Source organism: Epargyreus clarus, unplaced genomic scaffold (genome assembly GCF_041222505.1).
Source record: "Epargyreus clarus isolate Ecla_fem2 unplaced genomic scaffold, WU_Ecla_fem_2.2 ptg000024l, whole genome shotgun sequence".
NCBI classification, from domain to species: Eukaryota; Metazoa; Arthropoda; class Insecta; order Lepidoptera; family Hesperiidae; genus Epargyreus; species Epargyreus clarus.
Genome location: NW_027332231.1, coordinates 3,454,644 through 3,698,436, shown reverse-complemented (window position 1 = coordinate 3,698,436; position 243,793 = coordinate 3,454,644). Strand labels below are relative to the sequence as shown.

At 34.8% G+C, this 243,793-nt stretch overlaps 6 protein-coding genes across 10 annotated transcripts; 3 read left to right on the top strand and 3 right to left on the bottom strand.

Moving 5' to 3' along the window:
* Positions 1 to 331: 331 nt before the first annotated feature.
* Positions 332 to 32,146, top strand: LOC140752210 (uncharacterized). The gene is made up of 38 exons (XM_073086427.1): positions 332 to 528; positions 791 to 1,178; positions 1,431 to 1,622; positions 2,482 to 2,696; positions 2,966 to 3,194; positions 3,522 to 3,619; positions 3,700 to 3,867; positions 4,482 to 4,661; positions 4,746 to 4,925; positions 5,001 to 5,180; positions 5,262 to 5,441; positions 5,530 to 5,709; positions 6,288 to 6,467; positions 6,562 to 6,741; positions 6,820 to 6,999; positions 7,376 to 7,555; positions 8,992 to 9,171; positions 9,563 to 9,742; positions 10,081 to 10,260; positions 10,495 to 10,674; positions 10,976 to 11,155; positions 12,134 to 12,313; positions 15,845 to 16,024; positions 16,387 to 16,566; positions 16,994 to 17,173; positions 17,602 to 17,781; positions 21,483 to 21,662; positions 21,992 to 22,171; positions 22,903 to 23,082; positions 23,389 to 24,012; positions 25,132 to 25,387; positions 25,622 to 26,796; positions 27,180 to 27,434; positions 27,801 to 27,897; positions 28,465 to 28,667; positions 30,825 to 30,941; positions 31,428 to 31,544; positions 31,979 to 32,146. The coding sequence occupies exons 1-38, from the start codon at positions 493 to 495 to the stop codon at positions 32,024 to 32,026; spliced, it is 8,178 nt and encodes a 2,725-aa protein (XP_072942528.1). The 5' UTR covers positions 332 to 492; the 3' UTR covers positions 32,027 to 32,146.
* A 4,144-nt stretch (positions 32,147 to 36,290) lies between these two features.
* Positions 36,291 to 214,737, bottom strand: FDL (fused lobes). Of its 5 annotated transcripts, XM_073086355.1 has the most exons (6): positions 214,237 to 214,737; positions 143,512 to 143,558; positions 120,408 to 120,465; positions 90,208 to 90,248; positions 39,380 to 39,572; positions 36,291 to 38,527 (listed from the first exon to the last, which is right to left on the bottom strand). In XM_073086355.1, exons 5-6 carry the CDS (start codon positions 39,553 to 39,555, stop codon positions 36,799 to 36,801), a joined length of 1,905 nt encoding a protein of 634 aa, XP_072942456.1. In that variant the 5' UTR covers positions 39,556 to 39,572; positions 90,208 to 90,248; positions 120,408 to 120,465; positions 143,512 to 143,558; positions 214,237 to 214,737; the 3' UTR covers positions 36,291 to 36,798. The 5 variants fall into 5 exon arrangements, with proteins under 5 accessions (XP_072942456.1, XP_072942455.1, XP_072942459.1 ...); XM_073086354.1 differs by lacking the exon at positions 90,208 to 90,248; XM_073086358.1 differs by lacking the exon at positions 90,208 to 90,248 and having other exon boundaries at positions 39,386 to 39,572.
* Positions 74,510 to 125,393, top strand: LOC140752167 (uncharacterized). Its single transcript, XM_073086359.1, has 5 exons — positions 74,510 to 74,698; positions 76,833 to 77,230; positions 88,764 to 88,893; positions 124,647 to 124,739; positions 125,213 to 125,393. Exons 2-5 carry the CDS (start codon positions 77,103 to 77,105, stop codon positions 125,315 to 125,317), a joined length of 456 nt encoding a protein of 151 aa, XP_072942460.1. The 5' UTR covers positions 74,510 to 74,698; positions 76,833 to 77,102; the 3' UTR covers positions 125,318 to 125,393.
* On the bottom strand, positions 169,581 to 173,561 carry LOC140752534 (uncharacterized). The gene has a single exon (XM_073086872.1). The coding sequence runs from the start codon at positions 173,559 to 173,561 to the stop codon at positions 169,581 to 169,583; it is 3,981 nt and encodes a 1,326-aa protein (XP_072942973.1).
* A 1,400-nt stretch (positions 214,738 to 216,137) lies between the features above and the next one.
* On the bottom strand, positions 216,138 to 226,936 carry LOC140752245 (uncharacterized oxidoreductase YjmC). The gene is made up of 9 exons (XM_073086466.1): positions 226,839 to 226,936; positions 223,068 to 223,224; positions 222,235 to 222,423; positions 221,145 to 221,260; positions 220,542 to 220,640; positions 219,467 to 219,553; positions 218,919 to 219,027; positions 218,339 to 218,499; positions 216,138 to 217,836 (listed from the first exon to the last, which is right to left on the bottom strand). The coding sequence occupies exons 2-9, from the start codon at positions 223,216 to 223,218 to the stop codon at positions 217,672 to 217,674; spliced, it is 1,077 nt and encodes a 358-aa protein (XP_072942567.1). The 5' UTR covers positions 223,219 to 223,224; positions 226,839 to 226,936; the 3' UTR covers positions 216,138 to 217,671.
* Positions 226,937 to 228,749: 1,813 nt separating this feature from the next.
* On the top strand, positions 228,750 to 240,961 carry LOC140752533 (uncharacterized). The gene is made up of 16 exons (XM_073086871.1): positions 228,750 to 229,176; positions 229,507 to 229,695; positions 230,226 to 230,341; positions 231,596 to 231,694; positions 231,972 to 232,058; positions 232,325 to 232,433; positions 232,871 to 233,028; positions 233,429 to 233,578; positions 236,669 to 236,846; positions 237,280 to 237,468; positions 238,101 to 238,216; positions 238,466 to 238,564; positions 238,982 to 239,068; positions 239,679 to 239,787; positions 240,070 to 240,227; positions 240,803 to 240,961. The coding sequence occupies exons 1-16, from the start codon at positions 229,026 to 229,028 to the stop codon at positions 240,959 to 240,961; spliced, it is 2,154 nt and encodes a 717-aa protein (XP_072942972.1). The 5' UTR covers positions 228,750 to 229,025.
* Positions 240,962 to 243,793: the final 2,832 nt, after the last annotated feature.

The window sequence follows — 243,793 nt, the reverse complement described above, 5'->3', positions numbered from 1 at the left end:
TCCGTCCTCGTATGCGTCGTTTACATGGAACAGAAAAAAACAAGTCGTTTACATACTCGTACTTGTAATTTTTCGTCAATTACTCCGCCCATTGCTCCCAAGGGATTTATTTTTTACTTAGATTATTACGATAAATTTCTATTTTAAAGACCTTTATTTTATTTATATGGCTTACATTACCCCCTTATTCTATTTCATATTTTTATACATAATATCAATAAATTCTTATATCGAGATAAAAGAAATATATCGGAATATCGAATCAATTTATATTCTGTGCATGAGTATAAACTAAAAAGTACTCTATAGATAGAACCGTTTTAAAGTGTCAGTTGTAACGTAAAAAATATTTCAAATTGCAACGGCGATATAATAACAAAAAATCAACGGGTTTCATAAATAGTTAGTTTTATATTTTATTGTTTTGTTTATTTAGAAAGTTTTATCACACTGCATGAAATTATTGGTGCTAATACAAAAGATAATATCAAAATGTTACAGAAATGGAAGTTGATTCTTACGAATTGGGTAAGTGGAGTGTTTATTCATTGTTACACAAATACACATTAAATTTGTAAATATCAACTCAAACAATTAAGTCTTTTTTAGGCTTAAATAATATGTAACAAATAAATTGTTAATATTAATATTATAAAGTATGTAAGACAATATCAAGATAATCATCACCTTTGTTTTGAAGCAACATCTGTCTATACGAAATGTCCGTTTACTTTGTTTTATCATCTTAAAGCTTATATAAAATGTACTTTTACTACTACAATTGTTGCAGATTAATTGTTACTTTACCGAAACTAATAAAAAGAGTCTACCCGTGAACTCCGAATCTCTTCTTGCGATTATATCGCATTTGCGAGAAAATTTAAATTTGAACGAATCTTCTATACTTGATGCCCAAACCGTCCAAGAGTTTATAGCGGAGAAGTATCCTGATTTCAAATTTGAAAATGGAAGTGTGGAACCTGATAGTGATGAGGATGTTTACTTGGCTGCATCGCTGCTTCTCTTCTTTGTCTGTGTAATCTCTAAGGAGGTTGATATAAAGAGCGCCATGTGTAGCAAACTGAGTCCCGGTGACCAGGAGACTATACTGAAGTTCAGTAAACACCTAATGGAATGTCCTAGAATAAGTAACACAGATGTACAGGCAGCTATTGTTGGTAAGTTGTAAAATGAATATAATAAACTGAACTATACTTAATTGATGGATAAAATTAGTTTAACCAACAAGAATTAATTAAACAGGAATTAATTAATTGAACAATTTTGTAATTTTATTATAAACATGTCAATATGAAATCATTATCCTGTAAATTTTACACTTAGTATCATGGATCATCATGGATTCATGGATCATTGAAAGAATATTATGTATTTATTGATTGATGAAAATATGTTTTTAATATTTGTAGAGGCGTGTGGACAAGGTACACCAGTAGCAGAGCCAGTGAGTATGAGAGTGATGGTGGCAGAGACTCCACCGGCTCTGCGCTCTTACCACAGTGAGGTCCGTCGCTTGCAAGCTGCACTGGATGCGGAGAGATTTGACCGGACCTACCTACAGGAAGAGCTGATGAGGACAAACTTGAAAGTTGAAAAACTATGTATGTATGAAATTAAATAAAGCATTCTATTTTAGTCAAGGGTAGCAATGTATTTTTATGGCTATTTTGAGGTAGGACTCCAGTTCTATCCGGGTTTGATTACACATGACATGAGTGTTGCAAGAGGGGGCCAAAGTGAAAAGTTTACGGCTCCATATGTCAAAGAATTCTCGTCATTGGCTGGTGATGCTTTGGACACATTCACCCCCGACAGAGCCTAGAAACATCAATGAGAATGGTCATTTGTTAGTTTTGTATTGAAAAATATACAATATACTTGAGTGAATAGAAAGTCTTATCAGATTTTTATCATATGCCACAGTGCATACGGCATAATGTGTCAAAGTACAATTGTGTACTGATGATAAAAGGATGTGTAAGGGACATACAATGTGATAAGGGTTGATGGTAAACAAATGAATTTGATAATTTACAGGATGAATGCTGATCTAAAGAAAAAAAAAAATTCCATTGTACCATGAAAAAAAAAACCAAAAAAATTCATCTTCCCAGGAAAAAGTCAGATTAGTGCAAAAAAGCATTTTTATAGATAAAATTTCAGCAATCGCCAAATTCCTCAAAATAATCTAGATTCTAGGCTTTTTATTTTATTTTTTTATTATTTAATGTAATTCTATGTCGTATTAGCTTCAAACACTAAAAAAAACATGCCTCTATTTCAATATGTGCACATTATGGAGATTCACCCTGTATTAGTAGTAACAAAAAATTATGGAAAACCATATAGCACTCCACCATAAAATTTTGCTCTTTAGCTACTAAAATATTAGTCTCCAACAAAGTATTTTAAATGTTAGCAGTTGGGATATTTGAAGTCAAGAATTTTATTTTTTTTTAGTAAAAGACAAGGAGCAGTACAAGTTGGAGATAGTGGAGCTCAAATCACAAATATCCCAATATGGTGGGCAGGATAGGGAGTCTCATGGGGATGTCAGGGGGGCTACCGACACCAATAAGCTGGTGAAGGAGTTGGAGCAGATGGAGCAGCGGCTTGTGAGCACACAGGAGCAGCTTGAGGATGTTCAATATGAGAGGGAAACTTATAAATCTAAGGTGAGGAATGGGTTTTTGGTAATTTTTCAAGAAATGATTGACACTTGCGAATGATGAAACATTCAGAAACTTTAAAACAATCCTCTGAATATCCTACATGGCATTACATTAGTACCACAAAGGTATTTATTTACATGCATTCAGAATAATTAATGGAACTCTAGTATATCCTCTCTTTAGTTCCAACTTATGAAAAATATTGAAATAAAATAGAAGACAGTTTTCTTGTATTCTTGATTGTATAGCTGCATATAATTGTCCGCTTACAGCTCAACCAACTGAAATCAGAGCATGACAAATTATTGGCAATCAGTCAACAAGAGTCAGTTAAATCCGGTCGACTAGCCGAGGAGTTGGAGGTCGAGCGCCGGCAGACCCAGTCGCTGCGGGAGCTGGTCGCCGAGCTGCGACAACACAACCACCTCAACGGGATTGATTCCAGCATGCTGGAGTGTGATGATCCGGATACCAGTATTCATTCCTTGCAACACAACTCTTGTAAGTAGATTTGGTATCATTTCATTGATTAAAATACGATAAATGGGTAAGTTTAAAATTTTTTGAATGGGCAGGCTTAGTCCTATCTGTCAGGGACAAATTCCACATTAATGCATGTAAATATAAAATATATTATTATAATGATTGTATGGTATGCTTATCTTCATGCTCACATCCATGTGAACTATAGTGTAAAGGTTTGATCTTTAAAAATTTTTACGTGTTCACGTGAATTATTACAAAAATACTTTGTAATAAAATAGTGGTGGGGATATTGTTATATGTGGTTTTATTGAAAATCTGTCACTCACCTAATTTTTTTTGCAGCAACTTGCACTGAGGTATGTGCCAATGTCATAGAAGTCCAATTGGGGGAAGAAAGAGCAAAGATTGTGGAACTTCAACAACAATTGCAATTATTGCAGGTAATAAATTAGTAGGTTCAATAAATATGGCGTTTATTTAAACAAACAAACGTAATTTTTCTTCTGTGTTTATATTTTAGGAATTAGTGGAGAAAGTCGAAGATGAAAACCAGACATTGACAAAAATTATTTCAGATAATGAAAATACAATCGTGAATTTGAAACATTCTGTGAATGTAGAAATAGAAGAAAAGAAAGCAGATAGAGCAAAGATTGTGGAACTTGAACAACAAATGCGACTGTTGCAGGTAATGTATAAAAAATATGTATGGTACATTTAAATCTACAGGCATAGAGAGTGTCAGACACGTGCTGGGGCAGACAGAAAAGCATTATTATATATAATGTGTGTTGACATAATTACATCTACCATTTAGAAGGTGGTAGTACCCTCAGAGGTTCGACTCCGACAGCACCACCGCCACACCTATTTCTACCTTATAACAGCAGTGTTAAACGTGCTGTGTTCTGGTTTGAAGGGTGTGGTAAGGGAGACGTATTTTTCCGAGGTGTTCCAGCTTAGTCCTCAGGGCTAGTGTCGCATCTGTGGCCGACCTCAGGTTGTTATATCTAATCCTATCTGGGGTTGATTACAGATGTCCATGGGCGGCAGTAGCCACTTACGATCAGGTGAACTGCATGCTTGTCTGCTACTCCTATATTATATAAAAAAAATCTACCGTAAAACAGCCTCGCAGACACGGGCCGTGTCTGCCGCATAATCGATAATATTGTACAGGAAAATATGAATTTGACTGCTACGTTCCGCGTCTGACGCGTTCAATGTCTGTAGATCTAAATGGAGCTATATCTTTAAAACAGAAATGTAATATCTAATTTTGTTTTCGTATTTGTATATCAGGATCAACTAAGTGAATTAACGAGAAAATCTGAAGAGGAAAAACAGGCATTGACGAAAATTATTTCGGATAATGAAATTAATATCGCAAACTTGAAACATTCCTTGAATGTAGAAACGGAAGAAAAGAAAGATAAAATAACAAAGATTAAAGAACTTGAACAACAAATGCAGTTGTTACAGGTATTTGATGAGAGATTTATCCTTTAAACAAATTTTGTATTTTACGTTATTTTATTTTATGTCATGTTGGGATTTATGTTTCAGGATCAACTCAGTGATTTAACTACAAATGCTGAAATGGAGAAACAAAAGTTAACAACTATTATTTCAGATAACGAAAGCACTATAACGAACTTGAAACATAGTGTTAATGTAGAAATAGAAGAAAAGAAAGCACAGCAAACAAAGATTTTGGAACTTGAACAACAAATGCAATTATTACAGGTAATGTACAAAAAATATTCTTCTAGCAAAGTGATATTTTTTTCTCAGTTACATCATTTGTGAATTTCATTTCAGGATCAACTCGGTGATCTAACACGGGAAACTGATGAGGAAATACAAGCTTTGACAAGAATTATTTCAGATAACGAAACTACTATTACAAATTTGAAACACTCATTGAATGTAGAGACAGAAGAAAAGAAAGATAAAATAGCAAAGATAATGGAACTTGAACAACAGTTGCAAATGTTACAAGTAAAAAACGATGATTTATTTTTCAAGCTAATGTTATCTTATCTTATTTTATTTTGTATTATATCTTTTGGTATTTTTCAGGATCAATTAAGAGACTTAACAATAAAAACTGACCAGGAGAAACAGGCATTGACAAAAGAGATTTCAGATAACGAAAATGCTATCACAAATCTGAAAGTCTCCTTGAATGTAGAAATAGAAGAGAAAAAAGATAAAATAACAAAGATTATGGAACTTGAAAAACAGTTGCAATTGTTACAAGTAATAAAAAATATGATATTTATCTTTTAAGTGAAGCAAATTATCTTGTTTTATTTTTTATTATATCATTTTGTTCCTTGTATTTCAGGATCAATTTAGTGACTTAACACGAAAAACTGATGAGGAAAAAGAAGCATTGACAACAATTATTTCGGATAACGAAAGTACTATTACGAATTTGAAACACTCATTGAATGTAGAAACAGAAGATAAGAAAGATAAAATAGCAAAGATTGTGGAACTTGAACAACAATTGCAATTATTGCAGGTGATAAAATAATAGATTTATCTTTCAAACAAATGTCACCTTATACTAGCGGTGCACCGCGGTTTCAGTCGCGTTAAAAAGAAATCTAACAATATCATAAACAAAATAAAATTGTCAAGACTAAATGGTCTTTGAAATTTGCCTCCCAGGGCCTAATTTACTTTCAATGTTTTCCTTTAGGATATACACGTAAAATATAACAAAAACGCTATTTTTGCCCCTTAAATGTTCTGTTATACCATATCAGATGCGTTTTTGTTATACCACGTTTTATAATGATTTCACGGACACGAGGTCGAATGGGATAAAAAGTCCTATCCTATGTCCGTCTCCTGATTCTAAGCTAGCTCTCCACCAATTTTCAGCCAAATCGGTTCAGCTGTTCTGGAGTTATAAAATTACTTCACGGCGACGCCGTCGAACGGGATAAAAAGTATCCTATGTCCGTTTCCTGGTTCTAAGCTAGCTCTCCACCAATTTTTAGCCAAATCGGCTCCGCCGTTCTTGAGTTATAAATAGTGTAAACTAACACGACTTTTATATATATAGATTATATAATTCTGTTACTTGTATTTCAGGATCGGCTCAGTGATTTAACAAAAGAAAATGAGGATGAAAAACAAAGATTGACAAACATTATTTCGGATAACGAAAATACTATCACGAATTTGAGAAACTCATTAAATCTAGAAACAATAGAGAAGAAAGATAAAATAGCAAAGATTAGGGAACTTAAACAAATAATGCACTTGTTAGAGGTGATGATTAAAAATTATATATTGTTGAAGCAAATTGTTTATTGTTATATTTTATTTAATTTTCATTCATATCATTTTATAATATGTATTACAGGTTCAACTCCATGATAAAACAAGTAAAGCTGAAGAAGAAATAAAGTCATTGAAAGATACTATTTCAAATCATGAAAATACTATCAAAAACTTAAAACATTGTGTGACTGTAGAAACAGAAGAAAAGAAAGATAAAATATCAAAGATTATTGAACTTGAACAAAAGTTGCAATTCTTACAGGTAATAAAGAAAACATATTTATCTTTTAAGCAAATTTTGTATCTATTTTTATTTTGTCATTTTGTGTTTTTATTTCAGAATCAATTCAGTAAATCAACAAGCAAAGCTGAAGAGGAAACAAAAGCTTTGAAAGAAATTATTTCGAATAATGAAAGTACTATCACAAACTTAAAACATTGCGTGGATGTTGAAGCAGAAGAAAAGGCAATTGAACAAGCGAATATTGTTGAACTTAAACAACAAATGCAGTTGTTACAGGTACATAATTATAACGAAATATTTTTCTTAGTTGGTAGTACAATCCTTCGTGGTTCACTCAATAACAATAGTGTTAAGCGTTACTGGGTTCTTATTTAGACGGTGTGGTAAGGGAGACATATTTTTTTGAGACAATTTAATCCTCAAGGGTAACACGTTGCTACCCTTGAGGACTAAAGGTTGGTCGATCTCAAGTAGAAATTTTATGTTTTCTGGGGTTGATTACAGATGCCAGCGGGTGGAAGTATACTTTTTAAAAAATGAAATATGTGTCAGAGTTCAACAATTCCCGGTTTTAAATTTCAAATTACATATCATTATAATATTGTACCCTTATCTTAATATATCTTTTATAATTTTGGACCGTCTATTTCAGGATCAACATAATGATTTAATAAAACAAACTGAAGAGGAAAAACTAGCTTTAACAAAACTGATTTCGGACAATGAAAGCACTATCGCGAGTTTAAAACATTCTGTGAATGTAGAAATGGAAGAGAAAGAAGCCGAAAAAGCAAATATTGTTGAACTTAAACAAAATATGCAATTGTTGCAGGTAAGAAGAGTCCATAAGTAGTGCAATATATTATTTCGGTCTATTTTACTTGGAGGTATATTCGTCGTCAACACATTCCTGTCTCACTACCGGGCACGGTCTCCTTAGGATGAGAAGGATTAGGCAACAGTCTGCCGCGTTGCCAAAGTGCGGATTTTGTAGACTTCACACTTTCAGCTTTGAGATTTTTTTTAGATCTCTGAAGAATGCAAATTTCCTCACGATCTTTTCATTCGCCGTTAAAGCAAGTGATAATTAATTTTTAATACCCACATAACTTTGGAGAATACGTTACTCTGACGATATTAACACGTTCACTGCGGTTCACCCACAATCGGCCCGACGCGGTGCCAAACCAATATGCGCACAGGAAAAATAGGTCTTTCTCGCTAGTGCGAAACCTGTTTCTTGGGTATTTTTACGGCAGGCCTTTTTCGACCTCCGCCGCATAGAACGTAAAAAAAGTTATCTCAGTGCGGGGGCAGGCCTGTTTTGGTGGATGACCGCTCGCGACCTGTTGCCGCACTGTGCAGATGCGTACGCGTTGACCCGCTAGTAGTGTTGTGCTAGCTTCGAGAGGAGGACGCGCTCGCGCTACTCGGTTTCCTGCAAGCTTCGTTACAATGGCGCATTGTAAAAACAAAATAGTACTAGAAAATGATAGTGATAACGAAGAAGAATACGGTGGTTCATATTTCGAAATCCCTAAGAAAAATCTTTGTAATTATATAAAATTTTGGTCTACCTTTATAATTACTATTTTTGACTTATGTGTAACACATTAAAAAGGCTCGGCTTGTGTTTATTAAAATTTAATAAAATTAATGACTCGATATTTTCTTTTCTTTTACTATCCCATCACTACAGAAATTACACTCTAGTGCGGTATCGGGCCTTATCGACCAGACATTTTTGATTGCTAATTTCTAATTTTCTATTTGGAGGAGCCAGGGGCGGGACTAATGTATAGACAAGTGATTCATGAGGATTTTAAAAGTATAAAAATTTATAATGTAAAATGCGCCTTGACTAAGATAATAGGGCTTCAATACCACCCAGAGGTGTCGGGTCGAAAAGGCCTGCCACGCACAATAAGAAAGTCAAGTGGATGCATTTTTGGACTGCCGTCGCACTAGCTGAAAGTTACTGTTTTTTTTTACGCAGCGAACGTGTTAAAAAGATTGCAGGTCCACTGTGGTTCAGAACTACTCAGGCGAGAGCAGACTGGAAACAGCTAGAGGAGGCCTTTGTGTTCAAAGACATGCCGACACAACTAACATATATTTTAATAAATTATTACAAATTAATTTGGCAATAAAGGCTTAAAAATAATAATAACTTTGGAAAATCAGTGATGTTTAAGCCTGGGATTAGAACCCTCGATCGAGAGGCCGAATTTTAACCACTCAACTGAAGATATTTATTTCTTATTTCAGGCTCAACTTAGTGATTTAACAAGAAAAACTGAAGAGGAAAAACAAGCTGTAACAAAAATTATTTCAGACAATGAAAGTAGTATTGTGAACATGAAACATTGCATTCATGTACTAACACAAGAGAAAAATAAAAAGATAACAAATATTACAGAACTCGAACAACAATTGCATTTGTTGAAGGTATGTTTTTTTCTATAATATGGGTGCTACTCCCATACTGCACGCAGTCTACCTGATGGTAAGTGGCTACTGCCGCCCATGGACATCTGTAATCAACCCCAGATAGGATTAGATATTCCTACCTGAGGTCGGCCACAGATGCGCCGCTACCCCTGAGGACTAAGCTGGAACGCCTCGGAAAAGTATATCTCTCTTACCACACCCTTCAAACCAGAAGCGCTTAACATTGCTGTTATGAGGCAGAAATAGGTGTGGCGGTGGTGCCGCCGGAGTCGAACCATAAAGCGTTCTACCATCTTCAATAACCAAATTCAATTATAAATAATACCCATAGCTTAATAAAGTATTTCATAATTTTCTTTTGAAATATATAATTTGGAACATATTTTAGGAACAACTCTCTGAAATAACAAAAAAATCTGAAGAGGAAAAACAAACGCTGACAAAAGTTATTTCAGATAACGAAAGTACTATTACGAATTTGAAACATTGTGTTAATGTAGAAACAGGAGAAAAAAAAGAAAAGATCGAAAATATTGCGGAGCTTGAACAACGATTACAATGTTTACAGGTAAATAATGTAAAAAATTGTAAATAGAATGTACGTTATACTATTTTACGTAAGAGCCGCTAAAACTGACGCGGGTGCACGCTCACGTGTTTGTATTGGAAAATAGAATGCGCAATGTCATGGTTGTACGTAAGTTCAATGGGTTTTTAGTTCTTATATACACGGCGAACACTTCCATTATTACCTTTTTTGATGAAAAAGTCTTCATAAATATAAAGTGTAAATATAAAGTAAAATAAACTTTTACGTTAGACAACATTTCACAAAAACCCAAGGATTGCCCTCCAAACATTACGCTTTATTGGTATTAGGAATATTAAAGGGATTTCTTATTTCAGGGTCAGCTCTGTGATGTTATAAGTAAAGCTGAAGAAGAAAAACAAACGCTTACAGAAATGATTTCAAATAACGAAAACACTATCACGAACTTGAGACGTCGCGTGAATGAAGAATTACAAGAAAAGAATGCAGCAAAAGCTAAAATTGTGGAACTTATGGAACAAACCCGAAGCTTACAGGTACTCTTAGATATATATTTTGAGTAAGTGTTATATTTTGGGAACGAGAGATCTTCCGCCGGCTAGGTGATCATGCTAGGAGCGGCCGAACAGTCTCAGTTCGGAGCTTATATATATGGGAGATGTTTAGAAAACTTCGATAGCGTGATTCAGGATAATCGTGGGGCCATCTCTTGACAAAATATCTTGTTATTATTTAAAAGTATATTATTATAATATCCGATTTAATTTCAGGATAAATATCACGAAGCCGTAATAAATTCTGATGAAGAAAAGCAAATATTTGCAAAATATGTTTCGGATAAAGAATATAGTATCGCGGTCTTAGAACGTCGTGTGCATGAAGAAATAGAACACAATAAATTAGAAAAAGCACGGGTTGTGGAACTTGAACAAAAAAATCAATCTTTACAGGTAAAAATGTGAACATTAGCATTGGCTGGAGTTCTAAGTATTAGATAATGATTCATAAGTAACAAGAGTTAAAATAAGAGTTGATGATAAAGTGTTGCCAATGTAAAACATAGCAGTGAACCTAGTGGTTAAGAAACTCGGCCGATCGAGGGTTCCGAGGTTCAAATTCCAGGCATGCACTTCTGATTTTTCAAACTTATGTGTGTATTAGAAATTAATCATCACTTGCTTAAATTGTAAATAAAACAAATTTATTTCTTAATTAAAATATTCTTTAAGATTTAGATCTTTTATATTTTAGCGTCAACTCAGTGTCTTAACGAGTAAGAGTGAAAAGGGTAAAGAAACATGGACAAAAATGGTTGCACGTTATGAAAGTGATATCGCGAAATTAACGCATTGCGTGAATGTTAAAACGGATAACATTAACAAAAAGATAGCAAAAATCACGGAACTAGAAGAAAGGACGCAAGCATTACAGGTAAAGAAAGAATACCTAAGTAATATAATAATGTATTTACCACACTTTTACAAAAGTTGGTTAATAGATAAATAAGATATTTCATAGGTAGTAGTAATAGTATTTTTCGACTAGGGAGGTACCTCCGCCACACCTATTTCTACCGAAAAGTAGTAGTAATACATATGAGTGTGCCTAAGAAGTGGCAAAACATCTCAGGTAGAACCAGTTCTGTCCCTGTAGTTCCGGGACTACAATAGGGCTACAGTATCCCCTGCCTGTCGTAAGAGGCGACCAAAAGGGGGCTTTCGGGGATTGCGGGCGGTAAGAGTGGGAGCTGGAACCGTCCGGAGAGTAACCCCGGGAAGGACGGCGACATGTGTGGTCGCATGCCAAAGCGTAGCGTAAAGTGCTCCCCCCAGGGCAGGGCTCGACCGGAGCATTCCGCTCGGAGAACTCCGGTTGTGTACCATCGGAGATCCCGGAGTTCTCTAACAAGCGCTGAGGACGGCCACCGGGGGGGTTTTAGTGTGGTAAAAATCCCACAACCCGGCGTCGCTCCCACGTCGTCGGGTACCTTTCGAAGGTTTCCCCCTCGAAAACAAAAAAAAAGGTAGAACCAGTTCTATTGGTTACAGTTGTCTATGGGCACCCATCTCTGCCTTATAACAGCAGTGTTGAGCACTGCTACGTTCTGGTTTGAAAGGTGTGGTAACGGAGATATACTTTTCCGAGGCTTAGTCCTCAGGGGTAGCGGCGCGCTTGTGGCCGACTTCAGGTAGGAATATCTAATCCTATCTGGGATTGATTAGAAATGTCCACGGCAGTAGCCACTTACATACAGTACGTTCATATGGACTGTATACTCGTCTACTACTCCTATATTATAAAAAAAAAACTTACTTTCAAGTGGACTACATGCTCTTTTACCACTTCAATCTTACAAACAAGATGTACGGTAGTATAAGTAAGTATATTATTTCGTCACTTGTATTCAAGGAACAACTCTGTGATGCAATAAAGAAGGCTGAAGAAGATAAACATACCTCCACAAAAATGATTGCAGACAAAGAAAGCGCTATCGTAAATTTGACACATCGTGTTGAAGTAGAGACAGAAGAGATGAATACAAAAATAGCAAAGATTGAGGAACTTGAACATCAATTGCAACTGTTACAGGTAAAAAATAGGAAATCAATTTATTTTTTTTGTTAGTTTAATCCGCGCCAAACTTCTAGACCGGTCTGAAGTTGTTGCGCGCAGGTGTCAGCGAGCCAATGCGGTCGAACATAACTACAGCACATACGCTGTAGCAATTGCAAGGATACACGCAGCTATTTATCTAGAATTTACTTCAGCGATTCTATATTCAGAGCGGACTAGAAGTTTGGCGCGGAGTCTACAAATGTAAGGCTCTTAACAGTATTTAGTCTTTTGTCCAACTTGTTTGGATTGTTTAGATGAGTTTAATACATTATACTTAGTGATGAGGGTCAGATGATGGAGTATGAATCATATCATGATATTATAAATCTCTCAGGGAGAAAGATGTGTGTTCTGAAGGTTATACTCCTTTAACAGAAGAGAATATTATATGAGAAACTTTTATGAAAAATATCACAGACCCATAAAAATATATATTATGTGTCGCAATGGTAGGTTTTTGACGTTCAAAAAGAGTACTGTAAAATGTGTGTAGAAATCTACTTGAAATAAAATATTTTATAGCACTCTGTGACCTAAACCCGCATTTTAGCCACGCATTTCTGTGTCCAAAGTAGCCGATTTTTACACCGTACGAATATTAATACACTACCCTCACAGTTGAAAAAATAGTACATTACGATACGCGTGGCCAAAGTAGCCTATTTTTGCACGGCGTGAAGTTAGCGCCCGAGCGCAGCGAGGGTGCTAAACGCCGTGCAGATAATAGGCTACTTTTGTCACAAGTATCGTATACTATTTTATAGCTCGTGTGACATAAAACCACATAAATGAACGTTTCATTCTTTTAAATGCCATTTAAAAATTTAAAGTGAGTAATTAGTATTTTGTTTAAAGCTATAATTATTTTAATATTTTATTTTGGACGTATTTATAAATGTTTTTGCCATTGTGTACATACTAAGCAATAGCATCACTATAAGACTAACTATTGGGCTTTATCGAATTTTATTGTTTGTTTTGACTGTGTTTGTTTTACTTTCGCTACACACCATAGTAGGAGATATTTAAATTAGGAATCGTTATCAAAATTAGCCATAATACTACTCCAGTAGAATCTCGACTAAGCGACCTATTTGTTGTCGTATTTGTGGCATTCGGATTATCGAAAATTTGGATAATTGAGTTTATGAAGAATAGTACATTACGATACGCGTGGCCAAAGTAGCCTATTTTTGCACGGCGTGAAGTTAGCGCCCGAGCGCAGCGAGGGTGCTAAAAGCCGTGCAGATAATAGGCTACTTTTGTCACAAGTATCGTATACTATTTTATAGCTCGTGTGACATAAACCCGCTTATACTTGTGAAGAAATATGAAAAAATATGATAATTATTTTGAAAGTTATAAATGATTGAAACTAAAAATTATGAACTAAAAAAGCAATAAAAATGTGACACAACCAAAACCATTGAAATTTAGAAAATTTAGTAATTATTCTGCACTTGTGATAAAGACAAATCTAACACCACACATACGTCGAAATCTATCAAGCCATTTAGGCTACATACAGGCGTATTAAAGAAACATGATAAGCAATCACATAATGTACTAATACATAACTAATACTAGTGATACAGTAGAAAATTGATTATCCGGACCTTAGTTATAAATATTCGCGATTGTTCGGATTGTGAAACGTGAACAAGTAACTTTGTAATAACCCTTACAGATCAGCCACATTTTGTGTGACTTGTGCATTTAAATTCCGGAAAGTCGCCAAATCGCAACAAAATAGTTACTATAAAAAACAAAAACCCGATTGCTAAAAATATAACCTATGTTATCGACACAATTTAGACGAATTCAGCGACACATCATATATCAAAATTAATGAAGTCGTTTGAGTTTGCCAAAGAATGAAAAATACATACGTAACAAACATATAGTCGAAAAACATCACCTTCCTAAATCGGTTTAAATAGCTTTTCTTCATAAACTCAATTATCCAAATTTTCGATAATCCGAATGCCACAAATACGACAACAAATAGGTCGCTTAGTCGAGATTCTACTGGAGTAGTATTATGGCTAATTTTGATAACGATTCCTAATTTAAATATCTCCTACTATGGTGTGTAGCGAAAGTAAAACAAACACAGTCAAAACAAACAATAAAATTCGATAAAGCCCAATAGTTAGTCTTATAGTGATGCTATTGCTTAGTATGTACACAACGGCAAAAACATTTATAAATACGTCCAAAATAAAATATTAAAATAATTATAGCTTTAAACAAAATACTCATTACTCACTTTTAATTTTTAAATGGCATTTAAAAGTATGAAACGTTCATAGCTATGTTTATTTTTTTCAACTGTGAGGGTAGTGTATTAATATTCGTACGGTGTAAAAATTGGCTACTTTGGACACAGAAATGCGTGGCTAAAATGCGGGTTTAGGTCACAGAGTACTATAATAGTACATTACGATACGAGGACGAAAAATTTTTTTCTGACAAGTGTGAGTTTGCAGGCCGAGCCGCAGGCGAGGACTGCAATCACACGAGTCAGAAAAACATTTTTCGTCCGCGTGTTGTATAAAATTTTATATTACGGGGTCGGAAATGGGGGTTTTGCGCACGCGAAGCGTGCGTAAAACGTCCATTTACGCACGCCGTGATATAAAAGCTATTTAAACCGATTTAGGAAGGTGATGTTTTTCGACTATATGTTTGTTACGTATGTATTTTTCATTCTTTGGCAAACTCAAACGACTTCATTAATTTTGATACATGATGTGTCGCTGAATTCGTCTAAATTGTGGCGATAACATAGGTTATATTTTTAGCAATCGGGTTTTTGTTTTTTATAGTAACTATTTTGTTGCGATTTGGCGACTTTCCGGAATTTAAATGCACAAGTCATACAAAATGTGGCTGATCTGTAAGGGTTATTACAAAGTTACTTGTTCACGTTTCACAATACGAACATCGCGAATATTTGTAACTAAGGTCCGGATAATCGATTTTCTACTGTATCACTAGTATTAGTTATGTATTAGTACATTATGTGATTGCTTATCATATGTTTCTTTAATACGCCTGTATGTAGCCTAAATGGCTTGATAGATTTCGACGTATGTGTGGTGTTAGATTTGTCTTTATCACAAGTGCAGAATAATTACTAAATTTTCTTAATTTCAATGGTTTTGGTTGTGTCACATTTTTATTGCTTTTTTAGTTCATAACTTTTAGTTTCAATAATTTATAAGTTTCAAAATAATTATCATATTTTTTCATATTTCTTCACAAGTATAAGCGGGTTTATGTCACACGAGCTATAAAATAGTATACGATACTTGTGACAAAAGTAGCCTATTATCTGCACGGCGTTTAGCACCCTCGCTGCGCTCGGGCGCTAACTTCACGCCGTGCAAAAATAGGCTACTTTGGCCACGCGTATCGTAATGTACTATTGGTTTTGGAAACTGAAACTCTATAATGTATTTTAGTTTTCAGCCTTAATTTAGATTTGCTATTTTATTTCAGAATCAAATCAGTGATTTAACAAGGAAAACTGAAGAGGACAATCAAGAATTTAGAAAGATTATTTCAGAAAATGAAATTACCATAAAGAACTTGGAATGTTGTATTAATGTGGAAGCAAAAGAAAAGAATGAAAAAATAACAAAGATTTTGGAACTTGAACAACAGTTGCAATTGTTACAGGTAATAAATATTAAATAGTTCGAAGGAAGAAGCCCTTTGTGGTTCGATCCCGGAGAAAGCACCACACCTTTTTCTAGCCTTAATGGTAGTGCTAAGCAATGTGTGCCGTTTTCAAGGGAGAAATACTTAACCGAAGCATTCCGAATGAGACCTCACGGGCAGCAAGGCACCTGCGGCTAATCTCAAATAGGAATCTTGTATTATCTTGGGTTGATTACACATGTCCATGGGCGGCAGAACACACTTACCATCTTAGTGGTGAATGCTCGCTTGCTCTTCCAGTATAGTAAAGAAAAAATGCTGAAAATGTGTATCCTCTATTACTGACAAGTATATAATTTCCCTTTATTATTATCCTTTAGGAACAACTTGATGACGTTACAAGGAAAGCTGAAGAGGACAAGCAAGCGTCGGCAAAAGTTATTTTAGATAAAGAAAGTACTATTACGGAATTGAAACATCAAGTGAATCAGGAAATACAAGAAAAGAAAGGAGAAATAGGCAATGTAATGGTTCTTAAACAAGAAACACAATTGTTACAGGTGAGTAATAAAAAAATGTGAAAGGAATAAGGTACTATGGTCCTTTATGAAGGGCATAAAATGATTCTTAATGTGATCATAAACTACTAGAGATTTTATTTCAATTTTATAAAACTGTAAATTGCTATAAAACTCAGTTCTAATTGATCACTTAGTATTTTTGCGTGGAAATGTTGCATGAAATTTCCGTTGACATTATACTATTTTAGTTATAAATAACTATTTTAGTTATATACTAAAATAGTTAATTTTTAAATTTAATTATAATAAAATGTATATAAAGATGTAACTAACATAAATGGTTATTGCTCATTAGCTTTTTAAAAAATATATTAAAATACCGTACTTTTACATTTTCTTACCACGGTGCATGATATATACGTGTATGCAATGCGATTATTTCATGCAATTTTCATTACGATTACAGGATCAACTCAGTGCCGTAACGAAAATAGCTGAAGACGAAAAACAAGCATTGACTAAAATTATTTCGGAAAACGAAAACAACATAATCAACTTGAAACATTCCGTTAATGTAGAAACAGAGAAAAAGAAGGAAGAAAGAGTGAAAATCGCGGAACTTAAAGAACAAATGCAACTGTTACAAGTAATAATTATTTATTTATTAGTATTTTATTAAAAGATATAATTTGGAACCTCAATTTTTGGGAATAACTATTATATTTCTGTTGCACTTTGTCACCCGCCTTGGAGGTTAATCTTTTTTGAGCGTATGTATGTTTGTTCGTGTGTGCGTATGTATATGTGCGTATGTATATATGTGTGTATTTATGTATGTCTCGTTCTTGGCGCGCCCAAAGCCTCGACGGGATTTAACATATGAGGATGTCCTTGTAGTAGTCTTAATTGTGGGAGTGACATGCGAAGTAAAATAGTTTCAGCACTTTCATATTCTACTCATACTACTGAACCCGGGAGCTTCTACCCGTCAGACCGGTGTGGAGACCGCTTCGATAGCGGGTAGTCGGTTATTTTGTTTTTGTAATTATTATATTTATTAAAAAAATATTTCAGGACCAACTCAGTGACGTAACAAAGAAAGCTGAAGAAGAAAAACAGACATTGACAGAAATGGTCGCAGATAAAGAAAATACTATCGCGAACTTGAAACGTCGTGTTAATGAAGAGTCGGAAGACAAAAAGGAGGATAGAGTAAAGATTATGGAATTGAAACAAAAGACGCAAATGTTGCAGGTATTTTATAAAAAAAATTGGCCAAGTACGAGTCGAACTAGCACATTGAGGGTTCCGTATTATCAAATTTTCGCTTTTTTTATTTTTAGTGTTTGTTTACCATAAAGCAGCCATAGAAGTAAACGCATTGTGAAAATATGAACTGCCTATCTATTACGGTTCAATAGATAAATGGGAAAATGCTGAAAAATGCCGGTGTTTTGTATGGCAACCCCCATTTATTTTCAAGTTTTTTTTATTTTTAATATTCGCTGGTATAGCGACCATCGTTATACATAGATTGTAAAAAAATCCAGTCTATTTATTACGGTCCAAGAGACATAGAGCCCTGTGACAGACAGACGGATAGATAGCGGAGGCAGTTATAGGCTTCTGTTTTTATCCTTTGGGAACTTCGATCACTAATAAGAACTAGATACACAATCCCATACAAAAATGAACTTAAAAAGTGGCGTCAAATTGACGCTAAAAACAAAGAAAAAAAAAATTGACGACCGTGGTTTGTCACTTGGACAAGGAATTAGTGGAGACGAACTGTCATTACTTTTAATATTTTTATTAGGTCGAAGTAATTAATTTTAATGAACATAATAATAATTTATCAATGAAAGTAAGTAATATGCAGTCACAATTTATTATAATAAAAATATAATAAGTTTAAAATTAAAATATAACCAAATACAAGTAATTTAATTAAAAAATCAACAAGCTGTTTACGCCGAAATATATTGCCCACGACTAAATAAATATGTAGTAAACCAACATTTATTTCAATTATTTTTACCTGACTGCCAAGGAAGGGTTATGTTTTTCGCGCGTATCTTGTATGTTTGTCTTTATGTATTTGATCGGATCTAACAAACGGCTGGATGAATGTCGACAAGTAAGGTGTCATTATATTCGTCTCAATGACCCGAGTGTCCTTAGATAGGTGTTAGAAAAAAAAATCAAGATGGCGGATTTTTGGCGCGAAATAGTAATATTTCAAAAAAAGTTAATCGAACCTATCGAGTATGATATCAAATGAAAGGAAATTAAACGGAGATTATAAAAACATATAATTTGTATATATATAAAATAGCAAGGTGACTGACTGATTGACTGACTAAATGATTTTTTCATTTTTCCGAAATCAACGTACAGCCAAAACCGCTTAATTTAGAGTTCTGAAATTTTGCACATGGGTTCGCTATATAGCGTAAATAAGTACTAAGAAAGGCCTTTTGGAAATTCTACCCCTAAGAGGGTAAAACAGGGGATGACAGTTTTTTTCAAATCCTTTAATTTTGAAGCAACTACTGTAAAATTTAGTATTTGGCTTTCTGGATAGGAATAAAGACACCTATTTATCCCTTTCCGAAAAATCAACCCCATAGAGGGCAAAATAAGGGTTAAAAGTTAATTTAAACAACCGTCAATTTTGACGCAAACACTATGAAATTTTGTATCTGGCTTGTTGGATAAAAATAATGAAATTCTACCCCTAACGATATAAAATAATTACTAGAACTTTGAATTACTGAAGTTATATATTCTATAAATCGTAAATGGTGGATGTTTTTCCGAAATAGTAACACGTTTTAAAAAAAGTTAACCAAAACTATGGAGTGGGGTATCAAAATAAAGGAAATTAAAAGGTGATTACACACATATTATATGATATATACATGTGTATAACACATCGAGGTGACTGTCTGACTAAATGCGTAAGTTGCTGCGCCAGACACCAACGTAAAGGGAAACCGCGGATCTTTAGCGTGCTGGAATTTTACACATAGGTTCTTTATATAGCGTAAATGAGCCCTACGAAGATAAAATAGGATAATATTGTTTGAACATCTTTTGTTTTTGAAGCAGATACCTATTATAAAACTTTTTTTTGGCTTTCTTGCTAAAAAATGAAACGCCTATTCACTGTTTTTGAAAATTCTACTTCAGCCTTTATAGTGCAGTCGTTTTTGATTATTTTAATTAAATTACTTGCTTACTTTGTAGTGACAGAAATCCGTTGTATATTTCTTCTTAAATTTAGAGTCTTTTCCAACACCTATCTAAGGACATTTGGATATTTGAGACGAATATAATGACACCTTAACTGTCGAAATTCACCCAGCCGTATGTTAGATCCGAGGGAATAAAATGCAGTGCAGCTAAAGTCCGCTTATAAAGAAACATACAAGATACGTGCAAAAAACGTAACCCTTCCTTGGCAGTCGAGTAAAAATAAAAATATGGAATCAACAGGATGCCATTAATTCCCTTGAATAAAGTGAGTTTACTGGAAAACAGTCTTTTCGATGGATTTTTATTTTTTTTCCGTATCTTTTTTGGCTATCTTAAGCAATCTTATTTTAGTGTATCTTTCGACAATAGACTTTATTATAATAATTCTATGACTATTGTCGCGGCAGTTGGATGAAAAGACATCATAAAATATATTAAATAATAATTTACTTAATAATTTAATTTCACTCATTTACTATTTACTCATTGCCTATGTTTAATTATTATACAAAACAAATATTTTTATATAACAAAAAAAAAGAAAAAAAAAATTAAATTAAAGAAAAAAATATAAAACAATAGCGTCTCCATTCAAGTTAGAACAGAGTCACCATGTAACCCGAACAAATCAAGTGGGCTTGCAATAGTAAGAATTGTACGTTTAGTAACAGACTTTACAATTTAAATGGTTTATACATTCTGTTGATTTTTGTTGATAATTTTTAAAACTTAAAAATAAATTATTTACGAACGAAATAGCAGTATTTATAATTGAGTGATAGCAATTACCTACTTATAATAATAATACTTACCGAAAATACGATATTCCATCATTTGTTAGCGTACTAGACGTGTAATTTTTGCAGTTTTGAACGAGCACTGAGGCATGTTTATTCTCCGAACCTTCAAACACTACTAACCTAAAAGCGCACCCAAATGTCTATTTGGGTGCTCTTTTCGTCGCGCCATTTTTTTGTCGCTGATTGTGTATCTAGTTCTTATTAGTGATCGAAGTTTGGGAACCTTAAAAAAGCGTGTGTACTTATGTACGCATGTAAGAAGTTATACTTCTTTGTTGTATTTAATACGAAAAGAAAATATAGTGTCATGTTATCTCGTATTCTTAATCATTTGGATCGGAACGGTATCATCCGTCCGTATGTACAAATCAATAATAATTAAACATTTTTATCGTATCGTAAAGTAACGCTCCAGCGTAACGTTTCCGTTACAAAAACCGTTTCACCAATACTTTTCCGTCTCATGACACGCCCAAAGAAGGACAAGGAAGGAAGGACTTGGTGTGGTAAGGGAGACATACTTTAGCAAGGTGTTCCAGCGTAGTCCTCAGGGGTAGCGGCGCATGTGTGGCCTACCTCAGGTAGGAATATATAATCCTATCTGGGGTTGATTACAGATGTCCATGGGCGGCAGTAGCCACTTACCGTCAGGTGGACTGCATGCTTGTCTGCTACTCCTATGTTATAAAAAAGGACGTCTGTCTAACTGTCGAATATGAACTCAACTGAACTGTCTGATGGTATGGAACCCGCAATTCACTGCGGGTAGATCAGTATGGCGACCGCCCACGTGGGTCGTCCATGTATTCCATGGGGGTTCCGTGGGTATTCCATGTACTCCAAATAAGGTTAAAGTTGTATTCATATGAATGGTGCAATCAACGGACTTGTTTTCAGGATCAACTCAGTGACGTCACTCGGAAAGCTGAAGAAGAGAAGCGCATATTGACTGAAACTATTTTAGACAAGGATAGCACTATCGCGAATTTACGACGTCGGGCGGATGAAGAAATTGAGGAAAAAAAAGAAGAACGAGCCAGGATTACGGATCTTAAACATCAAATGCAATTCTTACAGGTAATAAATATTGATTAGTTATTCTTATAATATAGAGGTAGCAAGCGGGCATGTAGTCCACCTTATAGTAGTGGCTACAGCCGCCCATGGACATCTGACTTAAATCCCAGATAAGTTTAAGAGTACCTAAGATCGGCCACAGATGCGTTAGTACTCTGAGGACTAAGTTGGAGTGCCTTGGATAACCATGTTTCCCTTACTAAACTCTTCAAATCAGAATACAGCATCACTTAACACTGTTGTTATTAGGCAGAAAAAGGGTTCTCCCACCTCAAAATTCTAATTTTTTCTCATTTTACTTATAATTATAATTGTTTTTTATTTGTTAGGATCAATGCTGTGATATAACAAGAAAAGCGGAGGAGGGAAAACAAACGTTGGTAGAAATAATATCTGATAACGAAAGTACTATTGCGCACTTGAAACGACGCGTGACTGAAGAAATGGAAGAAAAGAAAGAGGAGAGAGTAAAGATTGCGGAACTTAAACAACAAATGCAACTGTTACAGGTAAGAGAAGAAATATCTTATATATAAAATTCTCTTGTCACAATGTTAGTTAATGTACTCCTCCTCCTCTGAAACGGCTTTACCGATTTTCACCAAATTTTATATGCTTATTCAGTTGGTCTGAGAATCGGCTACTATCTATTTTTCATACCTCTAAGTGATAAGGGTTGTTCACCCTGAACATTTTTTAAAATTTTTGAAAAAAAAATAGATTTTATTTTTCTATAATGTGGCATTAAAAATATAGACAACACTATTTTTTTCCCCTTTTATCACCAACCCCTATTTTTTAATAGCCATTTCAGTAATTTCATCATTTTTCATACCTCTCGGTGTTAGATTTTTAATTTTTTTTATATGGCAACACAACGTTTGCCGGATCAGCTAATAATATATAAAAGCGTCTATGTACTCATGTAAGTGTAATGTGAGAATGTAAGAATTTACTTTTTTACGTATTTACTTTATAGAAAACGGCATGTATCAATATGTATAGGAGCAAACAATATTACATAATGATAATATATGACATGATACGACACGAAGCGTAACGTAACTTATCGATTATATTGTATCATTTTCCTAAAAAAAAAAATTCTGAAAATCTTAAAATATTTACTAGTTTATTAACTACTTGTTTCGAAATTTTATCTGTCGGTTTTGTAAAAATCACTTTTTTCCAAACGATCCAAAGACAACTAACTTCAGAATATTTGATACTCATATTTCAGGAGCATCTTAGAGAAATAACAAGAAAAGCTGAAGAAGAAAGTCAAAAATCGACGGAAACTATTGCAGATAAGGAAAGTGTTATTGGGAATTTGAAACGACGCGTGAATGAAGAAATTGAAGAAAAAAAAGAAGACAGAGCGAAGATTGCAGAAATTAAACATCAAATGCAAATGTTGCAGGTAATTACAAAATAGCAATGGATTATGTAAGAAAACGTAGTAACCAGTGTAGAAACTAATGTAGGAAAGATGTGATTTGACCAGGGAGGTTCTACCATCACAATATTTGGTGATGGTAGAACCTCGTGAAATGGTCTTTACATTTCGGAAGGGTGTGGATGCTAGCCGACTGGTGGTTACTTCCTTAGTTTTCAGGGGTGGCAATGCATATTTATTGTTTTTTTGTAGACCTTTTGTATGGAGTTAGATAAAGCATGACTGCGTGCTTTAATATTTAGTAATATTTCATTGGTATTTGTATTTCAGGATCAGCTTTGTGATCTAACCAGAAAGTCTGAAGAAGAAAAACAATCACTAACACAAATAATTTCCGAAAAAGAGAGTACTATCATGAACTTGAAACATCGCGTGAACGAAGAAATAGAGGAAAAAAATATTTTAAAATCAACACACGACGATGACATCGCGAAACTCAATAACGAACTTAACGAATTAGATCAGAGGTTGAAAGGCAGTCAGGAGAACTCTCGGAATATTATCGAGAAAAAGATGCAGGAAATCCAAAATTTGAAGGACGAAAAACTATCATTGTTACAAAGTCTGTCGGATGAAACAACCAAACTAGAGAACATCATCAAAGATCTACAGTACGAAGTTGACGCTGAAAAGAGCTCTAAAATTAAACTCAGAGACGATTATGACATTCATATAATGAAGCTAAATGAGAAAGTACTAAACAGAAACAATGAGTTGGTTGAACTACAAAACAAAATCGTCGAAAAGGGCGAACAAATTGAACATTTACAACTAGAGTTACGCAGAGAAAAGGAGTTAAGGGAGGAGCTAACGAACAAGCATAATAACGACATTATACAATTGAATTCTATTAGGGAAAGTATTGAACAAGAACTACAACACAAAACTGAGGAGGTAAGACATTCACATAATTATGTAAAACAATATGTTTCTATGGTTGAACAAACAAATAAACATAATGAGCGCTTGAAAGCGACTGCTATTAATTTAAAAGGAGATTTAGAACGTTTAAAATTTGCAAACGAAAGGCTGTTAATTGAAATCAAAAATCGCGATGTCAAGGTTGAACGATTTTGTAATGAAACTGAAAATCTCAAATATCTTAAATATTTATGATAAAAATTAAGTATAATAGCTGCCTTTGTGAGGTAACTTCTTGTCTACTGATGGTCATGTGGAGAATGGTAGTCTCTGGCCACAATTGGCCCAAGGTTGGAGCATACTCCAATATGCTGCTCCAATGCAGCTTGGTATGGAAATACTTCGTCTCGGGTATTTTTCAGACAGCCAATGACTGCCTCAAGACTCCAAGGGTTTGCCTGTCACCCCTTTTTTGTCCCACTGTTAAGTATAGGTCCCTTCAACTGGCGTATCACCACGCTGTTACAAAGCGTATTGGTGGGAGAGTTAGTAGTCAACTTATATCGAATGTTTTAAAAACGTCCTTAAGGCTCTCAACGTGATTTGACGACTTTTGTCCTATGACAACTAGAACCGACCTATAGAAATTTCCATCGTGCCAACCATAGCTTAAGTTTATAGATCGGTTTAGGTCCACAAAAGCTGCGGGGCCATCCCTGCTTCTAGAAGAAAAAGTAGTTTTACTGGTGCTTTAAATATAAATATGTTTTTTAAATAGATAATTGTAACATATTGTTATACATATTTTTTTCTCTTTATTCTTTTCATTGTTTTTTATCCTTACTATTTCCAACTTAACTTATTTTCTTGTTTTCTACTTCATTCTCCATATCTTTTATAACATTACTAAGATTGTCATCTCTACATCTCTACATTTTCACTTCCTCGTTTTTTCATTTCATTCATTTCTTCAGCTTTATTTAAGTTTTCATCTTATCATAAAGAAATCTGTTTATTCCGCTGAATTTCAGTCTTAAGTTTTAGCACTAACAAAATTCTTGAGATTTCCAGTTTCACTATTCATTTGTTCCGCTATGATATCCCGATTTTGTGCTTCACTTAAAAAACATTTTTTACAACTTTTCCGAAAAGTACGAGAAGAGCTTGAGAGACAGAGACGAACTGATGGCCCAGTTGCGACAAGAAAAGGATGTACTGATAAGCAAACTCACTAAGGAGTTGATCGAAGAAAGGGAGAAATGCTTGAAGGAGGCAGAATCGAAAGCATCTGCCGTGTACGAACTGAGACAGAAGTTGGAAGATGTTACGAGAAGTGAGACCGATACTGTAAAACTGTTGAGGAAAGAAAATGAAGTGTTGAAGAAAACTCTCGCTATGAAAGAATCATGTAAGTAATTTGCATCCAAAATTGCTATGTTAAAAATATTTCAAATATATATATATATTTTTTGTGTATTTACCTCTTAGAAATAGTGTGTTAAATGTTTTTTAGTTGTAGACTTTAATGTTTGTAATGATGCGGCGAAATTAATAATACTGTATTTAAAAAGTGACTTACTTCAGTAAATAGTGACCATGCAGCCTTCTATCTGTATTTAGTTTTGTTTGTAATACTTTCCAGTTGCCATTGCAAGCCAAGAAAAAACAAGCTTCAAAAGTGCTTCTCAAGGTATCGACGCTCGTGACTCACACCATACGTTGGATAATTCTGCCAAAGATTACACAAATTCTTCTTTGGAAAGCTATAAGACAATATCAGACCTTGAGAAAATTCTACAGGACAGAAATAGGGCCATCACATCGTTGCAATGTGACGTCACGCACTTGAAGTCCTTGATAGCCGAATCCGAGAATAAATTGCTCGATGTGTCGAAGGACCTCGAAGTTAGCAAAGAGAACTGCCATCAACTGTCCAGCCAGCTAAAGAAAATTGTACACCAGAAGAACGAGGAAATAGCAGAGCTTAAGAAGCAAGTGACAAAAATGAGCATGACCGAAAATCGCGCGAGCCAAATAATTAAAGTGTCCGCGAAGTACCAGGCGATAATATTGAAGAGAATTGCTGAAATTAAATCCAATACTGTACTGAAAGAATTGACCAACTTCGGCAATTCGACGAACAGCGACAACGAGTTGAGACGTAGCCTGAACGCGGGGACAGTGACTATGGAGGACCTCGAGAACTTCCTCGACACCACCGATAGACACCTACGACGGTGCTCGGAGAAGCAGCTCGCCCTCCAAAAGGAAAGGGACAGGTTGACAGACGTGAACAGAATAAACGAATCGGAGATCATAAACATGAGGAAATTCTTGACCGAGCTGTCCGTCAGCATAAAGACTTTTAATTCCGTAAAGGAGTTATACACGCAAAAGATGATCCGAGTGGTTTCTCTGCAGAGGACCGTGAGGCGAGAGATACTGAGTTTAGACGGGAAAGTAACGGATGCGGCTATGTGTAAACTTGAAAGGGGCTACGCGGCTGTTATGCAGGACTTATCGGAGTGCGCGATGAACTTAGAGCGATGGGTGGAGCGTTGTATCGGCCGCGCCATATCTGTCGAGAAAATAAAGCAGGCTTCCTCGAGCGAGGAGCGCTCGTCTCTCGCTTCTACGACCTTCCAGAACGCGAGCCTAGAAGTCCAATTGGAGGAGCTGGAGAATTCCTTCTGCAAGTTGCTAGAGGAGGTGGTACGAGCGCAAAAGGGCGAAGGCGCGAAGGACCAACAAGCCGTCACCGTGATGGAGGTCCGCGCGGAATACGAGGACAAACTCAACAGGATGAAAGCGAAAATGGTCAGTACCCTCCCCATACTGTTGTTGGTATTAGTCTATCAGGTTGTGTGGTGGTTTTACCTGCAAATGGACCATTGAGTGGCGTTGCTTATTAATTGTTATCGTAGGACGACTGTTGACTATTTATTACTTGAATAAATTATGTTTTAATGACTACTTTTGTTTTATTTTTGTTGCGATAGGTCATTAAAACATATCAGAGTTAGATAGTACTTGCATTGCATTGATAGTTTGCTTACGGAGGATCAAAATTGTGAAAAGGTAATATGTTTTTGGATATTTCTGCATGAATGCATGATGCAACTGTTTCTAGCATGTTTGATATTTGTCACCGCATGGTTTAACTATTATATATTAATTACTAATTGATGATTGGTTTACAGAAAGAACTATACCAAGAGCAGATTGGTATATTCAAAGAGAAGCAGCGCGAGGAGATAGTGTCTCTCGAGCGCGAGTTGCAGAGGGCTCGTGAAAAGCTCGAGGAGTCTAGCCGAGCGTACGAGGAGCACATACGAGCGCTCACCACGGAGTTATGGAACGTTGGTGAGAAGTTCCTCATGAAGAAAGACGAGGCGGAGTGGCTGAGGAGGAAGCAGCACTCCGGTTCACTCATGTCGTTGCAACATGTACATTCGGTAGGTTATTAATTTCTTACACGCGTACGATAAAATTGCGTTTCTGTTAGGCTTAGAACTCACGGAGCGTTTTACTTACGTTTCCAGACATAAACGAGGAATAAGTGTTCTTGTTTTAATAAATGCACTGGAAAATGTAGGTAAAAGATAGTTGTTATTTTTAAAATATAACGAAATTAAAAGATACAAGCTCCGCGAAATCTCAATCATATAAATAACTATTAAATTATTATTACTCTGGCAAGAAAATGTTACTAATATATTTTTAATTTAAAAAATCCAAATAACGCTGATCTATCTATAAACATATCAAATTAGACAGTTCTCATAACTGATATTCAATATTTTTTTATTTGTTATGTGCAGTCTGGTTTGGTGCCACCGCAAGAGGAACCCTCGCGACCGTCCGATGCACACTCGCTGCGCTCTCTGCCAGTCTCTACCAACACTCATAATAAAAAAGGTAAGTGTATTATTTCATATTTATTACATTTACTAAATGGAACCCTTTAGTTAATTTATATTCTTCAATAGTGAACATCGCGAGGAATCTTACTTATGAGGCAGAATACTACTGAAGCTCTGTAAAAAAGTGTATTATAAGTTCTATTAGAATTCTATTGGGTTAAAATATATTATTCATTAAGTTATTTGCTTTAATAGTAAAATTAACATCGCGAGAAATCCTATGTACGTGCCTGAAAGATCGGTCAAAAGTAAGTTTTAAATAAAGTCTTCATTAGTGCAGTGCACTAATCAACACATTACGAGTGAAATTACTGTGGCTATAAACATAATTGACGACCTGCCTGGCGGAGCGTTCACCTTACCGGGCTGATGCGCAGAGGGTCCCGGGTTCAATTCCCGCCCAGACAGAAATCTAAATGATGAACTTAGGTTTCTGTTTCTGGGTCTCGGTCATTGTGTATTTGTCTCTTTGTGTCAGTAGCACCCACGATACGGGGAAATAAGCGATACATATACAGAAAGCGTATTTTTTTTTATCTAAAAAGCATTTTTTTTTATCCAGAAGGCCGGACGCTGCAAATGTCTGACGAGGAGGGCGAAGTCTTCGACAACCGGTGTCTCCGCGAGCTGGCCAGCACCCCGCGAGCCCCCACACAGCGGCTATCAGAGTTACGGTGGCGCAACTCGTTATGCCCTCCGCACCTCAAGAGTTCCTACCCAGCCGAAACGCAGTTCGCGCCCGCGTTACACGAAGAGGATATCAAGGTGAGAAGTGACGTCATACTTCAGTAAAGAAAGTGTTGTTGTGTGATTTATGTTCGCTCGTAAGGAGTTATACTTCTTTGACATTTTTAATAAAAAAATACGTATTGAAACTATTTTTTACTGATAAACGACTAATGGACGTAAGTTCTACAAATAAATTAAGTTACTTACTCTTAGTTTTACTTACTCTTCCATCTATTTTCCATAATGCACTAAAAGAAGTTTTAACATCAGAAACGTTCAAAAAGAAGCATTGGGCCAATGCATAACATTTTTTTTTGCTTTTTTAATATGTTTTGTTAGTCTACGTTTTTTTTAATTAATTTAATTTAAATTAGATATTATTAACGTTTAAATTTGATCTAATATTCAGGCAAAGATTATTAGTTTTATACTTGAAATTTGTTATTAAAAATTAAAAGATATATTTTGTACTTCATGCATATCGAAGCCGTTCATATATCAAAACTGTAAGCGCTATAATCACTAACATGTGCAGAGTCTTATGTTGGTCGATAGCGTTTATATTCTTAAATATTCATACGGTAAATGCACATCAAAGAGAAACACGAAAGGGTAATTTAATTTTAATATAAGACACGAGTAAGTTCTGTTCAATGTTTTTGTTTGTGGTTGTCATGGTTATAGGGTTTAGCCATGTGTCTTATGAGTCATATCTGATATCCGATATTATCGCTATGACTGTACCTAACCCGAAAGTTTTCAGTCACTTTGATACTTCTGCAAAGAAAGGTTACTAGATTTCTTTTGATTCACATTAGGTATGAAATGAATAAGTTTTGTTTTTGCGGTTTTCTATGATTTTATGCAAAATATTTCTTTTGTTTGTTTCTTTTAATGTGAAAAAGTAAAGAAAATAATTATTTTGATAATAAAGGACAATGCCCACGAAAGTATGGACCGCCGTCCAGAGTTGCATCAAATTGAAACTTGTTGTGGACGATGCATAATTAACCAAATACTACCACCAATAATATTTTTTTAGATCAGCACCAGGGTTCTGAAGTTATTTACCGAAATGTTACATAACCTCAAAATCGAAAATATCCGACGATAGATTGATGGTCGGTTTTAACTGATAGTAGGTATCTATCATTATAGTTCGACTAACATATTCCATTTACTTTTAAAGGTAGTAAGTAAAAAAACCTAAAATAATCCTAAAAACCTAAAATAATGAATTCCGAGTATAAAATACCGCCATTTTAATTTTTAAGAACAACAATCAACATTTCGTTTTATTTTATCTTAAATGGAACCCCCTTGTTCAAAGAAACTATTCTGATCGACAAACTATGTAAAAAATCAAAAAATAATTTTAATATTACTTTCATTTTGATGCATGAGAAAAGTCATTAATCAAAACTCTAATAGACCTTATTGAATTCCGAGTATAAAATTCCGCCATTTTAATTTTTAAGAACAACAATCAACATTTCGTTTCATTTTATCTTAAATGGAAACCCCTGTTCAAAGAAACTATTCTGATCGACATGTTATGTAAAAAAATCAAAAAAGAATTTTAATATTACTTTCATTTTGACGCATGAGAAAAATCAGTACCAAGAATGGGCATTCTCCTTTGTGATTCAAATTTCTTTGATGTTGTATAATAATTGTGGTTGGATAGGTGTCCTTGAAGTCAGTCGGTAGCTTTGTTACCTAAAACATTCAAGTTTGAACGCTTTACGTATGTGCTAATCGCATTTTAAACTGGACTTAGGTATAAATGAATAATATAACTCGTTCGTTTATCGTAATATAAATAATAATAATCGCTGTATACTTTGTTATTAATGATTACCTAACAAAAAAGATTCTTCCGCGAGAATTTTGGATGTTTTATATATTTCTTATTTTTGTTTCAATTTTAAGAAGTGTAAGGGTATATTTTCATTATAATATTATTTTAAATTATTTTATGTGAATGAGAAGAGTCTTTTTCAATTGCTGGAGAGTTGTAGTCTAGCAGGATACTATATTTTATATAAAAAAGGATATTATATTGTTGAGAGAATAAGGTGTCATAGAATGGGTTGTTAGAAAAAATGGATTTGTTATTGAATCTTTTATTATATAAAATAGTCTTTCAGGAATAATGAGCATATAGAAGTTGTAATTGTTTTGTGTGTGCAGTGTGCGAGCGGCAGCATGTCGCTGGGCGGGCGCGCGCGCAAGGAGGTGGGCATCACGGCGTACAAGAAGCCCGGCCCGCCCACGCCCAGCAAGCAGGCCGGACGACTCTCCGCCACGGTAAACTAATATTATAAATCCGAAAGTAACTCTGTCTGTCTGTCTGTCTGTCTGGTTGTCTTTTCTTCACGCCTAAACCACTGAACCGATTTTAATGAAATTTTGTACAAAGATTGTCTGAGACCCGAGAAAGGACAGTTTTTATCTCGGAAATCCCACGGGGTAGGGATGGCGATCTAAGATCGATTAATCGGAGAATCGATCTTTTGTACCAAAAAATCGATTATTTTAATCGATATTAGTGAGGATTGAATCGTAAACTTTGCATTTGATCAAGTGATGATCTTTAGCAAAGTTGTTGTCCATGAGCCCACGAGGGTTTGGGAGTTGGTAAGACCAATTTTCGACAGATGGCACCACTGTCATTCCAATGCAGGTACAAATTTTCCGTTTTATGTATGTCATATTATTTCTTTCAAATGCGGGTGAAGCCGCGGGCACCACTAGTTTCTTATAAGATTATAACATAAATGCAATCGTTTTCAGGACTCAGAATTACGTGAATCGCTTCGAGTGGAGACGGAGCCCAATGCTTCGCGCAAGACTAGCACGCCGTCGCGGATCCGCGCGCTTTTCCGCTCCGCTAAGGGCGACACCGTCGAGGTGAGAATTTTATTTGTTCGTTATTTTAATTACCCGACTGCCAAGGAAGGGTTATTACCTATATTTTTTTACACATTCAAGTATGCTTTATGTGTGAACTTTATTTGCCCCATATGTTGAAATCTAGCGACTGTACAAATAGATGTCCAAAAAAAAACATGGAGTTGGTGTATTACGCTACAGGCTACGCCAGTTGTGGGGAGCGACCTATGCCCAGCTGTGGGACAAAGAGTTGTAGGCTTTAAAAAGTTGATGCATATTAATAATTTTGAAACATGGTTATATTAAGGATATTTAAATTTGACATACATTATCTCGAAAATTTATCAGAAAATATGATTACAATTTACAAGTTTTAATACATTATTAAATATATAAGTTGACTAATTTGTTTTATTTTTTAAATTGTCAATATTACCTATTTTTGTTCGCAGGGCACACCACGCAGTCGACGGCTGAGCAATATATTCAGAAAGAAATAAACGCACTTGCCACATAACCCACCGACATTATAATGGGATTCTCACAATTTATTACATTTTATTTAATTTATTTCACTTTACTGCTTCGTACTATTTATTAAATAAAGAAATAAAAAACCATTCTCGTCAGCATTATTTTTTATTTCATAGAAGTACACCACGAAAACCACTTTAGCACCAAACATTACTTAGAAAATGTACAAAATTGTGCCTTTACTGTTCACACCCACTAGTTTAACATTAGATATATTATAAACTGGGGTAAGCCCATTCCGTAGAAGGGCGTGGTCGCACTAGGCAAATGGCGACTTAAATTGCTAGCAATTCAAAGTAATGACACCGATCAATAGTAGGGAAATAGCAACAAGCTATAGTAAAATATTTAAGAGAATATAAAACTCTCTTAGTTGAAATCGTTAGTAAAGTTAGTAAATAATTATCGTGTCTCGATTCTGATTCGATTGGAAGCGCGTGATTTCGTTGCAAAACATGCGAATGAGACATTTTTTCTTAAAAAAATTGTATGAGTTCACAAGGATACTATATTTTTTGGGAATATTACGTAGGGGGTGTAAAAGCGTCAATGTTCAGTAATTTCAGCATAAAAAGTCTACTATTTGCCTGGCGCGACCATAATGTGATAGTGAACGATTCCATCTCTCATTAGTTCATTACATTTACCATCTCAACGAAAGTTGCTAGTTATTATTTTGCAAATAAATAATCTCAATATACAAAACTAATAACTATATTTACAAAAATATAAGCAAATAAAAATAAATCAATTATACGAAGAACGTAATTGTCAAAACATTGGCTATGTTTAAATATATTGTGATAACAACAACCAAGTTAATTCTAACAAATTGAAGAATATATAGCAGGATAATTGTACATTTATAGATGGGCTTACTAAATGTTTATCATACATGCTAATTGCACACACATCAACCCGATTATAAATAAAAATAACATTTAAAATCTAATCGAAAACTAAAGTGCTATTGCACATTTAAAACTAACAATTAGTTTAAAATCAATATATATTACATATTTAAATTAATTATTTTATTCTACGAGCGACATACCCAGTGAGCCTGCAGAGTTTATCAAAGATGGTAATTGCAACAAAACATTTGTAACAAATAAAAAAAGTCATAAAGCCTACTTTAAGTCATATCCTGTAGGACTAAACTCTTATAAAAGGTTTATGTGCCATAGCGGTAGCACGAAAATAAAATAAGCTTTTTTAATTCGCCATTTCTTTGTTAAAGTACCAGGGCATTATAACATTGAAGGAGGCCATTCTTCCAAAGAGATTCATATTAGGCATATCTTTCGCTCTAAGGGTGTGCAACAAAATGTGCGAGCAAATACAGTTGATTGTATTCATATTTTCTATCTCACATTTACGTTAGCGAGCGAGTAGTACACAGAATATTACTTGAATATGAAATGAATTATACACTGCCATCTATTGAAGAACTTAAGTACTTTTAAAATTCATCAGTAATCGTATTGTTTTAATTATAGGGTAATAGAAAGACGTCGTTGTTGGCATATAACTTTTACATATAAAGTAAAACAGGCATTTTGTTACATTATTAAGTTTGCAAATAAGTTTTTAGAGCTGAGGTCAACTGTCGATATGTGTTTATTATTTTTATTTGATTTATGATTACTTAAGTGCGTTCATATGTACGTACTTCTGTACGCACACATCTTTTATAAAATTAAATGTAGTTTGTTACCATTTTGTAATTATTTAAACATGTTTAAAATCATAAAGTAAGGCCATCATATTTTAAGAAATATAAATTTGATATTTATTTAAAGCAAATGAACATTAATATCTATTACAGCGCATTAAACAAATAATTCATTATCATGTACAAATTTCTCTAACATTATTATCTTAGTACATACATGAATCACTTATATGTAATATTAAATGTACTGTAACATTACTATCGCAAACCTTTGTTTTAAATAATTTTAATATAGTTAGATTGTGATGTATTTAGAAAAATAAATGGTAAATAAAAAAATATATCATTAAAAATTAAAAAAAATATTCTATTCGACTCAATTCATTTTCATCTTCAAGATTTTTACTTCAAGCTTTAGCTCAAACTTTAGTATATGATCTAAAGGAGCTAGTTTGCCTTTATCGTGAAAAACAGTTGCTTATATACCATTCTTCCGTTAGTAGGGGAAGTCGTCACGTTTTCCACCTTTTCCAGAAATACGAAGATACCAAATCAATACAAATACAACAGCTGTTTGAAAAAGTTATTTTTGTACACTCAAAAACCTAGAAAACATAATGAAGGCAATAAATATTTCTCAAGATTCTCTTTCTATGAATTTCATAAACAGTGATCAAGTTTAGTGATGTTTATAGTGTAAAAATACATGATTTATTTCAGAGATTACATAATGCAGCGAACTGTAAAATACCATTAGAATTGTAGGAAAACATCTATGCCCTGCTTTCAAGTTTAACTACTGATATATAATAATTCACAATTGCACGCAATATAGTATAGTTCCTTAGAAGTACATTATGTTACAGATATCAACTTTCTTATGCATAAGAATTATTATTTAGAATGTTAGTAATGTGCATATCAACTATGTGTAAATATAACATGGAAAAAACTATTTAATATATTATTATAATTCATAGGGTTGCCAGGTTTTTGTGGTAAAACCTCTCATTTTTACAACGAATGGATACGAAAATAGGCGCCGAAAATCGATTTTACAACACCCGTTTATAATGTGATAATTGTTTAGATATAACAAGTGAATAATATAACACTACATTTGTGCATTTAAATTAAAAACACGATGTCACTTATGTCTATACAATAATGAATAATATTAAAGCTATATATTTAGTTATCTATATATGTACACATTTAGCAGATACGACTAACATGTTAGGTACTTACAAATGTATTTACTAAAACTTATACTAATATTAAGAAAATCGCGACTTGGCAGTACAATTGTTTCGAGAATCTCTATCTAAGTATTTCGTATAACAGGTTTGTCTATAATAAGTTTTATACTTCAATGAGACAGTAATATTACTATATTACACAAAATTAGATACAATTCAAACTCGTTTGAAAGATAAACATTAATTAAATATTCTATCATTAATTTCCTGTCTAGGTTTTTAATTGATTGTTGCGAAGTAGTTTTAATCTTAACTTAATAGCATGGATTTCCGCAAAGTAACGCCTGATACAATTAACTAACTATTAACAATATTATAGTTACTTACCTATTATAATCAACAAAATTATATTTTATACGCAATAATGTATGTATACAGGCATTCAATAATTAATTGTTATGTGAATTGATATTTATTATTGGAAGCATCGATTACATGGGTTATTGATCGCAGTTTCGTTTACAATTATTAATCGAAGAAAAATATTTTGTGTAGTAGTGAATCATTTAATTTTACAAAAACTATGTTATTTTCGCAACGAGTTCGGCTACATACAGAAAAATCCAAATGCAAGTGGCTATGAGTATTATACGTTGCACTCCATTAAATTGTCTTGTGACCAATATTTAAAAGAAACTGTAACATGTATATAGTCAAAATAATTAAACTTGTGATATTTTTATCAAAACTCACGTTTTAATAAATAACTAACAAATTAAGTGTCCAATAATCTATTTGGGCTACTCTACTTATAACAAGTGATGATGTAATAAAATTATCTACATTTAATACATAAAGTACAAAAATGTAACGAGTGAGATTCAGTAACTAAACCGACACGATAAATAAGTAGTCTTTATGTCTAATTAAGAGTAGTTTAGGTCACATATGCAGAGCCGGATTAACCTTAAGGCAGAGTAGGCAATTGCCTAGGGGCCCAGGATCGACACGGGCCCACTGCAGTCCGCAAAAAAAGTTTTATGGATCGAAAATGATAATCAACAATACTATTCTTCTTTTTTTCAACGCATGTAACACTTTATACATACAGAACCATCTAGTCTTCTAGTATCTAATATTATAACACGCAGCCAACCCGTGAGCGCGTTGAGCACGCATATGTCCGAACCCGCCCTTAGGACGTCATCCGTGCCTATATCGGATTTGTATTCAGGAATGTAAGTAGAAGGCAAAACAATACATCACATGATTTAGTCAGTCCGAGTAGGTAAAGAAAAGGGGCCCGAAAATTGTATTGCCTATAGGCCCATACAGGGTTAATCCGGTTCTGCACATATGTACCGAAGAATGTGATCATGTGAGTTATCTACGCGCGGCAAGACGCTTCTTCACCAGAAATATTTGCTTGTATTTTAGGATGATTGCCCATCGATGATACAGTTTGTGACATTATAATAATGAATGAGAGCTTCCGTGAAATCGGCTATTTTTTTTCTAAAATGTTGCAACATTGATAACTTACAGGCTAGTTAGTCAATGTGGCAGTTTTGGAATGTAATGACTCGTTAGATTATCGAGATTATCCCGCCGAATAGCTTTCCGAGCAATGTTGATTATACCCGAATTGCAATGTATAATTTATAATCTTTTAAGCCATGTTAAGAACCGATGAGTATTTGAGGGGTGTACCGAGTACGTCCGACTAACATTTTTACAAACTCGCACTGCCTATTCATCATACTCGACGAGTTGCATAATGTTCTAAATAGAATTTCGGACTGATAAATAACAGGCGAATGTTCTGGGGAAGGAAGCGTCTTAACTAGCGGGGCGGTACTGTCGCTTAGAGGCAGGCGTGGGGGTTGTGCGAGCACCAGCGCGGCCACAGCGGCGCGGGCCGCACGCCGCGCGCCAGCAGCCGCGCGCGCTGCGTGTCCAGCCGCAGGTACACGTCGGCCGCCGCGCCCTCCGCGCGGTCCGCCCACAGCCGCTCCGCCAGCGCGGCGGCGCGCGGCCACACGCGCGCGTCCAGCCCGCCCGCCGCCAGCTGCTCCGTCCACTGGCACGCCGCGCCGCCCTCCACGCGCCACGGCTCCGCGCCCGTCGCCGCCGCCGGCGCCTCCTCCGTCCACGGCCGGTGCTCGTAGATCTGCTGCCACGAGCGGTACGGCCCGCAGTGCCCGTCCGAGCTGTCCCGCCACGACCCGAACCCGCAGTCGAGGTACCACGCGTCCACGTGCGATATTATCGAGCGGAAGCCCGCGTCGAGCACCGCGCGCGACTCCGGCCACCGGGACGCGCCCCACACCTGGATGCCTATGTGTTTTCGGTCCAACCTCTCGAGGTACGGCGACCGTGTCAGTCGCGACGACCACAGGAGTGTCAGTTCGGGCAGTTTGCCGCCGTTGGCCCGGTTGAGTGCTAGCATCGCCCGGTTTGTGAAATCGAGCCAGAGATCCATTGGATCCGTGTCATTAAAATGTTGAGTCCAGCATCGCTCGGACACTTCGTCGCCTCCTATATGGAATATATCGTCGACACCAGTGAGCTGAATTATTTCAGTGTACACTCGCTCTAATAGGTCATATACGTGTGGGTTACGAGGATTAAGCTGCCCACAAGGTGGCTCCCCACAAAAAGCACTCCAAGGTTCGACTTCAATGCAATGTGCGAGATGACCGAGCCCCGCCGCAGGGCCCCACGCCCACGCCCGTCCGACGTGAGCTGGTGCGTCTATTTCTATAAGCACACGAATGCCACGTAATCTCGCACGTCGTACTATTGCACGAATATCATCAGGCGTGTAGATGGCCCCCGGTCCGTATGCGCCGTGTTGAGCCAGTTGCGGGGCGCTATTCAATCTTAACGGGAATGACTGTGAATCACTGGCGTGCCAATGAAACGTATTCAACTTGCAAGCGCCCATCGCATCTATTGTACGTAAGAGTTCAGGCACAGGAAAGTAATTTCGAGCCGTATCGAGCAGTAGGCCGCGGTAGTGGAATCGTGGGGCGTCTTCTACACTCGCCGCTTCCAGGGCTAAGAGAGAGCTGGCGTAAGGATCGAGCCAGATTAATTGCGAGAGAGTTTCGAATCCGTGACGCGCGCCACAGAACGAGTGAGCGGTTATATCCGCGACTAGAGTGTAGCCATTCGGCCTGATTGAAAGTTTGTAACTTTCGTCTGTGTCGAGGCGAAGTCGGACGTCAGCGCTGCCGTTGACAGCGACACGGACAAGGATATCGCGAGGTGATCCGATGTCACTCCGTCTTTTGCCGTCTGCTGTTTTTTCGAGCGATTTTATGTCATCGCGCATTAACGCAAAGGCGTCGTTGAGGTGTTCGGTGACTTCCCGAGATGGTGAAGCCGTGACTTTTAAGGAGATGCCATCTGCTCTGACTGGTACCGCGGCGGTGGCTAAGCTGACGGGACCGGTCGGCTGCGGCCACAATTGTGTGGAGGCGCACAGCATGTTGCAAGTGGGCAGAGACTGCAGTATTGTTGACTCCGAGGCAGGCAGCCTCTCGCAGCGTTCGTTTCGACAGATCCAAGTCCATTGTGGTTCGATGCCCCTGGAACATACATTTTAATGATATTTATTTGATGTAATCAGATTAATCAGTATGGTTAAAATAATTGATTGTGTGTTTAGTTTCAACACTCTAATGAAACTACAATTCCTCATTTAATTTTCAAAATCTGTTTGCAATTTTACTGATGTAGTTGATACAAAGAAATTAAAGATGGTTGAGTTCTTTGTGGGACACACAAGCGCCGTTGTTTATGACTTTCAAATATGGCTTATAGCGATATCGTTCCGGAAATTATATATATAATTTTATTATAATTTCATAGATTCTGTTGTGAGTCAGAGGAATTAGTCGGGACGCTAATAAGAATGTCCTCACTGACATTACTTGCTCACACGACCTTCGATTATTTTGGTGGAGAGAAGTATCATAAGTAGACAGTAATGTATCATAAGTTCAAAAGAAGGCGATAGCAATTGAACTGTTTAAAGGCTGTTTAAGACTTACGCAGCAGCACGCGCCGCAGCCAGCCCACGTTTGAAGATAACGGCAGGTCAACACTTACGCGTTCGTCCCTGTAGTTCCGGGAGTAGAATAGGACTATAGTATCTCCTGCCTGTCGTAAAAGGCGACTAAAAGGGGGCTGCTGGGGTTGCGGGCGGCAAGAGTGTGAGCTCGGACCGCCCGGCCAGCGACCCCGGGAAGGACGGCTGTATGTGTGGTTGCATACCGTTGTACCCACCAGACGATGTGGCGAGCGTGCTCACACTGCTCACCTGACAGGGCAACGCGGTAAGAGGATTGTACTTAGATTGTGTTCCTTTGGAGATCCCGGAGTCCTCTACGCAGCGCTGAGAACGGCTACTGGGGGGGTTTTAGTGCGGCAAGACTTACGCGTACAGGTTGTGGAGCGGGCGGTGCGCGCGGTCGTCGAGCTGCTGCCGCCAGTAGAGCAGCGCGGCGGCGGTGCACGCGGCGGCGGCCAGCAGCAGCAGCGCGCGCCGCAGCCAGCCCACGCGCGAGAAGTGGGCGGACGCGCCCCGGCCCAACGACTCGCCCCACGACTTCATCTCACCAGCGCATCGGTCTGAAACAACGGTTCATCATCATTATCATTAACAATTGAAGGTAGAACCCTTTGTGGTTCGATTCCGGCGGCACCACCGCCACAAATCTGCCTAATAACAGCATTGTTGAGAGATGCTGTGTTCTGGTTTGAAGGGTGTGTAAGGGAGAGATACTTTTCCTTTTTTACTTTTTTTTTGTGGACGCCCTCAGGTACGAATATCTAATCCTATGTGGGGTTGATCACAAATGTCTATGGGCGGCAGTAGCCCCTTACCACCTTATCAGGTGGACTGCATACTCGTCTGCTACTCCTACATTATAAAAAAAAAACCCATTACTGTCCCACTGATGGGCACGAGTCTCCGAATGGAGGAAGGAGGACTAAAAGGAATGAATGGAAGAACAGTTATATCTTTTAAATTCCATTTACTTTTACGACAAAGTTCACTTCTTAAAGGGACTTGGTGTTAGTCTCTATAACAAAAAGGTTGCTTCTGTAAGGGACTTAAGAAAGAGAGATTGGGGTTAATTGTTTTTTTTTTAAGTACGACGTAAGCCTCTTCTAACTAAGGGGGTAGGTGGGATTAAGGTTAAAAAAGTTTCTAACAAGAAAAATACATTTTTAAAAGTGGAGGGGACTGGTGTTTTACCAGAGCATCGTTCTAGAAAAATGAGAATATCACTCTTATTCACTCCACTCCACTTCGATAACTTCTGCTAAAAGCGAGAAGTCATGTGAGACGTCGGTAAACAACTTATTTAGAATTATTCGGTTTTTAATACGTTTCAGAACATTAAATACATAGTCGTAGTTTCAAGTTTCACTTATATTTACTATTTGAAGTGGTTCTTTCATATTTAAAATACGAAATAAACAAAAAATAAAAGAAAGAATTCAATATAAACTTACTGAAAACATGGGTTATCATTTCAGTTATTTTATACACCGTGAGCGACTGCTTGCAAACCAGCAACACAGTTGTTTGGCAAGTTCCAAAACATTTAATTCGTTATCATTTATTTCTTTCAGAACATGTTTTTAATTAACGTACGTGAGAATATGTTAAGTATAAGACATATCGCATGTGGACAAGTTTTTTAGGGAAATAAAAGATATATTTCACTTGATATTCAGTGTAAATATTCTGTAGATAAGCGTTCGGGAACCCGCGGCCCGCGGACCGCATGTGGCCCGCGGACCTCTCTTGAACCTATAGTCTGATTCATAATTAGGTGTCCAAAATGTAAACAAAGAAATGTCATTGTCAAAATACGATTACAGGTATTGCAAACCTTAACAAATTAACAAGAAGCGACAACTTTCACAAATTCAACAAAAAACAAAAACTTAATAACTTTAAAAGCACACAATTTAAAAGAACGCGCTATAAAAATTAGAAAACATCCGACTTCGACCACGATCACGAAAATAAATAATATAAACTACGAAACTTAAAAATGGCGGCACAAAAAATGTTTTGGATCCCGATTGTGTTACCATTATCACAATTTAATTTTCTACCATACATCTTGTTTTTTATTATTATTACTGTATGAAATTAAATTAGGTAAATATAAATATTGGAAAATGTGAATTGATTTTAATTTATTTAGATAATTATTTTTTTATCCTTGTATTAATTTAATATTGTCAAAAATAAGAAACTATCATTTGATACATATGTTCTTGATAGGTCAACACCTTTGTTTACATTTTGGACACCTAATAATGAATCGGACTATAATTTCTTGTTCGCGTTACTTCAAATTATAGATACATGTCCTTATTTCGCTATAGAATTTCAGAGATTTATGATTGTACTTGACTAGTTTTTCTATTATTTTTGGTAACATGGTGGCCTTATTACCAGAATCCTTGCCTACCTTTGCTGTAGATAGATCCTTCCTCTTTCTACATAGATGAGTTTTCACTATGCCTAAACACTAAAACTAAAAAAACTGAAGTAAACGCAACGATCTGTAAAAATAATTTCCTTTAATGAATAGATGCATAAAATTCAGCGTCATTTGAAATTGAATCTATTCAGTTTATCTAGGGGACGTGAAAGGCTAAGCGTCATCTATTGAAATTCGTAGTTTTACGAGATGGCGCGGTGTCTATTTCTGAAGTGAGACAAGTTAAAAGGCTCCAGACGATCGCCGCTTCTAGGTCACTTCTAGGGTTGCTGTTTAAAAGGTTTGTCATGTTATACCTAAAGTCACTTTTATCTTCTCCATTTCCTTTGTATTCCTTTGACGTGAACTCTTTATCAATTGGTTGCTCGCATTTGGACAAGAGTCGTGTGTATTGACTTCACACACCTTTGAGATTTTTTTAAGAAATTTCATAGGGTCAGTTCAGGGGTTTTCTCGCGGTGTTTACCTCCCCCGTTTAAAAGAGTGATAATTAATTTCTATTCGTATCTCGGATCCTCCGATTAAATGACCGAGTTTCCTGACCTATCATTACTTTTTTTTGTTTCGTATATGTTTGATGTTGAGTACCTACTGAGCAGGGCTACGTGCTCTGAGGAAAGCCTAATGGTATCAAGTGAGGAGAGCACCGGTGCGTTCGTTTCAAGATTATGGGGCTTTCTTATATGCGTCGTAAGGCCATGCAAGTACCTTAAAATTTCCCCCTGATACCATACAAAATAATAGGACACTATTTGTAAACTAAAATGTTGTTTTTGGCAGCCCTACCCTCCAGTCTCAAATTACCTGCTATGTCTATAAACGGAAAATTATCCATCAGCTCACCCTATATAATCAAATTATTGGCTCCAACTTCGGAGTAATGAACCGCGGACTATTTATAGCATTTACATAACTTTGGCTTAACTAATGGTGAAGTTGTTCTAAGGGTTCGGCGCTTAACGTCAAAACTATTTCTTAACTGTGAAGGGTTAGGTAAGATGGACAATATTTTTTTGGAAAAAATATAGTCTATAATTCTATACGTTTTGTTTATTTATGTACCTTATAGATTATACAAGTATGAAACAAATATATGTAAATATTCTTGATGATAAGTGGCAACTACCGCCCATATTTATAATCAACCCTGGATAAGATTAGGTAGAGTCCTACTTGAGATCGGCCTCAGATAAATTGCTACATCTGAGGGCTAAGATAGAACGTTTCAGATAAATATGCCATCCTATCCACACTACTTTGGACTACAATTGGAAATTTTAAGCTAGCTTAAAAAGTTTCAAGTTAATAGGGGGTCGAGGGTAGCTCCAAATAATTAGTATACCACTAGGTGCTGTGTCGCCAGTTCCTTTTTTGAAAACTTGAATGTTACACTACCTCGTGTCTAGAAGCTAATACGCCACCGCAGATCTAGATATCTTAAGCTAACTTACATACTGAAACTGAGTTTAAACTATTGGCCTAAGGAAAGCTATGTGGGTGGGACACGAGCTGATAAAAATAAATGGGTAGTGGGTAGTGGGTAGTATGTAGCTTCCTGTTGTGCAGTTGTTAAAGTTCTCTTTATTGACAGGTACTTCCCACGTTCAAATATAAATAATGGCTTACATGCGCCGCTGCAAGTACAAAGACAACTTTTATATCTTTCAACAGTAACCTTTAAAGGAAATAGAAGGGCTATTAAGATAGACCTTTATTTCTTCAAAACATCATTTGTAAGAAATATTTAAAATACAAAATCTGTGTTCGCACATAGAATCGATCCTTACTTGAGGTAGGTCACAGATGCTTTTCTGCCCCTGAGGATTAAAACGCCTCACATATTTATGTAATATGCCTGTTGTCATACCTTTTAAACCAGAACACAGCAGCGCTTTACAGTGCTATTGTTAGGCAGAAATAGGTATGGAGGTAGGCCTCCGGAATCGGCTTGCGAAGGGTTCTTACTAATCTTGCTCATACATGAATAACAATGAGTGAACTGTGAAAGATTTAAAGATTTAAGCTGAAACGATGTGCAGTTTTTGTGAAAAGAAATATTAATAAGTTTCAGTTCCGTTCAGGGCCACGGCATAAACTAGCGTCACTTCCCAGTCATACACGCCTGTTTTGTCAAAGTTTTGACGGAAGAGCTCCAATTATATATAATAATATACCAGAGTCTATACGATGTTGCAAGAATATTAATATATTTAAAAGTAATTTAAAAACATATTTATTAAACAAAGGTTATTACAGTTTAAATACGTTCTTAAGTGACAATAGCCGTTCCGATTTGTAACGAAGTGCATGGTTTTACTTTTAATCATTATTTAATTTACCTTGACGATATTCCCATTGACATGTATTACATGACATATTTTAATTGTTTGGAATTTATTATAATGAAAATACGAATTTTGAATTTTAAATTAGATTGTTCAACCTACATATATATATTTGTAAGCCACTCAGTGGTAGAATAAGCGATCGTCCAAAATTGTTTTGACACCCAACAGCCATTATATTATGTTTACCTTATTCACAAATAAACTGATTTGAATTTGAACGAATTATCGGTTTACATACTCGTAAATGCATTTTATTAAAGTTAATATTTAAAGTAAAATATTTCATTTCTGTGATAGTAGTTGAAAAATAATATTAAAAGTAAATAAAGAAAAGTAATTTGGAGCCAGTTTCGATCAACAATTGGAATTACGTCAGGCCGAATGTTTGGTTTGTGAAAGTAATGACTTTTTGGGTTGTTACCTTAACTTCATTTATACTTGACGGCTTAATTTATTGTTTTTTTTTTTTTTTTTTTTTTTTTTTATAATATAGGAGTAGCAGACGAGCATGCAGTCCACCTAATGGTAAATGGCTACTGCCGCCCATAGACATAGTAGTCAGCCTCAATAGGATTAGATATTCCTACCTGAGGTCGGCTACAGATGCGCCACTACCTGAGGACTAAGTTGGAACGCCTCGGAAAAGTATTACTTATATTACCAAACCTTACAACACATTTCAAATTAGAATACAGCAGCGCTTAACTGCTGTTGTAAGGCAGAAATAGGTGTGGCGGTGGTGCCGCTGAAGTAGAACTACAAAAGTTTCTACTTCAGTGTTCTGATTATATTAAGGCCGGCCATACACGAGCTTGGAGCTTGGAGCAGCCAGTATCGTATGCTTCAAGCTGCGACTGCATAGTGAACTTCAGACTTATAAGTACGTACATACACGAACCGGGTGTACGTACATACATAACGGGGTAACTGCTCGGGCAGTCTATGCATGGCCAGCCTTAGTCTCTTGTTTTGTGGGTCGTTGTCAGTACTTATCGATCGATAGGACAGTTCACGGTTGATAAACCTTTTAATCTAAAAGATGGATACCCCATCTAAAGTCCATTATGAATTTGGACGTGCGGTTATATCTTTGCAAATCTTTACAAATTGAATTCTAAGCATAGCTTGGCGAGGAAATAACTTACGTATACTTTACTCATACTGGCATTTAATTCAAAGGTAATATAACTTTTTATGGCTCGCTAGCACCACCACTGTTATATTTTATTTTGTCCTATAATATAATCAACTGCACCATAGCAGCAAGTTAAGCGTTGAGTTTTTGAAGGGTGTAGTAGTTAGTAGAGAAGAAGACACACTTGCGCGAGGCGTTTCAACTTATTCTTCATCATCTTCATGGGTAGCAACAAGCCTGTGGACTTTCTCAAAAATACACCAATACTATATAGGGATAGTTACAGAAGTCCAAGGACGGCAAGGCCCACACACCATCAGGTATGCATGCTACATAAATTTCAAAAATAAATGTTATAATTGTATTGACGAAGTAATAAGAATTGGTAAAAAGTAGGAATAGTTTTATGACGAAAGACTAACACATTTACCAATATACACTACTTTTACTTTACAACATAAAGCCGACACACTCGTAAGAAGGCATGTTCAAGACTCGAAGCGACCTATATCTATTTACGAGACTCCAAATAAAACTAACGGGAGAGCTTTTATAAATAGTGACAACCGTATCTCAAGTATAAAATAGAAATAATAGAAATGTAACATCGTATTCAATAAAGTATATGAGGGAAGAAATGTGTTTGTTTCTTAAGTACCTATAAAGGTAAACATATTTTTGTATAAGTACTTATCTACATAATAATAGGTTCGTAAAGTAGCTGTGGTTTCAATTGATAAAATTTATATTTAAAATAAGACCACAGGAATCAAATATTTGTCAATATAATAAATGAGCATATTTTTAAAATTATTGAACTTAGGCCATACTTCCATAAGCTGGCTAAATGTGGGTTGTTATTAGTAAATTTCGCAATTCTGCACACCTTTCTACACTCACAGTCCCGCACTAGGATTCCCTGTATCGTGGGTACCATGGACACTCATATAGACAAATACACAAACACCCAGACCCAGAAACAGAAATCTAAATTCATCATTCAGATTTCTGTCTGGCCGGGGATCGTACCCGGGACCCTCTGCGCGTCAGACCGGCATGGTGACCGCTCCACCACGCGGGTCGTCAAGCACACCTGAAAATATTATTCTCAAATTGATCAGTCGTGGTCGTAGTCAACCTAAACCTAAGAGGAGACCGTGTCCATTAGAGACAACTAAAGAATTATTATTAAAAGAAAAAACTGATTAGTTAAAAATATAGCCAGTGTCATTATTAATTTAATTTTGACGAACCTAACGACCTCAAATGGTAAGGTACGTGAAGCTGTTTAGGCTGTAAGATGTGTTAAAGCATGAGACATACATACACTCGAAAAACATTACCCTCTGCAATCAGGTAAAAATAATGCTTACGAATTTAAAACGGTGACGAAATTCTAGTTTCATAACAGACGCAGACGAGCTATTAGCACCATATTATAAAGTTCTCAAAACATTTTGACAAAAACACTTTTACCTAAAGTAGGTAACGACAGTGCTCGGCAAGGCTGAATGTTTTATGACGACAGTCTTGCAAGAGGCGCATACTTAATGCGCTCACTCGATATGAGAGCTCGCCGAAATGGATTCATTCGCAATTCAACCGCTCATCGTCGTGGATACCAGAAAATTAGTATACTTCGCGCCAAACTGCTAGTCCGCTCTGAAGTTGTTGCAAGCAGGTGTAGTCAATCAATTTTCTATGGTGACACGATTCATTTCTATATTCAGAGCGGACTAGCAGTTTTACGCTGACTGTACCTGCTTGGTTTTTATCTTTATGTATTAAACAAAACTGTATATTATTTAATTTTATTTAAATATTCAACGGGTACACACGATACACGTTTTTTATTTCTATTTTACCGATATTTCCCGTTACATATTAAAATGTATATAAGTCCGCGATAATATTAGTCTAAAATCCACAGCTGTACAAACGAGCTATTAGCACCATATTATAAAGTTCTCAAAACATTTTGACAAAAACACTTTTACCTAAAGTAGGTAACAACAGTGCTCGGCAAGGCTGAATGTTTTATGACGACAGTCTTGCAAGAGGCGCATACTTAATGCGCTCACTCGATCTGAGAGCTCGCCGAAATGGATTCATTCGCAATTCAACCGCCCATCATTGTGGATACCAGAAAATTAGTACCTGGTTAGCTTTTACCTTAACTTATTAAATTTATTTATTTATTCATTCATAACTTACATATAACATAACAGGCAAAATCTAATGCGTTAGTGTAGCTTAAAAAGCAAAATTCAATTAAAGTTCAAATCACTTAAAACTGTGTATTATTTAATTTTATTTTAATATCTAACGGGTACTCACGATACGCGGTTTTTATTTCTTTTTTGCTGATATTTCCCGTAACATATTAAAATCTCTATAAGTCCGCGATAATATTAGTCTAAAATCCACAGCTGTACAGACGAGCTATAAACAGCATATTATAAAGTTCTCAAAACATTTTGACAAAAACACTTTTTACCTAAAGTAGGTAACAACAGTGCTCGGCAAGGCTGAATGTTTTATGACGACAGTCTTGCAAGAGGCGCATACTTAATGCGCTCACTCGATATGAGAGCTCGCCGAAATGGATTCATTCGCAATTCAACCGCCCATCATTGTGGGTACCAGAAAATTAGTACCTGGTTGCCTTTTACCTTTATTTATTAGATAAATAAAACTTTTTTTTTAATATCTAACGGGTACTCATGATATGCGGTTTTAAATTTGTTGCCGATATTTCCCGTTACGTAATAAAATGTCTAAAATTCCGAGATAATATTAGTCTTAAATCTAGAATCATACAGAACTATCAGAATAACATCTAGAAATATACGTAAATTAGTTCTTAAGGCAGTCTTTACGAGTCAAATTTAACACGATTAAAAAATACGAAGACGTTTGAAAAATACAATTTACTTATTTATCCGTAACGTGGTTGGACAAAAGTATTAATAATAATTGGTTGATTATTTTTATCAATAAAAAAAATCCTTTAGAAGTTACGCATTGTAAAAATTTCTATTCCTAGATTTTCTTTTATAAACTGGACTGGTTTATATAAGAAAGCTCATTTCAATGGCTTAGTAGCAATTAATCCTAAATAAATGCCTTTTACATTTAAATTTCAAATTAAATTGAAATTTAAATGTAAAAGGCATTTATTTAAACTCTTTTTAAACGATTATTAGATGTCATTACATTGACAGAAGTTTATGAGGAAGGTTTCTTCAAGAAGCGGCACAAGTAACTCCATAGGTGTGCAAGAAAGCAAACTTAAAATGAAAATATGATTCCATTACAAAACTTATCATTCGCGTAGTAGTAATTTTCCTTATATAAAAATATTTAATCTTACGAGTGATGGAAATTCGACAAAAATCTCTATTTTTTAAAAGAAAACAATAAGCTCGTCCACAGTTACCAAACAAAAAAGTTTAAAAACGAAAGAGAAAACGGTATTAACTGCCTCGTCTTTGCCAATTTATTTTTATATACATGTAGATTATATAAATAAATAATGTTGAGCCTTATCTAGAAAAAGGTAATGTTGAGCATAACTAGTAAGATGAGTTCCATTTGCGTCTACAACAATAAAACAAAACGAATAGTTGTCACGAAAATTCCGCGCATTTACGTCGTACGTCGACTTTTTCTTCTTTCCCGTGGTAGGTAAGCTGAATATTTTATAACGATAGTCTTGCAAGTCGGGGCATTCATAATGCGGCACTCGATAAGAACCACCGAGGTGGATTTCATTTCGAATTCGCCAACTTTGTCTTTCCAGACCAGGTATTCAACGACGTAACATGCTAGAATATTTTTGGATGTTATGCATATTTCTTGCTATGTTTGCATAGTGTGTATCTTTGAATAAGATATATCTTAGTATGGGTATACGTAAAGTTCATTTATTGACTTAAATTTAAAGATCATTTATTCTTTAACTCAAAACGGGACTTCGATTTATTCATGTCAATTACTATATAAACAGACTTCATTGAAAAACGTTTTAAAATTTAGTTTTATTTAAATTACAAAAAAAGTCCAATACAGCGGTCACTCAAAGATGGCGAACCAAATGTATTTTATGCATCCCCATAATATAAGTATCAAATGAAAGAATTAAGAAGAACAAAATACTTGAATACAATCCCAATCTCAACCTAGGCAAAGTTGAGATTGGGATTGTACGTAAGTCTTCTTTCGTTACACTCATTTGTGAACTAAACTCCAAGCATAAACCCCAGTAGTGGCGAATTGTGCTAAATTATTGTGTCACAAGATTTGTTAACCCAAACAGTTATTGATTTTAGCATAATACTAGCCATTTTCGATTGGTGTTAGTGGTTGAGTTGCATGTTTAATAGATGCGCTATTTCCGTCTGTAGCGGGAACGTTCTCTATATTTCGTAATTCCTTTAATAAATCTTGTACTAGCTCCCAATATTATTAGTTTAGATCCATAGTTTGGATTTGCCTCAAAAGGCATTAAGAGGATTTGGGAACATTTAGCAGAATTCTCCGTAAGGTTTGGACTACGTTTGGGATATTGTCAAATATCTTAGGATTGAGGCATTGAGGTTCATGTACGACATACAATGTTTTTTTTTTTCGATAATATTGAAAACTTGTGCTGCCGTAAAATACCGTACTAGAAATAAGATAAAACTAACTAGGCAAGTGACAACGGAAAAGTGATGTATCTCGAAGAATACCCTATTGATGGAGAACAAAGGTCGAATAATAATCGGTTAACAAAGTACATACTACGTCGTTCAAGCGATTTTATTTACTTCAGCATCATTACAAACCCAAGACCATTGAAATAGAAGTGATTTAAATATTCTAGGGAATGAACACACGATTCCAAATCATTTAGCAATGACGAAGGATTTTTTAAAATTACTAATCTAAGCTTAAAACAAGAAAAAGTATCATGTAAATTTGGACATCGAACATAAAATATCTAATTCTGGCTCTTTCGCAGCTGAACTAGAACAAAAGATTACTGAAGGGAACCTAGTATGAATATTCATTACTAATACGTTTCAAGTTTAAAAGGAGAATGGCTCTCGTTTTTGAAACCAGAGCATTAAGTATGTAGAAGGCGAAGTTTAGCCCTCTACGAGTATTATACGGTGGTGGATGTAATATCGATTATTAACGCATATGGGCTAATGAAAAATCAAAACTTTAATAATCCTGTGCCTTATTCTTTAACCTGAATTGCTGGTTTGATTAATTTGATGTTCGAAAATTGAATATCGAATAAAGTCAAGTTATTTGAACACAAAAAGAAACTAAATTAAAAGTTATGAAATAGCAGATGGGAATGCTTTGTTTTCCAAAGAACTCTAGAATGTTTGTTCTGCTTTTTAGTATCGTCATATGCTTTTCTCATCCGAACCAAACTTTTGTACTAAGTTACAGATTTTGGTTTTGAGGAAACAAGTCAAAGTTTGCAAAATTTGATATCTTCTTGATTTCAAATCTTGTAAAAGAGCATTTATCGTTTTTTTTTTTTTAATCAGGCAGCGACCAAATACCTTAGTAACTGTAGGTAATACAATTTATATACCGATATCGCTAACGTGGTACGAGGTGGCCGGCTTTTGCATAGCGTGACAAGGAATCCGATATGCGTTATGTATTAGCAACCGGCGCTTCTCTGGGGAACTAACACCTGCCACAGTTACAGGTCAATTCTGATGTCAGCTATAAATTTATAACACTTTAAATAACGCTGTTGATATCCGTAGCGTACCGATGTAGTGTATATATATATTTTTCATATATTTAATCGATGAAACGATAATATTGTATTACTATTATTAACATTGTCTTCTATTATTAAGGCATTAATATTTTATTGCTAATACATAACTACCTTACAGATAAGTAGTTTGAAGAATGTGCTGAAATAAGAACATTTGTAACTATTACATAAAATGTTATATATAAGTCTTTTGTATTATTACTTATGTGTGCATAATTCAATAAATAACAATATCGAATTGTTGAACTGTGTATTCAACAATTAATAAATATGTAATAATTATTAGGAACAAACAATGTTGATTAAAAATGGTATAATTCCATTAAAATCTACTAAATGATTTGTTTCTTGTTATATGTACGACTATCGCAATATTTTTCTATCCATAAAGTTCCTTTGAAAACTATTGGCTTTTACGACGATCACGAAAATATACCGTACTATAGAGAATACTCGAGACATTTTGAGATTCCATGAAGAAGGACATGTCTGGACAAATTGTAATCTTATATAAAAAAAATTCGTGTCACAATGTTAATTACCGTACTCCTTCGAAACGGCTTTACCGATTTTCACCAAATTTTAAATGCATATTCAGTAGGTCTGACAATCGGCTACTATCTATTTTTCATACCCCTAAGTGATAAGGGTTGTTCACCCTTTACATTTATTTATTTATATGGCAACACAACGTTTGCCGGGTCAGCTAGTACTTTTATAAGAAGGTATATGAAGGATTATTAATTTAATCGTAGTACTTATACTTGTTATGTAGAACACCATGTCCAAGTCATTTTCCCTTAATTTTTAATCAAGATTTGCTCCTTAAATTCAAATTATCAATTCTTAGTTCTTACTTTTCGCAAATTGTTTCTTGTGTTTACCACACGTGGAGGAGAAGAAAAGGGATTGATAGGAGTTTTATATAAGATGCATTGGATACATTTATGATATTCCTATCCTAAGAACTGCTCTTCAACTTGCCTCATCGTCAGCCCTTTACTGTCCCACTACTGGACTGATCTTCTTTAACTGAGGGGTTTAGGCTACGGTATCTTGCCAGAATTGCCTACGAAAAAAATGCTACAAATTCGTAGACCTTACACACCTTGGAGCACTTATTTTTAAATAACTCTCCGATAGGTTTCCTCACAAAGTTTTCTTCAGTGGAAACTTATGTGTGCCAACCTGGAACGCTTTTGTAACTGTCTACATGCAGAACCCTTGTTTTATATGGAGTTGGAAGAAATGTGGATAGGCGGCAGTGACAACTTAATATCAGGTGAACTGTTGGCTCAATAGCTTTTATAATACAAGAATTAATCCGCTTACACCGCGGTCCCAAGGCCACCGTGGCTCACACGTCACGCCACGTGGCCCAATCGGTCGTGACGGTATCTCTTTTATTATTCACGTGACAATCGATCACACGCATCTTCGTGGTATTATCAGAATTGTGTGTTTAATCGTGCTTTTGTATTCGAAGACAGTTCATTTTTTATGATATTGGACTATTTTATTCTTTACATTTATTATATTGTCTCATCTAGTGGTTTCTTTGGAAATTAGAATTAAAAAATATTTAAATAGGAGCACTGTAGGCATAATTTTATTTATTTTAGTTTATAGTATTTAAAAGGGACTAAAGTTATAACAACTACAATAGTTGAACACAAAATGTTCAACTCATTATTGTCTCACTGTGGGTATCAGTCTCTATAACTTAAGATTTTAGTCCCATACGATAGCGAAGAACGCCATGGGCACTGTGTTCCACACTTTTGAGAAGATTATGTAAAAACTCAAAAAAATCGCCGAACAAACATAAATATATATACGGTCGAATTGAGTAACCTCCTCCTTTTTTGAAGTCGGTTAAAAAATGGATGTGTTTTGAATTGCGTTAGTATATGTTTAAACCCACAATTCCAGTTTGCTAAGCTAAATACAAAGTACTCGGCTATTTTAAAGTAAATCATATGTCAGCATAGTTAAATCAGTACTAAATATACTAATTACAATCATTTAACGCTTCAAACAATGACATAACACATCAAAATTATGCAAAATGAAGTTAATCAAAATTTCCCGTATCAATTACTAAACGATAATGATTTCGATACCTTAATTAGTAATTATTCTATTAAAGTAATTAACACGATATGGCACGTGTTAACGAGTTTCATTATAGCATTCGACATAATTATAGGTGTTTGATTTACACCTTGGACTTGTTCAACAATTAATTTGTGCCAGCAATTAATAGTTTAAATTAAATACACTGTATTCTAGTCCGCTACCTCTATATAACTACAAGTATTCTGTGAATATTATAAAGAAGTCACAGGCCATACAGTTAAAGTTTGCTGACGTGTTTCCTTCCTAGCAAAGATTAGGTAGTAGGTACCAATTTTGTAATATAATTGAAAAGTAGAAGAATATATCAGAGCAATGGTATTAATGGGTTTTATAATGAACTGAAAAGTGAGAGGTCAAATAGGCTCAAATTCCATGTCTCCAAACTGAATCGCCGAAATCTGCACAAATATCTACTCGCAAATTGCATTGAAGTATATGGCACGAACTAATATATTATTCTCTTCTATTGGCAACGGGGACATAATCAAGCCAACCCACAATACCTATACTCTGCCGGCAAATGCACAAGATGAATGGTCCACACAATACTTTCATATGCATGCACGTACTCGTAGATTGAAATTCCTGCATCGGGTAACACTGAAATATCACAAAGATATTCTGAAATATATCTTATCTCGTATCAATCACGGATATAGATTTATTTTGCATATTTTATAATATTGCAGCCACATTCACCTTTTTTTAGAAAATTAAAATGATTAACTTGGTGTTTCAAATTAATTCCCATTTGCCAATTGGGCACTGTTAAATTCTGATAGATAATAGGAGAATCGCAAAAAGGAGAATTATAGTGTGGCGGTGATGATTTACAAATCATAATTATATTTAGGGTAAATAAGGTTGTACTTTTGACTTGAATAATGACATTGATCTCTGATATTTGCATAACATGTAAGAATAATGACCAGATAGCACTGAAGACCAAAGCAGCAGAAGATGTCATGAAGATGCATATGTCGTTATTATTTTATTCTATTGTATTAACTACAAATTCAACGGAAGTATGCTTTGTGTCTGATAAAAACGGATATTTCCTACGCTTCTTTACGTTGACGCATTTCTCTTTGTCCTCGGATCTATTTACGGCACTCTGTAATGTATATCATTTTTCATATCATAGACGTTTTTATATGTATTTGTTGAGAAGTTTCATCACGTAGATAGAATTGAGCAATATGAGCGCATGGCTTTAAATGTGTAATGTACATCGTACAATTTAAAACAATTTACTTTAATTTTTTATTTGGTTACAGAAACCTTGAATTAAAGTAGACAGTAGATGTAATTATAAGACTTTTGTCATAGCGCTTTTATATTTTACAAGCTTCAAAACAGACATAGATCCGTAGTAAAATAATTCGCCGTAAATCAATCCTTTTTGTCTGTCTTATAACTATACTTTATGTAAATCTTTTCGTGTATTATTTTAATCTATTTAATTGTGACGTAGATAATAAAAACAAGGATTAAACTAGCGTTAGGGCATCGGGAAATAGACAGTTAAGTGGGCAGTTAGAATTAGTCATTTGCCGACGTCCCCATGTGGTTAATGTCCGTTAACTTCGAGCAATTGAATTGAGCAAGGATTGCAAACAACTATGTTTATTTCGTTTGAAGGGTTGGTTTGAGGTTCACTGGTTTATTTCTATTTTTGGGAACAAAGAAAATGGTTAGACCTCGGTGGCACCACCGCTGCACCTATTTCTACCTAATAACAGCAGTGTTAAGCGCTGCAGTATTCTTGTTTGAAAGGTTTGGAAAGGAATACGATTACTTGGGGTTTCATGTGCAAAACATTAGAAAATTACAAAAAAACTTTATTAAGTTGTTAATCTATATATATATATATATATATATATATATATATAAAATTAATCAAAAATCAAATTGACTGCTAATAATAAGTTTAAGTATATACTACTAAATATAAGTAAGTAAGATAAGGTAAAGGATAAGTAGTCACTACTAAATTCACAAAAACGCAAAGCGCTTCCTTAACTGAAGCGGCGCATCATCAAAGCGCACATAAATAACTTCTTGTATCGTGATACTAGGATAAAAGGGAGCAAAATGGTAGGGAACTTGACAATTTATTAAATGGCTGATAGTCCACATCGCATCAAGGGAAGGGACTGAAAAAATATGAAGAGCTCCTAAGATGTCGGGCTCGAAAGGGCAGCTGTAACTTACCTAACACGGAAAAAGGGCCTATGAAAGTAATTTAAAAATAGCTGGAAAGGAAGACTTATATTATTATTATTAATAATAATACAATAACTTTTTTTCTAGGTTATTTTAATTTTAGTATTCTTTTAAGAAATCCTTTCACACCATGATCTGGTGCAAAAAGTAAAAATATTGTTCGCCATTGGTTGGCTTGGTTTTTAGGAATTATGAAAGTATTTTTTTATGAATGATGTCTTTAATTGGGAAAGAATAAGAAGTCACGAATAAAATGGTAATAAATGTAGAGATCTAAAAAAAGCCTTTAGGTAACATAGTATTCGACCAGTAAACAAATTCATTAAATCAAAATAGAAAGAAAATGAGAAGGCTTTAATCGTATAAATCTTATATATAAAATTCTCGTGTCACAATGTTAGTTACCGTACTCCTCCGATACGGCTTTACCGATTGTCACCAATTTGTATTTGCATATTCAGTAGGTCTGAGAATCGGCTACTATCTATTTTATCATACCCCTAAGTGATAAGGGTTGTTCACCCTTAATATTTTTTTTATTTATATGGCAACACAACGTTTGCCGGGTCAGCTAGTGAGTATATAAGGTTCGAAAATTTCTTAGTGCACAGATAATAGAATTTTATTCACACATATAACTTCTTCATAGATAAAATATCATTTCATACTGGTTATAGATACAATAAACCAAACCAAAACACATTTAAAATATCATATTTCATATTTTACGGGTCTTTAAATCTTCTTTATTGTAGTAACAGGAGAAGGCTCTTTACGTTCATAAAGTTTAGTAATTATTTTTTATAACGACTAGTGTTTACCGAAGTATTACGGATATACTTATCTACCGAAATAAACGTCCATTATTATTATATTCAGCAAGGAAACGCCGCCAGCGTTTTGCAATTTTAGATGGCTTATTTTATTTATAATATTTTTATAATTTTTGTAACTAATTTATTTTTGTTTTTTTATTGTATAGTTTAATTTCTTACTTTTCTTACTTTAAATAGCATGTATCTAATAATTGTAATTGTAAATAAACACGTATTAGGAGGACTAATGTAGTGAATAAACTTTAAAATCATCTATTATTATTTGTTCATGGACGCAGCGGTGTAGCTATAGCTATCGATTTGACATGTAAATCTAGGTTTCGGGATCGATTCCGGCTAGGCCACTCTTTTTACCTCACAGTAAGATATCAAATCAAATCAAATCAAATCATTTATTTTGCTTAATATAGGTATACAGTTGTTATATCATAAAATTGTCCTCTATATTACACCTCTTAGAGGTATGCAAAATTTTAGTTAATACATAATTGTCTTCTTAATCTAATATTTTAATATTACAATCCAATTTCATTATAATTAAATACAATTAATTCAACAAAGATTTAACATTACATTATATATTATTACTATATTAAACGTTAACTAATTTATATTAAATGTCATAAATTCACGAATGTCATAAAAGTTATGTTCTAATAAGAATTTTTTAAGTTTTAACTTAAACAATTTTTCCGGTACATTTTTAAAAGTATCAGGCAGTCTATTATACATTTTTATACACATGCTGTATGCATTATTTAGGAGCAGGGATGTACGTGGTGGGTCAGGAAAAACCAGTCTGTCAGGATTTCTTGTATTTTTAAGATAAATTTCCCTGACTGTTCTAAAAATATTTTTATGCCTTTTTACAAAACTACATGTTTCCAGGATGTATATATCTGTTAAAGTTAGTATATTTAATTTTTTAAATAGCGGTCTACATGAATCACTTGGGGAAGCGCCACATATTGCTCTGACGCATTTTTTCTGTATTATAAAAGCTCTTTTTACCGAAGAGGAGTTGCCCCATAATAGGATGCCATATCTAAGGTTTGAGGCTACATAACCATGATATGCTGCTAAAGCCGTATCTAATGTGGCAGTTTGTCTAAGCCTTCTCAGTACGAATACGAATCTATTTATTTTGTCACATATTGTTTCTATATGAGGAGCCCAATTTAAATAAGAATCTAATGTTATTCCCAGAAATTTTGTGTTTTCGACTTTTTGTATATTATGTCCATTGTAACTTACATTAATTTTATTAATAATTTTATTTTTTGTTTTAAATTGTATATAGTTTGTCTTTGATAAATTGATTGTCAAATTATTATTAGTCAAATATGTAATAATAGATTGAATTGTATTATTTATATTACATTCAAATTCATTAATGTCATTGTATTTTTCACCAGTTACAATTACAGAGATATCATCAGCAAATAGTACACTTTGATATTTTGTTACCTCAGGAAGATCATTGATGTACATTAGAAATAATAAGGGACCTAGGACACTTCCCTGTGGAACACCATTTTTATTACGTTTGTATTCAGACGAGTACTGTAACATAATATTACTTTTGCTAATTTTGTTTATTTCTACTCTTTGCATTCTGTTTTCCAAATATGATTCTAACCATTGCAATCCTAGTCCTCTTATACCGTATGATTCCATTTTTTCTAAAAGTTTCTTATGCCAGACAAAATCAAAAGCCTTTGTCATATCGAAAAATAAGACTGCAACATTATTTTTTTTTATCTAGATTATTGATAATACTATTTGTTAAGTGAAATCCAGCAAGAACAGTTGATTTTCCTTTTTGAAATCCATGTTGTTCACCTTTTATTATATTTAATTTATTCCAGTACTTTAGAAGTCTATTCGCCATTGCTTTTTCAAAAATCTTGGCGATGACTGGAATAAGTGTTATTGGACGATAATTTTGCACGTTTTTCTTATCTCCTTTTTTATGAATAGGTTTTATTACCGATTTCTTGAGATTTTCTGGAAAAATTCCATTCTCAAATGATAAATTTACCAAGTAGGTTAATATCGGCGTGAATTGATCAGTACATTTTTTAATTATTTTTGTAGGTATTTCATCATATCCAACCGCATTTGAATTATTTAGGAACTGAATAATATTTCTAATTTCAGTCTCTGTGCAGGGATAAAGATACATACAGCTGCTAATTTTATTTGTCTTTTATAAGATTGATTTGATTTATTTGAAGGATTATTAGTTGTAATGTCAATGAAATAATTATTTAGTGTCATAGATATTAATTTAGGGTCAGTGATGTTCTGATTATTGTAAAATAATTCATCAATTTGTTTAGATTTCTGGGTCACAGCAATCTCATCTTTAATGATTTTCCATGAAGCTTGACATTTGTTTTTACTATTTATCACAAACGTTTTATTAATATTTCTTTTTGCTTTGTTAATACATTGCTTTAATAGCTTTGAGTATATTAAGTATTGTTTTTTATTTTCATTACATTTACGTTTATAGTACTTTAACCTTAAATTTCTTTTAGTATTACAACTTAACCTAATGCCCTTTGTTACCCATTTTGGTTTTTTATATACATTACTGACTTTAATTTTAATTATTGGAAAACATAGTTTGAACAATAAACAAGTTAGGTCATGGAAATTTTTGAATGCTACATTTAAATCCTTCTCATTGTAAACTTCGAAAAATGACAGGCTACTAATATGTTTTTGGAAGATATTTAGATTTTCGTTACTTAAATCTCTTTTGAAAATATAAAAGTGTTTAAAAAGTTGCAATTTTTTTTTGTGTGAAAAGTATAACATTTGTGCACTCTGTGTCACACTGTGTCTGTGATACTCTGTGTCAATATTACACGCAAAAATGTTATAAACATTCAGACCTATAAAGAACTAAAATGTAATTCATCTTTTATTGCTTGACCGGGTATTGAATCCTGAACCTGTCTCCAGAAGGACCACGACGCGAATGCGGGTCATCAAAAATTGATACAACATGTTTTATATTTAATGTATAATATGTTTAACGTTAAATCCTTATTTAACTTTGTACCCTCTGCGCGGTAGACAAAAATGACGTTTTATGACGATTGTATTGACGACACGACATAACAAACACTTAATACCCTCGTACCATAGGTACTATACGCACACGTATGTTATTGTGTTCGCACGATGGCACCGGAAATAATCAGTGGTCAGCATTATCTTAATTGAAACGTGGAACTCACACTCATCAGACGGAAAATGACCCGACGCTCGCCTTACGGACTGCTTGCTCACCGCAACAGACACATACTAGATATAGGTTTAATAACAATAATTCGTGATAACGGTGATAGAGGAGTGGAATGTGCTGTGGGTTAAAATACATTTTTTTATAATACTGAAGTAGCAAAGTAGCATTTAGTTCACCTCATCGTATGTGGTCAAGCCCATGGAGACGTGTAACCAAATATACATATAACAAGGCATCTACCTGAATCCAATTGTTGCCACTTCTGGACACTAAGGTCGCCTTATAAGAATGTCAGGTGACATCCACATCACATATTATTATTATGCAGCAGACAAATATGAAGCGAACACAGCCGCTCATGGAAATCTTAAAAAAACCACGATTGCAATCCTACATGAGAACTAAAAAACCTTCTCTACATGTTTTTACACTCTAACGAGTACACTTATAACTACTTATAACTGTATTTTTCATTATTTTATAATATTACTAGCTGACCTGGCAAGCGTTGTGTTGCCATATAAATAAAAAAATGTTAAAGGTGAACAACCTTATCATTTGGGGGTATGGAAAATAAATAGTAGCCGATTGTCAGTCCTACTGAATATGCATATAAAATTTGGTGAAAATCGGTATAGCCGTTTCGGAGGAGTACGGTAACTAACATTGTGCCACGAGATTTTTTTATATAAGAAAAAGATTTCGAAACAAAAACATTGATTAATTTTAAAGTGGAATTTCTGGAAAATGACCTTTTTTGAGTTATGCGGTTATTCATGCAAAGCAGCGATCTACGTATAGGACTTATATATTTAACATATTATAGTCGAATGCGCGCTGCAGCTAAAAACAAATTATAAAAAATGTACTTCCATATTATATCGCTAATAAAATTGTCGTACCCGAGTGATACGCCAATTAAAACTGAACGCTAAGTTGATTTCGTAGTCTAATTCATAAGGAATTCTTTCAGAGTAACAATACTCTATTGTTATACATTTGTTCAGAAAGTTTCAAAGTTTCTTTAAGAATAAGGGACGAGCTTTTGAGTTTTACTGTTGTACGACTAAAAATAAGTGGGGTAGTTATATATAAGTAGCTATTTATATGTATAAAGAATGTTACTTATTTTTGGAATACGTACTCTTAAAAATACCAGATAGGTACATTTATAAATTTCTAATGTGACTAAGAATTTTTCTACACTACACTACACTTTCTACACTCACAGTCCCACACTAGGATTCCCTGTATCGTGGGTGCCATGGACACACATATAGACAAATACACAAACATCCAGACCCAGAATCAGAAATCTAAATTCATCACTTAGAAATCTAACTGGCCGGGGATCGAAACCGGGACCCTCTGCGCGTCAGACGGGCATGATGACCGCTCCGCCACGCGGGTCGTCATTAAAACATAGGTGTCCCTACAAAGTTAATCAACAGTAGTATTTATAACAAACCTGCTTTTATACCGACTACAACCACGTGAGAGCCTATATGTGTGGCGCAAACCCATTATTTTTTTCTAAAATTTAAATAGCAAACGAGCATGCAGCCCATCTGGTGGTAAGTGGCCACTGCTGTCCATTACATCATCATCATGGTTTAGATAGAGATCAAATAAAAATATACAACTGTGATTCATTAAAAATAAGTTGTGTGTGTGCGCAGGCGTATGTGTGTACAATGTACATCTCATATCAAATTCCATTGACATTGAGTCCTTAAAACACACACACTTTTAAGAAGCTTATGAAGATGTCCTTCTCCGTTATAGTGACATACTCGTGGCATTTATAACAATAAACGCAATTAGTGCATGGTTGCCACGTGTAAGGAAAGAGAAAAGGGAGCGGTGACTGAGTGTTGCCCGTACACAATGCCCGTGCAGTACGGATCCGCTTTATATCTTACGATTTATGTGCGGTGAATTTTAGAATTTCTTTCCGTCTCTTTAGATATATTTTGTCTGTTATTTATCAATAGGAGAAAATAATTGATATTTATATAATAATTATTTCAATATATAAATATAATTATTTCATAATAATTTAAATTACCACAACCCTTTGTGGTTTACTCCGGTGCCACCACAACCACATCTATTTCAGCCTAATAACAGCATTTGAGCGCTGCTGTGTTCTGGTTTGAAGGCTGCGGTATGGGTGAAATATTATTTAATTACAATTTTATTGCGTCTTATATATACAACAGTTTATTTAAGCTAATTTAAGAGCCCATTATAGACCTAAAAACTGAACTATTATTCATTGAAATCAGACCCATAAAAACAGTTATCACATTTTACAGTTTTGATAATAAATACAACATTAAAATGTTTTAAGCGCATCCTATATTTCAGATACTATAAGATATAAAACTTCAGGTACTTCTTATAATTTTTTAAACAACGTCATTAAAAAGATATCGTGTGACCTACGATATTTTTTGTCGTGTCGAAGTCGTTAAATTGAAAGGCTTCTTTTAAAAGATTGTTATAGAAGTATTTATGCAATGCCCGGGTGAGCTTACACGTGGATTCGTGCTGTACTTTGACTGTATCTAAACATAGTATTGAATAAGACTAAAATAGAATTCCCTCACCTAAGACAGAATCTAATAGATTATTTAGTTGGAAATACTAAAATAGAACTTATAAATGGACCAGGCAAAACGTTTCAGAACCTTTATCTCTTTTGCTTTTCAATCGATGTCTTTTTTACGGGCTTTAGAATGCCAATCTAACAAAGATGTGCGAGGTAGGGATGTATGAAGGAAGGTATGACGGTATGCGACCACACATACCGCCGCCCTTCCTGGAGTCGCTTACCGGGCGGTTCGAGCTCGCACTCTTGCCGCCCGCAACCCCGGAAGCCACCTTTTAGTCGCCTCTTACGACAGGCAGGGGATACCGTAGCCCTATTCTGGTCCCGAAACTACAGGGACAGTGTATTTAAAACCTACTTCTCATTATTAATTGCTTAACTCAAGAGTAATTACAGTTACCTAGGAGTTATGTTCATAATAAAACATAAGTTACGATTTTTATATTACTTCTTTCCGTTACGTCGTGGCTAAGTTTAGATTTTATTTATTAGAGAAGTAAATAAAAAATCCATTCCGTGAGGAAACTAGGAATGCAATGTATTTACGGATAAATAAGTATAAGAAAGTATAACATAGAAATGTAATGTTGTGCTAAATTTTCAATTCAATTCATTGACTTTTAGTTTGGCGGGCACAAACATAGGAGAAACTGGTTTTATCCTATTGAGATTAAAATAAAGTCTAATACATATAATATTACTTTACATAATATTTGTCACTATCGCGACAGTAGGTACTTGATAATTTTGGTACTACATGGTAATTTTGATAACTAGCGTTTTACAAATATTTAATTTTACAAAAAAAGGTTACGTAAAGAACAAATAAGCGAACATTGCGAATTTGAGTTGCAAAAATTCGATAGCCGAACTTTTTTATTACGATGGAAGGAGGTCAAGACTGGTTCCAGTTACGGGTACAATTTTAAGGGTTAAAAGCCGAAAGTTAATCATGCTAGTAGTGTTACTAGTAAAAGTATTATTATTGTGGACATGTGCCTATGTAATGAAATGAAAATATATATTTTTTTGTATAGGCCTACGGTGGCACTTACAAATTGTCAGTTACAATATTTTCTTAAACTACTACCGTATCGGAACGCGACCTCTACTAAGAAGATCCGGTAAGAAACTCTGTGGGTTTGTCTTTTTTCTAAATGACTATAACTCTTTTTTCATTTTTTTTATGCCATCATTTTTACATATATGTCAAATATTCATATTATGCGGTATGTAGTCCTGAGGATTGGCAACGCAGTTGTGGTCAGCTTCAGCTAGAACCTCTCGGGCTTTGGATTGGGTTGCAGATATTAACGGGCGACAGTGACCACTAAACACGAGGTCGAATGCATGCTCGTTTGCTACTTCAACAACACTCTTACTCTATTAACTTAAAAAAAGTCCGAACTGCCTGGTGCAATGGTCTTCTTTCATTGGCCTGAGAAGTAGTTAACAGAGTTCGAACCTCAGTTATTAATAAATTAAAGTAAAAAACATCAATTTTATTAAACGAATAAAATCTCATGAACTCTACCTACTTGCATCTTTCCGTAACATTTACTGACAGACATCAATAATCCCTTTTTCATTCGATCTGATAAACTTTGAGAACATTTCGCTTTAACTCGATCGTTTGCTGCTGCATTAAGTTGGTTGTTAGTTCAAAAAGCTTGCTCTATTTTAAGACACTTAATATTGGGTGGCGCTAACCTCGCTAAGTAGGCCTTGATAGTGATATTTCCGTTAACCTCAACACGCGAAACCTTAGCTGAAACTCGCGTGTCTCTCGTCGTTAAGTATGTGAAGGACAGCGGCGTAAACTCGATTGTCCATCGTCATTTAACGTTATTGTCAATTTTCTTATAAGAAACCGCGGTTATTGTAATAGAAAGGGTAGTTATTTGTCATGGGTTAGCATCTATTGTAATGTTTAGATGGGCTTTGTTCTGTGATATCGGTCTAATGGCAACCTTTCTTCCGTGGATGTCATAAGAAGTTGTAAAACAAAAGGGCAACACCTTGTTCATTTAAATTGATCACAAGCTTTGTTATAAATTCACATTTTGTTTGATACGTATGTATGGGGGTCAGTTAACCACGACCGATGAGTTGAAGTTCTGCGTAACATACGTTGGGTTTGGATGACAATACACGATTAGTGTAGTGACGTCATTCTAAATCCAATATGGTGGACGCCCCGTGGTGGTGCACCAATATTTTTATACACCCCCATGAGAAGGGTATCAAATGAAAAGGTTTTCAATGAAGACGATGAAAGAAATGACGTTGCCAAATAACTTTTTAAAATGAAATTTATTTTCGTCCTATGGTCAGTAATACATATAGCCACAGCATTTCTACGGCTATATCGACTTTTACTGTAGAAGGCTTGTCTAATGGACTATTAATTAGAGCTAATGGATGGATGGAACGTTCGGTAAAATGACAGGAAAACAAAGTTACAACTAGTTGGTGTAACTTTTATAGGAAAAGTAAGCAAATGTCATCCTTTTAAACCGATTATCGTACGTAAACTAAAATATGATTCAATTTAAATTTAATTTTGATCATTGATCGTTATGTTTTTAAAAACCAGTTTCTATATATAGTTGTTTTTACCCAAGTAGTTTTCCTTTATCATAATAGCATGATAATTAATTTGTAATACGCAAATAATTTAAAAAAAAACCGAGGAGCTGCCTGGGATTGCCTGGGTTTTCTACCTCGGACTCCGATTCAGAGACCACTAGGCTCGGATTACAAATTTAATAATACACGGTCAATACATACATATATTATACTGGGAATGAACGTGAAATTGAATGTTCTGACTAACAATTTCCACCGAAATACCGACAACTTTGTAATAAACTTTCGGTAACCTTTACATTGTCGTACATCTGTAGTTATACCATATAAGCTTTCATAAACTGAAAGCTTAAATGTCATAAGCACAAGGGTTTATTATATGGGGAAGTTTCGCACTCCAAGTTTTAAATTGAAGGATTAAAGCATACTAGCTTACAATACTGACACAAACTTACAAAATATATCTAAATTTAGTATCATTTTTTACCTGCTATATTCATAGACCCAATAACATGGGTGCCACGGACATACACAGATACGTAAATACCTAGACGGAAAGCACAAATCTTTATTCATAATTAAAAAATTTTACCCGAGCGGGATTCGAACCCGGGACCTTTAGCGTAGCAAAGCGGTATGGTGTCTACAACGCCACGTGGAGCGTTACACGAAAGTAAAAAATACTGTATAATAAAAATATGATAATAACAAAGAGTTACGCGGAATATGGAACACGTGATTGTAATGTTACAAGTGATGTTAATTGCTGTAACGAAACTGTAACATTACAAGCACGCGCTGTAACGCAAAACTTTACGTTACAAACGACCGCATGTTTAATACAAATCCATTTTAACGCTACTAAACTAAACGCAAACTAATCTAACAAAAGGCAACACAGACTACAGTATGAATCGAGCTTAAAGCATGCGAGTTCTAAATGTTCTAAACGTAACGTACCTTACGACGGGCGGCTACGGAGGGAGTGACAACAACGTGGGGCTTGCCGAACACGCCAACCCTCTGGCCAATGTTGGCGCCAATGTTAGACAACTGCGCGTCGATAAATAATTACCTAGCGCAGGGAAGCTACTTGTTCAACGTCCTGTTCACTTCCTTACACAATCCACAATGCACCTTCGATAAGATTCTAGATATTACACCTACTGATTGTAGTAATGACGTCTCATTTCCATTCAATTAATTTAGTTGTAGGTGTCTGTAGGAAATCGCAAATTCTGTGTTTTGTGTCGAATGTCTGACTTTATAATGACATACCTTCTTTTTTACCAAATAATCAATGGAGAAATATGCAAAAACAAAGGATGTTTTTCTACCACAAACTAGACGACGTAACAATATTTTCCACCGATATATTTTTTAAATTTTGCATAGTTCACCGAACTTTTATTAAAAAAAAGTTGCATGGGATTTGCATTGTATTAGTAGCGCATGTTTATAAATCACGGAACGTTAGAGGGAACATGAAAAAGCAATTTTACAATTTAAATTTAAAAAAATATTTGTATATATTGTAAAATATTTTTTATTTTGATCAAGATTTTTTGTATTTTTATTTCATAATAAACTAATTTATATGTTGCTAAATAATTGTTCCGCCTTAAGGATTTATGGACTGAAAGGTAGGTATTACGAAAGGTAGGTATATAGGTACCATATTGATACGATACCGTAAGACGCATTGTTACGACTTAAAACGAATCCTTCCCTATTTCTCTTTCACATGTTAGACACGGCATTTAAAGAAAGTAGTTGACTATGATTCGCTACGCTGGCTAAGTCAATATGTGACTTCACTCACGTTTAACAAAATTCTTGCAATATCTTAGTGTTTCATTATAATTTTTCCATTATCGATAAAGCAAGTATATACTAATCTATGTGAAGTTGTTCATAGGTATATGTTTAATGCTGGCGGTGGTCACTTACCATCAGATGGACTACTCGTTTGCTACTTCTGTTGTCACTTCCATACATAGATTAGTAAGGATACTTCGCCGCCTTGAAATTGAATTGAAGCCACAAATGGGTTATTAGTAACTTCCTTTTTTGAATTCTTGACAAATAAAAACATTTTTAGAGAAAATTTACGAATAAATAACTAATACTGCGTAGTTTACATAATAAATAAATAATTATTTCAAATATTTTAGGGTCATTTTAGCACGGAGACGTGGCAAAACTTTTTTACGCCACTATTACCATTCTTAAAACTGGGTACATTTTCTTGTTAGGAGTGAGTAATCTTTACTAATTTATGCTTCCATATTACTTTTATTACTTTCGTTTGCTATAAACATTTAGGTCAGTATAAAATCCATTATTTATACAAAGGCGTGAAAGGCAACATCGTATATGCAGATTGCAGGTATTCTATTTTAGAAGCTTGTAGTCTTCATTTCCTAGAAACTTGGGTCACATAGATGCAAAATAATATGGTTCCCGAGGAAACGCTGCGCTAAGATACCGTCGGGTCTGCAATTTATTACAGCGACAATTTAAGGACCCTGAAAGATAATATATTTCAATACAATCTATTTTAAATATATTGTTATTCGGCGAAGTTGAGTTTTCAGGAATGTATTTAGGGCAAAAAGCAAAGTTTGAGTTTTAAACAGGTTACATACCTGTTTAGAGCAAAAAGCAGTGATAGCTTAGCGGTTAAGGAACTCAGTTTCGAGTTCCGAAGTTCCAATCCTATGCACATTAGAACTTTCAGTTATGTGCGTAGAAATCTTAAAAAAAAGTTTTCAAAAGTATGTGTAGTCTATCAATTCGCACTTGGCCAGCGCGCTGTTCCATGACCTAATCCGTTTTCATTCTGAGAAGAGACCTGCATCCAGCAGGCAGTAATGGGTGATGATTATAAAATAATAATAATAATAATCATTTATTTCAGACAATATAAACAAAGATACAAAAGTATAATTGAATTATAAATTATAATAATTATAATTATAAATTGTGTCGTCCACATCGGCAGTGCAATACTGACCACATCGCAACCAAAACGCAACTGCAAGCGGTACCTTGCCTGAAAGGTCAGTTACTATATCGCAAAGGAGTCGTTTAGTAGCATAGTTGTAATAACCACATAGGAGCGACAAGTTGCAGCGATATATGCTCGACAAAACATTATATACAAAAATATGATTTTGTTTACTACGATCCGTGCCTGACACGTTCAATGTCTGTAGATATAAATAGAGTTTAATACAAAAACTTACCTACATACCGTTTGTAGTATGTCAGTTCCTTACAGTGATGAATTATTTTCATTCGAGTCACGTTACATTAAAGAAGTCATGACCGCGTTGTAAAGATTACAACAACAGTCAGAGCTATTATATTACGGAATTAGGGACTACGTAGCATAATACCTGTCACGCACGACAATAAATCTATATTTACACTTAAGATTTTTCGTATCTTACTGGATGAAATTATTCAAAGTTCCTAGACAGATTATTACAGTTAAAAAGGGTATTGCCTGTTGAATATAGCTACATCAATACATAGAACTATTAAAAGTAACGTAAGTAACGTGGAAAGTAATTAACATACTAGCGTGCAAAGGGAAGAATCAAATATAATCATGTTTCTACAATTGGGTTTAAAATGATATCTTCAAACTATTTGTGATGGACATGGACAGTTGTGATAAAGTTATAAATTATCTATATATATATAAAAGCGAAAAGATACTCACGTTCAAAACGTATTAATCAAGGTTTTGACTAAACTACTCAAGCTAGAAACATGAAATTTGAAATATAGCTTAATTTTATAATGTAGATGCGCACTAAGAACGGCTTTTTGGATATTGCACCGTTAAGGGGGTTAAATGGGGGTTGAAAGTTAGTATGAAAGTCCGTCAGTTTAAAAGCAAACTGAATGAAAATTGGTATTTAGCTTTCGGATTTAAAGTAATAAAAATCTAATCTAAGGGTTTTTCCAAAATCAACCCTAAAGGTGGTTAAATAGGGGTTGACAGCTTTTTTTAAATTTTGCCATATTGGAAGCCAGCACTATGAAAGTAAGCCATTGCTTTACTGGTTAGATATAATAGAACTTTAGTTCTACCATTTTTGGAAAATCAACCCCTATGCGGGTTAAATAAGGGTTGTAAGTTTGTATAAAAGTCCCCCACTTTTGATGTAAACTATATAAAAATCCGTATTTGGGTTTTCGATAGATCATTTTTGGAAAATCAACCCTTAAGTTGGTAAAGTAAGGGTTGACAGCTTATTTTAAATTTTGCCAATTTGGAAGCCAGCACTACGAAAGTTAGTCATTGCCTTACTGATTAGATATAGTCGAACTTTAATTCTACCGTTTTTGGAAAATCAACCCTTATGTGGGTTAAATAAGGGTTGTAAGTTTGTATGAAAGTCCCCCAGTTTTGATGTAAACTGTATTAAAATCGGTGTTGGGGTTTTCGATAGAAAATAATTAAACACCTATTTCATCATTTTTGGAAAATCAACCCTTAAGTTGGTAAAATAAGGGTTGACAGCTTATTTTAAATTTTGCCAATTTGGAAGCCAGCACTACGAAAGTTAGTCATTGCCTTACTGATTAGATATAGTCGAACTTTAATTCTACCGTTTTTGGAAAATCAACCCTATGTGGGTTAAATAAGGGTTGTAAGTTTGTATGAAAGTCCCCCAGTTTTGATGTAAACTGTATGAAAATCGGTATTGGGGTTTTCGATAGAAAATAATTAAACACCTATTTAATAATTTTTGGAAAATCAACCCTTAAGTTGGTAAAATAAGGGTTGACAGCTTATTTTAAAATTTGCCAATTTGGAAGCCAGCACTACGAAAGTTAGTCATTGCCTTACTAGATAGATATAGTGGAACTTAAATTCTACCGTTTTTTGAAAATCAACCCTTATGTGGGTAAAATAAGGGTTGTAAGTTTGTATGAAAGTCCTCCAGTTTTGTTGTAAACTGTATGAGAATCGGTATTTGGGTTTTCGATAGAAAATAATTAAACACCTATTTCACCATTTTTTGGAAAATCAACCCTTAAGTTGGTAAAATAGGGGTTGACAGCTTATTTTAAAATTTGCCAATTTGAAAGCCAGCACTATGAAAGTTAGCCATTGCTTTACTGGTTAGATATAGTGGAACTTTAATTCTACTGGTTTTGGAAAAAGCAACCCTTATGTGGGTTAAATAAGGGTTGTACGTTTGTATGAACGTCCCCCAGTTTTAATGTAAACTGTACGAAAATCGTTATTTGGATTTTCGATAGAAAATAATTAAACACCTATTTAATTGTTTTTGGAAAGTTATCCCTTAAGGTCGTTAAATGGGGGTTGAAATTTTATTTCAAACTCCGTTAATTCGAAGGCTAGGACTATAAAAACTTGCATTTGGCTTTCCTGTTGGAAATAATAGAACTTTAACACCACTTATGGAAAATCTACCCTTAACAGAGTAAAATAGGGGTTGAAAGTTTGTTGGGAAAACCGCCGATTTTGAAACAAAGTCTATGAAAATTAATATTCAGCTTTCTGATTGAAAATAATAGAACACCTATTTTACCGTTTTTGGAAAATCAACCCTTAAGTTCGATTAATAGGGGATAGAACTTTATATTTAAATCCATTCATTTGGAAGCAAGGATAGTAAAAATAGCATTTAGCTTTCTGGTTCGAAATAGTAGAGCTTCTTTGACACCGTTTATGAAAAATTACCCTTAAGAAGGTAAAATAGGGGATGGAACTTTATTTTAAAAACGATTTGTCGAGTAGCGGGAGGTCGCCACACCGTTAATTTGGAAGCAAGGACTTAAAAATTGTCAATTGGCTTTCTGGTTGGGAATGATAGAACTTTTTTAACACCATTTATGGAAAATCTACCCCTAAGTGGGTAAAATAGGGGATGAAAGTGTGTTTTGAAGTAAGCCGGTTATGAAGCAAAGTCTGAAAGTTGGTGTTTTGCTTTCTGGTTGTAAATAATATATCACTTATTTTTCCTTTTCTTGAAAATCTACCCTTAAGGTCGTTAAATAGGTGTTGGAACTTACTTTACTTTATAATCCGTTAATTTGGAAGCAACCACTATGAAAACTTATCATTAGACTCAATAAAGCATCTGAGTCACTGTTTTTTTAGATATACCTTTAAGACGGCTATAAAAGAGTGTATGCATCATATCTTTCTGTTTACACATCTGTTTCAGCAATTTTAGCAACTCAACAATCAACCCCATTAGGGTACTATAAGTAAAGGAAGTTTCTTTAAAAACCGTTATTGCACTTACTTCCTTTGGCGTGTCTGGAAAAAGAACAAAGTGCAGAGGTTTAGTGTAGGGCGAAATTCCACGGGCCGTCGTAACATATATTTTTAACATGGGAATGTATTGCACGTGCTGAAGTGCAGAACAGCGGTTTTTTAGGGTTACGGAACCCTAAGGATAAAAACGGAACCCTATTACTAAGACTTCGCTGTCTGTCCGTCTGTCCGTGTGTCACAGGGCTCTATCTCTGGAACCGTAATAGATAGACATTTGAAATTCTTACAGAGGATGCATAACGGTGGCCGCTATAACATAAAATACTAAAAATAAAAAAAGTTGACAACAAAAAGTTGTCCCCATACAACAAACTGCTATTCGATATTTTTCCAACTAACTTTTGAACCGTTAGAAGTAGAGTGTTCAAATTTTCACAATGTGTGTACTTTAATGGTTGCTGCAGTATTAAATACTAAATAGAAATTTAAAAAAAATGAAAATTTTGGTTGTACGGAACCCTCCAGGTGCGGGTTTGACTTGCACTTAGCCAATTATTAGTAACGCGCAGACCCGCGGGCCACAAGGGAAAGTCGCGGGCCACACACCACCCGTGGGTGTCGGGTTGCCGACCGCTGGTGTTGAATATTAGCTTTCAGAAATTTGCTGATAAAGTATTTATTGACGCATATGTACATAGGAATGTTTTTGAAATTGTACTATGGAGGTAAAAGAAGTGTTATATGTACGTATACGGAAATCTTTTAGGTTCGAAAGTTCAGATAACGTCTATTCAGACAAATACATGACAAAGTGGACGGGTGCAAATTTCATATATGATAATGCGTAATTTTATTCAAATTGGCCTACATTTTGGTCTACTGATTAGGTAGGTACATTGCAACTACTTTGGACACACTGCGTGCCAACATTTTGTCCTGCCGTGGAGTATGGTTGTGGTTATGTGTGGATTAGTGATGGTGATGTGGTAGACACATAGACCTTGGATTAAAATTTTGGGCTAGAACAGGGCTACAGTATCCCCTGCCTGTCGTACGAGATTAAAGGGGGACTTCTGGAGTTGCGGGCGGCAAGAATGGGAGCTCTAACCGCCCAGCCAGCGACCCTGGAAAGAACCACTGTATGTAAGGCCGCATATAACATGGACGGTTCCTATGTAATAGTGTAAATAATAATTATTATATCCTACATGAAACTTATATTTTAAAGAAAGTTTCATTACAGTCCGCTAATTAGAGTTTTAGTGTATGTTTCTTAAGAAAGCTTAACCAATTTAGGTACACAGTGACGAAAAAAAAGCTTTTATTAATTAAATATTAATGGTACTTACGATTACAGTTATTTGTATGTCATATCATATTTTTTTACGCGGGCGAAGCCGCGGGTTCTGCTAGTACATTATAAATGATGATATCATTATACGTCATTATAATTATAAGTATAATGAGGTAGGTGACACACATACTCGTTTTCTACATCAATTCCATAAAAAGTTTCTCAAAAGACATGCACCTAACATACGTTAAACTCAGCATGCAAATTTGCAAAACAATGCTATTGCATTGCATTACTTTTCGCGTCTAAAACAATGCTAGAGTTATTGAAAAACAAATTCAAGAGCCCACTTATCTCCAGAGAAAAGAATCAGCAAACAGAAGGCTTTGTTGCTCCAATGTTGTGTTCGCATGTTAAGTACATACTATATGTAGTTATGCTAAGGCATAGACAAAGACGGCATAATTAATTATATTAATATATCGCTGCAAACTATAAATCTCTCAGTAGTAGATATACTTTCCGCGAAAAAAATATATTATATTGCAAAATAATCTTAGATCATTTATTAATTTGAATAATAAATTGAAGGATTATTTTAATAGATCATGAGATGTTTCTCAAACGATAGCTAGAAAAAATATGTACTAAAAACTTAGGTATGTACTGTGACAAAAATGTTACGTAGGAATTTGTAAAATTTCCATAAAGATATGAGATATTTTGTGAAACTCGTTTAATTATTTCTGGAGTATTTTAAACATTTATTTCATTTGTGGCAAAGAAAATGCTATCAATTGAATGTAAGTTGATCATCGCTTTTGCATATATATGCTATTAACTGAAAATGGATTAGGACTCCTATCTAAAGCCCATACTAAGAGCTTCTATCCCTGAGGAATAAAATGCAGCGCCTCATGTATTATGAACGAAATTTTAATTAAAAACGCATTAGGCAAACGAATAGTTGAAAAGGACACGTTTTTTTGTTATTCGAAACATAAAAAGATATTTCCTATTTTAATTTCTAAATGGAGACATGTGCACAGCAAACATGCCATGCTGTATTTAAATTTGAAAGATCTAACAGGCATAGCTTCAACTCACTACGGAGAACCAGACTTGTTTTAAATTTTGGAATCATTACTTATTGCTGTGTACAGTTGGTAATATTGAGGAGACCTTTTAGTACAGAAAAGAGAATGGCTATATATGAGGCGACCGAATTAGTCCTCATAAGAAGAAAGCGATCGTATCTGTGATCGGTTTTATGTAGAATCCCTATTTCGTATATAATTACATAATTGGTTACACATATACATACATGTTTGGTAATATGTGTATACATAATTGCTTACAGATATCCATGCACGGCAGTAATGACTTGCGATGAAGCAGACTGCATGCTCGTTGGTTACTTTATTCTTATAAGCTGCTAAATTGTACTAGCTTCCTAAGAATACCCTTATTAAGACAACTGGGACAGGACTGAAGCGGCTCAAACAGCGTTGATGCTCCAGACATCTAATTAACCAAATAGATATACAATCCGAGGCATTCCTCAAGTCACTATATCTGCCTAATCACACCTTTATAATCAGCATATAGGAGCTCTACAAACCATATAGGTAATACGAAGTAGGTGTATATTGTTAGGTAGAACTCTAACTGTCCCTGTAGTTCCGGGACTAGAATAGGGCTACGGTATCCCCTGCCTGTCGTAAGAGGCGACTAAAAGGGGGCTTCCGGGGTTGCCGGCGGCAAGAGTGGGAGCTCGAACCGACCGGAGAGCAACCCCGGGAAGAACGGCGGCATGTGTGGTCGCATGCCGTCGTAAACACCAGGTGTGCAGGAGGAGCGTAGTGCTCCCCCCAGGGCAGAGCCCGACCGGGGCATCGCGCTCGGAGGACTCCGGTTGTGTTCCATCGGAGATCCCGGAGTTCTCCATCTAGCGCTGAGGATGGCCACCGGAGGGGTTTTAGTGCGGTAAAAATCCCACATAACCCGGCGTCGCTCCCACGTCGGGTACCTCTTGAAGGTTTCCCCCTCGAAAACAAAAAAAAAAAAGGTAGAACTCTAACACTTTTCGCTATGATAATAAAGACAGCACATAAATAGTTATTGTCTTTCAGTCCTTACTTTATCTAAGTTGTTGTTATCGATCTGAGATAAGAATTATATTCTATCGGTCACTCACCTATATGTATTGAATTTTACTTATCAATTTTATACTTAGATACCGATACTCATCTCTAAACATCAAATGGACCTGCAATTCTGATTAGTTCTGATTAGACCGATTATTTACTTCTAAACAAAACAAAAAACACAACTTGGATCTTTGTTACGTTGCATTCTAAGCAAAGAAACTATAAAATAATTTAATTAAACCAGCTTACATGCACGCGATACATACGTCTATTCGTCCAATATTGGGGCCAACTCACAAACATTTGCCCGTTGGAGTTGGTTATTGGAATAGTTGGGAATATCGGAGCGTTGGTTTGGGGCAGGGCTCGCCACTCCGCGGTCGCGTCTCGGGGGTGCAAGTCGTGTCGCGCGACCCCTCGGTTTGAACTTTACGCGGGTGAACTCGTGTTTCGTAAATGTCAATTTCGTTCCATTTAGTCCATGTTGATGTCACATACAGTTTTTAGCCTGATGTGTGTTATAGAAAGTATATGCACTAGTTTTTGTTTCACGGGGCCCGTGTAACGTTAATTCGTGTAAGTAATTAAGCTTCGAAGTAAATGTTTGTGTGTTTTAGAGTTATTATTATTTTGATTACATTTATAATAAAAGCTTATAAGTAGTTTGTAGTAAATGGACTCTAACAATAGCGTCTGATTAATTATTATTTTCAATTTAGTTACAATTAAGTAATTACATCCCGGGATTACTGAGAAAGCAAAGAAAATAAGTAGGTTAAGTAAGAATAATCTTGTGCAAATAGTTATTGTAATATTAATTATTTCCATTTCTATTACAAGAATTGTGGTAAGCATTGCTGTATTCTGATTTGAAAGGAGTAGTAGTTCAGGAACTCCCAGTGTTCAAAGTTATTCCTCAAGGATAGCGATGCAATTGGAACTCAGGTCAAATTCCTTTACCATTTAGGGTCGGTTAAAATGTCGATGACATATACAAAACAATTAACATATGGATATTAACGTGTTACTAACCAAGACTTACCATAACAAGTATTAGTTTAGTACTTAGTAAGTACGGTAAGTTTAGAACTTATTAATGCTTAGCTTATTTATTATAGCTTAGCTTTTATGCTTGTAGAATTTCCGAAACTTACCGGTATGGTAAGTTTAGTACTTATTAATATTAATACTACTAGCTAGTAGTAGCTAGAAATTCTACATGCATAAAAGCTTAGAATATATGTATAACTGTAGAGAATTCCCCTTGCACGAAATGTGTCGTAACATTGCGAATATAGTTTTAGCGTCCTTTTCTATTTTGGAATTGAGAAGTTTTCACTATTCTGATAGTATATTCTTAACTATGCATTTCACAATATAATTTTATAAGAAATTTGGTGTCTCCTAATACAGTTAAAATGCATGCAATGCAATGCAACGGAATCTAAGGCATGTAATTAATGAAAAACCAAAGTATAGTTTAATGGATGACTTTATAATATTGGGGTTCCTAAGTTTTCTACTTGACGTTACAACTTTACAATATTGCAACATATCTATCGCGCTTTATAGATAACATTATTTATCATTACCTTTACCGACTATGACGTACATTGTTTACAAGTTGTAGATTCATTTTGAGTTACCTCTGTCTTTCATCTTTTTTTTATTATCTGGTGTAAGTCGTCCAAAACTTTGTCGACATATAGCATTCTAAATATAAACATTTTATAAAAAATGTAGATTATAGTTTTTATTCACAAACAAAAAACATTATTTAAAACACGCATAATTTCATTGTATGGTCCCTTTCCCGCCAATTTTTTTTTTGACAGTCTGTAGTATTTATTAAGCATGTTTTCCGAAGAACAGACAAAGATTAAAGATCAAACAGCCTTTATGTTCGAATTATATTTGCGTTATTCGAAAAAGTGGCAAGTTTTTCGAACACGTCTATCGTAATGGACTATGTTTAGACATTTTTTCCAATGTTCTCTTATTTTTCTCTTGATTGAAATTGATGTGGGTGTGCAGATAACTACAGGTTGTAGCAAAGTAAAGTGCTTGGAAAATTTGTATTGTAATGGAATATTTCGGGCTGAAATATAAAGTTATGTTAAGTATATTAACTTCTTAAAACGTTTTTGTAATACGTGCAATTTGTCTATCATACTATTTTGGACATAATGTTAGGTTTTATAATTGCCAATCTTATACATAGTTTATGTAATAATTGTACATTTTCATTAGACACTTTAAATAAATAGTATCTCGAAAATAACTAGATAATGTACGGTATTAGTGAATCTACTTGTTTTAAAAATCTTTTTTTTTTAATTCTAGAAAGCTTACTAGATGTCAAATTACGACTAAAACTTAATAAACGTGTATTTACTCTAAGTTTTGCGTTTAACCATTTATCCACGACTCTAATATCCATTTGCAACTTGAAACCGACTAATTTGTAAACGTCAGTTAATTACACTTATTGTTGTTCTTTTAAAAGGCGACCTTTTTGAAACCATTTCTTAGTTGGATCACGCACATTTCAGCATAAAAATACTTTCGGTTCGTTCGTTCATTTAGGAAACAAAACGCCTTCAGAATCTAATTATGTAACTTAACTTTCTTAATTGAAGTTATGTTTATGAATAAATTTGAAATGAAAATAGGTTGGAGTGTTTGAGTGACTCGAGCTGTATTGTTTCAGATGTGCCTCGCTCGTTACGTGCAGCTAAAACAGCCGGAGTGATAATACGTTCGTGAACTTAATGAGGACTGGCTGGATAGGATATGTTGAATGGCCTGTGAAGTCATTTGTGAATAAAAAAGTTGGGAATTTGAAAGAGGAACGCGGGAATTAGTGGCGGCAGTCGCCGAGGCGGCGCCGCGCGGTGCGGTTGTGGCTCGCTGGCGTCGCTGGTGGCTGGTGGCGGGCGTGGGCGCGGCGAGTGCGCAGCGCAGCCCGCTCGGCTGGGCCATGGGCAGCTCGCAGCGCTTGGCCGCCGTGGCGGCCGTGTCCCACGCGAAACACTACTACAACCACACTCAGCAAGATATCATGCAACTAGAGACCACGCACTATACCGTCAACGTATTTTTTGTAAGGTTGGTTTATGGGACTTTTGAATTGTCATAGCATGCCATGGCATATTGTACACAAAGTAATTTTGTACTACACAAAACAATATTGGTTACTGTTATGAAACAAAAAAAATATGATATTAAGAACATATTACGAAACGACCTTTATAACCGAAACACCTCTTGATAGACAAACGCACGATGCAGCTTTTAACACCTACATTGCATTTCTCGCTTAAAGGTTGACTGGCTGTATTTTTATTACTTCCTAAACACGTGTCACCTGATTAAATCCGACAACATAAGCTCTATACGAATACAGCCTGTAAATATAAGATACTGAATGGGACATAAACGGACCGAGTTTACTGCGTCCGAATCCCAGTGAACGAGTGGCCACGGGGCGTCCATTTTTATTTTTATTATGCCATCAATTTTTCCGCTGCCCCATATTTTAAAGATGAAAATAAAATAACAAATCACGTTTTTACTCTCATAATAATGCCAAAGACGGACGCAAATCGAGGACACACGATTTAGAAATCTAAACTCATTATTTACGTATTTAGCCTTCCCTGAAAGTAAATCCGAAACTTTAAACCTTTCACACGTAAATATACTAATCCTTAAATGATTTCTTGTGGATCTCTTAGTCAATAAAATAAAAAAAATGTTTGTGCCTACCACAGATTAGTAAAGATACTTCGCCGCCTGGAAATTGAATAAAGCCACAAACGGCTTATTTTAGTAAGTTCTTTTTTTGAATCCTGGACAAATAAAAACAGTTTTAGAGAAAATTTACGAACAAATAACTAATTTAAGTAATAATTACGTAATTTAAATAATAAATAAATAATTATTTGAAATATTTTAGGGACATTTTAGCACAGAGACGTGGCAAAACTTTTTTACGCAACTATTTTAATTCTCAAAACTGAGTACATTTTCTTGTTAGGGGTGAGTAATCTTTACTTATCTATGGTGCCTACCTAATATAAAAACATTAAGTATAAAACAGGTCTACAATCCCACGTGAAGTTAAAAATAAGTACCAATTTCAGAAGTATAAACATAACATTAAAAGAATACTGAAGGATGTTTTATCAAAACAAGTCTTGGAGCTATCCTAAGCTAGTAATAAAAGGTAAAGGAAATTTCTTCTTAATTAGTTACATCGATAACATTGTGGAAATGGAATCTGTTTTTGTCATCTCATCTTTATACAGTAGGAAAATACGAAGAAATAGTCAGTTATGTCGATTTTATTTTCTTATTTAACTTAAGAATAGATCCATTATCTGTGTAAATTTTCCGTTGGAATTGAGCGGAAACAAAACTAAAGACTTAGACGAGTAAAATACACAGATTGATTACTGCTAACAAAAAAGTATAACCAGTTTTGAAAATTGAAATCGTTGTGTATATAAAGTGTTGCCACATCTCCCTTTTAAAATTTCCCTTAAATTAGTGAAATATTTATTTATTACGTAAATTACGTTATAAATAAATATTAAGTAGTATTAGTTATTCATACGTAAATTTTCCCTAAAATGTTTTTTATTTGTCAATAATTCAAAAATATATTCTGTGGCTTCATTAAATTTCAAGCCAGTGAAGTATCTTTCTTTTTACTTATCAAAGACAAAAGGGAGTTTGTCCCTTTTGTCTTTGATAAGTAAAAAGAGTTGGGAGGGAGTTACATTTATAGACTGCATGTTCAATCACATGTCTAGAACAGTTTTTACGGTTGAGTTAATTTAAATGTGGAATGTCTCAATCACTGTCTGAATCAGGTTTAACGACCGAATGTTTCATGTGCCCTTAACAAGGGAATGACCATGAAAACAAGACATACTTATCGAAGGCGTTACAACTTAGTCCAAGGGTAGTAAGTATAGATGCATCATCTGTGGCCGAGCTCTGATAGGACTCTTATATTTATTCTAACATTATTTATTTTATGTGTTTCATAAATAAACATTATCTGGGGTTGGTTATAGATGTCCAGGGCAGCAGTAGCCACTTAAAATTAGTTGTACTGCATGCTCATTTAGTACTTCTATATTATAAAAAAAAACATATGTATAATTCTGTACAGAATTTTTTATACGCGTTTATATTTATACGCGTACGCGTGAAAGAAGTGTATTCGAATTGTTCAGGAATATTTAAATATTAATTCCGTGAATAACCGTACAAATGTCCAGCATTTCGATAGTGAGATAGTTCCAATATTAGGTATCTATCGGATTAACTTTGACTGTTGACCCAGAGAAAGGCTGTATACGTCGAATTAGTAGCACGTAGCCAGTCAGAAGCGTAAATAACTCTCTACGTGAATTCCCTGGACTGAGGTTATAAGTCTGACATTCAATTGTTTCTCAACTTGATACTTCAAGTTATAGATTAGTAGAGATTACTCACTCCTAAGAATAAAGTAACTAACCTAACTAGTTTTGACAATGGAAATTGTCACTGTCATATATAGTCGTGTTTGAAAAATATTAAAAATATGTAGTTTTTCACTTACGAAACAAGATCACTTACGAATAAAACGATATTTCTCCGCACTTTTTTTCGATTTCGTGTTTTTGCATCACTTAATAGCACATGTCGGAATTGTTCCGCGTAAATTACACCATGACAGTCGGAGACGTAATGGGTAGACAGTCAGCCATTTTAAATGTGTCAGCCATTTAATGGCTTCCTTCAATTACAAGGCGGTGAGATATCTATACTTATCTATGCTTCAAGTAATTATTCCAGGATAAAGGAGTTTTTGTTTTCATGTCCTTTGTTTTTATACCTATTTTTATCTGACAAGTATCAGTCTAAAGCACTTCTACATTATTTACTCCTGTAATTTTAAAATAACTTGTCTTTTTCATTTCTATAACAAAAATATGTACTTCACTTAATCAAATGGTTATAATCAAAATTATAGTCTGACATATATATCTGCACTTAGTAATTACTTTGGTAATTACACTAATTGCGGATACGGTAAATGGAACTATTAATAGACTTCAAACTTGGCTAGTCTGTATTACAGACAAATCAAAGCCTTCTATTATAAAATGAAACGTGCATAATGAGATTATGACAAATCAACAACAGCAGTAATACTCCAAGAGTTACTTCCCTCTTTTATTTGGCGGGTTCAGGTTCGAAACCAGGGGCTTTGTTTTTTCGATCAAATGACCGATAATGAAACTTATCATTCAAAAACGCAAATTTTCCATCATTTGTTATTACTGAAACTTGTCATTCATAAACGCAAATCATCATGAAAGTAATGCATTAATAAAATAGAATACTTGTCTAGTGGCCATGAACTATATTATCAGTGAACGATGGTGACATTCTCAGAATTGTATACAAATAATTGTATTTCGTAGAGTCGAAGAGTCTCTACGTAGTACGTTCAAACTTTCTAAGCTTGTGTTAACGTAAATATTTTTTTTATTCCACCATGAAGAATATTTACAAACCATAGATTAGTAAAGGTTCACTCCTAACAAGAAAATGTACCCAGTTTTGAGAATTGAAATAGTTGGGTAAAAATGTTTTGCCACGTCTCCGTGCTAAAATGTCCCTAAAATATTTGAAATAATTAATTATTTAATTTGTAAATTACGCAGTATTAGTTATTTATTCGTAAATTTTCTCTAAAAATGTTTTTATTCGTCAAGAATTAAAAAAAAGAACTTACTAATAAGCCGTTTGTGGCTTCATTCAATTTCAAGGCGGCGAAGTATCTTACTAATCTATGCTACAAACTAAGAAATTCAATTGTTTTGCATTCATTGTATTGTACTTGTTGCTAAAGAGTATTTCTAGACCACAGAAATTTTGATACAGCATATGAATGTACTTGATGTCGATTTAGGAATATTAAAAAAAAATCAAACTTTTAATAAATATTCACTCAGGAATAATTTAACACTTCGAATTAATATCATCTAAATTTTATAATTCAAACCAATACATTCTAAATTCAAATCGTTTGTATGTTCCACACATAAATTGCGTAGACACGACCGTTATTCGTTGTACTAAAACTGTTTAACGATTAGTACGTGCAATCAACCCCGAAAATTAGTACGATGGTTTGGAACCGAGCAAATAAACGGAATATTAATGGTTCTATTTTAAACATTCAAAATTCGAACCAATATTGGATAATGTAAAGCTGTTTCCGCGAATACTATTAGTGTTTTAAGTTTATATGAATGTTTATTGAAAAACTATCGAAAAATGTGTTTAATGCAAATTTTCACTTTTTGAAGAATATTTCTGGTAATTTCCGTTACATCTTAATTAAAGTAGAATTTGTGGTTAGATTGTCATATTATTATTTGTTGCAGAAAAACGTAATTAATTTTCGGGCGCATCACTGTATATGAAACACCTTTGGAAACCGTTGAAACCGTTCAAACCGTTCAACCGGACACGATGAAAGAAACTAACTTACTTTTAGCATTACGCTTTTTGTGTGGTTTTTCTCAAGGATATAAAGTACATTCATTCGTAACATTTGCCTAGTTATTTCGTGTATTAAAACTTGCGTATCTGTCTAATAAATTGGAAATTGAGAAATATTACAGATCGCGAATATATGTATAAGAGCATATCGCAACTGTAATAGCGCTAGTGCGGAAGAGGCATAAACACAGCCGGGGCAATACTAATACAACATCTCCATGAATTATCATTACATGATAAATTCCGTCGTAAAATTTCGAAAGCAACCTGAGAATCTAAATATATGGCACGTTTTTGACACTTCCAATGTAGAACGGTTGCGATATTCGAGTTTTTATTGCGACTTTGAGCAGGTGAACGACTATAAAAACGATAAGGATCTACGCATAGACTGTTTATTTCCCCTTCCTGTTGTCCGGCATTTACGGGAATATTATACGGAAATCTTTGCGTACCATTCTGCCGGGAAGAAATTGCCAAGAATATGCGGAAGTTTTAAAATTGTACACTTTATAACAGTGTTATTCAATCTTTTACTATGTAAAATATTTCGCGACCTGCTACCATTCGCTGCTTTAGTTTTATTTTATTGTATTACAAATAACATGTCTGTGCAATATTTTTATATATTTATAACTAAGTGATTATTAAATAAATAAAATAGTTTACAAACAAAAATATTTTACATCGATTACATATTCAATAATAATTTTTAGTTAAAATATATTTTTTACTTTATATTGATACTTTTTCTCTTTTTCATGAGACTTCGTAACCCTCTGTGACCACCTCATACAGGCTTTGAAATCCCCCAGGGGGTCATAAAAACACTGTTTTAAACCAATAGTAATCTCATAAACAGCTTAACAGATGTTTCAAGGATCTAAACGGAATAAGTAGCGTTTGTAACTGCTTTTAAAGTGGAGCCAGAGGGAACTAAGTTCGGACATAACCGTCTGATTTAAAAATGTTGACACTAAGCTTTTGCCCGGCTACATGCATTTGTATAAGAGGATTTCGAGGAGGAATAGTATGCTTACATATTTGAATGTATATAGGGTGAAGTTTTTAGTGTGTATGGAAGGCGTAGTTCTAAAAATTCTAAAAACCTATTTTCCTAGCCGGGTATCAAGATTTTCCGAGAATAAAAAAATCATCTGTCGCCCTTGTAACCTATTTAAGGCCCCTGTACCTTTTACTGCCCTCTTGTAGACCTCTACGGCCTACTACTAAAAGACATAATAATTGTATGCCGTTTATGAACAAGTAGCTTTTTAGTCTCATATGCTTATTTGCCTATCGTAAACATAATACCCATTCTATCATAGCATTAGACATGACTTTAATCTTATATATAGAATTAAATATATATATATACAGAAGGTAAATAGATCTGTCTGTTCGTGTTTCCTCCTACACGAAAACAAGATAGGATCATCCCACAAAATCTGTTTTAAGGCTCAATACTGTTCAGATCTTGTTAGTAAAAACCTATCACTCGAGTTATGGCCGCACCGAGAGTGGCGTAGGCTTTAATTGACTTCAATATCAACTTTAATTAGGATTACTGACTTATTTAGAGTTGATAGGTGGTGAACTGATATGCATTACTAACATCAGTATTGTTTTAATAAAAATAGCTACTATAAAAAAACTAGTACTGTTGTTATTCTAAAAATATTCAAAGAGAATCACTTGAGGTTTTTCAAAAAGGGTGTAGCTTTTTTTCTAAGATAAACACTATTGTTTCTAGCGTCCTCGACCAATTATTTCCGCCATACAGGGCACGGGTTTCCTCTCAGAGAAAATGGGAATTAGGTCATAGTCTACCTACCATAGCATACTCGATTGAGAGGTCAACCATTGGGCTATCTGTGATTTTAGACGTTATCGCGGAATTGAAACATTACGCGGTTTTTACAGAGCTATCAATAAGTAGTGTACGTTGTGAAACAATTGTAGAAGAATCTGTTTTGGTCAAACATTCCAAAGGTGTTCCGCGTTCCCGAAGCGTTGACACCCCTCTAATTGGACATTCGATATCAGGCTTCACGTCCTGAAGCGCATCGGTGACGTCACTCGCGAATCGTTCCGTTGGGACCGGTCCCCCTTTGATCAAATTTACATTCGATTACTTTGTGAACAGTTTAGTAACCAAATTACACGAGTCTCTTGAATAAAATCAAGAAATTTTCTCCCCCTTTAAGTCGGCTAGTCCATGTTAATTGCTTTCGTGTAAATACAGACCGTCTGCTGGGCCATGCAATGCTAATTTTGGCATCGGCGATTCCCATTATCAATCAATGTTGGCGACTTTTTGGCGACTTGCTGCGTTTGGTTGCGTTTTGGTAATGCACGTTTGAGCAACTGCATACATGTTGAATTGCGTTTTTCATGAGTTGCTGGCATCGAGCATCCAAAAGTTGCTACAACCGGCGCTTATATACTTGGGTAAAATGTAGCGTTTGATTGCTGTAGTATGTCTGGTAGGGGCCTAAATCGTCGTAGCGCATGCTAAAAACAGCAATTCCGATGGTGCCCTTAAAGCAACATTTACGGAAAAAGCAAATAGTTTCGTAATATCTTAACAAATGTTGAGGAGGCAGCAATGCTAAAAGCAGCAATTCCGTTGGTGCCCTTAAAGCAACATTTACGGAAAAAGCAAATAGTTTCGTAATATCGTAACAAATGTCGTGGACAAAAAATGATGATTTGACCAAACGTTTCAAAGGTTTCCGAAGTGTTTTGGCGAAACGTCGACAGGCCGTTAATTGGACATTCAATCGGGGTTGGCGTTCCGAAACGTATCGGTGTCAGACGCGACCGCTCCGTGGGGACGGCGGGGACCGCTCTTTGATCACTTATATTCAATTAATTTGCTTACTTCCTACTTTTGACACTACTTTTGGATGGTTACTGAGTGATTTTCTTTTGGTTGCATTATAAGTTCTAGAAAATTTGAAGGATTTTCTTTTCTTTTAGACAGACCTATAACAGAAGGTTGCCTTTCCACCAAAGTGGTGGATCAAACAGAGACCCTACCGTGCGAGAGTAACTAACCTATGGGTTTAATTTTAATCCACTGAAAAGTTAAATCAAAAGTAAGCAATTCCATTGGATAACACATATTTCTTAGCTAAGCTACCTCGCATATGACGAGGCATCCTAATGCTTTAGAGCCTATAAGAAGATTGCAATTATGATATATTTTCATCGATACTAAAGTGTACTAAAGGTAGTACTCATTTTTCTCTACGGCTTTTATTGTTATTTTTTTTTTTTTTTTTATAATATAAGGGTAGCAGACGAGCATGCAATCCACCTGATGGTAAGTGGCTACTGCCGCCCATGGACATCTGTAATCAACCCCAGATAGGATTAGATATTCCTACCTGAGGTCGGCCACAGATGCGCCGCTACCCCTGAGGACTAAGATTTTTCCGAGGCGTTCCCCTCGGAAAAATCTGTCTCCCTTACCACACCCTTCAAACCGGAACACAGCAGCGCCTAACACTGCTGTTATAAGGTAGAAATAGGTGTGGCGGTGGTGCCGCCGGAGTCGAACCACAAAGGGTTCTACCACCTTGAAATACTACAATTTGGGTTTTTTTCGATCACTGGCTACACACATGACAATAAAATTAATTAGCTAGACACTGTTATAATTCAGCCACATAACTTCGACCGATATATTAAATGTCAAAAGTTTTCCACACAAAATCATCATATTCGGGTCTCTCGGCTCTCCAGATAAAAGTTATGAGGGCAGATACGCGGTATTAACCAACTGATACCTTAATTAACAACCGCTATACCTCCCTATACCTAGCGATATTTAGCGTAGAGATTGAAAATTTCGCGTTATCGCAAACATCCACTTCACAGCGATATCGATGATACTGGCGCAAATGGCAAATATTGCGTGCAGCTATACCGACTGGATGAGTTAGTGGAAAGTTTTTGAACTTCCAACTCGGTAGCGCGGAGTTGTACTTTGAGCGCTAGTGAGCGATCAGTGGTACTGTTTTCATACGCTTATGCGATGTTTCTGTGTACTAGTAAATCACAAACAATATTTGAATGATTTGCATTTTTTGTAATAAGTAGCAAACGAACTTACATTCCATCTCATGGTAAGTGGCTACTGCCGCCTGTGGACATCTGTAATCAACGCCAGATATAATTACAGTCCTGCCTGAGGTGGCCTGGGGTTGCGTTGCTATCTCTGAGAATTAAGTTGTAACGATTCTGACTGTCTCCCACACCATTAAAACCCCAATCACAAGAGCGTCTGATACTGTTGTTATAAAGCAGACAGTGTGGCAGCGGTGCTTCCGGAGTCGAACCACAAAGGGTTCTACCACCCACAATATTAGCTTACCTAGCCGTATTCCTGTATAATACATGCTTATCACATGTGTTTGTGTAATAAATTGTCAATCAAGTTCAAGAGACACTAGAATGTAGATCGGGAACAGGAAGTACTTGGTACTAAAGCCCTTCACATACATATTGCTAGTACTGATTCGTACTTAGCAACTGAATATTTAAACCTAATTCTAAATCACATGTTTTGAAGCTATCGATGAGTAACTTACACGTTGCCTTATCTTAGGATGAAGATCAAGGTTACATCTAATATCTTGTAAGATTACACGATAAAATATAGATAGAGCGCACGTAACTTAAGAGTGATCTGTGCTCATAGATTAGTAAAGATTACTCACTCCTAATAAGAAAACGTAACCAGTTTTGAGCATTGAAATAGTTGCGTAAAAAAGTTTTGCCACGTCTCCGTGCTAAAATGTCCCTAAAATGTTTAAAATATTTATTTATTATGTAAATTACGCATTAGTTATTTATTCGTAAATTTTCTCTAAAAATGTTTTTTATTTGTCAACAATTCAAAAAAATAACTGACAAATCAGCCTTTTGTGACTTCATTCAATTTCAAGGCGGCGAAGTATCTTTACTTTAATATGATTGTTTGGTATTTGTTTAAATATTTGCCCATTTTCAATTACAATTACAATTTCCAATCAGCGCCCCTAGCGGATTGTATCAGAACTATAGTGTCAGTAACGTAACATTAAATGTCTAAATTGACAAAATTGCGCTTTGTTTTGTCTCTCTTTTTTGCGAGCATGTAAGGGAGACAAAAAGTTCATCGTCACTTGAGCACTTATTGTTACGTTTACTCAGTCTACTGAAGCAATCGGAACAGAATAATGGATTTAGTAAACGTAACGTAAAATTGTGGGACGTTTTGAAAATTCATGGTAACTGTATTTACCTGTACTGTATCACTACCTACGTACTACTAACCTGATGGTAAGTGGTCACCCACTTACCATCAGGTTAACTGCAAGTAACCTCATGGTATGTGAACACTGCCTTAGTTGCAACTGAAAATCAACTTTACTATAAGTATGTGTTTTGGAACTAACATGACATTTACGGCCCAAAATTTTACAAAATTATAACTATATATTAGGCACAAGTATTATTGCCTAGGGCCTACCAGCCTGCCTCTTCAAATTGTCAGTACCCACTTAGCTAATAACCATTTAGTCTTATCTTAAGGTTACAAGAACAATAACTATAACTTTAAACGGATTAGGTCTAACCGCTAATATTAGCCAACGCCCTAACCTTGTCCCTAGTTTAAGAATAATCACACACCTATTCTGAAAAGCAAAATTTAGGTAAAAATATATGTAGCTTATATATGTAGCCCTTACATATATGTAGCTAAATTAAGGTTGGTTGTTAATATTAGCTACCATTTAAAACTTTTCTTTAGTTTGAGAATGCCCACAAATTATGTGGAACGCTAATTCTAAAGATATTCTTATGTCATAAGCAGTGATAGCCTAGTGGTTAAGAAACTCGGCCTCTCGATCGAGGGATCCGAGGTTCAAATCCCAGGCACCTCTGATTTTTCAAAGTTATGTGTCTATTAGAAATTAATTATCACTTGTTAAATGGTGAAGAAAAACATCGTGAGGAAACCTACAAACATGACAGATTTATAAAAAAAAAAAACTCAAAGATATGTGAAGTCTACCAATACACACTTGGCCAGCGCGGTGGACTATGGCCTAATGAGAGGGCATTATGAGAGGAGACACATGCCCAGCAGTGGGACAGTTATGGGTTGTTGATGATGATGATTCTTATTATCAAGCCGATATGGGGAGCTAGATATGGCCTATATTTGGATATACGCTTTCGATATATGTGTTCAATAGTAGTGTTGCTATGGAGTAAATATCTGATAACTGACGATATCAAAGTATTCGCGATAAGAAAACATGTTATTGTTATTGTTAAACTTATCAATAGTAGTATCTTAGTAATGTTGATACATATGGACATAAATACATTGGATGATTAATGTATCACGAGGACATGTTTACGACATGTTATATGAGGTGTGCCGTGACTCGGTGTACATGTTTAAATTGTCTAGATATTGCAGGAACAAGGTGATAACCTATTAGTTGCTAATGCGTTCTCTCAATCAAGGGGTCCGCGGTTCCAATACTAGGCGTGCACATTATTTTCGAAATTCGATGAAGAAACATCGTGAGGAAATCTACAAGCATCAGAATTCTTAAAAAAAGTTCTAAATGATGTTGAAGTCTAACAATTGACTTGCTCAGCGCGGTTAATTATGGCCTAAACCTCTCACTGTAAGAGACCCGTACCCAGCAGTGGGACAGTAGTGAGTTCAAGACGATGGGGAAGGGTGGGGGTGGAGGTGTTGTTCTCTTTGCGACGTCAATCCGTAGAAATCAAATGAAGACATTTTAAAAACTCTATGGACTGGGTCCCCCTCCTGTCACTGTACCCCATTCTTGTCGATGCCCTTGTTTTAAAATCCATTAGTATGTTAAATGGTTTAAGATCCCGATATAAGACGTCCTGCACCTTTCACCTTTCTATATCGAATTAAATATTTCAAAAACTATATTGCAAATGGGTTGTCTAAAAATTAAGCAGCTCGGTGGTCGTCTTATACCGGGATCTTCTACTAAAAGTACGTGTTAAGCTGTACTATGTTTTCCAGCGCGACACTGTGCGGGGTGCTGGTGGCGGTGTGTGCGGCGTGCTGGCGACGCGCGCCCTCCCCCGACAAGCCGGAAGAGTTCGAGTGTAGAGGCGTGTACACTGTTAGCGGTGACGTCAGGCTTAACCAGGTATTTATGTATTTTATTTACTTGTAATTGTTTACGTCTTAGATTATAAGGGGAATACACAAAGGGCCTTAAGGATGCCTTTTCATCAGTAATTTGTGAGGTAGATAACTTAAGCGAGTAACGTGTGCTATGGAAATAGATCTGTAATCTATCAATCCTTACAGATAAAATAGATTTGTAATCTATCAGAGTTAAGCTAAGCTAAGAAATGAAAATCCCAACTCCCAAATGAAAACCAGTCATATTGGTGGATTTCAAACATATCCATTTCTTACTTCGCACATCTCTTGTGAACAAGGCAACCTAATGCAAGCGTGATCATTATCTGCTACGCCACGCTACGCGGATGTTTTTAAACGTTAAATAATAAAATAGGTAATATTTTACATTGGTTACGCTTATTTTAAAATTAATTATTATACTGGATTACATTTTACAAATACTACAAATACTTGCATAAGGAGAGAAGAGAAAAGCAATACGCAACGTATGTCACTGTAAGCGTTATTCATTATAATATAATTAAAACTCAGTCGAAATATATATTTATATGACATTTTATTATATTATATGCATGTATATTGTATTGTAGTATAACTATTTAGTTAAATAATATAAAATAAAACGTTTATCAAAATTCAATTGTTACAAAAATACTGGTTAAATAGTTATATAAATGGCCTAAGGCCCTACGAGAAAAAAGGACGAAAAATCCATAAAAAAATCGTAGTACACTCCAATCGGACCTCAATGGACGCCAGTGAGATAAAGCTTTCCAATATTCAACGAAAATATTTGTCGAAAAATTCAAACGATACGAGTATCTTGTTTCAAAAGCCTCTTTCGGACTATCAATCGCGAATGGAAATAGAAATGGCCAAGTGGGAGTCGAACTCACTCGAAGAAGATTTCCGTATTATTATGAAATATTGACCACTTGTTTATTTTTAATTTTGTTAATTTAAAAATCTTTTTTTTTTAATATAATACTTTCATTATATTAAATATATTTCACTCCTAAAATCGGTACTTTACCGATATCAGGAGTGGCCACGCATCTGTGATTGACTTCAGTTAGAATGCCTGCATGCACTTTCCAAAAAAAAAAAAAAAATTCGTAGTCGGGGATTTTAGGGATGCAGAATATGTACATACTGCATGTAAGATCGGTACATGTTTGTCTAAATAGCTTGTTATAAATAAAAATAATGAAATTGTGTAAATAGCATCAAATTCTCAGAAATGATCGAATCAAGAGTAGTTCCAATAAGTCAGTTAATTCCAGAAATACAAATGAAGATAAACAATAAATACCTGTACGTAATGAACCTCGCCTTTATTTTCCTCGCGTTCACCTTGAAATGAAAACAGAGAAATCAAATACATTTTGTTATTTCCATCCACATTTCTAGAAATGATCTTATAATTTCAGAAATGATTTGTTATTGTGCTCATGTTGTTAAAATATAGAGCTTTTTAGGGCATGACGTAAATGTTTTTTACTCTGTGCTCTAAGATATTAAGGATATTTATACTCTATAATTAGGTTTGTTTACTTTATCAAAGGGAACAATGGAGAAAATAATCAACATAATATTCACAATGGTTAATGGGCATTATTTCGGCAAATTTTCATTTACGAAATTTTTTTACATTATATTCATAGTACCAACCTCACATAAATAAAGTGTACCAACATGTATTTTCGTTTCTAGTTTTTGTAAGTCCACGTTGGTAAATTTGAAAATGGAACAATAAATAAAAATAACTTTAAATTATTTTATTTCATATCGAATTCACGTGTCCCCGCGATCCGATACACGTAACTGTTTGTGACGGCGTCCGACCGCATTATTTTAAAATCATTTTGTTATTAGGCAAAGCGGATTTATGCCTATAATATCGGGTTGTGAGTTGTGACCGTTTTAATGCGCGCGTGATTGAGTACGGCGTGTTGAAATTTCCATCATACACACAACATACACATTACACACATTATTCAATTACTGAAGGATTTACATAGTTATTGATCTTGCTGAATCGGTTGCATGTTGCTTTATTATATTAATAAAGTATGACAACGCAGTACATTAAAAATATTTTTTTCCAATGTACTATTGTCCTATACGTGTAAAAGTGGAGCAAAGTTATAGCGGAGTTGTAGGTTACGTGTTGTTGAAATTCTAAAAATATAATTTTGATTTTTTATCTGTAATGAAAATGACGCAACATTGACATTTTATTTAGTATATCAATAGAATATTGGGCTGTGTCGAAATTTTTGTATAAACAGTTTAAGTTTACCAGGGCGAGAATTGACGTCACAGATCGTCACAGATCATCCATATTAAGTGGACTAATATCAATAAAGCGCTTGGATGAATATTCAAATGATCATCAACCCTTCACTACGCCACAACTGGGCAATTCTAGGAATAATTGAAGCAATAATTCACTCTGTTGGTCAATCGCAATTTGGTAGACTTCACGTACGTTTCATAACATTTCGGGGATTCTACATATACCTGATATTGAAACAAAGAATGAAGAATTGTTTGACTAAAAAATTATTCACTGTTTTTTTGATTTGATGAGTTTACAATTTGTGTAAGGATGTGCATTTTTGTAAATAAAAATGATATTCTTAGTAATTATTTTGCTGAGTAAGAAAAATCTGTACCGAACTTGGTATTTTTTTACATTTGCAGCATTGTTATTTTCTTATATGTACAATGAAGCGTATTCATGTTTGTTCAAATGAATAATAAAGATATTTTCGCACAATTCAAATCACGATAAAGAACAATAAAATATGTGCCTTTCATTAAATACACGACACGAAAGTTTTTAAACGGGTAACGTTGAATTGAAAACCGTTTGCTAAGTATCTTCGTTAAATGCAGCTTTCAAACCAGAGGTCTGTTTAGAGGCTCGCCATCTCAGAGGCACTGTACCGGAACAATTCATCTGTGCTCGAACACTGTTGAGTGCTACGAATTCACATTCACATTTGTATTCGTACCGCACAATTGGGGTAGGTATGCCAATTCCGAAGCTAGATTTCCACCGATTTATAGACACGTAGTACCTTCTATTATGTAGCTTGTATTGTGTTATTGCCTCGATTTTATCATAAACTGGTCGCATTTTTAAATGCAAGATGCCAATAACAAGTTTATATCAAATTTGTATATTTTGTACCTTAAATATTAAATTTCCCAAAATAATTATTTTTCTTTACGACTGCGACAAATCTAGACATGGCTACCGAACTTGGCTCTTTTTTACCATTTGTGTTTTTGATGGTTTTTTAAATTTCTTCTTTTCATTTATATTTGTAAAAACGAACAATATTTTTTCCGAGTATACGACATGAAAGTCTTAAACAGCGTAGCATTGATTTTGCAATAGTTAATTGCCTAAATACAGCTTTCAAACCCGAGCTCTGTTTAGAGGCTCGCCATCTCAAACAGGCACTGTACCGGAACAATTCATCTGTGCTCGAACACTGTTGAGTGCTACGAAAGCACATTCACATTTGTATTCGTACCGCACAATTGGCGTAGGTATGCCAATTCCGAAGCTAGATTTCCACCGTGTTATAGTTGTGTTCATCGCCCCCAAGTACTAAGGGCAAGATGGAAATAAGAAGTTTATGTTAAATTTGAGTTACTCTTGCCTTAAGTATTGCTGACTTACCCGAAAATTGTTTTTTCTTTCCATGATTTAGTAAATATAATCGTCTTCAGTACCGTTACCAGGAGTTTTTACGTTTCGACAAATATGACGGTTTTGGTATTTGTTTACGTATTTGCCCATACAAATTCCAATCAGCGCCCCTAGCGGATTGTGTCAGAACTAGGAAATCGTATTCATTCAACATAATAATATTTAAGTTAGTGTGATGGTTTTCCTCTGCTATTGCGTTAATAATGCAAACAACGTATTGATTTTACGTCTGCCCTACACGCAAAGGGCAAAAACAGAGTAGAATATGTTTTTTCCAAATTGTCGCTTATTAACGTGTATAGCTTTTGGTCAGTGGTCTAAATGTGATCATAATATTACGTTTTTCACTCAGATTCATGAGTTAATGGCTAGTAGCTACCCAACAAAAATAAAAGGTGTCTTCTAAATTAAAGGTGGTAGAACCATGAGTGGTTCGACTCCGGCGGCACCACCGCCACACCTATTTTTTCTAATAACAGTAGTGATTAGCACAGTGTGTTCTGATTTGAAGGGCGACGTAAGAGAGACTTTACCGAGGTTTTCCAACTTAGTCGTCAGAGTGGGGCATCTGTGGCCGACCTCAAGTAGGAAACGAATCTTATCTGGGGTTCATTACAGACGTCCATGGGCAGTAGCCATTTACCACCAGGTGGACTGCATGCTCGTCTGCTACTACTTTACTATATAAAATCAAAAGCGAAAAAATGTAGGTACCGTTTTGTATTTTAAACATAGATAACAAACAAGCTGCTTACACAAGCTCAATAAACAGCTAGAACTAATTCGAAATATTTGGACAATATCAGCTGACGAATTTCCGCGTCGTTGCTGGGCTAAATCGAATTTACCTGTTTAGTCTATTTACCTAATTAAAATGCTCGGATTCGACAAACAAGCATTACATTTTAAAGGCTGATACGTCGATTAAAGTTAATTGTTTTTGAACTGTTTATAATGTAATCATTAATTTAATTACGTAATTAGATTGTATTATAAATTGGATTTGATGTTACACAATAATTCCATATGAGGTAAGCCTATTTTAATTATTGAAATTCCGAATTGAAAAATTGAAATTAACATTCAGTTTGACTTGTAAGATTAAGAATGAAATGAATAAGCACTTAATCTGATATATAACTACTGTAACTCTATATATAGCTAGAGCTTCAGGTAGCCGATACAGTTGCATAGCCACTCTTGACGACTCATATGGTCGCCTTGTTACTTACGACTCGACTATTTTGGTTAGTATTATACAAAACTTATTTTTTTTATTTATAATAATATATGAGTAGCAGACGAGCATGCAGTCCACCTGGTGGTAAGTGGCTACTGCCGCTCATGTACATCTGTAATCAATACCAGATAGGATTAGATATTCCTACCTGAGGTCGCCGCTACCCCTGAGGACTAAGCTGGAACGCCTCGGAAAAGTATGTCTCCCTTACCACACCCTTCAATACGGAACACAGCAGCGTCTAACACTGCTGTTATTAGGTAGAAATAGGTGTGGCGGTGGTGCCGCCGGAGTCGAACCACATAGGGATCTACCACCTTCAAAACTCTTCCTTCGTCATTAGATCTAGTTCTTCAAATATAATTGCAAATTACATATCGTCACAAGTGCTTTCAACTGTGAAGTTGTCACTTTGTATTGCAAAGTATAGAAAGTACTTCGAATAATAATATTTCAATTTTAAATAACATACTTCAAGATTATTCGTCTCGCATTATTATATCTCGCTTCATATTTCATTATTCAGCGCGACATTTCGAACACTTGAAACTCTCGATCGTGAATAGGTTTTCATGTTCTCAATTATTTTAACACGGTTTTATCACTATTGAATTGAACCGACCCTGGCCCGTTCCTATATAAATATTGCATTGACTTTGGCCTCGTTATAGCTATTTCTAGAACAGACTAAACTACGTAAAAGACCTAAAAATAAAGCGATCTAGAGCTCGGTTTGGACCTAACTCCATTTTTAGTTTTGACACATGTTTCGTGTATAAGACATTTGTTTTCTAAAATTACTTTATAGAAAATAGAAATACTGTTTACTTTTGATAACTTCAAAACAGTATCTTATATATAAAATTCTTGTGTCACAATGTTAGTTACCGTACTTCTCCGAAACGGCTTCACCGATTTTCAACAAATTCCATATTCATATTCCAGGTCTGAGAACCGGCTACTATCTATTTTTCAAACCCCTAAGTGATAAAGGTTGTTCACCTTTAACATTTTTTTTATTTATGTGGCAACACAACGTTTGTCGGGTCAGCTAGTACTATATATTACAGTTACAAATACTTATTTTAGCTATTTTAAAATACATACTAATTTTGTGCGTGATATTACAAATAAGCTTATTTATAAAAATGCTCAGGTTCAATCGACGATAATTTATTAACATTCACATTTTCATTTTGAAAGGTCATTGCCCTTTTTCACGTCAACTGCTTCATTATAATTCGTCATCATCAAATTACACACACATTTACAAATCATTACACAGAAAGTGAGCACACACAACACAAATTAATTTTAACTTGAACATAAAGTTCTTTATTACCGTACAGTACAAGGGCTTCATCACAGACTGTCTCTTTCGAAATCTCAAATGGAAATGTGATAGTATGACATAGGTTACCGTATATTACGAATAACAGCCATTGTTTACGCACATTGACTATTTATAAAAACAAACAAATATTTTAATATTTTTGAATGATCTTTGTTTCGAAATCTTGAACGGTCATTATAACTCATCAATCACCTATACAATTAACTGTCTGATATCAGACAATGGCTATAATAGAAGCCAGTTTGCGTCTGTTCGATCGTTACGGCGAGGTTGATCGGACTCAAAGCAACGTTAAACATACATTTGGGAATTGACATCAAACGTTTGGAGGCAATATTCCGTGGATTTGAGCGATTAAATATTACGAAGTGTGCTGCGGATTAAAAGATAAAAATAGGTGTAGATATTGATATCGACTTATTACTGATGGATATAATATGTATATATTGAGCAATGTTGCTCTGCTTAGTTCCCCACTGCTGGGCATGGAACTCTTCCCATAACATCAGGAAGTCTGGAGTGTCCTCCACCGCGCTACATTAATATGTGTTGATTATTCATGCGTTTCGGATATTTTCAAGCCAACCGAGCCCATAGAGACTCAGAGGTTTGTGATAACCGGGACCGACATTTTACGGTACCTTCCGTGACTCGGAAGTGCATGTGAAATCATGAAAAACAGATATCGTGTTACAGAAATTTAATTGTGTTGTATTGAATTTGATATTCATATTTTCTATATATTTTTTATTTTACTCATCCATTACCAACACAATGGGCAATGCATACTTATTTTGACATACCAATCTTCACACAAAGGCGTGTACCGTTAAAATAGAGCTAAAGATAATCCCATTACTCCAAGATTTTATGTATTCCTGTCTTACATTCTGTAATCTAAATTAAGAATGCGCGATATGTGACTACCGTTCCGGAGAGGTTTAATTTAGATAAGCTGTTTCTCTCGGGAGGAAGTAAAAATTCTTACTGGCTCCTTTGTTTAATATCTTATTGTTTGCGCGGTTTTGTGATAAGCTAGTAGTTTTAAATTCGAAGCGTGAAACTGTTCAGTACCATTAGTATGAGGTATTACGGTTTTACAAAAATGACTGTTTTTGTATTTGTTTACGTATTTCCCATACATTTCCAATCAGCGCCCCTAGCGGACAGTATCAGAACTGATCATTATAGGGTACAGGCAGCGTAGTTGGGTTAGATGTACCAACTTAGCCTTCAGGCACAACATCAATGATTTTGATTTTATCTGACATCTATGCACTTAACCTATGGATTATTTTGTATATGCTGGGTTTCTGATAGAAAATCCTATTTAGCACTTAACAATTAAAGGACCCCTATACCGCCGCCTTATATACAAACACGCTAAATTTTATTACACGTTTATCTTTTAAAATTATATTTACTTTTTTAAAGTATTTCGTGTATTGTTTCTTTTGGAAATATTATGAGTTTGTGCTACTTTATTGCTACCTTATAAAGATTATGTTTATGTAGCCAAAATAACTTCTAAAAATTTACATTTCTCTTTTTAAACTAAGTCATTCCAGTATTTACTATTTCTTTCCAAAAGATAGTCAACTCGTACTATTTAAAGGTACTTATTAAAAGGTAGCAGTACTACCTCGTAAAGGTAGTGTATTGTCTATGTTTGTGGCAAAGGCAAGTAACGCCGTTAGCGGTAGCGGCTTCCAACTATAAAACAATCTAATTTTCTAGCAAATATCTAAATAAGTTTTAACAGATTTTTTTTTTTTATAATGTAGCAGACGAGCATGCAGTCCACCTGATGGTAAGTGGCTACTACCGCCCATGGACATCTGTAATCAACCAAAGATAGGATTAGATATCCTACCTGAGGTCGGCCACAGATGCGCCGCTGGAACGCCTCGAAAGTCTGTCTCCCTTACCACACCCTTCAAACTGGAACACAGCAGCGCCTAACACTGCTGTTATTAGGTAGTGATGCCGCTTGTCCCTGTAGTTCCGGGACTAGAATAGGGCTACGGTATCCCCTGCCTGTCGTAAGAGGCGACTAAAAGGGGGCTTCCGGGGTTGCCGGCGGCAAGAGTGGGAGCTCGAACCGTCCGGAGAGCAACCCCGGGAAGAACGGCGGCATGTGTGGTCGCATGCCGTCGTAAACACCAGGTGTGCGGGAGGAGCGTAAAGTGCTCCCCCCGAGGCAGAGCCCGACCGGGGCATCGCGCTCGGAGGACTCCGGTTGTGTTCCATCGGAGATCCCGGAGTTCTTCACCAAGCGCTGAGGACGGCCACCGGGGGGGTTTTAGTGCGGTAAAAATCCCACATAACCCGGCGTCGCTCCCACGTCGTCGGGTACCTTTTGAAGGTTTCCCCCTCGAAAACAAAAAAAAAAAAAAAATGCCGCCGGAGACGAACCACAAAGGGTTCTATCACCTTCGATAGTTTTCCAAATACCATATAATACTACTAGATATCCAATTTGTACTATTTTGCTCCTACCTAGTAAAGGTTGTGTATTGTCTATGTTTACGTAGCAAAGGCAGTAACGCGGTTAGCGGCAGCGGCTTCCGGCGCAGGATTGTTCCGGTGCCGGCACTTTGCGGGAACTCAATCAGACAAACTTGTTTAGGGAAACGAAAATTTCTATTGGCTAGCATCTGTTGACAATGTGGTTGTTTTTTCTAAGCATGGTGGTAGGTTTTGCAAAAACTTTTAGATGAAAGAACTATATTGTGATAAGTTAGCAATAATAAAAACATACAGTTTTTTTTTAACTCGGGCAACTCATTTGCAGTAAACAACATACTCATAAAAGCGCATCTAACGATTAGTATAATAATTATAAAGATAAAAACCTTCTTTAAATATGTAAAATGAAAAGGGATTTAATATCTATGCCTATGTCACTCTCACAATTTCGTCGAACCCAACGATATTATTTCGAACCCAATATTAAAATTCGTCAAACCGTTTATAAATAAGCCTAGATACATAAATAAATACGTTCGAAAACTTTACACGCAGTCGGGCAAAAATAACTTTTTATCTTACTTCAGTAGCAAAACACAGAGTAGGTAGTAGCAAAATAAGATAACCTTGCATACCTGGTAGGAAATTAGTTTGTCGATTGGGGAAACAGAAAATTTCTCGGAAATTTCTTTCTCGAGGGTTTTGAGGTCTATTTCCTTATTTGTTCCACGTTCGACATACAATTTTAGTCCATATACGTTACGGGAGGCACTTATATCGCTGTAATCCTTGTCTTCGAGTGTTTTCGTATAGCAATGGAAAATGGACAATATTTATTATGAAAGCTCTCATCTGCTTTTGTTTAAAATATCACAAAAAGGGTAACTCATGTTTGTTTACCTTTAGAACAAGAAGTCTAAGTTATAAATTATTTTTGTAATTAAAAGAGGCTTCCTCTTATACTAAAAATAGATGGGAAGTTTAGCGAAGGTTATTTGAAATATTCATTAGTTTAATTACATACTCTTTTACAATAAAATAGATTAATTTATTGTAGGACAATAGATACAATAATTTTTGACAGTGGATTAAACTTTATGAACGAATTTTAGGATTTAAGTAATAGTTAATATTAATAATGTTACAAAAATATACAATAATTTTATAGGTGTAGGTTTACTAAACATATAAATACTAAGTAAAAATATATCTCAATGAAGATATCACTAAAACCACGAAATTTCAAAGACTTTATTCTTCACCGAAACTCAAACATCTCGAGTAGAATTTTAGACTCAAAAGTCTACTAATTTTAAGTATTTCAGTAACATCGGAGGCGTGAGAGTGAAAGTAACTAAGGAACTAATTGTGCTCGTTTAAGAGTTAGATAATTAGTTACAGACTTGCTGAAGTCTGAGTAATAGTTTCTCCCAAGCGGTTGAGGGCGCGGCGAGAATTAATAAAGCAATAAGTTTAACATTTTGCGTACCTGCCTTGGCATTTTATATTTTTTTATTGGTAGGTACTATAATTTTCTTCGACAATCCATTTTTTAATATAGAAGTAACAAACGAGCATGCAATTCACCTATTGATTACATTCGTAAGATTAGATTCTTACCTAAGGTTGGCCTGAGATGCGGTGTTACCCTTTTTTTTTTACGAGGGGAAACCTTAAAAAGGTACCCGACGTCATGAGAGTGACGCCAGGTTATGTGGGACTTTTACCGCACTAAAACCCTCCCGGTGGCCATCCTCGGCGCTATGTAGTGGACTCCGGGATCTCCAAAGGAACGCAACCGGAGTCCTCTTAGCGCATAGCCCCGTCGGGCTCCCCCCTGGTGAGCTTGTCGCTCGCCACATCGTCTGGTGTGTACAACGGTATGCGACCACACATACAGCCGTCCTTCCCGGGGTCGCTGGCTGGGCGGTCCGAGCTCCCACTCTTGCCACCTGCAACCCCGGAAGCCCCCTTTTAGTCGCCTCTTACGACAGGCTGGAGATACCGTCCGTAGTCCTATTCTACTCCCGGAACTCCAGAGACGGCGGTGTTACCCCTGAGGACTAAGTTGGAATTAGGTTACTCTCAAAGCGGAACACAACAGCGCTTTACAGTGCTGTTAATAGACAGAAATTGGTGTGGCGGTGCCTCCGGGGTCGACCACCTACCGAAATAAAATTGAACCAGCAAACAAACATGGTAAGTGGTCATTATCGCAATAGATTTTGGTAACTAACTTCATAAAGAGCAGGGTTTCTACCTAAAGACGATCTGAGACATGTTGTCATTATTGAGGCCTAAGACGATCAGAGTCAGTCAAACGTAAATCAACTGTACCCTTACCATGAGTTTTTACGTTTTGACAAATATGACTGTTTGGGTATTTGTTTACGTATTGGCCCATATAATTTCCAAGTTCTGATATAATCCGCTAGGGGCGCTGATTGGACATTCTATGGGCAAATACGTAAACGAATACCAAAACAGTCATATTTGTCAAAACGTAATAACTCATGGTAAGGGTACAGTAGGACTACCATGAGTTTACAAAAGTATTACTCGCTAGCGACTGCGTAAAATAAATGTATGAAAAATTGTACAGCGCCTCTGGTGGTTACTCGTAGAACTAAAATCCGTAGTGACGTAACTCGATACGTAAAAAACCTATCGAAATCAAATCGCTAGCGAATGTCATTATGATCTATTGCCATACAAATTCGGTCCCATGAGTCTTTAATTTGGCAGACGTTGTCAAGAAATACCGTAACGATAGTAGTTATGTTATTCACTAGCAAAATGACAATAGTTTTCTATTTACCATTTCTATAGTGGCGTTTCTATGCCAACTCATGGTAATGCTACGTCCGTCTTTCACGTCACATCGCAATAACTAAAGTCATTTCAGCCATGTAAGTAGCTAGCCAGTATGACAACCGCAGGTAAATACCGATTTACCTCCGCACCCCCACATTCGTGTCATCGACGTGTGTCAATTTCCCCGATGTTCCCTGCAGGGCTTCGCGGATACAATTATAGCATTGGTATTGGGTTCGGCACGGCATTAGGTGTAGAATTAGACGACCTACGCAAGTGATAGTATATAGACTATTTTGAAACTTTATGGAAAATATGGAGTTTTATAACAAAATTGAAACGTTTCTTCAGAATGTAAGTGACTTCCTCAGTTTCCTGTGTCATAGGTGTTATGAATCTAAACAAAGACAAGAACACCCAGACCCAGAACAGAAAGTTTTCATAGTTATCGTTTGTAGACAGGCAATGGGCTCCCGGATTGAACCCGGGACGCTCTGCATATCAGATAAATAGAGTCCTAACTCTATTTCCCTAGAAACTGCACTTCAAATCTCGCGGGTTGTCGTATATACGTATATTGCATAATTATATGATACTAAATGTGAGATTATTATGTCTATACACCAGTGTAAGCTTTGGAATATCTAATGAGATTAAAAATTTGAAGCTTTCAATAAAAACACCAATAAAACGATACTCCTTTTATTATAATAGAGTAAAATATTTACTAGGACAGGTTTACTTTAGTATTCATGCGATCTTAATTATTTAAGAACAATACATGTATACAACAACATGTATGTGAACAATAATGTTTGTAATATAAAAAATAAATCCATTTAAATTTTTACATTACTAATTTTATTACGTATTTCAAAACAACATTCTTATCAATTTAAGTGAGTAATTGTATGTACTGATAAATATTTACATTAAAATAGCGGTATCTCATATGTTTACTGCACTTCATTTCACAAATGCATCACATTTGTGTGGAGTGCTTCTGCACTTGTGGTATTCGCTATTCCATTTTGTGGTTAGATAGACAGACATACGTGAAACAATTCCACATAGTCTTTGATTAACAATTGACCGGTAATCTCTGGTATGACTTCTATTTTGAGATGTTTGTTGATTTGTAATAGATTGTTTATTTGTCTGTTTTGTTTTACTTATCTAAGCAGAGACCTTATGTGGCTTATTACTCACTAGCTGACCCGGCAAACTTTGTACCGCCTGAAAATCTATTTATCAAATATATTTCATATAAAATATAGCTTATGTTACTCGTGGATAGTGTAGCTTTCGAATGGTGAAAGAATTATTAAAATCGATCCAGTAGTTTTTGAGCCTATTCATTACAATCAAACAAACAAAGTTTTCTTCTTTATAATATTAGTATGGATCAGTAATAACTAACAACGCATCTATGGCAAACTTTAACAACCTTAACTAGAAGACCAAGTTGGGGTTGATTTTGCAAATGGATGACGTTGACAATTTACCATCAGATCGTCAATCAATTTCGTAAATAACCCTTCCTTGGCAGTCGGGTAAAAAAAGTTTAATATCTCTGTACAGATATGACCAATTGAGTAACCATTTATAACCATTATTAAACGTTAGAGACTTTCAAAAGATTTGCCTCCTATTGAATAACTGATTACGTTAGTGTCAAAAAAAATTCATAATATGATTATAATGCTAATGAATCAGTAAGAATCCTTTAATCAAATAGACAATATCCTATTTCACATAAGAGACAGGCTCCTATCTTACGGTAACTGCTTAGTTTAATTCAGTGGTAATGCATGTACTATACCTGTAAGGGTGTGTTTATTACATTATCTGCGGGCGATACTACACTATTAGATTAAATGGGATGTGTATATCGCCACTTAGGCTTCAAAACACGGCCGTGATGGAAGCGAGCCAAGTACGCAGACTTGTGTGTGTGGATGGCAACACGGTACGGTTTGACCAAGTTTGGCTTGCACGAGTTATTGTTGTTCCATTATTGTCCCACTGCTGGGCACTGATTTCCGCCCAGAGTCAGGTTTAGGCCGCAAACGAACCCTTGAGATTCTTGCCCTTAAACTTTCAGGTACACGGGTTTTCTCACGATCTTTTCCTTCACTGTAGTAAGTAATTATATTTTTTTATGTTAGTAATGAAAAGTACATCTTGAATCGCTACAGTCAATAATATCATTGGTCTGTATTTACACTTAGACTCACAATGTATTTATTTGACCAGAAATCGAATGCTGGCCTATTTGCCTATCAATTGTTGGGTCACACAGGAGGTATTATAAAAATAATACAATATATAACCGTTCTAAAATAGGATAGAGGCCTTACATAATGTCAATTACCAATACGTTGCTGCCTTTGACAACTAATTAGTAACAGTCACATTTTCGTATTAGTAAATATTTTTACCTTAACCACTTTATTTATTTTTTTGAAGGTGGTAGAACCCTTTGTGGTTCGACTCCGGTGGCACCACCGCCACACCTATTTTTGCCTAATAACAGCAGTGTTAGGCGCTGCTGTGTTCCGTTTTGAAGGGTGTGGTAAGGGAGACATACTTTTGGGCGTTCCAGCTTAGTCCTCAAGGCGGCAGCGGCGCATCTGTGACCGACTTCAGGTAGGAATATCTAATCCTATCTGGGGTTGATTATAGATGTCCATGGGCGGCAAGAGCCACTTACCATCAGATGGACTGCCTGCTCGTTTGCTACTCCCATATTATATAAAAAAACCTTACATTTAGAACATAAAGCTTGGAACTGAAATTATAAAGCAGAACTCTGTTAACTATATTTTGAGTAAATACTGTAATCGATAATACTGTTACATTTAGCTTGCACGAGCTCGGTTCGCGGAATCTATGAACTAAACCGCATTAATTAATAGCTGTCACAAGGAATATTCTTAGTAAGCTCTAAAATAATACACCTTCGCAGAATATAGAGTGTATTTTAGTAATTTCGACCACAATTTGATGTGATTGAAAGGTAGAGTTATGGTTCTGCTAGGAAGGTACCACCGGTAGACTTAGTTCTAGCGTGAATCAGTTGTTACGTTTCGGTGGTAAAGTGTGAATACCGGCTGACTTATATATAACGCTGCCATTTTAGTCTTCAGGAGTGGTCGCATCTACTTATTATCGGTTTGACATAGAATAAAAATGTTATGTTTCTTTGTATGTTTTTATGTATAATGGATCTTCCGACACCCGTCAGTTCTAAAAGATCCACTTTGAATAAAATCCTGTATCATGGATTAAAGTGGACAAAAAGTGCAAAAAGTCCATCAATGGATTTTTACAATGGATCTTAGTGGACATCGCCCAATTCCTGATCTGGATATGGAGTTGATTACAGATGTCCATGGTCGGCACTGACTACGTAGTTTGATTGAATGCTAGTTGGGGAAAAGATTTAACTTAAAATACCTGACATGGACATGATACCGGTCTCACACATAAATTATTTATTTAGCTTTCTATTTACTTTTGGGAGTTAGTAACACCTTCCCGTCTTTGTGTCCATGGCAACCACGATCAAGATAATATTAATATAGGAAGCGAGATCACATATTTTCTAGAGAATACTCTGACTACAAGTTTTTAAATATCCGTATCGTCTATTACTCAGTATAGATAGGTCAGTGACTTGAAATGACATCATGCAGATGTGCTTAGATTAGCTCACACTGCAGCTGGCTCACCTACATTCCTTTACAGTAAGGGCGTTGAATAGGGCAGCAACCTTGATACATTCAAAGAAAGCCGGAGGCTACAAGATATTTCTTACGCGAAACTGTCTACGTTGTCCATCTCCACGTAAATGTTTTATGACTATAAATTTAAGGACATGTAGGTTATAGTCATTTGTTTATATGATTTAATAAATTGTGCTGCCAGTTTTTAAGTACCAACTTTTTGGAAGAAATTAAATATATTGAGTAAAAATTTGAGTAAAAAATGCCCTTAAAAACGTTATTTGCCGAAAACGTCTTGTCATAAATATTATAGAACTAAATATTTTTTTCAAGAAAGAAATTATATATATTGAGTAAAAATTTGAGTAAAAAATGCCCTTAAAAACGTTATTTGCCGAAAACGTCTTGTCATAAATATTATAGAACTAAATATTTTTTTCAAGACAGAGATACAGAGACTTGTAAGGGATGAAATTATTTATATTGGGTACATATAACATCGGTAAAAATGTCCCATAGTACATTTACAATAGTGGCGTACTAGAAAGTCTACTATGTGCTACAGTTTCCGGCGTAGCATGCAGACGAAATGGGGAATGCTACGCAGCGTCTACGACACACGGCAGCACCCTTACCATGAGTTTTTACGTTTTGATAAATATGACTGTTTTGGTATTTGTTTACGTATTTGCCCATACAAATTCCAATCAGCTCCCTAACATAAAATGTCAATGTAACATCAAATGTCTAAATTGACAAAATGGCGCTTTATGTTTTGTCTCTCTTTTTTGCGAACATGTGAGGCAAACAAAAAGACTTGAGCACTTACTTATTGTTACGTTTACTCAGTCTACTGAAGCTAACGGAACAGAATAAGGGATTGAGTAATCGTGACATAAAATTGTGGGATGTTTTGAAAACTCATGGTAAGGGTACTGCTCTTCTTATTTGTCGTTTAATTTTGATCTTCTTTTAACAAAATAAAGTACGCTATTGTAGCGATTTCATATGCCTCGATATATTAACTATTACTCGTAAATTTAGTTTTTTTACATAGAAAAAGTCCACCACCCGTACTTCGACGTTTTCATACACAATATATCTATGAATATCGATGTGACTAATATTATATAAGAAAAGTCTTGCAGTCTACTTGGCTCTTTATAACAACTTATAATATATTAGACAGCTTATTATGTGCACAGTTACTATTCGATGAATTATTCAAGAGTTTTTATCTCTAATATCTGTCTCGAGATGTCTCGAACTCTCGAAGTGATCGGCTCTTGACATTCGCACAATCGGTAGCACAAAGCAAGAGCTTGCATCTGTAGTCTGTTGCTAAGGAATAAATGATTATTTGTAATATTTGATTCTGTTACAAAGTAAACACAAGGTTTTACATAAAATTTGCACGGTATTGGGGAGATTGGTCTTATAAAAACATGCCTACAAATTTAATTAGTTCATATCGGTGGTAATGATATGTAGCTAACAATTCGCTTTGCAATAATAATATTATTATTATGCACTTGGTTTTGTTTAATATAATTAATGTATTCTTATCACTAGATAAAAATTAGTGTCACAATATGCAAAAAAAGAATTTTAGAAAAATGTTTCCATAACACCAGAATTTTCGTTCCGCGCATAATATCCTAATAACTTTTGTCATCAGGCTAAAATGCAAAGCTTAATACGTGAGCTTCCGCGGCATATAAATGTAAGGATTAGTACACAAAGCCACATAAATTGCAAACAGTATTCATACGATAGCAAAACGATGTATTTTATACAATGCATATAAGTTTTTTTTTATTTATTATTTATTATAATTATACCCAAACGATGAGGCAGGCGGGCTACCTGATGGAAAGTAGTCACCGTCGCCTATGGACATTTGCAACACCAGAGGAGTCGCCAATGCATCGCCGGCTTTGGAGGAGAGCTCTTTTTACACCTTTTTTGAAGAACCCCATGTCATAGCGCATATAAGTTTATTTAGTGTTATTTATCATTTAATATGAATTTTACAATTATACAAAATTGTATATTCTACTGCACTCTAACTTAAAGTATTTTAGTTTTTTGTGATCACGTGGGTCTACGTCACAGACCTATATAGTACCTAATACATATTTATTTACCCTTATATACCCTTAGTATGAGTTTTTACAAAAAATACTGTTTTTGTATTTGTTTACGTATTTCCCATACATTTCCAATCAGTTCGGAAACAGTCCGTTAGGGGCGCTGATTGAAAATGTATGGGCAAATACTTTAACAATTACAAAAACGGTCATTTTTGTAAAGACGTGAAAACTCATACTAAGGGTACAGGTCTGTGGTCTACGTACGACGCTTGTCCCACACGCATACGGGAAATCGCTTCAATCTCTTCGCGGCTCACGTGCACATGGCACGCATGGCAGAATAGGTATCTATGAAACGATACATGCTGACTATGTAGTCTGTGTTAGTATTTGTCCGCATATGTACGTTCGCGTACAAGCCCGCGTGAAAGCCCTTAGGCTCTTATTTTTCTGATATACCTATTTCCCGGATTTAATCTCATCAGCAGAAAAAGGAGTGGTGTTACATCAGACACCACACGTGTAATCAGATCAGAAAATAATTAATTGGTTTTTATTAGGTTACCTTACGATACGGTCCCAGGAGAACCAGGAGCGCAAATTATTATTGCTAACTGGGGAAATCATGGAGGTACTGTGGGTATGGAATCTCGGAATCCTAATGCCCGTAATAACAGTATTGAGATTCGAATCTGGCTGCTGAATAAATTCCTAATGAGATGCTCAACGATATATGTATGCCTTGTATACAGGATGAGCTATTTTCTTAGCTGCGTGGAAAAAAATAATTTTCAAAAAAGCACATCCTATATTATAGCGTAATCGAAGTGTCTCGTACAAGGCCAATTTGTGAAAAATAATAAGTGATAAACCAGAAAGGGCTAATTTTTAAGAAAATACCATTTGTCGCTCACATTTATACTAAGCCTTCTATCCAAATGTTTGCTCTTACTAATGAGTATGTAGGTATTGAGACTACTCAATACATACCTAAAATCGACATATTAATATTTGGTTATCCATCGATTTTATTAAACATGAATGGATTATTAATATTTATCAGTCTATTTTGCAATTACTCGTACCTGCTTATTTTAACCATAGTTTCATTGGTTCACCTAAAATGGTTCCATGGTCCCTTTCGGCATTTTCCCTATTCCTTAAACTTTCACCCAAAACATCACCCTGTATATTCGTGCTGTATTCATATATGAATGAAAGTATTCTTAGTGTGTGCATAAATTTTTGTTATCTCTCATATTTGTGGCCACATTAGGTGCACAAGAACAGCATAGTAATAAGGAGTATTTGTGTGAGTTAACTCTACGATCCTCCTTGGGTTGTTTAGTTTTACTACGAATACATAACATTAGTTGATTTTAACTAGTTCGTCTGAGAAAGGGTATGACAGCCTAGTATTATGTTTATGTACGCCTTTATAACATCTATTATTAATAAACAATCTATCTAATGTCTTCCCTATCAATTGTATGCTTTTTTTTTCGCATATCAGAACTTTTGAGCTTTAGTAGGCAACAAATGGTTTAGATTCCGATTATTTACTTATAACGAGCGTTTATTTTTTATTGATTAATTAATTTATTTTGTATTAAATTATTGATAATAAATATTTAGCTTACAACATTACATACTATAAAGCTAGTAAAATACAAAAAAAGATCACTTTGTTCTTACTTAAGAACACTCATAAAAAAATTATGCAAAAATATTTTTTTATGAACAAAAGAACGTAAATAATAATAAGTTATAATTCATTTTTATGGGATTCTCACACTCGATATAAATATTTTATGCATCGAGGCGAATTTAATATTTCCATTAATTTAAAATTAATTGGATTAATTTAGAAAATTATGCAGTAACAGAGTTAATTAAAAAAATATTCAATATGCACGCAGCGAAGCCTCTTTGAATAGTCTATGTAATAATAATATCTACATACAATTTAATCTCAGTATAAAAAGTTGAATCTCACAATAGGTTTTTCTTGTTATCGATAGATTATCATATTACGTTGTTTGCTGGATAGATTGCATTTAATCTCGGGTAACAAGGTACCGAGTGAAAACAATAGCTTTTTTACATTTTTTTAGGTATCACTTCTTGTGTAACGTTTGTGAAAAATAGCACAAGTGAATTTTCACAAAATCAACACCATAATGCTAAAAAATTGTTGTTTAAAAGTTAGTTTATGTACGTTACGATATCTACTATCTAATTTTTAATCATCATGTAATATTTTTTGTAATGTAATACTTTTTGCGTTTATGGAGTATCATTAATAGTAAGTGGGTCCTGACGCCCATGGACATCTGTAATCACCCCAGGAAAGATTTTACCTGAGGTCGGGCGTCGATTCTCCTGAGTGTCTCCCTTACCATTCAGGTAACCTACCTAACCTTAACTTCAAATCGCAACACAGCTATTATTAAGCAGCAATAAATATGGTTGTGGTGCATGTGGAGTCTAACAACGAAGGGTTCTACCATATTTTTACTATTTCTTGAAGACTTTGATTAAGCCAATATTATTAATTTGGATTAGTTCCACATTAGCTTTAGTTTCAATTATCAAATCAATATCATGAGAATGTTGATTACCATCATCATCAACCCAATACTGTCCCACTGCTGGGCACGGGTCTCCTCTCAGAATGAGAAGGATTAGGCCATAGTCCACCGCGCTGGCCAAGTGCGTATAGGTAGACTTCACATACCTTTGAAAACTCTTTTTAGATATTTCAGATATGCAGGTTTCCTCACTATATTTTCCTTAACCGTTTAAGCAAGTGATAACTAATTTCTAATACGCACATATCTTTGAAAAATCAAAGGTGCGTGCTTGGAATTTGAACCTCGGACCCCTCGATCAAGAGGCCGAGTTTCTTAACCACTAGCCTATAGCTAAGAGAATCTTGATAAATGACTCATTAGCGATTGTTGTTATTTTTCATCACTTCACTTTGTTATTTTTCATCTCAACAAAATCAAGTCTGAAGTGACGGTAGCTATGTTTAACGTTAAAACTACTTCGTTTGTCAAGCATTAAAGACTAACTAATGTTGACTAAGATGCTGCAACTTTACACCTGTTTCAAATTTCGCAACTGAATCTCTGTCAACATCGTTAATTTAGTTATTTCAACACTGCCTTGCTCTGCCGAGATACTTACTATTGTTGAGATTTGCATGAAGAAGAATGTTGAAGAAATATAGAGTCCCATAAATACAGGTTCAATTAAAAGTATCAAAACCATAGGTGTATAGGACATTGTCCTTGTAGTTCGGGACCAGAATAGGGCTACGGTATCCCCTGCCTGTCTTAAGAGGCGACTAAAAGGTGTAAACATAAATGATTATGTACACTAATAATATAAAGAGGAAAACTTTGTTTGTTTGGTTGTAATGAATAGGTTCAAAAATTACTGGACCGATTTTAAAAATTCTTTCACCATTCGAAAGCTACGTCATCTACGAGTAATATAGGCTATATTTTAAATGAAATATATTTGATAAATAGATTTTGAGGTGGCACAAGGTTTGCCGGGTCAGCTAGTATATAATAAGAAGTTGAATTTGAGTCTGAGGGAGAAATCTGGGATCTTAGTCGGACGGTCGATTTTAGTCAAGTATAAATAATAATTAGTCAAGTATAATATTTGTATAAATTTCATGTTTGACGCGGGATATTTGGACTCTAATTTAACCGTACACCTATTTGATCGAGCCATTGTCTGTAAAAAATACTAACACATGTTACTTGTAAAGTTAAATATATTGAAGAAGCCTGCATTTCTAAAATATCTTATGTCAATTTATCAGATTATCTGTCGTTTTAACGATTTGGCGCATTCGTCCGATCCAACTAATATACTACCTGCGAATCAATCCATAACACTATTTTCTTCCCGCGTTGAGAACACAGAATTAAAATATTACCTACATAGTGTATACGGAGTCTAAATTACTACTTCATCAGTGATGCAGATGAAACTTCTCACCTGCAGTGTTCTGAACTGCCTAGATCACTCAACAAACTGGATAACTAGCTAATTCACTTCGCCTTGACTCTCCTGTCCAACTCGGTTATGACTGTCATAACTTATAAGCCACTCAGCGGTGTTCTGAGTAGGGGTAATCGATATTTGCTTTTGTTTAACTTTAAATACTAATGTCAGGTGGACTGACAAGCTCGTTTGCTATTCCAGTACCTATAAGAGGATGGTAGAACCCTGCCTCATAACAGCAGTGTTAAGCGCTGCTGTGTTCTGATTTGAAGGGACACACACTTTTCCGAGGCGTTCCAGCTTCCAGCAGCTCAGGGATAGCGGCGCATCTGTGGCTGACCTCAGGTAGGAATACTAATCCTATCTGGGATTGACAGATGTCCATGGGCGGCAGTACCTTATTATATAAAAAAGTAGCACTAAAGTCCTTGTTGTAGTATAATAAAACCTCAACTCATTATCCGCTGCTTGATACGGGCCTCTTCTAAGAGTCGCAGGTTCTAAGGCCATAGTCAACCACGATAATTGGGATGTGTTACTTTTTGAATACGCACATCATTTTGAAAAATCTGAGTTGCGTGCCTTGGATTCGAATCTAGGCCCCCTCATTGAGAGGCTAAATTTCTAACTATTAGGCTATTGCTTACAGTAAAAGAATACGTAATATCTAATAAAAGTATTATTTATCAACAAAATGTATTTATTTTATAGTCTTCAATTTCACGGCAATTAGGTACACTAATCTAACTTCCACAGTATCAGTAATTGGATAAAATATATAATATAATTATTAATATTGGCCTAAATAAAAATATCAGGTAGAAACACGTATCGGAAGATAAAATTCATTAATTAATTTTATCATGACGTGCCGGTATTAGCTTAATCCGGCGTTATCAATGTGTGTATGCTGTTGAGTTTAAATGACGTCATCGTTTACTCATTTTTGTCCCACTGCTGGACACCTCTTTATAATGAAAAAGTCTCTTTCATCAGGCACTCAGGCATTCAGATTTTAAGGATTATCACCTTCAAAATCTGACCCTTTGTGGTTCGACTTCTTCCAACGACACCTCAAACATACATACATACGCTCGAACTTGTATCTAAATATTTTTCACTATGAAAGGAGACTGTGCCTGTATTTTTTTTTGTAATATAGGAGTAGCAGACGAGCATGCAGTCCACCTGATGGTAAGTGGCTACTGCCGCCCATGGACATCTGTAATCAACCCCAGATAGGATTAGATGCGCCGCTACCCCTGAGGACTAAGCTGGAACGTCTCGGAAAAGTCTGTCTCCCTTACCACACACTTCAACACAGCAGCGCCTAACACTGCTGTTATTAGGTAGAAATAGGTGTGGTGGTGGTGCCGCTGGTGTCGAACCACAAAGGGTTCTACCACCTTTGCATTTCAAATTACTAGGTTACCTCTGCTTTTTAAAGAGAACTTACGTCTGTAAAGGCCGTTACCTGAGAAATAGCGGTGCATGCAACCTGTAATAGACGTCGCACAAAGGCAGACCTTCACCCCACATTTGCTACTATTAAACACTCAGCCAAGACCGGTGCTAGGGCATATGCGTTTCATTACTATTGAAATAGGTACATTTTTGCGTTCATTTTCACCCATTTTCACGTTTTACGTATCACGTGTACTGCTTTGTACTCAAAGCTTCGTACTAAGAATTTTTTTTACACGGTGTAAGACCAGTATCCTTGCGATGAGTTTTTACGTTTTGACAAATATGACTGTTTTGGTATTTGTTTACGTATTTGCCCATACATTTATGAAGGTGGTAGAACCCTTTGTGGTTCGACTCCGGCGGCACCACCGCCACACCTATTTCTACCTAATAACAGCAGTGTTAAGCGCTGCTGTGTTCCGGTTTGAAGGGTGTGGTAAGGGAGACAGACTTTTCCGAGGCGTTCCAGCTTAGTCCTCAGGGGTAGCAGCGCATCTGTGGCCGACCTTAGGTAGGAATTCCTAATCTAATCCTATCTGGGGTTGATTACAGATGTCCATGGGCGGTGGCGGCAGTAGCCACTTACCATCAGGTGGACTGCATGCTCGTCTGCTACTCCTATATTATAAAAAAAAACATTTTCCAATCAGCGCCCCTAGCGGATTTTATTAGAACTTGTAAATTGTATGGGCCAATATGTAAACAAATACCAAAACAGTCATATTTGTCAAAACGTAAAAACTCATGGTAAGGGTACAGTAATGTGATCGCTCCGCCATACATTTCAAATTATCATTAATTCGTTAGTATATCAGAACTGTATTAATTTTTATAAAAAGTATAATTAAACGTTATTTATCATGTCAATTTTTTACTTATTTATTCAATAAAAGTACATATTAACACAAGTATAGTACGCGCCAAACTGCTAGTCCGTTCTGAAGCTGTCGCGAGCAGGTGTAGTCATACAATTTGCTATGGCGCGATTCATTTCTATATTCAGAGCGGACTAGTAGTTTTACGCGGACTATGCCTATAATAATAAAGCAAAACGCATACGAACGCGTGGTAACCGAGAGACGTTTATTTGCTCATAGCTATTGCTGACAGCTTAATGGAAACCGCTAAATCGAATCGATTTAGAACGAAGCACTGCTTCGCTAAAAGAGCCGATTTTTTCACTATACCATAGTATAGTGTAGTGTAGTGCACAGTATTGACTGAACATTGAGTGGTTGCTGCCATTTGTCATTCGTTTGTTTGCACTATGGTTAAAACAATTGACAGAGGCCATGAATGCATACATAAATCGCCGTACTTTTTAGGAAGGTTTTGCAATGTACAATGTATATTACGTTAGTAATTACACTAACGTGTTATACGTAATCTATATTAAACATAGAAAATTGTATGTAAAAACAATTGTAATATACAAATATTTATTTTTGCTTAGTTATTATGCTTGTATGAAGTATGTGTTTATAAGACAAGTGTAATTTTATATGTTTGTATACAACATATATTTTTTTAACATTTCAAGTTTGATGTCAAAAAAGTCTGAACCACAAGTAACCCACTAGCTAAAAACAAAATATGTTATGTATTGTGCTGGTTATTTGGCCCAACAATACACCAAAAACGAACAATATTGTTTAATATGATAAAGTTATGCAAAAATCACACTGCCTACGTGAAATGAAATCGGTCAAGTCCGAGTCGACACCCAAACGGAGGGTTCCGTACCACCATAAAATATTTAACACTACATATTTAAAAAAGTAGATTATTTTTTACCGTAAAAATACTGTTAACCAGTTAATAAATGCCAAAGAAAATATTATTTATAATTAATCTAAAACTATATATTAAATGTGAATTATACTTTAATATATATTTTTTCGCTCTTCATTCAATAGCAATTATATAACGATATATTTGAAACAATGAAACATAAAATCAGTTAAGTATAACGACTTCTTTTTATGAAAAATAAATAAAAACACAGTCTGACGTTTGCCATTTCATTTTTATGAAAATAACAAATTGGAAACACCGAAAATTAGGGCTACAGTTTTAATAATGCACATCCAGTGTTCCTTTTGTGGCGTACAATATTGCGGTACAGATAATTAATGAAACGAGCACGTTTCTCGTTGTAAGTAATGTGTTTACTCTGTGATTTTACGGAAAGTTTTTGTCTATGCGTTCTTGTGTATGTTCCAAGCGCTAAAACTGCAGAATAAGTAATAAAAAAATTCTTAAATGTTTTTGTTGTAAAATTGTTACATAATCATAAATATCAAAAAATAAATTATAAACATTCTAAATAAAAGTTCCACCGGTCATTAAAATACCTAATTACAATTTTAAATATGTACATCAGTTTTATCTCAAAATAAATATACACGACATAAAATAATCTGTTTTGATTAATTATAAATAATTGCAACTTTTATACTATACAATTTGCATAAAAATAAAACCAATGCTCAATATCTCGTAATTTTTAATTAAAAATAAATATGTAATATGTAATGACATTGGCAACTATTCAAGAGATGGCGCCACAAGTATTGTGAATCGCGCTATCGAAGTTTTCTCAACGAAATGTATTCAAGCTCCATACCTATAAAAGGCTCTTAACTGAGACTGTTTGAGAATGACTACTTTCCAAGCATGATCACTTAACCTGACAGGAGAACAGGAGATCTACCTTTGCGGAAATGGTGATCCTGACATAAAATGTACTTGTATATTTGCACAAAAAATACCAAAAAATATATGACTACTGATATGCAGTCTTAGTAGTTGTAGTATTCACTTCGTATCTCAAACCCGGATTATGTAAGCATTGCAGCGATTACCGAGCTATCTATTGAAGCGCGGATAACAAGGAGAGGCGTTTCAATTGTTCCCAAAGAATAAAGCAGAGTAAACAATAAGACAGGCGGTGGAAATCCGCGAGACGCCTTCCCACTACGACATGACGTAAGGCAGTTAATATAGACGTTTTATTAAGTCTAAAGCGGTATAAATAGGTTACAAATTTTAAAATGTTTGTAGGTAGTTGTAGGACAATATTAGAATGCCTCATAGAAATGTGCTACACCTTATTCAAAAAACAAAAACGCGCTATCCCAACATAGATTAGTAAAGATACTTCGCCGCCTTGAAATTGAATGAAGCCACAAATGGCTTATTATCGTAAGTTCTTTTTTTGAATTATTGACAAATAAAAACATTTTTAGAGAAAATTTACGAATAAATAACTAATACTGCGTAATTTACATGAATTTACATAATAAATAAATAATTATTTCAAATATTTTAGGGATATTTTAGCACGGAGACGTGGCAAAACTTTTTTACGAAAGTATTTCAATTTTCAAAACTGGGTACATTTTCTAGTTAGGAGTGAGTAATCTTTACTAATCTATGTATCCCAATTACAAGAAAAGTTTATGTGATTGTTTCTCGGTTGTTTTAATTTATGTACTGATTTAGTGTTGTTGCTAGGTAATTTAATTTACCTATTTTTTATTGATATTTCTAAGGCTCTCCAAACTGACAAACAGCAAATACAAATAATTTCTCGCCAAATAAATAGGAACAAAATTAGTCGATAAACGAAAGAGAAAAATGTTTGTAAATGCTAAGGGTTAACCTATGTATGTACAAATACGAGATATATAAGCAGATATTTTAGTCTTAGATATATAAGACTTTTCAGTTTTTCCTGTTTAAACGTCTGTGTTTATGACAAACTTTTTACCCGACTGCCCAGGAAGGGTTGTTTTTTTATCTATAACACTGAAGGCAGGAAATCCCTTGAAGCATTTCTTAGAGTAAAAATTAGGTTCTTAACTGCACATTTCAGATACTGTCTGTTTCTTACTTAAATCCCTTTATCTATAACTCTAATACGTGATGAAAATATTTAGCGATTATTCCGTATTTTATTTGTATTCTCAATCAGTATTGAGGACGCGGGAGGATAAAGATTGGTACCCACAGGCTTAACGTCGGATTGAGGCGCGGAATAAAAATCACATTTGCAGTAATTGGTTTCGACCGCGAGCGGTTTACAAGCTCTGATAGGCTAATAAGTGATATCTGTTGTGCTGAGTAAGAAACAGTCGGGTGTGTAAGGGTATATTTTCATTATAATACTTTTTAGTTAATTTATGTTAATAAGAGTCTATTTAATTGCTGGTGATGTAGCGGGAAACTAAATAAAACGAAAGAAGGATATTATGTTTTTAGAAAAATACGATGTCATGGAATGAATTGTCAGAGAAAATAAATAATGGAGTTGTAATTGAATCTTTTATTATATAAAATAGTATTTCAGGAATAATGAGCTTATAGGTGAATGGTAATAAATTTTAAGCTATTTTATTCTTAGGGGGAATTAAAGAAATAAGGATGTTATTTTACTTTTCGTCTAAGTGTACCATTAGCGTAGATAAAAAAATCTAAATCTATGGCTTCAGGGCTAATTTTTATTTGCGTGAAGTTGTAGTATTTTTATTTATTTCTTTCTTTTACCTTGTCACCTGTAAAAGAAAAGATAAAAAGGAACATTTCATCGTAATACCTACTCGCGAATGTCAATTCAAATAACAGTATATGCCAGTAGTTATTTAAAAAATAATTATTGTTGGATTACTTCCGTATATATATTTGTAACAAAAAAAAAATGTCAATCGATACTTTTGCATTAAACTTTGATAATAGGCCTTCATTTCGCTTTAAAATTATCCAGCCAGGTGTATTTATCGGTGTGGAAACAGATTGATGCAGAATCCGCAGAATAATGGACAAAGCCTTATCAGCAATATTTATAGGTAATTTTAATTCAAAGTAAGAAAACTACATCATGTTTAATCATCGAGCCATTATTTTTACGAAGTTAGCAATTAATTTCTTCCAGTCAATTTGTACTACAGTTATTGGTGCATGAAATATCTGCAGCGCTCTGCTATTAGCTCAAGATGAACAAGTGCAATGATGCATTATAATATTCTACCTACTGCATAGAGGGTATAATTTGTTCACGTAAATCTTAATACATGCTTCGATTACGATGAAAAACTAAACTTAACAAACGTGGAGCGATCAACACGTGTAAATTTAAATAATTAAAATTTTACACATTTGTTACTTATAATTACTATTTTTTTTCTAATTTTTCAACCATTAGTAGGAATGAATGTGACTTGGTTTATGTATGGACGTTTAAAGTAAAATTAATCCAATGTTTATAGAGGAATAATATTTTCTAAAATTACATAACGTTTCATTATATCGTTTCTATAAGTTGTTACAGTTGTTTATATGTTGAAATTAATTAATAACTATTTAGTAGTACGAAGACGGAACGTTTACACGTATGTGTGAACCCGTAAATGTTTATCTTTAAACTACAACCTCATAACTATTTAGTTGTTATTTATTTTTACCATCAATTAGTAATAAATTTAATATGATAAGTACAATCTTTCTCGGAGTGGAAAATCGCGCAGTACTTCATCATGATCGTCATCATCATCATCATCAACCCATACTGCTGCTGGGCACTGGTCTCCTCTCATAATGAGAAAGATTAGGCCATAGTCCACCGAGCTGGCCAAGTGCGTATTGGTATACTTCACATACGAGTATCATTGAGATTTTTTTATAAAGCTCTCAGGTATGCAGGTTTCCTCACGATGTTTTCCTTCACCGTTTTAGCAAGTGATTAATAATTTCTAATACGCACATAACTTTGAAAAATCAGAGGTTCGTGCCTGGGATTTGAACCTCGGACCCCTCGATCGAGAGGCTGAGTTTCTTAACCACTAGGCTATCACTGCACTTACTGCGCAGTACTTATTCAACAGTAATAATCCTAAACGCTAGAGATGTACTCAATATTTCGTGAACAATATTCCATACAGTAATCACATACCATCCACACGTCGCTACTATCTGCATGCAGTATTCCAGCTCACATTAGGAAGGTATTCAGGTTTCCTGATTCCGTAGTGAAGTATCCGATAACGTAATCATTAAACGATATGTGTTAGTAAATGAAACAATTCTAACACTGTTTCATATATAAATAAGATTTTACATGTGATTTTATTGACACTGAAAGAAAAGAAAAGAAATTTTTAACACACTTTTATTAGCTTGGGTTGTGTCTATGTATGTAACGGAATCTTTGAACTCGATTTTTACCCATTTTCAACGGTCCGATTAATTAAAAATTTTGAACAATTATCAAGAACCGATGACAATACACGATTTTAACAATTTTATCCGGATCGTCAGGAATCAGGATTAACGATTTTTCTTGTGTGATTTTGCGTGGTTTTTAGTTTTTAATCTATAATTATATTTCCTGACTTTCGAGGGTAATGTTTTTCGAGCATGTTTGTATGTATGTATGTATGTATCTATGTATGTATGTATGTCTCATTCTTTAGCACACACTGCAGCACAAACGGCTTGACGGATTTTTACATATAAGGTGTCGTTGGATTAATCTAAATTGTTGGTTTGACATAGGCTATATATTTAAGCAATCCTTTGCCATTTCGAAGTAATAAATAATTAGATAATGATCATTGAACCAAAAACCGACTGTTAGCACGTCACTCCCACTATTTACTCGTAGAAGAATCATAGGACAACTCATATGTTAAAATTTGTCAGGCCTATAGGCTTGCAAAGGGAGAAACATTCGCCCCCCCCCCCCCCCCCAAAGTGAGCTCAAAAATAGTTAACTACGAGTATTTCTCTACTAAGGTCAAACCGCGGTGTAAGCGTCAGATGAACGTATCTACATTTTGTCAATTTTACAGGAGAGCAAAAATAGTGTGAAAACTCGCCACTTCAAACTTTACCAGATCATTTATAGAGATAATCTACAGTAGTTGAAATAAAAATATACATATATATGAATATATTGTCCTACTATTAGAGTTATGACAAATATAAAAAAAATGTTTATAAATGCTTACAAAGACACATTACCTACATATATTTTTATTAATTCGGTATTTTATTAGTTAAATATTGAATATAGCGTTATGTCGTTTTGCCATTTCATAAAGGACTACAAGTGTGAGCCGTTTTGTGAAAAAAGATTTTTGATTTTTTGTACATACGTTCATCTAACTCTCACACCGACAAATAACTCATATTAAATGTAATAATGTATTCCGTTATGAGATTTGTCAGCCTTCAGAAGTGATTACACGATCATAAATCCTTGATATAGAATTGAATCAGTATATTGATTCCCATAAGTCCCGCGCTATACATTATTAAGTGCAGATTTGCGTCATCACGACAAGGTACATATATTCGATTGGATTCTATTAATAAACTTGAAAGCCAATCAAATGCCTACAACGTGAATGATAAATATACGTATCAATAAAGTATCAGTTTTTAATTGTTTGTTATAAAAAGATTATTCGTTATCTATTACCTACACATTATTGTTGCAAATTGCAGTTTTTTTTACGAAAGAACCATAGATTAGTAAAGATACTTCGCCGCCATGAAATTGAATGGAGCCACAAACGGCTTATTTTAGTAAGTTCTTTTTATGAATTCTTGACAAATAAAAACATTTTAGAGAAAATTTACGAATAAATAACTAATACTGCGTAATTAACGTAATAAGTAAATAATTATTTCAAATATTTTAGGGACATTTTAGCACGGAGACGTGGCATAACTTTTTTACGCAACTATTTCAATTCTCAAAACTGGGTACATTTTCTTGTTAGGATTGAGTAATCTTTACTAATCTGTGGAAAGAACCATATACTGTAAAAGTTTATTCAAAATCTGTATCGAGGTTTCCTATATTATATAGGTCATATGATCATATGTCTATAGGCTTAAAAATAAAAAGGAGTTTTTTTACGGTAGCACGAAGTTAGGATTGAACATAAATTTAAAATTTACAGACCGACTCTAAAATGTATTGTTTTTAACGGTACAAAATTTATCAATATAAATTCGGTAAGCTTTCGTCTATGGAGGAGGTTTTATTTGTATAAGAGTACTAGCTGACCTGGCAATCGTTGTGTTGCCATTTAATTAAAAAAATGTTAAGGGTGAACAAACCTTATCACTTAGGGGTATGAAAAATAGATAATAGCCGATTCTCAGACATAATGAATAAAATTTGTTGAAAATCGGTAAAGCCGTTTCGGAGGAGTACGGTAACTAACATTGTGACACGAGAATTTTATATATAAGATTTGTGTATATTAATATAATTTAGGCTTTTCCCTAATCATAATAATTTACTTACGCAGTTATCATAATATCATGTAGCAGTTCATAACAACACAGTTTGTAGTGAAATAATAAATTTAGCGCTATTTTTGTTGTTTTCGCAACTCATTTACGTAAAGTACACACTCAAAACATTTCTGTTGTAAATGTTGATTACGCGTTTATGCCGTAAAAATTGTAGGGTTCTCAAAGTGAAGTGCGGTATAATTTTTATTGTGTAAATCGGCATTTATTCTCTCATTGCTTTCAAATGTTAAGGTTTTATTTCGTTATTGTAAAGTTCCTTCACTCACCATCACAGTTCGTACAATGGCGATGGTGTCAACTCAGTCTTCTTATTTATTTTAACATCTGAAACAAAAAAAAATAAACAGGTTATTAGACAGGAATGCTAACCAAATATGTAAGAAAAATTTCGAATTTTCTTTTTTGCATAGTTTGAGTTTTGAAATATTTATCTTTTTTGCATTTAAATACATCTGTCACGTGGTGTTTACAAATTAAATTTACCCGGTGGTTTAATGTTTTAATGTTCAAATTCATATGAAAGTCAGCCGGCATGCATACTCTTTTACCGAAGCACAAAACCTGTATCACGCTAGAAATGGGTATGGCGTTCTTATCTCCCCGGTCGAACTACGCGGGTTCTACCAACCTTTGGAAAACTTTCTAACATATAACTCCATAACACACAATATAAAGATACACAGTGAGATTATAGACCGTTCTTACTCGTACGTCCAAGCTCAGATCTAAGCTGATTTCATATGCGCACCGCGAGGAGCCACAACGTATTATTTTAGGCCGACTTGACGAAGGTATACGTACTATTTTCGCAACCAAATTAATTTCGCTTTAATGGTGCTATGAAAATAACCGCAGCGGTTGTTTTTCCTTTGTCGTAATAATTGATAAACTGTACCTGATTAATTATATGGTGAATCTGTTGTTTCAGTGAAAAAAAATTGAGATTTTGATTCAATGGTTGAGTTCGTTGACCTTTTCCTTTAACAGGGTGCACGTGGATATTAAATGTCTTTCTTTAAATAGGTAGAATATGACCCAACTGATGTTAAGTAGTCACTCTTTACTCTTGTACATATAAAACTAATTGAAACAGGAGATTTTTTTAGAAAATTAGAGTAGCATACGATCTTGCAGTCTACTTGGTGATCACTGATCAAAGCCGCCTAGGTCACAGATGCGTTGCGGACTCCTGGGGACTAGGATGCAGCCCTCATATGTAAGTCGAAACATAGTACTACATATATAAGATAAAATATGTGTGGTGCTGCTATCGAATTACTTATTTTTTTCTACCACCTTTAAAAGAATGTCTGTATCCGGATATTTCCTACCAGACTAAGGCAGAAATGACTGTAGCTTTATCACAGTTGGATCAATTCATTATATTTTGACATTGATATATCAAATGCGGATATAAATAGCGCTGTGATGAAGAAACAAATTGAAATGGATGTGGATGTGCACTTCAGATAGAGAATCGATAACAGTATCGCAGGATGTAGGTACGTACGTAATGCGACGTTGCACTTTATCTCGATGGGATTTATTTAATTATTAGCTGTTGCTCGCGACTTCGTACGTAATATAATACAAACACCTATTTTATTCCCTTAGGGGTTGGTTTTTGAAACGATTTAAACTAATCGAACAGAATGTTTAAATTACTCGTGAAAAATCCAAATACAAATTACTCGTGAAAAGACCACTACTTCTCATTAGCAAGATGAGTAATTAGCTAAATCATTATATATTATTTATTGTTATATTTGTATTATAATAATATGTATTACACCGTTATCTTTATATAACTATATCTATATATGTATATGTTAAATATCTTTCCATGTGTTATTCGGTATTATATGTATGTAATGTATTATTAAAATATATATTATAACATATATTTATTCAGTCTCGTGCACGCATATCCACCATTTGTTAACCCATCTCCTTTTACAGGTCTGCTGGAAGATATTTCGTTAGGAATAAGCAGTACCTTTGCACGATATTCTATTTATAAGTTATTTTTATTAATTATCTATGTGTGCATAAATAAATAAATAAATATATAATTTCATGGTGCTTGCTCCAAAATAGCAGTCTTTTTACAAACCACCAAACTGTGTTTAGCCCCTTTAGGAGCAGCGTATCAAAATTTAGTGAGTATCTACCACGTAAATGAACCTGTTGATTTTTTTGCTTTTAACTTCGATTGCCGTCTATCTCGATGAGATTTATTTAATTATTAGCTGGTGCTTTGTAAGCAAACAATATAATACAAACATTAAACACCTATTTTATTCCCTTAGGGGTTGATATTTGAAAAGATTGAAACAAGTGTTTAATTTACTCACCAGAAATCCAAATACAAGATTTCATAGTGCTTACTCTAAAATAGCAGTTTTTCAACAAACTTCCAACTTCTGTTTACCAGGAGCAGCATATCAAAAATCCTTTTTTTAGTGGCCATCTACATCATAAAATGGACCTGTTGATAAAATTTTATGGTTCTTCAATAGTTAGACCTGCAATTGTTGCATCAAATTTTGAAACAAATTGCGATTGATGTGGAAATACGCTACATAGTGAAGTACTGATCGATAGCAGTATCGCAGGATGTAATGCAGCCGACCTTGCCCTTTATCTCGCTGCGAGTTATTTAATTATATTACAGATTTATTTCATTTCATGCTTTATTTCAAGACGGAATTTTCTAATATCTTTTCTTATTACTTACTTATCTACGTTGTGTAAGGAACTCCTGTGAGGTTTGTTTTTTTTTCAGTCAGTCAGTGTTAGTTATTGTTCAGTGTCAGTTATATTTAAATGAGAAGTAATGACTATATATATATGACTATATAAATATTAGTTAGTTTTAATAAAAATATATCTGATTTTTTAACAAAGCTAATGTTGTAAATTATTTAGTTTTGATGTAGAAACAATTTTCAAAGAATTTTTTGCGAAAGTAGAGGATTTCTTAGAAATTTACTCAGGCTGAGTATTCCGAGCGCAGAAGCAAGAGACAAAGGAATATAAAAATGAAGTAGCATTTTATATTACAGCGTTTTTAAAACAAAATTGTGTTGAAGGACGATTTGCCTTGTAAAAGATTAGATGAAATGTTTATGGGATTGAATTAGATGTGTGCAACGCACCTGAGGCAGCTAGGGTTGATTAGAGGTGTTTTATCATCTCATGGAATCAGATCTTTACCTACTTTGTTTTTTTAAAAAGCCACACTCTTTTTTACTGATTATAAATAAAAATTAATCGTAAATTGAACCGCAAACTAGTCTGTTGCTTCCATTAAAACAGACTGTGTGGCGTTCTCCGAGGTAATCTTCTCTGCCGGTTTTGAGACGGACCTAACTTTACCAGGATTTTCATTGGCGGAAGACTTCTTAGAAAATCACACTTCTATTTTTGGTACTCTATAAGTAGGGTAAGGGTCTGGGGACTGTACCTCAACATTTTGTGCATTACCATTCTTGAAACAGAATTGAGTTGGGTACATTTCACATTTTTAAAGTATTGATAAAATGCCATATACGATTGAATTACATGTGTATAACGCACTTACGGCAGCTCGGGTTAATTATTAAAGGTTTTTACCATCAGATGGAATGCGTAATCTGTTCCCATTATGTTATTATAAAAACCCATATCCGATTTTACTATTTTATATACTAAAAAATCATAAGTTAAACTGTAAGAAGCTTCCATTAAAATCTTCCAGTTGCTTCCATTAAAAATCAGACGGTGTTACTTTGTCCGAGCTAATCTTGTACCTCAACCGGTTTTAAGAAGTAAATAAGTTTAAGAGGATTTTTGTCTGCGAACTTTTTCTTCAGGAAAGTCACAGTTCTTTTTTTGGTACGTGAATCGTGAATAGAGTAAGTGAGCGGGGAGTTTTACTCAACATTAAATTGTGCATTAGCGATCTTAAAACAGGATTGAGTAGGAGTACGGTTCACCTTTTAGAAGTATAGATAAAATGTCGCATGGGATTGAATTAGCATGGGCCGGATGTAACGAGTTACGCAAATAGCTTAGTAATGCAATTAGCGTTGCTACGATTGTGATTCAGTTAACAATAATACCGGTAAACTGAGCTTTCATTTCAAGGTTGCACAGTTTGTGTAGAGAAACTTATACGTATTCGGATTTAGCCCTTACATAGTAACGTGCCTGACTTTAGGTAGATTTTCAACTTTAACAGGGGTTCTATTAGGTACATCTGTGCCCGACTTTAGGTAGATTTTCAATTGTACCTGGGCCGCTGTTACCAAGTTGATATTCATGGGCGGCAGTGACCACTTACCCTAAAGTGGACTGCATACTTGTTTGCTATTTTTGTAGCATTAATATGAAGTGGGCCGCCCTTTCCTACGTTTTTGTGAGTGTCCCTTCCACGTATCGTGATGGTATCCATATCACATCCATATGAGTAATAGAGTTAATAAAAAAATAGTGTTCATAGGTTTAATTTATGTTTTCCTCAGGATCAAGAGGAAATGCCAGGCCCGCCGCCCGCCTATGATACAGTGGTGGACGTAGGTTCCAGTGACACACACAAGGATTGCCATGTGTTACAGGTATGTATTCATAGCCATAGGTTTGAAACTTGATGTTGGGTGATGAGGTTTGATTCCCAGACAGGCACCTCTGATTTTTCGGAATTATGTGCGTATTAGAAATGAATTGTTACTTGTTTGAACGGTGAAGGAAAGCATCACAAGAAAACCTTCACGTCTGAGAATTACTTAAAAAAATGGATGACAAAAGTGTGTGAAGTCTACCGATATGTAGTCTATATGTCTCCCGCTAACGCGATAGGCTGTAGCCTGAACTCTTCTCAATCTAAAAGGAGATCCGTGCCCAGCAGTGGGACAATAGAATGTTAACGACGATGATGATTATTTAAAACTTTATCTTACTCATCCTATCACTTATATACTTTATATTATTGTATTGTATATCATATATATTTATTTGATTATGCAAATGTATACATAATGTTTGTTTCCTACAAATATATCTAAAACAGTGTTTATTTTGTAATTTCCAGGAGGTGATCTCAGAGCCATGTCTACGTTGCCAAACGCCTGGGCAGGCCGACAGCGGCCTGCCATCGTATGAAGCAGCCGTACTACTACGAGATACAAAGCTATAGACAGTGTTGCCAACGCCGTTTATTGTTTTCCCCTATTAGTTTATTTACATCTACAGACATAGTGTGTCAGACAAAAGTTATTATCCTATACAATGTGTATTTATGTGTGCATAACACTGAGTAGACACGTGCCGTGCCTATCAAAATATTGTGTACAAAAATATAATTTTGTCTGTCACGGTCCCTGTTTCGTAGATTCATGTCTGTTGATGTGAATGAACCTTAATCTAAAAATATCATTCCACGTTAAGCTTTTAAATGTTAATTTGTAACACATTTTTTTTGCTCCTCTTAAAAATCGATCATTTTAGGAACCCGTAAATTGGGAGATTCCCCTTAAATGGGCAACATTCACACGTCACTAGTCAAGGATACATTTTTATAAGTACTTAAGTATTTCACAAAAACCGTTTTCAATAAAATTTATTTACAAATTTTAAGCATCGGAAATACTCATAGCAATTTCAGTTATTCTGTGAACTGTCACTATTTGCTCGATCTGTTCACTCGCCTGCGAAATGGGCATTTATGTACATTTTGAACGGTTTTTATATATAAAAGACTGGATGTTTTCATTTCACTAATATATCGTGTCGTGTAATTAGTTTTAATAGATTATCATAGATTAGTAAAGATACTTCGCCGCCTTGAAATTGAATGAAGCCACAAATGGTTTATTAGTAAGTTCTTTCTTTGAATTCTTGACAAATAAAAACATTTTTAGAGAAAATTTACGAATAAATAACTAATACTGCGTAATTTACATAATAAATAAATAATTATTTCAAATATTTTAGGGACATTTTAGCACGGAGACGTGGCAAAACTTTTTTACGCAACTATATCAATTCTCAAAACTGGGTACATTTTCTTGTTAGGAGTGAATAATCTTTACTAATCTATGTAGATTATAATAAATATAATTAGGCACGAGTGGACACTGTAGTTGATAGATTAATGTTTGCAAGCATTAAAATATCACTTAAAATTTTGGAAAAAGCTTTGTATAAACTTATTGTTAATTAGATGTATGAAGTTAACCGTGTAACACTGTGGATATATCTAGTCATAATATAATATGCACGTAGGTTAAGTGTTAAGTACAGTCAAGTTCATTAGTCGGTGAACTATTTTGACAACTACATAAATGTTGCCACACTACATTTAACGATCTTCGTATTGTATTTTAAAATATATTTTCAGTATTATTATATTTTTATTTTGGTTTCAAATGATTTGGGTAATAAATAGAAGCCTAAAATATTTGTAGCGTAATATATTATTGTGTTTGAACAGGAAATTATATCAGTGAAGTTTATAAATTCGATTCAAATTTCAACATTTACCTATTTTTATGGATGGTCAAAAGTTCAAACAAATCCATTAATAAATCATTTATTAATCATAATTTATTTTAACACACATGTATCAATAATATTTTCGCTATTTATTTGTATATAATCCACAATATTATTTTATCAACCATTATTGTTTTTTTCCTTCATAATTGCGTAATATTCGAAGCCTGTTCCAAATTTGAATGTCGCGCCATTCAAAGTACTTATGATTAAAGTTTTTTAATAAGTTAAACTAACGAAGATACAATAGATATGGATCCATTTTATAACATTATCATAAAACGACTATTATATTTATTGTAATAAATTACTACTATATCCTCTGAACTAAATTAATATCTTTATTTATCAATTGTTATTTTATGGTATAAATCCATAGAACAACTAGCCCTATAAAACACAACTTTATATTACGATGCTTACACTATTGCACCCAGGTGTGTATGAAATTTTATTCACACCTGGCAACATTTAATCTGTCAAACTAGTTCGCCGAGTATGAATTTGGACATAATCAATATTAGGGACATTCCACGCTACCATCATTGCGTTATTTTAAGTCCATCATAAATTAGATTTAGTTAAAGAAAACATACTAAAATATGATTTAATTTATTTAGATGATGATCATGATAATTGTCCATACTGAATTATGACCAGTAAATAAAAAGTATTCCGCCATATTCGATACCTTATTTGATATTTACATTTTATTTGCCATATACTTTTACGCTCCTTAGTCTATTTGCCGACCAAACATCGACATTTGACAATTCCTACTAACTAGAAATTATAAAATTTCAATATTTGGTTAAAAAAACATCACATAGATTGTTAATTAATAACGAAAGTTACCTGAATATTAATAACAAAACGCAAGTGTTACAATTTTGTGCCAACTTTCGTACATTTAAGATATTACTCAAAATTGCCTTCAGTACTTCGCAGTTTCACGCTGCACATTCGAACGAAGAGGAAAATGAATTAATACGTATCGTTAAATTGTAATGTAAAATCGTCGCTAGTTGGGACGTGGATATATTTTTATCCATTAATTTGTCGAGATCCAATTTCGTCACTCCATACGTATGTGCGTTCGTTAGCGCACAATATAAATTGGCGGCCATTAACTAGTAAAATAATGCTCGTTCTGTTATAATTACTAGCTTCACAACCTGATTTGTCCGAGTTTTTATATTAGCTTTGTGTTCGATTGCTTAACCTCCAGTGTTAACATCTGACGTCTTTTAACGTCTAAACAAACGGATTCTTCACTAATGATATACATACGAGTATGTAATTTTATTAATTTTAAATTCACAATTTTAATGATAACGCTTTTAATTGTGATTCATTTATATTTAATCAGATGAAAACCCTATGAATAATCATTTTCACGCTTAATACGGGAATAAAACCTTATGAATAATCCTCATTTTCACGCTTAATACGGGAAAACAATTGTTTTTGTAACGTCGTTAAATATTTGTCAGTTCAAGTTACTTATGACAATGTCTCTTCAGTGCCTGACTGTAGAAGTGTTTTTCTTTCATGTGCATGGCAACACAAACAAGAATTGTTTGTCATTATCGTACACGAACAGTTTATTTCAACTAGGGAATTATGAGTTTATCGCATTATGTTTCTCATTTAATTTACAATTATCTGGTTCTCAAAGTTGGCAACATATTTCGTGTGTTACAAACATCACAAATAATTGCCATATAAAAATAACATATAACAACTTTTTGCCATAATTGACATCATTAGATTATAGCTTTTAAACAGGTAATTATTTCTAGTTTATCTCATTCTTTTTCTCATTTTATACTATTAGTTGTTATTAGAGTGGTAAACATGTCTCCTATCAGCTGGAAACGATAGGTGTAATAAAGTAAATTGAACTTTATTGCGCCGAGCTCACCTGAGTCTTAGTGCAATTAGGTAACATCTCATTAGGTACTGACGTTCACACAAAACAAACCCCTATTCTCATATGTATTGTGCTGAAAATAGCGTATGTACACTACATATGGTGGTTGCATACGTCATTATTACTATGCGGCTGTAATTGTGACGTAACTAGGGTTGTCACTATAAAATATAATATGCTCCAAAAATGTTTTATCTTATGAAAAATACACTAAAAAAGACAATATGTGTTACTTCTTGTATCATTAAAAAATGTGTCTACCATAAAATAATATATTTTCATTACATTCGAAAAAAGAAACAAATAAAAAATATGGTCTAATTAACCAAAATTATAATTAGTACTATTATGAACTATAACAAATTTTCAACTGTAAATGATCACTTGCTTTAACGACGAAGGAAAATATCGCGAGTAACACTTGCCTGAGAGATCTTTAAAAAAATATGTTTTCAAAGGTATGTGATGTCTGCCAATGCTCACTTTGCCAGCGCGGTGGACTATGGCCTAATCTTTTTTTACTTCTCTTTTCATTCATTCATTCATTCATTCATTCTTTCATTCTGAGAGGAGATCCATGCCCAGCAATGGGACAGAAATGGGCTGACGATGATGATGAGGTGCTTTATCATGTAGCCTAATATTGGAAGTGGCAACCCTAGACGTAGCCTGTAATAACGGCCTAATAAATTCGTTAACTATTTAATATGATATCAGATGTTTAAGCTCATAGTATGCACGTTTTGTTTATAATATGATTAGTGACAAATAAATTACTTCAAAAGTATTTACCATCGCAATGAGAAATAATGTTTTAATAACGCCTAACACAGACATTTGTTTACTAGGCGGCTCCAAACAACTTATTACGTAAACCAATTAATTGTTAAAGAAATAAATATTTTTTGTATTTTTTTTTTGTATAATAAGTTAGAATATGTTTTAGCGATTACGTTTTTAGTTTATTTTTATATTGTAAATGAATGGGGCTACTTATGTGTAAACTGTAATAAGAATCAAGGTTTTTTTGTGTTATGCATTTAGACAGTAAATTAAGACAATTGTAAAACCTATTTATTTGCATTAATTTCATAGTATCGTACTTTAAATTATTGTTTAATGTATTGAGTAATGTTACATTTTTAAATCAGAAATTGCAAAAATAAACGATTTTCCCGTACGTATGATGTGGTTAAAATTGTATATGTCATTAAATAAATAGAAATAGGAACACATGTCTTGTGTTACCGTGTATCAATTCTCAGAAAGATATGCGCGATGCGGAGGAAAAGTAGCAGGAAAAACAATCTTACTAATTATGTGAAAATGAGTACAGGAAGGCAGGATTTCCTAAGTATATTTTAATAATTAATGCAGTTTTATGTTTATCAACTAACGCTCCTATTTATAATTTATCTTTGCAATTTTTTGCCTACCAAACAAAATTAGACTAGAGATGTATTTTTTTTTGTCAAATTTCGATCGTTTGTACACAAAAATAGGATAGATTGATTATTAATCAATTGTTAACCAATCGTTCTTAGAAACCATATTCAGCGAGATGATTCGATTGTCCAAAATAAATGATACATTTTAACAACACCTGTACCATTTATTTGTCGGATATAATGTAAGACCATAATTTTAATTGGCTTGTAGAACAAATAACTAATAAAATATAGTTTTTCCAAAATAAAAGCCTAAGCCTAAGCCTAAGAATAAAATATAGTTTTTCCATTAAACATCATTATAAATCTCGATAAATGAATACATAAAAATTGGTATTGGTTATTAAATATCAGCTTAGGTATTATGTTCTAGTCATGAGCTTAAATGTATGTATTAAATATTGTAAAGTAAAATGTTATGTTGAGAAGGAGTCTTATGACTAGATTAAGGGAATATGGTAACCGGATATATAGAAGGTTTTAATAAATAAAACATACTGATATAATTTTGTAGTTTTATTTTATAAATAAAAAAAAAAACAAGGGCTCTAGCACACGTCATGCTACTATGAGTATCCACGATTAACGATTTACCTGCCAACGGGTAGTGTTAACACCTACATCTAGCTTCCGAATCGTCCTACACTAACTAAATTCGTGACCGACGACGCTAAAAGTATATAGTCTGCTGGCGCCCTTTGCAAGTGCACGTGTTTATAGAATTTATACATTACATTTCCTTTTATTATTTTATTTCGTTTGAGAGATCATACGTTCCTATCAAACTTTTAGAATTCTGTAATTAAGCATATACTTAAGGCTAAGATAGCTACCATTTGTAAATTAGATATACATACATGTCAATTATAAATATAATGTTACTTTTGAGAAATCATGAATTTAAATTAATGCACGATTTCTCAAAAGGTGATTGAACTCGCCATGCTTTCACTGAAAATGCGGGTGCTTCATAAACATGAGAGCAAAGTCGCGGACGCAGAGTTAGGTAATTACATAAAATAAAATAGTTTTGTCCGTTTTATTAACAAACGGTACGCACGATACCAACATGTTTATGTTACTTAAACCCAGAGGTTCTACCGTTTAGATATGGTATAAAATGAGTAGGTACGCTCTACTTAACTGACTATAGGTTCTAAAACCGCTATAATATACCCATATGTCAAACTTAAACGTAGTGTAACTCTTATCTTGTGTTTATGTAGTCTCATTAGCCTCATTATGGTCCAACTCTATTTTAAACAAATAATTCCGTCAGCTAGTGTCATAAAAATTGGGTGGTCGTAAACCTTTGGTCATATGTTTGTATAGTATTTATAAGAAGGCGTAGTGTATAAAATATGTGCCAAATATTTACTTAGAAATTATTCGCACTCCTTATATTTAAATAGGTAGTTCCTGGTAGTATGGCCAAAAAAGTCGTCAATTTACTCTCAACTTCTCAGTTTTTTCATGACTTTTTTTATTATTGCTTGGAAATTTTGTAACGTTTAACGCATTTGATAAAGGCCAATATACACACAATATTTTGTTTTTAGTATATATTCTTATTATTATCTACTCTTTAAATTTTACTGTAATTACCCCTGAAAGTCTTATTTCAAATATAGTGAATAGATCCTTGTAAATGAAGGAAATCCAATACCATTATCGTAAGAAAAGGAAATAAGCTTAAACATTGACTAGTTGCAATTGATTTAAACAGAAACTAAAAGGTATTTTCTAACGACGCAAATGGACGCAAGCCATATTATTTTTATCTTATTTTTCGCACAGCAAAATGAAACGAACGCTTTTCTCAAATTAGTTTTGCTTAAGCAATTACGGCATTCGATTAAAAAGGCAACTCGATTTAATTTGCACGTCTTGATGAGGTAGAAATTGATGGAAAAACAAGTTTTTATCATCATTTTAACGAGCGTGTACGACTAGGTTCATAGTAGGTACACGGTATTTTTCAAGTAGAATTAGAGCAACTTATCTTGGCAAACAATTTACTTTAGTCAAATGTAAAGTAACATACTATAGTCAAATAGTTATAACAAGCAGGTAAGAGATCTTTCCTGTCATGCGGGTTAGTGCGTGCATATGATTCTGATGTGCATGCGTGACTTGAATGCTATCGTTTAATAGATGTTTTTCCTGTCTAATTAGGCGTACGCAGGAAGCGCAACGACTGCGCGAATTAATTCACGCATGCGAGTAAGACATGCATGCGGACGTAAGCCGTGACAAGAAAAACCCCTAAGAATTAATTTATAAATATTTATAATAATGAAAAAGAAAAGACAATACGGTCGCGTTTCTTACCGTTTTTTCTCAATTAAGGTCGTGTTCCGATCCGCTAGGAGAAAATAAATTCAACTGAAAACTTGTAAAAACCCTCATTGGCAAGACAAGAAATATGTTATCTTTTTTCCTTGGATATTAATCTAAATTGTAGTCAATTAATACACATATGGTTAAGCTATGAATATATTTTAACAATGCATGATTCGATCGTCAGTATTGCATTAATTAACAGATCAGTGAACACTTGGCATTCTACAATATTCCTCATTCACGTGTAACATTATTTCGACATATATAATAATTTATTGATATAAGCGTTGTTGTGTTCTGGTTTGAACGGTGTGACATACTTTTCCGCGGCATTCCAACATAGTTCTTAGGGGTAGCGGGGTATCTGTGGCCGATCTCAGGTTGGGATATGATCTGTTCTAGGGTTGATCGTAGAAGTCCATGAGTGACAGTAGCTACTTAATCGTGTGGACTGCATGCTCGTCTGATACTTCAATATTACATAAAAAAATCAACTTCGTTTACAAGAGATATGTAAAATAACAATTCAAAACAAAATGGATAACAGGACAAAATTTTTGATTTATAAACATGTTTAAATCGTAAACAAAGCACGGAAAGCCGGCTATCGGTCATCCATCACTGGTCCCCAATGGTTTTACATCTATACAAATGAATAAAATTATATTCTGTTTGTGATATTAAAATTACACTTTATAAATTGTGTTTTAAATATTAAGTATGCATATAATATTCGTGTCTTTATAACAAAACATATGATCATGATAAGGAATAAAATTATTATTATTATTTACAATATTTTATGATTAAATAATGTAATTGATTGATGATTAAATAATCTATATTAGTTCAGCCATAACATATTTAAATAAGGGAAATATAGTAAATGTAATTAAATGTTTTGGTTAACGTTGGTATTGAATGAATGGTTCAATATTGTTAACCAAAACTAAAATTGATAAAAACCATTTTTCAAGTTTGGTTTATTTTTAAAAAATAAAGCTATTTTAATCGTGACTTAAAAGAGACACAAAAGAAGCTTTATTTGGATTACTTTGTAAAACAAAATGGAAGAACCCTTTGGGGTTCGACTCCGGCGGCACCAACGCCACACCTATTTCTGACTTATAACAGTGTTTATAGCAGCAGTATTAAATTAGCAGTGTCAAATGTTGCTATGTTCTGGTTTGAAGTATGTGGTAAGGGAGACATACTTTTCCGAGGCGTTCCAGCTTAGTCCTCAGGAGTAGGCGCATCTGTGTCCTCAGGTAGGAATATCTAATCCTATCTGGGGTTACAGATGTCCATGGGTGGTGCAGTAGCCACTTACCATCAGATGGACTGCATGCTCGTCTGCTACTCCTATATTATAAAAAAAAATATGTATAGGGTTCTTTTTTAGTGTCCCTGTAGTACCGGGACCAGAATAGGGCTACGGTATCCCCTGCCTGTCGTAAGAGGCGACTAAAAGGGGCTTCTGGGGTTGCGGGCGGCAAGAGTGGGAGCTCAAATCGTCCAGCAAGCGACCCCGGTAAGGACAACGGTTTGTGTGGTCGCATATCGCTGTCATCACCAGGGGATGTGAGAGGAGCGTAAATTGCTCCCCCCAGGGCAGAGCCCGATAGAAGGACATCGCGTTAGGAGGACTCCGGTTGTGTTTCGTTCCGGCCACCGGGGGGGTTTTAGTGCGGTAAAAATCCCACATAACCCGGCGTCACTACCATGGCGTCGGGAACCTTTTGAAGGTTTCCCCCGGGTCAACAAAAAAAAAATGGGTTCTTTTGTAAAAATTAAACTGTATGAGGTACAGGTTAAGACACGATCAGTAGCTCGTTAAGAATATGATTGATATTCTTATATTGTAGCATGGGCCATTCCATCTGCCCATTAAAAACCGTTTACATTTGCAATTTACCGGCCGAAAGTTCGTATATAGAAATTCGATTTATTGATACATTTTTAAACTGAATTTATAGGTATTTTCGATATAACAATTTATGCACATATATTACGATTTTATCGTTAAATTATTTTGAAAGGATTTGTATGGTAAAGAAGGATGAGGACTCGAAGCGTGACAGTTTAGTCTGTAATTTTAGGTGGTTATATCTGAGACATACCTCATGAACGACTTCTGTTCTATATAATTACTAGCTGACCCGGCAAGCGTTGTGTTGCCATATAAATATAAAAAATAAAATAAAAAAAGAATGTTAAGGGTTAAGAATGTAAGGGGTTAAGGGTTCACCCTTATCACTTACGGGTTTGAAAAATAGATAGAATATTTGAAACTGCGATGGTAGCGAAGTCTGTCGAATCCAATGTGAAATATTCCAAAATCAACAACTACTTACGAATTAAAAATTATTTAAAAAAACCTTTTCCCACGGACTAAATTGTGAATCTAAACCATTCTCAAGTCCCCTTGAACACACACAAGAAATTTCATCAAAATCAGTTCAGTCGTTTACGAGGAGTTCAGTGACATGCACACGCACATAAGAAATATATATATAAAGATAGTTCTTTATAGATATCTATAAAATACGAGCACCATACCTATCTCTGGGTATGGTTCGTGAGCGAGTCACCGCTTACGCCAAATATGGCAAATGTGAGAAACTCTCTAACTCTGTACAACCTACTAACCACATTTATGCAAATAAATCATTATGACTTATGACTTACGACTTAATATTGCATTGTGTGAAAGTTTAGTGCCACCATTACAAAAATAATAAAGGTTTTAAATGTTATTTCCTATTTTATTTTATTATAAGCAGCACGTAAGTATTAAGTTGTTCTTCAAACCAAAATTTGAAATACTTATCTTGGGGGCTAATAGCTTAAGAGCCATTTACATTGCTGATGGTAAGAAATGGACCCAGTATTTTCGAATTTCTGTTTTTAGTGATGTACATATTTTTTTAAGGTTCCATAGCCAAATGATAAAAACGGAACCCTATTACTAAGCCTCCGCTGTCCGTCCGTCTGTCACAGGGCTCTATCTCCTGAACCGTAATAGATAGACACTTGCAATTTTCTAAGAGTATTTATTCTTAACTCTATTGTCATATAATGAGATACTTTCGCATTTAAGCAAAGTATCTCATTATTACCATCCTTAAAACATCACCGTAATCCATATATACTAAGGTTTCATGCTCTACATATTCCAATCTAATTTTAATACCGAATGCATTAAGAAATAGTTATTTACGGCTTACTTATGAAATGGTTTATTAGCATGCAATCCCCTAATCAGCTAATTATTGGGAGAGCCGAATGTTTAAGCGATACATAATTAGCGGAGCCTAATTACTCACCAGGTAGCCACAAGCTAATCTACATCTCATATAGAAATCATGGAGTTGACTAAAATATGAACAGTAACAAACTTCTTTACTGGATAAAAGTCTAGAGGGCATAAAATTATATTAATTTACAAAGTGAAATATTATGTAATAAATAATAATACAAAAATAACGATAAATAATTGTAATAAGGTTAAGGTGTATAAAAATATATTGCCTTGTATTAAGCAATGAATGTCACTGTATATGCTTATAAACGAATTTCAAAGGTCTACGTCTCTTATTATACCTATCCATTCACACTTAACACATTCTATTACAAAAAGTGGATAAGCAGTGATTAAGTGTGGATAGCAACTTTGTAGCATCTTGTAGCTGCGTTATGGTCATTACAAAAACTATTGTTCGCTAGCGTAATCGTTGCTATGCGGTCAGTAGGTACAGTCCGTATTGTCCCTGTAGTTCCGGGACTAGAATAGGGCTACGGTATCCCCTGCCTGTCGTAAGAGGCGACTAAAAGGGGGCTTCCGGGGTTGCGGGCGGGAAGAGTGGGATCTCGAACCGTCCAGCAAGCGACCCCGGGAAGGACGGCGGTATCTGTGGTCGCATACCGTCGTGAACATACATGGTGTGGGAGGAGCGAAAACTGCTCCCCCAGGGTAGAGCCCGTTGGGCATCGCGCTTGGAGGGCTCCGATTGTGTTCCGTTGGAGATCCCGGAGTTCTCCAACAAGCGTTGAGAACGGCCACCGGGGGGGGTTTTAGTGTGGTATTAATCCCTCATAACCCGGCGTCGCTCCCACGTCGTCGGGTACCTTTTGAAGGTTTCCCCCTCGAGAGAAAAAAAAAAGGTACAGTCCGTATGGACAAATGTGTCGTGAAATGGTACAATTTTGTCGGCAAATATGGTTTGCGTACAAATTTATACAAATTACTCGTATTACTTGCCTGAGAATTGAATTGGTGTAAATGTGGTACGTGGTAATAAACACTTAAGCACGTCTTTTAAGTTTAAGGCAACGCTACTCAACAGAAATATTGATATTCTAGTGTATCCTTTACTATATGGAAGGTTATTTAATTAAATCAACGGAACGTAAATCTCTCAAATTACTAACTCTGTCAACGCGTGTAGTCATTGGCAAATCACAGATGGACCTAGACTAGACTAGAGCTCACCTGACGCTAATAATGGTGTTTCCTAAATTGTTAGGTTCCGACGCAGGTTCTGTGCCCATTAATTCCATTAACAGTCGTGGCTTAACAAGGCTCAATGGCTTCGAAATTGTAAGCCCTAACTTAAACTAACCTAACTAATACTACGAAATTAAAAGTACAAAGTTTGTTATGACCAAAATATGGTCTGATAAAAATCATGATCAAAATAATGTATTTTTTTTGTGGCAAACAAACGCAAAAGAATCATTACTATTCATTACCACCCATGACCATAGCCATATTAGAGGCTTTTCTTTACAACTGTGGGCAGCCGCCCACCGGCCCGAGAGATCTACGCCTTGGAATACAAACCAAGCCCAATTATATTTTGAGTATCTCAATATGAAACCTTTACAAGACAAGCAAAGGTACGCTTTACGATAAGTTGAGAATCATGAACTTTGCTACTTACGAGTACATGCTAAACTTGCAAAGTTTCGGAGAATTAGTATTTGATAATACTATCACTGAAATGAAATGAAATATATTTATTTTGTATAGGTCAACGGCGGCCCTTTCAAATTGTCAGTTACAATATTTTTCTTAAACTACTACCGGATCGGAACGCGACCTCTACTGAGAAGATCCGGTAAGAAACTCAGTGGGTTTGTCTTTTTTTTAATAATTATTTTTCTCTTTTTTTTTAATGCCACTATCAGACACTATTACTGTCGTGTAGGTACTACTACTATCGTTCCATTCTACTAGACATTTGTCGCGCTCAATAAAAATGAACAGCTATGTAAAGATTGTATTTTACTTGAAAGAGATGGTAAGTAGGTGCTATAATATTCCAATCTTATCCAAACTTGAGTTGGCTAGAGATATTAATAGTCGGCAATGAAACCTTAACAATTAAGCTGCAAGGTCATAAATAGAACGTAAATAAAAATATATCTAATAACAACTTTATAACCAAAAATGTTGTTCAGTATGTAACAATTCGCAACGAAAAAATGAATTTCAAAAAATCCTTAGGTTGTTCGTTCTACAAATCTGAGGGTGTAGTGTTTTAGAAAGAAAAGCAATTATTAACAGGCAGGTGGAGTGGAAGACAATGGCACCTCGAACCCACTCGGCCTCACAATGCCAGCATCCTCAGCCCTTTGTGTGATGTACCTACTTATTTGTACCTGGAAACTTGAAGTGGTACTAAAATCACTCTTAATCCTGAGACACTTTTATATTTGAAATTGTTTGTTAGTATTATAGTAGTATAGATACATCAAATGAATTCCCTCCCACCACAGAAGACACTACAGGAGAAATTATTCTCTAGAAATCTATTCTAGTAATACTATTAGAAGGTATTTTCATCATGGGCAAGATAGAGTAGATACAATTTAACCAACTAACGAGATACTTCAGATTTTGCTATCAATTAAAAATCATTAAAAAAAATTAATCAATCAAAAAATATTCTTTGTTATTTAGTAACAGAACTAAAATATTAACATAACAACTTCAGCAACATATTAACATAAACTACGAGTAGTGCAGCAGTCTCAGTAGTTGTAGCATGCAGATTAAATCATTAGTTTCCGCAGCATGCGATCTATCATCCGAATGCGATCTGCCATGCATCCTGGCGTTACATGCACTAATTCTGCGAAACTTTGCAAGTCTAGCATGTACCCGTAAGTAGTAAAGTTTATGATTCTCAACTCATTCGTAAGGCGTACCTTTGCTTGTCTTTAAGAATTTCATATTGAGATACTCAAAATATAATTGGGATTGGTTTGTATTCCACTATCAAGTGGTAAGGTATTTAATTAGAGTAATCTATATCTATATATAAAAATCTATTGCTGTTCGTTAGTCTCGCTAAAACTCGAGAACGGCTGAACCGATTTGGTTAATTTTAGTTTAGAACAATTTGTCTTCCACAAAGGTTCCAGGGAAGGTTTAAAAGGTGAGTAAATATGAAATATATTTCATAAATAGATTCTGAGGCGTACAAAGTTTGCCGGGTCAGCTAGTACTTGATAAATCTATGTAACAAAAAATAATGCAAGACCAACATATACTTCTCCTTTTTCAAAGCCTGTGAAAAATAAAAACGCATGAAAAACAATAGAATAAGTCCTAGAAAAGTCAAGTGGAAAATAGTCGTAGAAATTAAATAAAATTTGTAAAAGGAAGTAGCATTTGACATTTAAGAATCGTTATCTAATATCCAGAAAAAGTAATGGAGAATTCCGGGATTCTTGTCGCATTCAGCCTCCGATCCACTCTGTGAAGCTATTCATCCTATCAGGAGAAATGGGAGTTATTACAAAGTTTTCTATTCAATACTTTTCAGGGTTCTGTACCCAAATGGTGCCAGTCCGACTCTATTATAAGACTCCACTGCCTTCAGTCTGTCACAAGGAACTCTTGAATCATAGAGGTAGACTGTTGAAATTTTTTGTGTGTGATATGGCTATAACACCAAACACCTATGTTTATGGTAGGGGTAATAATTTTTGAAAAGAATCCGTAATAGTACATATCAAGTAAAGCCTATGTCACTCCCACAATTTAGACGTGTTGGGTTACAGGACTTGATTAAGGATGAGACATAAATTAATACATACGCTCGAAAAACATTACTTGCCATGGTCGGTAAAAGTAATACACTAAAGGGGTTCACATAATGAACAATCTTAATAGTCGTAATACATACAAACACGTATGTTATTACTGCACTATTTTTTAAAATATATAGTTTTAATTAATTATTTGAAGGTGGTAGAATCCTTTGTGGTTCGACTCCGGCGGCACCACCGCCACACCTATTTCTACCTAATAACAGCAGTGTTAGGCGCTGCTGTGTTCCGTTTTGAAGGGTGTGGTAAGGGAGACAGACTTCCGAGGCGTTCCAGCTTAGTCCTCAGGGATAGCGGCGCGTCTGTGGCCGACCTCAGGTAGGAATATCTAATCCTATCTGGGGTTGATTACTGATGTCCATGGGCGGCAGTAGCCACTTACCATCAGGTGGACTGCATGCTCGTCTGCTACTCCTATATTATAAAAAAAAAAATATTCATGAAATATTACTTGGTATTACGGAACCCTTTGTATTTAAATCAAACTAGCACTTAACCGGTTTTCTATCCAATACTTTTATTCCCGTTTTCCTGTTATCGGTTCCGGTACGACGCATAATAACCGATGTGTAAACATTGTAACTTTCACCGTATGAAACATCCACATCAATTCGCAGTTTATAAAACTTTGTAACGGAATACTCGTATGTTTTGTGTTTAAGTTCCTGCTTATCTTTCGAGTACGCGTAAAAGGTTAATCGATAGAGTCAGAACTTACGACATCTTTCATTCAGTTTGTAAGGACGGATGTATGTTTGTTACCCTTTCACGCAAAAACTACTAATCGAATTTGGATAAAATTTGATACACAGAAAAGTTATGACCTGGATTAATACGAATGATACTCTTTACGTTGATAACCTGTGGGTCATGCGGAGTTAGCCGCGGGAAAGACTAGTTTTAATAAAAAAATAATGTCGACGACCGTTGCCAAACATCGCTGCAACCAGTCAGTCGTTGCGAGGGACGACTGACTGTGGTTGCAGGACGTCATACGGCGACTAGAATCAACACTCATGCCTTATAGTAGGTGCCTTAGTTGTATTTTAACATTAGTTTTAAAACAAAAGTGAAAATTAACACTGGATTTTTTCATTAGATATTGTCATCTCACTTACTTTGGCCATGATGTTAAGTACCTCAAGGTTGGCAGCGCGTAAGGGCTTATTGACCCTTTGGTCTCTGTTTGGCATTCAATATAAAAATATAAGCCGCTTTACAGTCTCAGTTTTCCTATACTCAAACCCGTATGAAATGTGACACAAGGTATCTCTATGTACCTATTGAATTACATTTAAGCCTAGAAAGCCACGAAAGTGCAGACTAGAATTAGTTGCTAAGCTTTTCGTGAATACGAAACTCACACGAATAAGAATTCGCTTGTGTGTGTGTCGTTATTGTGTATCCATCCCCACTGAGGCCGCTCTAGGCCATAGTTCATATGTATATGGCCAAGATTACAAGATTACAAAGATCTCTCTGATATTTTTATTTATTTATTTATTTATTTATTGAACACCAACATAATATACACTAAATATATTACCAAAGCGTGAAATAATTAGAGAAAATAGGTGAGTGCCATTACAGTTACAGGTGAAGACTGCATGCTATATAAAGAAGCGAGTATATAGAATTATAAGGGTAAAATGAATACATACATTTATAGATAATGTTTTTAAATATTTTTTAGACTAATTTTAAACTATTTCTGAAGTTGCAAATGTCATGCGTAAAAATGTCAATATCCGGAAAATACTTCCCGCAATTCGCGAACCATTCTGTTAAGAGGTGCATTCTGACCAAGATTTGAATAACAATGATTTTCTTTTGGATATTTTCCTTTGTCGTTAAATCATGGTGTAATTTGCTTAAAATATCGCATGCATGGGACTTGAACCCCTAATTATACTAAAAGTGAGGGCTCACGGAGCGACATCCAGCTAATTAAGTTAAATAAGTTTCAAAACTGACGAAACCGCAATTTTGCGCGAATACGTAATCGCCGGGTTGACGCAAGCGAAGCAAAAATCGCAATCGAAAGGAAAGTGATCTATATAATTGTACAGTGAAAACCTCAGGCCACCGTGCACGCCGCGGAAATAAGTCACACCATGAAAATGAGTTAGCGTTACTATAAGAACACCTAAGTAACAAAGCGTTATGTAGTACCCAAAATGTCTATTGAGCAAGTCTTATCAAGTCTTTTAGCACATCAACAGTCTTTGTCGACTATCTTTTATATACATTTTAATATTCCTCGCGTAGTGCGGTTCCGCGTCCTTGTGCGGAGATGGCTGAAAAACGCTCCATAAGTTCTGAGCCTAACGCAACCTATTGTTAAAGGACTCGCAAGTGAATACGTCAGTTAATAGGACAGCTGTCGGGATAATGGCTGTTTGTCTTCATTTTCTATCACGTCGTAGAGATTTTCCCACGTTTCCGTCATTGTATTGTGAATTGATGAATTTTCTCGAAAACAACACGCGAGTTTCTTACGTGGTTTTGCTACTTTTTGTAAGTTTCGTATTAAATTGAATTGTAGTTTTGTGCAAACAATTCATTCACAAATAATTACAGTTCTCGTTAATAGTATTGCAATATTTACATACCTGGTCAAAACAGGTTGAGAGCCGCTGCCCTAAAGATAATATTTACAATACACTGCAAGCTACATCCTGGTTTATATGCCACGACACGTGTCTCTATTGTGATCACTAATACCAACAAACGGAGCTAATTTTAGCTGGATTGTTGTTACAAGCATTAATGATTGACTTATTTCGAACTGAAGGTGGTAGAACCCCTTGTGGTTCGACTCCGGCGGCACCACCGCCACACCTATTTCTACCTAATAACAGCAGTGTTAGGCGCTGCTGTGTTCCGGTTTGAAGGGTGTGGTAAGGGAGACAGACTTTTCCGAGGCGTTCCAGCTTAGTCCTCAGGGGTAGCGGCGCATCTGTGGCCGACCTCAGGTAGGAATACCTAATCTAATCAATCTGGGGTTGATTACAGATGTCCATGGGCGGCAGTAGCCACTTACCATCAGGTAGACTGCATGCTCGTCTGCTACTCTTATATTATAAAAAAAAAAAATACTGCTTTTCCTATGACCCTCATAGCGTGGAGTCACCAATCCGGTTTAAACTCAGAAGGGTTCGGATTCGATTACCATGACAAACGTGTATTTTAATATAGTAGGAGTATCAAACGAGCATTCAATTCGACTGATAGTAAGTGACCACTGCCACCTACGGCCATTTATAATCATCAACCTTACATATTAGAATCCTATCTAAGATTACCTACTCATAGACACCTTGCTACTCTTAGAGACTAAATTGGACTACCACAAGCAATCGCATCTTTTAGCCCTTCAAATCAAAACACAGCAGCGCTTTACACTTGATATTAGACAGAAATAGGTATGACAGTAGTGCCTCCAGAATCGACCTACGAAGGGTTCTATCACCTTTAAATAAAATACAAACATACGGGCCTTACCATGATCCAGGTACATTATTGGGGACACTTAGATTTGGCTCTAAACTTTAAAACTTATTTAAACGATTATTTATTTACACTTCGTTTTCTCAAATGTATTTTCTCTACTTTAACTGTACCTACTTTAGCAGTTAGCCTGCAAATGTTCCTTAAAGAACTGGCTGTGAAAGTTCAACTATTTGAAAAATAAACAAGTTTAGGAAAGTTGCCTTGGGGTTATGTAAAAGAGAAATACAGAGAATGGCTTAAATACACGTACTGTGAAGATAGGTGGCATACATTGGCAATCGACAAGGATTTAATCTATATAATCTATCTTTGACAAGGGAGCTACGACCAACTTGCACCACGATACTTTACTACAGATGGGTAGGATGGGTCGGATGAGGTCTATCGACAAGAGAGTTAAATGTGGTAGAACCAAGAAGATTCACCCGCAGATGCCATCGACATACTTATTTTTTTTATAATAACAATCTTAATACTTACCGTTTTAAATATGTTACATGATTTTCCGAAGAATCTATGCGATGTACCTGTAAAGAGTAAGAAAATATTAAGTGTCTTTCTAATATAATTTTGGAATACAGAAAATTAGAATTTAAATATTTGTTCCAACATACCCAAGCGAATTTGGGTGTTTCACACGGAATAATTGTTTGTTTTTCAAAACTCACAAAACCGCAGTTTCGTGCGGCTACGTAGCCGCTGCGAAAACCAGAGCACCCGCAACATCAGCGGAACACGATCGCACGGATACAACGAAAAAAATTTAACAAAAACATACAACCGACTTCTATGTCACTACAAAGTAAAAAATAATTCAAATAAATATTGGTTTAGTACATATTTCTGAAGTCGGCCCTCAATATATTTCGTTGGTTAACGATGTAAACAGCGTGTCTAATATGAGCGCCGACTTCAGAAACACTTCAGAACACGGTCGCACGGTTACAATGAAAACAGGAGACAACTTCGCACATGGAAATTGCAACTATCTTTTATATACATTTTCATATTCTATACGTCTCGCGGTTCCGCGTCCGTGCGCGGACACTGCTGAAAAACGCTCCGTGAGGATTAAGCCTTAATGTGTAATTTTAAATGTAAAAACTTGTGTATATAGTGTAAATAGTAATGTATAATAATAGAATTCAATTTTACTTCACCGTTCCGATCTGCCAATCACAAGTCGTTCTGGGAAATCAAGTGCACACAAAACTATTGTTAGTCGATGTAATATTCCGCTTGGTGCCTTATATAGGTTCTGTAACTTTCTGTTAAAGCTTTATGTGGCTTTATTTACACTGTTATACGAAAACATTACTTTTAAAATTTTTTTTTAATTAATAATAGTTTAAAGTAATACAGTTATTACCTATATGTTAAAACTTTCGTTTTGTAAAGTCCGACCTCATTTAAGATAGCACTTTGATGAACCGGCCTTTTCGGTGACTTAGGTAATTACTGGCAGACAGATTGAAATAAGTTTTGTTTAGATTTTTGGTAATATTAATTGCCTATATTTATGTTAATAGTTAAAGCACGGCCTGTCGAGAGGTCCGAGGATATTGCTTTAACGGCAAAGGAAAATATAGCGAGAAAACCATCATACCAGAGAAATCGTAAAGTTGTGAATTCTACCAATTTGCACTTGGCCAGCGCGGTGAACTATGGCCTAATCTGTCCCATTCTGAGAGGAGACTCTTGCCCAGAAGTGGGATAGTGACGGGTTGATGAAGAAGAAATCTAGCATTAGCGTATACTGTTATTTAAAAATTACAAATAGACGAAGGAAGTATTCCCAAGAAACTCAATGTAATCTACGAGTATAAGATGCGTTCCATTTTGTATACAACAGAAAGTCCCGAAATTCGAAATGTCAGAAATGTCTTTGACGTATCAATAATCCAGAAACTATTTGAGGCCGAATCCCGGTACGGAATGAGATTAAAGTAACTCATGCAAAAATATGATCAGGTTTTCATGGAAACCTCCCGAATATTCTCGAATTACATCCCTCATTTTTGGTGCAGAAAAGGTGTGCTGTTGGGATGATTTTAAGTTGATCCATCGATATAGAAACGTCGCGACATTTCTCTTGTCTATGGGCATTTGTGTTTTCTTTTTTATAAAGTAGCAAACTAGAGCTTCATATTAGTGAAATAATTATTCTAGCTTCATATACAACGAAGTTACAGGGGGTCAAAAAATGGGCCGAATTGCTTCGAGAAAAGAATGATATGGCCGTGCCGCTTTTTAACACGCTTTTATTAGCTTCATACGTATGTATGTTGGTATGTTAGTATGTAACGGAATCTTTCAACATGATTTTAACCCCCTTCAAAACGTCGGATTAACTCGAATACAATTTGGCATACTTATTAAGGACCGATGACAATTCAATATTTTAAACATTAATTAATAGTTTTGTACCATTGTCCTTATCAACATCCTCTGGATTAACGATTTTCGAGGCGAGATTTTTCAAACACCTTCAGCAAAGTTCATCGCAACTTTAGATTGCAAATAATTATTGCTATTTAGTTTCAATAGGCGTAACTTTTATATCGTGATTTTTAGTTTAGAAAATAATAATGTTATTTCCCTATAAATCAAATGTTCTGAAACATATCTATAATGCCCTCTTGTAGAATGATTTTTAGGATTCCGTACTCAAAGGTTAAAACGAAACCCTCTGCGGTCTGTTCGTCTGTCGTAGGGCTTTATCTCTTAAATCGTAATAGATAGACACTTGATTTTTTTACAAACGATGAATAATGGTGGTCGCTATAACGAGAAATACTAAAAAATACTAAAAATTAATAAATAATTATAGTTCAAAAAACTAAAAAACACGCTTTTATGATAAAATCAACTAAAAAGTAGAAAATAATTTTCATTCTAAGAATCAATTAAGGAACAGTAAATAGTATAATTGTGGAAAAAGTGTGGGGTGCTCCATTTATCAGGTTCGAAAAGCACCTGTAAATACTTTTGAACTATAATTATTTTTGACTCGACTTAGCGGAGGCACTGCCGTGCCTCCACTTTGTTGCACATTTATTTTCATTACAAAAACAGCGTAAAAATCGCGGAGTCAGTCATACGCTATGTGATTTGCACATACTTGCTTAGTACAATGTATGCCTTATTTAAATTCTACCTTCATCACGTATCATGTAGTCTCAAAGAATTGACTTTTGAAGGTGGTAGAGCCCTTTGTGGTTCGACTCCGGCGGCACCACTACTACACCTATTTCTACCTAATAACAGCAGTGTTAGGCGCTGCTGTGTTCCGGTTTGAAGGGTGTGGTAAGGGAGACAGACTTTTCCAAAGCGCTTCAAGCTTAGTCCTCAGGGGTAGCGGCGCATCTGTGGCCGACCTAAGGTAAGAATATCTAATCCTATCTGGGGTTGATTACAAATGTCCATGGGCGGCAGTAGCCACTTACCATCAGGTGGACTGCATGCTCGTCTGCTACACTTATATTACAAAAAAATGACAAATTATCCTCTATACTGTCTATAGCTAATTACATTCATGGTTGTTATTTTGTAGTAATTACCTACGTCATATCACAGACAATGTTCTCATGGAAATCTTCCAAATATTCTTTAATTACTTATATGAGTACAGACAATGGAATTACTCAGACGGAATTCGGCACGGTTCTTAAGAAGTTAACCAGAAAATTAACTTACTCATGCTATTTAACGATAATTGGACTTCGTTTTGAGACTTCCGGAGCGCTCATCTTAGATTTTAGAGCTCTTAAAAAAGCAAAATGAGCTATATCTTAAACGTTTATTCACTAAATTTTCCATTTAGCGATAAAAAACCACATATAAATTAAATCATAATCATATAAAATAAAAATATTGTATTGAAAGTATTCTTTAAAAAAATATTTTGGACATTCATAACCAACTACGAGTACATTAAAGATTTCGCGGCAAAAAAATAATTACAGAAACCCACATTTTTTCCCATAAAAATATTAATCTGTAATAAAGCCCAAATAGAAATACATGAAGTAAGCCATAGAAGCGTGACATTATGTATGCTAGAGCGACTTGTATAAGTCTCTCCCTTATACCCTTCAAACCAGAACACAGCAGCCCTTAAAGTTACCTTTAAATGTCTGCTATTTCTGCCAAAGCGATGGTCCTGTTACAGTCGAACCAAGACGTTTTCCATCTATACTATAATATTATAAAGAGGAAAACTTTATTTGTTTGTTTGATTGTAATGAATAGGCTCAAAAACTACTGGACTGATTTTAAAAATTCTTTCACCATTCGAAAGCTACATTATCCACGAGTAACATAGGCTATATTCTATATGAAATATATTTGATAAATAGATTTTGAGGCGCTACAAAGTATGCCGAGTCAGCTAGTCTTTTAAATAAAATAGGAAGCGTTCCGTTCTAGTTCCGTTTTATTAAACACACCACTCCACTGACATTTGCAGCTTGTATTGCTTGGGAATGTGCTCTAGTGACACTTTATTTGTTTAGCTATTGGTTTTAGTTCAGTTACAGTGGGTTTCTTAACTTGTAGTAGCTTCTCGTGTTTATCCAACATGACTTGGTCTAAACTAAACTTATTCATAGACCCATAGGAACATAGTTATAACTAGAATTATAGTTGTGTTATTCCGTTTACATCTTATATATAAAATTCTCATGTCACAATGTTAGTTACCGTATTCCTCCGAAACGGATTTACCGATGCATCTATGGTCAGCTTCAGGTAGAAAACTTGTTCTTCAGTCCAGCGGCGGGTAGCAATGATCACTCATTAGCATACCATCAGGTGGACTACATGCTCGTTTGGTATTTCTATATACAAAAAAATAATAACCAAATGAAAAAACCGAAAAATGAATTCCATTCATATAAAATATGCTCCACGAACAGCGCCAATAAGCGAAAGCTTTATAAATTACTTTTCATTGTGACCGCCATTAAGTGGATTTATTTTGATTTTGATAAATTGCCGCTATTTAAAATTTGGTACAATTTTAGGGCAAATAGTTAAAAAGGTTAAAGGACTAGACAGGTGTTTCACCCCAGGTCGTTACCGTGTTTATAATATGAATGGAGTTGCAAATAATTAACATTTGAACTTTTTGCATTACAGTGAACTCATTGACCCTAAAAATTTAGTATTTTTCGTGAAAGTCAAATCAGTTTAGTTAAATGACATACATGATTTTTATATGTTTAGTTGTTTAAAATGTTTGAGTGTATATATTACGGATTAGGTTTCTCAAAGTGTGGTGTACATAACCCCGTGGTACATGTACCCCTGGAATAAGTCGTATAATCGAGTACCTTACGTGATAAAATGTATGTAATCTGAACTGTTAAGCTTCGATTACGACAAGCACAATTTATAGTAATTAATAAAATACTTGCTCTCTGCGACTACATCAGTGTTTAAATTCAATATTATGTTTTACTATAGCCTGTTTTTGTAGCCAGTTTATTTGAAATCTAATTCAGGTTTAATAAATTTTGGTTTAGATATACTTAATAAATAATTAAAAAGAATATTTTCGCATGTTTAAAAGTAAAATCATCATAAAAGTTGCGAAAGGTAATATCATTTCCTACAAGCCTATCTTTTATCTGGCAAGTTGAATACCAGACTAATATTTAAATGATTGATATTATTTATCAAACTATATTTTTATTATGATATGTGAAATTAATGACAGATATCAGGATTTGACAGATTAGTACAGAACATGATAAGACCTTGAAACAGAAAAACCAAGAAGACTCATAAAATACATGTTTTTTTTTTAAATAATAAATCCATATTTATAAAAAGCAAACGAGCAGTCTGTTTGATGGTAAGTCTTGTAAAATAAACTCTGTTCAGACAGGTTTATTTTACAATAATAGGACAGACAGCAAAAAAGTAAAATTTTAAAATCCCTTGTTCCTTCAAACAAAAGGCCTTTAGTGAATTGCTTTAGAAAATCACATGCAGTTTTAAGGTTCTCTGAAGCGTAAACATATTCAGGAGTAATCAGATCGGAAAGATATGTAAAGAGGGCTGTGCTCTGTACCAACGTTTTTTTCAATTATATTTAGACATTACACAATAAAACTATACTTATAATAAATCTGTAGAGGTCAATTCTGTACATGAAATATATTTCCAAAATATCTATCAGGGGGTGATTAGGGATCGATACTGATGCCAAAAATGCAATCAGTAAAATTTTTGTCTGTCTGTCTGTATAACCTTTATAGTTTATACAAACAAACACTCGATTTTAATGAAACTTGGTACAATTATTTTTCATACTCCTGAGCTGGTTATAGTATACTGTTCATCACGCTACAATCAATAGGAGCACAGCAGTGAAGGGAAATGTTGGGTAAACGGGAGAAGTTACCTATTTTTTAAGCTTCCGTCGCGTGTGCAACCTTAATGGTTAAAGCTACACCAAAATCATGTATAACGGAAATGTTCTCCTTAAAATTATATAAAAAATATCCCACTACGGCATATGTCTATCTTTTATGGTTGACACACAATAACACGTGTAACTCCCGATAGCGAAGCTTTCTGATTATATTTGTCTACTCCTACGTTTATAACAGTCTCAGTCATCCCTAATTTAAAATGTTAACAGTATGAACTATTCCATAAAAAATAATCATAGAAATCATACCCCTAAGTGATAAGGATTGTTCATCCTTAACATATTTTTAAATATGACAACACAACGTTTGCCGGGTCAGCTAGTATTCTAATATTAAGTGGACTAAAAATGATTTTTGACGGGGAGATTTAAAAAAAATAAGATACAAGACATATAAATTCCTTTATTTGACGGAAAATATGTGTTATGCATTTGTTGATAGGACATTAAATAATGTAATTAGTTAGTTTTTTAAAAAAGAAATAGCAAACGTTCATGCAATCTACCCGGTAAGTGGCTATTGCCGTCGACGGACATCTGTAATTTACTTATTTTATTTATTTATTCAAGATCACCAACATAATGTACACCGAATAAAGCAACAATCAGAAATACAAAGAAAAGAGGTAAGTGTCATTACAGTTAAAGGTGAAGACAGCATGCAAATACAGAAGGCGAGTAACATAGTATTATCATAATTACACTATTAAAAATCTAATATCACAAATTAAAATATAATTAATTATTAATATCAACACAATGTACCAACAGAACAATATGAAAAGAGAAGAAAAAAAACATCGTTAATAAAAATAAATTAAAAAATAAATTATTAAATATTCGTTAAGACATAAAACAAATGGTTATTAAAATTTAATTGGTTTAAATTCGAAATTTAATGCTAGACTGAGTTGTCTAACACAATAACAAATTATATTGAATTATTATTATTAAACAGAATAATAAATTAATTAAAAAAGAAAAACATGCATTAACAAAATAACCGTAATGAACCGTAAATTAGAATAGAATCCTATCTAAGGTCGGCCATGACACTTAGTACCCCTGATGACTAAATTGGAATGCCTCGGATAAGTAATATACAATAAGCAGGACCGGAAAGCTAGTAAGAACCTAATTTTACACCTTAATAATTTTTCAAAGCAGCCCTATTTATAAGGATGTCGCGGTTACACGGTAGGTCGGAGATACGAGCAAAGGTCAGATCGAAAGGGCACCGGCGGAGTCGCGGATTATTTTAAGGGACGCTTGAAATAACAGCTAGGGACGGAATAATCTATTCACGAGTTTTTCCCCATTTTCCTTGGTAGAGGACATTTTGTATTACATCACATTGTGGCAGAATAACAATGGCGAGAAGTTTAATACTTGTAAGTCCACTTAGAAAGAAAGAAAGAAAAACTTTATTTCGAAAATAGACATCATTTATACGATCTTTAAGCCGGATCGGCACTACCCCAAATTTCTCAAATTTATTTTACCCAGCAATTCAAATATTTTGTTGATAACTATGACGGTTTAACAGTTTCTTTGGGTTCGTTTAAATTTTGGTATCATTTTAATAAATTTGGATTCGCAGACGAGCACTACGGAATTTTAAAAATAATCCCCTAAGCGTCTAAAAACTTGTATGTAACAAAAGATTTAAATTAAGAACACATACCTTATAAGAAATCTACAGTTTTTCTTATTCACAGAACACACCACTAAATTTTTTTTAAATATTTCCTTAAAATATTTAAATTAAGAACACATACCTACCTTATAAGAAATCTACAGTTATTATTATTCACAGAACACCATCAATTTTTTTTAAATATTTCCTTAAAGTATTTAAATTAAGAACACATACCTTATAAGAAATCTACAGTTATTATTATTCACAGAACACCATTAATTTTTTTTAAATATTTCCTTAAAGTATTTAAATTAAGAACACATACCTTATAAGAAATCTACAGTTATTATTATTCACAGAACACCATCAATTTTTTTTAAATATTTCCTTAAAGTATTTAAATTAAGAACACATACCTTATAAGAAATCTATAGTTATTATTATTCACAGAACACCATCATTTTTTTTTTAATATTTCCTTAAAGTATTTAAATTAAGAACACATACCTTATAAGAAATCTACAGTTATTATTATTCACAGAACACCATCAATTTTTTTTAAATATTTCCTTAAAGTATTTAAATTAAGAACACATACCTTATAAGAAATCTACAGTTATTATTATTCACAGAACACCATCAATTTTTTTTAAATATTTCCTTAAAGTATTTAAATTAAGAACACATACCTTATAAGAAATCTACAGTTATTATTATTCACAGAACACCATTATTTCTTTTTAATATTTCCTTAAAGTATTTAAATTAAGAACACATACCTTATAAGAAATCAACACTTATTCTTAATCACAGAACACACCTTTGATTTTTTTTTAAATATTTCCTTAAAGTATTTAAATTAAGAAGGACGGTAGGTATGTGACCTTATAAGAAATCTACAGTTATTCTTATTCACAAAACACAAATAAATATCCCATGATAAACACATACACAAAATTTCCTACACACACACTCTTTTTGAGTGTCTCGTATAACGTTGTCGGAATAACTGCCGTCGCTCGCTGAGTTAAGAGTAATTTGCAATCATTATCAACACGAAGATAGCGTAGTTCTTAAATATGATAATTTACGATAATAGGAACATGACATGTCATGTTATGCCGCTGGGGTAATATTTGTTCAGTTTTATCATTTAATATTCATATTCTACAATTATATTATCTATGTAGATAATATGTATTAGCAAACTTTCTTTTTTATGTTCCTTCTGTCGATTCAGTCTGTGCAGAAATCATAGATTATAGAACGTATGGCACTTGCTTGTGCTGTTCGCTAGCCCCGCTTCTGTGGTCGAGGCACGAACTCAGGTAGGACTTACATCTTATCTAGGGTTAATTATAAAAAATGTGTATAGGCGGTACTTGCCAATTAATATTATGTGAATTGTATGCTCATTTGCTTCGGTAGTATAAAAAAATATGTGCAAATTTCAACTCATTTGGACCAGAAATTCGTAACCAGTAGTAATTCATTCAACCGGTAATTTCGGAGCAATTTAGCTGTGACAGCCGGACGGATAGACACACGGATGATTCTATAAGCTTTTATTCCCTATTTATTCTAGGGGTTAAATACAGAAACATTGCCTTAAATACTATAAGCATGTGGCATGGTTTTGAACCACCGCCTTAAGTTGTGCGTTGTCTTTCTACATAATTATTATTTCTATAGATTTCTATTATTACTAGGTACTATTTATCTTCTATACCGAGGACATAGATTAGTAAAGATTACTCAGTCCTAACAAGAAAATGTAGCCAATATTGACAATTGAAATTGTCATTGTTATCTATTTTCGAGTTTGACAATATTTAAAAAATGTAGTTTTTAGATCATTTACGAATGAAACGATATTTCTCCCCACTTAACTGCGCATGTCGGCATTGTTCCGCGTAAATGACACCATGACAACCATTAAATGGCTGACATAATTGTCAGCCGTTTAAGCCTTTTAATGGCTTCCTTCAATTACAAGGCGGTGAAATATCTATACTATACTTACGAGTATCTATGACCGAGGATTACGTGTTATTATTTTATTATACTCTATAGTCTGATTCATAATTAGGTGTCCAAAATGTAAACAAAGAAATGTCACTGTCAAAATTAACAAGAAACACAAACTTTAACAAACTCAACAAAAAGCGAAAATTTAACAAATATACACAATTTAACAAAAACATTATGTAAACGAGAAAACATTAGAGTTTGATCACAATCACGAAAATGAATAATATCAGTTACGAAACTTAAAAATGACAGCACATGAAATGTCTTGGATTCCGATTGTGTTACCATTATCACATTTTAATTTTCTACCATAATTTTGTTTTTTATTATTATTACTGTATGGAACGAAATTGAGGTACTATAAATATTAGAAAATGTGAATTAATCTTAATTTATTTAGATTATTATTTTATTATTGTTGTATTACTTAAATATCGACAAAAATAAAAACTACCATTTCTAACGTATTTTCTTGATAGGTCAACACCTTTGTTTACATTTTGGACACCTAATTATGAATCAGAGTATAGTGGGCTAGAGCACATCTTCTAATATAGTAAAAATCTCGACAATAACGCCAACTAACGGGGCCAAACTAATCTTTCATGTTGGAACCAACTATACACACACAATTTTATCAATCTAAGTGATTTAATTTAATACAGTGATTAGCGTGCACGGATAGTGACACGGGATTTATATAAATTAAGATAAATGTTATCAAAAATAATATTTTTGATTAACAATTAATACCCAAAAGATCCTTGTGATAATCCGCACCAATCTTTATGGGCTCGAGTTATTTTTATTCTTATCATTTACTGGTCTTATCAGTGTTACCTTTGTTTACCATGTCACAATAAATACTTTATCGTCTATAGACTTCTAATTTCTAGATATTCAGTTTAGATTCAGGTGTCTCATTAATTTTACTTCATTTTAATAATGTATTTTAGTATTGAAAAGCATGAATGAAGTCCAATGAAATTCTCAGAAAAGAGAACAAGAGGTTGTTAGTAAAACACTTACCGTTATTTTACAATTTGTGATATATATAACTAAGTCGAAATATTTTTATCGATTTGTTTTATGTACTTCAGTTTACTAATTCCCAATTACTTATATATTACTTGCTGACCCGGCAAAGATGTTAAGGGTGTACAACCCTTATTACTTACGGGTTTGAAAAATAGATAGAATATTTGAAACTGCGATGGTACCGAAGTCTGTCGAATCCAATGTGAAACATTCCAAAATCAACAACTACTTACGAATTTAAAATTAATGAAAAAAACCTTTTCCCACCGACTAAATTGTGAACACACACACGCACATAAGAAATATATATATATATATATATATATATATATATATATATATATATATATATATACGTATATAGCCTATATATATATATATATAAGATATACAGCAAGTAAAATGATCCTACATAAAACCATATAGGAACTATTAAATTTTTGCTTGTAAATAAAATAGTGATCGAAAAGTTTGAAAGAAAAATGTTGATAGTAAGTCGAGATGATAGTTCCGTAAACTTTGTTTTTCGGTGTCTCCGCGAACAAGTACTCACGTCTACTGTGCAGCGATATAGAAAATTGGCAATAAGCGTTTGAGTTGGGCACTTGGACCGGGGAGCGTCATGTTCGGATAGCTTCAGGCGTTTTAGTCGATGACACACATTCGACCCTATATGCGATTTGTTGTTTAGGGAGGGAGCGATTGCTTGCACGACAGTTGACAACAACGATAGTCGCCTATGTTGCCGCCTGCCGTCTGCGACTGTCTGTCGTGTCATCGGTCGTTAACGACATCGACAATCGACGATATTCGTCGACAAAAAATGTCGTTCGTGTCTCGGATTTCCTAGTCGTATCGTACAAAACCGGAGGCGGTGTTACCGGTAGTAACCAGTTAACATTACTATACCACGTGTTTTGTGCAGATTATAATCGATCTAAAAACGATAGGCTTGGTTGCGAGTTTCTTTTTTAATATAGGAGTAGCAGGCGGCCATTGATGCGCCGCTACTCCCAAGACCTAAGCTGGAATGCCTTGGACAAGTATGTCTCCATTACCACAGTGGAGTACATCATCATCAACCCATTACTGTCCCACTGCTGGGCACGGGTCTCCTCTCACAATGAGAAGGATTAGGCCATAATCCACCGCGCTGACCAAGTGTGTATTGGTCCACCTTTATAATGGGAGGTAATGGGATTTAATCTAAGTGGGTCGCCTGTCATGTAACACAGCCGGCATCCAGTAAATCTGCCTACACTTTTGAAACATAACGTACGAGTAAAATAAGCTAATTTATTCTATAAAACGCGTGAAATGCAGCAAAAAACTAGTTTAAAAATGAAATGAATTCAATATATCAGGGGTAGGTTGTCATTGAGTTGAAATTAATAAAGTTGGGAGCAAATGTTCGTGTTTAAGAGTAATTTGTGAACAGAAACTGCGCTTTTGAACCGGAATAATATGACCCAATGTTTTAAATTGATCGCCCTAGGATTTTACTCTACATATACATACCGTATTGACCAGGGTTCCGGCTTCGATTCCTGACTTTCTAGATATTTAAAATATGCATTTAGATTTTTTCTACCAAGTGCGTGGTACTTTGTATTTTGTGCGCTTTCAGTTTAGACGATTTGATTTGGATTATAGTTGATAGATGGACGATGATTTGAATTATATGGTCGTATTTTTTCGTCGTTGTTTGTTTAAAAAAAATTATCCGTGAACAGTACCAAAATCTTTCTAATGTCTTGTGCCAGAAAGTCGACTCAAGTAGCCTATTTCGTAGCGTCCTAAGGATTCTCATATTTTACAAAATTAAAAAAATCCAAAAATAATCCAATCGACTTATTAATTTCACTTACTTTAGGTTTAACTTTAGCTTAATCAGCATTATACTATTATTATTATGGTGAAATAAATCGATTACGATCCCATTCTGAAAAAGAAACTTTCATATCGGTTCAATCTTCAATCTACTTCAACCTTTACTGTGACCAACGCAACAATATTATTAAATTATTATATTCAAGACTGCATAAGAATAAATGTAGAACGAAATCCTTGAAATCAAAGAATTGTAACGCATTTTAGCAGAACTAATAGGATTTTCCGTAGATTTTTACGCTTCAAAGATTTAGTGATTGCCTTCGCGTATTGTATGTGTAAATTGCATAATTATGTTCTCAAGTTAACTTATGAACAGTAATGAATTATTACGAAGGCATTACACGATTACATGTAACACATGTTAACTACAAAGTATTGTAAGTAATTTGTAGTTTAATATTTTTTTGTTAAATATTATACAATCGCGAATCATCTTTCAGACCGTTTTTAAGTGATCACTGACGCATGTAGATATGAACATTTAATATAAAGAACCACAAGCAGGACATTTACTCTATCTCAAAGCGATCAAACAATGTATAACATAACTAGCTGACCCGGCAAACGTTGTGTTGCCATATAAATAAATAATTGTTAAGGGTGAACAACCCTTATCACTTAGGGGTATGAAAAATAGATAGTAGCCGATTCTCAGACCTACTGAATAAGCGTATTAAATTTGGTGAAAGTCGGTAAAGCCGTTTCGGAGGAGTACGGTAACTAACATTGTGACACGAGAATTTTATATATAAGATTATAGCAAACGAGCATGGAGTCCATCTGACAGTAAGTAGCTACTGCTACGAGTATCCATGGACATCTGTAATCAATCCCGGATAAGATAAGACTTCTACTTGCGTTCGGCAACAGATGCGCTGCTATCCCTGAGGACTAAGTTGGAACACACGGACAAGAATGTCTCTGCCTTTTAACACTGCTTTACAAGGCAGAAATAGGTACGGCGGTGGTGCAACGCGAGTGGAACAACTATAGGTCTAACACCTATGTCCCTGTAGTTCCGGGACTAGAATAGGGCTACGGTATCCCCTGCCTGTCGTAGGAGGCGACTAAACGGGGGCTTTCGGGGTTGCGGGCGGCAAGAGTGGGAGCTCGAACCGCCCGGCCAGCAACCCCGGGATGAACGGCGGTATGTGTGGTCGCATACCGTCGTGAACACCAGATGGTGTGGTGAGTTTCAAGTTCACCTGGGCGGAGCCCGAAGGGGCAACGCGTTCAGAGGACTCCGGTTGCATTCCGTAGGAGACCCCCGGAGTCCTCTTAGTAACACTGAGGACGACCACCGGGGGGGTTTTAGTGCGGTAAGAATCCTACATAACCCAGTGTCGCTCCTACGGCAACGGGTACCTTTTGAAGGTTTCCCCTCGTTTTCATCCTTACTGCACCCTATAAAACAGATAGCAACAAAACAATACTCTTATTAAGTAAATGTGGTTCTAATGTCGCCACAAATGAAACACTATGAGTTCTGCCACCTTTGAATAAGTTTATCGCCTCAAGTATTCGTACGTCTTCCTTCCCTTCAAAAGTTTAAACCAGATCAAGGAACATCAGTTTCTCCAGGTAATTTTATTAGTATGATGTACTCTAAGATACTGGTATATATTTTTCAGCCACCTAGTACATTTACGGCAAAGGAGTGATGATATTAGAGGCAGACAGATATTACGGCTTGAATTTAAACTGCATAGATAGGTATTATGCTTATTTGTAATATAAAAATATATAGGATTGGTTTATTATTTTATTTGCGAACCCAAATAAAAAAGATTTTTACAGTCAATAACGCTAAAATATGACCCAAAAATATATAACGGTGCCCGTTTACAAAATAATAGCATGTACTGATCATAGATTAGTAAAGATATTTCGCCGCCTTGAAATTAAATGAAGCCACAAATGGCTTATTAGTAAGTTTTTTTTTTTTAATTATTGACAAATAAAAATATTTTTAGAGAAAATTTACGAATAAATAACTAATACTGCGTAATTTACATAATAAATAAATAATTATTTCAAATATTTTAGGGACATTATAGCACGGTGACGTGGCAAAACTTTTTTACGCAACTATTTCAGTTCTCAAAACTGGGAACATTTTCTTGTTAGGAGTGAGTAATCTTTACTATAATATAATAATATATAATTTAATATAATAAATTGGATAATATAGAAATCGAAATTCAACTTCAAAAAAACAGAAGCATGATTCGACCACCACTACGTCGATTTTTAGGACGAATCAATTATTGCGTGTCATCGTAACAATGCAATTCTTTTGTGATTCTCTTTAGGCTAGGCTCATCTTCTATGAAAAATTGGTTACAGATGTCCACAGGACCTTCCATTTACCAGGTAAACTGCATACCAACCTTATAAAAAACTAAATAATAAAATCATACATACATAGCCATTTGAAGTAATCTCCTAAGGGCTTTGTTACCTAACTGTTTCCCTACATGTTTTTGTCAAAGTTTCGTGTACTTTTTGTGAAGAGCTTCTTAGTTCTTGTCCTTAGAATTTAACAAAAAATAACGAACCTCGCTTGGTCAACTAAGACGGACTGTTAAAATATTGGATCGTGAAATACTTTAAATAATAAAATCTTATTTTCTTAGTTCAGACACATCTTTATTTCTTTGAATATTTGACAAGAAGAATAAATCATGAAACATTACCAAACAGTTTAGTAACCTATAACAATACTTTTTGGATATAAAGATTATAATATTTACTTATTTACAACACGCCTCCTTAAATTTATAATCTAATAACATAACTATTACATACTAATAACATATCTAAATCAATCTTAACTCTAACCTGTTCTTCAAAAAACTTGCCTTATTTAAACTTTTAGTTAATATGTCTGCTAAATTAAATTTAGTATTAATTTTTACAATATCAATTATTTTCTTTTCATAGTTCTCATTTACATAATGATACTGCACTTCGATGTGCTTCGAATTCTTTGTAAAGTTGCCGTATTTAGCTATTGCAACTGCACCTGAGTTATCTACATACAGTTTTATTGGATCACGAAATTTTACATCAAATGCTTCACTTAGTAAGTTTCTAATAAAAAGTACTTCTGTTACTGCCTCTGACATAGCAGTATATTCTGCAAAAGTTGAACATTTAGTTACTGTATTTTGTTTACGTGATTTCCAATAAATTAAGTTTCCATACAATCTAATAATAAAACCAGTTGTAGATTTTCTATCAACATTATCTCCAGCAAAATCAGAATCTACCATACAATCTAATATTTCAGTATCCACATTATCATTATAAGTTAAACTTAGATCCTTAGTATTATAAAGGTATTTTAATATTCTCATTGCATATTTGTAGTGTGTTTCGTTATAGCAACTTTGGTATCTACTCAAATAATTAACACTGTACGCTACATCTGGTCTTGTGCCTGTACTAATATATAACAATTCACCTATTATATTTCTGTACTTAATAGTTTCATCTATTTCTCTAGCTTGTTCTAGTTTTAAATTTGTTTCCATTGGAGTATCATATAACTTAGTATTTTTCAGATCATATTTTGCAGCCAAAGATTCAATATATTTTGTTTGGTTTAGAGTCATTATACCTTTATCCTCACTATAATCAATATCTATTCCAACATAGCTTTTAACTTTACCCAAGTCTTTCATAATAAATCTTTTCATTAAACTAGTTTTTACCTCATCTATTTTAGTTTTATTTTTACAACAAATTAAAAAATCGTCAACATATATTAATATATATATTGGATCTTTGCTTGCTCTATTAACATATAAACAGTTATCATAGTTACTTCTAACAAAATTCAACGTTTTAATAAATGTATCAAAACATTCGTACCATACTTTAGGGCTTTCTTTAAGACCATAGAGTGCTTTTTTCAATTTGTAAACTTTATTGTCGCCAATTTCATAACCTTTCGGTTGATTTATATAAACTTCTGATTTTACATAAGCATTTAAAAAAGCTGTTTCTACATCCATCTGTTCAATAAATAAATTATTCTTACAACTGTATGACAATAAAATTTTCAAAGTTTGCATTTTTCCTACCGGTGAGTAAGCATTATCAATGTAATCATTTTGCTGAAATCCTCTCACAACTAATCTAGCTTTGTAAATATTATTGCTTTTCTTTCTGAAAACCCACTTAACATCTATAACCTTTTTATCTTTTGGTTTTTCAACAATTTGCCAAGTATTATTTTTATTTATGCTATTTATTTCTGAGTCCATTGCTATTTTCCATTGTTTATAATCATTGGAGTTCATCGCCTCCTCAAAAGTATTAGGTACATTGGCATCAATATAGTTAACATATATAAAATGTGAAACTGGATTACCATATCTAGAAACTGGATTTCTCTTTCTCTTTTCTACTACATTCTTATCTCCATTATCATTTAAACTATCATCAACTACAAGATCCTTCAAGGTATTATTAGAATTAGTCTCCTCCGCATCTTCATATTTTTCATCACTTTCCTCATTTACTATTTCTTTTAAAGTTTGGTCTAATTCTAAATCTTTATCTTTTGGATCATCTAGTTTTTCTAAGCAAATCAGTTCAGTATTTTCTTCGATTACCTGTACATGCCTAGCATTAATTATTTTGTTATTTAATAGAACTCGATAACTATTTTCATTATATCCTACTAAAATACCCTTTTGTGCTTTATCGTCCCATTTACTTTTTCTTAAAACTTCTGGAACCCTAACATACACTCTACTTCCATATATTTTTAAATGTTCGACATTTGGTTTTATTCTAAAAAATATCTCATAGGGTGTTTTATTTTCTATCGTATTTGCAATTGTACGATTTTTTAAATATGCTGCTGTTTTTATAAATTCAGGCCAATACCTTCTGTGAATTTTAGCTTCTCTCATTAAACACCTAGCTATGTCCATAGCAGATCTGTTATATCTTTCCGCTACTCCATTTAATTCATGAACGTAGGGTGGACATGGTAATAACTCTATACCCTTATACCTTATAAAATTGTAAATTTCTTTATTTAGATATTCTCTACCATTGTCACACTGAATTTTCTTAATTCTTTGGTTGAATTTATTTTCTAATAAATTAACAAATTCTATGAAACAACTCGCAACTTCAGCTTTACTTTTAATACAAAATATCCTTGTGCATTTACTATAATCATCGATAAATGTAAGAAAATATTTCTCCCCGCCATAACCAGTTGTACTATGTGGACCATTTAAATCAGTATGAATTAATTCTAAAATTTCAGTTGTCTTTGTTCTATTATTTTCAAAAGGCACATTACTCATTTTACTTTGTATACAATTTGAACATTTCATTTCTGTGCTTTCAATTCTATCAGGCAAACCATCTAATAATTTATTATTTATCAATTTATTCAAATACTGAAAATTGACATGACCAAGTGCCCTATGCCATTTTTCTTTCTGAGTCAAAGTTATTGAATGTGCATACATTTCTCTTTTGCATACAAAACTTTTTATAGAATACAAATTGTTTATTTTATCAGCGACAACTATTAATTCTCTGAGACTATTATAAATTTTTGCATTTTCATTTTTTGCTACTATAGTGCAACTTTTAGTTATTTTTGAAAAGCTTAACAAATTTTGTTTAATGCCTTCAACAAAATAAACATTTTTTAAATCTACATACTTTAGATTATAATAGGTTTTAAAATAAATTTTAACAGTGCCTACTTTAGTGGCTTTTAACATGTTACAGCGAAAATAGAGGAGATTAAATTAAAAAAAAAAAAAAAAAAAAAAAAAAAAAAAAAAAAAAAAATTTAACAGTGCCTACTTTAGTGGCTTTTAACATGTTACCATCTGGCAGTTTTACATAAACAGGACTTTTCAGATCTATAAAATCATAAAAATATGTATCATTTTTTATTATATGGTCGGTACACCCGCTATCTAAAAGCCAATTAATTTCACCATCATTATCATATTCTTGTGTTACCTGATTTATCTCCGAATTACATACTTGAGCTGTCCATGACTCCCCTGCAAAGTTGTTTGAAGACTTACCACTGGACTGACCTTGACCCTTAAAATGTTTTTGACCTCTGCCTCGGATATGACCTCTATAGAATCCACCGCTGTTGTAACCTCTCTGTGATCCTTGCTGACCTCTAGCAGTTTGTTGTCCTTGATTATATCTCTGTGCATACCAACAGTCCTTCTTGAGATGACCAGTCTTTCCACATACAAAGCATTGAGCCATAGTTTTGGTTGCAAATGTACTCATATTATTTTTCTTATCTGAGTCACTAGTAGACATATTTTTCTCTTTTATTTTAGAGCATACATAATCAACTGTCCTTTGTTCTTCGGGAATTACATCGAGAAAGTCTCCAATATAACTATAGCTTGGTGGGAGCGCTCTTAGTAGGTATCTTAACTTCTCAGGTTCATTTATTTTTCCTCCAGCCGTTTTAAACTCATTTATTGTCTTCTCGAATTCCACAAAAAAATCTTCTATAGTATCATAATTGTTTAGTTTAATCTCCTCTATTTTCGCTCTGCAAATAATTTGCATGGCTGTAGACTGTGTTAGGTATATCTTATCGAACTTACTTAGCATTTCATACGCTGTTTTGCAATCGGTGATGTATTCCAATTGCTTGTCTGAGATTGTACTCATAATTATCGTTCTTGCTTTAAGATCCTTCTTTTTCCATTCTGCGCCGGCTTTTTCCATTTTCACAATGGCGGCCTCGTTGCATTCTTTATACTCTAACAAAGTTAATAATCTAAATTTCCAGCTTGAATAGTTTGCGCCATCAAAAATAGGTATCACAATATCTTCAATCTTCGCTTGTTTAGCCATTTTTATGACAGTAAACGTTTTCTAGCATTTACACAATTTTATTTTCTTTCTTGCACGCGTCTTTTTATCACACTGCGTTTTTCTAGAAATTCTAATTCTTTTTTATTAACCACGCTCTGCTACCATGTTAAAATATTGGATCGTGAAATACTTTAAATAATAAAATCTTATTTTCTTAGTTCAGACACATCTTTATTTCTTTGAATATTTGACAAGAAGAATAAATCATGAAACATTACCAAACAGTTTAGTAACCTATAACAATACTTTTTGGATATAAAGATTATAATATTTACTTATTTACAACACGGACAACTAAGACTATTATTAGGATCTGTTCATCATGACATATATTTTAGTATGGACAACAGTTCATATTCATTCATAGCCACGAGTGATAGCCTAGTGGTTAAGAAACTCGGTCTCTCGCTCAAGGGGTCCGAGGTTCAAATCCCAGGCTGATTGATCCCAACCACTGATATTTCGAAGTAATATGCGTATTAGAAACCGTTAACCGTTAATTAATAAGATTTTACCGTTTAACGGTAAAATTTTAAAAAGATTTCAAAGGTATGTGAAGTCTAACACTTCGCACTTGGCCAGCGCGGTGGACTATGGCCTAATCTCATTATGAGAGGAGACCCGTGCCCAGCAGCGGGATTATTACACAGTAATGGGTTGATGATGATGATAATACAGTTCATACAAACATGTATATTGTATATACTTGTATATTAACGTGGAATATTTGCTAGTAACCCTTTGAACACGTTGTAGAAAACGTGTATTTTCAAGATACATAAAATTCTTAGTAATAACATAAGGCATATACTAATAACAATTCGCATTTATCTGAATAGCAACTGTAAAGATATGCGTGTTGTTCGAGCGTATAAAATAATTAAATATTTTATATGTCGTGGATATCGATATAGTTCTTTGATAAGATTGCTAATTATATTATCTGTACCTCAGGTAGACGCCGTGACGTCACTTTTATTTAACAATGGTGTGCCATGCGGACAGAGTCGTATTCGAAAATGAGGGTAGTTTACCGTGAGACACGGACCCGGTCACATCTCCAATACGAAACTGTCGGTTTACCTAATTAACGCGTTTGATCGCTATGGTTATTTTGCTATATACTTGACCGACTAACTGTGATAACTTATTTTATTATTACTGAATTACTGACTGACGTGTCCCTTTGATGTCCATAATCGTGTTTTCTTCGATATATATTATGAATAGTATTCAGATGCAACTTTTAAATAAATATCCTATGTTTAGTAGGAAAAGGTAATTAAAATAAAATTAATCTACATTAGTTCCTTTTTATTTTGGACGAAATTGATTGATGAAATATATTTTTAAAGAAAATATAACATTAATGTGAATGAGCCCTATTATAATCTCAAGCGAAGGATACCACATAAGTCATTTAGACCTTGGTTAGGAGTTAAAGATATATTATGCAAGAACTTTAAACATTTTAGACAATTGTGCATATAATACAGTTCAACTAAGTAGTAGGTAGGAAAATATTATTATTTACTCATAATTATGGCGAAAATATTAGTTATATTTTGCGTCGGGTTGCAGCATCCAGGATACAGAAAGACCGAATTACTTAAATATATGTATTTAATCAAAACCGAATTTTACTTATAACTAACTATCCTAAGTGACTTGCTGAGCGATGTTAGCACCCAGAGTGAATTCCCACGTTCGGGACTATACGATGGAAACAGAGCGGTGGTGCGGAGTCAGCGTTGCCAAGGCACGGCCGCAGTGCAGAATCGGATGACTTCTTAATAATTTTGTTTAAGGCGAATGACTAACTATGGTGGTTAAGGCCAATATATAACATAACTATTATTAAATATTTTGAGAATCTGTACTGTTTTTAGCTATAATTTTAATAATATGGCAACGCAAAAATCTTATGTCGTAATGGAATTCATTTTAGTTTGATTCATAGACTTCCAATTCTTTTAATTAAATGTAAGGTTTCTTTAATAATCATTCTTCAATGTTCTTCTACACACATTGGCATAACTATCATTTGGGAGGGATGGGGGAAGCTGTTTTAATGAACTTATACTGATTAGAAAGTACTGAAAGATACATACACATTACATACAGATTAAGTCAAAATATTGTAACAAAATATATGAGAAATTGAAGACTGGCCGCTCGTTAATAAAAGAGTAAAAGTTGTCAAAACTTTCAGATTTTTTGCGACTGTTATTTTTATTAAACGTAAAACGAATCGCTGTCGTAATCTCGCAAAAACATTAACGGGGATTTTAAGCACTTCAGTTTTAAGTGATATTGCATTTTAACAATATTTGGGGTTTAAAAATTCAAGTGGTATATTATTATATTATCATTTTTAACATATATTTTTAATGTGTGAGTGTGGAAGTTGATTTTAAAAATGTATTTTTTATAATTATTAATAAAATTGTCTTTGTTACATTCTTGTGCTGCGGTAACCAATTACAATTATTTATTCTATTATGCACAAAGACTATTCTGCAAGATTTTTTAATACACGTTTGGTATCACTAAGCTGTAGATGTTCCCGTTTGTTTTATTTTTCGTAAATTACAGTTTAGTTTCATAAGGTACAGCATCTTTGAAAAATTAAATGGAATTTTCAAGTTAGAACTGGCTCCACTGATTTTAAATCGCAGCCTAACTACTGAACTTACTTCAGTTTCGTAGAAGCTTTGTAAAATATTTTGCAATTTTATCATAAAACTGCATAATGACTAAATTAAATAAAACGTTGCATCTTGTGAACTTGTTTAATTTTCACGATAATAACGTTTTATTCAGTTTTAATAATACTATTTTACCACGAGTTACATTACTTGCTCGTTTTCTATGTATTTTACAGTACAAAAAAGTTCATGTGACAAAATGGCTATAATACGGAGACGCTACAGTTGTAAGTATGAGAAAAAATAAAAAGTTGTCTATGGATCGATAAATGAATATATTTATTCTACGATCCATTTATAATCTGTTTCAATTCCACCATAGCGTTCCATATAAAGGGCGCGACTCAGTTTTCGTGAGTCGACCGTAAATAAAGATGGGAAGTGAATAACTGAATGGCTGTGGCCAGTCCGCTCTTCAATACCATTCGAAAAGTAAGTGGCATACACTGGAACCCTCACGAATTTGAAAAACGAATCTTTTTAAAAGATTCAATGGGTATTTTCCTTTGTATCGTCAATTCGAAAAGTATTTGAATATCTTGTATATTCAGCCTGTATATGACAGATTTTTGATATAGATAATACATGCCATAGATTTATAATATTATTTGGTGTCAATGTGAAGTTGATAAAAAAATGGCGCCACATGTATCTTGAAATAATTCGTTAAAGAAGTTTTCTATACATCTTCAGAATTACTTAGTTTAAGCCTTTCTCTTCTGTGGTTTAAGCTCTGAATTATTAGAAAAATCTGAAAAATATAACTTTGTCATACATAATATGAACACCAGAAATAACAAATATGTGCAATTCATCTCCAAAATTAATTATAAACAGGAATTCATAATTGGAAGCTAGATTGTTTATCGGATCAGCCGAAGCGGACGGTTAATTTTAACAACTAATTAGGTGGCAAGCTGGGTTTGACAGACGACTGTTAGTTCCTGCTTTAAATCGTATTTCACTGAATGTTTTCTTGATTTTGAGTATTATGACGAATTTATTTGCATTAGATTTTAATTGCAAATAAATCTACATTAATAAATGCATTTTTTGTTTGTATTACCCATAGATTAGTAAAGATTACTCACTCCTAACAAGAAAATGTACCCAGTTTTGAGAATTGAAATAGTTGCGTAAAAAAGTTTTGCCACGTCCCCGTGCTAAAATGTCCCTAAAATATTTGAAATAATTATTTATTTAATATGTAAATTACGCAGTATTAGTTATTTATTCGTAAATTTTCTCTAAAAGTGTTTTTATTTGTCAAGAATTCAAAAAAAGAACTTACTAATAAGCCGTTTGTGGATTCATTCAATTTCAAGGCGGCGAAGTATCTTTACTAATCTGTGATGTTGTAATACGAAATCTACATTAATAAATGCACTTTTTGTTTGTATTGCCATAATCATATTTTTAGTGAAAATATTTATTTGTTGTTGATAAGTACCTATATGTTGCATTGTTGTGTGCATAAACAAAATAAAGAATGATGACACGTGTTTTATTTCACCGTCTATAACCGATATTATTTCGTTGGGTCAATTAAATAAGTATTATGGCTCTTTGAAAACCTAGGTAAGTAAATATAATAAACTGTAATATTTTTGTTTCCGCTGTACATGCACGTTGACATTTTTCTGATACAAATGAAAAATACAATTTTAGATTTCATTTTTATTAAGACAACTATTTAAAAGCATTACACAAATAATTAGCTCATAGTGTTGCAAATGAAATTATGCGATTGTATGGTGCATGTATATTTTAAATTAAGTAAAAAGAATACATAATGATTTTACCCAGTCAAATTGTACAGAATTCGATACAATGTAGGAAAGGTCGGTGCAACGAAATCAAATACGAAATGCCAGTAATGCCGCTCGTATGAAAGTTTCGTAGCGACCGTTATTTGCAATCAGCTATTTGAGAACCAGTGGTGACGGGGCACAGCTAGTTCGAAAACTAGTCTTTGGTGGTCGCAGTACATCGCAGTGCAACTATATTTGTCTTCGACACAGATTAGTAAAGATTACTCACTCCTAACAAGAAAATGTACCCAGTTTTGAGAATTGAAATAGTTGCGTAAAAAAGTTTTGCCACGTCTCTGTGCTAAAATGTCCCTAAAATATTTGAAATAATTATTTATTTATTACGTAAATTACGCAGTATTAGTTATTTATTCGTAAATTCTCTAAAATGTTTTCAAAATTTATCTAAAAATGTTTTAATTTGTCAAAAATTCAAAAAAAGAACTTACTAAAATAAGCCGTTTGTGGCTTCATACAATTTCAAGGCGGCGAAGTATCTTTACTAATCTATGGTCTTCGCCGACAATTTTAGAGCATTGAGCTGATTAAGAACCATTTTGGCTTTGTACGATATTTCGAAAATAATAAAATTTTGTATTGAAATTCAAATTCATTCTCATGCAATATTTATTATGGCTTATGAAAATACAGGGTCTATACTGTTCTCACTCTAATAGGAGACGTATGCCGAATATTGGGAAGGAAATGGGTAAAGTTGTTGTACATTTGGGACAAATAGAACAAGATGCAATCAGTAAAAATAAAATGTGATACGAAGTTAATATGAAAGGTTAAGTAGGTTCCCCTTTTATGAATAAATCAATTTAATAAAATGTACACTTATTCTACAAACACTCTTACGCTTAAATTCCTCCATTTGATCTCTTTCACAGAAAATAAAAAAGAATGAATAGAACTCAATAGTAAACAAACAGTTAGAATCGCGGAATTTAGTGATTGTCCTCCATTTTCCATGACTTTGTACACCTACGTAACTGTTTTTGTGGCATCTCGGATATTATAATGAGTCCGCGATCACCGAACTGTGACGATAGGTACTAATCCGAGACATCAGAGACATCTCGGTTTTAGTTATAAAGATTTCATCATTCAGTCATTTTCCAAAATACTTCTAGGCTAATAATACAATTGTTAATGTAAAATTAACAAAAAAACGACTAATATCAAAATTTGCTATAAGAAGAGGTGCTATTCTTTTCATATTCATATAAAAAAACAATTATTCCTGATTTTCAGAATCACGGATACATATTATGCTCACTATATTTTTACTACGCTTTTATTAGCTTGACCTGTATGTAACGGAATCTTTGAACCCGATTTTATACCTACTTTGAACGGTCTGATTAAAATAAAATTTTGAATAATTATCAAGAACCGTAGCATTACCATGAGTTGGCATAGAAACGCCACTATAGAAATGGTAAATAGAAAACTATTGTCATTTTGCTAGTGAGTAACATAACTACTATCGTTACGGTATTTCTTGACAACGTCTGTCAAATTAATGACTCATGGGACCGAATTTGTATGGCAATAAGATCATAATGACATTCGCTAGCGATTTGATTTCGATAGGGTTTTTACGTTATGTTCGAACTCGGAGAGAGGTGAGGGGGTTGAGGGGTTGTTACTAACCACACTTGTAATAAAAACACACTTGTATGTTCCACTGAATATATTTTATTAAATTTACAAGCGGCCTCTTATAGTATCTACGAAAGGTTCTCAACAGCGTGATTCAACGGCTATTTTAGCAGCGCCATCTAGTTGAATATTACGGAACTATCACATACAAATTATTTGAATATAGAACACAAATTTGAATATTGAACATACCGCCCACCAAGGGCAAGATGGACCTTGCCCTTTAATAACAAATTAACAATATTACAACAATTACAACCGCCCACCATAGAGAATCTAGGAAATACAAAGGTTAAATATTTACATAAAACTTTCTTAAATGAGTACCTTTAAAGCACTTGCACATACATAAACATTGTCCAGCAAAATTAGAATGTAGAATCTAATTTACTTATTATATTGTTACACATACAAAAAATATTAGTTTACTTTTCTATTGGTAAGAAACATAATTTCGACACAGGTCGTTTCAAAATTCCAGTTTTAGTTTTTAAAGATACAACTCTAACAACCTTGTCTTCTCCTGGATGAGTGGCAGTTATTAGACCATAAAGCCATCGGCATGGGGGCAAATGATCCTCCTTTATGACTACTACATCGCCCAGGGAAGGTTGTGATTGGCGATCAGTCCATTTATACCGATGTAAAAATTTAGTTAAGTATTCCTGCGACCACTGTCGCCAAAATGTTTGTAACATTCGTTGGGTATGTTGCCATCTCCTCAGACTGCTCACATTTGACTTTTCAAAATCATAATCAGGTGCTGCCACTGGTGGTTCACCTATTAAAAAGTGCCCTGGTGTTAATACCGTAAAATCATCTGGTTGGTCATTGAGAGCTAACATTGGCCGAGAATTGAGGCAGGCCTCTATTTGGGCTAGTACCGTGGCCATTTCTTCGTATGTCAGCGTCGAATTACCGACGACTCTCTTTAAATGGTATTTTACAGATTTCACACCAGCCTCCCACAAACCTCCAAAGTTGGGCGAATGAGGCGGTATGAAATGCCATTCGCAATGATTAATCGCCAGTGCTTCAGCTACCTCCTGATGCATACGCCTGTACTCATCAGAAGAACGTTTTTGTAACTCGGTTGCTGCCCCAACAAAATTGGTTCCATTGTCGCTCCATAACTGAGAGCAATTTCCTCGTCTGGCTACAAACCTCTTGAAAGCCTGCAAGAAGCCTTCCGTCGTTAGATCAGTCACAACTTCAAGATGTATGGCCCTAGTAGCCATACAAATAAATAAGCAGATATATCCCTTATGGGATTTATGACCTCTGCCCTTGGTCGTGCGGATTTGAATAGGTCCTGCGTAATCTACACCACTATGACTAAATGGACGAGTTGGGGTAACACGAGCAGCCGGCATTTGCCCCATCAACGGATTTCTAGTGACTGCTGAGTTTTTGACACAGGTTACGCATTGTCTGTTATGTGACTTTATTAATTGTTTTCCGCCCAATATCCAATACTTGCTTAGAATATATGCCAAAGTCAATTGTAGTCCACCATGAAGTGTTTGTTTGTGGGCATCAGAAATGATTAGTTCCGTCAGATGAGACTGCCTTGGTATTATTATTGGATGCTTCTTATTTATATTCAACCTTGAGTGTGACAGTCGACCTCCCACTCTTAATACACCATCGTTATCAAGAAATGGATTCAGTGTCTTAAGTTTGCTGCCTTTAGGTAAGTTTTTATTTTCTTTTACTAATTTAATTTCATCATTAAAGTTGTTCGATTGACATTCTTTAATCCAGATTGTTAATGTATCTCTTAATTCCTTCGCTGTAAGATAGTTTATAGTTATTTTAGGTCCTCTTGTTTTGTTGCAATTGACTATGAACCGCCTGCAATATGCCATGACTCGTACAGTTTTCGTTAACGAAGAATATTTATCCCATGTAGATTCTTCTAGCGTAGCACAGTGTGTTTTAAGTGCTTCCATTTCAGTCTGAACCTCTTTTGGTCTGAGATAGATGATAGGCTCACGAGATATAAAGTCTGGACCGTGAAACCATAACTGATTGTTCACCAGTTCCAAAGGGTGTAAACCTCGAGATGCTCCATCTGCAGGATTCTGTTTGGAAGATACGTGGCACCAGGTGGTTGGTTCCAAGTTATTGAGAATTTCTGACACTCGATTCGCCACAAAGACATTCCATTTGCTTGGATGGTCATTTAGCCAAGCTAGTACCACGGTCGAATCGGTCCATGCATGAATGTTGTGCTTCTCCACATTCATCACCTGTGCAACTTCCAACAACAATCTGGTAAGTAACACGGCACCGCATAGCTCTAACCTTGGAATGGAAACTACTTTTACAGGTGCAACTTTAGTCTTGGCCGTGACCAAGGTAACAGTCACCTTTCCTGCTGAGTCAAGTACACGGAGGTATACTGCCGCTGCGTATGCCACCTTAGATGCATCGCAGAAACCGTGAATCTCACGACAAATCTCGTTCACGTTCGTGCCATGCCATCTAGGTATACGTAATTTATTAAAGTTGGTCTGCTCTTCGCGGTAAGTCAACCATTCATTTAAGATATTGTCTGGTACCTTATCATCCCAATCAAGTGCCGCTAGCCAGAGCTTTTGAATTATGATTTTTGCTATTATTATGCTTGGTCCTACCCAACCTAGTGGGTCATAGAGACGAGATATATCTGATATAATTCTTCTTTTCGTTACAGGTTTTTTCAGCTCAGGCAGATTAACAACATAGCGAAAGGAGTCTTCACTTCGGTCCCAGGTAAGTCCCATTATTTTTGTAATATCATCTTCTTGTATTTTCAGGTTCCCAGTATTGTCCCCTTTTGTTTCTATACTTTTCATTACTTTTAACAGCTCATCGCTGTTACTGCGCCATTTTTGTAGTTCGAAACCTGCTTTGCTTAGTAGTTCGTTCATTTCCTTGTATACTGTTTTTCCTTCCTCGACGCTATTAACACCGGTCATTAAATCATCTACGTAGAAATGTTTGAGTATATTTTCAGCTGCTGAAGGATAATTTACACCGTGATCATGTGCTACTTGCTGAAGAGCCTTTACTGCCAAATAAGGCGCTGACGCCGTACCAAAGGTGACTCTGGTAAGTCGGTAACTTTTTATTTCTTCCTTATCATTTTCTCTCCAGAGTATGCGTTGACAATCAGCATCCCGCTGGTTGACCTTTATTTGCCGATACATTTTAGCTATGTCGGCTGACATACAAATGGGTGAAATCCTCCATTGCATCACAATGCACCTTAGTTCTGGTTGCAACTTGGGTCCAACCAGCAACTGATCGTTTAATGATAAATTATTTTTCCCTTTGCATGATGCATCGTAGACGATCCTTACTTTGGTAGTCTGTCTGTCATTTTTGACCACCGCGTGATGAGGCAAATAAATTGATTTATCATTATCAATCTCATCCTTAGGTACCACTTCCATGTGATCTAAGTGTAAGTACTCTTCAATTACTTCCTGATATGTTGCTTTCATTGTTTTGTTCTTGTTAAGACGATTTTCTAAAAGTTTCAGTCTTTTTTCAGCTATTTCCCGTGAAGCCGTTACTTCAGGAGTACCATTTCTGAATGGAAGACGTACGATATACCTGCCATCCTCATCCCTTTGAGTTGTTTCCTTGAAATATTGTTCACATCGTTTTTCATTATCTGTGAACATGGTTTCCTTAGGTTGCCGTTGGTCTGACTCAAGTTCCCAGAATCTTTTGAGCATGTCATTGCTTTCCGTGCAACAGTGCATAACTTGGATCTGCGAAATAGGATCATTTGATGGATTCACCATACCTGAGAGAATCCAACCGAAACTAGTAGCCTGTGCTATTAAATTACCAAACGGACCTTTCTTCATGCCTTCTTGTAGTATTTGACTGTATGTTTCTGCACCTAAAAGAAGGTCAATGTGATTTGGAACATCAAATTGTGGATCAGCTAAAACTAGTTCCTTTAATTCTGGCCAATCCAATTTTTCAACTTTTCTCGTAGGAAGAAGAGAAGTTATGTTTTTGAGGACATATGCCTTCACCGGAATCCTGACATCAGAATTAATCAAAGATTTGATTTCGATGGTAATCATCGCCTTGGAAATAATTTGCTTATCTCCACCAAGACCAGTTATTTTTCCTTTAATAAGAGTTTTATTTAAACCCAAATACTGTGCCGTAGACTCAGTGACAAAGGATGACTGCGACCCCTGGTCTAAGAGTGCGCGAACCTTGTATCCTACTCCGTTCCTGGAAGTAGCCTCCACTAGTGCTGTGGCGAGCAACACCTGTTGCTGAACTGTATCCTTTGCAAAACAAGATACTAATGGTGTTGGATTGGTTTCCCCATTAGCATTTCCTGAAGAAGAGGCAACATACCCGTTATTTTCATTGTTATTGTTGGTAACCATAGGACTCCTTCCCTTGGGATGCAGGAGCGAATGATGATTTCGTTTGCAAATGTAACACTTTACCTGAGACCGACAGTCTTTAGCCGAATGACTACCACCCATACAATTAAAACATATATTATTGTCAAAGACAAACTTACGCCTGGCATCTACACACTTTCTTTGGAACTCTTTACAAAAGCTCAGTTTGTGATCATTTGTACAATATGGACAAACAACATTTTTTACATGTAAAGATTTAATTTTGACAAGTTGGCTAACTGCAGGAGTTGGTTTGGTATTTAGAAATTCTAAAGCTCTAAACCTAGTCAATAAGAAATTCTTAAATTGATCATAAGTAGGCAATTCTTCACATAAACTAGCGATATTAAATTCCCACTGTCGACGAGTTTCTGGGTCTAACTTTAAAGTAAGAATATGTATGATTAAAATGTCCCAGCTCCTAATATCTATCCCTAAATTACTCAAGGTAGCTAAGCAATCATCAGTTGTATCGACAATAGACTTTAAACCGGTTGCGGACTCATTAATAAGATTCTTTTGACTTAACAATCGTTTTATTGCATGATTAGAAACAAATCGTTTGTTATCATAGCGTTTTGTAAGTAATTCCCAACATCGCTCAAAGTTTTCTTCTTGTATGGGAATGTGTCTAAGAATTTGTTCTGCTTCACCCACTAAACAGCCCTTTAAATAATGCAATTTTTTAATGTTATCTATAGTACTGTTGTTTATAATTAACGATTTAAATAGTTCCTTAAACGAACACCATTCCGAATAACTTCCGGAGAACGATGGAATATTTATTTTGGGTAATTTAGCTATTGAGATTGGGGGAGCTGTATGAGATGGTGTATGTCGGCGATATCCCACTACCGCACTATATTAATAAACTGAACAAAACGACTTTAATATGAGATTAATTTAATATGAGACTTTAATATCACTTTTATTTACAATTCGGGCAGAGTAATGGCTTACACGACTGATTAAATGCGAATGAACCACGCTCTACCAGCGCGTGGACTTAAATACTACTCGAGTGACAAACAGCATAAGAACTACCCTCTCACATCACTTGTTTTGTTATAACAAGTGACGTGATTCACAATATTTAAACTATAAATAAAATAACATTATATTTAAAATATTGTTTAAAAAATACGAGAATAAATATTTTAATATTATTATAATTCATATAATTTATTTGGTATGACTAACAAAGTGTTTTGAAGTACTACCGGAAGTCGTCCATATTTTAATCTAAATATTAATTCCACATTGACAATCAAAATTAACATGATAATAATTAATATTATATTTTATAAAAGGTCTCGCCGCCCATACGGCCATACTGACTCAGCGCGCTCTCTGCGCAATTCTGGTGTTATAAAAATAAACCCAAAATAAATATAACATAGTTATCAAATGCCTCGCCGCCCATACGGTCATACTGATTCAAGCGCGCTCTCGGCGCTTATTACAAATGAAATAAAAATAATAAATTTCTTTTGTGACTTAAAAAAAGAGAATCAAAATCAATAAAACATTTTACATGTAAAACAAAAATATAACATTTCTTTGAACATATACAGAGAGAAAACAAAATAATAAAAACATTTTAAACTAAAAATAACAATAAAACATTTCTTTGAACATAAATATTTGTAAACTTAAATTAGAGATAAGATAAACAGTATTGCAATATGGTACCAGTAAGCCCCAGGATCCAAATCAAACCAACCATAACAACCATCACCCATATTGGGATCAAGCTGACAATAACCGGCATCACCCATCCTGGGATCTAGCCCCCAAGACCGGGAAAAGGAAACGCATGGTGGCCAGCCAGCGTCAGGGAAAGGAAATGCGGACAAGGCAACAACAACACAACACAACACAATAACACACATCGGGCATCACCCATCCTGGGATCTAGCCAACACACAAATCAGGCATCACCCATCCTGGGATCTAGCCTCCAAGACCGGGAAAAGGAAACGCATGGTGATCGGCCAGCGTTATGGGAAAGGAAATGCGGAAAGGAAATAAATAAAGCGTAGTAACAAATTGTTTCAAAGTTCTCATTTACCCAGTGCCCATACGGCTCCACGTGTGCAAATTTGCATCTTTCTTTTTTTTTTTTAAAGAAAATAATTTGTTACAAAAATTGAAATGAAGGTTCAGCGGTCCAAATTGTGGCGTTGTGGCACCCAAGGACCACGCGCACTCACTTTTAGCAGGTATCGACAAACCGCCCCTATGTCTCTCCAGCTAGTGCCATCTCATACTTAGCGCACTCAAACCAACCCTCCACTGGCCATCCGCGGCATGGCCATCGTGATGAGTCAAACGTCCTCGTGTGCTGTTCCTGTAAGACAGAAAAACAAACGGCGAATATTAGAATTTCCGCTCGGCCAATCCTGACAACTCGTGTTAAGGTTATTCGCCACGCTAAAACTAAAAGACTAATGATGAATAGTTTATTTCAAATCACATGAATCTCTCAACGCACAATAGTACGGTTGGTACTCAATTTCGACCTCTTTTACATTACTATCACTTTTCTAATTAAACAAAATTTTACACAAAATCGATCGGTCGCATTGTCTGTATAAGATTCCACATTTTCTACAACGCCATTTAAACAAAAGAATTAGTCCCTTAACATTAAACTCAAACGCGTAAAATAAATTCCAACGAACTATTATTAATATATATATTTTTTTTGTTTTTTTTTTTTTTTTTATAAACTAAGAGCTTAGCTGACCAATTCCTTCTAATTACTAAAATTACTTAGACCAAATACATCAAATAATTAGAGACATTTAACCACTACATGTGATTGATGGATAACCCAGTAACCTCTTATTACTTTTTATTAACGCAAATCCACTTACATGAATACACATAGTTTCTACTGAAACTAGACCTCCGCCATAGCTGCCTGCCCAACACATAATACGGCTACACGACAACCTCTGGTACAGTCCGATCAAAGTGCTTACTCAAGTTCTCAAGTCATTATTGTAACTACTTTAAATAAATTTAGTTAGCTTAGCACCAATTACCCCGTAATATACCCTATTTGTATATAGGAAAACAAAATGACAAGTCTGGAAGTTCATCAAAGACATTAAAACCCAAATTTTATATATTCTAACCTAAATCACCTTCACCTTGCTCAATACAACACACCGTTAAATTCAAACACGAGCGCCACTGAACGCTACGGTATCATATCTTCGCTGAACCCATATCACAAACACATCTATTAAGCCTTTACCGAAGACAACTCTATTCGCTTCATCAGAAAAAGAAATGAGGGACCTTATGAATCGGCTTGAGAGTACAAGCTTGGACTTTTGCCTTTTGATAAACAGGAGCAAAACTAAAATTATGATGATCGACCGTTCTGAGTCACTACAACTAACAAATCTGCTCAGCGACTTCGAAATCGTCAAGGAATTTCAATACCTGGGGTCAGTCATTAATGATAAAGGAAACTGCGAAACTGAGATACGACGCCGCATCGGTATGGCTAAAACGGCAATGAACCAACTTACCAGGGTCTGGAAGGACAGGAATATTACTAAGCGTAAAAAAGTTCACTTAGTTCGTACGCTCGTTTTTTTCCATATTCCTCTACGCATCGGAATCTTGGACGCTGAAAGTAGCAGACAGACAAAGAGTGGAGGCATTTGAGATGTGGTGCTGGCGGCGAATGCTAAGAATCCCGTGGACAGCCTTCCGGACCCACGCATCCATCTTAAAAGAATTACACCTAGAGCATTCCCAACGTCTCTCCAGCATTTGCCTGCACCGCATACTTAAATACTTCGGTCATATTGCCCGAAGAAATAATGACAACCTAGAAAAGCTACTGGTGACAGGCAAGGTGGAGGGCAAAAGACCCAGAGGACGCAGCCCAAAACGATGTTCAGACCAGGCATCGGACCATCTACCGGTCAGCGAGGCGATACACCAGGCCACTAATCGGAATCTCTGGAAAGACGCTATAAAGCAAAGAAGTCACGGTCCTCAGCATTGAGGGACCGACTATAGAGAGAGAGAGAGAGAAGAGAGTCTCCATTGAGCAACGTGTAGACTATTAAAATAGCATTAATACGACAAACTTCAGAAAATTTTCACAAGAAATAATGAGTGTACCCGCAAAAATCTTAAAAATTCGTAATTCGTAAGTAAATTCTTTCCCAACAGTGGTCATATTCTTGTAGCCAAATTCTTTTTTTAAAGCATAAAGTCACTTACCGAAAAGGCTCTTACTAACTCACCGCCTTGGTTTTACCAAAGTCAAAAGTATCCTGCCTTATAGCGAAACGTAATATTGACCACCTTCCGGTACGTTTGCGGTCAACACAAGTCCAGTATCGTTGCAATACCACCAATAAGCAGCTATAGTAGATTCTTATCCTGTGAACACTCAAATATTAGGTGAACATTATAAAATTACAAGATAGAAATAAATTGAAACAATAGACCACCCAAGTGATTATAAGTATCAAAATGGCAACGTGTCGCCCGTATGAAATAAACTTGTCATACTACACTAGGGTCCACCCCAAAATTGCACTGCTCCATACGTTCAGTCCCGCCATAATCAAAGCATCCAACGGCTGTCATACGCTTTACCAACGGCGTGGCTTCCTAAGGCTTCGTTTAAAGCAATCCCAGGAAAATCACCAAACACGCGCGCCAAATGTGCGCGCCATTGCCCCGAACCAAACCGAACCAAACCAAACGTCACCATTGATCTCCATCATGACCATGTGGACACGTAGGACCATCCCACCGCTGCTGTCGGCGATATCCCACTACCGCACTATATTAATAAACTGAACAAAACGACTTTAATATGAGATTAATTTAATATGAGACTTTAATATCACTTTTATTTACAATTCGGGCAGAGTAATGGCTTACACGACTGATTAAATGCGAATGAACCACGCTCTACCAGCGCGTGGACTTAAATACTACTCGAGTGACAAACAGCATAAGAACTACCCTCTCACATCACTTGTTTTGTTATAACAAGTGACGTGATTCACAATATTTAAACTATAAATAAAATAACATTATATTTAAAATATTGTTTAAAAAATACGAGAATAAATATTTTAATATTATTATAATTCATATAATTTATTTGGTATGACTAACAAAGTGTTTTGAAGTACTACCGGAAGTCGTCCATATTTTAATCTAAATATTAATTCCACATTGACAATCAAAATTAACATGATAATAATTAATATTATATTTTATAAAAGGTCTCGCCGCCCATATGTACTATATTTTACTTGGAATTTTGATAACTGGCATTGCAGTTCACATTTGTAGTCTAAATAAATTTCCTCTACCTTGTCATACATCTCGCCAGTGACGTATATAGACTTTTTTAATACATCGGGTGGATAATTCTTAGCTAACTCCTCGTGTCCTAACATAAACCTTGACCACAACTGTTCTAAACCCTCTAACCTTCCATTTACGTATTCTAGTGTAATTCTTTCCTTAGGAGACTTTTTATAATTCAATTTACTTTTGTAAACACGTGCCGCTAAATCATTTTGTAAATTTATAATTGACTCCATTATGAACCAATAACCATAAATTAATAAGTATTAAACTTAATAATAATTAATAAGTAATAAGCATAAGTCAATAAAAACTACTTTCAGACAAAATTGCAAATTCAGAATGTTCAAATTTTACAAGTGTTTGACGTATTTATATTGCTCAGAAATCGGGCATAGATTTATATAATTTATATTAAATTTGTAATGTTCTATGTTCTAATATTAATTCAAAAAGTTTTTTAATATCACCAAAGAGTTTTTTATAATGTAAATTACTCACTATTTTCTTCGGTTTTACTTAACCTCATGTGATTTGATTCACACGACCTCGGGCTCCGCTGCCCGTAGTGTAGCCTCGGGCTCCGCTGCCCGTAGTGTAGCCTCGGGCTCCGCTGCCCGTAGTGTAGCCTCGGGCTCCGCTGCCCGTAGTGTAGCCTCGGGCTCCGCTGCCCGTAGTGTAGCCTCGGGCTCCGCTGCCCGTAGTGTAGCCTCGGGCTCTACTGCCCGCCGAAGTTCAATTTCCTCGGGCTCCGCTGCCCGTCGAAGGTTGAACTGCCTCGGGCTCCGCTGCCCGTGGTCGTTGCAGTGCTCCGACAGCAACGCTCCCTGCTGCACCTCACCGCTGGCTCCGCCTGACAGTCACCTCCTCAGGAGACCGTCCGAATTGACAACCATCCACACTTGGTCGTCTGACTTGCGTTTGCGACAACAATCCGCTGCCCGCAAGTCCGTTGCTTCACAAAAAACCCTCCAGTCCAATCTTATAGAATAAGATGGATCCGGCTCGAAGGACCATGTTCGAACTCGGAGAGAGGTGAGGGGGTTGAGGGGTTGTTACTAACCACACTTGTAATAAAAACACACTTGTATGTTCCACTGAATATATTTTATTAAATTTACAAGCGGCCTCTTATAGTATCTACGAAAGGTTCTCAACAGCGTGATTCAACGGCTATTTTAGCAGCGCCATCTAGTTGAATATTACGGAACTATCACATACAAATTATTTGAATATAGAACACAAATTTGAATATTGAACACGTTACGAGCGGGTCACACTACGGATTTTAGTTCTACGAGGACCCACCAGAGGCGCTGTACAATTTTTCATACATTTATTTTACGCAGTCGCTAGCGAGTAATACTTTTGTAAACTCATGGTAGTCCTACCGATGACAATACACGATTTAAATATTTTTATCCCATTCACCTCATCAGGATCGTCAGGAATATGGATTAACGGTTTTCTTTGTGCCATTGTAACGTGGTTTTTATAGTTTAAACTCTAATAATTATTTAATTGTTATTTGCTCTACGGACTACCGTGCGTTAGGTTAATAGGTACTTCATTTTTTAATATTATCCGTATATTTTTATATTCGTTTTCGGTTATTATAATTGATGTTTGTTTAATAAAAGCAAAACAAACCAATAAAGACATTTCTATTTAGCTATTTCTGCCCAGTATCAAAACGTTATTTAATGATATATCATACCATATTAACTTACGAATATCTTTTGACATGGTCAGAACATCGTTCTATACTTATCCAGTCGTAAGCAGACGTCATAAAATAGCTCTCCTGTTAAACTGGCATCATGCTATGATAAATGATACGACACATGCACCGCGTCACTTCATTTATCTTCCCTCGTAAAAACTTTATCACTCTTTTCGAGCCATCCAGAAAGTAAATAGAATGTGAAAATAATGACTTAATTTAAACACGCCATACGCAGTACCCACAATAATAATACAACTATTAATTAAAAAAAAGAAGTTTAACTGCAAAAAATGTAGCCTCTGTCATTCCAACAATTTAGACTAATCTAACGCCACATCATATGTTAAAATCCGTCAAGTCGTTTGGGCTTTAGGGCGTGCCAAAGAATGAGACATTCTTGAAGGTGGTAGAAACCTTTGTGGTTCGACTCCGGCGGCACCACCGCCACACCTATTTCTACCTAATAACAGCGGTGTTAGGCGCTGCTGTGTTCCAGTTTGAAGGGTGTGGTAAGGGAGACAGACTTTTCCGAGTCGTTCCAGCTTAGTCCTCAGGGGTAGCGGCGCATCTGTGGCCGACCTTAGGTAGGAATATCTAATCCTATCTGGGGTTACTTACCATCGAGTGGACTGCATGCTCGTCTGCTACTCCTATATTATAATAAAAAACATACTTACATAAGCTCTAAGAACATTACCCTCCACAATCAGGTAGAAAAATATCTGCCTCACAATTAGTTTAATGACTAACTCACAAATGAGACCATGTTAGACTTGGTGGCAACATTGAGGAAACCTGCATACCTGAGAGATTTATAGAAAAAACAAAGAATCTCAAAGTATGTGCAGTCTACCAATACGCACTTGGCCAGCGCGGTGGACTATGGCCTAATCCTTCTCATTATGAGAGGAGACCCGTCCCCAGTAGTGGGACAGTAATGGGTTGTTGATGATGATTATCTTATCATCAGATGGACTGCAAGCTACTCCAATCTTATAACAAAACAGAGACTTCACTCATTCAATAAGTAATATTTTTTCTTGTGAATTTGAACTTATTACGGCGAAACTGATTCATTCATTGATTGGTCCAAACCGTACGCTAATTGTTTTAGACTTGCTTGATACGAACTAGCAGGCCTATAATGAAGCCATTAATATTCGTAAGCGAGACTACATTTGCGCGCTGTCCGTCTGATATTAGTGGTCACAGTCCATGGTCACCTGCCACCAAATCTATGTCGATACTTAACTTTTTTTGAAGAAATTGAAGTAGCAACGGAAGATACAGTTTACCTGATGGTGAACGGCCACTGCCATCTAGTGAACCCTTAATTGGTTTGCAGTTCCGCCTAAACTCGGTCACAGATAAGTTGCTATCCTTGAGTAGGTACGCTATTGAAACGCCTCATGAAGTGCTTCTGCCTTAGCGCACTCTTCAATTCAGAAAAGTCCCTAACAATACCGTTAAAAGGCATAAGGCACCATGACCTATCTTAGAAATTATTGGAAGAGGAATAATTAGACCAAAGACAAAATATACAGCCCGTTACATTAGGTAGCATTTTGGAATTTATTGGAAAAGGAAAATTTTAAAATAACCAATGACAAATCTACGGCGCAGTTTTGTATGTCGATGAATTTTTTTGTTCAGCAGCTATTTATGAGCTTATCCTCAATACAAAAGGATTATTTAAAATTATGGCTACTGGTCTACTACTCTATCCATTTAATCACATCAACATAGAAACCAATCAATAAAGATTATGAAACCCTCATTTAATATGGTAGAATAAATACGTGTATGTCACCATAGACATTTTAGTGTGATATTTATTATATTTGGTGAGACATATTTGCGTCGGCAGCACCGGAAATTAACTACGGGTGGTAATAAATTGGGTGGAATTAATTTGCGAATCTCCAGATCTTAATGAACTTATATCGCAATTTGAGTAGATTTCAGAATGTTACTAATATTATAAGGATATATGTATTTATTTCTTCGTTTCTATCACTTTTCTTTTATTACAATTTTTTATATATATAAGTAATGTAAAATAGTCGTTGCAGGCACTCTCAATTGATGTCTCCATTTTTTTAATCAGCAAAGTAAACAAATCAGATAGAGCTCTACAGTCTGCTACCGAAGCATTATAATGGAATACTTGTATACCTCTTCGATTAGAAAGTAGAGACTTTGAAAGTGGTAGAACCCTTTGTGGCTCGACTCCTGCGGCTTCACCGCCACACCTATTTCTGCCTCATAACAGCAGTGTTATGCGCTGTTGTGTTTTGGTTTGAAGGGTATGGTAAGGGAGACATACTTTACCGAGGCATTCACGCTTGGACTTCAGCGGCAGCAGCACATCTGCGGCCGACCTCAAATAGGAATCTAATCTTATCAAAAGTAGATTAAATATGTCCATGGGCAGCAGTAGCCCCTTACCAAAAAGTTGATTGCATGCTCGTCTGCTAGTCCTATATTATAAAAAAAAACTCCAATCTCGAACCATGACTCTTCTACTAACTTTATTAAATATTTTTTTGCTTAAAACATGAACACAGATTGATTAACGACACGGAAATTCATGACCCCGAATATTGAAACGTTGTGCAGTTAACTAAGAAGCACTTGCTCCTAGTTCAGCTATGGCATCAAGTAATTATCGAGTCGCGGAAGTTCGCCCACTCCGTATGGAGTTACTAGTTATTTTAGGCAATAGAACTTGCACCGAGGTACTGGTATAAGCAAATCATGTATTATTGAATAAGATATGTTTTAGGGTTACGTTCGCAAATGGTAAAAACGGAACCCTCGCAAACCTCCGATGTCTGTCCGTCTGCCGCGCGTCTATCCGTCTGTCACAGGGCTCTATATTCTGAATCGTAATAGAAAGACACTTGAAATTTTTACAAAATATGTATAAGGTCGGCCGCTTTAAATGAAAATAAAAAAGCACATAAAATCAATCAAAGAAAATGGGGGTCGCTAAACAAGAAACTACTATTTTTGTATAATAACAGCAGCGCTTAACACTGCTGTTATTAGGCAAAAACTACGTAAGTATTTATATGAACTCTACTAATTGACACTTAGCCAGTGCGGTGGACTATGTCCTTTGAAGGTGGTAGAACGCTTTATGGTTCGAATCCGGCGGTATCACCGCCACACCTATTTCTGCCTAATAACAGCAGTGTTAGGCTGTGTTTCGTTCTGAAGAGTGTGGTAAGGGAGACATACTTTTCCGAGGCGTTCCAGCTTAGTCCTCAAGGGTGGCGGTGCATCTGTGGCTGACCTCAGGTAGGAATATCTAATCTTATCTGGGGTTGATTACAGATGTCCATGGGCGACAGTAGCCACTTACCATCAGGTGGACTACATGCTCGTCTGCTACTCCTATATTATAAAAAATCCTTCTCATTCTGAGAGGAGACTTGTGCCCAGCAGTGGGTCAGTAATGGATTAACGGTGATGATAAAAATCTTTTAAAATAATTATCAACATCCACTACGATATGTAAACGTCGTTAATCTGAACTTTAGACTGAATTTAAGAAAGTCTCGTTTTAATTAATATCGCTGCTTTTAGCAGATGGAAGTTGCACTTTTAATATTCATTTCTTGTACAAGTTATTTTAAAGCGCTTTAATTTATTTCATGTTTACTTTAATTTCAGACGGAATAAATATTTCGTTCTCGTTAAAACGGATCTTGTACGATTAAATGATCGATTCGGATATTAATCGGTTACATGATTTAAAGATCGTGAACATGAAGATGTCATTAAGATTTTTGGTTATTTCTGGTAAAATTTTCAAGTTACCTATTGTGTTTTTTTTGGAAAACAATTGTCGAAGACTTTTGTTACTTTGATCTACAGATATTGTTGCTCTATATTAATATCTAATGTTGTATCATCCATATTCACAATCTTATGAAACCAATGTTAATATTTCATATTACCAATATTACCAATCTATGGTGCAAACATTTTATGCTTATATGTACTTTTTATAATAGATAAGCAAACGAAAATATAGCCCACTTGATGACAAGTGGCCACTACCGCTCACAGATATCTGTAATTAACCCCAAATAAGATTCAAGCCAGAATACAGCAGCGTTTAACACTATTGTTATAGACAGAAAGAGGCGTGGCGGTAGCCTCCGTAGTCGAATCACGAAGGATCCTACCAGCATAAAAACAGCTAATAATGTACAACACACACACACACACACTCACACACACACACACACATACACACAAACACAAACTACACACAAACAAACACACAAATGTGCACGACCGTACGCATAAACGCACACCGTCAATTATCTGCCTATACTAATTGTGTAATCCTGTTTTGGCTTAATCGAAAACATACTGTATATATTGTGAAAATATTATATGTATTATTGTTATTTGTTGGATTACCTAATAAATCCATCCATCAGCCTTTTGAGGTCCACTGCTGGACATAGGCCTCCCCTAATTGGCGCCACTCCAACCGGTCCCGTGCCCTTTGAAGCCAGCGGTTTCCCGCCGTCTTCTTCAGTTCGTCGGTCCACCTGGTCGGGGGGCGGCCTGAACTCCTTTTGCCTACGCGTGGTCGCCACTCGAGGACCTTCCTTCCCCACCGGTTATCGGTCCTCCGAGCGATGTGGCCGGCCCATTGCCACTTCAGCCTGCTAATTTTGAGAGCTATGTCGGTAAGCTTAGTTCGTCTACGGATTTCATCGTTGCGAATCATGTCTCGTAGCGAAATACCAAGCATAGCCCTCTCCATAGCACGCTGAGCGACTCTGAGCTTTCGAACTAGGCCTACAGTAAACGACCACGTTTCGGCGCCGTATGTCATCACTGGCAACACACATTGCTCGAATAATTTCGACTTCGGCACTGAGGAATTTTGGACGAGAAGATACTCCGTAATTTCCCGAACGCAGCCCAGCCGAGTTGGATTCTTCGAGTGACCTCCCTCTCAAAGTTGGACTTACCCATCCGGATCGTTTGTCCCAGGTAAATGTACTCGTCAACAACTTCGAGAGGAGTGCCATCAACAACTACCGGTACGGGTGTGACATGGACATTTGACATGATTTTCGTCTTGTCCATGTTCATCTTAAGACCCACCCGTTGTGAGGCACTGTTGAGGTCTCCTAGCATTTTACTTTACCTAATAAATAAATAAATAAATAACTAAATGTAATTTAGAACATATGACTATTTAAATCAAAATTAACTTTTGCACTACTTAAGACTTGTAAATTTTATCCTAAGAAGTTTCAAGAGTAACTAACTTCAGGTAGGAATGTCACAATTAATTTCGCTTATTAAAATTTAGCGCAGTGTTGCTCTCCTGCAAAATGCTCGGAGTAAGTAGAATTAATAATGCTGGAATTATATTTATTTTTACTTTAAAGAGTATCTTAAGAGAATCTAATTTAATATACAGTTTTATTAAAAAAACACGTTAGATTTATGTCGTTTTTTTTTTGCCGTGATAATTTATTTCGAGTGAGTACGCACATAACTTTGAAAAATCAGAGTTGCGGGCCTGACATTCGAACTACGGACTCCTCGATAGAGAGGACATTCTACTATCACTGCTTTATTATAAATATATATAAAATTCTCGTGTCTCAATGTTAGTTACCGTACTACCTCCGAAACGGTTTTACCGATTTTCACTAAATTTTATATGCATATTCAGTAGGTCTGAGAATCTATTTTTCATACCCCTAAGTGATAAGGGTTGTTCAACCTTAACACTTTTTTATTTATATGGCAACACGTTTGCCGGGTCAGCTAGTAAACATATATCATTGAATTTCATCTTATTCAAAAAGAGCAAAGACACTATAATATTAATTCACCAGGGCAATACAACTGCAGCTATAAAAACACTGCAACAAAAATACAGACGAGTTTAACTGACATAAATTATGATAATTATTTTGTGAAAGATTTCCCAAATGCTTATTTACGCTTGAAAATATGAAAACTATTGAGCTATTTAAATAATTATCTTGAGGAATTATTTATGATCTTACAATAAGTATTAAGTTAAGATTAAAACTACTTCGCAACAATCCGCTACAAATATGTATGATGGTATATATTTTAAACCACGCAGCATGTACCACCCTCCCTCCCTCATAGGATGCATGCAGATGCAAAAATTAAAAATATACACCACCATACATACCACCACCAACACGTGTTTCGCTCCAAAACGGAGCATCATCAGGGTAAGTTGACTCTACGACGGTTAACCGATTAACCGATTAACTTATTAGCATGGATTTCCGCAAAGTAACGCCTGATACAATTAACTATCTTACAATAAGTATTTGAATATCATAGTGAGTTAAGGGTGGGTATGTATATTTGAAGGGTCTAGGAAGACACGTGAGACAGCATTGGTACTCTTTAGGGATAGGGACATATCTGTGGCCGATGACTCCGATTGTATTTGTAACTGATTAGGTACTGACCATTTATTATCAGGTGGACTGCATACTTTTACTGCTTTCTATATAATAAAAATAAAGGTTTGATAACGCAGAAACACACGCGACGCACAAAGCCCTTGAAGGTGGTTAAGTTCCCTAAGTTTTAGACTTAGGGGACTTAACCACCTTCAAGGGCTGCAACGCATCTGTAACCGACCTCTGATATCAATTCAATCCTATTTGAGATAGATTACAAATGTCCATGAACGGTAGAGGCCACTTACAATCTGATGGGCTGAATATTCGTTTGTAACTTCAATTTCAATGAAAAAAGTACTTCACGCTCTCACCGGATCGTAACGGAACGCATGAAGTGTTTCGGATATTCTGTGAAATTGTTTGCTTTATGTTTACCAATATTTTTGGAAATAAATTGGGACCGGAATGAAATTACTTTACGTTTTGTTATTTACTTTAATAAAATAAACCTTCCAGAATAAAGTAAATATTGAAGAATCAAGAATTTTATTCCTCATAATATAATTTTAAATTCTCTTATTCCAAATACATTATTATTTTCACTTCATGTACGTAAATACAACTTATATGTTCGTAAAATTTTGGAAATGGTAGCGCCATCGGCTACGACATTTACGTGAAACACCCACTATGTTAGAAAAGTAATATACATATCTAAATCAATTAAGATATTGATATTTATTATTTTAGAGTACAATATTATTAAAGGTTACTGCGATGGTGCAACGACCTTAAAAGAATCTCAGTCTCCGATACAAGAAGACACTTCAGCCTGTCCTGCGATCTCTTCATCCAATCGTCAACACACAATACATAAAAAAATCACATGCTAGACAAATTATGCTATGCCAAATTTAGTCAAACCTAAAACTCTTATAAAGAGTCAATTTAAAAAAATCCGGGTACAATCAGTCGTATGGACAGCGTACTGTAGTTTAAACTGAAGTTACATGAGCATATAAGGCACAAACTTGATTTTAAATCTTTTTGCCTCCCTGTGAAAATAATAACGGACGGGACAAGTTTTCAGATAAAGTTCCCTCCCAGACCCAATTTCGTAGTCTTTTGTATGCACTACTGTACTAACTAGTTGAGATTATATTTTACTTTGAAGTCAAGTAATGCATTCGTCGACTTTGTTTTAGTTTTTATCACATTGTTCAAATTATATTTAATATTATAGATATTTAAGACAGTTTCACATAATTACCGCTTGATTTACGTATCAGGCCACAATCTTAATCCTCAAAAGCGGCAACGTATTTGTGATCGGCTTCTGCTAGGATCCTTATATAAAGTTCAATTTATTGCATTAGGTACATGAAAATTAATAAAAACCTTATGAAAACAAATTTAAACCTTTCATTTGAATGTGGCTATTATAAACCTTTTTTTTTGTTTACGAGGGGGAAATCTTCAAAAGGTACCGTTGCCGTTGGAGCGACACAGTATTATGTGGGACTCTTACCGCACTAAAAACCCCCCGGGTGCCTTCCTCGGCGCTCCGAGGACTCTGGGATCTCCAAAGGAACGCAACCGGAGTCCTCTTAGCGCGTTGCCCCGTCGGGCTCCGCCCAGGTTAGCTTGACGCTCGCCACACCGTCTGTTGCGTACGACGGTATGCGACCACACATACCGCCGTCCTTCCCGGGGCCGTTCAAGCTCCCACTCATGCCATCCGCGACCCCAGAAGCCCCCTTTTAGTCGCCTCTTACGACAAGCAGGGGATACCGGAGCCCTATTCTTGTCCCGGAACTACAGGGATAAGGCTATTATTAACCTAGCTATACAATATTTGCAATAAAAAAAAAAAAGATTACTCTGGCGGCAAATACAAATGACCCACCATTTGCAAATGGTATACATAATAAAGAAAAAAATAAGGAACTGAATCTTTAATTGACCTCAAATTAATCCAAGCATTGCGTATTATTATAAATTTGAGAAAAAATACGACACATTCAAAATTCAGTTTGGAAATTTCATTTATGTTTAATGCACATTCTAACCGCAACGGGCGTGGGGGCGCCACTAGTCGTATAATTTGCGGCAATACGGCAAGTTTTAGGAAGTTGAATGTCAAACCGCTACCCTCATTAAAACCCGCTACTACATTACAATGCCATTAACAAATGCAGTTTGTATTTAAACTTTGCTATACGTAATTTTAAAAGTGGTTAGCTACAATACGAGTAAGTAAAATAAGATTGTTTGTCTGTCATTAAGAATAATTAAAAATATTCATGAGCTTAGATGACAGAAAACTAAATAAAATTACAATTTTTTGATTTTGTAAAAGGCATCCTTTAAGGGATCCTCATATTTTTTTTTACATTTTTATTTTTAGCTGTCTTAACAGCTTAATCTTGGAAACGATTGACTCTATTTTGACGGACCTTCACGAAATAATGGATGATTTTAGAATGAGCGTACCTTCTTTTTAACCATAAAACGCGAGAAATTGTAATATTACTTAATGCCAAAAGTTTAACAGGAGATCGACAATGGATGCGAAGTTAGTACATATTAACAAACTTCAGTATCCCTTAAGAGATAACCTTACATCAAACTATAGTAATCAAACTGATAGCTATAACATGAATACTATTATAGTCGAACTGGACGTAAGAGTCGATCCAGTCATCTTAAGCACAATATATTTTATGTACACAATACACTCGTATACGGTGCTTTCAAATGGCGATATTAAATTCTTTACATATTACCTACACACATCTAGTAAAAGCATGCATCGGCGCATATGCAACCTTTTTACCTTATATCATGAAGTATTTTCTATCCCACTGCTGAGAATGAACATCAGCTCGAAAGATAGGCCATAATCGTATAATTTCGACCGACAGCCAAAATTTGGACGAAACTAACATTCAAACAATTTTTTTTTTCTCTACTGATACATTATACATGAAAAGTTCAATCAATAATTCTTGCCGAATATAAGTACATACAATGTGATTGCGTTCGAGATGAATTCATGTTTAAATTGGACTCATCAATGATAACATCATCGTTGCATATTTTTTCATTACATACTAACAGATTAGATACTGCTTATCGCGTAAAAACCAGTACCTAACTTAGCCAATATTATAAATTTAGGTATAAAATCTCACATTGCTTCGTCTCGCCATTTTACGATAAAATCATAACAACACCATAATAATTAGAAAATCACATATATAAGCTTTATCTCTAATTAAATGCAAATAAACCTTAATGATCTTCATCAATTAATAGCACTTACTGCTCTGTACACGAAACGCAAATTTTTAATGGCTTATAAAAATTAATTCCATTAATGACTACGGAAGATTAAGTATGAAATATGAACATCCTTTTAATACTCCCGTTTAGCGCGGAAAGTATTCGTACCTAGCGGGTATAATCAGGGTTCCGTATCCAAAGGGTAAAAACGGAACCCTATTACTAAGACTTCGCTGTCTGTCTAAGACCGGTATTTTTCGACCGTTTTTCGACCGTACTAAGACGGTTGAAATTTTTACAATCATTTTACTACTATTACTGGTATTATAATAAATACACCCCAACGCCATCGATTGTATCATATAAATAAGTATTGTTGAAAATAATAAATGAATAAAAATAAGTAAAAAATAATGAATGGTGGTACGGAAGCCTCCATGTGCGAGTTCGACTCGTACTTGGCGAATAATTTTATAAAAATGTAGAAAAAATATGCTGGCAACACTCAGAGGATATTAGCAAATGCTCGTATTTTTTCTAGTTTTATATTCGCTAAGAGATTATGCACGTTGATTTTTTTAATAAATTGAAAATTATTTCTATGGGAAGTATCAGTATTTACTTTGCAGTTGTTTAGAATTTTTTATGTTATTATTTACAGTTATAATACAACTGTCCATAAAATCTTGTAATAGATTTTTATACATTCAAATACGGCGATTCAATCACAATAACGCAAATAGTTGAGGTATTTTTATTTTTCAGTTAGAATATCCTAACTTTTATAAGCAGGTATATAACGCATCACTTTTACCAAAGGAGTATAATTATTTATCCTTTTAAAATATTTGGCTGCTCCATCTTATACAAATTAATTGTAACTTACTGTTTCAGAATAGTCCGATTTTTTATTTTTTTTTCTTTCTTCCTTTTTAATAATGACTAGCTGACCCGGCAAACTTTGTACCGCCTCAAAATCTATTTATCAAATATATTTTATATGAAATATAGCCTATGTTACTCGAATAATGTAGCTTTCGAATGGTGAAAGAATTTTTAAAATCGGTCCAGTAGTTTTTGAGCCTATTCATTACAACCAAACAAATAAACAAAGTTTTCCTCTTTATAATATGAATAATAATAATAATGTAGATAAGCGTAAATATTAGGGCATAGAACAAAAATTAAAATTAATGACACAAGTAATAATGACTAAAAAATTATTACTTAACTAAAAAATATACGGTAGAAAAGGGTAACTCAGGGACAATGAGTAGGTACTTAAAAGTTAACACCGATTGATCATGATAATTTTACATAATCTCGTATTTATGAAAAAACTTATATTAGCAATTACGCAGTTTTTGTAACGGCTTAGGTACTTGAGATCCCAATTATTATACTTTAATCCGGCAGTTTTCTGAAATACACCTGCCACCGAGTTCTGGGCTAAATTAGGATTTGTTAAATTATACAAGTTGAAAGTTATAATTAGAAACGCAAAATAATAATAAAGGTCCACGAACACTTGACTATAAAAATACCACTAAGATTATAGGTATACAATAAAATGCAAATACTAAGAGAAATTATTTAAATTATCAAAGAAAAGCTAATAAGAGTTTGGATTTAAGTAAATTAATGTATCAATGTTAAGTGTTTTAAATTTCTTTCAGAAATGTTTAGTAACAATATTTGCATCGATTAAATTATTTATGTACATTTATACATATTATATTTAATTCAGACCTGGAAGTATTTGATTTATTTTCATATATATCGCGGTATAACTTATATTTTCTTTTAATAGTGATCAAATCCAGTAATAAAATGGGAATTAAAAATATTTCTTCAAAAGATTTCAAAACAGCGTGAATGAAATGTACAAAATAATATGTGGCTCAACAAAAACCTGTAAGTAACGCCATCTAGTAGCGTTGAGAATAAACCACACGATCCCTTGTAACGAACTGACGAACCCCGAATATAGCAGTCGCCCAGTCATCCCGTTCACAAACAGTTTCTGGGATTATCACATAGATGGCGTTCACAACCGAAACTTTAAGCGGGGCGCTTAAATATGATAATAACGTAATTAAATACCTTTCTAATTACATTTAACATGTTTATAATGATTAATTATTACCAACTTAGAAATATAACTTCAATGTTTTTTTTACGAAAACATACTTCTTTATATTGTAAACGACTAATAATAATAGTAGGTGTGGTGTGATGTATTTTCAGTTTTTTTTTAATATAGGAGTAGCAGACGAGCATGCAGTCCACCTGATGGTAAGTGGCTACTGCCGCCCATGGACATCTGTAATCAACCCTAGATAGGATTAGATATTCCTACCTGAGGTCGGCCATAGATGCGCCGCTACCCCTGAGGACTAAGCTGAAACGCCTCGGAAAAGTCTGTCTCCCTTACCACACCCTTCAAAACGGAACACAGCAGCGCCTAACACTGCTGTTATTAGGTAGAAATAGGTGTGGCGGTGGTGCCGCCGGAGTCGAACCACTAAGCGTTCTACCACCTTCAAATGGTAAATTATAATATTTAATTATAATAAATAGTAAATTATAATATTTCCAACCAGTTTGGGTTTAATTGAAAACATATTTTTCCTCATATAACCACAACGAACGGCCGATAAAAATTATATCAAGTAACACTTGATAAGCTTAATGCCACACTCAATTACTTGTTAATATGCAATAAAAAATTAATGGCCCATACATGCCATTGAAGGTAATTAGGCGATAAAACTGCAAAATAAGGTAAGTAATAGGCATGTGTTCATAATTTTATGACGGTTATTAGGTAGTAAGTATTACTCTTCCTACATTGAAATTAAAAATATCATCCGTCCATTACTGTCTCTGGTTAGGGGCTTCCTTCCATAATGACGGGTTTAAACTTAAACCATAGTCTACCAAGATGGCCAAGTGCGAAATATTATAATTCACACACCCTTCCAGAAGTTTTTTTCAAAAACTCTCAGGGGTGAAGGTTTTCTGAATGTTATCCTGCGCCGCTATAACAAGTAATAGATTATTTCTAACATGCACGTAACTTTAACACATTAAAGGTGCCTGTGATTCGAACCTTCGACCCCCGATTAAGAAGCCGCTCGATTAAGATACTTATTGCCCACTACTAGGCTATCAGTCTGTATTTAGCTATATATTTTTTACAATTCTTATTAGACAATTTGGCTGATGAGAAAGCTTTGAGATTAATAAGATCAGCTGGCAAGAATTACACGAAGTATTTTAGGTAACTATGAGTTATTTTTTACAGGAAATATGTATATTGTATTATTAGCATTTGGGATTCCCCAGCGATAACATAAAGTATATAACGTAGCCATAGATTAGTAAAGATAACTCACTCCATACAAGTAAATGAAGCCAGTTTTGACAATTGGAATTGTGTGCGTAATAATAAAGTGTTGCCACGTCTCCGTTCTAGTCTCCCTAAAATGTTTGAAATACGTATTTATTTATTATGTAAATTACGTAGTATTCGTTATTTATACGTAAACTTTCTCTAAAAAGGTTCTATTTGTCAAGAATTCAAACAATAAAATGACCAATCCCGTCGTCTGTATCTACACCACATTACGAATTGTTTTCCTAGTAGTATAATTTAGTAGGCACTTAGAGTAGCAAGGGAAAAGGGATTAAATTAAATGTGTATTACGAAAGTAATGTTTATTTATGAAATATACTCAACGCACACCATAACTAATAAGCAATAAAAAGTAAAATATATTAAAAATTAACAAAAAATATACAGAAGAAAATATATGACAGTGACAACAACAAACATAAAATATACAATTGCTATAACAACTATTAACTAAATCCGTAAATGTACAAATTAAACAAAAAAATAAATAAACAAGCTTCATGGAATCACAAAACACAAGTAAATGAGGAGATATTATTGTTTCATTATTTTTCGTGTTTGGTCCACCATGATTAAGTTACTGACAAGAAAGAGACAATGTATTCTTTCCAAAAGTAAAGTGACGCAAAAGTTACGTCGATATTTACGTATGAATATTTTGAAGGTGATTATTATTATTATTTACCCCTTATGATTTGACTCTGGCGGCACCACCGCCACAAATATTTCTGCCTCATAACAGCAGTGTTGAGCGCTGCTGCATTCTGGTTTAAAGTGTGTACCTTTCTTGGATATGCGCTTCTAGTTAATCGACGCACTCTTCATTTTGTTACGTATAAATCAGTCTCATCAAAATGATCTGAACAAACTACACTCCAAGAAGTTGCTTGCCAGTGAGGATCATTATGACTTAGTTGTATGGCAGCCTCCCATTTATCATGTAGCAATATATTTTTTGGAAACCTAAAATAACCACATTGGACAGAAAGATAAATAATAATATTATGCACTATCTACGCAATATGAGTACATAATCAAACGATGCAATTGAAAAAAATATTTTTCAAAAATTTAATTATAATTTAATAATATTATAATATTTCAATTTAATGTTACTCGTACGTAGCTATTATTTCTGTTAAATTTAAATAAAACACATAATCAATATCTAATTTTACTTGCAAGTTATTTCCCACATATAAAGTAATTCACAATAAGGTACTGGCAACACTTAGTACTGTCAATGTTATCTATTTTCGTGTTTGTGAAATATTAAAAATATGTAGTTTTTAAACCACTTACGAATGAAATGATACTACTCCGCGCTTTTTCTTAGATTCCGTGCTGTGTTTGCACCATTTAACTGCACATGTCGGCATTTTTCCGCGTAAATTACACCACGACGGTCGGAAACGTTATGGGAAAAACCGTAAACTGTTTTACGTGAGTGTGTGCGTAATTTCGTGTACATGCATGAAACCCGTAAGCTGTTTGATTTTTTTTTGACTTCGTCAATTACAAGGCGGTGAGATATCTTTACTTATCTATGAACGTAGCAGACAATATAGTCTACATAGTCTCCTTACGTTATTTACGCATGTGTTAAAAGTTTTAATGCTTGTATTATCGTATTTAAAATAGAATTTAATGGTGGTAAGAGAGAATCTAAACCTACCTACTGGTGTAAGTTGCTACTGAACTTACACCAGGTGGAGTGCATGCTCATTTTCTACATCAATACATAGATTAGTAAAGATACTTCGCCGCCTTGAAATTGAATGAAGCCACAACGGCTTATTTTAGTAAGTTCTTTTTTTGAATTCTTGACAAACAAAAACATTTTTAGAGAAAATTTACGAATAAATAACTAATACTGCGTAATTTACGTAATAAATAAATAATTATTTCAAATATTTTAGGGACATTTGAGCACGGACACGTTTCAATTCTCAAAACTGGGTACATTTTCTTGTTAGGAGTGAGTAATCTTTACTAATCTATGGTGGTAAGAGAGAATCTAAACCTACCTACGACAGTAGCAACTTACACCAGGTGGAGTGCATGCTCGTTTTCTACATCAATATTGTAAAAACAAGACCCCTCTTTACCAGACACTTTACAAACAGAGCAGCACTGAAGACTTCTGTTAGGTGGAAATGTGACGACCCGCGTGGCGGTGCGGTCACCATACCGATCTGACGCGCAAAGGGTCCCAAATTTAGATTTTGTTCCGGGTCTGGGTGTATGTGTATTTATCTATGTGTGTGTCCATGGTACCCACGACACAGGGTGTAGAAAGCGTTTAAGCGTTTAATGTGGCTCAATCAGAGCGTGATTACACCTTTTTTTTTCTTTTCGAGGGGGAAACCTTCAAAAGGTACCCGACGACGTGGGAGCGACGCCGGGTTATGTGTACCGCACTAAAACCCCCCCGGTGGCCGTCCTCAGCGCTTGTTGGAGAACTCCGGGATCTCCAACGGAACACAACCGGAGTCCCCCAAGCGCGATGCCCGGATCGGGTTCTGCCTTGGGGGGCGTTCGCTCCTCCCACAACATCTGGTGATTACGACGATATGCGACCACACATACCGCCGTCCTTCCCGGGGTAGCATACTGGACAGTTCCGAGCTCACACTTTTGCCGCCCGCAACCCCAGTAGCCCCTTTTAGTCGCCTCTTACGACAGGCAGGGGATACCGTAGCCCTATTCTAGTACCGGAACTACAGGGACAAAGCGTGATTATACCTATCTTCCGAACTCAGGGGTCATACTAAGTCGGTCAACCTTCAAAATCATCAGCTAGTTTGGCGACCTCTGACCATTATGAGTATGACATTTATCATGTGATTATGGTGATAAGGTTAACCGTCACCGGGATTAACCACTCAGGTCAATGACCCCAGGGCGTCACACTCATGGATTGAGTACTACAATTTTCTGACAATGACAGCAATTGTCGTGTTAAGATGTGTGAAAGCATAATGTACTGTGGTGCAAAAACCGCGGAACGCACACAATGAGCTGCTGTTAACTGCATTGTTAGTTTTGTATAATACTATCTATAAGAAAAGTTTGAATGCACATTTATATTTCTTATTTACACTGGGTAAAACTGATAGTTCGCTCTAAACGTAGAAATGAATCGCGTCGCCATAGCAAATTGTATGACGACACCTGGTCGCAACACTTCAGAGCGGACTAGCAGTTTGGAGCGGACTATACAATATATTTTGGTGGTAGCAAAATTGCAAGTCTTGATCTAGCTACTTATAATACGGCACTTGTAATGTGCAGATAGATTGGTAGTGTAGGTATAGACTAGGTACAGTCTACACCAAAATATTTTGTTAAAAAATAATGTGTTGCGGTGTTAACTAAAATAAAGTTTAATAATAGAATTCAAATTGGAAAGATGTTATATGTTCAAATCAAACAAGCACAAAAATCTACACAAATATAAGAATGAAATGGGACTGTCGCCCAAATGTTAATAATTAAATGGCATTTGAAAATGAGGATTGTCTGTGGACTGAATACTAGATATTGTTAAATTTTGAACTTTGGAGCAAAAAATAGATCAACTATTAATCATCTCCTGCTTCTTCAAACATCTTCTAGAGTGTAGATAGCTAGTTGACTTTAAATATAATTCTATATATAGCCATAGTCTTTGAATGAGACGTTCGATAGACGCTTTTCTATCTTTGCTACTTTTTGGTCCCGCTTTTATTTAAACCTACATGTATTATTTATTCGTTTAATAGATAATATCATACTAATACTAGCTGACCCGGCAAACTTTGTGTTGTCATATAAATAAAAAATGTTAAGGGTGAACAATCCTTATCACTTAGGGGTATGAAAAATAGATAGGAGCCGCGATTCTCAGACCCACTTAATATGCAAATAAAATTTGGTAAAAATCGGTAAAGCCGTTTCGGAGGAGTACAATAACTAACATTGTGATACGAGAATTTTATATTTATTTATGATTACATCATGTTCAATAACATTACAGGAACGCCTAATTCGTTAGTAAATGTAGTCCAATGACTTAGTATACTTATATTATTCATTTTATTTATTTATTATATTTATTTATTTATCATATATAAGATATCATATGGTAGCAGTGTTTAGAGGTAGTCAGAGCGGTATAGCGTTACGTAACTAATAAATATGGATAAGTACAGAGCTCAATTACATCGTTCCGATTCCGCATTATGTATACAATTACAGCCTACGGTTGTGCCAGATATGAGAATATGTTACATTTTCCTTGTATTCAATATTGGTTTATGACGTGCATAGCAATGTCTTAGTTCCTAGAATTCGAAGATACACATTTCTTTATCCAATTTGAAATTACAATTTCTATATTTTTTTACGGTGAGTACATGCTTATCATTGTTATAAAGATCCGACTAAAGTAGTGGGATAATAAGGGCTTTTTTGGAAATAGCAGACGAGTATAGGTACAACCCATCTGAAGATATGTGGTCCCTGTCGCACATGGACATTTAATACTGAATCAAAAAGGGAGTTAAGGCTAAAATATACTTATTTTTTTCTAATTCACTACTTTAGCGAACTAAGATGTGTGCGAGTTTATGATCACTAAGGAATTATATTTCACCTGATTTAAGGTTTGTATGTATATGTATAACTGCCTACAGTATCGAAGAACATAGACACGTGTTCTCACGAAGCATGGATGGATATATTTGGAAACGCGGATACGCATGTTTCCGGAAAGCAGAAGAATAATAACGTCCATAGGTTCCCTTTGTATATTCTACCGGCTTTTGGTAAGTTTTCCGAGGAACTGTGCTTATATTACGTGCTTGTGCGTGCCTCGGTGCTTATATTACCATTGTTTTATCGTACCACTCGCCGAAGGATGAGTTTCCATCTACCTTAAATGGATTCGTGGCGTTCTTGTAACATAAGATATGGAAAGAACTAAGGTATTCCCGGAGTACTAGGTAAGGTACAAAAAAAATATTCTTCAAAGGTAGCGTTGCATTGACGGCTCTTCTAATGTTGGAAATCTTCATTAGTCATGGTGACTTCTTTCCATCAAGTAACCCATCTGCCTTGTCATTTAGTTCAACGATTTAAAACATGTTCAGTATAACGGACATACTGGTTCCGTTGTTTTCCATACACCAGCGCCACTGAACAATGAGATACAGCATAGTTAAATGAATCAATTAGATGGTTCAAGCTCCCAATTTGTGCTAATTAAATACACGGGGGACGACGTCATCGGCAATAAATGCAGCAGGGCTGCAGTACTAAGATTAGATTAATGGTTTTACATTCATCATTTACGACCCGACTGCTGTTAACATACAAAACGTTAATTATAGGCATTATTTTGGCGAAATCCACTTTTATACTGCTGCTGATAAAACTATTGACTGTTGCGATATAGTTTTACATAAATTGAAAAAAAAATAGAATATTTTCATCCTATCCTATATAGGCAAAATCCAAAATCGAATCGCGCGGCTCGTGTACATCTATACATATAAATAAAATTCGATTGTCTGTTTTTAATATTGAAATAACCGTTTTTAATAAATGCATATGAATATACATACGGTACGTACACCAAAGTAACATTTTTTTACAATATTTGTCTGTCTGTCTGTTTGTTCTGGCTAATCTCTGACATGGCTGGACCGATTTTATCGGGACTTTCATTGGCAGGTAGCTGATGTAATAAGGAGTAACTAGGCTACTTATATTTTAGAACTAGTTGTGCCCCTGTTTCTTTTTAACGCCGGTGAAACCGCAGGCCACAGCTAGTTATAACTAATAATGTTAACATTGTTACTATGTTACTCTACAATGTTGAGCAACGTCGGGCGCAGTTGGCAGTTGGAGGGGTGACTGGTTAAATTTCTTGCGTGTTTACCTTGTTGGAAATGATAAGATTGGTTTGAAAACATCAGACATTAAAAAATATTTAAAATATATATAAAAAAGTTATATAATATTTAAAAAAACTTTAAATAGGTATTTCTACCTATATAATTACTAATTTTAAAAAATAAAAGATTGATCTGTTTTTTTTAATTAAGGATAAATTACTAACTTTAAACAGAAACACAAATCCGCGAATAATACTGAGTAATCATAATAATGACGAGTATGTATTACACATTTCAACCATATTTTAATTAATTTCGCAAATAAAAACGAAATTATGTTTTTCCAACTGAAATATAATTCAACAATAGGATATAATTGAATATAATAATTAAAACAAACTTTAATTATTATGAAGAAACAAAATTTTAAAAGGTATTGTTCATTATCAACGCTTAATTTATTTAAGCACCATTAAACCACATTGAATTAATGAACAGTTTAATGAGTGTAGTGTTTGTATCAAGACTATTAACTAAAGTACAGCACAGCTGTAAACATTGTCTCGTGCTCACGGTGTGGCGGGGCGCGCGGCGTCAGTATCGCGAGAGCCAAGGGCGAGAGTGGACGGCCGCCTGCGCACATAGTGAGTGGTCGAGCCAGTGCATCACGAGAGTAGCAGTACATATACTACAAGTGGCGACGAGGATAAAGGGAAGTAATAATGATAATAATATAAAAATAAAAAAAAAAAAACATAATAGGGGGCAAAGATGTCCAAAAACAGCACTATCAATTTCAGTGAAATACTCGTAGGTATTAACGCACGAGTTTAGTGTTTACACTGTTAACGAAGTATAAAGTTATTAGTAAAGTGTAAGGTATTAGTTGGCACCTACTCGCACACGACAACGTAAAGTCAATTATCAAACCGTTTTCTGTCGAGTGTAATTTTGGTATACGATCGTACAGTGTGTGTATTTTGTTTCACTAAAAGGATTCAGACTTCAGTTACTAATAATCGATTTTGGAACTTATATTAACGTATTTTATTCCGCTTTGTTATTTGAAATTAATGCAAAATTATTAATTAAGCATTATGGCCTAATAGCTTAAATAAATAATATTATAGGTGTCGGTTTTGGTAATTAAAATGGAAAGATGTCTCGCCGCATCGAAATTGAATGAGGCCGCAAAAGGGTGATTTTGTCATTTACTTTTGAATTCTTGACAAGTGAGCATTTTTGGAGGAAATTTACAAATAACTAAATTTTGGGAGTATCTCCAATGAAGGATTTGAGTCCGGCTAGTTGTTTTTAATTAATTTCAAGACATCCTTGACGTCTGCCGTTTCGCGCCATAATCACCTTTTGTTTTTTTTTTAATCACGAATGCGGCGTTGCAGCCAATGAAATATACGGAAAGCCAATTAAATATGTTAACTATTTTTCGAGTGAAAGTTTTAAACTATTTTAATTTTATTTATTTTTATAATGTTGAACTGGCGCAATAAGGTATAATAGTAAATGTAATCTTACAGTAATAATTAATAATGCGTGGTTAATGTAACAAACAAATGAGTGAATGATCAGGTATTTTGAGGATATTTTGCAACGGAGGCGTGGCGTTATTTTGTTTGGGTAACAATTTCGGTTCTCAGGGCTGGTTGCACTTTCTTGTTGGGGTGATCAATCTATAGATTTTACTTATCTAAGATACTTATCTAAGTGTGTAGTATGGTAAGTGTGTTGGATCCTACAAAATAATAAATTATGGAAATGCCAATAATATAATGCGGTTACACCTAGCATCGCACCACTCGCCGAAGGATGCGGTTCCGTCCATATCGATTGGACCCATGCGGTCCTCCACAGTTCAGGTTGCACGGTCGTTTTGCCGCGTGCGTGCGAAGTGTGGGATGAACTACCTGAGGTATTTCTTGAGCGTTGTGACATGGAGCTCTTCAAGAGGGGTGCGGAAGTTGCTCTCCTTCAGGCCGGCGGGGCATGGGCTACAGTGACTGTTTTCCACCGGGGGGGCCCGTCTGCCTAAATGTTAGAAAAAAGAAAAAAAAAGGAAACAATCGTAGTGATATGGTGAATATTGTGTTGCCTCTGTTCTGCAGTACAGCAGATATTTAAGACAAATATCTGAGTAACAACAAATTTTAAGTTACATACCTATTCCCATTGGTGATTACTATAAAAACGTCCATTAAATTGGAAAACTGTGGTACAAATGTACCTCCATTAAATTGGAAAAGTGTGGTTTACATGACCGTCCATTAAATTGGAAAACTGTGGTAGAATGTACGTCTATTAAATTGGAAAAGTGTGGTTCAAATGACCGTCCATTAAATTGGAAAACTGTGGTACAAATGTACCTCCATTAAATTGGAAAACTGTGGTTCACATGACCGTCCATTAAATTGGAAAACTGTGGTTCAAAAGACCGTCCATTAAATTGGAAAACTGTGGTTCAAAAGACCGTCCATTAAATTGGAAAACTGTGGTTCAAAAGACCGTCCATTAAATTGGAAAACTGTGGTTCAAAAGACCGTCCATTAAATTGGAAAACTGTGGTTCAAAAGACCGTCCATTAAATTGGAAAACTGTGGTTCACATGACCGTCCATTAAATTGGAAAAATGTGGTACAAATGTACGTCCATTAAATTGGAAAACTGTGGTTCAAAAGACCGTCCATTAAATTGGAAAACTGTGGTTCAAAAGACCGTCCATTAAATTGGAAAACTGTGGTTCACATGACCGTCCATTAAATTGGAAAAATGTGGTACAAATGTACGTCCATTAAATTGGAAATGGTATATATAAATATATTCTCCAATCACCATTGTTAAAATGATATTAGAAAGTAATTAAGTGAGGACAGCTGTCAGTTGTAGTCAACATCTGCTCTGTAGAAATTATAGATTAGAAAATGTTAACAATATGTGTTTTGAAGTACTAAAATGTATACCTGCTGAATATTAAAGCAAATGAAATGTTCACATTACCTTATATCTCGGTAATGGCGATATTGAGTGTGTGGAATATGGACTATACGAATCAACATTTTGCAGAAAAAAAAACATATCAACATTGCAATCCGTATGTAGTTGTAGGAATAAAGGTGCTCTAAACCATTAAAACTTATTACAAAATGGACTAAATAAAAAATACGTAATGTGAAGGTGAATTGAAACTGAATTTTGTCATGTGTAGAACGGTATTCAGTTTATTTATGAGCTACGCTAACCTTCGCATCATCTGTGTGAAACAGAAATAAATATGGAAAATATAACCTTTAGGAGGAAATAACCTGATCAAAATCGGAATCAAACCTTTGTAATTAACACAAAGGTTAATCTAATGACACATCACTCAACTCAACGCTATTAGGATCGACTTAAATAAGTTTTTCAGTTTGCCCAAAACAACCGACAATTCACTTGTATTAGAATTACAACATGAACTGGATAAGTTAAACAAACAATGCAAAACATGCTCAAAATGAAATTACGACTCTTGTGAGAGAATATTTATTCTGTTTACAACATTTGATAAAAAAACAGAAACAGACATCTATAAGTACACCAATGTTAACAAGTCTATAAAATCCTTAATGAAACGAAAAAGGAAATTTAATTAATAATGTCAATAACTACAAATAGCCCAGAGTCATGAAATAACATACATAGAAGGATTAGTATTAAATTTTAAACTTAAATATGAGTTGTTGCAAAAAAGAAATTTCAGATCAGGTACAATCAACAAATAAGTGCCGGATTTGTGTAAACATACTGAAGCCCATTCTAAGTCAACAGTTATGTCCTTATGTAACCATCTAAATGTAAAAAAGATAAGTCTCCAGGTGGAAAATTGCTACCTACAAACATAGTGAGTCAGTTAAATTGTAATGGTTCTTTACTTACTTAATCACAGGTTACAACCTACACACCGCATAGAATTATCATGTTTTCTGATGGTATTGGAAAAGGCATGAGTTTCTTGTTACACTGGTATTTAGATGACACTGTTCTTAAAAAAATGTATTCCCGGTGTAACATTTGTCCAACTGGTTGGGATAATGCTGGCGTATGCCTGTAATAATAATAATACTACTTTTCATAGTATTTGTTGGAGACTGTATGTATAATGAAAAAGGCATTGAGAGATTATCTGTATAAATTTTAAACATTGAATGTGAGAAAATTAATTATATGTGCATTTCCATATTCTACAAGTTTATCAATGCAATATAATAGTCACAATTATAAATTAAATTTAATAATGCATTATGACTGCTGTCACTGTAATAATATGTCTATATTGGACACAATAAAATTTTGTAAAAAGTTTGTTAAGACGGATCATGCTTTGTTTGTTTCATTTAAAGACAAAAGATTAATCGATGCTTTGTAAGGCAATACATACTGGGTCTATTGTAATTAATTATATAAATAAATCTTTATTGGCAAAGAAACTATCAGCCAGGACAACAAGAAAACCTACTCATGTGCTAAATGTTGTACATCAAAATATTCAAGGTTTTCTTGGCAAAACACTAGAAGTAGAATTAATTTGGAAGAATGTAGTGTGGACAGAGCCGGATTAACCTTAAGGCAGAGTAGGCAACTGCCTAGGGGCCCAGGATCGACAGGGGCCCACTGCAGACTCCGTACTAACACGCAGCCAACCCGCGTTGAGCACGCATAGAGCCTGCATACGTCTGAACCCGCCCTTAGGACGTCATCCATGCCTATATCGGGAATTGTATTCAGGAATGTGGGTAGAAGGCAAAAAAAAATAAAACATTATTTAGTCAGTCAGAGTAGGTAAAGAAAAGGGGCCCGAAAATTGTATTGCCTACAGGCCCATAAAGGGTTAATCCAGCTCTGAGTGTGGATGTTCATTGACTGACTGAACACTGGCTTTCTAGAAGTGAAGTGGCTCTGCACATTCCGGGTTTCCAAATTGTTGGCAATTCCTGTTTAAAAGTGGCGTAGAAGCCAAGGAACGCAATGATATTGATTGAACGTTTAATTGAATTGTCTTGCATTGAATTATCAAGTTATGTATCTTCTACCATTAGCTGATTTCTCGTCCTTTGAATTAGTAATGAAGTATGTCTAGTTACACAGTAATGGTTACACAGTTAACCCAAAGTAAAATAATACTTAATAGTGACATGTGATTTTGAAATTGTTATAAATAACTTAAGTTCCGGTCACAGTGGTCTGCTAGCTAGATTTCCCTTTGGAAAAGAAATTGAGAAAACACTAATCTTGAAACGTTGTATAAGACACAGGAGTCTAAACGTGTTTAAAGAGTGGTTGTGTGCAAAGCTAGATACTTTTGAATATAATGATACCAACAATGTAAATTTAATATGTAATAAATTGTTTTATGCAATTAACAGTGACTTCATAAACATATTTAAAGCTAAAAAGGTTACCATACAAAATACATGCAACTTCAGTAAATGGAATGGGTAACTAAAGGCTTATATAAATTATAAGTAGGAACAGGTTATTAGAATTAAATGATGTAAGGAAAATGAGACTGGAAATCCTGAAAATAATGGGAGTAAATAACTTACTTCGATTTTGAATTATTACCTTTTTGTTAAATTAATAATTATTATTAGGAGTAAAGAATAGGGTATTCAGTATAGCTGATGGCCTAGAGGCTGAGAGGCACGGCCTCTTGGTCGGGCGTTCTGGGCCCGTCCCGGGCGCGCACCTCTGGTATTCGAGGTTATGTGCGTATCTCTCAAAAGAGTGCGAGGTGCCCATGTGCGTTGGGCCGGCGCGGTGGGCTGTGGCCGGATCCTTCTCATTCTGAGAGGGTTGATAATTTAGAAGTATGTCAGCAAAAATAAATAATAAAGATTTTGATAAGAAAGGGATGTAGTGTTTGTATCAAGACTATTAACTAAAGTACAGCACAGCTGTAAACATTGTCTCGTGCTCACGGTGTGGCGGGGCGCGCGGCGTCAGTATCGCGAGAGCCAAGGGCGAGAGTGGACGGCCGCCTGCGCACATAGTGAGTGGTCGAGCCAGTGCATCACGAGAGTAGCAGTACATATACTACAATGAGTATTTATTTAATTGTTTTACAAAACATTTAGGGCGTGCGGTAAAACTGATGCATGTGCATGCACGCGTGTTTATAAATATTAAAGAATAGTATGAGCGACGCCATAGACGCGTGGGTGTGCTATGGGTTTTTATACGCGCAATGGGCGGAGGGCGATGGCGAGTTGAGCAGATGCCCTGAGAGATATTATGAAGGAATCAAAATTATTACTATTGTAAAACCTGTTCGTTCCCTGCATATTTCATTGTATGTACCATATCGTATTATAAGATATCTTTACTAATAAATAAGTTTGATAGTTTCCTCCATATAATTGAAGGACGCTTAAAGCTTACGATGCTCTGTTTGTTAGAGTAAAGTTATTGGCCAAACTGTTGGATGTTTTCCAAACCTTTCCCGGTTACAAATAAAGAGAAATAAAAAGACTTCGATCAACAATACGAACTTGGTACTGTTGACCGAAGTATTCCAGCCATGATCGCACATGATGTTACTAAAGGCTTTTTTGTCACGCGGGTTTATGTCTGCGTGCGTGTCTCGCCTGCATGCGTGAATCAACGTCTTTTCATACGTGGTGCTGTACAAAGATGTGAGTAATGTATTGAACATACATTTTTGTATCTGAAGTCATAACCTACGTATCTATATGATTATTCTTGTTGCTATTTTCCTGTAAACATCAAATAATGATACTTTAGATTGCAATGCATTCATATCTACCTATTCTATGATTATCTTCCTCATAACTGACAGTCTTTGGACTGTAACAAGAGTAATAATAAATCATTAACTTTGTACATACGATTAAGAGATAAGGTGGATGCCGTAACGACATCGGCACGGTTATTAAAATATCATCCATTGAAATAACAGTAATTGTTTGTTCATGGTTTTAAAATTGTCCCCTACGTACAATACGCGATTGTATTGTATTGTGCGGAGACAATACAATTGATAATTTATGTAGGTACATTAATATTATTTTTTTTACACAGAAGTACAGGACAGGTGGCACCAGTTGGTGGCAATCGTCAGCGATCCGTGGCTGTGGTCAACGACAGACGGTGGCAGTCATCGGTCGTCAACAACAGCCGACGACGGTCATAGGCGTCGTCAACACGACATGCGCCAATTGTCATCAGCATGGGTTGTTGCTCGTGTATCGTTCTTACGTTACCTCCCTTAACCGTATCGAATTTTGCCGCGGCTTAAAACATGCCGAGAGCTGAATTCTAAGAAGAAGCGGGCCACATCCAGCCCGCGTGCCTGCATGTGCCAATGCGTATATTTATGACGACTGATGCGTAATATAAAGCTCTATATAGATGGCACTAGTGTACGAACTAATTTGTCACTTGGTCTTTTATCTTTCCAAGAATAGCCATACACAGAAGATATAAATATAGAAGAACAAGTTTTTGTATTCGTATTATGCAAATCATCAACAGACATGAGGATTTACTTTGAAATTACTATCATCTGTTAGTAGTCTTCAAATCTATAAAATGCTTAGGATTAATGTAATCTAAGACTTTGTACCAACCTTTTCACTATCCACGTGCTCCGTTATTATTAAAGAAGTACGTTCTTTTACTGACGCGAATTTTACTGCTTTAAAGAAGTAGAAAAAAGAATATGCAGTCACTGCCTTCGATAGTCATTACATGTCAACCCCATATAGGATTAGAATCCCACCTGAGCCAAGCCACAGAAGCCACTTCTCTTGAGGACTAAGTGGGAATGCCTTGCATCACTTACAGTTCCTTAACATACAATTCAAGCCCAAACACAGCAACGCTTAATACTGACGGTGCTGTTATTTGTTATTGGCAAAAATAGTTGTAACGGTCGTGCTTCCGGAGTTTAACTAAGAAGTCCTCTACAAACTTAAACATTAGATTTCGATTTTTATATACTATCAGTCAAACTGTAGAGATTTTTACCACCTTTATGGACGTGCGTCGTATCACAGTCAACAATGAGCGTTTCAAACGGGCATATCAGATTGAAAACGCAACAAACAGGATTGCGTCTGAAGCAGGAAGTCCGCTACTTCACGCATATCACTACTGGGTCGCTAATGCGCCCGCGCAGCTAATGTGACAGATAGGGATATTATGTGTAGTGGATTTTTATATAATACAAGCTGTGCCTGCTACTTCGTTTGTGTGGATTCTATGTATACTGTCCTTGTACAATGCCACCCATTTCACACACTGAAGGTGGTAGAACACTTTGTGGTTCGACTCCGGCGGCAACACCACACCATTAACCGTATTAATCCTATCTGGGGTTGATTACAGGTGTCCATGGGCGGCAGAGCCACTTACCATTAAGTGCATGCTTTTCTTATATTATTGTAATAAAATAAAACACTGGGAAACTGAAATGCTCCACTCCACCTTTAAGTCATGTAATGTTAGGTTACTTCTGAGATTAAATTGTAAAACCTTTTGATGCAATTTCAAACACAAGCAAACAGGCAAACAATAATTCTAAAAATACTAGAAATTGTATTACGCCTTGATCTGTGTCCCTAAGATTTTGTTCTCAAATATGAAATGTACAAATATGCGAGGCTGACATTCTTATAATTGAATAGAAATAAAATATACTTAAAATAAATATAATTAATAATGATGACTACTACTAGTGGTCACTGTACCATCCTAGCATGTCAAGGGTTTTGGCACAAAAAAAGGTAGTTTCAGGTTCAATCTCCCTGGCCAATTAGCAAACAAAATTATGAATTTGAATTCGGCTCTTAGTCTACATTTTTGTGTTCATGTTATACAGTCAATCCTAATATGGTTCTACGAGTGTAGGAGACATTAACTTTGTGTTCTTTTTAAAGTGTTGCTTTTAAAAAGAACACATTACATTCCTTTTTCACTATCATTATGTAAACATACATGAGTATTGCAAACTAGTCATTAACGGCCGGTCTCAATAATCTACTAACAGTTAAACTCGGTTAGCTACCAGAGTTTTACTGTGACATTCAAACTATCTGTTACTGTCGTCTCAATAAAAATTTTTCACAACGGCAACTAAAGTTAACGTCAGATAGATTCCTTATCTTCGGTAAGCAAATGTGTCCCTCTGAAGCTTTCCGTTTTTGCATTACAACAAAACTGATTTATGTTTAATATCGTCAAGTAAATTATTAATTTCACTTTAGTGGTGTTAGCTTATGTAATATTATGCCTTTTTCAAATCTTCATTCATAATTATACATAAAAAGGTAGATTTCCTAAATTACGATATAATTCCAATAAAATATTTACGAACCTGAAATAACAAAACGCACTTTGACGTTTGACAGCAGATGCCGCCTATTTAATATAAAATATAATTGGGATATTTAACAAGAAAAACAAGAAAATAATCGAATGTTCTTTATTAACTTTATATAACAAATACATGTTTTGTAATATTATTGTACTATATTCACATGTGTTAGTTACATGTTATTAAATGTGTTCCTTGATTACTGAATACTTACAACTTATTACTTACTAGATGACCCGGTGAACTTCGTACCACCTAATTATGAGTGACTATCTGTACCTCGTGGTTTCACTCGTGTAATTTATGTATTATGTCCATAAACTACTGGTAAATATTAGGAAATGGCCACAGGAGAACAGGAAAATAAAAAATACAATTAAATAAAATTCACTCTACCTCTCTGCACTCTGTTATTTTTTTACCGACTTCAAAAAGGAGGTGGTTATCAATTCGGCCGGTATCTTTTTTTTATGTATGTACACGAATTACTCCGCCGTTAGTGAACCGATTTTAATAATTATTTTTTTATTGTGTTATATTTTTTATTGTAGGTTCTAATGAAATTACAAAGTCAGTTCATCATTGACTATTTAAGGGTCTGATAATGTGGCTCGGAGACAAAATATGTAACTCCTCAACCGATGGGGATATTTGAGTTGTGTTTGAAGATATTTGGTGTAAGTTCTAACGAAATTGCAAAGTCAGTTCATCATTGACTATTTAAGGGTCTGATAATGTGGCTCGGAGACAAAATATGTAACTCCTCAACCGATGGGGATATTTGAGTTGTGTTTGAAGATATTTGGTGTAAGTTCTAACGAAATTGCAAAGTCAGTTCATCATTGACTATTTAAGGGTCTGATAATGTGGCTCGGAGACAAAATATGTAACTCCTCAACCGATGGGAATAATTGAGTCGTGTTTGAAGATATTTGGTGTAGGAGGTTCCAATGAAATTGCAAATCATTGACTATTTAGTTAGGTTAGGTTGGAACACATAAGACAATATAAAACTAAGCGGGCAGGGCGCGGTAGCGCCCTGCGAGCGGGCGGTTCCAATCAATGTAAATTCAGACCGTACCTTAATTCATGATCACGTTTATACAATTTTATATTGTATTAATATAAATGTTATTATGTCATCACTAAAAAGGGTAAAAAAAAATTTAACAAAAAATACAACCGACTTCTATGTCACTACATAGTAAAAAAGAATTCAAATAAATCTTGGTTTAGTACATATTTCTGAAGTCGGCGCTCAATATATTTCGTTCGAATTATTTTTTACTTTGTAGTGACATAGAAGTCGGTTGTATTTTTTGTTATTTTTTTTACAAACACGCGAAAAGAAGTACCTATAACTTCAATAACGGTTTTTTTTAAAGAAAGTTTATTTACTTATAGTACTCTAATCGGGTTGTTGAATAGCTAAAAATGCTGAAACAGGTGTGTAAATAGAAAGGCGATTTATAACAGTCTTAAGGGTTGATCTAAAAAAACAAACAGTGACTCAGATGCTTCATTATGTCTTATGATAATTTTCTTAGTGCTCCAAATTAACGGATATTAAATTAAAGTTCCATACCCGATTAAACGACCCTAAAGGTTGATTTTCCAAAAACGGTGAAAAATGTGTTCTATTATTTTGAATCAAAAAGCTAAATTCCAATTTTCATAGACTTTGCTTCAAAATCTGCCGATTTCTAAACGAAGTGTCTTCTAAAGCCAAATGCAAATTTTTACAGTTTTTGCTTCCAAATTAACGGATTTTAATATAAAATTCCAACCCCTACTTAACCAACTTAAGGGTTGATTTTGCAAATATCGTAAAATAGATATTTAATTACTTTCTATCGAAATCCTATCAAATACTAATTTTCATATAGATTTGCATCAAAACTGGGGGACTTTAATACAAACTTTCAACTCTTATTTATTCACGGAAACGCGGTCGAACAGGATAAAAAGTATCCTATGTCCGTCTCCTGGTTCTAAGCTACCTCTCCACCAATTTTCAGTCAAATCGGTTCAGCCGTTGTTGAGTTATAAAATGCTTCACGAAAACGCGGTCGAACGGGATAAAAAGTATCCTATGTCCTTTTCCTGCTTCTAAGCTACCTCTCGATTAATTTTCAGTCAAATTGGTTCAGCCGTTCTTGAGTTAAAATGACTTCACGGAAACGCGGTCGAACGGGATAAAAAGTATCCTATGTCCGTTTCCTGGTTCTAATCTACCTCTTTACCAATTTTCAGCTAAATCGGTTCAACCGTTATTGAGTTATAAAATGACTTCAAGGAAACGCGGTCGAACGGGATAAAAAGTATCCTATGTCCGTCTCCTGGTTCTAAGCTACCTCTCCACCAATTTTCAGCCAAATCGGTTCAGCCGTTCTTGAGTTATAAGTGGAGTAACTAACACGACTTTCTTTTATATATATAGATGACAATATTTTATTATATACACACTAATAATTCCATGTAAAGCTAATATCCCACTGCTGGACAAGGATCTCTTCAAAGTAAGCGAGTTTTAGGTCAAATTCCACTGCGCTGGCCAAATGCGAATTGGTAGACTTCACTCGCGTTTTAGAACATTTTTAAAGAACTCTTCTGTGTTTCATCACGTTATTGTCTTTCATCGTAATAGTAAATGAAAACTAATTACTAATAAGCACTTTTTAACACAACTTTGTAAAATCATAGGTCGATCTTCGACTTAGGTCGTGCGTTCTACAGCTTCTGTTTTTGCACCACAATCAAATATACCGGCCTCATACTTCTTATTATCACTTTAATCACAATATAACACCATAATTGTAGGAAAAAATATTATTTATAATGCTTTATCTGGCGATTACCGCCCGATTTTGAGAGATAGCAAAATATTGACAGATGGTATCTCAAACTAACTAAAGTAAGCTGTCAGAATGTTATTGAAACGCTTTATGTCATTTTTGTATGGCTCAACCTAACTATGGTAGCGCAAAGCCCTCCCAAAGATAGATAAATAGTAAAAGTTAAAATTTCTAACTATCTTGAGTTATTGAAACGCAAACAACTGTCATCAGCTACTTTTGGTAGCTAATTTAACTTTTAGTTAAAGGTTAGTAAGTTATTGAGACCGGCCGTAAGTAAATTAATGGATAGTTGACAACTAGCAGTATGAGTAATTGCCATGTCGATTTCAACATGTGATAAAAGGCCCTATCTTATAATTATGCAAAGCAGTCACAAATACAAATGTTATGAAAAAAACTTATAGTTTAAAGAAAGAATATATGATACAGACTGTCAATGGGCGGATTAAGGTTGTTGAAGGCCCAGTGTGAAAATTCGCCTGTGATTTGGTGACCTTTTTTTTACGCTGACTGATACACATTTCACAGATTGTTTAGTTTTGACAACCTTTTTTTTTAAGAAACTGTCTTTGGTGGCCGAGGATCGGGAGCCCAGGGTTGGCCGCCCCTTATTAAGCCACTAGAGCAGACGGTACTTTTACGAATGTGAAATTTGTTATATATAAAAAACTTTATGTAGATTTTTTCATCACATATCACTGTTATATTATGGTATCCAATAAAAATGAGAACATCTTTAGTTTATTTACAACAACATGTAAAGTTTATTATTATATGTAAATCTAGACTAACCAAATCTTTAAAGTTGTCATGATTCATACTGCCATAAGTAATAATTATCATGTCAAGCAAGTAAACACTCATGTTTATTAGTGTCCTATGTGTGGGGTTTCACGACATATAACATACATATCACATGGAAATGTATACTATATGAACATTATGATAATGCAGTGACAAAACTACTTTAATATTAGTGTTAGTCTGATAATAATTAGAATTAATTACTTTATGATTTAAAACTAGTTTACTTAAAGATACTGGTATTAATTGGTTTGATTTAATTAGTATTAATATGCCTTTATGTAAACTGGTGTTTACTCGTTAGTAGAATTCAACGATATAAATTTTCTATTATTTTTTATTGATATTACTAAATCTTGTATATAGCTACCCAAAAAAAGAAAAGCAAATTAGTTGCCTTATAAAAGAGAACTGAGAAAATTGTACAATAAAAAAAAATATTTTTAAATATCAATATTATAGTCTTCGGAGGTTGATTGTGGGTGCAGGCTGACTTGACTCAGATGAGGCCACGCATCTGTGATTTGCTTCAAGTAGAAACCCTGTTTTATATGGACTTGGTTATAGATCTCCATGAGCTGCAGTAACTAATTACCGTCAGGTGGACTGCAAGCTCATTCAAGTCAATCCCTAATATTAAAAAAGCAATTTTAATATTAATATTATCTTATCAAAGCTAATGTATTGGTCACAGTGGTTTCATAGTCATAAAGTGTGTACCAATATCAGTACAAAATATCAGCGTAAAAATATTAATCAAGAAATAAATATTACGAGGAAACAATTTTTAATATACCAGGTTTTCATAATGGACTTTTATTTTATTATTCTCTAGTTTTCTTTTATTTTATTCTTACTTTTTTATTTTATGGTATTGTCTGTCTGAGAATTATGAATCTAAGATATAAAATAAGTCTCAAGCTTATCCAGAAGTTAATATAAAATTTTAAAAAAATGATAAACAAAACCCAACAGAAGGTGAGGAAAATCACAGTCAATTTGCACAAACATTGATAGGAATTCTATTTAAATTTTAACATTTGTGTTATTTTTATCAATGCCAATAAATTCATACACTTCTTGGTTGGACAAATACATAATAAGTTTGATAGAAATTTGATAAACAAGGAAAATAAATTAAAATATTTAAATTAAATTATGTAGTATGACAAAAAACTCCAATTTAAAATTAACAGAAATAAGAATTAACAATATTGTACTCGTTTTTTTGCTTGAAGTTATTAATAGTGTATTTATTACGTATTTTTTTCTAATTATATTATTTATCATAATAATATAGATGTTGGAAATAATAGGAATTGGAAGGAGGTGACGGGAACATCTTCAATTTCTTTTATTTTGAGGTGATAGGGCAGAGGGTAATCCTGTGGAGTAGATAAGGAATTAAACTCTAACGTAATAAGAAAAAATATAAACGTATGCAAAAATAATTTTATGAATGAACAATCATTTTCGAAAAATAAAAATTTTAACTTACCTAAATGTTCCAAAATAGCTTTCAGAAGAAATCACAAAACACGCTTTCAATGAGTACACGAAGTAATATAACGGTGATTATTTTCACAGATTTATCTTGAAATAAATACTGAGCACTCACTACCACAACTGTTTTCTGATTAGTTCAGCGATAAGCTACTCCGCCACTGTTCGCGAACAATTAATGTCGTCGAATTAATTACTCACTTGTTTTTATTGAATTTAACGCTCAATTTATGATACAAAAATCGCGATAAAAGTCAAAACAACGAATCACTTGTCCTGTCACTTGACAGAAAGAGGAATAACCTCCTTAGAAAGTAAATTATTTACACAAGTTCCTTAATATAATACAACAGACACAATTAGGTAACAGAATTTGATGTAACTTTGTTTGTGTATGCTTCGAATACGAAAATAAAAATAAATATTTCGCAATAGTATTCAAATCCTTGAGAACTATACACAAAATACGTTCATTCAAGGCGATTGCCACACTGCCACAGACATAGGCAGAGTAAATGCGATAGCTGTCACAGATGAATAAGAGTATCACTGGTTTCAAAGTAATATTTACATATTATTTATTATTACCTATGCTTTATTATTTTAAGAAAGTACGAACGTAAACGGAAGATTTTTTATACCTTTTATACCCATAGCATGGAACAAATGTGAACTTAATACGTTTAAATAATCCCCACTTTTAGACAAAACAGAGATTTTTAAATTTCCATCTCTCAACAATCTATCTCTCTCAATAACAAAGTTTTTCTTTCTTTTATTGCAAGGGAGCCTGGATAAAATACAAAAAACACATTAATAATGCAAAGCAATTGGACAATATTAAAATAATTTAAACCAATAATAAATATTTACTCCGAGGGTACCGACCGACTAACTGAGACAAGACTACGGACGAACCGGTAGCTACAATTAAACAAATTATTAGGTCGATCAAAAATAGTTCAGCCGTTATATGATTGCAGTAATCGATATATTCTAAAACTGTACTAAAGAAAAGATTTGGTGCTCGCTTCCATATGGTTGGATCAAGTTAGTTTCATAGCCATGATGGTGACGAGTTACAAAATTGTTAAGACCTGTAATTCCGATAGGATTAAATAATTATGAATAAGAAATAATAATAATATTTACATACTTCAAAAGAGATGAAATTAGATTAATCCGGAATCCACTTTGTTTGAGCGGGCATGGAATCATTCTTACTGTATTCCATAGCAGCTCTTTGCGGCTGGAGTTGGACCAACGATTCTGTTTGTAGTGACCAAAAAAATTTATTTTTTTCAAATCAGCGCACTTGGCTAGCTAGATACTTTTTCAACAGATACATAAGACATGGTTCTTCTTACCCAATCCCCCATATCAAGGGAATTAAAAAAATGCCAAAATCATCACACGTAATTCTTAGGCGCCCCATAAGACTAATTGTCTACGTACTCACGTGACTCGCACACATCTTTTCAAAGTATCAGATATGCTAAAATGCGAATTAAATCTGTATTTCTTCAGATGTCTCTATGAAATTTGGTATATATATTTTATTTTATACGCTTTATAACGTTACTTATGTCCATAAAACACATTAAAATAAGGCAATGCAGTAAAAACGAAAAGGTCCTTTTGTGGGTTACGATATTATACGTAGGAGGGGTCGATTTATTTAATCAATAATGTCGTGACCTAATCACGTCTTGTATTAATTCATTTTGTTTATGAATGAAGTATATCTAGTATATTTTTTTCCTACACTTTAGGTATCCAGCTCAGCAATTTTATAAAGTGTCATTAATTTGTTTATTTTCCAGATTATAAGAGATTCCCAAAATAATTACATATATAATATTAGATATGTTTTAAAGAAATTGAAAATAAAACAAATTTTCGTGCATCTATTTCATTTATTCCATTTTCATTTGGGGGCACGGCAGTATCCCAGCCAAGTTTTTCTTTTAGCAATCAATTTACTTAGCAATAAAAATAGCATAAAATAATTGTTATGATAAAATGCTGCAGTAAAGATTGTCTAAAACATTTAACTTTTATAGATACTTATAACTAATAATAGTAATACAAAAAACAACGTATTATCGTAGGCTAGTGTAATTTATCTATGATTAATTGGTGCACGTTCACCAAACCTTTTTTTAAGATTTTTCACTTCATTTGTGCTGAGTATAAAAAGCGCATTTATAAAATAAAAAGTAGTTACAGATGTATTTATTTAACACTTATTTATCAATTGTTGTAAAAGGGTAACTGTTATGATAACGGCTAAACATTTTCACAATATATATTTTCTGGTCCCGGCTTAGAAACTAAGATCTATATAGGTATAGTCCGCGTAAAACTGTTAGTCCGCTCTGAATATAGAAATGAATCGCGTCGCCATAGCAAATTGTATGACAACACCTGCTCGCAACAACTTCAGAGCGGACTATCAGTTTGGCGCGGACTTTACTACGTCATCAATAAAGAATAGAAATATTAACAGAACTGTGACTGTTAATGCTAAGTTTAACAATCAAATATGTAGATAACAATATAAATTATATATTATTGGCATAATGTAAGTATTAGATGTTGAAATTAATTATCCGTGGCTTTAGGTATTTCATATTATATCTGTTTATGTGTGCATGTTTCTTTTCTCGCTCTGAGAGTTATCTTGACATCGCGTGATAGCTATTATTTCGTTATTAAAACAACAACATGATAGCGTTATCTTGGGATCGTACGAAAATGTTAATATTAATATGAGTTTTGTAAAAATTAAGAAGAACTCCTTAAATTAACTCCAGCAAGTGCAGCAATAAAGATATTTACACAAGTCTTTCACAAAAACCTATTAAGTTCGTAATTCTGAATATAATTGAAGTTTTTATTGAATTACTATTTTAACTGTGTGATGGAAGGCTTTTAACAATAAATACTTTACTAAGAATATTGCGAACATTCCTCTGAATCGCGCTGAAAAACCTATATCTTGCGAAAAATAAATGAGAATCGAGATGAGTACCGAATGGGTTATTTACATACTCGTCCTGTGTGTGGGATATTTAGGATTTAAATTATACCAACAATAAATCGTTACTATATTATGTGACGTCACACATGTGTATTTTCATGACTTCAGAGCTCTAAACATACCTAAAGTATCGAAATTTGTTGACTATATAACTAAGGGTAATCAAGACAAAAAAATCATTGAGAAAATGATAATCGTCCTTTAATGTTTGCCGCACCTATACATAAGCAGGTAAGCATAGTAAAACGGACATAACGCTCTCCCGCACTGCTTTTTAAAAAGCAATTTTCCTTGCATAAATATATGATTTATTAGCTTGTATCATTTTTTTATCACGCACTTCTATAACTTTATTTCGCAACAAAAACGTAAAAACTAGCTGTAATTTTAGTCTAATTCTACGTCCATAGGTTTGACTTTCAATCTTTTAGCCAACGCTGCGCTAGAATCTATCTGCTGTTTCACATAGGAAACTGTTCCTTTGCCGTCCGTTATCTGTGCTGCTTTCTTCTCCTTGTCTCCTGGTGCTAATACTGGTAAATTAGGGTCGGCCTGTAAATAAAAATATTAACTTATTAACGGCTTTCTACGATATTTTACAATTATTTAAGCCTTTGAATGGACTCTTTACATGGTGCTTTGTTAACATCAGATTCTACCGTCAAAAAATAAAATAAGCATACATTCTGGATTCTTACGCTTCAAAGATCGATTACCGTAGGTAAGTAATTTGTAATATTCAGAATTATGTGTTTTACAAATCACCTAATTTCTAACTTAAACCTTAGCCTTTTCATTTTGGCAAAAGATCCGTGCTCAGTAATTGAAGAGGAGTTGTGATAGAGTAAAACCGAGACCATTCAAATAATACAAGACCATTCAAATAATAATACAAGAGTAGGTATAGTCCGCGTTAAACTGCTAGTCCGCTATGAATATAGAAATGAATCGCGTCGCCATAGCAAATTGTATGACTACACCTGCTCGCAACAACTTCAGAGCGGACTAGCAGTTTGGCGAGGACTACACCTAGTTTTCGATTCCTATAACATACCGGCTCTAACTGCCTCCAGTGTTGCATGCTCTCCGTGAGTCTGTCCCCGAAGCCGGGGGCGAAGCACTCAGGGTCCACAGCCACGAAGCAGTGCCCCAAGTTAGCGGGACCGCCCTGCCCGCTGTGTGACCACGAGCGTATATGATGACCGTAATTCGAGCCTAGAAAAAAGTTAATGCCATAGATTTAGTCTACTGTTCGCTTCATTTTTGTTACGTTGCTTGTAAATTCCACAGTTTTATATAAAGTGTAAAGAAACTATAAGGTTACAGTATTAAAATTGATAATAACATAATAAGGGTTCAACAGTTTTCAAATGATCCATTATAAAAGTAGGAATAGTGCAGGAATTTCAGGATATATTAAAAAATTAATAAAATGCAAAATCTCGATTGTCTAGATTTACCATTTGATAACCTACTAATGGTAAAAGGTATATTCGTACTATGCGAAAAATCGTAATTTACACAAAATTATAAATAAAAATAAACACTTATAAAGGATCTAACGGTTCTATTTTCATTAAAACGCAATATTTACGGGCCTTCTAGTAGTTACAAGTAAATTTAATTATATTTACCTGAGGAGATACCGCAAAACAGTTCTACCATAGCCGCCAATCCGTATCCTTTGTAACCTGAAGTTTTCTCTCCCCCACCCAATGGCATCAAGCAACCAGTATTGAATGCCTAGAAAAAACAATATATTACATTTTCATTTCCTTTTTCCAGGACGTTTTATACCTTCTATTAAAAATATCTAAAAGATAATATAGTTATATAGAGTTGATCACAGATGTCCAAGAAAGCAGAGATCACTTATTAGGAATTCTTATAATAATAATGCATTGTAACGTTACTGACTGTAATTGTCATCTAAAGTCAAAGTAAACAAATTTACTCCATTATAGCATAATTTCTGATACGCATAATATTAGTCAAATCTATCGAGTAAAGTGAAAGCTTATTCAACCTAACCATGCAGTCTGCGGCGATCAGTGTGCAGTCACGCATTTCACAAATTTGCTGCATTAAAAATAACTATTAATTAGGAGTATATTTGTTTAATTTAATATTTTCTTCGCGTTTATTAATGTTAAACATTAACATGTGTTTAGACTTTACATACCAATTGTGCGTCATTCGTTTCTTTACCGTCCGGGTCTTGCGCCCACCCAGAGGGAATCGGTTCGTCTTTCCTCATCTGCATCTCTATCTAGAAATATAAAAAATAACTTTACTTTACGTTCAGAAAAACGTATTAAATTACATATTTGTGAATAGAATCATGTATCAAAAAGATAAAATATTTAAAACGTAATCATAGTAAAAAGGACTGGATTTATTTGTTAGTCTGCATCTAATAAAATTACTATATAAGTTATATTCCAAGGTAAAACCTAATGTAGTTCGACTCCACCGCCACACCTATTTATACCTAAAAATAGCTGTGTTAAGCGCTACTGTGCTCTGGTTTAAAGGGTGTAGTAAGGAAAACATACTTTTGCGAAGCATTCCAGCTTGGTCCACAGGGGTTGCGGCACACCTCACCTCTCTGGCCGACCTCAGGTAGGAAACTAATCTTATCTGGGATTGATTAAAGGTGTCCGTGGGCGGCAGTCCAATTACTTATATTGTAAGTACCAACTTCAATTGTAATAAATGAGGAAAACAATTTTTCTATTAAATAATAAGATTTATTTTCCTTATACTACTTTTTTGCTGATTATAATAGATAATGCATAATGCATGATACTGTAATTATGCCAGAGTCTATAATTTACACGTATTTGTGGAAGCATTGTTTGTATTTCCGTGTGTGTTATAATAAAAAAGTAGCTTCAAATGGTTATTGTAATATAACGCACGGTACGGTGTCGCCAGTTGGATTTTTTGTAAACTTGGCTGACACACTACGACGTATCTAGAACACAGGACACACCTACATGTCATTGAATAAAGGTTCGCACACATTCAGGCACGCCAGGTTACAACACAATATCAATGACAAAATCTCATTATTGTCTCTTATTTTAAATGGTGACTGGGCGTACCTAATGTAGCGATAATTGAAAAATGCATGGAAGTCATTCAATAAAAAATTTGCAAAGCGATGTGATAAACGGGCGCGATAGTGATGTGCGCTGAGCCTAATACTTATTTCAAAATGTTACCAATATAAATATTTATTTTTTTGACGTTACCTTGCCAACAGCAACGGCTGTAGTTGCCATATCCAGGTAGAAAGTCTCCCCCTTTGAAGCTGGCGCTACCACCGACAACGGATTTGTTCCTAATGCTGACTGAAAGTAAGAACAAAAATCTTAGATTAATGAAGATACACAAAAATAAAATAGATCAAAAAATAACGACTATTGTATATTTTCTTGGTATGCAGATCGCTTTCCACAATTTTATCGGTTCTGAGAATAGACCCGTGCAAATATCTATAAGCTTATACTTTGCCCGTGCCCAGGACAGCAGGACATATAATGGGCCAGCAGCCATAGTACATTTTTTGTTGATTAATTATAAAAACTTAAACTTTTTTGTTAATGTGAAAATCATAGATAAGTAAAGATTACTCACTCCTAACAAGAAAATGTATCCAGTTTTGAGAATTGAAATAGTTGCGTAAAAAAGTTTTGCCACGTCTCCGTGATAAAATGTCGCTAAAATATTTGAAATAATTATATATTTATTACGTAAATTACGTAATTATTACGTAAATTAGTTATTTATTCGTAAATTTGGTATAATTACCCATATATTATTATAGTCATATCAAAGAATGCTCAACTACGTACCTTTTTACTTCTAGTTGGAGCCAGAAGTGGAGATGTATTTGTGAACGCCATTCCTATCAAGCCCTTATCTGCTGCTTTTTGTGCCCACCACCCAGCCATGCCGTTGTGATTGGAACCTGAAAATACGAAGTAGAACTTAATGAAAATATATTTAGTATAGTGTAATTGGTGTGGCATCGTTGGTCAGAGTTGCACGACGTACAGGGCCGCACTGAAAACCAGTCGCCGGAGTCTGTTATTTCTCACAGGCATCGGCAGAGACTGAGTGCGATCATTTTTGCTGCTATACTGTATCGTTTACGTCACGTGTTATTTTATTTGTTATTATTTTTATTGTATCCCTTCCATTGTTATTATTTTCTTTTGTATGTTGTAACTTGTATAGCATGTAAAATAAATGGTTTCTTTCTTTCTTTCTTTCTTTCTTTCTTTCAAAATTAGTGAGAATGGACTTATATAAAATCTCTTAATTTTTACCCACATTGAGCCTATTACGGTTCAATACATAAAGTGAAAAACGCCGAAAAATAGCGGTTTCTTGAATGGATACCTTTATTTTTAAGTCTTTTTTTATTTTTATAAAATTTGTTGTTCTAGAAGCGACCGTTATACACACTCTGTAAATAATTCAAGTGTCTATCTATTACGGTCCACGAGATTGAGCCATGTGACAGACGGACAGACAGCGCAGGCTTACTAATAGAGTTCCGCTTCTACCCCATGGGTACGAAAACCCAAAAAATAATTGTAAAGTAATTGTAATTGTAAAATTGTAATTATGTTGATACAATATTTCTTTTTTTTGTTTTCTTGTATTTCATATTTTATCGGATTCCTTCATCTTATGTTATTATTTTACTGTAATTCTATTCCTTGTAGTCTGCTCCACCTCTAACTTCGCACACCCTATCCTACTTCCCTTATATGTCCTTTTCTCTTTTCCATGCATAGGTTGTCTGGAAGAGATCGCTGCTTAGCGATAAGGCCGCCTATTGCATCTTGTTTTAGCCTTAATTAATACTACTGTTAAATTCTACTGTAAGTGTGCAATAAAGTGCTATTCTATTCTAATATCTGCCTAGTTACATACCTTTCACTGTAACCCAGCCCACGCCAGTTTGCTTCGCTTTCCTAACAGCGATGTCCATCGCGAAGTGGCTGGCTGTGGCTCCGAGGACGTTGTTCGCATCCACCCAGGCTGTGGACGCACTCTCCTTGAGGATCTTCGGCTCATTGTTAGGACAGCAAGCACCACTTATGATGTCGTTCACGTATAATTCTGAAAGGAAAAAGTATTATCCTCAGTAGGTATACAATAAAATAATTAGAGTCCCACATTTTCGTAACAGTTATCTAAAGAGATTTCCATTCTTGTGGGTACCAAGAAAATATGCACAAGGACAAGGCTACGTATGCAATACTTCGTTGGGATCACCTAACAAATATCTAAATTTGAGTACGATCGCAATTATAATTATAGGAATACATATAACAAGACTTTAAAATAATATTTATAAGGAAACCGGAGGTTGTGAGACTTGGGGGTGGTGTAGGAAATATGTCAGTGTATGGTATGTCGGCTGACTTACAGTGCGGTAGCCATTTATTCGTCAGGAACGGCAACACATCTATGATCGGCTTCAGGCAGAACCCCTGCTCTATATGGAGTTGATTAGCAATGTCCGAAGGCGGCAGTGACCACTTTCATAAGATCGACTATATTGGCCTTGCGATCTCTGAGGACTTATTTGGAAGTCTCGTGCAAGTGTCTCACTCTACCACTTCGCCGATTACAATCGCACATCGCCGTAGGTGGTTTGTAGTCTCCGCAATCGAAATCTCAAAAATCTCTAGCTCCTTTAACACTTTAATTTGAGTAATTTGAGTAATTTGAAATATTTTAATACGTTGATGAAACCTTACCTAACCTATTTAACCCATGACTAGGATGCCCCATCCGGTCAGCTTGGATAAGCAGCTCCGCTTGTTGCTGTGCTGCTTTCGTAGCCGTCCCCACCGCCTTCAGACAGTCGGTCATGAACCGTAACGCCTCGGAGGTTGCTACCTTACCCATGATGCCCTGGAAAGGATATGGTCCGGTCATAGATATAGATCGAGGTACAGAAAAGTTTATTAATCCAGATATTTCAATTTCGATGTCTTTTTCTGATGTACCAGTTTCGAATCTGGCGATATTTTCGAAGCAGAAATGAATTTTTGTTTTTAAAATTAACACGTGACTTAAATGATGAAAGGAGCTGAGTAAGGACAGGTTTAAGAACTCTTGCTTCAGGTCTCAATATCTCTGGAACTACGGACGAATGCGAAAGCGTAGCCGATAAAGGTATTAGGGGGAATATCGTGAGATTTAGGCCGGTGGAGTGCGGCACAACCACTTCACCAGCGTAGCGTGAACTTGAAAGCTTTTGAACAGTCGTAAAGCTATGGGAAGTCTTCTAACCCACTTGGCTTATAACCTTCACAGTCTACAAGAAAAATCATCTACAAAATATGTACAGTAATAAGTGGTTGATGATCGTGCGTTTTACGAGTAGTTTCATGCTATGACTGTTCTTCGAATTAATGAGAGAATAGGATTGATTTAGATTACAGATGATTCAAGAATCTTTGTCTCTTCAAATCCATTTTGTAAACATAGTAAAATTATTATGATTACATACTGTGACAAACCGAGAAAGAGCAATAAAAAGAGAGAGAGGAGATTACATCAAACAATTGTCGTATGATTAACGTAATTTCATACACGATTTACTAAAGTTGAGGATTTATTATGTTTAAAGACTGATTAGGTACATACCTACTTAAGTGGCATGTGTGTTTGTAAACAAGATTACGGCAATCTCTGGTATGTTTACTTAAATGAACACTTCATTAAAATTGTTTTTATTTCGTCATGAAAAGTTTTAATTACGAATTTTGTTATTGGAGATGTAAACGGTTACGGTACACCGTACAAATACACCGTTTAAAGCAATTACAGAAATTATTTACAATCATTACATCAATGGTGAAAGAAAACGTCATGAGGAAATTTGTACGCATGGGAGTTCTTCGAAAAAAATTTTTAAGTGAATAAAGTCTACTAATCCGCACTTGGCAACTGCCGTGGACTGGAGCTAAAACCTTAGTAGAAACTCGAGCCCAGCAGTGGATTAATGATGATTTGACAACAACGATGTGGGCGTGACTAGACGTCCAACATATCACGACATGACGTAATCATGAGTTGACTCTGTACCTATCTGATAAACAAAAGTTTATGATTTTCGACAAATGGACCTTATAGTGATAGTAGTAGCACAGTATAAGGATATATTATACTGTGGTAGTAGTGAGCACCTGATATTTGTGCGTATACCACGTCCATTATTAGAATAGGACGTCCATAGAAATTGTGTTATTATAACCGCGATCTAGAATTTATCGCTATAAATAGAATCAGGAAAGTACGAGTATTAATATAACGATAGCGATATATGAACTGGGAACGTATGACTCTTTGCCGACTGTGGCAGAACTAAACTATGAATTCATGAAAAAACAAAGATCTCTTTATCGCCTGTCCCTACTATGGGGGATGAAAGAATTGTTAAACTTATGATGTAACGGGGAAATAAACTTAGATTTTCGGTTGTTACCATAAGGTGGACTGCATGCTCGTCTGCTAGTCCTATATTATTAAAATAATATGTAAGCTTGACGCACGAACCGCATCACGCTAGAAATGGATGTGGTGATGCGGTGGTACCTCCCTCGTCGGACGAGAAGTACTGGCTTACTACTTTAGGAGAACAAGAAGTACTTACATATTTCACTTCTATGAGTATTTTTATATAATGCGCAATTATACTACACCTATAATAGATAATTTCTCCATATCATAATGTTGTGTAATTATCCGACCAATAAATTGGTATAATGGGACATTATTCTATTGAATACTCGTTATTTTAATGATAACTGTAGTAACTACACAGTTAATAGCAAATAAACACTTATCTGTAGGCCATAGGTAATAAAAATAATAGTGAAATGTAGATACGAGTATCTTATACTTTGTGCGTTAGACGATTATTTGCAAAAACAAGTTTCAATAAATGAATATTCACTAAAACGTCAATGTAGAATGTGAATGTTGTATATTTTGAAGTTTCTTTGTATATGAGTCGCAAACAAATCGAAGAGGAAAAAATATTAAACATATTTGACCGATTTCCACGAACAGCTTTATGAATAACGTTCAAAATGCGATAAGGAAAAGAAATATAGGAATAGTCTAAAGAAAGTAAAAAGGTAGATAAGATAGCTATGCAATTATTTGCCAATGGAAACACTTTTCATGTAAGAGTACCTAAGTACTCTAATTCACCTGAATGTAGGACAAAGCAGGTAGGTAAATGTCCTGCCTTGTATTGTCATTAGATAATGCGTGACATTGAAAGGGGAATTACAGGTGGTTGTCACAATATCTGATATACAAGTCATTTAATTGTTGGTCTTAATTAACTCATTAGACTGAATGACTTCATTAGTCTTTTACCGACTTCATTAATAGGTTTAACCGATCATTCAAACTAATTTTGGACGCCAAAAAACAAGTGGCATAATTATCGTTACCATATCTACATTTTTTGTTATCTGTTATTTGGGTATTGTTTTGTTCAAACGTCTGCAGATGTTTTTTTACATTTAAGACGTTTAAATGTAAACATAAGACTTACAATAGGTGCGAAAGTTGGTGAAACTATTACTATGTATGTAGTTGGGGAGACATGTTTTTCCGGGGGAGACATATTTTTCCGAGGCGTTTCAGTTAAGTCCTCAGGGGTACTAGGCATCTGTGGCCGACCTCAGGTAGGAATGTTTAAGCATATTTGGGGTTGATTATAGATGTCCGTGGGAGGCAGTAGCCAATTACCATCAGGTGGATGCAGTCCATGTTCGTCAGGCAGTCAACTGGACCCCGGTAGTACCTAGGTAGTCTAGCCTACCAATCGATCGCCGTCCTATATCGGATGGGTTACTGATGTTTACAAGGTAGTAAGTTAGAGCGGTAGTTTTCTCCGTAGATTACGTAAAAAAAGGTGCAGGAATGCAAAGTATAGGGAACCTTGTTTGTGTCCTTAGGGTGTACGTGACTTTCCAAATATAGGTAATTGTTAGTAAATGTACAAGCCAAGAAGTAATAATACTAATTATTATTGTTATTTGGCGTTTTTATGTTAATAATAAAGTATTGTTATTTGAAAGATAACAAAAAATAATACAGTTATTAAAATTAATAATAAAAATAAATTTATTAAAAATTCCGAATTTTACACTACAGTATTAATTAATTTAAATTATGTTGGGTATCTTACGCTATTGAAATTAAATTGATTTACGTAGGTATATAACTTCCAAAAATAAGAAGTAGATATTTATTAATCAATTAAAATAAACGAGCAATTACTAAAAATCTGAATCAATAGATAGTCAATCAAACAATTTTGTTTGTCATATAACTAAGGAAATTTTTACTCGAAGTTTATTTGCATAACCTAAACTCGACATCGTAAACAAACCAATGTCAAATAAATCAATATTACCAAAAAACCCAACGCTTCCTATTTTATGTTGAGAAAAATATAGATAATTAAACCATAAATGAGTATGAACAAAAACACAACTTACCGTAAGAAAGATTTGAACGACAACAGTATTTGTAAACAAAAATGTAAGTTCGCGACAGAACTCCCGGCGCCCCGCTGCGTAACTGAACTGAATAACAGAATAATAATAAAGACGTTTACTTCTTTTTGACGCGACCTGTGACGTCATGCGACTTTGACAGATCATTCATTCGGTCACAAGAGTGAATGATTTAATCTACAACTTTTCGCCGATGGTAGGCGAATTATTTGTTGCTTATGAAGTTATGAGTACTTAATAAGTTTTGTCATAAAATGCTTACATTTTATACATGTTAGTTGTATAAAAATTAAATAAATGTAAGCAGATACTTTTAATAATCAAGGTACACATGGGATTAATATGTCAAAACAAAAAATATTTTGTGCTATAAATGATAATTGCTGTAACCTTTATATAAGGCGCAACAAATATTACGTACATTGAGGTACTTACTGATCATTGTTTTTTGGCGTAATAACTTTATATTTTTTTAAAAGATCAAAGTAGGGAACGAGCATGTAGTTCACCCAACAATAATATGAGTAGACACTGTCGACCATTGACATCTGTTATGTGACCTACTCCATAAAGAAAATCTTTTACCCGAAACCGATCATAATTTATCTACCCCTGAATTTTTTTTTGAACCTGACGATAAAGCAGACGTGCTACCTGATGGAAAGTAGTTAACGTCGCCTATGGACATTTGCAACACCAGATAAGTCGCCAATGCATCGCCGGCTTTGAAGGAGAGCTCTTTTTGCACCTTTTTGAAGAGCCCCATGTCATAGCGTTCCTATAATTTCATCCTAATTTCATCATATATAAGATTTTTATTTGTCTTCTTACTGACTCATTGAGTTTCGCAAAATATGCACGTAAGATAACATTCTTTACTATAGATTACTATTTTTATTATTCATCGTCGTTAAAATAAATAAATTCAATAGTCATCAGTTACCATTTAGGAATTCATTTAAGTATATTATGAACACTCTTCGTAATCTTCTCAAATGTGACATTCTCACGGACGGACTACTAGTTTGTAGTCGATAACTCGATGTTAATGAAGTTGACAGGTTCAACTGCATGAAGTTACGTGCATTTGAGACCGACTACATACGGGTGAGGCGGACGAACATTGTTTAGGAGCTCGATGCAAAAGCCGTGATGACGATGGAAGTAGTCGTTTAGTGTAATTTGAGTTTTTTCGATTATGACGTCCGCTATGCCAAGGTCCTTTTTTCTGAGTAAGTTTATATGAACTACGCGTGGTTCACAAATTACAGCATGTGTTGACGCCACACGACTGTAGCCGAATGCAAGCAGTTCTAGTCGCGACTGCATGCAATCCAAAGCCACTATAGTGTTCAAACACCGTTGAACATATCAACTGTTGCAGTCTATCTGAGGATACGGTAAAATAGTGAATGTTCTGGTGATATTGCGGCCCTAGCAGTATTTGTAGCCGCGATGATTTGCTTTTTGGCGACTGCATAGATGCGTGACTGGCCCACCTGCGTTCGGTCGCGGTATCGAAAACTTTGGCGACTACATGAGATGCTATACTAGATTTTTTTTTTATAATATAAGAGTAGCAGACGAGCATGCAGTCCACCTGATGGTAAGTGGCTACTGCCACCCATGAACATCTGTAATCAACCCCAGATAGGATTAGATATTCCTACCTGGGGTCGGCCACAGATGCGCCGCTACCCCTGAGGACTAAGCTGGAACGCCTCGGAAAAGTCTTTCTCCCTTTAAACCGGAACACAGTAACGCCTAACACTGCTGTTATTAGGTAGAAATAGGTGTGGCGGTGGGGCCGCCGGAGCCGAACCACAAAGGGTTCTACCACCTTCATGAGATGTAGATCACTGATCGCTGCAACTGACGTTTTTGTCTGCGGTTTCGAGTATGTCGACGCTGCATAGCTTTCTGAAAGCAACTTAATTGTCGATCGCAGCTACTAAAAGTAGCAAGTCTGCGGGGCGCTCATGCCTGAATGATAAACAATGACATGTCACATGTGTTATGTGTTGTTCAAATAGATAATTCATAATTTTCAGTACTTTGAAACCTGCACCTGTGTATACAGCTCTATAAATATTTAAGTTCAAGCGCGTTATTCGTTAGTCTTTAACAATATTCACTATTTAGTTCTGTTTGTCGCGTTGTCAGTTCAGCATGCCGGAGGTGAGAATTGAGGAGGTGGAGCGGTTCATGGTAGAGAGCCTGGTGGCGGCTGGAGCGCCGCGGTCAGAGGCGCAGGCGCAGGCTGAATTGCTGCTGCATGCTGACACCGTGGGACACTTCAGCCATGGCTTGCATAGGCTTAGTATGTTTGGTTAATTAAAATATTTAGAATAATTTATTTATGTTAATTTTAGTTATTATAGGTAATTATAGCAATATGTTAAATTCGCTAAAATTTTGTAAAGAGGTGAGGTAATATAATCGAACTCACAATACAAATATATGAATCTTTGTTATCGATCTAAGCCTAAAATTTTATTAATTTAATTAGACGTGTTAATTCTGAAAATGTAACATACAGGTTAATTAAAAATTACATGAAAGAATGGTGGATATGGATTTTTCAACCAGTTGCAACTAAGGAGACGTTCTTTAGATGTTTCACATTAAAAACTGTTTTATAAAATTCCAGAGCTTTACATAAATGACATGCAAACCGGTGGTGCTAAAGCTGACATCAAACCAGTGGTGCTCAAAGAGTCGGTGGCCACCGCGTGGGTCGATGGCCGCCAAGCACTTGGCGCTACGGTCGGCAACTTCTGTATGGAGCTTGCGATAAAGAAGGCGAAAGAATGTGGCGTTGGCTGGGTCGTGGCGAAACGTAAGATATTTATTTTTATAGAATTAAAGTATGAAACGAGCTTGCTGTTCACCTTCTTCTAAATATATATAACTCAAAGGTGACTGACATAGTGATCTATCAACGCACAGCTCGAACCACGGCTGAAATGTGGCATGCAGGTAGATGTTATGACGTAGGCATCCGCTAAGAAAGGATTTTGATCAATTCTACCCCAAGGGGATGAAATTACTTCGTAACGCGAGCGAAGCCGCGGGCAAAAGCTTGTATTATATATAAGTGTATACTGCCGCAAATAGACGAATGTAACCAACTCAATATGGTACCAGGGTTTTCTACCTGAAGTCGGTCAAAGATACATTGCAACTCCAGGGGGCTAAGATCAGGGGTCACATCTCACATCGTATGTCAGTTAGCGTTCATACTTCATACCACGAAAATGCTAGAACTGCATCGTGCTCGAAATAGGGAATTGAATATTATAGGATTAATTAAATTATCGGTATTATCTAAATGATGTTATGTTTTTAATCTTACTGTTTCTTATTTAGATTGTAACCACTTTGGTATGGCGGGATTCTGGGCACTGAAGGCAGAAAGGGAGGGACTTATAGGAATGGCTTTCACAAATTCATCACCTATTGGAGTCCCTACAAGGGCTAAAAATGTAAGTTTTAACATGGAAGTTAGGTTTTTTTAGGACTAGCAGACAAGCATGCAGTTCACCTGATAGTGGCTTCTGCCGCCTACGGATATCTGTAAACAAAACCAGATTATAAAAATTAGATATTTCTACCTGAGGTCGGCCATAGAGGCGCCGCTAGCCCTGTTTTTTAATAATGAAGGTAGCTGCCCATCTGATGGTAACTAGCAAGTGGCGCCCATCAATCTCAGATAGGCATGATTATAGCTACCTGCGGTCGTTCTAAGATTTTTTAAATTCATGTACAAATTACGTAACTAATATATTTTACAAAAATAAATATAGTTTAAAAAACTAAAAAACACGCTTTTATGTTAAAATCAACTAAAAAGCAAAAAATTATCTTCAATCTAGGAATCAATTAAGGAACAGTAAATAGTATCATTGTGGAAAAAGTGTGGGGTGCTCCATTTATCAGGTTCGAAAAGCGCCCCACACTTTTTCCACAATTATACTATTTACTGTTCCTTAATTGATTCCTAGATTGAAGATTATTTTTTGCTTTTTAGTTGATTTTAACATAAAAGCGTGTTTTTCAGTTTTTTAATCTATATTTATTTTATTATTTTTAGTATTTGTTGTTATAGCGACCACCATCATGCATCGTTTGTAAAAAAATCAAGTGTCTATCTATTACGGTTTAAGAGATAAAGCCCTGTGACTCAAGAACAGACAGCGGAGGGTTTCGTTTTATCCTTTGAGTACGGAATCCTAAAAATCATTCTACAAGATGGCATTATAGATATGTTTCAGTACATTTGAGTTATAGGGAAATAATATTATTATTTTCCAAAGCTAAAAATCAATCTAGTAACTTTGCCTGAACGCTCCATAAGGCGCTTTCTCTCGCCTCGAAAATCGTTAATCCTGAGGATATTGATAAAGACAATGGTACAAAATTATTAAAATCGTGTATTTTCATCGGTCCTCAATAAATCTACAAAGTTTGAACGAAATCTGGCCGTTTAAAGTGGGTCAAAATTGCGCCCAAAGAAGTCGGTTACAAACATACAAACAAACATACAAACAAACATACAAACATACAGGTGAAGCTAATAAAAAGCGTGTAATAATGCTAATACGTAAGAAGGAAAAATGACATGACATTATCTAACGAACATGTTTTTTTATGAGATTAGATTTTAGTGATTAGGTATGAACAAATAAACAAAAATCTCAATTCTCAATTTTGCTTATGTCTTCTTAAAATAATTTCAGAGTGCTACAGGAACAAATCCGGTAGCGATGGCAGCACCAGCATCTGGTGGTGACTCTCTAGTGGTAGACATGGCGACCACCGCTACTGCTATGGGGAAGGTAATTTTACAATGAAAACAATTGAACAATGATAAAATCCCTGGGATCCGAATGAGTTGAAATTTTGCATGTAAGTAGGTTTGGTTTGGATGATAATGAAATTAGTGACGTCATTTTATATGTGGTGGACCAATTATTTTTATACAACACCAAGAGTAAACGAAGTATTCTGAGAATAATAAAGAAAAAAACTTGAATAAAGCTTGTTTTAAAAACCTTCTTCCCTGTACACTATATTTAATTGTTATTTGTTCGTTAACTTGTGGCATTTTCACAGATTGAACTGAAAATACAGAAAGGCGAGCCCATCCCTGAAGGATGGGCGCTGGGGCAAGATGGAAAGTGCACGACCAATGCTCAAGAGGTAATCGAATTAAATAATAACACAACTTGAAGAATAATTTTGAATTAGAAACGAGTCTTCAACGACTAAAATTGTCAATCAAGGGAGCAACCTTCAAAAGGGCGCATTTGTCGACCCACATAAGAAATATGACTATATAACCTACTTATATTATTATAAAAATGAGTCAGCAATAAATGTTATCGCACATACACACAAGGAAATGGCTTCGTCGGAAAACAGGCCGTCAAAATTGTTTATATTATTTCTCTTTGCTTTATTTTCAGGCGTTCGATGCCGGGCGACTGTTACCATTGGGCGGATTCGAGAGCACAAGCGGTTACAAAGGGTTTGCGCTTAGCGCTATGATTGAAGTGTTCTGCACTGGATTATCAGGTACTCTTACTATAGTATAAGGGCTTCACACGCCTCTAAGATTTTTTAAAGTGTTTTCAACCGTGTAGTTTTCCTCTGACAAAAATAGCCATCAGTAATAAAATTTACTAAGTTACTAATTTCTAATACTCACATTTTATCTTCATATGTGTCTGAGATTCGAACCTCGAACAGCCACATTGAGAGGCCCAATTTCAAACTGTTAGGTTATCACTGCATTTTTTTATAAAACATATGTAGGCCATTAACATTGACGATCTGCTGACATAATTCATACCGGTCTGACAGGCAGTAGGTTCCGGGTTTGATCCTCGGTCAGAAAAATATCGAAATGATGATTTTAGATATCTATTTTAAGGAATCCACGATACAGGAAAAATCTTAGTGTGGGGCTTTGAGTACAGAAAGTGTTATTTGTATATTTATTTGGTTCCCAGGTTCCCGGTTAACCCACAAAGTGAGAAGGTGGTCGTTCTCGCAGACAGAGGCCTCTGATCTCGGGCAGTGCTACGTGGCCATCAACCCAGACTGCTTCGCGCCAGGGCTCGGCGACCGGTTGGCAGAATGTCTCAATCATTGGAGGAATATGGAGCCGGTGAGGATCTCCTTATCCTGATTTTGTTTTAATATCACTAGGTACATGTATAACGAAGTTATGCCAGTTTTACTTCCATTGGTAGGTACCTAAATTGAAAAAATGCAAAACTTAATTTCGAGTTTAAAAGTTGAAAAGAGTAAAATGCAAACGTATGGAGTTTCTTGTGTAGCTTTTTCTTCATTATTATCTTCAGGAAATATAGTATCCTATTATTCCTATTAATATTATAAATTTGAAAGAGCATGTATCATTATTTAACATAAACAGCAGCTCAGACGGTCCGACGAATTTTAAAATATGAGAAGGTTTTTGTAACCGCTTAAATTGAGTTAGTGAGATACATTTCGGGATTTTTGTTTTTATAATAAGTCTCTATTATCATTTTTAATAATTTAAGGTGGATCCATCTCTCCCCGTTCTGGCACCGGGAGACAAAGAGAAGAACAACGCAGAAGTAACTAAGAAGAGAGGTACCATCATCTACCCACAAGAACAAATGGAGATTTACGCACGGGTCGCTGATAGACTTGGTGTAGAACCATTAGAAGTAGTTTGAAATGTCGTAAAAGTTGTAAAATATACGTTTTTAGCATCATTGTGTATTTTTAATTTAATTGCAAATACGCTGTCCATATTATTAAATCCTAATAAAAGACAGTATCCCATGACGCAATGATATAATAATGTAATAATAATAATAATGTGTAATTGTTTATTTAAAGTAACAAAGACTTATTTATTTAATTACAATTAATTTTTTGGTACATTACAATTTTATATGTAGGAAACTGCAATGGGAAATAAATCTACAGTCTACTCTATTGCTTATCATCTTCAGGATGCTGTTGGTGCTATCCCGGACACGGTACATCAGGGAGCTGCATCTTTTTCTCATTATAGTGTAAAAACAGTTTACATGAGCTTCTGCAAACATCCCTGATGCACTACAGTACCTTGGTAGTCCCATCAGCATCCTGAAGCCATTATTATATTGAACTCTAAGAGCATTGTAAGTTTTTTGGGTGTAATTGGTTTAATAATTTAATAATTTAAATAATTATTTATTTAATTTTTATTTAATATTTTAATATTTTTTTTTGTAATTGGTCCAAATAATAAAGGAATAGATTTTTTTTAATATCATTACGCAGTTTTACTTATTAGGGTTCCGTAGCCAAAGGGTAAAAACAGAACCCTATTACTAAGCCTCCGCTTTCTGTCCGTCTGTCACAGGACTCTGGAAACTCATAGCTAGACACTTGAAACTTTCACAGAGTAATATGTATAACGGTGGCCGCTATAACTTCGATCACTAGTTCTTATTAGTGATCGAAGCGCTATAACAACAAATACTAACAATAAAAACATTTATTTTCTTTAATATAGACATTTCGCTGTTTCCAATAGTTAATTTATTTAAGTGTGCGTAAATGGCGAAATCTCATTAACGTACCCTTGGAAAATTCAATCTCTATTTCTAATAAGATCTATCAGTTACCAATCCGTAAAAAAATCTGCAAAATATTTTATCAGTTGCTTCTTTTTTAATTGCACTAATTATCATTTGTATGTATATTTGACTATTTATATCATACGTAACTAATAACATAATTACATCAAAACAAGTTAAATGTTAACATAAATATTAGGTAATTTCTGATAATGAGGAGATAACTAAACGGGTCTTGTATACTTATGGCCATTTGCAGATTTTTTATTAGTAAGTATCCTAAACCAATCCATACGCAAAGAATTGCAAAAGGCTTCTTGTGTCTAGAGGCTGCCATACTCTAGACACAAGAATCCAATTTCGGGGCCATGAGTTTTTTTTATAAATTTTCAGTAGTATACTAGCATGCAATGCCCCTGATAGTTCATGGTAATAGCCGCCTGTAGACATCTATAAAGGACTCCACACAGAATCGGAGTTCCACCTCCAGCCGATCACAGATGGTCGCCCTATATCTAAGTCGGTGTTGGCCGACTTAATTAAGTCACCTATCACCGAAACAAGAAATATTTCAAGCTAGAAACCATCTTGCAAATTAAAAGAGAGGAGATAACATTATTTTTTATTTCAACAATTTTCCTCAATTGAAAAATTCTTAAATTTGAATGACAAAGTGCATATACTCGTAAATTGTTTTTATTTACCATTTACTCTGTCCTCCGGTATACGAAGTATTAAGTTTTACACTCTGCCTGAAAGATAAGTAATGACAATAAATACACGTTACGTTTGGTTCAAGCAGATAACTCAGTTGATATAGTTGTATCGATTAAAACTGTGAAGTTGGTTACAAAACGTGAGTGCATAGAAAACATAATTATACTAATTAATTAAGCGGAGTCTAATTTCAGTTTTTGCGTATATATTTTATACACAAATAATATTTCTTTTTGTTGTACTTTTGATAGGAATTGGATATGAAGATAGATATGTATGATAGATAAGAAGTGGTGGTAGTTGTATTGACATTAAAAAGTGCTCTGTAAAGAACCTATTTTGAACAAAAACATTGATTTGAGATTTGATTTCATTACGTAGATTATAATTATGTACATATGTGAATAGAGCAAAAATTAAAACTTGGTCGAGCGTATCAAAAAAAAAATTAGATAAATAATAGCAGTTACACTTGTTGTAATAAGGTATTCTGTTTTAGTTGATGATAAAAGCTACTTAAACGTTCTTTTGTTTAAGCAATTTGACTAGATTAAGTAGTCAAATACAAAAGTTTTGTATTTTTGTAACTTGTAATAAAATTATAACATTTGAAAGCGTTCGTACTACATAAGAAAATTATTTTTTTTGCTGTTCAGGAAATGAAACCCAAGTTAGAACGATTTATTGTACAAAAATACGTAAATAGATACCAAAGTTCTTTTTTAAATACAATTTTCAAAGGAAAATGGTGCGGTACAATTTTTTTGTGACTTTGTATTAAACCAAAGTAATTATGGCGTTGTCACGTACCACCAGGAAATCATCTGACTAGTCAAGCTCAAAGGTCGTTCATTAACACCATTTTAAAGATCTAATTGAGTCAGATTGCTTCAAGGTTTCCAAAATTATGCATTTTTTATTCTTCCTCCATTACTCTATTTAGTTGAATTTACAGGGCTGTATATTAAACCTTCAAGATTTTTTGACCAATAACTTTAGGGTAATTTAGGTATCATAGTTAAAGGTCTCAGGAATTTCTTCAACATGGGTCATAGGACTCGTCTGCAGCATGTGGCAGCAACAATCATCAGAATTTTGTCCGCTCAAACTCCACGGCGGTACACAGAACATTTTTTGGGACAAAGATAGAACCCTGGGTATCCGTGGTGGACCTAAGCAATAATCTATTATCACAGCTTCCACCGAAAAAAATACTAATATTAATTTAACACCGATTTTCAGTGTAGAGTTACATAGAAACTTTAGGATAATAATTTTTAAACACCAATTTTACGGCTCATTAATATAGAGTTCTAAAGATTATTTAAATGCACTTAATTTAAACCTTACAATTATATAACGAGCTACAATAAATTAAAAATACACGCTGTATCAACAGCTCTATATATATAAGCTCAGGCGCTCTGTCCGTCAGTGTTTAACAATACTTGGTGTACAGCTCTGATTCAGTTTAAACTACTACTTCGTCAGTTCAATATGCCGGAGGTGAGAATTGAAGAGGTGGAGCGGTTCATGGTAGAGAGCCTGGTGGCGGCGGGAGCGCCGCGGTCAGAGGCGCAGGCGCAAGCTGACTTGCTGCTGCATGCTGACACCGTGGGACACTTCAGCCATGGCTTAAATAGACTTGGTATGTAAAAAAAGGAGAATTGATTTCATTGTATTCTGTTTATTTGATTGTAATTGTATTACACAAGTAAATAACATTTATTCCATGAGATTCGATGGGATTAGATTTGTAACTAAAATGTACAAATAATACATTATGTACGACAAATTAACACTCTTTTTTAATTTAATAATTGAATTTTCATATTACACCTATCAAATTATTATGTTTATAATTTTGAAATAAAATATAATAAAAGTTTGATTATCGCTAAGATAATAAATAATCTTATCACTTTGTACTGCGATAGTTTGAAAAATTAAGATTTGCAACAAAATTCTACTGCATATACTTGTTTTAAATTACTTTAATTTATTTTTAATATAAGTATTCGAGGCATTTTTTGCGTAAAAAGTTCTAGGCACAATAAATAACATATATTCTACAATTCCAGAACTCTATATAAATGACATCCAATCTGGAGGTACCAAGGCTGCCGCTGATCCAGTGGTACTCAAAGAGTCGGTAGCCACCGCGTGGGTCGATGGTTGCCACGCTCTAGGTGCTACAGTCGGGAACTTCTGTATGGAGCTTGCCATAAAGAAAGCGAAAGAATCTGGCGTTGGTTGGGTCGTGGCAAAACGTAAGATTATATACTTGACATACTTGTATATTTTTGATGGTAGAACCCTTCGTTGTTCTACTTTAGAGATACGAAAGTTATACATATTTCTGCATATTTACAACAGTGTTAAGGGCTGCAGGTGTAAGGGTAAGGGTAAGGGAGAGACATTTGTACGACGCATTCCAACTTAGTCTTCAGGGTAGCAAGGCATCTGTATCTAATCCTATCTGTAGGTAATTGTAGATGTCTATGGGCAGTTGCCATCAATCATTAGACAAAGGAAGTTTAGAAAGTTCATTGAACTAAACACTTTTTATTACGAGTGTCAAATACCAAAAATACAGCAAAAAAATATTGAAAGCAATGATTTTATATCATTGATTTAAAATTGATATTTTTGGGGCATTCTCTAAATAGCGAATATTTAAGTTATAAACGAATTTTTAAGTAGTCGACACAGCTGAAACTTGTTTAAATAAAAACAAACAAAATCGGAAGACTGCTAATCCACACTTCGCTTCACCGCACCAACATGTAACACTGCTGGGTACCTGATACTGCTGGCTAGAGATAGTGAGAAGGACTCGTACCCAGCAATAGCATTAGCCAGAAAAGTGACAATTATGATATTCCATTTGCACTTTTTTCAGGATGTAACCACTTTGGTATGGCAGGATTTTGGGCGTTAAAAGCAGAAAGACAAGGACTTATAGGAATGGCTTTTACTAATTCGGCACCTATAGGAGTCCCTACAAGGGCTAAATATGTAAGTTAATATCTTTCTTAAAAGTAAAATTGGAGGATGATGAACATATATTCGCAAAAACCTAAGTTTGCCGAAGCTAAAGTAAAGTAATTCTGGTGTTTATAAATTAATAGTAAGTTTTTTAACAAGGATTATATAATACATATTATTTACCTAAATATTTATTATTGGAAATTATAATTATGATAAAATTATAAAAGGAAATATCGAGTAAAATCTCAAATTAACTTACGTTTATAATATTTTCAGAGTGCTACAGGAACAAACCCAATAGCGATGGCTGCTCCAGCATCTGGTGGTGACTCTCTAGTGGTGGACATGGCAACTACCACTGCTGCGATGGGAAAGGTAATTAATATTTAAGATGATTTTTGCCTCTTTCTGTCTTATAACAGCGTTTAACGCTACTGTGATCAGATTTTAGTAGTGTCAGACAAATGAATGACTGAGAGATAGCAACACATCTGAAACTGACCTAATTTGGTTTCATTCTTTGCTACTTCATATTTATAAAATTAAATTCTATATGTCGATACCTTTATTCGCAAATCAGCCAACTCCACGTTTTGTCAAAATGTTTTTTTTAATTTATTTTGATAGTAAATGGCCTTGAACGAAAATTTCCGACAAAAAGTGGAGTTGGCTGATTTGCGAATTAAGGTATCGATGTCTTATTTGTGCCGCCTTTCTAATGATAGTAGGTACCAATAGTATGTTACGTTAAAGTACCTAAATGTAAAAAAAAAATAACATATATTTTTACAGATTGAAATGCAAATACATAAAGGCGAGCCCATCCCTGAAGGATGGGCGCTGGGTCCTGATGGAAAGTGCACTACCAATGCTCAAGAGGTAATTTTAATTTAGTTAGTTAATTGAGTAAATAGTTGAGTAATATTTTAACTCAAAAGCAACTTGAAATTAGGTAATAGGTCGATTTGACTGGTTTTAATTGTGGAAGGCATGCGAAAGCCTATACTTATACAGGTCCACAGTAAAAGCAGGGGGGTTACTACCATCTCTTAAAACAATATTATTTAAAACATACTTTTTCTTTTTTTGCAGGAAATTTAACTTTTTATGCAAAATATGACAATTTCAGTAGGTTTTATACAATGGATAAGCGAAAAATTAATAAGGGCTTAAGTTTGTTCAACTGTGTATGACGGAATATTTTATTGTTTTAAGGAGGAGATAAAACTTTCCTGAACAATGATGGTTTTTAAAAGATGGTGGTAGGCCCCCAGGAATGGAATATAGCAATGATAAATTTAACGATTTATGTCATTGGGATTTACACTGCTCAGTCGCGCATGAGTCTTAGATTCTATTTTTGTCAGGGGGATTGCTAAATGAGGAATTGTTTCGGCTTTCGAATTATTTTCGCTGTTTCTTTTACGTGTTCAATAGACCCATAATACGGAGTCTTAGTGGATCTATATGTAGAGGAGTTTGTTTTCAGGCGTTCGATACGGGGCGACTCCTGCCACTGGGCGGATTTGAGAGCACTAGTGGATACAAAGGGTTTGGACTGGGTTGTATGGTTGAAGCCTTCTGCAGTGGACTATCAGGTAATACTTATAATTATACAAGACATCCGATATATACCCCATCAGTAGATTGTCGCCCATTAATCATAATCAATCTATCAAATTTTTACATTTATTTATTTATTTACTTTAACAATATCTGCCTTATTTTTGTATAACCTGAATAGTGAATTTGACATTTCTCCATACTATATTATATGCATAATATTCTGCATACGATATATGCAGAAATGTTTAAATGTCGGTATTCAGAAGGCAAGACATTAGATGCTAATGGGCTTTCATAACTTTGATTATTCCTAGGTTCCCAGATATCCCATAAAGTGCCAGGATGGTCGTTCACCCAGACAGAAGCTCCGGATCTCGGGCAGTGCTTTGTAGTCATCGACCCAGGGTGCTTTGCGCCAGGCTTCGGTGACCGATTGGCTGATTGCCTCAACCATTGGAGAAATATGGAGCCGGTTAGCATTCTCACTTTGTACATCAAAATGTTTTACGTCATTTTCATTTTTGTTAAACAATTTCAAAGGAGGTAAGTAAATAGTTAATATTAAATGGGAACTTATCTTAAAATTAGGACTAAATGAAATGTGAAAAATCAAATCAAACTTAATTTCCTAGAACACGCATATAATACACAGATAAGGTTCAATTTTGTGGTTAACCAAGTATCCCTTTGTTGATTGACATATCGTGGTTGCTTTTTGATCATTTAATATTTGTGTGATCATACCTCACACACCTACTTTTAATTGTATTTTTTTATATAATATAGAAGTAGCAGACGAGCATGCAGTCCACCTGATAGTAAGTGGCTACTGCCGCCCATGGACATCTGTAATCAACCCCACATAAGATTAGATATTCCTACCTGAGGTCGTCCACAGATGCACCACTACCCCTAAGGACTAAGCTGGAACGCCTCAGAAAAAGTCTGATCATTTATCTATCACATAAACAATTATATCTTAATTTTACTTCCATAGGTAATCTAGTGACCAAATCGAATAATTCCAAGTTTCCGTAATCCTTTAAGGTGGATCCATCGCTCCCAGTCCTTGCACCAGGTGACAAAGAGAAGAAAAACGGAGACGTAACCAAGAAGAGAGGCACCATCATCTACCCGCAAGGACAGTTGGACACTTACGCTCGCATGGCTGCTAGAATCGGCGTAGAACCTTTAAAAGTAGTTTAAAATTGTTTATAAATTGTAAAAATATATGTATTTAGTATTATATATATATTTATTTATAACAGTTATGGTTGCTGCTCCATAATTAATTTTGTGTCAGGTTTCGCTACCCTTTTTGGCGACTCCGGTATCCCTACTGGAACGCTTTTATACCTAGTTCTCTTAGCGGTGTTCCTGTTGGGCGCTGCCCGAGCCAGCTCACACCTTCTTTCGTGTGCTAACGACGGTATACCACACATATCTTTCGAGCCGTCCGGTTCGTGCTCCTACTCTAGCCGCTCGCAACGTCAGAAGCCCCCTTTTATCCGCTTCATATGACAGTCAAGACATATCGTATTTCTATTCTCTTCCCGAGACTACAGGGATCTGGTTTCGGTACCTAGGGGACGACTCAAAATGTCCACCATATGGCTCTGATGGACTCGGTCAACAAAATGTCAAACGCCTAGTAATATAGCAGCGGCAATGACGAGTGTCCGTATATTAAATGTATTACCCGTTGATGCGTTCATCAATATATTCAGGCACCTTTTTAATTTAGTTAATCAGGCTTTCAAGAAAAATTGCAGTTTTATATATAAGGAGGCGCGGTGAGTTTTAAAACTCAGTAAAAAAGGAAAAAAATAGCATATGAGGTATAATTATCTATTGAAGTGATACCGAATTGTGAAAATGAATTAAAAACTCTACAGATTTAATAATCTAGAATTTTATTTGAATTTCTTCACGAAATCAATATTATGGCCACTGGTCATTCTTGGAAGGTGGTAGAACTCTTTGTGGTTCGACTCCGGCGCCTTCACCGCCACACCTATTTCTGCCTCATAACAGCAGCGTAAGGGCTGCTGTATTCTGCTTTGAAGGGCGTAAGGGAGACATACTTTTCTGAACCGTTCCATCTTAGTCCTCAGGGGTAGCGGCGCATCTATGGCTCTCAGGTAGGAATATCTAATCCTATCTGGGGTTGATTACAGATGTCCATGGATGGCCGTAGACACTTACCATCAGATGGACGTCTCATGGCATGCTCGTCTGTTATTTTTATAATATAGAAGATTATAAAAAAATACACGTTATTTGACACTAAAATCTCCAATGACAGTAGCGAAAAATTATCTATTAACACATAATAACGTTAACGGTACATGAGTACCTACATATACATATCATGCGAGTATACCCTTTGTTTTCATGCAAATTCGTATGTTTCCTCGTTACGTGTTGCTGGGTCAAAGCCAAGCCTTATTCGCGAATAGTGGGCAATGTATTAAAATAAGCAAGAACATCTACATACTAAATGTTTTAAACAACGATTAAAATACTCACATATTCCATTAAATAGCAAAAAATAGTTCTCATCAAGTAACCTTATCGATAGGTTTATTACTGACATAGATTAGTAAAGATTAGTCACTCCTAACTAGAAAATGTACCCAGTTTTGAGAATTGAAATACTTGCGTAAAAAGTTTTGCCACGTCTCCGTGCTAAAATATCCCTAAAATATTTGAAATAATTATTTATTTATTATGTAAATTCATGTAAATTACGCAGTATTAGTTATTTATTCGTAAATTTTCTCTAATAATGTTTTTATTTGTCAAGAATTAAAAAAAAGAACTTACGATAATAAGCCATTTGTGGCTTCATTCAATTTCAAGGCGGCGAAGTATCTTTACTAATCTATGATTACTGAAAAAAATATAAGTGCGTTTGTTTGACAGTTGTTTGTTAGACTCACTTCAGCAGCAACGATGTTAATACAAAAATTTATCAAATAAGTAATCCAAAAATTCGAGGTATATCTAACAATTTAAGTCTGTGTTTATTATTCATTCAGTGATTGCTATCCGTTAAGTAAAATTATAGTAAACTTGAAGGATTTATATACTTAAATATATGTAGTCCTGAATCCTTTGTTTTAAAGTACCTATTTTGCATTAAATTACGATGCTTATAAAGATATAGACCGAACACAAGACGTTCCAAGTTAATCCTTAAGTAATGCATCTGTATTCTGTACCCGCGCTCAGGTAATAAAAATACACTGTACGAAGTAAAGGATTACTCTGTTGTACTTTTTAACCGACTTCAAAAAGGAGGAGGTTATCAATTCGGCCGGTATCTTTTTTTTTTTTTTTATGAACGACTATCGGCAATAGATGCCAAAAATATTAACCACTTCATTTAATATTAGCAATTCAAGGTACTATCTCAATAAGTAACGAATCATTCTTCTTTTTCATTTTTGAAAAAAAAAACAAGCATTCAGTGACGTATTTTTTTGGATTAATCTCAGAAAACCCTGTTCGCTTGATAGCAATATCATGAGTTCCATTAAAAATAATCGTTTCGCAATCATGGGGTATTAGCACAGACCTGTATTTGTTTGGGTGGGTATTACCATATTGGATTGAGAATGACGTCATAAGCTAATAACGCATTATCTAAACTAAAGATGTATAGAAAGTATTAACTTAATTGGCCGTTATCTGGTTTGTAAAAGTCAATTCATCAATTAATCCATCTTTAAAATCAATTAAGTTAATTAGTAAATTTAGTCAGTGAAGGTAATCAATCTAAATATATGTATATAACTCAAAGGTGATTGACTGACATAGTGATCTATCAACGCACAGCCCAAACCACTAGACGGATCGGGCTGAAATTTGGCATGTAGCTAGATGTTATGACGTAGGCATCCGCTAAGAAAGGATTTTGATCAATTCTACCTCCAAGGGGATAAAATAGGGGATGAAAATATTACTTCGTAACGCGAGCGAAGCCGCGGGCAAAAGCTCGTCAAAGTATATAAAGCGTTTACGGACACAGAAACA

Coding starts and splice junctions, on each gene's coding strand:
- LOC140752210 (XM_073086427.1), top strand. CDS start 493: ATGTTACAGAAATGGAAGTTGATTCTTACGAATTGG. Junction 6,742..6,819: donor AAAAGTTGCAATTCTTACAG/GTAATAAAGAAA, acceptor TTTTTATTTCAG/AATCAATTCAGTAAATCAAC. Junction 30,942..31,427: donor CCGGACGACTCTCCGCCACG/GTAAACTAATAT, acceptor AATCGTTTTCAG/GACTCAGAATTACGTGAATC.
- FDL (XM_073086355.1), bottom strand. CDS start 39,555: ATGAAGTCGTGGGGCGAGTCGTTGGGCCGGGGCGCGTCCGCCCACTTC. Junction 38,528..39,379: donor CCGCTCCACAACCTGTACGC/GTAAGTCTTGCC, acceptor TGTATGTTCCAG/GGGCATCGAACCACAATGGA.
- LOC140752167 (XM_073086359.1), top strand. CDS start 77,103: ATGGGCAGCTCGCAGCGCTTGGCCGCCGTGGCGGCCGTGTCCCACGCG. Junction 88,894..124,646: donor GTGACGTCAGGCTTAACCAG/GTATTTATGTAT, acceptor TGTTTTCCTCAG/GATCAAGAGGAAATGCCAGG. Junction 124,740..125,212: donor AGGATTGCCATGTGTTACAG/GTATGTATTCAT, acceptor TGTAATTTCCAG/GAGGTGATCTCAGAGCCATG.
- LOC140752534 (XM_073086872.1), bottom strand. CDS start 173,561: ATGGTTACCAACAATAACAATGAAAATAACGGGTATGTTGCCTCTTCT.
- LOC140752245 (XM_073086466.1), bottom strand. CDS start 223,218: ATGGGTAAGGTAGCAACCTCCGAGGCGTTACGGTTCATGACCGACTGT. Junction 220,641..221,144: donor CTCCAACTAGAAGTAAAAAG/GTACGTAGTTGA, acceptor TCTTACTTTCAG/TCAGCATTAGGAACAAATCC. Junction 219,028..219,466: donor AAACGAATGACGCACAATTG/GTATGTAAAGTC, acceptor TGTTTTTTCTAG/GCATTCAATACTGGTTGCTT.
- LOC140752533 (XM_073086871.1), top strand. CDS start 229,026: ATGCCGGAGGTGAGAATTGAGGAGGTGGAGCGGTTCATGGTAGAGAGC. Junction 230,342..231,595: donor TCCCTACAAGGGCTAAAAAT/GTAAGTTTTAAC, acceptor AAATAATTTCAG/AGTGCTACAGGAACAAATCC. Junction 238,565..238,981: donor CCACTGCTGCGATGGGAAAG/GTAATTAATATT, acceptor ATATTTTTACAG/ATTGAAATGCAAATACATAA.